General features: G+C 38.0%; 1 protein-coding gene and 2 pseudogenes across 3 annotated transcripts; 2 read left to right on the top strand and 1 right to left on the bottom strand.

Moving 5' to 3' along the window:
• The first annotated feature begins 1,530 nt into the window (after positions 1-1,530).
• CPE (carboxypeptidase E) lies at positions 1,531-110,529 on the top strand. Its single transcript, XM_082463649.1, has 9 exons — positions 1,531-2,036; positions 82,671-82,867; positions 84,540-84,707; positions 93,285-93,406; positions 94,610-94,788; positions 100,808-100,947; positions 105,346-105,445; positions 108,022-108,140; positions 109,741-110,529. The coding sequence occupies exons 1-9, from the start codon at positions 1,733-1,735 to the stop codon at positions 109,837-109,839; spliced, it is 1,428 nt and encodes a 475-aa protein (XP_082319775.1). The 5' UTR covers positions 1,531-1,732; the 3' UTR covers positions 109,840-110,529.
• Positions 80,701-82,664, top strand: LOC309661716 (ubiquitin-conjugating enzyme E2 K pseudogene; annotated as a pseudogene). The gene has a single exon. The product of its transcript is annotated as a ubiquitin-conjugating enzyme E2 K pseudogene (transcript).
• Positions 110,392-136,896, bottom strand: LOC309661707 (tetratricopeptide repeat protein 19, mitochondrial pseudogene; annotated as a pseudogene). The gene has a single exon. The product of its transcript is annotated as a tetratricopeptide repeat protein 19, mitochondrial pseudogene (transcript).
• Positions 136,897-243,793: the final 106,897 nt, after the last annotated feature.

The raw sequence follows: 243,793 nt of genomic DNA, 5'->3' as shown, positions 1-243,793 counted from the left end.
AGTTATTGGTTTTGGCTATGCTGTTTTCTTTTTCTAGGTTTCCAAGGTTGCTCTTTTGGGCATGATTTTAGAAATCTAAGTATAACTCTGGTTTCAAACTTCTGGACCATGTAATCAAACTCAGACTGGTCATAGAGAAAAATATATGGTTCTTAGCTCTGCCTACATTGACAAGGATCATGGTGGGGTCCAAATTCAACTGAGTGGCATGTCTTTATAGTGGCAGCTTTTCCCAAAAAAATCCAAAAAAGAAGATCCATGCTGCTGTGGGAAATGTAGACAGTCAGAGGGTTTTGAAACCAACCTCTCCAGCAGCATTTTTTTTTGATCCAATAAAATCATTTAAATATCTGGATTCTTTTCCAGGAGAAAGTTTTTATTCAGTGCACTGCACTGTTAGACAGGTGGAGAAAGAGTAAGTTAAGAAAAAAAATGTCTAACATAAAAAATCACCCACTTGATGTCCAGTTTTACTGTTTGCTTGAAATACCCAATGGATTATTTATTTATTTAGATTTGTGCTATTTTTTAATCCAAATGGCAACCTCTTCAGAATAACATTTGCTCCAGAGTTGTTCCAGGACTACAAATCCTGTGTAAAGGCTGGGTATTTAAAGCTGTAAATGATTTTGTATTTTTGCAATAATTATGGGAGGGGAATGGAGATCTTATCTTTCACCATCAGAGTTTTCTTTCTATAACAGGATTTGATCTTTTATTTTTTTCTTGGATGAAGACTCTCCAGCCCCAATCAAGCCTTTAGATGACTGCACTCCTGGCCAACATCTTAGTTTCAACCAGGTAGGAGACCCTGAGCCTGAACCACCCAGATAAGCTGTTCTGGAAAGATTTAACCTTAATATCAAACTAAATCCCTTGTCCGGCGCTCCCCAGCTGCACTCTGTTTTCCCCACAGGAGTTAGAGAAGGGGGTTGGCATAGGCACTGGCAGATAACATTATCTCACTTGTGCGCCCCCACCCCAAGAATCCAGGAATGTGCATAAATACAATTAAAGACAGTATCTGCAAATTGATAGAATGCATTTTTAGTCTCTTAAACCTCTGAATCACAGTGCATTGTGTTCTGTTTTCCAGCCAGACCTTGCAATCAACGAACATCCAACCCGTGGGTTTGTGTTTGGACTATCAATACAGTTATTAAAGACACATCACGGGGAGAAGGCAAGCGGCTGCCAATACTTCTTTTGTATTTCTTTTTTTCTGCAATATTCTCTAGTTTTTGGAGCATCAAGATGGAAACCTGGTCGGCTTGCAATTGATGGCACATTAAAAGGCTGCACTAACAATCCCAGAGTGTTTTTTCCACAGGCAGTGTCACGGGTCTCTCAATGACAGCAACATATCCACACCCAACCTTAGCTGTCATCCCACCTGGGTCGTTCCGGCGCCATTTGGCTGTGACGTAGCTCCGAGCCCGCAAATCGCGGAGCTGCCCCCGATTATCCGCAAATCCGGCCCGCGGCGCCGCCCCGCCCCGCCCCGCCCGCGCGCCCGCGCGCCCGCGGGCCCCGCCCGGCTCCGCGCCGCCTCCCCTGCGTCCCGCGCTTGGCGGCGGTGCATCCTGCGCTCCGCTCGGGCTCTACGCTTGCTGCTCGCGTCTTCCCTCCGCTGCCGGCTCCAGGCCGCCGGGAGGCGAGGCAAGGGGACCCGCGGGCTGTGCGCCCCGAGGCGCCGGGCACACAGGAGGCCGCACGGGAGACGCGTGGCGCGATGGCCAGGCGAGGGGGCCGCGCGCTGCTGGCGCTGTGCGGGGCGCTGGCGGTCTGTGCGTGGCTGCTGGGCGCCGAGGCCCGGGGGTCCGGAGGGCCCCCGGCGGGCGCGAGGCGGCGCCGGCGGCCTCAGGAGGACGGCATCCCTTTCGAGTACCACCGCTACCCCGAGCTGCGCGAGGCGCTGGTGTCCGTGTGGCTGCAGTGCGCCGCGGTCAGCAGGATCTACACGGTGGGGCGCAGCTTCGAGGGCCGCGAGCTGCTGGTGCTCGAGCTGTCCGACAGCCCCGGCGTCCACGAGCCGGGTAAGGGCGCCGCGCGGGGTGGGCTGGCGGTGGGGGATGAGGGAGAGGGGCGCCCGGGGTGGAAGATGGGACGTGGAGGGAGGGATGGCGATGGGGATTGCCGTCTCCTAGTCTCGGCCGGCCGCCCTCCCTAGCCTCGAGGTCCCCCCTTGCGTGAGCACAGGCCCGAGGGGCTGCGGCGGATGGAGGTAGCGCAGCGAGCAAATCTGCGCGCCTGCAAACCCGCTGTCACCCCCACTTCGCTGTACCGAAGACCGCAGGGAATAACTTCGAGGCCTCTGCAAGGAGGTCGCCCTTCCTTGCAAACAGGAGTAGAACGATAAGGTGCAGAAGGCAGGAACTTGGAGGAAATGAGGAAAAGTCAATTATCATTTGTTTCCTAATTTCCAGTTTATTGGTCCTGATGGCTCTACGTACCCACCTCTACCTGTATGTGCGCATTAGGTACATGCGCTGCTGGGATGCTCAGGGAATGTTAAGGATCTTGGCAACATTGGGTGGTAGAGGGTGAGAAAGTGTTCTCTGGCAGGCATTCCGATCTTGAAACTGCACACAGTTTTTCTAAGGAAAAAGGAGTATTCCATTTTCTCTGCTCTAGCCCTTGGAGATGAGTAGTTTGTGACCAGGATTTTATTCCAACAGATGTGTTTCCATATGGCCATCTTATGCATCTTCCTCCTGAGTGTGTTAGGGCACGTTTTAACTTATGTTAAATGTTATGCATTTGGTATTAATAAAGAGGTATTTTAAAAAATGTTCTTGGTGCTTCTTTTTCATTGCTTTTTGGAAATGATATAACTCTTAAGGCCTGGTCTTATGTCTTATGATCGTAAAGGTACTGTTGAAGTTATCTGGGCTAATGACATTAGCATGGGATGCTTGTTTTTTTTTTTTAATGACAAAGAAAGCAAGAAAACAGGTAAAAATTCTCAATGTAGGGCCAAGATAGTTTTATAATGATATTTAAGAACCATACTGAGAAGGGATGAAAATAGGTGATCCATGGAGACACTTTGATCTTCAAATGGAAAGAGTATGGGTTGATAAATAATAAATCTTCAAATGGAAAATATCTCTTATCTTCAAATAATGTAAACAAAAAAGTTTGTATAATTTTTCAGTCAAAACCCTAAAATCAGATCCTAGAAAACATTTTCGGTAATGTTCTCTAGCAGGATTCATCATGTAGAATTGGAAATTTGGAAAATTATTTTCGTGTTTATATCTAAAGATAAAGAAAAATTTTAAATGTGACAACTCATTTTCAGTTATTTCAGATAATCAAAGCCAAGACATCCTAGGCTTAGATGAAGAGAATCTAAATATTTGTGATTCTCCTGCCTACTTAATTAGAACCTTTGTTTATTCTGTTGTAGATTGTTCCTCACATTTTGTTAATTGTTTCTTCAGAGAGATTATATGAAAGCTAATGTTAACTTTTTGTTGTCTTCAAGTTTAGAAACAAAATTGTTAAGCAATATTACTGTTAGAATGCGATATGCTTTTGAAAATGAAAACCATAATTTTTTTGCTTAAATATCTGGAATGTGTAGTCTGTCAAGATCTGCAGATCCCTCTCAGACTGCAGGCTCCATGAGGTAGGGCTGTGTCTCCGGCACCCAGGCCGGGTCTGGCACATAGTGGACACTCAGGTCACATTAGGGAAAAAATGAATCAGTCATTTGCTGAATAACACAATGCCTTCAATGTTTTCTTCCTTTTAAACACAGAATACACCAATTAAATTCATTTTAAGAAGGTGGACAAAGAAACGTTTACATTACATGCTTTATAAGTCCTTGTTAAATGAGGGAAACTAAGTTCATGGTATTACTTAAGAAATAGAATACAAAATGTCTACGCATTGTATTTTTAAAGGTTGAAGTAAACTATTATGAGCAAACACTAAAAAACCACAGGGTGATTTCCCCCTCCACCACCTTTTTAGAGGAGATGGGCAGGTTGGAAATCTTAAGGGAACTAGTGTTAAAAAAAATTCAACTGGGTAAATATTAAAGATCTTATTGACTTTATTCAGTGATTCATGAATTAAACATCAGTCAGTCTAGCAGATAGAAAGGTGTTCTAAGATCTGTACAAAATGAAAGACTTTTATAGGCAGAAGGGAGCAGGAACAAGGAGGTTAACACTAGGCAAAAAATGGGTTGGTTATCACAAGGTTACTTTCTTTTAGGGGATGGTAGGGGTCCTTGATTACCTCACTTGTGCTGATCACAGGGTTCCTGATTGACTGGTTTAAGATTCCATTTCTGGGAGAGCCAAAACTGTAATTAAGTTTGGTGATGTGGGACTTAGCATAAGTGACTCCATTTGGGGCCTATTGTCTTGTTTTTAACACTAGTGAATGCAGAGATCTGGTCAGTATATGAGTTTGATAGCACTTGTGGGAATTTTTAGGAAGTTTTGAATGAAGGAAAGTATTCACCATTCTTAAATGGCCTTCATATTCATTTTTAGATTAAAATACTTTAAGAAATGAGAAGGGAATTTCCATACTTATTTTGCGATAGAAATGGATGCAATCAGTGTGTTTTGAACCACCCACACACTCTAGATGAGGCAAGTCGTATGGGCTGTACAGTGGTACACAGGATGGTCCTTGCCCTGTGGGGGATTGAGAATTGGGAGGTTGGAGGACAGTGTAAAGGTGGTCAGTGCTGCAAGAAGGGCGTGGGAGGCCCAGAGAAAGGAGACTGCGAACGTTAGGTCAGGGCATTTGGTTATTGAAGAATAGATGACAAGAAGGCAGGAATGTACAGATTAGTGAAATTTACCAATTCCAGTGGCTCATATAGATGTATGTTTTAGCAGAGCCCCTGCTTTTGAAAGAGGGCAACTGTCTTCGCTGTTTTCACATTATAAGTGTTTTGGGGAAGGTTAAAATAATGTTTCTGATGAAGCTATTCAGAAATAATATTTAGCTTAACAAATTCATTTACTTGACTAAAACTTTGATCAAGTTGCCCATATTCATTTTATCTTCCAACAAGAGAGAGGTGTCAGGTTTGTTAGTCCTCTTAGTCTAAATACTTTTTCTGAACTTTAAAAAAATATAGCTAACGTCTAAGTATTTATCATAATAGAAAAACTCTCCCAAAACAAAACAACATATATACATCAAGTCTTTCCCTGTGGTAGAAGTTGATGTGGTTAGATTTGCAGATTATGGACAGAGGGTGTTCCTGGATCCCACCAGCTCCCTTCCTGAGCAGAAAAAAGTGATCATTGGACTTGTTTGGTACCAGGCCATGGGCTGAATTTGAACTGATCTCCTGAAAGTGATCAGTTCTCTCCGATATTCCACATTTGAATTCATCAAAAGGGAAAGAAAATTCTATTTGGAATTGGTCAGGGAGGAATATCCACACCTATTCTGTCCGCTTGATTCCTGACCAGCTGGACGTTGGGTCTCAGTTTTCATTTTGATCACTTTGGAGGCCTGCACAAATCTGCTGGAGGAGGGTGGTGGGTCTCAGCCATTCTCAGAAGAACTGTGCGTGGTCTTGGCCCCAGTCTCATCTCCTCACACATTATGAATCTGGACGCCAGACATGGGGCTGGGATGGAGCCTTGGCTAAGATTGAGTCTCTGCTCTTGGGTATGTTGCCATGAGGTATGATACCTGCCAAGCCTGATCATGTTTCCCATTTTTCTTTCTGTTTGCTTATATTTTATACATTTAAAATGTTTCTACACATAGGGACTCATGTTCTCAAACCCAAATATATGCTCTCCTAGGTATGCATAGCAATTATTGCAGTACTCATAAAAGAAGCCTTTCTTAATTTATGTCTAAGCAATGGAATCTGTATTCCCAGACCACTCCTCCTAGGGTTAAACATGAGTTAAGATTAGTTTGTTTAAAACACTAATTCTTTCACGTGTAGTTTAAGATTGCTCTTGGGGAGAAAATCTGATTTATAGCTAAAATGTTATCTTAGAAACATTCTTTAGGGCATAGATTTTCCTCTCTCAAAGGCTGGAATGATTATTTTGGACTTGTTCCTCCCCAAATATGTTCACATTTAAAGTGTATGAATGCCAATGTGCATTTGCCAAATATCGTGATGCAACATTAACTGCTGGCAAAATTTCTATACAACTCAAAAAAAAAAAACCCAAAACAGTGGGGTTTTGGTTATTTCGTATGGCCTCTTTTAATACCAGATTAGTGTGAATTAGTGGGCAATGATTACAGCTGAGTAGCACCTTACAACTGGTGAATATTGACATTAGAGTGTGGAGAAGGATCTAGATATACCACATGTGGTCAAGAGTTATTTTTAGACCCAAGTGAGTCAATGTAGCTCTTTCCAGAAATAATGTGCTTGATTGACTTGTGATTGGCTAAAGGAAGAGAGGAAATTGAGCTGGCCCCTAACATTATATCCTGTACTCAGACAAAATAAGTGTCTTTCTATGGAAACTGATTTGAGGGGCGGCAAAGGAATCATCTGCCAGCATCTCCCTCATTGTGCAGCACAGAGGATATTCCAATACCCACCTTTACCGTTCTTTGGGAAAGATATTTTTGACAGATACAAAAACAGCTCCAGTAAGAAGCGGGGATACATAAGCCAGCTTTTCCCGAAGTGTATTCAATGGAACATTAGTTCAGCTTGGTTTGAGAAGGATTAGGTAAACAAAGATAAACAGGTTTATATATTGCAAGACTTATCAGCGCCTTTAATGTGCTAATATATGTTTCAAACCTCCAACTAAGATGTTTGTTGTACAGTATTTTCCAATCTTTCTCACCATGGAACTCCCTTTTATCCCCCAAGGAGCTTATCTTGTACCTGGCATTGCACTAGTTAGAGAAGCACAGCACTAGCTCATTATTATTCATTATCATACTTTGAAGGATTGATTTGGTAATTCTCTAGCAGAGACACTCAAATAGGGAGTTCCTTAGGGGTGGGGAGCATATGTTTTCCATTTTTTTGCCCATAAACAGCTGACTTAGTGATTTATGTAGAGTAAGCTCTTAGGTTCTGCTTATTGAATTGAGAACATGATTTTGAGGCAACGAGGCATAGGACAGATACTTTCGATTGGAAAGATTCAAGTGACAAATGCATTACCATTCTTTTATTGTTACATAGCTTCATGCTTTTAACTTCTGTGTACCTCCTTTTATTGTCTATAAAATAGGGATACTTTAAAAACTCAAACCTCACAGGGCTGCTGTGAGGCCAAAGTAGTATAGAAAAGAATTCAATGAAGTTGCTTTCATCTAGTTATTAAGAACATGGGGTAATTTGTTAAAATGTTTCTTCACAACTGGAAGTTGGTCTGGAGTGTACTCCATTGGGTTTCCTCATTGGGAGGGGGCCTCCTTGGTGTGTCGTCACAGCAGACCTTGGATGCTTACCTGTTCCAGTGGAAGCCCATCTGCACAAGCCCAGCAGGTGGCCCTGATGGACTTCTACCCTCTCATCATCAGTGTTTCCTTGTTCACAAACGTTTGTCTTCTATCGATTTTTAAAATGTAGGACATTCCTGCTTTGCTTCAGCTTGACATCTTATTTTGCTTCATTCAATAGAAACAGTGTAAGTGTTCATCGTTATTTGAGGATGTCTTTATGACTATATCTTCAGGTAGCTAAACAAATCTAGGGCAATTCCAGCATTTACTTAGGCAAACTAACTTATTTTTCTGAAGAATTTATAATAAAACTGCTCAGGTCCTGACTACTTTATTCTTCTACTGACTCAGTGTAAGTGAAAGATCTTCGAAATCTCCTTTCTCACCCCTCCCTAATTTTCTTACCCCCACTGGGGTCTTTTCTTTGTGTTTCCACAGTTCTTTGAAGAGAGGTAGCATCAAGGTTTACAGTATATGCTTCAATGTCAGGAGACCTGAGTTTAGATCATGGCTTCCTATTTTAAACTAAATGTTCTTCGGCAAGTCACTTAACTTCTCTCAAAGCCCCAGATTCGTCACCTACAAAATGACAATAATGTGATGACTAAATGAAGTAGTAAATGTAAAGCTCTTAATTAAGTCTGTCAACAATTATTATTATCTCTTTTATGGCACTTTCTGTTGTTGGTATACGTGTTCCCCCAGTGAGCTGTGAGATCCTTGTGGTCAGGAGTTGTATTTTGCACATTTCTTTATTCCAAATGTCTAGTTCTATGCTTAGGACATAGCAGCCACTCAGTGAATGTTTCTGGAATAAATGAAATTTCTCAAACAGGCAAGAATGGGCATCACAAAACAAAGCTGTGTTGAAGTTCAGTGTTGAGTTAATACATGTTAGCATGCCAGAAGCATGATATCAAGAAAGGATAGAAATGGTATTTTCCTTATGTGAACACTTATATTTTGTTGTGATGCATCCGGTTTTGCATAATGGAGAAATCCATCTACTGCATGTCTTTTCGAGTGTGTTTATTGTAAGTGAAGTAGTATGAGGCTCGTTTCCTCTTGGCCTCTTTCCTCTTGAGACATTTTATTGATAGAAAGTTAAGGTGCTTTTTAAGTGTTAAATAAAAGTTCTAAAGATAATTAGTAAAAATTCACTTAGTAAAATTTTTGGCTTTTAAAACATCTATTCTGAGCCCTTAGTATGGCTGTTTTACACGTAGAAGCCATACATCTCCAGGTTTTAACTTTCCTTCCCTCATGAAAATGGCATTCAAATCATGCACTTGAAAATGCTGAAGAGGAGGAGATGTATCTGAAAGTGAGCTGATGGGTCTAATGAGCTCAGATTTGAGACATGTTTAAATTTGCTCTTTCCTTCCCATCTCGTTAATTACAGGAATCGCTGCCAGTCCATTGCTCTGCAAATGTTTCTCTTTCTTTTGAAATTCAGGATGTGGTGTTTTGTAGGCCTTCCAGCAGCCAGCTCTTTCTAATACAATGTGGCCTCAGAGAAGAGACTGTGTTGCCAGTACCTCTTATTAATGTTCCAGATCTTTACCTACAACTTTAACTGTCCCTAGGTAGTAACTTTTAAGGTGGCTCATGTAGAGAATTACAAAGTTGATTCTTAAACAAAAATAAATAAGTTAATTATGATAATAAACCCTGAAACAACTTTCTACTACCGGTAAATATTTTGTTTTTTTAATAGAAATCTGTTTACTATGAAATCACTCTGAGCATCATAGTTCAATAATAATAATGCCATTCATTTTAAAGATGTTTGATTTCAAACAGAAGCTGTTTATTTAAAAGGTGGATACAGATTACTTATTTTTTAAATGGGACCTTTAACTTAAATCCAGGTTCTAAAAAAATCCCTTGCTGTGGTGATTCATGTCAAGGTAATTGGGAAAAGCAACAATTATCTCATGTATTTGCACATGCAGGCAGCTACTCAGATGTTCAGATCCCAAAGTGATGCCACCAGAATGGACCTACACAATTTCCCTTCCTGCATAGCCTAAAGTATTCAAAACCAGAAAATCTTCCTTCACTGCCATTCTGTAATTTTTCCCCCAAGAAATATCTTGTTTCTAGAGCTCATTTCAGCAACTTGTACAAATCATAAGCTTTGACCATGAGTTCAGGGTAGGAAAACTTGAATATACAGGTTGGACCATCATATTCTTGACCAATGTCCTGAATACTCTTATTTTTCTTTTCCTAGCCAAGGGGTAATTTTTAAAACAACCTTTTCTCATAACCTTTACAAAAATTGCTGTGTATCATTCTAAGCTAAAATTGACTTTCCAAGAGGAAAAGAAGCTGTAGGCTTTTGTCAATATAGCTAGTACTGTCAATTTAATTTAGGGAATAGTTAACGAATGCCCACTATGTATATGCTATTTTACTCTATCTGCCGGTCACCCTTTTAAGCAGTTCCTTTGCGTATTGAAATGTGTATTTGGGTACTGGTCTTGGACTCACTCTTTCGCATGTTGAGCTTAACTGACGTGTTTTATAACCAGTGGACATATTCCTTGATTCTACAAAATATTTGCTGCATATAGATGCCAGGGTCAAATAGTTCCCTATACTATTCTTGATGTAGCGGATATAAATACAGTATCTGCAGGTGAAACTACTGGGAATGTTAGACATTTGCAAAATAAAATGTTTTTTGCCCTTTTTGTGTTTTAGGTGTGGTGTCGGACATCTGATTTTAAAGTACAACAGATCTATTGAAATAGTTCCATTTGTCTCAAGTCGTGACATCGTTCAGCACAATTTTTAAAAATTTTATTGGAGAAAACCAGTGTTATTCATTGTGGGAACCCAGTAAATGTTAGGCCAGTTTCTGCACATAATCAGCATCATGGGAATTAAGTTAATGTACTTTTGGAAACAGCACTAACTCTACGAAATCAGCGGAACCTATATAGCAAAATATATAGAGAGAAATCTGCTTGTTAAATGTATTTTCTCGAGTCAAATTCAGTTTTTGGAAGATGTTAAAGCAATATAAAATATAGGTAGATATTTCTCATGTGAATATTTTATAGATGTATAGTGACTAATGCTATATTGACACATGGACTGAAATCCTGTATAGACATGTAGGTTTTGTCTAAGTCTTGATGACAGCAGGATAATCATGAGTGGAGCCGCCACTTTACAGTATTTTAAATTTCACTTACATCTATAAAATACCCTTCAATTTAATTGTTTTTACTTCTTTCTATAGCTTTTATCAGGAACTGAAGAATTTTCTCTTTTATCTAAGTGGCTTATATGGAAAAAATCATTTCTCAAAAGTTTTTTTCTTTCAGAAAGTTTTCTTGGGCTCTTGTTGCCCTCTTTAAGTATGGTCAGATATTCCACCAGGATTTTAAATATTTGGCCAAATTTGCCTTTACTTTCATGAGGATTCTGACTGGGTACCCACTGAGGCGGGCTTGGAGACCCTAACAGATGGATGTGGCCCTGTGTGTTCTTCTCCCTGTACCCCTCTGCTTCCCCCTCTTCTGTGGGTATTAGAATAAGAAAGGGTCGTTGTCTGGGTATCAGCTGGGAGGCTTTCATCTGATAAATGTGGGTCATGAACCCACTGGGATATGTGTTGGCTCATTTGTCAGCCATTTACTCCATGGTTCCCCATAAACAACCTCGTTTAGTCCTAAATGAACAGCTTTTTCATACCTATCACAGGTGAGGAATTAGATAATACTTATCTTTATGGGGACTTAAAGATGCAGGAAGAGTCTGCCTATTGTTGAAAAGTATTTAAAATAAAAATTAGAATTGTGGATTTTCTTGTTTTTTAAAGATCTTGTCACAATGATCTCAATTCCCTATGAAAAGGTACATAAATTGCTGATATTTATGGTGTTATTATGCTGTTATTTATGTTTTGGAGAATCTTGTGAGCCTGAAAATATGCACATTTTGGTTAAGTCTGTGTAGTCATCCCTCAGTATCTACAGGAGATTGGTTCATATGTGTGAGTTATACACAATCTTACTGTATCTCTCAAACCCACGTTAGTGCCTAACTTGCTCTTCACTGGTACCTGTGGACTGGCCTGGAGAAGCTTCGTTGACAGAGTATATTAATTTCACTTCAGTGTCTACATGGGGGACTGTATGTTGAGGACAATGCTAGGCCTTGCACGAGTGGTAAAAGCCATGAACTATGTGATAAGTGTTTTTAATATTTTTGAGACCTCTTTTCCATTATTTCTAGATTTTTTTGGTGTGCTTTTCATAGTTGATTCAAATTGCTGGATAGATGGGAGTTGGGAGCACCTGGTATTGTTCTAATAAACCATTTCCCCTTCTCTTTGGACTCTACTTCAGTTTGCACAAACTGTATTTTAAAAAATGACATGTAAGTTTTAGGAACATCAAGCATTTTTCCTGAATAGTTTTAAAACTTGTATTGTTGCTGTTGTTATTTTAACATTGAAGCTGAATCGCTGGCAGCGGTAATTCTATGACCTGTGTGCACAGGGAGAGGGAATGAATGAGAATGTGTTTCTGAAATGAATGTACAGAGGGTGAGACTGGCTGGTATTTTCCCCAAACTTATAGAATAAAGGTAAAGTGTTTATAGCCTCTGTAAAGACAGTAGCATAAGCAAAACATTCATACCCCTACCAGCATTTCCAAGAGGCCAAGAAGGGGCTCTCCTTTATAGCCCATACCACATTTTCCATGATGTCCTCAGTTCCCAGACCAAGGTAGTAACACTTTGTTAGTTTTAGACCCTACTAACAACTTGCAGGTCTAAATCACCCTAATTGGACAAATTACCAAGAAAACTAAAGGCATTCATTCACTAGACATTTGGAAATACCAGATAGAAATGCTTTTAAATCAGTTCACGTTTAGAAATCCAACTCTTTTGAGTACTGCAGGTCAGAACGAAGTACATCTTTCATTACTGTGTGTGTTATTATATTTGTAGTTCGAATGTACTTCACAAGAGTTGCCAAGTGCCTGCTATATTAGTGACATTCTGCAAATTGAAGAGATACTTACAAAAGGAGCAACAAACAACAGTATTTTACAAAGTACTTAATATGAAGATATTAATTCAATTTCCACAGGAAGTTGAGAGAGATTATCAAAGGAGGGCTTTCAGAAGGAGGCTGGGACTTGAGCAGGTCTTAAAGGATGAACCACATCTGGAAAGTAGAAGAGAGGACTTCATTCTATGCCAGTGTAAGATCATTCACGCTTCTTGTGTCTTTTTCTCCACTATCCCCCATAGCGGTGACGTACCAATATTCAGTAAGTCTTGTGACAGATAATTACATTCCATTAAGATGTGAAATTTCCACCTTGTTAGAATATAGTTTTTAGGGTGCTGTCCTTTAGGGTTGATTTCCCTCATCATGAGGGTAAAACTATTCGGGATGGAGATTATGATATATATATATATATAAAATGATATATATTATGATATATATAATGATATGGCTATATGTATCATATAAATATAATGATATTAAGCATATAATGTATATTATATTGTAATAGGCAATAATTGATTACAATTCCTTTTCCCCTCTAGGTAGCTGTTATTGAACACTCTTGAAGGCATGGAGTAAAAAGATGTCAAGTAATTTTGATTTTATTAGGCCAATTTCCAGCAGTTATATACTGCTGAATTCGTGTTCTGTTTTGATTCTGCATTTCAAAAACTGTATTTAACAAAAATAAGAACCACAACAAGAAAGTGCTATAGTCTGAGTTATTGAAGGAGGATGCAGCCCATAGCTGCATCCATGCCCTGCAGCCACTCCAGAGCATTCATCTAGCTGCTCTTGTCTAACACTTATATATGACCATGTAGTTTGTTGGATGCTTTTGGGAGAAAAATTCACTATGCAGAAATATTTATTACTTAAAATTTCCAACTATACGTTTTTGATTAGGGTAAATTTATTTTGAATCACTCCTTGTGTTAAGCCCAGTCTTCATTAGTGTTACATAGAACTGTGAAACATTGAATTATAGTTTTTTTTTCCTAGCTGGAAGGAACACTCTTATAGATGAATAAATTGAGTTTCAGAGAGATTTTAAACAACCTGCTCGAGCTTGTGTAGCCTTGGAGGAGGCTAGAACCCATTTCCTGATACAGGAAGTTGGGCATTCGTTTGAGAATATTCCTCACAGCAATGTATACAGATGGGGGATAAACATAACTTCTGTGGCCATTGAGGGTCATGAATTATTTACGTGGACTGAAGTCTGTGAGGGAGTGTACAGGAATGTAACTTATCAGTGTGTTTTCAATTTCTTAGAGCAGTTTCCTGACCTATGTGCTGTAATGGGTATGGGTGTTTCCAGGTGGAGGGACCGGGCCTGGGTGGCGGGAGAGTATGTTGAGTGGCAAAAAAATCCAGAAAGGATTGAAGTAAATCACTTTAGTATACTGTAAGTATATACAGAAAGTATTATTTTTCTTGGCAGTAGAATCCTCTCTCAAGAAAGAAACAAGCTTTTGTTGAAAGGCTGTTCTGATGAACTCTTTTGAGGTCTGGGCCTTCAGGGCTCAGGAATGGGCTAAACTTATTCAGTTTAAATAAATAAAAATATTGAATAAAAAGAAGCATATTTTCAGAGGCTGGGTGGAGAGTCAGAGAGGGAGAGAAAGACTTAATGGCTGGTGGCTTACGAGAACTTTGGGGATAACAGACATGTTGAATGGCGACGTCACAGAATCTTCTATGCTCTGTGAAGCTTTGTGTAGTAGATTGCTTTGGGAGATGGGATGAAGTATTTAATCTTGCTTCAAGATTGGCAAAACCAGAGGTTGTCCAAGGAAGGACAGTTACACAAGTTACAAAACAAGAACTTATTAACCTTATTAATAAAGATCAGACATACACTATACCACAGTGCTTCCTAGAAGACATAAAGGCAATTTTTTTGGAATGTCAGCCAGACATCCCCATCTCACTGACCATTTACAGTGAAATCCCAGATTCCTGAGTTGTGTATTCCAAATTGGAATCCTGATCCCAGGAGAATGTAAACACTGGGAGAGAGCCTTTAGTAACGTTATGGTTTGTAAGCCAATTCGAGGTTCGTGTGCGCCAAGCAGAATGAATTATATGTTGGAGATTAGGGGCATGGAGTATAAATAACTTAAATTGGGTGAGGTTTCCTTTCAGGAAAATAGTGCTCATGTTGACCTGTTCATGTGTCTGCATTAAATTTTAATGTGAAAGAAGTTATTTGTGCTAAAGAGGATTACGTATTTGTTCAGAATTTTTCCAAACCAACAATCAGCATACAGTTTCTTAAAGAACTTTATTTCCATATTTATTAATCTTTTATAAAACATTACTATGGTATAAGAATTATTGATATATTGCATATCTAAGAAATAGCTTATATTAAAACAATAAATATGTATAGGAACTATACCTGGAATAAAGTGCCTCCTTAAATTATTGTTCAGAAAATAGTGGAATTATTGCAAGAATTTAAGAATATACATAAAATATGGGTGAAATTTTTTGTTTTGGTTTTTGCCATTTGAGAAACTCTACCAAAATGATTAGATGATAAGTTCTGTTGGTAATTTATAGTCAGGATATGGGCAAGCAAAAATATGCCCAGATCTTCAGGTTGATGTTTGTGATCTCATGAACAGGAAGTGGGCTAATAACACAGTGAAGTGACAAGGTAGCTTTAGTTAATTCAGGGTAGATAACTTGCCTTTTGATGACTATGTTATTTCAGATGAAGGTGTTTGGTCTGAATGATTCAGATAATTACTTTAATTCCCCATTTGGTCTGTGCAGAGTCATAACCATTGGGCATTAGGAGAGTAGGAGCCCAGAGCCTAATCAGGTGCAAGGTCAGGAAGAAGGGCTGAGGGGCGAGAGTTCTGAGTGCAGCAGGGGTCAGTGAGTAATACTGTGATCATTTGATTGGGCAGTTTTATTAGCAGTCATTTCTTTGCCAGACTATTAAAAAGTGACTTTTTAGCATCATTTTCCAAGTTCTTTTATATAAATGGATTAGAATGAAAAGAAAAGAGTGTGAATCCAGATTTCATCTGTTTCTTGCTTTCTGTTAAGTATATATTCAGCTTAGAAGCTAAACAGACAGTTGAGGATAAAACTTGAAATCATAAATGCTGTGCATTCTGTGTAGTTCAAAGCTATTGGCTGTTTTTTCCTATGTAGAGAATTGTGCAGGACCCTCAGGAAACGTTAATCCTAGAGAGTGCTAACCCGGTAGGTGCAAGGCCCATGGGTGCCCAGAGTACTTCAGAAGTAGGATATGACAACCCAGCCTCGCGTGCATGGGCCAGAGGACCTGGCTAACCCTGAGATGGAGAAGATCCCCCCTTCTCTTAAGTAAATAAAAAACTAGATTGACTTTTATCCAGTCAGTTATTCTAAGACCATTGCAACTTTTTTCTCCCCACAAAAAGGAGGCACCCCAAAGCTGTTCCATTTACTTTGTCTTCTCTTTTCTGCTCTCTTCAAAGGAAAAGTAAGTGTGTGTGTGTGCGCGCGCACGTGTGTGCACACATGCGCTTATGCTAAAATTTCAAATATAACAACGTTTTTCATGAGAAAACCTTTTCAGATCATCAGCTATGTTTTTTGCACAGGGAGGTTTTTGGTTCCTGGGATGAGTTCCTTAAGTCATCTTTAACTGGGCTGAGGTGACCCAGGTGATGTAGGAGCTGCTGATGTCAGACTCACCACGGTTTGTGGCCTGGGGTCTGTTGTAACTCCTACAACCCAGCTTTGAGGGAGCTGTGGGGAAGTGAGCCATCAAATATAGGAAATCTCAGGTAAGAAGTTAAGATAATAAAAGATGGTTAAAAAGAGTGAAACATAGCATTTAAAATAAAAGAAGGAAGTGAGCACACTTGAAAACAAAAAGCATTAAGAAACAGTATAAGTAAGGTGGAAAATAAAGTTTAACGATGAAATAGAAAGGCTAAACAAGCGTATTTAAATGTTGTGAAAATAAAATGAGTATACTTTATCTCCCTCATACTTAAATAATGCTTAGTATATGTCAAGTACTGTTTAAAGGTTTAACTCATCTAATCCTCAACCCCTGTGGAGTTGATACTATTATTAACCCCATTCTATAAATTAGGAAGCTGAAGCACAGAGAGATAAGTGATTTGTTCCCTTACCTGAGAGATCATGGGCTTGTAAGTGGCAAAACCAAGATATGAAAAATATATTTATATATAGCTACATTGTTAAATAAATACAAAAAATCAGTGCATTAGATACCATTTGCTTCATCCCCTTTCCTTCTTCTGAATTGTCTCCTTTCTTCTTGCCTTTCTCCCTTTCCTTTTTGGAGAATTCTTCTTACCATGTGATTTGAGTGGGAGCTGCTGCCATGTTCTAAGATACCCTGTCTCCTTGCTTCCAAAGTAAGCCTCCTTTCCACCCCACCATCATATCTTGATTCTACAATATATTTCCAAACATTATTTCAGATACCCTGCATTTTCATGAGGTAAAACAAGATCATCTCCCTCGGGGAAAATTATCATTTCAACTTAAAAATGAAGCTGTATTAAAAGTAAGATTTAATTGTTACTTTGAACATTCATGTTAGGTATCTTAGATAACAATACGAATATCATTCTGGTCTTTCCACATTATTTATTTTTTTGATTCTCTTGAATCAGATATAATAACAGACTGATAAGAGTATGTACCAGTGAAAAATTTCTAAGACAGTAACATTTGTCATTATATTTAGAACTGTTAGCCTGCAAGTATATGCACATACACACACCCCTTTAAATGGGGTGTATTTATCTAGGAAGTCAATAAAGTTAGAAACTGAATGTACATAAATATTTTTAAATGGAAGGGCAAATGGCTTTTCATAGGTAGACCTGATTGGAGATGAGTGAGATCTAGGCAGTTCTTTTAGCTGAAGTATCTGATCATAAGCTTGGAGGATACTGGAGTTTTAAGACGGGTGGCCCATTTATCTTGAAAATCCAATATTTTTTCTGAACTAGGTGTTGCCATGGTGACAGAAAGGCTTAGCAACTGAAGACTAATTTCATTGGTTGAGTGTCTGCAGATTTGCTTGTTGAGTAGCATTAATATGTTGCCTCCTGCTGTTTTGTTATTGAGACCATCTGGCATTAGCCGTATTTAAAGGTACAGTTCTGTTGGACAAAGAATACCGGGTGACACACACTGAGGTGTTAAAAATAGGCTTTGCTGGGCTTCCCTGGTGGCGCAGTGGTTGAGAGTCTGCCTGCAGATGCAGGGGACACGGGTTCGAGCCCTGGTCTGGGAAGATCCCGCATGCCGCGGAGCAACTGGGCCCGTGAGTCACAATTAGTGAGCCTGCGCGTCTGGAGCCTGTGCTCCGCAACAAGAGAGGCCGCGATAGTGAGAGGCCCGCGCACCGCGATGAAGAGTGGCCCCCGCTTGCCACAACTAGAGAAAGCCCTCGCACAGAAACGAAGACCCAACACAGCCATAAATAAATAAATAAATAAATAAATAAATAAATAAATAAATAAATAAATAAATAAATAAATAAATAAAATCAAGGCACAGTTATAAAAAAAAACAGGCAAAATAATCTTTTAAAAACAAAAGGCTTTGCTGGCGTTCATTGTTTTAACTAATCAGTGACTAAGAAGTTCTGCTTCAAATCACTGCCTATTATAGCCAATTAGTAATTCATAATTCTAGGCTATGACACTAGGAATTAAAGGGCTTTACTTTTGAGCTTGCTTGTGTTATACAAATTTAATTGCTTAAATATACACCTTTACGTGGTCACATTATTTTTTATGTACCTAAAAATGGACCCGTTCAATAAAATGTTCTCTCACATTGCGTGCCCATAAACTATATAGTTAGAGATATATTTTTTAAAATAATGATTACTGAGGATGCTTAATATGTCAGCATGAATAGTCAGTTTTTCTTTTGTATTTGAGAGTGATCAACATAATGGATTTTCAAGTCAGGAATGAAAAGATGTCAAGCGCATCTATTACACAAATGACAACTATCCATTCTAAATAATAAATAGCTGTTGTGTATCTATTAAGAGACATACCCTAATTTTAAGGAGCTTCCAATATAGTAGGGAGGATAATGCACAAGTTATCTACATGTTATGATAATCGAGACAGAATATGTCTTAAGGACTTGCAGTGCCGTAGAAATACAAGGTTGAGTTTGAGATTAAAGAATGGCGTGGGACATTTCAGTAAGGATACCAAGAAGTCCCTGTGGAAGAAGTGGGGCCCGATTGGCCAGAATCTTAGCCAGTGTAAGATGAAGAGAGAATTCTAGAAGAAGCAGTAGCATTCATTAAAGTTATAACCCCCACCTCTCTAAGAGTGGGTTCCCACATAATGTGCAGTGAATGCTGACAGAACACTTTCTGTCTAGAGCTTACTGCATGTGTAGTAGAAGCAAAACCTTAACAGGTAGGCTCTAACCATACCTTGACTACCAGGCTGAGGGTTTAGATGTCATCTGTGTGGCAATTTGTAGAAAAGAAAACGTACAGATCGCTGGTTTACAAAGAAGGTAATGTGTATTTTTGACAGATTTGGTGACCTGGTGCTGTGGACCAACCACTGGAGAGAGATGTATGGTCCTTCATTTGAAATGAGGATCTTCATTTTAGGAGAAAGTTTTGAGGACACAGGAAAAGATTTCAGACTCATTTGCGTGACTGGTGAAGGTGAAAGTGGTGATAGTGGATGAGACCACGAGGGAGAGAGAATAAACAAAAGAGAGAAGTTGTCTCAGGGCAGAAACTTGGGATATATTGATGATTTTATGGTTAGGAGAGGTAGATGAGAGCAGAGAGTAGTCAGAGAAATAGGGACAACTGATAAAAATTCAGTGCCTCAAAATCACGGCAAGAGAGAGTTTCAAGGGCTAGCGGCATCGGACAATGCAGATGGTGTGGAAGTGGGTGAAGCAGAGGACGCTTATTCTCTGCCTGAGCTGGTTGGAGATCACTGGTGCCATTTGGGGAAGCAGTTTCAGTAGAGTTGAGAGGAAGGAGCCAGACAAAGGAAGAAGGAGGAAGTGGGGGGTGGATTCCCCTCCAACACTAACTAACCTTTTTGTTACCCATCAATCAAACCAAAGTTCTTGAAAGACTAGTCTCTCTCTCTACCTCTTCATCGCACATTCATTCTGAACGCACAGCAGTGTGGCTTGCGCTGCGTCTCTCTATTGAAACTGTTTGTATGAAGGGCACTGGTGACCTCTTTACAGGGTGTCCATGTGTCCTGGTTTGTATGGGACAATATTCCATGGTCCTGGGGTATTTGCTAATACAGCCCTCTTTCACTCTGAAAACTGTTCAGGTTTGGATGATAAGTTCTGAGTCACCCTAACTCTTAACCAACAATTCCAGTGAGCGGTTTTCAATCTTTACCTCACTTGACCTTACTTAGTTTTTTTTGCTTTGTGAGTTGATCATGCTCTTTACTGTGACTTGAAATTCCTTTTCTCTGACTTGTGCTGGGTAACTTTCCTGATTCTCCTCATATCTTCTCAGTATTTTCTGAGCTCCCCTTTTGCTCAGAATTCTGTTCCTGTTTTTTTCTCTTTTTATTGTACTCCCTCCCTCTCTGTGGACAAGCTCATTCTTAGAGATAGGTACAGCTAACCATAAGACAGTAACTGCAAAATATCACCCTAGTTTCTCTTCTTGAACTTCAGATTTGCATATTCATCTGCCTAGTGGACAGTTTCACTGTAAGTGAAATTCAACATGTGGGCAAGAATTTGAGTGTTGGAATAAGACAGACATAGGTTGCCAGCTGTGCCATTTAGTTGCTTAGAAACCTTGAAGAAGATATTTAATCTCTATGTGGCTCAGTGTTCATTCTGTAAAATCAGAAAACCTCTCACACACACATTTATGTAGGGAGAGAATGAGATAGCACACGTAATGTGCTTTACGTCGTTCATGGCACATGATAATCTTTAGTAAGTAACGGGGACTGTTATTATTCCCCAAACCTTATTCTCCTACCATATATCCCATGTTGATGAAATGTAGAACACCTACCTATCTGAGTGGAGGAGGGTCCATGTTTGCAGGAACACAAAATATTTTTGAAAAGACAGGGTGGTACCACAATATATGAGACCCTGAAAACTAGACAGAGAAGCTTAGAGACGATGGTGGATAACAGGGGCATCTGTAAGCTTTTAAGTATAGGGGTGACTCTATGAAAAGTGGTGTTTTAGTAAACTTAGTTATTTTATTATCAAGCCAGATGTATTAAAATTTGGGACAGGGAAGAGGGCCAGGAGGCTGTTTAAATAATAGTGGCATAATTTGATGAGGACTTAGAAGAGGGTGGTGACAGTGGGATAAAGAGGAAAAGATAGGTAGGGGAAGGTGATAAATCTGTAGATTACTTTTTTTTCATATCAGTTTTTTAGAAGACTATAACTTCCTTGATAAGATATATTTATTAAAGATTTAGTAAAACTGCCTTATAGATCAAGATATCATGATTTTTTGGAGCCACTCTATGTGTGTGAGAGAAGAATGTGTAATAATGATGGAAAACGTCTTCAGCCTGATTCACCTACTGTTTACTTAGGTGTTAATTTGCCTCTTCATATCTTGCATGACTTTTGTAATGACTGTTTCCAGTTGTGATGTCTTTATTATTCTTACAGTTACAGAGACTTCTCCTGATACATAATTCACTTTTGGAGGATATTTGTACCTCAAGTGATTCTGACCTGTTACATGATACCATGTGAGTTAAGATATAGACTTTCAAATATATCACAGAAAGATTTATCCCTACTGAAGAGGAACGATTCGATATGGAAATCTAATAAATTTGGCAAGTTGAAAAATGGAAAGGAGAAAACTACCTGTCTTTAAAGTACTTGTAAAATTTTTTCTTTTTCTTTGGAATAATTATTGCTTTGAAATCTGGAATGTAAATTGCCAGACTTCCTCCTCTTTTCAAGATTTGAAACAAATACTGGGAGATGGTCTTGAACTGAAGTGTAGACACACCAAATTTGAGCTCAGATTTAAGAAGTCCAGCACTGGGAAAGAACTAAAAATGAATGGTATTATGAAGAGTTTTTAGATTGCTACTTGATTCTTTTGTAGTTCTGTATAACTATCTAGACAAGATATTAAAAGGAAAAAGCTGAAGGGTGAATGGTTATGATGTGTATATATCACAAAGAAAACCATCACCACCTACCAAAACAACAAAGGTTCAAATGAGCAAAGCTTGAAAAGAAGACAGTGTGAGAAAATTAAGATAAAAATAAATCTGCATACTTGAGGCCATGAAGCACATGTTCCAGAAGACAACTTATTAGAATTGCATTAAGTAAAAACTAATGTTTGCATACTAGAGGGGAAGCAGTATGGAATGGTATGAAAAATGGTAGAGAAGTTTATTTTTGTAAAAACTGGGAGTTGAAATAGACAATCACTAGGGCTCCAGCTCCAAAATCTTGCCATTACTATTAATGTGACAATGATTTAATTTTTGAACAAGATTTAAATTACAATATATGCCATGGGAGATGTATTTTCTGGTTTGCTAATGACATAAAAAGATGAAGTCACTAGCCCCTTGTAATTCACATTTTTAATCTCATTTTCATCTTTTTAAAAAGTTTCCTTTGACACACTGTAATCAAGAAGAATATAATTGAACTGACGTCACAGGTTTTTTCCCTGAGATTTCAGTCATACTGTTCTCAAGCTGTATCCTAAAACCTGCTTCTTTTATTTTAATGGCCGAAAAGCCTTGCTGTTATTATTATTTTATGACAGTATATTTATTACAATAAATTTTGTTTATTGAGATAGATATCACACACCAAACAATTCACACATTAAAGGATAAAATTCATTGGTTTCACTGTATTCACAGTGCTGTGCAGCCATCACCACAGTCAATTTTAGAGCCTTTTCATCTCCCTAACGAGGAACCCTGTACCCATTAGCAATCATTCTCCATTTCCCCATTTCTTCCAGCCCTTGGCAATCACTAATCTACTTTTTGTCTCTATAGATTTGCCTGTTCTAGGTATTTCATATACATGGAATCATACAATATGAGGTCTTTTGTTAACTGGCTTCTTTAATTTAGCATAATGTTTTCAAGATTCATCCATGTTGTAGCATGTATCAGTACTTAATTCATTTTTATTGCCAAATAATATTTCTTTATATGAATAGTCCACAGTTTATTTATCCGTTCACCTTGATAGACATTTGGATTGTTTTCCACTTCTTGATGATTATGAACAATGCCGCTATGAACATTCATGTACAAGTTTTTGTGTGGACATATGTTTTCATTTCTTTTAGGTATATTCCTAGCAGTGAAATTGCTAGGTCATATTGTAACATTTAGTTTAACATGTTTAGGAAATGCCTGACTGTTTTCCAAAGTGGCTGCACCATTTTACATTCTTACCATCAGTATATGAGGGTTCCAATTTTTCCACATCCTATTGACCTTGTTATTTTCTGTCATTTTGATATGGCCATTCTACTAGGTGTGAAGTGGTATCTCATTGTTATTTGATTTGCATTTCTGTAATGGCTAATGATGTTGAGCATCTTTTCACGTACTTATAGGCCATAGGTATATCTTCTTTGGAGAAATGCCTTTTCAAATCTTTCGCCCGTTTTTGATTAGGCTATTTGTCTTTTTAGTGTTAAGTAGTAAGAGTTCTTTATATATTTTGGAATCAAGTCTGTTCTCAGACATATGATTTGGAAACTTTTACTCCTGTTCTGTGGATTCTCTTTTCACTTTCTTGATGGTATTTGAAGCACAAATGTTTTGAATTTTGATGTAGTCCAATTTATCTGTTTTATCTTTTGTTCCTTGTATTCTTGGTGTTATATCTAAGAAACCGTTGCCTAATCCAAGGTCACAAAGATTGACTTCTATGTTTTCTTCTAAGAATTTTATAGTTTTCACTCTTTTACTTAGGTCTTTGATTCATTTTGAGGTAACTTATGTATGGTGTAGGATAGGGGTCCAGCTTCCTTCTTTTGCATGTGGGTATCCAGTTATCTCAGCACCAGTTACTGAAAATTATTCTCTTAAAATAACCTTCCCCCACAGTATTTTCAGCTGTCATGAATGGGTTTATTGGTTTCCCCAGATATCAGGGATAATTCTGTGAGGTCAAACTTTTCTAAATCCCAGACTACAATATGGGAAGAAAGTTCGCTATTTCCAACTGAAAGGAGTTATTTAGCAAATAACTGCTATAGTATAAAGTTTATGTGGGTACCATAACTTATTCCCAGTGAGTATTGTAGAATTTGGGAGATTGATGGGATATTTATCTCTAACAGAGAATGGAATTCTTATTGTGGCAAAGATATGGCAGGAATTTGAGATTACAGGAGGGTCACTTTGAGACAAAGCAGTCAAGATTACTGACCTGGCATATTACCTCATTGGTGTTTTATGTGACTTTCCTACTTATCCATTACTTGTATCTTTCAGTGGTGTTGCTTGCAGGTTCATTACTATTTGGTTCCCAGGGGTTGTGTCTATTCTTCTCATTCCATTCAGTTCATTTCATTCAATTAAGTAAATAAGTATGGAGGGCAAAGTATTTTCACAGTGTTGACTAGACACCAGTTTTGAAGATACAAAATATAAAGGCAGTAGTATTTACTGAGGTCTTATTAAATGTCAGGCATTGTTTAATATTCTCTCCATTTAACAGATGAGGAGAGGCAACTCAGAGATGTCAAATGACTTGCTTAATGTCATCAGTGGTACAGTAGGAATTAGATTGTCTGCTTCCAAAACCCAGACTTGTTCAAATATACCAGAGGTTCTCAAACTTGACCCTGCATCAGAAGCACTTAGAGAACTTGTTGAAACATAGGTTGCCTGGCCCTACCTCTAGAGTTTCTGATTCAATAGGTCTGATTTGGGACATGACATTTTGCATTTGTAACTTGTAACCAGTATCCAGGGATGCTGATGCTGCTGGTCCAGGGACCACACTTTGAGAGCCATTGTAAGACACTGTCATGATTCCCCTATGTAGGATTCCTGATACTCAAAGAACTTTCAGTTGGGATGGAAGGAGACTTGAGAGAAAATAATATAAAGTCAATGATAGTTACAAGGGGCTTAGCAGGCACAGAGGAGGGAAACATTAATTCTGGTTAGACAGTTGGAAAAAGTTTCTGTAGGAGACATTATGGGAATGGATTCATTATGGTCGGCTTGATTGGTTTCTCTGCTCTGAGTTTTTACAAAGTCCATACCAAGGTGTTAGCCTTCTGGGCTCTTACCAAGGAAAGATAAGAAAGATAAGAAGATCTGGAATGGATCTTCTAAGTTCATTCTGGTTGGCAGAATCCAGTTTTTCACGGTTATAAGACTGAAGTCCCATTACTTTGCTGTCTGTCACGCTTTGTTCCTATATACTGCCCGCATTCCTTTTCATGTTTTCCATATCACCCCCTTCAGCAATGGAGGGTTCAGCTCCTCTCAAGATGTGAATCTCTCTGACTTCCCCTTCTGTCGACTTAAAAAAATATTCACAACCTAAAAGTTGAGAGTTGTTTTTTTTTTTTTTTGATTTTTAGAAATTTCATGTAATGTCTGAAACATTTATATTAACATATTTCCATACAAATAACCCAATGAAAGTTTAGTATTAGTTGTTTTGTTTGTTTGTTTATACTGCAGGTTCTTATTAGTCATCAATTTTATACACATCAGTGTATACATGTCAATCCCAATCGCCCAATTCAGCACACCACCATCCCCACCCCACCGCAGTTTTCCCCCCTTGGTGTCCATATGTCTGTTCTCTACATCTGTGTCTCAACTTCTGCCCTGCAAACTGGCTCATCTGTACCATTTTTCTAGGTTCCACATACATGTGTTAATATACGATATTTGTTTTTCTCTTTCTGACTTACTTCACTCTGTATGACAGTCTCTAGATCAATCCACGTCTCAACAAATGACTCAATTTCGTTCCTTTTTATGGCTGAGTAATATTCCATTGTATATATGTACCACAACTTCTTTATCCATTCGTCTGTTGATGGGCATTTAGGTTGCTTCCATGACCTGGCTATTGTAAATAGTGCTGCAATGAACATTCGGGTGCATGTGTCTTTTTGAATTACAGTTTTCTCTGGGTATATGCCCAGTAGTGGGATTGCTGGGTCATATGGTAATTCTATTTTTAGTTTTTGAAGGAACCTCCATATTGTTCTCCATAGTGGCTGTATCAATGTATATTCCCACCAACAGTGCAAGAGGGTTCCCTTTTCTCCACACCCTCTCCAGCATTTGTTGTTTGTACATTTTCTGATGATGCCCATTCTAACTGGTGTGAGGTGATACCTCATTGTAGTTTTGATTTGCATTTCTCTAATAATTAGTGATGTTGAGCATCTTTTCATGTGCTTCGTGGCCGTCTGTATGTCTTCTTTGGAGAAATGTCTATTTAGGTCTTCTGCCCATTTTTGGATTGGGGTGTTTGTTTCTTTAATATTCAGCTGAATGAGCTGTTTATATATTTTGGAGATTAATCCTTTGTCCGTTGATTCGTTTGCAAATATTTTCTCCCATTCTGAGGGTTGTCTTTTCGTCTTGTTTATAGTTTCCTTTGCTGTGCAAAAGCTTTGAAGTTTCATTAGGTCCTATTTGTTTATTTTTGTTTTTATTTCCATTACTCTAGGAGGTGGATCAAAAAAGATCTTGTTGTGATTTATGTCAAAGAGTGTTCTTCCTATGTTTTCCTCTAAGAGTTTTATAGTGTCCAGTCTTACATTTAGGTCTCGAATCCATTTTGAGTTTATTTTTGTGTATGGTGTTAGGGAGTATTCTAATTTCATTCTTTTACATGTAGCTGTCCAGTTTTCCCAGCACCACTTATTGAAGAGACTGTCTTTTCTCCATTGTATATCTTTGTCTCCTTTGTCATAGATGAGTTGACCATAGGTGCGTGGGTTTATCTCTGGGCTTTCTATCTTGTTCCATTGATCTATGTTTCTGTTTTTGTGCCAGTACCATATTGTCTTGATTACTGTAGCTTTGTAGTATAGTCTGAAGTCAGGGAGTCTGATTCCTCCAGCTCCGTTTTTTTCCCTCAAGACTGCTTTGGCTATTCGGGGTCTTCTGTGTCTCCATACAAATTTTAAGATGATTTGTTCTAGCTCCATAAAAAATGCCATTGGTAATTTGATAGGGATTGCATTGAATCTGTAGATTGCTTTGTGTAGTATAGTCATTTTCACAATGTTGATTCTTCCAATCCAAGAACATGGTGTATCTCTCCATCTGTTTATATCATCTTTAATTCCTTTCATCAGTGTCTTATAGTTTTCTGCATACAGGTCTTTTGTCTCCCTAGGTAGGTTTATTCCTAGGTATTTTATTCTTTTTGTTGCAGTGGTAAATGGGAGTGTTTCCTTAACTTCTCTTTCAGATTTTTCATCATTAGTGTATAGGAATACAAGAGATTTCTGTGCATTAATTTTGTATCCTGCAACTTTACCATATTCATTAATTAGCTCTAGCAGTTTTCTGGTGGCAGTTTTAGGATTCTCTATGTATAGTATCATGTCATCCGCAAACAGTGACAGTTTTACTTCTTCTTTTCTAATTTGTATTCCTTTTATTTCTTTTTCTTCTCTGATTGCCGTGGCTAGGACTTCCAGAACTATGTTGAATAATAGTGGTGAGAGTGGACATCCTTGTCTCATTCCTGATCTTAGAGGAAATGCTTTCAGTTTTTCACCATTGAGAATGATGTTTGCTGTGGGTTTGTCATATATGGCCTTTATTATGTTGAGGTAGGTTCCTTCTATGCCCACTTTCTGGAGAGTTTTTATCATAAATGGGTGTTGACTTTTGTCAAAAGCTTTTTCTGCATCTATTGAGATGATCATATGGTTTTTATTCTTCAGTTTGTTAATATGGTGTATCACATTGATTGATTTGCATATATTGAAGAATCCTTGCATCCCTGGGAGAAATCCCACTTGATCGTGGTGTATGATCCTTTTAATGCGTTGTTGGATTCTGTTTGCTAGTATTTTGTTGAGGATTTTTGCATCTATATTCATCAGTGATATTGATCTGTAATTTTCTTTTTTTGTAGTGTCTTTGTCTGGTTTTGGTATCAGGGTGATGGTGGCCTCATAGAATGAGTTTGGGAGTGTTCCTTCCTCTGCAATTTTTTGGAAGAGTTTGAGAAGGATAGGTGTTAGCTCTCCTCTAAATGTTTGATAGAATTCACCTGTGAAGCCATCTGGTCCTGGACTTTTGTTTGTTGGAAGATTTTTAATCACAGTTTCAATTTCATTACTTGTGATTGGTCTGTTCATATTTTCTGATTCTTCCTGGTTCAGTCTTGGAAGGTTATACCTTTATAAGAATTTGTCCATTTCTTGCAGGTTGTCCATTTTATTGGCATAAAGTTGCTTGTAGTAGTCTCTTAGGATGCTTTGTATTTCTGCGGTGTCTGTTGTAACTTCTCCTTTTTCATTCCTGATTTTATTGATTTGAGTCCTCTCCCTCTTTTTCTTGATGAGTCTGGCTAATGGCTTATCAATTTTGTTTATCTTCTCAAAGAACCAGCTTTTAGTTTTATTGATCTTTGCTATTGTTTTCTTTGTTTCTATTTCATTTATTTCCACTCTGATCTTTATGATTTCTTTCCTTCTACTAACTTTGGGTTTTGTTTGTTCTTCTTTCTCTAGTTTCTTTAGGTGTAAGGTTAGATTGTTTACTTGAGATTTTTCTTGTTTCTTTAGGTAGGCTTGTATTGCTATAAACTTCCCTCTTAGAACTGCTTTTGCTGCATCCCATAGATTTTGGGTCGTCGTGTTTTCATTGTCATTTGTCTCTAGGTATTTTTTGATTTCCTCTTTGATTTCTTCAGTGATCTCTTGGTTATTTAGTAACATATTGTTTAGCCTCCATGTGTTTGTGTTTTTTACGTTTTTTTCCCTGTAATTCATTTCTAATCTCATAGCGTTGTGGTCAGAAAAGATGCTTGATATGATTTCAGTTTTCTTAAATTTACTGAGGCTTGATTTGTGACCCAAGATGTGATCTATCCTGGAGAATGTTCCATGCGCACTTGAGAAGAACGTGTAATCTGCTGTTTTTGGATGGAATGTCCTATAAATATCAGTTAAATCTGTCTGGTCTATTGTGTCATTTAAAGCTTCTGTTTCCTTATTTATTTTCATTTTGGATGATCTGTCCATTGGTGTAAGTGAGGTGTTAAAGTCCCCCACTATTATTGTGTTACTGTCGATTTCCTCTTTTATAGCTGTTAGCAGTTGCCTTATGTATTGAGGTGCTCCTATGTTGGGTGCATATATATTTATAACTGTTATATCTTCTTCTTGGATTGATCCCTTGATCATTATGTAGTGTCCTTCCTTGTCTCTTGTAACATTCTTTATTTTAAAGTCTATTTTATCTGATATGAGTATAGCTACTCCAGCTTTCTTTTGATTTCCATTTGCATGGAATATCTTTTTCCATCCCCTCACTTTCAGTCTGTATGTGTCCCTAGGTCTAAAGTGGGTCTCTTGTAGACAGCATATATATGGGTCTTGTTTTTGTATCCATTCAGCAAGCCTGTGTCTTTTGGCTGGAGCATTTAATCCATTCACGTTTAAGGTAATTATCGATATGTATGTTCCTATGACCATTTTCTTAATTGTTTTGGGTTTGTTTTTGTAGGTCCTTTTCTTCTCTTGTGTTTCCCACTTAGAGAAGTTCCTTTAGCATTTGTTGTAGAGCTGGTTTGGTGGTGCTGAATTCTCTTAGCTTTTGCTTGTCTGTAAAGCTTTTGATTTCTCCATCAAATCTAAATGAGATCCTTGCCGGGTAGAGTAATCTTGGTTGTAGGTTCTTCCCTTTCATCACTTTAAGTATATCATGCCACTCCCTTCTGGCTTGTAGAGTTTTTGCTGAGCAATCAGCTGTTAACCTTATGGGAGTTCCCTTGTATGTTATTTGTCATTTTTCCCTTGCTGCTTTCAATAATTTTTCTTTGTCTTTAATTTTTGCCAGTTTGATTACTGTGTGTCTCGGCGTGCTTCTCCTTGGGTTTATCCTGTATGGGACTCTCTGCGCTTCCTGGACTTGGGTGGCTATTTCCTTTCCCATGTTAGGGAAGTTTTTGACTATAATCTCTTCAAATATTTTCTCTGGTCCTTTCTCTCTCTCTTCTCCTTCTGGGACCCCTATAATGCGAATGTTGTTGCGTTTAATGTTGTCCCAGAGGTCTCTTAGGCTGTCTTCATTTCTTTTCATTCTTTTTTCTTTAGTCTGTTCCGCAGCAGTGAATTCCACCATTCTGTCTTCCAGGTCACTTATCCGTTCTTCTGCCTCAATTATTCTACTCTTGATTCCTTCTAGTGTAGTTTTCATTTCAATTATTGTATTGGTCATCTCTGTTTGTTTGTTTTTTAATTCTTCTAGGTCTTTGTTAATCATTTCCTGCATCCTCTCAATCTTTGCCTCCATTCTTATTCCGAGGTCCTGGATCAGCTTCACTATCGTTATTCTGAATTCTTTTTCTGGAAGGTTGCCTATCTCCACTTCATTTAGTTGTTTTTCTGGGGTTTTTTCTTGTTCCTTCATCTGGTATATAGCCCTCTGCCTTTTCATCTTGTCTATCTTTCTGTAAATGTGGTTTCTGTTCCACAGGCTGCAGGACTGTAGTTTTTCTTGCTTCTGCTGTCTGCCCTCTGGTGGTTGAGGCTATCTAAGAAGCTTGATGGGAGGCTCTGGAGGTGGGTAGAGCTGACTGTTGCTGTGGTGGTCAGAGCTCCGTAAAACTTTAATCCACTTGACTGTTGATGGGTGGGGCTGGGTTCCCTCCCTGTTGGTTGTTTTGCCTGAGGCAACCCAACACTGGAGCCTACCCGGGCTGTTTGGTGGGGCTAATGGCTGACTCTGGGAGGGCTCACGCCAAGGAGTACTTCCCAGAACTTCCGCTGCCAGTGTCCTTGTCCCCACGGTGAAACAGAGCCAGCCCCCGCCTTTGCAGGAGACCCCCCAACACCAGGAGGTATGTCTGGTTCAGTCTCCCCCAGGGTCACTGCTCCTTCCCCTGGGTCCCGATGCACACACTATTTTGTGTGCGCCCTCCAAGAGTGGGGTCTCTGTTTCCCCCAGTCCTGTTGAAGTCCTGCAATCAATTCCCACTAGACTTTAAAGTCTGATTCTCTATGAACTCCTCCCGTTGCCGGACCCCCAGGTTGGGAAGCCTGACGTGGGGCTCAGAACCTTCACTCCAGTGGGTGGACTTCTGTGGTATAAGTGCTCGCCAGTCTGTGAGTCACCCACCCAGCAGTTATGGGATTTGAGTTTACTCTGATTGCGCCCCTCCTACCGTCTCACTGTGGCTTCTCCTCTGTCCTTGGACGTGGGGTATCCTCCTTGGTGAAGTCCAGTGTCTTCCTGTCGATGATTGTCCAGCAGCCAGTTGTGATTCTGGTGCTCTCGCAAGAGGGAGTGAGAGCACGTCCTTCTACTCCGCCATCTTGGTTAATCCTCAACCGAGAGTTCTAGGTTAAATTATTAATATCACTTGGACACTACTGTTTTTAATATGGAGAAGAAGAATGTTCAGTTTGAAACATTTTCTGAGCTTGCTTATAGCTTCCTGGGAAAAAAGGAGTCTTAGCTTCATTACTTTCTCAAAGGATTTGTTTATTTTTCCTGGAATAGAATAGCAAAATAAAATCCATGAAGGATTTAGAATTTTTAAAGCTATGTAATTCACATTTTAAGCTTTTACTCTTTCATCAGTTTTCCTAAAATAACTTGAGGAATTACTCCTTGAAGAGTCTTTATGTATCAAATTGGTCAGATGAACATATTTTCAGAATAGTTCTGCCTCTTTGGATAAAATTTATGTTATTCCAAAGGAAGCTTTTTTATGACAAATGAAAGCAAAGCTATAAATTTTAAAGAATCTGTAGTGACTAGGATGACCTGCTTTAAAGAAGGGTGAATTTAAATAATGAGTGTATTTGTATACAACTTAAAGCCAGATGTGCTTATTGAAAAACAAAATTTGTTATGCTTCTAAGAATAGTTTTTATGTAAGAAAAATAAAAAGAGTGATGCAGTCAGGAAGCTAAGAATATTTTTCTTGCATAAATTGTGTGTGTGTATTAATAGGCTGAACAGTGTTCCCTTGAAGGCTGCCTGGCTTCATCGTTATAGTAGTTTGATAAAAATGAACTGGTTTATACTATTTGTCCAAAGAAATGTTTGACAAAAATAACCTGGATGACATATATGTATATATACATATATATATATATGTGTGTGTGTGTGTATATATATATATATATATTTATATATAAATATATATATGGAGTAAAGTAATTCAGAAAAATGCATCCAGAAATAAAATTGAGCTTCAAAAGTACCACCTCACATGACTGCAGTGACAGCTGATCATTTGCTTAGAATAATATTTGCATTTTGAAGTGAATTTTAGTGACTTTACAAAGTGCCAGATTGGGAGGGCAGGAAGCCAAATTTTTGTTTGTAGCAAAATTAACACTAAGAATGAGTTTTCCAGTAATTGCCTCATTATTATAAATTAATTCCAAATTAATATGTTTGAAAGAGACATTGGTCTAGAATCTTTATTTCATCCTTAGCCTTGCTGATCACAAATCTTAAACAGGTAAAATTCGTGAAAATGTTAATAATGCCAAATCTGAAAGTTTCTCTGCATCACTGACCTTGTGGTTGGGGAAACCTTCACAGAAAGGTTTTTCCAGGTTTCTGTGGCAGTGAGCTAATCTGCTTCTCCCAATATGGGGGCAAGAGACAGGAGTGTGTTTCTTCCCATGTCACTTGTAGAATCAGTTGTTCTCTAGGGAGCGATTGTGTAAGAACTGACTTGGATTTCCTTTTAAAGCTACTACTACCTGGAGGATAATTTTAATAAATTATTTTACCATTTGGATTAAATACAGCAAAATGAAAGCGTCATTATTTAGGGTAGCTGTCACCACAGTCTTTAATACTTTCTCAGTATTATTTTCCCTGAAGGTATGTTTTGGGATAATTAACAATGACTAATACTTAAATTTTCACCACAAGTACAAGCTTTTTGGTGAACATTTATATTCTGTGTCTGTCTCTGTTTCCCTAGCATCACCTAATTATTTCATAACTTGAAAGTACATAATCTTGATTAGAAATGTATAGATCAAAATTAATTCAAGTATATCTTTGTCACGCATAAGTCCTTTGTCTGCTTTGTAAGTAATATGGGAGAACTGAACTAAACTTCATTATCCTATTATATATAGCTCTGAAATGGAGACAGCCTTTTTGGTTGTTTAGTTTTTTTGGTTTTTTTTAGGATCTATATCCACTAGATTTAAACAGTAAATGTAAAATATAGAATTCGAACTTGGCTTGGGTTCTCCAGTTCTAGGCATGGCACTTATGCTTTTTTGGAGACTTAGGTGCTGGTCCAGGTGAGGCACGTTCCCATCTGTACTCCCTGCCAGCTGAGTCACCATCCACACTCCTGTGCCAACTCAACCATAACTTTAACTGAGACCAAATCAGTGCCTTCGGGTTCAGTGGCAGGAGACTCTGGCCTCTTTAGTCAGCCTGATCTTCCATGCTGGGTGATGGAGGGAGAAGATGTATCCACGGAGGGTGTAACCAAGCGTGGCCCTGACTCTGCCCACTCTCCTCCACTCACCTGCCCCTCTGTGCTCTCAGCAGTTACGCTGTCACCACTGGGCTGGTTCCGAGGGGCTGCTCTCCTAATGCTCCCCCACGTGGGGACACAAAACACTGTTTCAAATTTCCAGTAGCACAGCTCATAGCCGGGTGAAGCACTTACACAAGGGGGAGGTAGGGTTAACAGATTGGAAACCAGAAAGGGGAGAAAATGCAATAGACGATTTGAGCCCTTGCATGTAACTTGCTTCATCTCCACAGCTCCAAAGCACTGTTCCATTCCAGGCTCTGCACGTGCTGTTTCTTTTGCCTAGACTACTCTTCCCACCATTGTCTGACTAGCTTCTTCTCACTCGTTAGATTTCAGAGTAAGTAAGATGCCCCCAATTCCCAAGGCCTGGCTTGGATTGACCCCATAAGCTCTAATAAACCCACAGCTGCCTGCTTATCACTCTGTTTTGCAGTCACACATCCCATTAGGCCTTCCATTTGGAGAGGTGGGCACTTCGTCTGTCTTTTCCAGCACTGTATCCTCAGCACCCAGAACAGTGCCTGATGCACAGTGGGCACTTAATAAATAATCTATGGTGGACGAGAAAAGTCAGAATCATAAATCATTTTCTGTTCAGTATTAGCAAAGTCTGACTTTCCCCCCCGCCGTGATTCTGTGTAAGGGGCATTTCACTGAATGTAAATTATGAAGGACTTCAAGGATCAAATTTAAGTGCTACTGCTACACTCACTGTTGGAATGAAATTCTGAGGAGAACTGAGTTTCTTGTCCTCTACACCTTTACTCTAAGACAGAAGATACCAGGACTTCACTGGTGGTCCAGTGGCTAAGACTCCATGCTCCCAATGCAGGGGACCCGGGTTCAGTCCCTGGTCAGGGAAGTGGATCCCACATGCCGCAACTAAGGGTTCACATGCTGCAACTAAAAATCCTGCATACCACAACTAAGCGTCTGAATGCTGCAACTAAAAGACCCTGCATGGATCAACTAAAGATCCCACATGCCGCAATGAAGATTTTGCACATGACAACGAACATCCCGCATGCCTCAACTAAGACCCAACTCAGCCAAATAAATAAATAAATATAAAAAAGATAATAAGACAGAACATACCAATGCAGCAGTTGTTTAGAATAATAGATACAGGAATTTAATAAATGTGTTGGCTTAAAACGCAAGTATCATCAGCTGACAGCAAGGCAAACACATTTTGTGTGAATGAGAACTTAGCCCATTGATTGACATTCAACACCCACTGGAAAAACCAGGAACACATGAGTATGAAGAGCTGAGACTTGATCAGACTGCAGCAGCTCTCCAAAAATACAGAAGGCCAGGAGGTGGTGAGAAAAATGCCGGACAACAGACTGTGCAGAAAAGGAAGCAAGCCAAGAAGTGTTCTATTTGGCATTAAAAGAGGCAGAGGGTGACAGGAAGTATTCAGTGAGCAGTGATTGTGCTAAAAATCACAGACTATAAAATTATCCATCAGTATTTTGAAGTTTTGAGGAAAAGTTAAAACTCTTGGCTAGTATTTATTACAAGAAAGGGCGATAGTACAGAAACAGAATATTAAGTAAATGTGTATTTGTGTCAGGATGCATTATTCCATTAGAAGTTTTGTTTACTTAGAGATTGTGACGAAAATTATTTTAAAAGTTTTGTTTTTCATAAAAGGAAGGACCTGATTAGTATTAAATCTGTCCCTTTCACAATTTTGATGTAAGAAAAAATTCTCTTAAGAATGGTAATAAGTTACTAGGATGGCAATAATAATTTTCCAACTGAAAGGGTATACAAAACAGTTTTTGATTTTTTTTCCCTTAGAAAGGTCTTTGGTGTGAGATATAGAAAAGGAGAAATAAATATGTTGAGACTTAAGGTACAGAATTTTAATTAGAAAGTTGAGGAAAAAATATAACAGCGAGAACCGATCATTTCACATTATTGGGAGAATTTGAAAAAAATTCATTGTCAATATTTTAAGGCAGATGCAGTCAAAAACATTTAGAATTGGGATTTGTTTTTAAGTAAAGGACATAATTGTCTATGCTCAAATTTTTAATTTTGATATATTTATTTATTTTTATTTATATTGCTTTACTGTCTTATTTTTAATTTTCCTGTAGACTTTCCCCCTCTTTTCTTGACTTCTTTTTTTTTTAAATTTTAGTTATTTATTTATTTTATACAGCAGGTTCTTATTACTTATCTGTTTTCTACATATTAGTGTATACACGTCAATCCCAATCTCCCAATTCGTCCCCCCCCACCCCACTTTCCCCCCTTAGTGTCCATACGTTTGTTCTCTACATCTGTGTCTCTATTTCTGCCTTGCAAACCGGTTCATCTGTGCCTTTTCCTAGATTCCAGATATATGCGTTAATATACGATGTTTGTTTTTCTCTTTCTGACTTACTTCACTCTGTATGACAGTCTCTAAGTCCATCCACGTCTCTGCAAAGGACCCAATTGCATTCCTTTTTATGGCTGAGTAATATTCCATTGTATATATGTGCCACATCTTCTTCATCAATTCGTCTGTCAGTGGGCATTTAGGTTGTTTCCATGACCTGGCTATTGTAAATAGTGCTGCAGTGAACATTGGGGTGCATGTGACTTTTTGAATTATGGTTTTCTCAGGGTAATGCCCAGTAGTGGGATTACTGGGTCATATGGTAATTCTATTTTTAGTTTTTTAAGGAACCTCCGTACGGTTCTCCATAGTGGCTGTATCAATTTACATTCCCACCAACAGTGCAAGAGGGTTCCCTTTTCTCCACACCCTCTCCAGCATTTGTTGTTTGTAGATTTTCTGATAATGCCCATTCTAACTGGTGTGAGGTGATACCTCACTGTAGTTTTGATTTGCATTTCTCTGATGATTAGCAGTGTAGAGTGTCTTTTCATGTGCCTGTTGGCCATCTGTATGTCTTCTGTGGAGAAATGTCTATTTAGGTCTTCTACCCATTTTTTAATTGGGTTGTTTGTTTTTTTAATATTGAGCTGCATGAGCTGTTTATATATTTTGGAGACTAGTCCTTTGTCCATTGATTTGTTTGCAAATATTTTCTCCCATTCTGAGGGTTGTTTTTTCAGCTTGTTTATAGATTCCTTTGTTGTACAAAAGCTTTTAAGTTTCATTTGGTCCCATTTGTTTATTTTTGTTTTTATTTCCATTACTCTAGGAGGTGGGTCAAAAAGATCTTGCTGTGATTTATGCCAAACAGTGTTCTGCGTATGTTTTCCTTTAAGAGTTTTATAGTGTCCGGTCTTACATTTAGGTCTTTAATCCATGTTGAGTTTATTTTTGTGTATGGTGTTAGGGAGTGTTTTAATTTCATTCTCTTACATGTAGCTGCCCAGTTTTCCCAGCACCACTTATTGAAGAGGCTGTCTTTTCTCCATTGTATATTCTTTCCTCCTTTGTCATAGATTATTTGACCATAGGTACGTGGGTTTATCTCTGGCCTTTCTATCCTGTTCCATTGATCTATATTTCTGTTTTTGTGCCAGTACCATATTGTCTTGATTACTGTAGCTTTGTAGTATAGTCTGAAGTCAGGGAGTCTGATTCCTCCAGCTCTGTTGTTTTCCCTCAAGGTTGCTTTGGCTATTCGGGGTCTTTTGTGTTTCCATACAAATTGTAAGATTTTTTGTTTTAGTTCTATAAAAAATGCCATTGATAATTTGATAGAGATTGCATTGAATCTGTAGATTGCTTTGGGTAGTATAGTCATTTTCACAATATTGATTCTTCCAATCCAAGAACATGGTATATCTCTCCATCTGTTTGTGTCATCTTTGATTTTTTTCATCAGTATCTTATAGTTTTCTGAGTACAGGTCTTTTACCTCCTTAGGTAGGTTTATTCCTAGGTATTTTATTCTTTTGGTTGCAATGGTGAATGGGATTGTTTCCTTAATTTCTCTTTCTGATCTTTCGTTGTTAGTGTATAGGAATGCAAGAGATTTCTGGGTATTAATTTTGTATTCTGCAACTTTACCAAATTCACTAATAGGCTCTAGTAGTTTTCTGGTGTCATCTTTAGGATTCTCTGTGTATAGTATCATGTCATCTGCAAACAGTGACAGTTTTACTTTTTCTTTTCCAATTTGGATTCCCTTTATTTCTTCTTTGATTGCCGTGGCTAGGACTTCCAAAACTATGTTGAATTATAGTGGTGAGAGTGGACATCCTTGTCTTGTTCTTGATCTTAGAGGAAATGCTTTCAGTTTTTCACCATTGAGAATGACGTTTGCTGTGAGTTTTCCGTATATGGCCTTTATTATGTTGATGTAGGTTCCCTCTGTGCCCACTTTCTGGAGAGTTTTTATCATAAATGGATGTTGAATTTTGTCAAAAGCTTTTTCTGCATCTATTGAGATGATCATATGGTTTTTATCCTTCAATTTGTTAATATGGTATATCACATTGATTGATTTGCATATATTGAAGAATCCTTGCATCCCTGGGATAAATCCCACTTGATCATGGTGTATGATCCTTTTAATGTGTTGTTGGGTTCTGTTTGCTAGTATTTTGTTGAGGATTTTTGCATCTATATTCATCAGTGATATTGGTCTGTAATTTTATTTTCTTGTAGTATCTTTGTCTGGTTTTGGTATCAGGGTGATGGTGGCCTCAGAGAATGAGTTTGGGAGTGTTCCTTCCTCTGCAACTTTTTGGAAGAGTTTGAGAAGGATGGGTGTTAGCTCTTCTCTAAATGTTTGATAGAATTCACCTGTGAAGTCATCTGGCCCTGGACTTTTGTTTGTTGGAAGATTTTTAATCACAGTTTCAATTTCATTACTTATGATTGGCCTGTTCATATTTTCTGTTTCTTCCTGGTTCAGTCTTAGAAGATTATACCTTTCTAAGAATTTGTCCATTTCTTGCAGGTTGTCCATTTTATTGGCATAGAGTTGCTTGTAGTAGTCTCTTAGGATGCTTTGTATTTCTGTGGTGTCTGTTGTAACTTCTCCTTTTTCATTTCTGATTTTATTGATTTGAGTCCTCTCTCTCTTTTTCTTGATGAGTCTGGCTAAAGGTTTATCAGTTTTGTTTATGTTCTCAAAGAACCAGCTTTTAGTTTTATTGATCTTTGCTGTTGTTTTCTTTGTTCCTATTTCATTTATTTCTGCTCTGATCTTTATGATTTCTTTCCTTCTACTAACTTTGGGTTTTGTTTGTTCTTCTTCCTCTAGTTCCTTGAGGTGTAAGGTTAGATTCTTTATCTGAGTTTTTTCTTTTTTCTTGAGTTAGGCTTGTATTGCTATAAACTTCCCTCTTAGAACTGCGTTTGCTGCATCCCCTAGGTTTTGGGTCATTGTGTTTTCATTATAAATTGTCTCTAGGTATTTTTTTATTTCCTCTTCGATTTCTTCAGTGTTCTCTTGGTTATTTAGTAACATATTGTTTAGCCTCCATGTGTCTGTGTTTTTTTCATTTTATTCCCTGTAATTGATTTCTAATCTCATAACGTTGTGGTCGGAAAACATGTTTGATATGATTTCAATTTTCTTAAATTTACTAAGGTTTGATTTGTGAACCAAGATGTGATCTATCCTGGAGAATGTTCATGTGCACTTGAGAAGAAAGTGTAATCTGCTGTTTTCAGATGGAATGTCTTATGAATATCAATTAAATCTATCTGATCTGGTCTGTTGTATCATTTAAATCTTTTGTTTCCTTATTAATTTTCTGTCTGGATGATCTGTCCATTGGTGTAAGTGAGGTATTAAAGTCCCCCACTATTATTGTGTTAACTGTTGATTTCCTCTTTTATAGCTGTTAGCATTTGCCGTATGTATTGAGGTGCTCCTATGTTGGGTGCATATGTATTTATAATTGTTATATCTTCTTCTTGGATAGATCCCTTGATCATTATGTAGTATCCTTCCTTGCCTCTCGTAACATTATTTTAAAGTCTACTTTATCTGATATGAGTATTGCTACTCCAGCTTTCTTTTGATTTCCATTTGCATGGAATATCTTTTTCCATCCCCTCACTTTCAGTCTGTATGTGTCCCTAGGTTTGAAGTGGGTCTCTTGTGGACAGCATATATATGGGTCTTGTTTTTGTATCCATTCGGCAAGCTTGTGTCTTTTGGTTGGAGCATTTAATCCATTCATGTTTAAGGTAATTATCGATACGTATGTTCCTATGACCATTTTCTTAATTGTTTTGGGTTTGTTTTTGTACGTCCTTTTCTTCCCTTATGTTTCCCACCTAGAGAAGTTCCTTTAGTGTTTGCTGTAGAGCTGGTTTGGTGGTGCTGAACTCTCTTAGCTTTTGCTTGTCTGTAAAGCTTTTGATTTCTCTGTCAACTCTGAATGAGATCCTTGCCGGGTTGAGTAATCTTGGATGTAGTTTCTTCCCCTTCATCTAATTAACTATATCGTGCCACTCCCTTTTGGCTTGTAGAGTTTCTGCTGAGAAATCAGCTGTTAATCTTATGGGAGTTTCCTTGTATGTTATTTGTCATTTTTACCTTGTTACTTTGAATAATTTTTCTTTGTCTTTAATTTTTGTCAGTTAGATTACTGTGTGTCTCGGCATGTTTCTCCTTGGGTTTATCCTGCTTGGGACTCTCTCTGCTTCCTGGAGTTGGGTGACTATTTTTTTGCCAAGTTAGGGAAGTTTTCAACTATCATCTCTTCAAATGTTTTCTTGGGCCCTTTCTCTCTCTCTTCTTCTGGGACCCCTCTAATGTGAATGTTGATGCGTTTAATGTAGTCCCAGAGGTCTCTTAGGCTGTCTTCTTTTCTTTTCATTCTTTTTCTTTATTCTGTTCCGTGGCAGTGAATTCCACCATTCTGTCTTCCAGGTCACTTATCCGTTCTTCTGCCTCAGTTATTCTACTATTGATTCCTTCTAGTGTAGTTTTCATTTCAGTTATTGTATTGTTCATCTCTATTTGTTTGTTCTTTAATTCTTTTAGGTGTTTGTTCTTTAATTCTTCTCTATGTTTGTTAAACATTTCTTGCCTCTTCTCGATCTTTGCTTCCATTCTTTTTCCGAGTCCTGGATCATCTTCACTCTTGTTATTCTGAATTCTTTTTCTGGAAGGTTGCGTATCTGTACTTCATTTAGTTGTTTTTCTGTGGTTTTATCTTGTTCCTTTATCTGTTACATAGTCCTCTGCCTTTTCATTTTGTCTATCTTTCTGTGAAGGTGGTTTTCATTCCACAGGCTGCAGGATAGTAGTTCTTCTTGCTTCTGCTGTCTGCCGTCTGGTGCCTAAGAGGCTTGTGCACGCTTCCTGATGGGAGGGACTGGCAGTGGGTAGAGCCAGGTGTTGCTCTGGTGGGCAGAGCTCAGTAAAACTTTAATTCACTTGTCTGCTGTTGGGTGGGGCTGAGTTCCCTCCCTGTTGGTTGTTTGGCCTGAGGCGACCCAGCACTGGAGCCTAGAGGCTCTTTGGTGGGGCTAATGGCGGACTCTGGGAGTGCTCACACCAAGGAGTACTTCACAGAACTTCTGCTGACAGTGTCCTTGTCCCAGCGGTGAGCCACAGCTGCCCCCCACCTCTGCAGGAGACCCTCCAACACTAGCAGGTAGGTCTGGTTCAGTCTCTTACGGGGTCACTGCTCCTTCCCCTGGGGTCCTCATGATGAGCACACTACTTTGTGTGTGCCCTCCAAGAGTGGAGTCTCTGTTTTTCCCAGTCCTGTTGGAAGTCCTGCAGTCAAATCCCGCTAGTCTTCGAAGTCTGATTCTCTGAGAATTCCTCCTCCCGTTGCCAGACCCCCACATTGGGAAGCCTGACGTGGGTCTCAGAACCTTCATTCCGGTGGATGGACTTCTGTGGTATAATTTTTCTCCAGTTTGTGAGTCACCCACCCAGTGGTTATGGGATTTGATTTTATTGTGATTCTGCCCCTCCTACTGTCTCACTGTGGCTTCTCCTTTGTCTTTGGATGTGGGGTATCATTTTTGGTGAGTTCCAGTGTCTTCCTGTCGATGATTGTTTGGCAGTTAGTTGTGATTCCAGTGCTCTCACCAGAGGGAGTGAGTGCACGTCCTTCTACTCCACCCTATGCTTAAATTTTTTAAATTGAAATATTGTTGACATACAATATTATGTTAGTTTCAGGTATACTACATAATGATTTGACATCTCAGTACCTTATGAAATGATCACCATGATAAATCTATTTACCATCTGTCCCCATATAACATTATTACAATATTATTGACTCTATTCATTATACTGTATGTTACATCTTAGGATTTATTTATTATATAACTGGAGGTTTATACTCTTAATCCCCTTCACCAGTTTCCTCCACCCACTCCCACTGCCGTCACTTTTGGCAACCACATTTGTTCTCTGGATCTATGAGCCTGTTTTCATATTGGTTTTTTTTGTTTGTTTGTTTTGCTTTTTAGATTTCACATATAAGTGAGATCATGCAGTATTTGTCTTTCTCTGTCTGACTCATTTCCCTTAGCATAATACTCTCTAGATCCATCCATGTTGTTACAAATGGCAAGATTTCATTTTTTATAACTGATTAATATTCCATTGTATATATACACCATATTTTCTTTATCTATTTATCAATTTATGGACACTTAGGTTGCTTGCATATCTTGGCCAATGTAAGTAATACTGCAGTGTACATAGGGGTGCATATATCTTTTTGGGTTAATGTTTTTGTTTTCTTTATATAAATACCTAGAAGTGCAACTGCTGGATTGTGTGGTAGTTTTATTTTTAATTTTTTGAGGAACCTCAATACTGTTTTCCATAGTGGCTGCACCAGTTTACATTCCCACGAAGAGTGTATCAGGGTTCCCTTTTCTCCACGTCTTCACTAGCACTTGTTATTTGTTTTCTTTGTTGATAGGTGTCAGGTGACATCCTGATAGGTGTGAGGTGGTATTCTGTGGTTTTGATTTGCATTTCCTTTTTGGTTAGTGATGTTGAGCATCTTTTCATGTGCCTGTTGGCCATCTGTATGTCTTTCTTTGAAAAAATGTCTATTCAGATCCTCTGCCCATTTTAAAATCGGGTTGGTTGTCTTTTTGATGTTGAGTTGTGAGTTCTTTGTGTATTTTGTATATTAACCCTTTATCAGGTATATAGTTTGCAAGTATCTTCTTCCATACACTAGGCTGACTTTTCATTTTGTGGTAGTTTCCTTTGCTGTGCAGAAGCTTTTTAGTTTGTTGTAGTCCCATTTGTTTATTTTTGCTTTTGTTTCCCTTGCCTGAGGAGAAAGATCCAAAAAAAGATTGGTAAGACTGACGTCAAAGGGTGTACTATCTATGTTTTCTTCTAGGATATTTATGGTTTCAGGTCTTACATTTAAGTCTTTAATCTATATTGAGTTTAATTTTGTATATGGTGTGAGGAAGTAGTCCAGTTTGATTCTTTTACACTTAGCTGTCCAGTTTTCCCAATGCAGTTTATTGAAGAAGGTTTCTTTTCCGCATTGTACATTCTTGCTTGCTTTGTTGTAGATTAATTGACCATATACATATGGGTTTATTTCTGGGTTCTCTATTCTGTTCCATTGATCTATGTGTCTGTTTTTGTGCCAGTACCATACTGGCTTGATTAAAGTAGCATTGTAGTAGAGTTTGAAATCAGAAGTTTGATACCTTCAGCGTATTTTTATTTCTCAAGTTTGCTTTGGCTATTCGGGGTCTTTTGTATTTCCATATAAATTTTAGAATTATTTGTTCTAGTTCTGTGAAAAATGACTTTGGTATTTAGATAGGGATTGCACTGAATCTGTAGATTGTATTGGTTAGTATGGTCATTTTAATAGTATTAATTCTTCTAATCCACAAGCACAGTATATCTTTCAATTTGTTTGTGTTGTCTTCAGTTTCTTTCATCAACGTCTTATAGTTTTCTGAGCACAAGTCTTTTACCTCCTTGGTTAGATTTATTCCTAGGTATTTTATTCTTTTTGATGTAATTGTAAATGAAATTGTTCTCTTGATTTCTCTTTATGATAGTTCATTGTTAGTGTGTAAAAATTGAACAGACTTCTGTATACTAATTTTGTATCCTGCAACTTTACTGAACTTATTGATGAGTTCTAAGTTTTTTGATGATGTCTTTAGAAGTTCCTGTATATAGTATCAGTTGTGTGCAAACAGTGACAGTTTTACTTCTTTCCAATTTGGATTGCTTTTATTCCTTTTTCTTGTCTGATTGCTGTGGCTAGGACTTCCAATAATATACTAAATAGAAATGGCAAGAGTGGGCATCCATATCTTGTTTGTGATCTTAGAGGAGATGCTTTCAGCTTTTTTCCATTGACTATGATATAGCCTTTATTATATTGAAGTATGTTCCGACTGTACCCACTCTGTCAAGAGTTTTTATCATAAATGAATATTGAATTCTGTCAAAAACTTTTTTCACATCTATTGAGATTATCATGATGTTCATTCTTCAGTTTGTTAATGTAGTGTATCACATTGATTGAATTATGGATATTGAGCCATCCTTGCATCCCTGGGATAATCCCACTTGATCATGGTGTATGATCCTTTTAATGTCTGTGTTGAATTAAGTTTGCTAATTTTGGAATAGTTCGAGAAGGATAGTTGTTAACTCTTCTTTAAATGTTTGGTAGAATTTACTTGTGAAGGCTTCTCATCCTGGACTTTCGTTTGTTGGGAGTTTTTAAAATATTTCATCTGGATTCAGCCTTGGGAGATTGTACATTTCTAGGAAATTATCCATTTCTTCTAGGTTGTCAATTTTATATCTCCTAGTAATCTCTTATTATCCTTTGTATTTCTGTGGTGTCTATTGTAACTTCTCCTCTTTTATTTCTGACTTTATTTATTTGGGCCCTCTTTTTTCCTTGATGAGTCTGGCTGAAGGTTTATCAATTTGTGTATCTTTTCAAAGAATCAGCTCTTAGTTTCATTGATCTTTTCTGTTTTTTTAGGCTCTGTTTCATTTATTTCTGCTCTGATATTTATGATTTCTTTCCTTCTAGTAACATTGGGTTTCCTTTGTTCTTCTTTTTCTGGTTCCTTTAGGTGTAAGCTTAGAATGTTTATTTGAGGTTTTTATTGTTTCCTGAGGTAAGCTTGTATTGCTATAAATTTCCTCTTAGAACTGCTTTTGCTGCGTTCCATAGATTTTGTATCATTATGCTTTCATTTTCCTTTGTCTCCAGGTATTTTTTGAGTTCCTCTTTGATTTCTTCAGTGACCCATTGGTTGTTTAGTAACATATTATTTAGCATCCACATGTTCGTGTTTTTAGAATTTTTTTTTTGTAGTTAATTTCTATTCTCATTCTGTTTTGGTAAGAAAATATGATTGATATGATGTCAGTTGTCTTAAATTTGTTGAGCCTTGTTTTGTGGCCTCGCATGTGATCTATCCTGGAGAATGTTTCATGAAAACTTGAGAAGGATGTGTATTCTGCTGCTTTTGGATGGCATGTTATATATATACTTATTAAGTTTATCTGGTCTAATGTGTCATTTAAAGCCAGTGTTTCCTTACTGATTTTCTGTCTGAAGTATCTGCCTATTGATGTAAGTGGGGTGTTAAAGTCTCCTAGTGTTCTGGTACTACTATCAATGTATCCCTTTATGTTTGTTAATATTTGCCTTATGTATTTAGGTGCTCCTATATTAGGTGCATATAGTTTACAATTTTATATCTTCTTGTTGGATAGATCCCTTTATCATTATATAATGTCCTTCTTTGTCTTGTTACCGTCTTGTTTTAAAGTCTGACATTAAGTATTGCTTCCCCAGCTTTCTTTTCATTTCCAAGTGCATGGAATACCTTCTTCCATCCTCTTACTCAGTCTGTGCTTGTCTTTAGATATGAAGTGTGTCTCTTGTAGGAAGTATAAAAATGGGTCTTGTTTTTTTAATCCATTTACCCACTCTGTCTTTTATTGGAGTCCTGTTACATTTAAAGTAATTATTGATAGGTAGGTACTTATTGCCATTTTGTTAATTGTTTTCTGGTTGTTGTTGTAGTAGTAGTTTTTTATTCCTTTTTCTTCTTTTGTTCCCTTCCCATGTGATTTGATGAGTATCTTTAGTGTTATGTTTGGTTTCCTTTCTCTTTTGTGTGTGTGTGTGTCTATTATAGGTTTTTGTTTTGTGATTACCATGAAGTTCATATATATACATATATGAGATTATTTTAAATTGATCTTATCTTAAGTTTGAACACATTTTAACAACCCTGCATTTTTACTCCCCCATTTTCATTTAATATTTTTGATGTTATATTTTACATCTTTGTGTTTTTTGTATTCTTTAACTACTTATGTGGATATAGATGATTTTACTCCTTTTGTCTTTTTAACCTTCCTACTAGCTTTACATGTGGTTGATTTACTACCTTTATGTATATTTGCCTTTACCAATGAGATTTTTCATTTTGTAATTTTCATGTATCTAGTTATGGTCTTAGAGAAGTCCCTTGAACATTTCTTATAAAGCTGGTTTGGTGGTGCTGCACACTTTTAGCTTTTGCTTGTCTGTAAAACTGTTGATCTGTCCATCAAATCTGAATGAAATCTAAATGAAAGCTTTGCCAGGTAGAGTATTCTTGGTTGTAGGTTTTGTCCTTTCATCATTTGGAATATATAAAGCCATTCCTTCTGGCCCACAAAATTTCTGCTGAAAGGTCATCTGAAAGCCTTATGGCAGTTCATAAGGTTTTCTCTTGCTACTTTTAAGATTCTCTCTTTATCTTTAATTTTTGCTGTTTTAATTATAATGTGTCTTGGGGTGGACTTCTTTCAGGTCCTCTCATTTGGGACTCTGTGCTTCCTGGACCTGGAGGTCTGTTTCTTTTCCGAGGTTGGGGAAGTTTTCTGCTATTATTCTTCAGACAAATTCTCTGCCCCTTTCTCTCTCTCTCTTCTCCTTTGGTACCCCTGTCATGCAAATGTTAGTACACTGATAGTGTCCTAGAGGTCTCTTAAACTATCCTCATTTTTTAAAATTCTCTTTTCTTTTTTATTTTCAGCTTGGGTGATTTCCACTACTTTATCTTCAAGTTCACTGATCCATTCCTATGTATCATCTAATCTACTCTTGATTCCTTCTAGTTTATTTTTTATTTCAGTTATTATATTCTTCAGCTGTTTGGTTATCCTTTACATTTTCTAACTCATTTTAAAATTCTCACTTCCTTTCTTCTCCTGAGTTTATTGAGCATCTTTATGATCATTACTTTGAAATCTTTATTGGGTAGATTGCTTACCTCCACTTGATTTGGTTCTTTTTCTGAGGTTTTGTCTTGTTCCTTCATTTGAAACATATTCCTCTGTCTCCTCATTTTAATTCTCTGTGTTTATTTTTATGTGTTAGGTAGGTTGGTTATGTTTCCTGATTCTTGGAGATGTGGCCTTCTATAGGAGCCATCCTTTGGAGCCCAGCATCACTCTCCCCTCTGGTCACCAGAGCTGTATGATCTAGGCATCCTCCCTATGTGTGCTGAGTGGACCCTTGTGTTGTGGCAGGGTTAACTACTATGGGCATGCTAGTAAGCAGGGCTGGCCACTAGCCTACTTAGCTGCCAGGATCTGGTTCATGCAGTGGCTGCTGGCCCACTGGTGGATGCTGCTGGGTCCAGGGGCAGCTGGCTGTGGGGGCTGGGTGCCCAGTGGTGGGCAGAGCCAGGTCCTGGGGTGGCTGCCTGCCAGTGCTGGGGGTCCCATGCTGGTTTTGGCTCACTGGTGGGTGGGTCCCAGTCTTGGAGTGATTGGATGCATGGGCTTGGGGGTCCATCCTTGCCTCCTGGTGGGTAGGTAAGCCTCCAGTGCTGATAGGCTAGAGGGATGATTCTGAAAGGGTATTTGCCAGTGCCGTTGTCCTCATGGTAGAATGAGATCCTTAAAATGGCTGCTGCCAGCATCTATATCCCCAGGGGGAGTCCCAGTTGCCTCCCACTTCTCTGAGAGGTTCTCCAAGATCAGCAAGTGGGTCTGACCCTGGCTCCTTTCAAAATGGTACTTCTGCCCTGAGTCTCAGCACATGTGAGATTGTGCACACGCACTTGAAAAGCTGAGTCTCTGTTTCCTACAGCCCTCTGGCTCTCCTGTATGGAAGCCCTGCTGCCCTTCAAAGCCAGACATTCTGGTGTCTCATCTTCCTGGTGCAGGACCTCTGGGATGGGGAGCCTTATGTGGGGCTCAGATGCCTCACTTCTTGGGGAGAAACTCTGCAGTTGTGATTATCCTCCTGTCTGTGGGTCACCTACCCAAGGGTTAGGTCTTGAGTATACCATGTCTCTGCCCCTCTTTTCCTTCTTGTTGAGGTTCCTTCTTTATGTCTCTAGTTGTGGAAAATCTTTTTTGCTAGTCTTCAGGTCATTTCATAGATAGTTGCTCTGTAAATAGTTGTAATTTTGGTGTGTCCACGGGAGGAAGTGAGACCAGGTCTTCCTACTCTGCCATCTTGGCCATGCCTCCTTCTATGCTTAAATTTTAATTCGATCTACTTATTTCATTTTTTTAGGGCAGTATCCAATTTAAGGAATCAAAGAAGTTTGAGTTTTTATAGCCTTCTTCTAGACCACCTAAGCATTTCTGCTGTGTGCTTGAACATGCCTTTGATTTCATGTGTAAGAAATATTAGATGCTTCACTCTCCATCTTTAGAAGAAATTATTAATAATTTAATATATTGGATTCTTATCTATTTTTGTTGATTTGCTCTTGGATTTTTAACCATACTGACAAGTAAGTTTTGTGTTTTAAGTTTAAATGGCTACAGTGAAAGGCTGGGGGGTGGATTGTATAGTGATGCTTCTGCCTTTTACCTTGAAAACTGAAGGCAAAAAAACAGATATAAAGTTGACCCTTGAACAACATGGATTTGGACTGTGTGGCTTCACTGATAGGCATTTTTTTTTCAGCAGTAAGTACTACAATACCTCTTGGTCCTCAGTTGTTTGAATCTGCAGATATAGAACTGCAAACAAGAGGAACTGTGAATATGGAGGAACTTTGCATATGGAGGGCCGACTATAAGTTGTACATGTATTTTCGACTGTGTGGAGGGTTAGTGCCCCTAACCCCTGCATGGTGAAAGGGTCAACTGTATCATGAAAATTTATTTTACTTTTTAAAAACACGGTTTTCCAGACAGAGAAACAAGCTTGTGTATTGGTATATTTTTAAATGAACCAGAATCATGATATCTTGACACTTTACATAAGTAATTTAATCCTCAAAATAGCATTTTAACAGTTATTATCTTCCTTACTTTATAATTGGGGAAACAAAGGATCATAAAAACTAAGTCAATGTCTTCACCTAATAAGTGACGGAGTCAGGAATTAAATTCAGTTTTGTTTGTCTCCCAGCTCTTTCCATTGCTAGTGCATCTTAATAGGGGGAGGGGTTTTGCAAATAAATCCCATTGTCCCCTAGACTACTTGTCCTTTACACTTGTCCAGGGTAGAGCCTAAGCATACATATATGGAAAAAGTTTCAGGGGAGCTTCTGATTCCAACCTTCAGTTGGGAACTGCTAAAGTTCAAGGTTACCAAACCAACCAACCGACCAACCCACCCATCCACTCACTCAGTCTTTATTGTATGGTGGTAGGTGAAGACCTAAACATTATTTTCTACAAGTTGCTAGCCAATTGATCCAACCTCCTTTATTGAATACTGTCTTTAAACCACAGATTTAGAATGTCTTTTTGTCAGGTATTAAGAAATATAATAGGTTATTTCTGAGAGATACATGTACATATACACATAATTATTTCTCTCTTCTTGTGCTCATATTTTTTTCACTTTTATGGCTTATATGTATGGGTATCTCATAATATCTTTCAGGATTAGTGCTTTCCTCACCCTCATTCTCAGATCTCATCTCATTAATTTTTTTCTTTGTTTTGTTATTCTCACCATTTCTGTTCTATAAGAGGACTTCAGAATCATTTTATCATGTAACAAAAATATCCTCTTTTGTACTGACTGAAAATGCATCAAAGAATGAATCTGGAAAAAATGAAAATATTTTACACCTTTTGTTTCTCAGAAAATTCTAGCAGTTTATTAATATTGGTAATATACTTTTCATTATAGTCATTCCTATATAAACAATATTTTTATTACTACTGTGGGTGAATAGTCTTTCAATTGTATTTTAAAGTTATTGCTGGAGTATAAGAATTATTGATTTTTTGTATATGTATCTTATTTTGGGCCATTTTGCCGAACTCTCAAGTCTAATAGTAGTCCAGTTGATTCCTTTCAGTTTTCCTGAATATATGATATAATTTGTATACAATGTTTGCATTTTATTTGTCAAAGTTTATATATCTTAATTTCTTCACATGTGTATATTGAAAGTTAAGAATTTCTAATGCATTGTTACATAATAATACCATTAGGTATCTCTTTCCTCTGACTTTTGAAAGAATGGCTCTTCTGTGTCACGGCATGATGGTCCACATGCCTACACTTCTGTACTTGCAGATTCAATATGTTAAGCCTTTACAATAATTAATTAGTTGTATCAAATGTTGTTTTGACTTGAAATGAATTTTTATTTAAAAGATATTAAAAACTCTGATTGGGGCAGATTGTTCTTCTAATATATTCTGTTTTCTGACATTTCATTTAGATTTTTATGTCTATTTTCATAAAGGAGATTGGCCTTGTCAATGAAAAAATGTTGCCTGCCATATCAGTAAACAAAGGGTGTTGCAGCCTTCAAGCCATCACATAACAGCCACCCTGACAGTGCACCCTGAGGGGACTCAGGATAGAAACAGGGTGCCCTGCCATCTGGCAGTCAGACACTGCAGCCACCCCCCACCTGTGCACCTGAGGGGATTCAGGATGGAGAAAAGCAGGATATGTCCCTAGATAGCTAACATGTGTGTCAAAGGAATGATTTCAATGAGCCCAGACTCTTGAATCTTCCCATACAGAGAAAAGTGCTAAACTCATTAACTTGAGATGTCTGGTTGTCTTTAATTAACAGTAATCTTTTGATGTTCCGACTGCCTGGTCTTTGCTGCAAAACCTCCTGTGTAACCTGGCTCCTCCCTGACCTCTTCAGACCCATCCCTCAGAGCTGCTGAGACCTGTTTCACCAGCTTAAGTCCTCAGTTTTGTACGCCAAATAAAACGTAATTCTCAACTTTTAGGTTGTGCTTTTTTTTTTTTTCAGTTGACAGCCTATACTTTTCTATTTTATATAGTTTTTGTCAGATTTGGAATTAGAGTTGTAATTTATTTTCAGCAAATTATTTAATGGAGATCTACATATGTATTAATGTAATGGGAAATGTACTTAGCTCTGCATCATACAGGAAAATTACATAAGTATTACAGTTCTTAATACTCTGCCTTAATTGCCTAAGACTGGTCAAATTAAGCATGATCTTAAGGCAGACACTTAAGCGCAGTAGTAAAGTAAAAAATATTTTATCATCTAAATCTGTTTTTTTCTACTCTCCCTGTAGTAGGATTTGGAGACTTTTCATTGCTGTGCTCTGTAGGCTGATGGTTTCTTCAGGGCAGAAAAGAACAGGTATATTGAAAGGTTTACTTTCAGGACGTGCATGTCTGGCTCCTTTTCCTCCAGTGGGCAGAGAAGGGACTGAATCTTAATTTTTATGTCCCTTGTGTGGCTGGTCAGCAAATAACCTCTGCCCCTATTCCATTCCCTGAACTTGGCAGTTTACAGCTCCCGTCCCTTTGTCTCACTGTCTGAGGTAGGGCTCATTCCCAATGGGCAAATTCCCTTTTCTTCTCCAAGTTTGGCCAAAGTACCCCTAACATTTGCCTAACAAATCCCCTATCCTTCTTGCTTTTAAAAGAGGAACACTTGAAGCTTCTTTGTCTCCCTTCAAATAGCCTATCTTTTCACCTGGAAAAGGACAATTTGAACTGCAGTTATAGAATGCTCACTTAAAATTGGATTTAGGCTAAATATTTTGTGCTCACATTTTCTTCCATCTTATAATCCTAATTAATATCATGTCCTGATTTAAAACAAAAGTTAAAATGAGAAGGCAGTGCTTTCTTAGTGTGTTCTCCCATTTTAATTAATGTGTGTGCATAGCACCCCATTTTAACACATTTTTCTCTACATATTATTTCCATTTTATTGTTTCTAATCTAATCATTTCTGCTTTTTTCATTAATAGTTTTGCTAGGGGTTTGTCTAGTTCAGCATTTTGCAGTCTATTCTCAGAATACTAAAAAAGAGGGCAAATAAGCTTGGGAAATTGTAGTAAATACCCTTCTTAAGGATTCAAAGTACATATTAACATAAGAAAAGATCTGAGAAGTTTCAAAGTAAAAGGGAAAACTTGTGAAATCTATTTAATGTTTTAAAGAACTTAAAAATAAAGAACTTATTTGTGTAGAGGAAGACTTTTTCTTGGCACAGTTATTGACTTTTTCCTTAGCACCAATTTGGCAAGTGTTAGTCTATTTCATCAACATCATTATTTCTTCAAGTAAGGAGTTTTGGAATTTGTTTATTCAAGTCATAGTTTTTCTAATTTTTTTTACTTTTAATTATTTTTAAAGGAATTTTTCTATCTTTATAATTTAAAAATAGTTTTGTCCATTTATTTTAATATTTAAATATGAAAAAAATAATGGCAGTGTCTCTGAGTACATATACTTTTGACCAATCCTAAAGGTTTTGATAAAACAAACTCATTATTGCTATTTGATTTTAATTTTTTCTTTAATCTCATTTTTTAGGAAAACGTTTTAAAATTTCTAATTATATGCCTCTTTTCAAACTTTTATTAATTTCCAGTTTTGTTGTATTGTTATTAGAGACTGTGATCTATAGTCTTATTTATACAATTTTGCCTCTTGAAATTTCTCAAAAATTTCTTTATGACCAATTATGTAATTAGTCATTATGTTTCATTTGTAAGTTAGAAGGTGAATTTCCCATTTCTAGATTATCAAGTTGGATATGTTTTGATTAATTTTCATCTTTCTTTTTAAAATCTCCCCATCCTTCTTTTTGTCTGCTTGACCTACTGAAAACCGGTGGAGGACGATTGGTCTCTTATGTAAGTGTACTTTGACCATTTTCTACTTATATCTCCAAAGGTTTTTGTGTATATACTTTTCTTGATGCCTTATTCAGGGTTATATGTACTCAGTAGGTATTGTAACTTCAAAATATTACTTACTTCTTAGAAAAAGATAAAGTCAACTTTGCATAATTAGTTCACTTTTTTATTTTTGGGTTTGCTTTATACATGCTTTATGCATTATACATATTCTTTTTTAAAAAAATATTTCCATGTAATTTTATTTTAGGTATATTTATCAGAAGTTGTAGAATTAGGCTTAGGCCTTTATCATTTTGATAGTAAAATATAAAAGATTTATAAAAGTAAAATATAAAAGATTTATATTTATTGCCAGAATTATTATGTTTGATTTTATCATTCTTATGGTTTTATTTTTCATTACTATTTACTTTCTATTTTGCATTTTACAACAAAGGCCATCATCATTATTTTTAGCTTCTATAATGATTTAAAAAGTAGAAAGCTCTTTTTAATTTCACTGTTGCTTACCATAAAGATAATATAGATTTATAATCTTTTTATTATTATAAAAATATAAATCTTTCAACAGTTGTTGGTTCTGTGTATTTAAGTTAGGAGTTTTTCCTCTGATTTTTTAGCTTCTATACTTTTATCTTGTTAAAAAACTGCTACAGGTCCTTTTTTACTGCATCTTCTGGTTCTTGAATTAATCTCCTGAGTATAAGGAATTTGTAGAAGTCTGCTCAAGAAATATTTTGGATTAATATCCCCTTTATGTGCCTACAGATAGAAGATAGGGTGAAAGCTTTGCCTGATTCTTGCTTAGGAAAATAGAAACTTCAACCTGCCTGTGTCTTAGTTGGATAAAGATGAGCCAGAAATGAAAGATAATCTGTCAGAGTTGCCAAGATATTGATAATGCACTCAAAATCATACAAAGATTGCTCAAAGTCAGATATGTTTACAAGCAAAATATTCCTCTAAAAACTACTTAATACCAGTAAGTTCAAGTAGATGTTTTAGATTAGTGGTTTTCAAGGGGAGATTTTGCTCCCCAGGGGACATTTAGCAATGTCTGGAGACATTTTTCATTGTTACAGCTCATGGAGAGGTGTTACTGGCATTTATTGGGTCGAGGCCTAGGTGCTGCTAAACATCCTACAGTGCGTAGGACAGCCCCACAATGAATAATCTGACCCCAAAGGGCAGTAGTGCCGCAGTTATACCTCCTTTAGCTTAGGTGATACCTTAGATTAAGTGGTTATGTACAGTAGTAAATGTTGTTTTTTTTATAATGTTGATGTGCATTGTATAACTTTTCTAAGACAGAAGCAAAAATCCAAATACCTATTCATGCCTGAATGAATTGCTTGAAGATGTCAGCAATAAACTTTTCTGTATTCTCTGTATTTTGGATTTCAGGACTCTTACTAGCTATGATCTAGAGTTTTCAGCCAAGTCAAAATAACTGGTAATTTTACCACAATGAAAAAAATTCTCTTGGGGAATGCCTTTCAAGAGTAGAAATTTAAGGCTCTATTTTAGTGGCTCAACAAAAGCCTATGTAAATCTGTAAATACTGTTTCTTCAAGAAGGATGTGAAGCAAACTTGTGTATTTTTAAAAAGTAAAATTGAAGGCTAGGTTATTGGAAAAACTCTTTTTACTGAGTTACAGTTTCCAAGGTTAGCCTTTGTTACGTATGGTGATTCATTCTGTTTAAACAGGTAGGAAAAGTGCTAAATCCCGCATCCAGTTACAGTGAGTAAGTCATCTCAGGTGCTCCACGCCACCTGCTCCCTGTTTCTTTCCTTGCTGCCTAAAGTGTGGTGCCCACTCCGCCCCCTCTACCAGCAGCACTGGCAACACCTGCCTTAGAAGTGCAGGCTCTCAGGCCCTAGACAGACTCACTGGATCAAAGTCTCCGTGTAAACAAGGTCCCAGGTGATTTCTATGCACAGTAAAGTTTGAGACACCTTTTGTTGGTCTTGGTTTTACTTTTCAATTTCAGTGTCTAGTTTATGTAATGTTAAATTATGTAAGCTGCCTCAAATTCTTTTAGAAGTAGCAAGAAGTAAAAATCTCCTGTGTCTATCTGAGGTGGACCATTTCTGGTTTATAAAAGAAAGACGTGCACACACATTTGGGAAAATTAAAAATATAAATAACCACAGTAGTGCTTTGGCATTACTCCTTCTTTTGTCCTCTTTCCATGCATATGTGTATGTAGATATTCTAGTTTTGTGTATGTAGATGTTATACTTTTGTCTTGCCTTTTTAAAGCATTTTATCAGAAACATCTCCTCAACCATTTCCTACAGGGATTTGGAAGACATATTAATGGTTGCATCATACTCCATTTTATGGATGTAGCATAGTTTACTTGTTTTGTGGAGAATACTTTCTGAATTAAAAAGAAAAAATTATATGGACATTGGGTAAGAACCTACAAACTTTTTTGATTCTTTCTTTCTGAATATTAGATCCTCTAAAGGAGACCCTGTCTTCTACAGAATGGACAGAACTCCCTGCTGATGATGCTTTACATCTCTAAGGCTCTGTCAGAAGTATCCATTATCCTTGTCACATGAATACAAGTGGATATAAGTCATCTCAGTAGTTTTCATCGAATTTCCTCTAGCAATAGGGGATAGTGATTTAGAATCTCCAACAGTCTCAGAGTGTATTCCTAAGCACCCATACCTTGTACATTTGATATTTATTTTAGGTGTAATTTTCTTCTTGAAAAAAATCATATGAATTTGTATTGCATTCTATAACATAAAAATAATGTGTTTTTAAATATTTGTTTATTTTATTTATTTTTATTTTTGGCAGTGTTGGGTCTTCGTTGCTGTGCATGGGCTTTCTCTAGTTGCAGCAAGCGAGGGCTACTCTTCTTTGTGGTGCGCGGGCTTCTCATTGAGGTGGCTTCTCTTGTTGCGGAGCACGGGCTCTAGGCGCGCAGGCTTCAATAGTTGTGGCACGCGGGCTCAGTAGTTGTGGCGCACAGGCTTAGTTGCTCCGTGGCCTGTGGGATCTTCCCAGACCAGGGGTCGAACCCATGTCCCCTGCATTGGCAGGCGGATTCTTAACTGCTGCACCACCAGGGAAGGCCCCAAAATAATGTTTTTATTACTTATTAGTGAAATGGACTCTTTCCTTAAGATTATGTACTTTATGCTGTATTTTCTTACGCCTTGGCAAGTTTTAAGTATTCCAGAGTGAAAACACTCAAAGAATGACCTGCTGCTCAAAGAAAAAAGATTTATCTGTAATGGGAGATAAGTTTTCCTTTGACGTCATACATAAAGACAGCCTGTCTCTCATATACATGCATTACCCATTGTATTAGTTTCCTGTGGGTTCTGTAACAAATTACTTGGTGGTTTAAAACAACAGAAATTTATTCTCTACAGTTTTGGAGTCCAGAATTTCAAAATTAGCATCACTGGGCTGAAGTAAAGGTGTTGGCAGGGCCATTGCTCCCTCCAGAGGCTCTAGGGGAGAGCCCCTTCCTTTCCTGTTCCAGGTTGTGGTTGCTGCCAGCATTCCTTGGCTTGTGGCCATCTCACTCCAGTCTCTGCCTTTGTAGTCACACTGCTTTCTCCTCTTCTGTATGTGAAATCTCCTCATAGCATATGGAGTCAATTTTGCTGAGCCCCACATCACCAAACCAAGACTTAATGACAGTTTCAGCTCTCCCAGAAGTGGAAACTTAACCCAGTCGATTAGGAATCACCTGATCAGCACCAGTAGCACTAGTAACCTGCCTGATAGACCCCTGCCATCCACTGAAGGAAAGGAACCTTGCAATAAGCAACCTGCTTTTTTTGCCTATTATAACTTCCTCGTTTGTGCTCCCTTCTGCCTGTAAAAATTTTCCATTTTGTACAGCTTCTTGGAGCTCCTTTCTGTCTGCTAGATTGGATGCTGCCTGATTTGAATCGATTTTTGCTCAAATAAACTCCAAAACATTTTAATATGCTTCAGTTTATCTTTTAACAACATCAGTCTTTACTGTTTCTCTGAACCAGTGCTGTCACTGTTCTCTCCTGTATTAGTTTGTTATCTATTGCTACATAACAAACCACCCTCAAAACTCAGTGACTTAAAAACAATCATTTGATTTTTTTCATCAATCTGTAGGTCAGCAGTTTGGGCTGGGCTCAGCTGGGCAGTTCTTCTGGGTTTGCCTGAGTTCACATAGAAGCTGGTGGGTTCATGGCTGCACTTGTATCTGCCTGCGCAGGCTGTGGGTTACCAACAGGCCAGAGGGGATGGCACAGGATGTGGACTCAGGGAGTTGTGATTCTTTGAGAGCCATTAATTTAACAGTTTCTAACAATTCCCTGCATCTCCCATATTTAATACTTTTGGAAATCCAAGTTTGTACAAAAGCATTACCAGAGTAAGTATATTCGGAAGATTCTTTGTTCTTTTACACACACTTTAAAAATTATTAAGCTTCTGTCATGTTACCAACACTTTAAATTTATAAGAAAGATTAAATATACGTACATAAAATGCAAAAACAATAAATCACCAAGACAAACCATAAGGGATTATAAATTCTTGTTTATGCTGTGCTTGTGTTTTTGGATTATTCATCATGCTGTATATATGACTAATGGTTAGGTAAAAAAGGTTTTATGCTTAACTTCTAATTCCTGGGGAAGTCATAACCTCAACTGGCATGAGTCCAGCCAGGATGGTGTTGGGACTCATTATTCTGTTTGAAAGCTGAGTGTAAATATCAAAGAAAAATAGAAATAATGTTATTATTGCTACCATGCTCTTTACAATGGATTGATTTTAGTCTTTTTATCTTTGTATCAGTTTTTAATAGATATAGAAATCACATAGCCTAGAGGTAGTTTTCATTTAAAAATTTTAACTTATTTAATATAAGTAACCATATGTGGCCAAATTGATTGCATGTGCTGGCTCAACTTTGGAAAGAAGTAATCTTAGTCATACTTGATACAAGACTTCTTGTTCCTGAAGAAAATGTCACTTTGGGAAGTTTGCACAAATTTTTTTTAAAGCAGTGCAAAACAACATGTGACAAATTAACAAAAATATTTTTAGGGGGCCTGATTCCAAACCTAAGCACTTGTGTGGGATTTCAGAATGATGTTTATAGATATATTCTGCAAGATCCCATTTCAGTGACATTTTGAATGATGTTTATAGATATATTCTGCAAGATCCCATTTCAGTGACATTTTGAACAGACTAGAACTGTTGTCAATTAATATTAAGCTTCATCATTTCTGGCACAAATCCCAAAAGGAAGATGATAAGAGCTCTCTGAAATACACAATATGATTGATGGTTGAAACTGTGTGCTGGTAAAATATATAGTTTTCATTCCATGTTGGAGTTTGAAAAAAATATAGATCTGTATGAAAGTGATTTTTACTTATATCTACTATATGCCTTACAAAAGAAATGTAAACAAAGTTATTTAAGGATATATACTTTTCAGGCTTACTAAGGGAGAATGAAATTTAGGGTGAGGAAGTTGTATTTCAGAAAAAGCAAAAAGAACAATCAGAAAATGATTTCAGTTAAATATTTGGATTTAGGTTGAAGGATGCTGACACAGTCCAGAGGAAACTAAGGACTGAATGGGACTCTGGGCAAGTCCAATGCAGCACCTGCATCCTGTTACTGATGCAGCACCTTCCCTACTAGAGGAAACTCTGTCTTTGGTGGTTGCTCGTGACCAGCCCTGGGCTCTGGCCTTTTCCAGTAAACTTGCCTCCAAAGATAGCCCTTCAGCACCTGGCCTCAGCCCCCTGCTGCACCTGCTCACTCTGGAAAGATGGAGCCCCAGCCCCATTTCCTAGTGAGTTTCCCACATGTCCCCTGCCTTTTCCCAGCCTCCTGGCTTTTTTCCCTTAGATCTCCTTATATTGATCTGCGAGCCATATTTCCTCTGAGCTCCGGAGCTGTAGTGTTGAGTGACATCCATACCTGTCAGATCCTGCTCTGGTACGACTCCCTCGTCCTGAGGGGACACCTCTGTTGCCCACTGTCCATGCCTACATTACGCCACCCAGGTTAGCGTCAGCGTTTGTTTTTGCATCTGCTCCATACCTGTCTGACTGTGCTTTAATGCGTGTTAATGCTACAAAATCACCCTTACACAAAGGGTAAAGGGCTAGCAGAACTGATTGTCTTTCTGTATAAGAGAGAGGAGGGGAAGGGAAGAAGGGGAAGAAGGTAACTTGGGGGCACTTTCCATATGTAATCTCTGTATTTAATTCCCTCAGCTCTCTATGAAGCAGGTGTTCATAGCCCCATTACGTCAGGACACACAGTTAATAGGAGGAATTTTTCTGACAAAAATCATTCTTTTTCCACCATAACATGCTGCTGCCTTACAAGTTTGAAACATTTGAAATGGAAAGCTTCAGCTTTTTCTGTATAACATACAATGGTGATAACTGAAATTAAGTACTTGAAGAACTTGGAATTTGGGGTAGAGACTTGTGAAAGCTGATTAGGTTTCTGTTTGAACATGAAGGCATTAAAATATGGTAAAGGATGATAAAGATCCCAGAGAGTCATAAGAACGGTTAAATATATGAGAAAAGATCTGAAGGGAAGGGCATATATTTAGGGCTTCACAGAATAAAGTAGATATTACCATCCATGGCAGAGGCTAATAGAGAACATAGGTAACAAAGGCAAGAGAGAAGAATGTGGTAGATAGAAAAACAGAACAAAACACATCCGCAGGGTTTGGTGTCCTAGCCATGGTTTGCTGAGAATCCTGCTTTACACTGTGGCTAGTGATGCTTCTTAAATGCAGAGTGAATGGTGTCAGGCCCCTGCTTAACGCTGTTTAATTGCTTCTCGCAGCTCACGGGAGTAAATTGGAAATGCCCGCGTCTTTGTTCTCCTTATGACCCCCTTCCTTCTTGATCATTTTGAGCCAGTCCTTTTGGCCTTATTTCACTGAGGTCCTTGAAAGCTCCAAGTTCCTTCCTGTCTTGGGGTCTTTATACAAGTTGTTTTCCTTTCCCTGGAAACCTTCGCTTTCCTAACTCTCACTCAACTCTCAGCTTACATGTCACTTTCCTAGGGAAATCATCCCTACACCCTTGCAGACTAATTTAGTTTCTTTCTGCTATATCCGTACTTTTTTTTCATAGTTTTAAACTCAATTTAATTAAATAAATACTTGTGTCATTGTTTTTTGTTTGTTTTTTGTTTTTATTTTTTGGTTGCACTGTGTGGCATGTGGGATCTTAGTTCCCTGACCAGGGATCGAAGCAGCACCCCCTGCGTTGGAAGAGCAGAGTCTTAACCACCGGACTGCAGGGAAGTCCCAACTGTGTCATTGTTTGTCTAACATTTAGCCCCTTACTAGACAGTAAAGCCTGAGGGTCAGGAAACATGTCTGGAGTTTCTCCTATGAATTCTCAACATCAAATACTGTGCCTTTATAGTAGGCACTTAGCAAATATTTGCTAAGTAAATAAATCTATAATTGCTATCTGTAATGTGAAAATTGATATTAGAGAAACTGTTTCTAGTTTCTAGTATCAAGGTGAAATGGAGATGTTGTAGTGTTTGGCTAGCAGCTATGGAGGACCTACAGATTTTGCAAGAAAAACTTTTTCTGCAGAGGCTGAACCATATGAAACTGCTTACATTTGACTATCCTTGACCTACAAAAAAGGCAATTTCATGTGCCTCAACCTAATACTAAATATTGTGTACCCTCTTTCTTATAGCTTCTTACTTCCAACACCTAAAGGACTCATTGGAACCAACAAACACCAACATAGGGATCACAGTGCCCACCTGGACCGTGTTGCCTTGAACACTGGGTTTAATGAGCTCTTGATGGAGATGAAATCCTGGAAGTAAGAGTGAGGGAAACTGCCTGTGAGCAGGTACAAGAGCTGTAGCAACACCTGGTGATTGATGTGTGATAACAAAAGATCCTTGGAGCTAGTTGGTCAAAACTATAGGAAAAAAGATGGAAAAGTTATAGCCTCAAATACTGTATACAGCCTCCATGAAATGAAAAGGGACCATGATTTTGCACATCATGACTTTCTGGGAGAATTGAAATGCTAATGCTTTTTGGGCTATAGGAGAAAACATACCTTGAAAAATAATTCAGAGATGCAAAGGAAGAAAGGATGAAAGCTTGAGTTTGTGTTTTTATAAAGAGTAGATATATAATTAACTCATTAGTGGAATATGTTATGGGTTGTTTAATTATAGGAAGTAATTATAACTATGATGTGAAATATTAACAATTCCTGAAAGTTTTGGAAATATGAGGCCTGTGACCTCTTGTGTGCCCTCTTAGCTTTATGATTCATAAAAGGTATAGAAAGGGAGCAAAAAATAATATGACACATACATTTGAACATATTTTATATACCATGATTGATACCATATGTAGTTAGACTTTATGCTCACCTAGTAACCTTGATATTGCTGAGTTCTGTAAATTCATTGCAGAAGCAGTATTAATGGGATTTACAGAATCTCAGGATTGTGTACTGGTTGCCCCTCTTTCTATCAACCATACAAGGCTTTTAAGTTAATAAATTTAAAAAAAAATCCAAAAAAAAATCAGAGATCTTAATGAATCAGTCTTGAACTGTATGAGCAATCCATTCAGAAGAACAATTAAATTTATAAGGATCAAAAAATAATCACTGAAGCCCAGAGCTATGAACTGATCCCTTTTTGATGCAGCCTGACTATTAATGGTCCTATTCACAGTTGTGCCCAAAGTAGAACTCACACCCTCTTTGGGTGAGTAAACAAAAGAGACCAGTAACTCTGTCAGCTGCTGAAGACCCAGCTATTAATGGAGATTTATTTTTATTATACATTTGGATGGATTCTTGTCATCCCAGAAGGTGCTGAAATAGAATCTCAGTACTACTTGAGTTGAGACAGAGGTTTTATAAGTTTGCAGCTGTTAAAAAAAAAAGAAAAGATAACTAAGGGGAGTGGACCAAATTTGTCTTCACTTTTTTTGTTCCTTTCCCAAAATGGAAGGTGGAATAATTTACTAACAGATATTTTAAAGGCTTAACTGAAAGCCTGGGATTAGTTTAGAGAATGAAAAAATCTTGCTCTAAATTTCTTTTCTTTTCGCTTATGGTGCTACCTTGCCCCTTAGGTACATGGGGTCTGTGTGTGTGTTGGGGTTCCCTTTCTGTGGATGCTACAGGATTGAGACTAAAGGACAACAGTTCAGCAGGAAGCCTGGTTTGGGGGATGTCAAAGGTGATTTCTAGACTACATGAGGAGATGAATCCAGGACCAGAGAGAGTATGAATGGAGGACATTACAGTCTTTCAGACCTGAAGGAAATAGGGAAGTGATTATTTCAGCATTACCTTAGGGGATCTTTTATTTTTTTAATTTTTTTTTTATTTCATAACATTAATATTTATTGCTTTATATGAATACTGTATTGAAAGCCCAAGCATTCAGTTTACACACAGAAATTATACAATTATATACTGCTTCACAAAGGCAGTGAACACATTACATTCTACAAAATCTACTTTACAGAAATTTAAAAATTCTAAATATTAAAAGCTACAGCTGAAGAAACAGGTATAAATTTGGCAGCCAGTAATTTAGACAGGGAAATTGCAGCTTGCATGACTTTAAATTATGTGAATTTGAAAATATTGAGTTTAGAGTAACCATTGTACTTTGTGTTGATCTGAAAAAATATAACACTGGCTGTCGAAGAAGCATGTTCAAAAATATTTAATTCACTTCAAAATGTCATACAAATTACGGTGGTTTTTATGTACCCCTAAAGCTTCAGTCATTTAGCTCCGGTACATTACTAAAGTAATATATTAATTCTTCCAGTACAGTGGTGTTTCATACCATTGACATCTGTATACTCTAGAGTTTAGAAAGAAATGTGTAGTATTCACACTGTTCAGAAAAGCAAGCAAGAGGTAAAGGAACCTGCCTGGTTCTTCTGAGATGGTCTCGTGTCAGCTTTATAAGCATTCATTCTACAAAATAGTAAGCTAATGTTTGAACACAATTTCCAAGATAAAGCACATTTTCTCATAAATAATGAAGTCTTTTTCTCAGGCACCTCAGAAGTATACAAAAGAATTTTAGTTTGAACAGATCTCTTGGAATGTGTTTAACCTGGTATTTCAACAGACTTTTAAGATTTCCAGGGTTTCACAAGGGCCAGATTTTATTTGAATTACTCAGAAGAGAAAGAAACTGTCTTCTGAAAGAGGTGAACTCAATCATTACCAATAGAAAAGGTATCCACTGTATTCATCTCTTATAGAAAAAGAAAAATATAACACTTCCCCCCTTAGAATAATATATATATATGTATATATGACTTAAAGTTCCATAGTACATAGTCAAACAATAAAATCTGGAAACCAACATGGAACCCTATAATTCACATGTTAAAATGTTGAAACTATGACCAAAATATGAAAACTGCTAGAGCTGTCAGAAAGAGACAAGACAAAAAGCTTGTATCTTCTTGCCTCCTTTGTCATAGATTAGGTGACCATAGGTGCGTGGGTTTATCTCTGGGGCTTTCTATCCTGACCCACCTCCTAGAGCAATGAAAATAAAAACAAAAGTAAGTGAATGGGACCTAATTAAACTTAAAAGCTTTTGCACAGCAAAGGAAACCATAAACAAGATGAAAAGAGAACCCACAGAATGGGAGAAAATATTTGCAAATGAAGCAATGGACAAAGGATTAATCTCCAAAATATACAAACAGCTCATGCAGCTCAATATCAGAAAAACAAACAACCCAATCAAAAAATGGGTGGAAGACCTAATAGACATTTCTCCAAAGAAGACATACAGATGGCCAAGAGGCACGTGAAAAGATGCTCAACAGCACTAATTATTGGAGAAACGCAAATCAAAACTACAATGAGGCATCACCTCACACTGGTCAGAATGGCCATTATCAAAAAATCTACAAACAATAAATGCTGGAGAGGGTGCAGAGAAAAGGGAACCCTGTTGCACTGTTGGTGGGAATGTAAATTGATACAGCCACTGCGGAGAATAGTATGGTGGTTCCTTAAAAAACTAAAAATAGAACTACCATATGACCCAGCAGTTCCACTACTGCATATACCCTGAGAAAACCATAATTCAAAAAGACACATGTACCCCAGTATTTATTGCAGCACTACATGGAAACAACCTAAATGTCCATTGACAGACGAATGGATAAAGAAGATGTGGTACATATATATAATGGAATATTACTCAGCCATAAAAAGAAATGAAATTGGGTCATTTGTAGAGATGTGGATGGACCTAGAGTCTGTCATAGAGAGTGAAGTAAGCCATAAAGAAAAAAACAAATATTGTATATTAACGCATATATGTGGAATCTAGAAAAATGGTACACATGAACCTATTTGCAGGGCAGGAATAGAAAGGCAGATGTAGAGAACGGATGTGTGGACACAGGGAGAAGGGGAGGGTGGGATGAATTGGGAGATTAGGTTTGACATAAATACACTACCGTGTGTAAAATAGATAGTTAGTGGGAGCCTGCTGTTTAGCACAGGGAGTTCAGCTCAGTGCTCTGTGATGACCTAGATGGATGGGATGGGGTGGGGGAAGTCCAAGAGGGAGGGGATATTTGTATACATATGGCTGATTTGCTTCACTGTACAGCAGAAAGTAACAGCATTGTAAAGCAATTATACTTCAATTTAAAAAAAAAAAAAAAAAAAGCCTGTGCTGGAAACCCTCACTCCAGAGGAGTGGTTAAGAGCAGAGTTTGGAGCCAGATTGCTTAGGTTTGAACATTGGTGCAGCTCTGACTAGCTGTGTTTCCTTGAGCAAGTCACTTAACCTCTCTCTGTCTACTTCAAAGGGTTGTTATGGGATTAAATAAAGCATATATGTGAAGCATTCAGAGAAAAAATAAGGCAAGAGGAATTCATTTCCTAGTTAAATTGTTAGAAGTAAATTATTCATCTGTGTTCTCTATTGCTAATTTATCCGCATAGGAAAAACAAAGTATTGTGGCAGAAGTCTGCTGAAGCAATTTTTTATGTCACTTTGAAGATTTACTTCAGTTTTAAACTTATTTCTCATGTGACAGAAAATTCATGCTGCATTTCCTACTCATAAAAAATTTAGAGAGACTAACAATAAAAGGATACTGTTACTAATAAGGAGAATGTAAATCTGCAGTTGCTAGAACTTTCCAGAAGATTGGGGCAGCCATCTGGTTAGAAAAGGGGAGCAGATTTCTTAAATTGAGAGAATGTCAGTGTTCTAGATAAAAGAATGTTGAGGTGATGGGGAATTGATGGAGTTATGAGTGAGCTAAACCATTCCCAAGATCAGCTCATTAACCCGATGAACGAACAGAATGCAATCTGATTGTTTGAAGATTTACTTCTCTGCTTTCTAGAAATTTTTAGATTTGAATACCTTAGCTCAAAGACTATCATTTGCATAATATAATTATGCTGTTATGTAGCTTCACATAGGACTTCCACATCAGCCTTTCTTGCTTTGTTTAGTTTTTCCTACTAAAAACACTGTGTGTATATGTGTGTTTTCTGTTTTTATTTTCTGTGTATCCTCTCCAAGTTTTCAACATGCTTCTCATGCTGTGATGTCTTTAACCAGAAAGGCTCCTAGTGTTTTTGTCAGTGCTGAATCACTGGGCAGCAGGAAGATTGGTGGTTTTAGAGTTAATCTTCACCATCACAGAAAAGAACTTTGTCTCTTTACTTATTCAGAAGTCAGATCAGCTAAGCCCTTCTTATAACATACATGTTGGCAAATGGAAGTATTACCAAGGTATTCATTTGCAGCAGAAACGAACAAAGCATAAGTTTCAGAATTCCCCCAGCTACTGCCATACCCCTTCCCAAGCTGTGGCTTCTGGAGCAGTGGTATGACTTTCAGGGTTTTGGGAAATGTCACTGATTTTATGATTCATGTAAATACCATGGGAATGAACAAGAGTAAATTTTTATAATAATTTATATACTTTAAGCCTTATCCACTTTACAGGATATCCTCTTCATACCCTCCCGTTTGAGCTCCTTTATAGTGTCACTATGACCTATAGTCCTTAGTAAATATAAGCATCAGTGCTGGGGGAATTCCAAGGAGTGTGCAAGAAAGTACGGCCACCTCTGTCTCTGTATCTCCAATGGGGAAATGCTTGCCTTGAGGGGCTTTCCTCAGGGACCTGTGAATTCTTGATAAGCACTGGCTACTGAGTGTCTGACAGCCCTCTCTGAGGTAGGGGCTTCTTGGTTCCCAGTGAGGCTCCCGTGCTCCTTATCACGTGGACAACATTAGCAAACGTCAGTATGAGGTAAATCTTAAAAGTCCAGCCCCTACAATCTAATCTCATCAGTAAAAGAAGAATGTAAAATGCTGTTACCTTAAAGGAACTGCAGCATGTCACTGGATGGAAAATTTCATCAGTACAAAGGAGACAAAGTGAGGGAGATACAGGTGCTGAAACATCTCCTGACTGCAAACTGGGGCCTTTGCACCAGATGCCCAGCATTGCTAGCGTAACCGCCTATCCTGGTTTGCTCAGGATGGACTGGTTTATGACTGTTTCCCTGGAGTAATTAATCATTGAGAACCCTTGTACTCTCAGGAGTCCCAATTTGGTTGGTTATCTGCTGAATGTTGAAGTGTTTTTAATGGCTCAAATGCGTAAGTATTGTTTATCCAGAGAAGTGAAGCAACTTGGAGAAGAGGTGGCTCGTGTATATCCTGAACTCATAGAGAAGGCTGATCAGCAGCACTTGGTGGATCTCAGCTTTCCTGTGACAGAGGACATCACAGTGACTCAGCTCCATTTTGCTAAAAAACGATGCCATCATTTGAATGTCCTGTCAAGGCCTGCCTCTGGAGTAGGCCACTCAGCATACAGGGAGGGCACTCACTCGCAAGCCAGCTCCACACACTAACTAACTCTGTTTTCCAAGTAGCAGTCTAGAACCAATAAAAGTAACTTTCAGGGTGGGCATTTTCCATAAGGTCCTGGTTTCAGTTACTCTCAATTATTTAACACATCATATTTGGGCTTTCTTTACAGATCCTTTTTATTTTCCTTTGGCTCCACTCAGAGTCTTGGGTTTGACTTTCATCACTAGCTGGAGGGTGTGGGTTATGGTTGAGGACCTATGGATATTTTGACCACACCAAAATGACCTCTGTTGCTTCCATTCTCTTGCTGCTGCCTTAGTAGGTTGTGGATGCAGATATGTTCAAGGTGACTTTTGTAAATTGTTCTAATCATTGGTCATCTCTGCTGCTAAAAAAAGGGAGTAAATTATTATTCAAATAGAATTTCTGGTTTGGCAGAACCTTTTAAAATTTCCCCACTAAGGACAGTTTCTTTCTACAGCAAAACAATGAGTTTTTTATTCCAAAATGTAACTGCAGCTTTTGCTTGTTTGTCCACAGTAGTGCTTCTGAGTTTCCTTCCAAAACTCCTCAAACCTTTCTTTTTGTAATGTAAATAAACTCAGCATACAGGGAATTCATACAAAAGTGCCAAATTTGGTTTCCAGATTTTAACAAACAAACAAAAAAGCTGTAAGGAGTTTAGTCCTGTGTTCTTCAATATGGTAGCCACATACAGCTATTTAAATTAAAATTAAGTATAATTAAAAATCCAGTTCTCAGTTGCACTAGCCACATTTTGGGTGCCCTCGTGTTACTATACTGGACAACACAGATGTAGAAGATTGCCACCAGTACAGAAAGTTCTACTGGATGGCGATGTCAAAGAGGAATAGGCAGAGCTTGTATAAACAGTCCTTTTATTCTCTGGTGAAAATATAGTTGATCAACCTGAAGTGTGTCTTCAGTTCTGAGTCTGTGCCAGTGAGTCAGAGCTCTAGGAGACGCCCTTGTGTTAGTTTGAGGAAGAGCAATGAAACCTAAAAGTGGTCCCAGAACTCAGAACCCAAGGTCTAGGAGACTTGAAATTTCATGAACGTTAGGTCTACGTCTGCTTTGTTTTCCATTGTAATTCCAGGGCCTGGCTCATAGCAGATACTCAATAAACACTTCTGTGAGTGAATAAATGAAAGAACTCAGCAAAGACCAATTAAAGGGTCCTTAAGTACAAAGATGTGAGCATCTCTTGGGGTTTGGATCATTTTGAAGGTTCTCTAGGAATTATGAGAAGGAGCAGGTAAGAGTCATTGGAAGTGTCTTCCATGTAGAAGTCAGAAAAAAGAATTTAGCAAACAGTTTTCTGAGTGCTTCCTCCTTTTTCCTCTCTTCCTTCTTCTCCCGTCTCTCCTCCCTCCTCTTCGTCATCATCATCATTATCAAATAGTTAACCTTTCGGGGCATTTATTACATACAAGCCATTATGCTAAGTGCTTTTAATAGATTTTCTAATTTAATCCTCCCAGTAACCCTATGAAGTAGTATTCTTTTTATTCCTGCATCCAAGTTGAGGAAACTGAGGTACAGAGGATAAATACCTTGCTCAAAGTCTCCCAGCTGGTAAATGATGGAATACAGATAGAAATCTAGCCTGTCTGCCTCCAGAGCTTGCATTTTTAACCACTTGGAGAGGTACTGCATCTTCTTAAGCTGGCAACCCATTTGGATTTGAAATGTATTAGAAAAAGAAATAACTGTTGATTGAGGTGGAGCTTTGGGGATGATGATGACCAAGTGGGGAAAACAGGTCACAGGTTAGATGTAGTCCCACTTGTTTATTTATCTTTCGTTGCTTTGGTTTTTTACTAATAATAAAAGTTATTTTAACTTTGTCTACATTTATGGTTCTTTATCCTTTTTTCTAATAGTATATAAATTTCTTTTATCTTTTTTTCTTTTCAGACTCAACAGAATTTATATTTTATTAATATTTCCTGTCTTAGTGGTTAATTTTTGCTTGTAGCTTTGAAAATTCCCTACCTTCTTTTGTTGATTTTGATATTTTCTTTGCATTTGAAAAAATAAAAGAAACAACAAAAAAGTTAACAGTTTTTAAAAAATAGTAGCAATAATAAGTTACATATCGTATTGGAAAAATATTCCTTTCACAGTTATATATCCATGAATAGATTTAACAAGAAAGGTGCAGCTTCTCTGTGAAGAAGGATGTACAGTTTTATTGAGAGGAGTTGAATAAATGGAAACTGAATTCACAGAAAAACTTAAAATCATGAAAATAGTAATTCTTCCAAAATGAATGTGCATTTTTAATGAAATTCCAGCCAGAGTCTTATGTTTTTAAAATGAAGGAAATTATTTCCACTTTTACGTGAAAGAATGAATGTATCATAATTCTAGAGAAAATCTTGGAAAAGGAAAATTATATTGTCTTACCAGCTGTTAAAATATACTTTTAAGATTATCTAATCAAAACAGCATGGTGTAAAGTCCAGAAAGAAATAACTAGTAGTATAGAAAAACATCCAGAAATAGACTAAAGTATATATGGAAATCTAATTTGTGATAAATGTATAATTTAAATTCAGGGGGAAAATGATGTTGGTGTAATTGGCCTCCATCTGGAATAAGATAAAGTTAAACACTACCTCACATCATATACATATATGGAAGTGGAATAAAGATCTAAATGCAAAAATTAAAATGATACAGTAATAGAAGAAAATTTAGGATTACATTTGTTTAATTTTTCTTAGAAGAAAAGTCTAGATGCCATTTAAAAAAAGAGTTGGATAGTTTTTGACTAGCAAAATTAGGAATTTTTATGTGGGAAAATATGTGACAAAAAGTAAAAAAATAAAATTCTAGACTGAGAAAATATTTGCAAGACTGCATGATAAAGTAGAAACTTGTACTTAATGTACTATGAGCTTCTATAAAAAATAAGAGAAACAGAAACGTGATAGAAAATAGGCAAAGCTTGCAATTAAGCAAGATACATATGATGGAATGCAGGTGGCCAGTACAAATGAATGAAATATAGGAAAAAGGTTCAACTTCTTTAATAAAAGAAATACAAGTTAAAATTAAATTGAAATTATTTTTAAAATTAAAAACAGAAAATAAGCTCCATTGCTGGCCATGGTCTGGGTAAACAGATACTGTCTTACATTGCTTATGGGCGTGTGAATTGCTATAACCTTTTTGGAAGAAGCTATTGAAATATACATATCTATCTGTGTAGATAGAACTGTATAAGTTTTTGTTTGTTTTGATTTCATGCAATTTCATGTGCAATTTTTCTGGGTTTTTTTTTGTTGTTGTTATTTAATTATGTTCCCAGAAAAGAAATTCTTTCTCTTGTTGGGCTTGGGATACAGTTATTTTTCTTTTTCTGAGCTGTTAAGCAATTAGAAAGTCTTTTTAAATGGAAAATTTTGATACACATGATGATTTGTGTTATTAAACTTGAAAACAGACAACTTTATTTTGTTCACCAAGAAATGTTTCAGTAAGACTGTTTTTGACAAGATATCTCAAACCATCCAAATACAAAATCTTAAGTAGCTTTAAAAGAATTGTGAATAAAAACAATGATAGCAAAAACAATAATAAGGTTCAATATAAAACTTTTTGTTGACATTTTGGGATTCTAGATATGGTTTATTTGTGATCACATAAAATTAAAGATGATTAGTTAATATTTAGGACATTATTTCTTCATTGTCTTTATTTCTTCATTGAAGCCAGGTGGCTTATATTTTATTTAGCAGAACATTTCAATATTATTTTTACTTTTGAATGCTTGTAGAACATTTATTTAAATTAACATTAAAGAATTCCTAAGGGAAGGAAAAATTAAAATACTAATATCGATACAAACTAATATAAAATATTATAAGATCAGAAATCTCTAGTCTTTTGGGGGCCATGTGTATCTGTTTAGTTGTCTACTTGACCTCGTATGAGATTTTGTCCCTTATTTTACTAACCTCTTCTCTTCATTGCAAAAAACCCCCCACAAATTCTCTATAGGTTTTATCTTAGTCTCCGAAGAAATAAAAAGGGTAGCAGAAAATGGGTGAGATGAAGTGGGAGGTAAAATCAGAATAGTTTCAATCAGTGAAAATCTTGAAAGTACTTTAGTGAGAGAACTATAAACAAAATAGAAATATGATAGTACATAATCCTATACAACTCTGATTACTCAATTTATTCATAACTATAATAAAAATGTAACCCTGTGTATAATTATTTAATGTATATTTAAAGTGTAAACATTGATATTAAAATTGAGAAAAGCAGTGTACTTTCCTATGATCTGAATAGTTCCGCAGCATTATAGGGTTATTTCAGTAAGCCCTGTAATAGTCTACCATCTTCCCGCATCTAACATTGGGTTCAGTGTACACCAGCAGATACTTTTTTGGTCATGCAGTTTAGCATTTATTGTGAATCTTGGACCTAAGGCCATGTCATGGCCTCCAGAATTAAGCTGTGTCCCTTTGGGGAGGTAGGCACTCAGGTTGGTTGGAGTAACCCAACAATAAGAAGAAGCACTCAAGTTTCTAAAGGGTTTTTTTGTTATTTAAAAGTCAGTCTCCCTTGCTCTTTCGCTCCCCTCCTCTTGATTTTAGAGGTTTCAAATAGTCTTTCTACACTGAAAGAGTGGTCCATAGACCAGCAGCAGTATCCCTGAGGAGATTATTAGAGCTTCAGGCTCTCAGGCCCCACTGCAGACCTACTGAATCAGAATCTGCATTTTAACAGGATCTCCAGGTGATTCACATGCACATCCAAGCTCGAGGAGCCTGCCATATGGGATAGGTTGACACTAGGCTGAAATTATTATCTACACTCCTGGAAGGACTGGTTAGTTTTCCAAACCCACTTACATTCCATAGCTCTTTGAAAGATCCCAACGCACCTCATATTCCTGTTGGAAGCTTCTAGCTTCTATATGCCTTGAGTAGAGAAGATTGTTCATATTATCATAACAGCGTGGGTCATGGGCAATATTATTTCCATTTATTGGTTACCTACTATTTGTTGGGCATGGTGCAGAATGTCTTGTCTATATTTTCTCATTTAATCCTCAACAACTCGACAAAAGAGGTTTTAGTAAGCCAATTTATAGAAAAGAATACTCGGGTTCAGGGAAGGGGTTGCTTGCAGAAGTTTAGATATGTTAGAGCTGAAATTCAAACCCAAGTTTGTCTCATCAAAGTCCATGCTCCGCACCTCCCCAACTTTTTAAAACAGTGCCAAGTTGCTGCTGTGCTGCTGTGTTCCATTTGCAGGAAGGAAGTGCATGCAATAGTCTCCTATTTGTCTGGAACAGAAAAGAAGCCTGTGTAAGAGATTGATATTTATGGTGGCTATGATTTCCCCTCTTTCTTGACACGTAAATGTTTAGTATAATATTCCTTAAGTTTGTAAGATCTTTGCATAATTTTGTGGATTTTTTTTCCTTGCAAATGTGAGGGAAGATAATTCATAGTTTTGTTTAAATCAAATTCTCAAAAAAAGTCCACGACCCTCAAATTGTTAAGAACGATCACCCTACTCAGGCTGTATCCTGATGGAATTGGCTGTTGGAATTCCCACCTGTCTGCTGGCATTATCGACCTCCTCTCTACCTTTAGACTTTCCCTGCACCTGCCTCCTTAACCACTCCTTCTCAATCCTGGAAGGGCATCAGAATCACCTCTAGATCCTTTAAAAAATACATGTGTTCAGGCCCCTTCTCAGACTTTTTGAAGTATGATCTTTGGTAACGGAGCTCAGAAATCTGTATGTATAGGAGGTCCACAAATGATTCTGACCTACAGAGCTGTTAAGTCAGCACACTTTTCTTTAAAATCTTTGAAAAAAGAGGATACTTCATGCATGCCCTGGTATGGAGTAATCTCCTGGAGGGAGACCTGGGGTAGACTCAGCCCTCCCACAGGTGAGTCATCACCAGCTAGGTACTGAGGCAGCACAGAGACCAGACTCCATTTGGCCCTTTATTCATCTTTGAAGATTCTACTGTGTTGCCCACTGCTGCTGAGACTGGTATATGTTTAGCACTGCAAGTCTTTAGTTATGATATTGCAAAAAATAACATCTTGAAGATGTTTTGACAAATAAATTTGACTTTTGAGTTATTCCTGAGAGAGTTAAAAAGAAAGTTCCAAGGAGTTTCTGGGGAGAGATTGTTCAACTAAGCTTTTACATTGCTGATTTTGCTTTAGGTAGTTACTTGTGCTACTACTTTATCTGCTTATTAGCAAATTGAAGTTTTTCTTCTTCATTCATCCTTGTCTGCTAGAAATGCTTGTCATTTTCCACCCGTACAGGTTCTGATGACTTCACTTTACTCATCCTCTCAAATATTCATCTTTGAACTAAGATGAGCTCTTTATTCATGGGCATAAAGAGAGATGATTGGTAGAAATGGACTCGTGTTTTTCCATTACATTTCGTAATCATGTCTTAGTTCACTATGATGATCCACCATTTTCTCTGTTTCAGAGAACTATCAAAATTGTCAACTATCATGTATTGAGGGCTATGATTTGTATAGGACAAGTTTAGAAGCTTAAATACCAATAGTTTGTCAAAGGTCCTGTTTCAGTGGAATCATAGGATGTTTTAAGAGACCATCCAGTCCAACCTCTATACCGTATCTCTGAGATAGCTTTGTGCCTTCCAGGGGAATTAATGACTTCATTGCAGCCATTCTGTCTTCCAAGAGCTCTAGCTGAAAGAAGGTTTGTTCTTCAGCTGTATTAAATGCTCTCTCTCTCTGAACTTTCTAGTTTCAATTCTAGTTTTGTCCTTGGACTTTTGCAGAATCAATCAAATCCTTCCCCACATAACAACCTTAGGAAACTTCAACTTCAACCTTCAGAAACTTGACGCTGCTCCTAAATTTCTCTTCTCAAGCTACAAAATGAGTTCCTCATAAGCATTGTTTTCCAGAATAAACATACCAGTCACAACCAAATACGTTAGTGAGAGAGTTGGCAAAGACCTGAATCATAATCACTTGTCTGAAACTGGGTCCTTTCCTGTTTCCTTTCCTCTCTTCTAGTGCCAGTTCATTTAATTCTGTTCTGTTCCTGGCCTCTTAGATAAATTTAACTTTACATTTTATTTTATTTGATAAGAATACTGGTGAAAGCAGACTCTTCTAAGAGAGTTATCTAAAATAACTAGAAATTAATATTTCTGAAGGATGCTTTAAAGTCCAAAAGCCACCTTTGGTAAATGAGTACACAAAGGCATCCTGCCAAGCATTTGGGGAGATCCATAACTGTTGCAGTGCTTTAAAGCAATTCTGTGATTAGTATTACAGAAAGATAATCTATCATGAAACTACATCATTAAAATAATCTCTGCCTTATCTCATTTCTGTATTAAAAGTTCTCTGTGTTCACTTCAAGATGCTCTTAAATCAAAGATTTTTCTGAATCTAAAGGCTTTTGTAGGCAGTCTTTCCTCAGTAATTATAAAGTGTTTCATGTTACTAATTTTAATTTTAAAAACTTTTTAAAATTTATTTTATTTATTATTTTTGGCTGCATTGGGTCTTCGTTGCTGCGCGCGGGCCTTCTCTAGTTGCGGCGAGCGGGGGCTACTCTTTGTTGTGGTGCGCGGGCTTCTCATTGCAGTGGCTTGTCTTGTTGCGGAGCACAGGCTCTAGGTGCGTGGGCTGCAGTAGTTGTGGCACATAGGCTCAGCAGTTGTGGTTTGCGGGCTCAGTAGTTGTGGCTCAGGGGCTCTAGAGCGCAGGCTCAGTAGTTGTGGCGCACGGGCTTAGTTGCTCCGCGGCATGTGGGATCTTCCCGGACCAGGGCTCAAACCCGTGTCCCCTGAATTTAACACAACTGTGCCACGAGGGAAGCCCCATGTTACTAATTTTAAATAACTGATTTCTGTGAGTGGGCACAGAAATTATATTGCCTTTTCCACTGTAAAGATAGCCTCATAGGTCAAGACTGTAGGAAGAACAGAGGAACTTTGAAAATGTGAAACTGCTGATAAATATTTTAGAAAAACTATTGACTAGGTTAAATTTTTTTCATTGATTTATTATGGGCAGATTTAGAGCAAAGGGTGATATAATCCAGTGCATTAGTCCCTTCTGGGATAATTAACTCAACCAAAAAAATTTCCCACTTCTCTCTGTCTTTCCTTCCTCCTAGAATGAATGGATGATGGTGCAGTGCTTTGGAAAACAGCTCTATCTCAATATAAGAAAAAACCCAAACAAACCTCTTTTAATTCTTCCTGTATAAAATTAAACATAAAGAAAGACAGAGTAGAAGCTAATCTGATTATATTTCTTATCATGTGTTTGAAAAGTCTTCAAATTTCCTAGACCTCAGATTCCCCTTCTGGAGAACTTATGAGGAAACTGGGAGCCATACATCCCAAATAACTGTTGTCCAGTGGTGTGCTGGAGTAGGCTTGTACTGGCTTAGGAGACCTATTATTACTATTCAGTAAATTTGTGAGCTAATTGACCTCACATAGATAGCTTCAAATTGGCCATGGTGGGAGTATTTACACCATGGAAATTGGCATATGCTACAGATCAGAGCTGGTTGTTAAACATTTACCAGCTTCTCATTGTATCTGGCATACTCATGTGAAAACAAACATTTTAATTAAAAAAAATTGAACGTATTCATTAATATTAGAACTCTTACATTGTTTTAAGGACTTGTATGGCTAGAAATATCTTCTGGTCTTTTGTTTACCCTCTTTCTTCAAGTAGAATATTACTAGAAACATTCTGGATGTCATATGTAAGAAAACTTTAAAATTATGTGTAATGGCTAATACTTCATATTTTCAAAAACAATTCTGTAATGCATCTCTACAGAATAATTCTGTAATGTATTCTATTTTGACTGCCCATTAAAAATCAGGTTTCCCTTTCAAGATGTCATTTAATTTAATTATTTAAAAATATTACTCTGAAGGAGGGAGTGAGGGGAGATAATATAATCTTCTAATTCTGTAATTTCTTCTGCAGCTGTTTTTTATACTTTTGCCTTTCCTTGGTTTCTCTTTCTCCCTTCCTTCTTTATTTGCTCCTCATCTCTTTTGTGGAAGAGGAATCATTTTTTATAAGCATACCCATCCTCTTCCATTGTTTCTTTGGACCCTGAAGATTTGCATTTTTTTGAGGAACTTGCTTAGCATTTTAGGTTGCTAAGATGTGCTAAAACAGGAGCCAATTTATGACATATTTGTCCACGAGTCCTAGGAAACTTGCAGGGTTCATTCTGCAAGAATGATTTACAGGCTATAATATGTTAGAATGTCAAACAAGTGGAAACCATTACCAGCACTAATGTCTTAATCCCAGTTTCACAACTGAGGGAGGAAGGTCATCGATTAAAAGGTCCATCTGTTCCAAAGGTGTGTCTGACTTGCTTGCCCAGTGTTTTGTGAATCAAGTCAGTTCAGTGATTGTGCTGCATGTGTAACTGCTTATCAGTTTCTCAAAATCATTGGTTATGAGTGCATTTTACCATGATATCTTTGAGAAATGGGGTTTTGTTTTTGGATGCTATAGTTGTTCAGCAATGTGTTTAGTATATTACTTGTGCCTCGAACATATATTTTGAAATTGTCCCTAGCTCTAAGAATTATGTAATCAGTGAGTTAAGTATATACACTTCGAATGAGTTAGTGAACTTATATTTTGGCAATAATTTGATGTTGGAGGATTCATCTCAGCGTGAGTTTCATCTCTATTTACAGGATGAAAGAAGAAGCGTTCTGTTACTATGATCAAGTTCTTTCTTAAAATACCCTTAATCTATTTATATTTTCTAAATAATGACGCTACACGTCTTAGATAGAACTTCACAATTTACCACCCACTTTCACATTTATCTCATTTTCCATTAGATATTTTCCCTCTGCAGTTTTCTTCCCATATAAGGTCATTGAATAATTGACTCTGAGATTTGAAAGGGACCTTAAATTTATCTGATCAATTACTCTACCCAATAGTCAGCCTGTCTGTTAGCTATTTCAAGGAGGAGAAAATATTAGAGAGACTAATTGGGTCAAATAAGGAGGTGAAAGTAAATTTTGCTTTTTGTGGGAAAGGCAGACAGTATTTTTTTACTTTTGCCCCTTTATTTGATCATTTTTTTCAGGATCAGCCTATTGAGTATGGATTCTGCTTCAGAGTCTCTCTGGTCACCTTGAGACCATTAATTCTCCCATTTGGGGTCTTTGCCAGTCTGCTGTCAGCTGCAGACTTGCCTCAAATGCTGAGCCTAAGGGTGTGGGGTTCTGGGGTGTAAAATACTTATGTTTTATTTTTAAAGCAATAGAAATTCCTTTCCTTCCTTCCTCCCTCCCTCCCTCCCTCCCTCCCTTCCTTCCTTCCTTCCTTCCTCCCTCCCTTCTTCCCCCTCCCCATCTCCCTCCTTACTGATTTAATTATTTCAAATCACATCAATATACAACTGGGGCAAATTAAGAGTTACAACAAGTATGGAATTTAAAATTATTTGCTTGCTCCAGGTGGGGATTTATTATTTCTGACTTCAATAAAAGTTTGGATCTTATGTTAAAAAAATCTTATAAATTATCCTTATCTTGTTCTGATGAAAATACAGATCCACTCAGGTACATTAATTGTTCTACGACACAGATGAGAAAGATAGAAACGCAGCCCAGCCAGGCTGAATGTGGTTTGTGAGTTGATTGTCTTTTAATGCTAGCTTGATTGATGACTATGTGCCATGTGAAGTGACTGGAAAACTGATAGTTACACAAAACTGGAAAAATTGGTGCAACAGGGAAACTGTACTTCCTGAGCCAATGTGATGCAGGCTGTGCAAGTGTGATTCCTCAGGAACAGGGTAACTACTTCATAAAAAGATAGTGAGGAAAGTAAGATGAAGGTAAAAACAACTGTCCCCCAGTGTACTGGGAAGAGTGCCTGCTGCCTTTTCCTCCCGTTGCCAGGAGAGAGATGAGCCAGTGCCAGGGTACACATGTGTCACCAGTTATAAACACAAGGAATGACGTCTCGGTTAAACCTGGCATCTGGTCCACACAGACACTATAAACAGGAATGCATATGTCATCCTGTTGTAAACTCTATCTTTATAGCCACAGAAAAGAAAACTAAGTGCTCAGGAAAAGCTGTCACCCCTTTGTTAAACAAATTGAAAGTAAATTGACACCGAGAGGCTTATTCCAAAATCTTCCATTTTATCTCTATTTCTGGATTAAAGATTATGAAGGCAAAGTCTTTTCAGAACCCTTTGTTTAGACCTTACAACAAAAACAGCCTTAGAGAACTGCTTGCCTGGAGAGCTTTATGGTTCTCTGTGACCATGGAGATTAATCTTTTTGGGAAATCAGCTATCCACAGCACTGCTGCCTTCCTCCCCGAAGAAGAATTTCCATTCCTGTCTGAGAATGCGGGATGGGGCAACAAGCATTGAGGACTCGGGGCGCAGCCTCCCTGACACTGCCTCAGGCCCCCTTCAGTTATTCAGTTATTCCCTTCACTGTTCCAGAAAGGAACATCTCAAGGGTAAGCTCTACTCTCAGCCATGCTGCTGGGGGCATGGGATTTAGAAAAAGACCATTCCTCTATTCATTTAGTCATGAATTTATTTAACTGATATATCTGTGCTCTCACTGTGTCTCAGACTCTATGCCAGGCACGGGTGATGCACGCGTGAGCTGACATAGACACCATCCCACTACGTACAGTGTGGGATGGGGATTAAACACATAATCACACTGACTAATGTACATTTTCCAACTGAGGTATTAAAAATAACAAAGGAACTGAACTTGGATGAAAGATACTCTAAGGAAACCAGAGTTATCCATGATCAGAGGGATGAGAGGGCAAAATGTATGTGAGGAGCAGACAGCATCACAGAAGAGCCCTGTGGTGAAGGAGGTGTGGCTGGAAGACGGGAGAGGAGATGGTGCCTCAGGAGATGAGAGGTCCTCAGGCCAGGCCCCTTGGGGGTTAGAGATCCTACTGTTCTTGTGAAAGTAAGGTTCTTGTCTCCTCGCAGAAAGAATTCAGAAAGGAGACAGGGAGGTTAAGAAAGTAAAGTGAGAATTTATTTAAGCAAGAATACGCTCTCAGAGGGAGAGTGGGCAGACAGGTGAGGAGCAGCCCTGGGTTTCTTTGGCAAGCCGGTTATGAGGGCCATCCAAATGAAGGGGTGAGATTTCACTGGGGAAGGAGAGGTTTGGGGGTCGTATTTCCTGATTTTCATCCCAGCTCCACCTTCCCGAGGGGAGGAGGGATTTCTGTCCTTATTTAGCTTTGATTGAAAGTGTCTTAGCTTTGGTGCATGATGGGAATTTCTTATCTGCAAGGCTAATTTTATTGTAAGGAGAGCATAATGAGCAACAGGTTACATGCAGACACTGGAGATTCCTGCCTTTTCCCACCTTTCTTTGTCTGTCTCCAGGACACTTATCACCCCAAAATGTGTGGTTTCCTTTCAGTCTGGAAATTCCTGCTTTTCTTTATCTGCCCGTGAACCCCCACTGTTTACAAGAGGCGTGGTTTCCTGCCACCTGGCTCCTGCCCCCCTTTCTCTGCTCACACCTAGCTACCTGCCTGCTCTAACACTATGGAGAACTTTGGTGTTTATGGTGAAGGCCAGTGGGAAGTTAGCTGATGGATTTTCAGGTAGAGGGAACTGGATGAGGACTGTATTTTGAAAAGATAGCTCTGGCTTTGGGAGGAAAAAGGGCCAGAGAGAGGCCAGAGAGGTGGTGGTAACATTTCATTTTGGAGCCTTGAAGCTGGTTGGTTTTGGATCCAAAATTCCTGCATGGTTGCCTCCCTCCTAAACACTGTTTGCATGTCAGTGCCCTCCTCCAGACCCTGCGTTCCTTGAGTTCAGGAATGCTGCCTTACTTGCTTTGGGGATCCCTGTAGTGTCTGACACTGGGCTTTGCATACATTCAGCAAAGGCGGTATTTAAACTGTGCCTCTTCCCCAACTCACAAGACATGTCAGTCGCCTTAAAAGATCACAGGCCTTCTGTATTCTGGTGACAGTTTTATCTAGCGATCTAATTTATTCCTGAAGACAGAGGAAGTGTATAAAAATATACTTTCCTTTTCTTTTGCTAACTCATGTATGCCTTGCACTTTATTTCCATACGTTAATATCTTCTATGAAATGACCTTTAGAGTCTATCTTTATGTCAACCTAAAGCATTGCTAGTGTCATTACTACCTCCTTACAAATATAATAGACATATTGGGGAGATTGGTTCCTGAGACTTCCTACAGAGCAGGAAGCAAAACCACATTGGAAATTTTCTGACTCTGGAAACATAAATAAATAAAGCAGTGATATGGAGTGGTGCGGCCTGTGGCAGACTGGAAAAAGCACGCTCTATCCCAAGCATTCAAATTCAAACACAAGATAGGCTCTGATAGCCAAACAAAACCCTGGGATGCTAAGTTTAGCTAAGTGACTATGAGTTTGCCATTTCTCCTTCAAGTGATTAAAGAATTTTAGTTTTTTAATCCAGAGGAATAATAGAAAATTTCAATGTGCTCACGTACTCATTATGAGTTGTGGGCCAAGCTCTTTTGAGTGGCCAAAGCTCCAAAGTTGTGCTGGGGTAAAGCGGCAGGACCAGAAAGCCTCCAACACTGCAATCTTCTCTAATAACTTTGGGAGGCAGGCTTCTGAGAACCCCCTGGCTTCCTGGTCTCTTGTTTTCTTCCGTAGTGGACTGGTGCAGTTTCCCCTGTGCCTCAATCCCACTAACACACACACTGAGGGGGTGAGTTTGACAGAAAGGAGGAAGATTATTATGACTTGAAATCAGAAGCAAAGAAAACATCTCTTCCCACATGCATACCTTCGGCGCGTGTCCCTGGAGGTGGTTTAAGTGAGGCTTTCTTTCCCTCCAAGTGAAAAATGAGGGACATATAAATACAGCCCTGACCCTGCTCCCACCTGATCCTTAGATTAAGATTAGCTTCAGCTCAGGCCGAGAGGTCACACAGGACATGGTTTCTGCAGCTGGCGGTCACTCAAATCACACACCCAGGAATCTCATGCAAAGAATATTTAGATAACATATTTCTAAGAGAAGGATCGTTCCAACTTCTTTTTTTTAACCAGGGGTGAGCAGTCCTAGTGATTTTGTAAATGGGAGGATCTTGTTCACTGCAGAAATTGGGCCTGTTGGATGGATGAAGCAGAAAGGAGCAGAACAATAGGATTAATTAAGATTATTTTGGATTTTGGTGGCCGGGCGCGGAGGTGATTCCACACTCAGGAGAGCGCGGCGGCAGGGGTGGTATTGGCAGCGTTCGTGTGCTCGGGTGTGAATCGCCGAGGGAGGAGGCGGTGGAGGAAGAGGTGGCGGGGGTCGTAGCGGTGGCGGAGGAGGCGGGTACGAATCAGCTGCGGGCGGAGACATGGCCAACATCGCGGTGCAAAAATCAAATTAAAGTAGATCTTGTAGATGAGAATTTTACAGAATTAAGAGGAGAAGTAGGACCTCCAGACACACCATATGAAGGAGGAAGATATCAACTAGAGATTAAAATACCAGCAACATATGCATTTAATCCCCCTAAAGTCCGGTTTATCACTAAAATATGGCATCCCAATATTAGTTCCGTCACAGGGGCTATTTGTTTGGATATCCTGAAAGATCAATGGGCAGCAGCAATGACTCTCCGCACGGTATTATTGTCATTGCAAGCACTACTGGCAGCTGCAGAGCCAGTTGATCCACAAGATGCAGTAGTAGCAAATCAGTACAAACAAAATCCCGAAATGTTCAAACAGACAGCTCGACTTCGGGCACACGTGTATGCTGGAGCACCAGTTTCTAGTCCAGAATACACCAAAAAAATAGAAAACCTATGTGCTATGGGCTTTGATAGGAATGCAGTAATAGTGGCCTTGTCTTCAAAATCTTGGGATGTAGAGACTGCAACAGAATTGCTTCTGAGCAATTCTCAGAATTGCTTCTGAGACATAGAGCTGCTGATATAGTCAAGCTTGCCCCTGCTTGAGGAGCATCAACATCTGCTATTTTTAGGATTCTGCGTAGATTTCTTCTAATCTGGCATTCTTGCCTAATGATGTTATCTAGGCACCATTGGAGACTGAAAAAAATCTCTGCTCTGTAAATAAAGCTAACTAAATGTCTCTGTAAATTAAAAAAAAAAAGATTATTTTGCTGCCATACTCTGCAATTTTATTACTCCTCCTAAAATGTAATGGAATAGGCAGCATGATTTATGTTTGAATTCTGGGGCCTTGAGCAAAATTTATCCTCTTTGGCTGCATTTCTACAATAATGATAATAAAACTATCTGTCTTCTGTATTTTAGTGGGCTGTTATAAAGAGAAAACTAGATTATGTATGGTAAAGCACCTTACAATGACAAGACAATGTGATGTAATAATATTAAAAAAATAATAGCAAACACATAGCACTTGTTTTTTTTCCAGGCACTGTTCTAAGCACTGACACTCATTATTTAACTTTGTAATAACCTTATGAGGTAGAATCTAGGATCTCATTTATAAATGGGGAAACAGAGCCGCAGAGAGCTGAAGTAACTTCTTGAGGCCAGCCAGTAAGAATTGGTGCCAGGATTTGAAACCACCCAGTCTGGCTCTAGAAGTTAATGCTTTTTAGTCACTATGGTTTAAAAAAGAATTTTTAAAAAAGTAGATTTTTAACTAAATCAGAAGACCAGCATTTGAATCCCGGGTTCATTGGCTGTGTAACTGAAGTCAGGCCTCTCAAGCAGTCAGAACTTTAGTTTGCTCACCTTAAAATAGAGATGGGTAATAATACCTATTTTTAGCTGTTTGGTGGGGACTAAATAAGAAAACATGAAAGTTCACTGTTTAATGGTAGGACGCACAAGATGTACCATTATTAGTTATTGGGGGTGTGTGTGTATATTTGTCTGCTCGGGCTGCCATAACAAAATACCACAACAGACACTAATTTTCTCACAGTTCTGGAAGCTGGAAGTCCAAGGTCAAGGCACCTGCAGTGTTGGTTTCTGATGAGGCCTCTTCCTGACTTGCAGGCGGCTGCCTGCCTGAGGAGTCCTCACGTGGCCTTTTATTAATGCATGTGGAGAGAGAATCTTTGGTGTCTCTTCCTCTTCTTATAAGGACAACAATCCTTCTGGATTATGACCTCATTTAACCTTAATAACCTCCTTAAAGGTCTTATCTCCAAATACAGTCACATTGGAACTTAGGGCTTCAACCTATGATTTTGGGGGGCACAATTCACTGCATAACAAGTGGGAAGCTGGGGAGAGAGAACTAGAAGGACAGAAGGGGCATTTGGAGTATTTTATTTTTAGGGCAGATTTCTTAGGAGTCAACTGTGGAGGGCAAAGAAGTTATCAGCTGTGTGTAATAAATTAGTAACTATACAATATTTTTTACACTGTATGTCATTTGCCTTCTCTTTGGTGCGATAGGAAAAGTCTCCATACTATCTATTTTTGTGCTTTTAGGTGAGCCTGAATTTAAATACATTGGGAATATGCATGGCAATGAGGCTGTTGGACGGGAACTGCTGGTTTTCCTGGCCCAGCACCTGTGCAACGAATACCAAAAGGGGAATGAGACAATCGTCCAGCTGATCCACAACACCCGGATCCACATCATGCCCTCCCTCAACCCTGATGGCTTTGAGAAGGCAGCATCTCAGGTGGGTGTGGGCCAGCTCACAACAGGGCATGCTTGCTTTTTTTTTTATGGTTTGTACATATATGCTCATATATAAGGAATATACGCTCACATGAAGCTTACAGATAGTGCAGGGGTGGGTATAAGTGATATGGTGTTTAATTTGCTGGTAAGGAAAAAGTGCAGAAGGTAAGGGATGGTGGACGAGGGTTTCTTTAGCAGAGATTGAGAATGAGAAATTTTGTTAGTATTAAATTAATGTTTTGTTTTCGTTGTTAAATGAATCATATTTATTCATTCATGTGTGTGACTAGGTAAATTTCTTCCTAAAAATCTAGAAGTTTGAAAACTACTGCCATGTATTGAAGAGTGAGGCCATTGCTGTCTCTGAACGAGGCGATATCATAGCGCCCTCTACTGAAATCAAGGAATGAGGATTTTTGGCCAATGTTTCACTGATGTTTAATCCTTATCTATATGTGATGTGTAAAGTAAAAAACAAACAAACAAACAAAAACAAAACCCTCCTACCTATAAATCAAAATTAATTTAATACATTTTAACTGTTAGAGAAGCTGGGAAGTAATTATGTTTTCACAGTTAAGTGTGCTCCCTGTTTTGTTTAGACAGGGGTGGAGGACATTTTATTTTCTACAGTTTGAAATAATTTTCTTATTTTACGGGAACATATTAAAGCATATATTTAGTATGTTAATCTATAGTTAAGAAGTTGTTTTGTACCTTAAAAATAAAAGATCAAGTGACCTGATTGACCTTGTAAGAAACCCAGACAGTGAATTTCTATAAGTATAATATTGATATAATTTCTAAAGTTATGAGAGAAAAATTCTAGTAACAGAGAATTAAATTATTGACTATTTTAAGGTGATATTCAGAACTGTAAAACAGGATAGACAAAAAACTGTCATTGCTATTTTCTGTCTTACAGGTTTTGATGCCTCACAGTCTAAGGTATCTGAGTTTACATGACTTTAAGAATACGGGCATTATCTCTATATTAGCGATCTAGTATAATTTAATAGTAAAACAAGAAAATCTACATTATGGAATATAACTGAATATTCTGGAAATTTATTAAATTTCCAGATTATATCATTAGTGAAATGAAAGGTTTAAAATTGAACAGAAATTTTTCAGCTTACAAAGTTGAAGCAAAAGTTCTAGAGCTCACATTTTTTCATGAAGACTGTAAGAGAGAGGTATATTATTAATATGTAAACAATTCATGTTAAACTCATTTTAAGCATCTAACCTTCTTTAGTAATTTATTCTTTTGAATATTTAAAAGTAGTTGCTGTGGTTTTCAGAGGCAGTGAGTATTTTACTTAAACCAAGTACAGAGTGGCATGCTGTGAGACATGCCATCTACTACTAGCTAACACACATGGACTTTTTTTTGCAGTTTGATGTTGAATATCTTTTAAATATAATTATTATTGACATTTAAAATATTGTTCGTTGAGAATATTTTCAAAATATCCATAATATATACTTTAAACCTGATACTTTCATGTGTATATCAGTAAGATAGTGAAAATGCCATTGTAGGAGGATATTGTTGAAATGAATAATCTTAATAAATTATTTTAAAAACCATTAATGAAGACCTTAAATAGATGGTAACAATAATAATAAGTAACGGATGATTTTCCTCTGATTTTTTTTTTTTTCAGCCTGGTGAGCTGAAGGACTGGTTCGTGGGTCGAAGCAATGCCCAGGGAATAGATCTGAACCGGAACTTTCCTGACCTGGACAGAATAGTTTATGTTAATGAGAAAGAAGGTGGTCCAAATAATCATCTGTTGAAAAATCTGAAGAAAATTGTGGATCAAAACACAAAGGTAGAGAACATGTATGGTTTTCCTGGGTTCTGTCCTCCAGCCTAAGGAAAGATGTCTATTATCTTCATCACAATGAAGGACGCAGGAGTGTTGTGAAAGCTTGTATGGGATAGTTCACTACGGATGTGAAAGTCAAGGCTGGGATGCCTGGGGCCTGGAAACTAGTCCTGCCCCTAGAATTGGTCAGGGGTTTAGGGAGTGGGAGGTAGGGACAGGGGCAGGAGGGAGAACCCAGTTGTCTAGAAAGTCTTTTTGGCCTCTTCAGAGGCCCTTTATCAGCACATCTGATTAGCAACTCCTACAGCATTCCACACTTGTTGACCTTTTTCTTATTTTCCAGAACTTTCTCCTCTTCTGCCTTGCACAACTGCACTTTCTCCTACCTCTTCTAGTGCCTTTCAAACCACTCCTCAGTTTCTTTCCCTGCTTCTTCTGCCTTGGCCTAAACGCTGGCCTTCAGGGTCCCATCTGCTACCCTCCTGTATCTCCTTGGGTTTCCATCCTCTCCTGGACCTTCAGTGTTATCCATTTTACAGATTCTCCCAGATCTCTTTTGCTTGCTCACTGAGTCCCTTTATCTGGTGACATCTGGGGCCTCAAGCTCAACATGACCAGAAATAAATCATTCCCTAAGAAAACACTATTCTCTCATTTACTTGATCATCACAGCCTTGATTTTTCCATCTCTGTCACCACTCACCACCCATGTAACCAGATCTTGGCGATCTGGCCTCCTGACACCCTTCAGCCTCTCCTTCCTCTGCCAACTCAGGCCCTGTGGGCTGCTCTGACGAGGAAGGGAGCCCCCATTCTTGTTTTGGGTTCAGCCTCTCCCAGCTCCATTCAGTCTTCTCAAATTCCTCCAGAGTGATCTTCATACACAAATTATTGCTCTATTGCTGAAAAACCCTAACCTTGCTGGGTCTCCACTGCCCAGAGGATAAAGGAAAAGACTCAAAATGTCAGAATAGTGTGATGGTTTAGTGTGGAGGCTCTGGAGGCAGCCACCTTGCTTCTAATTCTGGTTCCGTCCTTGCTGTGTGAGTTTTGCAAAGTTCTGTAACCACTGTGTGCTTCCTTCCCTTCATCCGAAGTGTGGACGTGACTATAGCATCCAGCCCATAGTGAGGTTATGAGGATTGGATGAGCCAGTACATGTGCAGTGCTGGAGGCCAGGACCTGGAATTGTTACTGCTGTGTCAGCATCATTGCTCAGTGCTCTGTTATGGACCACAAGGTCAGATGGACGCACACACCCACTAAACACTGGGTTTGAAGCTCATACCATTTGAACACCATTTTCAGTTCCACAGAGGGGAGGCGAGCCCGTCACGGAGGAACGGCAAGGACTGCTGGGGGCAGTCCCCACTGCGTCTTGTGTCTTTCCAGGCAGTTCAACTCTGGCTTATCAGCTTCTTCCAGTATCTATCCTAAGTGAGAGCTTGGAAAAGACGGTGTCTCCATTTTATTACAGCTCCAGGGCCATTCAAGTTTCCCTTGGCCCCTGGCAGCTGCCAGCTCAGCCACTCTTTAATCTGGCTTTGCCATGCCATGTATTCCCTAAGCATACTGTCTTCTACTAACTTTATGTTCACAGTGCTCTTCCCTCTCCTTCCATGTCACCTCCTCTGTGAAGCCTTCCTCTCCTCCTCCAGACAGATCCTGTTGAGCATGCCTTTATGTTCTTTATGTATATTTCCAGTCTGGTGCTTATAGTTACATAGAACTTTATAGATGTTATATTATTATTTGTTTACACAGCTGTTTTTCTTTTTGATTCTAGATTTCAGTCCCTTGATTACAGGAATTAGAATTCCTATTTGAGTCTGAATCATAGTAGGCTTGAAGCCTATTATGAATGAGTGCAATCCAGCCTGGCAAGCAGATCGCAACACCAGCTGCTGGAGTTCCAGACACGCACTCAGCACGTGGCTGGGACACTGGGTAGAGGGTCCAGGAGAGAGGGAATCTCAGCTTATTGGTCTAAAATTCTTCAAATTCTCCTGCCTATATTTAGAGTTCATCCCAGAAACCTGGGCTGAGCTTACAAGTGGGGACTGGTCTGTGAAAAGGGCTGCCAGGGGCTGAGGATTTTGGCAGAACTTGATAAGTGACTCACTTAAACACTCCTGTTTCTGAGTCACAGATTTGCAGTTTCTCACCCCCTAAACCATCTTTCCCTGGAGAAGGGAGAGCTGGAAAAGCAAAGGGCAGGGGTAATTAGAGGGGAAAAGAGGGTAGTCTTGTGTGATGACCTATGAGGCCTAAGACAGAAATGAAAAACTGTTCTGGAAGCCCAGTGTGGATATCAGCCCAAACTTTCCCCCTTGCCCGTGCTGTCTGTTAAAACTAAGAAATGAGAGAAAGAATTCCTGTCACCTATCATAGAAGAATTGTGAAATAAACTCATGTTGACAGAATATGAGATTAGCAGCCTTCATATAAGTGCCTTCATTTTCAGCCAGCACTGCCTTCCTCTTCCTCAATGGGACTTGTATAATGTTTATACTAGATGTTTTCATATATCTAGTTTAAGCAATACTTTTTAAAAAAGATGCTTGTTTAAGGCACTTTTAGAAAATTAGAGCTTTTATTTTAAAAAGTCTCAATGCCAATACTTTTTCTGGGTAAAGGTAAAATAAAGAAAAATACATAAAAATTAAATTTTAGTCTCCTTTCTGGAACAGAAGCAAGATTTGTTTACATTTTACTAAATCTTCAGTAAAGCTGCTTAAATCACGGGATGATATTGCCCATGTCTGGCTCATCTCCTTTTTCCATCTTTGTCAATTAGACAGAGACAGTGTTTGGACCCAGCCCAGTACAAGATACATAGTAGGCATTTCATTAATGTTATTACACATCACACCTTTCTCACTTCCCCTTCTTGGCCTTGTAGTGGTGTGTGTGTGTGTGTATGTATTTACTGAGATATAATTAATGTATAACATTATTTAATTTGAGGTGTACAACATAATGATTTGATATTTTGTATATTGTGAAATGATCACCATAATAAGTCTAGTTAACATCCATCACCATACACAGTTACACATTTTTTTTCTTGCAGGGAGAACTTTTAAGATCTTCTCTCTTAGCAACTTTCAAATATACAGTACGGTATTATTAACTATGGTCTCCATGCTGTACATGACATGCCTAGGACTTATTTATTGTTTAACTGGAAGTCTGTACTTTTGACTCCCTTCACCTATTTCATCCACCCCCAGCCTTCTGCCTCTGGCACCCACCAATCTGTTCCCTGTTTCCTTAGAGCGGTTTTAAAATCTCTATGGTTGTAGGAATCAGGGGTTAAATATACAGATTCCTTATTTACAACAGCCAAGATATGGAAGCAACCTAAGTGTCCATCAACAGAGGAATGGATAAAGAAGATGTGGTACATATATACAATGGAATATTACTCAGCCATAAAAGAATGAAATTTTGCCATTTGCAACAACATGGATAGACTTGGAGGGCATTAGGCTAAGTGAAATAAGTCAGACAAGAGAAAGATAAATACTGTATGATATCACTTATAGGTGAAATCTAAAAAAAGAACAGGCTAGTGAATATAACAAACAAGAAGCAGACTCACAGATATAGAGAACAAACTGGTGGTTACAGGGAAGGGGGAGGGGCAAGATAAGGGTCGTGGATTAAGAGGTACAAACTACTATGTATAAATAAGTAAACTACAAGGATATATTGTACAGCACAGGCAATATAGCCAATATTTTATAATAACTACAAATGGAGTATAACCTTTAAAAATTGTGAATCACTATGTTGTACACTGAAACTTATATAATATTGCACATCAACTATATGTCAATTTTAAAAACTGCAGATTCCTGTGATTGCTGAATCAAGAAGTCTGGGTGTATATGCTATGGGAATGAGTGATAGGAAGGAATTTGCATTTTTACCAAGTCCTCCAGAGGCTCTCCTTGCTCTTCCAAACCTCTCTGCATACAAGGTCTCTCCTGCTCCCCAGAGTTCTTCCTGCTAAGTCATTTCTCATCTGCTCTCCAGCTCTTCAGCCTGGTCACTTCCACCATTACCTGGGCTTGGTACATGAGCCTTGGCTTGGACTGCATGGAAACAGAGTGATTAAATCAAATAATTATATTAAATACTTGTCTTTAATGGCTAGAGTGGTGAAGAAAATGGAATAAATATAGCTTTGATATATTTTAAGAGCCAAAGCCATCTACTTATAGAGCATAACATTTGAACTATATTTACAGTCTTTAAATGGAAGTTTTAAAGATAGGTCATAATTGGCTCTGGATTCTGTTAAGGGCTCCATCTAAGAGGTGCTCCTAAGCCTTCTCTATGGATTAGTTAAATATGTGATTACAGTACCCAGGAGATTTCAGCATTTAGTCAGCCTAAAAGACTCTATTAATAGTCAAAGAGAAATGGAGTTCAACTTATCAAATCGTGGAGTTTGCTTTCTTGCTTTTGAACATCTAGTAACATGAATATTAGCAATAGTGTATGTATAGGAACTAACAATAGGCTAAACCTAATAGCCACATATGACTTTGTGTATTCAGGACTGTATCTTTTTTTTTCTTTTTCTCTTTTAAAAAAACAGCTTTGTTGAGATATGATTTATATACCATAGAACTCACCCATGTGAAGTGTACAATTCAGTGCTTTTTAGTACATTCACAGGTAATGAGCAACCAATACCACACAGTTTCGGAATATTTTTATCATCTCAGAAAGAAACCCCATACCGTTTAGCTATCACCCCCCTATCCCTCCACCCCGACTCCAGCCTTAAACCACTAATCTGCTTTCTGTTTCTATGGATTTCCTTGTTCTGGCCACTTCATATGAGTGGAATTGTATAATATGTGGTCTTTTGTGCCTGGCTTGTCTCACTGAGCATGTTTTCAAGGATCATTTATGTTGTAGCGTGTGTCAGTGTTTCATTTCAGGACTGTATCTTTAAATATGTTTCAAAAAACATTTTCTTTAAAACTTTTTTATTAAAAAATTAATATTTTATTATAAACAAAAAGATAAAGCAAATATAAATAAGCAGAAAAATAACCCATTACCCAACATTCTTAAATGACCACCATTCACATTTTGTTATGTGTCCTTCAAAATTATTTCTTACACATGAATCAACATATAAATATATGGAAACATGCCATTTTGAATCCTTTCAGGTGAATAATAAATACAAGAGTACAGTCCGCCACAGAATGGCGTTGCCTCCTGAGTTCACACTCAAACCTATCCTTCGCTACAGGGAGTATTTGCTTGCTTCCCTATCCAAATCTACCTTATTTTTCCCCCGAGACATTGTGAAGTTCCACCTCCTTCCTGAAATCCTCAGTGATTCTCCAAACCACAGAGATTTCTGTCTCGTCTGAACTCAGTGAAATATTTGTCAGAGCCAATCACTGGGTTTTGAATAAATAGGGAAAATGGGGCAGATGTACAAACAAGAGGACTGACAAGAAATTCAGCAGTAAAAGAAACACTTCTGAACAGAAGATTATAGAAGAATGTGTGATAAACCCATATCATATAGTATTAATGCCATTCTTGAGCAATCGAGCCTAATAAACCGTAAATTCATTGCAAAAAAGCATAAATGTTATAGATTTTTTGATTAAATTGTCCTATATTAGTTATTTTAAAGTTGATTTAAATTAAAATTTAAACTGGATTTGATTTAAATTAATTTAAACTTTAGAAACAAATTTAAGTGTGTATAAGAATTTAGTTTATGATAAGGGAGTGTTTCAGATTATTATGGAAAGAATAGATTATTCAATAAATGGAATTGAGACAACTCCATCTCACAAATATTAGCATAGATCAAAATAAAATCTAGATGTATTATGACTTAAATATAAAAAGTATGAACCTAGTAAAAGAAAACTTTGGTAAATTTGTCATTTTTGGAGTGGGATAGAACTTTCTAAATCCCAGTATAGAAAACTGGCATATGGTGGCCACTTAATAGTTATTGAATAAAGGAATGAAATATAAAAGCAAAGGACAAGACCATAAAAAAAGATCAGTAGATTTGACAACATAAATCTCTTAATGTTTTATATTTTAATTATTATTATTCTTAAATTTGAAAGGCAAGTAAGAAACTTAGAAAATATCTATAATATGTAGTAGATAGAGGGTTAATGCTTTTAATAAACTCTTGCAAATTAATAAGAAAATATACATTTCAATAGAAAAATCAGTTAAACCATGTATAAACATGTCACCAAAGAATAAACCTAAATGGTCACTAAACATATAAAAAACTGCTCTAGTTTTATTAATCAAAGAATGAAAATTTAAAAAATTCTATTTGTCATGTATCAAAGTGACAGACTTAAAAAACACATATCCCATGTTGGTAAGAGTAATTACAAATGACAGGTTTATTATACTGTTGCTGGGTATATTGTTGTATCTTTCAGGGGTGCAGTCTGGAATACATTTAAAAATTTTTTCTAAATGTGCTTAGCTTTTGGTCAATTCTTTCCATTTCTAGGGAAATTTCCCTTAAAAAAATATGGATCTGCACAAAGAGTGCAGCTACAAGTGTGTGTTCACAGCATTTTTTTTCATAGTAAACAAGTCAATACCCAGCAATTGGCGATCCACTCCCCCCAGCTTTATTGAAGTATAATTGACACATAAAAATTGTATAGATTTAAGATGTACAGTGTGATGATTTGATATACGTATATGCTGTGAAATGGTCACCACAATCAAGCTAATTAACACATCCATCACCTCACATAGTTATCTTTTTTTTTTTTTTTCTTTTGTGGTGAGAACGCTTGTGACGCTCTTAGCACATTTCAAGAACACAATACAGTATTATTAAGTCATCTGGGGATACATTAGATTCCCAGAGCTAATTCGTTCTGTAACTGAAAGTTTGTACCCTTTGACCAACATCTTCCTATTTCCTCCTCCTCTTCCACCAAATGGAGATCCCTAGTGCTCGTGTAGTAGCTCTGAGCCAGACTGCTGGGTTTGAGTCCAGTCCTACCACTCCCAACGAGGTGGCCTCATGCTATTCCCCGACTTCTCTGTGTCTTACTTTACGCATCAGTAAAATGGGGGTATGTGCAGTCCCTATCTCATAGGGTGGATGTGAAAATTCAGTGTGTCACACAGAAAGTGTTTAATAAGTATTAGCTGTTATTTGTTCCATGTTTAAGAATATGTCCATACATTGGCTACTACTCAGCCATTAAAATAATAATTCAGGATATTCAGTGACATGAAAAAGTGTTATCTGTTGAGCAAAATAGGTAGCATACAAAATGGTATATAAATGATATTAATTTCCTTTGTGTTTATCTCCTCTACATTTTTTACAGTGAACATATTTTTTATAGTGAGAATAAGATAAACCAAACAAATAATAAAGACAATGTCCTATTCTAAATCACACTTTTCCACAATTAGGAGTAGCCTACATGAAAAATAGGATAGTTTTGATACATTAAAGCTGACATACTGAAAATAATGTGGGATTTATAGTTTATATACTGGATTTGAATCTTAAATGTCTGAACTTGGACACGTCATTAACACTCCCAACTCTCAGATTCTCGCCTGTAAAATGGGGATGGATATCCCCTATCAAATGGGGGTGTTGTGAAGCTCAATACAATAGTGTATGTGAGAGCTATTCATAAACTGAACAGAGACATACAAATACAAGATCTAATTATAACCATCAAAACCTACTGATGCTTTTAGTTATTCTGTTCCAAAGAACAATATGAATCACATCTCCCGTAAAAAGCTTTTTTTTTTTTTTTAATCAGAGAGGTACTTGGTAGTTTGAGAGTCTTCCTAGTTGCTATTAAAAACTCATCACATAAAAGTATCAAGCTTTTGGCTCAGTTTAATTCTTTGGTATAAATTTCTTTCCTCCTTTGTTTTGCTTCCAAGGTGTGAGGGGCTGTGAATCATTCAAAAGACAACATGAATTCCTGAAACTTTTGCCTTTGTTTTAAAATTTAAGATGATCATCCCAAAGTAAACTATTTGATGGTGAAATCTGGAAGAGACCCAATTTAATTTTTCTCTTAGGAAAAATGTTTAAAGCAGTTGAAGAGAATTGGAAAAATAGTAAGCAAAAATTGGAAGGAAAATCTACCATATGTTTCTTCAGTTGCACCACCACAGAGAAAGAACCCTGTTCTGTGGCTCAGCTATTTTCTTTTCTCCTTGTCTTATCCTTAGTTATTATTAACAAAGATCAGATGGAGTTGTGCCCAAATTTGTAAGTGATTTGTATGCTATTTTTCAAGTTACAAAGAAAGAAAAGCTGGCAGCTTTTAAGTAGAACTTTCAAGGAAATGGAAATATTTTTTATAATTCTGAGAAAGATAGAGATGGGGAATGCTGCTTCTTTCTTTTTTTCTACGAAAACAATCACAGAGTGCTTGGAATATGACCAGCTTTCAGTTGTTGTTTTTTGTTGTTGTTTTTACCTTTTCTATGTCTTTTCTGTCAAGTGATCCCACCAATGACTGCCACATTTAGAATCCTTTTAATCTCTAATCTTTAATACAGCTTGCTCCTGAGACCAAGGCTGTCATTCATTGGATTATGGATATTCCTTTTGTGCTATCGGCCAATCTTCATGGAGGAGACCTTGTGGCTAATTACCCATATGATGAGACGCGGAGCGGTAGGTGTCCTTCCTGCTTCTCTAATTGGTTCAAGGTTTACAATTCGTTTACAAGAGTTTATTGGATGATTTCTGTAATCTTCTTTTAAGGGACTGGTCATTCACTGATTTTGCCTGTAGAAATACATCTACTGAACTGGAATATCCCCTATTTCATGTGGTATTGGCATATATATCTGGCAGAAAAAGACTATAAATTTAAAAAAAGTTTAGGTGAAGAGAAACATGATCCTGACTGAATACTTAGAGAAGAGAAAGGAAGAAAACAGAAGTCATGAACTTGGGTCACTCTTAGACTCTGGTAAAATGGAGGAATCATGGAATTTATGTAGGTTTATGTACAAGATAGCTTAAAGATGGAGGCAGCCTTTTGGCGCTCCATCAGGGCCCATATACATCTCTGCATGTGTCTTTTTGTGCGCTCACACTTCTGCATTTGGAACTGTTTCTTGGTGGTGTCAGGGAGGGGAAGTGATGCTTTGGTTTCCTTTAACTAGTTTTAGTTAAGCTTTAAGTAGTTTTAGTTAAGCACAGCAAACTTTAGCCACATAGATATTATCAGCCTAATTTTTGTTGTTCCAGGAAATTTCCTGCTTTGAATGGATTCTCAGGAGCCTTTGAAAAGATAGGTCTTTGTAAACACAGGATAACTGTAGGTATTGGAAACTGAATTTTGAAGAGTCTTTGGTAAAACATCCTTAAAATTTGGAGATTTTGTGGTTTGTCAATAGCTGGAAATTTAAAGGACTGGCATAGTTGATAATACAGAATAAGAATACTGTGTACTAAAATAGATATTATTTATTTCAGTAATACACATAGGAGATTTTTTAAAACTGTAAATTTAGATACTGAAAAATATGTGTGAGAGTTCATAGTGCCTGTGGAGTTAACAATGGAAATCTCCCTGCTGTCTTCCCAAGTCCAATTTACTATGAACTTGTCACCTTTTCTTGTGAAGCTTTCAATTCATAAGCAGAATGTACATTCTACCCAGTTTCTGCTTTGTAGTATTAGGAGTGGACGTTATACCACCTAAAAACTAAGGTGTAATTGTTGAGTACGTAAACCTTCACTCCTTTCCCATAGTGATGTAGCTAAAAAATACGTCAGCAAGAGATCAACACCAAATCACTCTTCAGAAAACACGAGGTGCTCCTCAGCCTGTGTCAGTTTCTTTAGTCTTGTGGGTTTATTTTCCAGGTAGCGCTCATGAATACAGCTCCTGCCCAGATGATGACATCTTCCAAAGCTTGGCGCGGGCGTACTCGTCCTTCAACCCCCCCATGTCGGACCCCGATCGGCCCCCGTGTCGCAAGAATGATGACGACAGCAGCTTCGTAGAAGGAACGACCAACGGCGCAGCGTGGTACAGCGTGCCTGGAGGCGAGTTTCCCTTTCGCTCTTTATGTGATTAGTGGCTTTTAAAAAATAATTACCGTTTACATTTAGGGAAACTTCAATCTTCAATCATTAAGAAATAGACTGAACCTATAGTTCATCCATTAAAATTAGTCCGCTTTCTGTATGAATGATTGCTATGTCTAGTTTTTTGTTGATTTTTAAGAATCAAGATGCTAATTGAAGAGCTGTAGTAAACGAACTGAAGACATCCGCTGGGAAAATATAGATTGAATATTGTTAATTACCCTACTTTTCAAATTCTGGCCTTAAGGAATAAGATACCATCCTGGTTATATGTTAGTCATGCTTCGATTGTAGGTAAATGTATATTTTAGAGGGCTGGCTTTGGCCTTTAGTGTATCTTGGTCCACATACCGTTTGTTTTTATTTAAAAAATTTCACTTCGTGTGGAATGTTTATTTTGTATTCACTGCTGCAGTAAACACTATTATTAGATCAGGAAGCACTTCACCTTTTATTGGGTCTGAAAAGGGAAAAGCCCACCTCAGCACAGCTGGAGGAAGCATCTCTAGACACCAAGGCAGCTCATGTGGCAATCTGTTCTAGTATGGACTTTGAAGAGCTCTCATTTTTCGGGCTACCTGGATCACTCATAGTTGTGTAATATTGCCTCTACCAAGGATGAAGAGTGAAACGTAAAGATACTGATTTTTTTTTCCTCTGCCTAAGAACAATTTTCTGTGGCCTACCTGGAAGTGAAAAGAGAATTTAGGACGGTAGCAGCAGTGGCTAATTATAGGATTTTGGTTTGTTTAATATGTTTTTTTTTTTTTTGGTTGAATTATGCCCTGAGAAAAATATTCTTCCAGATTTTTTCTTTCTGATATATGTTTATTCTGTTTTTTAAAAAAATTGAGGTATAGCTGATGTACAATAGTATATGTTACAGGTGTACAGCATAGTGATTCACAATTTTTAAAGGTGGTACTCTATTTATAGTTATTATAAAGTATTGGCTGTATTCCCTGTGCTATACAATATATCCTTGTAGCTTATTTTATAAATAGTAATTGTACCTCTTAATCACCTACCCCTATCTTGCCCCCCGCTTCCCTCTCCCCACTGGTAACCACTAGTTTGTTCTCTATATCTGTGAGTCTGTTTTGTTGTTGTTGTTGTTATATTCACAGCTTTACTTTTTAGATTCCACATATAAGTGATATCATACAGTATTTATCTTTCTCTGTCTGACTTATTTCACTGGGCATAATACCCTCCAACTCCATCCATGTTGCTGTAAATGGCAAAATTTCATTCTGTTTTATGGCTAAGTAGTATTCCATTGTGTAAATATACCACATCTTCATCCATTGATCTGTTGATGGACACTTAGGTTGCTTCCATATCTTGTCAATTGTAAATAATGCTGCTATGAACATTGGGGTGCATGTAACTTTTTGAATTAGTGTTGTTGTTTTTTTCGGATTTATACTCAGGAGTGGAATTGCTGGGCTATATGGTAGTTCTATTTTTAGTTTTTTTAGAAACCTTCAAAATGTTTTTCACAGTGGCTGCACCAATTTAAATTCCCAACAACAGTGTTGGAGGGTTCCTTTTTCTCTGCATCATTGTCAACATTTGTTATTTGTGTTATTTTTGATGATAGCCATTCTGACAGGTGTGGGGTGATATCTCAGTTTGGTTTTGATTTGCATTTCTCTGATGATTAATGATGTTGAGCGTCTTTTCATGTGCCTGTAGGCCACCTGTGTGTCTTCTTTGGAAAAATGTCTATTCAGGTCTTCTGCCCATTATTTAATCAGGTTGTTTGGTTTTTTTTGATGTTGAGTTGTATAAGTTCCTTATGTATTTTGGATATTAACTCCTTATGCAATATATGATTTACAAATACTTTCTCCCATTCCTTAAGTTGCCTTTTCATTTTGTTGACCGTATCCTTTGCTGTGCAGAAGCTTTCAGTTTGATGCAGTCCCACTTATTAATTTTTGCTTTTGTTGCTTGTGCTTTTGGTGTCATACCCAAAAAACTTTACTAAGACCAGTATTGGGAGCTTTTTCTCTGTTTTCTTCTAGGAGCTTTACAGTTCAGGTCTTGCATTTAAGCCTTTAATCCATTTTGAATTAATATTAGTGTATAGCGTAAGATAAAAGTCCAATTTCATTCTTTTGCACATGTGTATCCAGTTTTCCCAAAACTTTTTATTAAAGAGACTGTGTCTTATTCCCATTTAGTATTCTTGGCTCTATTGTCAAATATTAGTTGAGTGTATATATCAGGGTTTATTTCTGGGCTCTTGATTCTATTACAGTGGTCTGTGTGTCTGTTTTTATGCCAGTACCATTACTGTTTTCATTATTTTAGCCTTTGTAGTATAGTTTGAAATCAGGAAGTGTGATGCCTCCAGCTTTGTTCTTCTTTTTCAAGATTGCTTTGGCTAGTCATTGTCTTTTGTGGCTCTATATGAATCTTAGGATTTTTTTTTTCCCCCATCTCTGTGGAAAATTCCATTGGAATTTTGATAGGGATTGTACTGAATCTATAGATAGCTTTGAGTGGTATGGATGTTTTAACAATATTAAATTTATGAACATGGGATATCTTTCCATTATCTTTGTATCTTCTTCAATTTCTTTTATCAGTGTCTTATAGTTTTCAGTGTACAGCTCTTTCATGTCCTTGGTTAAATTTATTCCTAAGTATTTTATTGTTTTTGAGGCTATTGTAAATGAGATTGATTTCTTTATATTTTTTTGGATAGTTTGTTGTTAACATATAGAAATGCAACTTACCTTTGTATGGTGATTTGGTATCCTGCAACTTTTATGAATTATTTTATTAGTCCCAACTTTTTTTTTTTCTTTGTGTGTGTGTGTTTGTGGAGTCTCTAGGGTTTTCTAGACATAAGGTCATATCATTACAGACAGAGATAATTTTACTTCTTCCTTTCCAACTTGGATGTCTTTTATTTATTTTTCTTGCCTCATTTCTCTGGCTAGAACTTCTAGCACTAAGTTGAATAAGAATGGTGAGAGTAGGCACCCTTGTCTTGTTCTTGATCTTAGAGGAAAAGCTTTAAATCTTTCACCATTGAGTATGATGTTAGCTGTGGTGTTGTCATATATGGACTTTATTATGTTAAGATATGTTCCTTTTATACCCAATCTGTTGAGGGTTTTTATCATGAAAAAATGCTGAATGTTTTCAAATGCTTTTTCTGCGTATTTTGAGATGATGATATCATTTTTATCTTTCATTCTATTAATGCAGTATATTACATTTGTTGATTTGTGTATGTTGAACCATCCTTGCATCCTAGGGATAAATTTCATTTGATCATGGTGTATGACTTTTTTTTATGTACTGTTGAATTCAGTTTGCTAGTGTTTTGTTGAGAAATTTTGCATCTGTATTCATCATGATAATTAGCCTGTAATTTCTTTTCCTGTAGTGTCCTTATCTGGCTTTGGAATCAGCATAATGCTGGACTTGTAAAAAAGAATTTGGGAGTGTTCCCTCCTCTTCAGTTTTTTGGAGGAGTTTGATAAGGATTGGTGTTAATTCTTCTTTAAATGTTTGGTAGAATTCACCAGTGAAACCATCTGACCCTGGGCTTTTCTTTTTAGGAAGTTTTTGATTACTGATCCAATCTCCTTACCAGTAATTGGTCTGTTTTGATTTTCTATTTCTTCATGGTTCAGTCTGGGTAGGTTGTATGTTTCTATGAATTTATCCATTTCTTCTAGGTTATCCAGTTGTTGGCTTATAATTGTTCACAGTAGTCTTTTATGATCCTTTGTATTTGTATGGTATTAGTTGAAATGTCTCCTCTTTATTTTCTGATTTTTTTGAGTCCCCTCTCTTTTTTTTTCTTGTTACGTCTAACTAAAGGTTTGTCTATTTTGTTTATCTTTGCAAAAACCAGCCCTTAGATTTGTTTATCTTTTCTATTATTTTCCTGGCCTCTATTTCATTTATTTCTGCTTTGATCCTTATTATTTCCTTCCTTCTGCCAACTTTGCTCTTGGTTTGTTCATTTTCTAGTTGTTTGAAGTGTAGGAATAAATTGTTTATTTTACATATTTCTTTTTTCTTTTAAATGTAGGCATTTATCATAATAAACTTCTTTCTTACGACTGCTTTTGCTGCATCTTGTAAGTTTTGGCAGGTTGTGTTTCTGTTTTCATTTGTTCAAGATATTTTGGCTTCCCTTTGGCCCACTGGTTGTTCAAGAGTGTGTTGTTTACTTTTCTACATGTTTGTGAATTTTTCAGTTTTACTCTTGTTATGATTTCTAGTTTTGTATCACTGTGGTTGGAAAAGATACTTGGTATGATTTCAGTCTACTTAAGTCTGCTGAGATTTGTTTTGTGACCTATCATATGATCTACCCTGGAGAATGTTTCATGTATGCTTGAGAAGAATGTTTATTCTGCAGCTGTTGGATGGTATGTTCTGTATGTCTGTTAGGTTCATATGGTATAAACTATAGTTCAAGGCCAGTGTTTCCTTACTGATACTCTGTCTGGATGATCTATTTATCCATTATTGGAAGTGGGGTATTGAAGTCCCCTACTATTATTGTACTATTGTCATTTCTCCCTTCAGACCTGTTAGTATTTGCTTAATATATTTAGATGCTCCAATGTTGAGTGTTTATATATTTTTGATAGTTATATCCTTTGACGAATTGACCACTTTATCAAAATATAATGACCTTCTTTGTCTCTTGTTACAGTTTTTGGCTTAAACTGTATTTTGTCTGAGATAAGTATCACTACCTCTCCTCTCTTTTGGTTTCCATAAACATGGAATATTTTTTGTCATCCCTTCACTTTGAGCCTATGTGTGTTCTTAAAGCTGAAGTGAGTTTCTTGTAGGCGCCTTATAGTTGGGTCTTATTTTTTTAAGCTACTCTATGCCTTTTGATTGGAGAATTTAATCTATTTACATTTAAAATATTGATGAGGACTTCCCATTTTATTGTTTTCTGTTTTGCAGTTCCCTTGTTCCTTTCTTCCCCCCTTGCTCTCTTCCTTTGTGAACTGATGATTTTCTGCAATGGTATGCTTTGATTCCTTTCTCTTTAGCTTTTTTTGAATCTACCATAGGTTTTTGCTTTATGGTTACCATGAGGCTTACATAAAACATCTTATAGCATAACAGTCCATTTTAAGGTGTCAACAACCTAACTTTGATTGCAAACAAAAACTTTACCCTTTTACCTCCTTCCCCCCACATTTTATGTTTTGATGTCACAATTTACATCTTACCATTTTATGTATCTATGAACAAATTATTGTAGCTATTGTTATTTTTTAATATTTTTAAACCTTTATACTAGAGTTAAGTGATTAATACACTACCATATTAAAGTATTAGAATATTCTGAATCTGACTATATACTTACCTTTACCAGTGTGTTGTATATTTTTATATGTTTGAATATCACTAAATTAGGTCTCTTTGGCACTGAGCTGTGCCACCTTAGAGAAGGGGGTGATGCAGGTAAAGTGAAACTCTTCCTCTTATTCCCTTCAATGTGTCCAAGCTTGGAATTTTTTTTTTCTCCAATGATGTGCTTTAACTTTTCCATTAGATTCCTGAACTTCCACAAAGGCACTCTATTCATGCGTAATTGTCAAAATTGGTGTTCTTTGGGGAGGGAAGACAGTAGAAAACTCCTGTTTCACCATTTTGATGACATCACTCTCAGTCTTCAAAGCTGATTCCAGCATTGTGGAATGTGGCTGATACTTGCTTTAGCACTGTAAAACAGCAATGTGTTACACTAAATGACTGCTTAAAAGAACCTGAGAGAGTTTGTGCTTGTGAGGTGGTAACTATTTCCCAAGTATGTTGTTCCATCGCTTACGGTAGGTGATTTCACTTGCGATTTCCCACAGTCTCTCCAAGATGCACTGGTTGGTACATCTTTTACTTGGCCCTCAGCAGAGCAGTCTATGTAGAGTTCTAGTCACCACATGCATATTTTGACTTTCCATTTGTTTTTTTTTGGCAGGAATGCAAGATTTCAATTACCTCAGCAGCAACTGCTTTGAGATTACCGTGGAGCTTAGCTGTGAAAAGTTTCCACCTGAAGAGACTTTGAAGAGCTACTGGGAAGATAACAAAAACTCCCTCATTAGCTACATTCAGCAGGTAAACACAGTCTCTAGCATAAAATGGGAGATTTAAGAACATTTAAACCTGGAGTACAATAGTCTCCTAAGAGGATCCCAGCCTATGGGACTCCATCTGACCCAGAATGAGGATGCTGCATTTGGAAAATGTGTCAGTAGTGATTCAAATAGGCTTTCATTTGTCATAGGTTTTGTGGTTCATGAATATTCACTGAGAACTGATTAAACTGGAGAGTTGTGGAGAAGTGAGGTGACACCTTACTTTCTTTCATATTGCACTAAGCAAGGGCAATCCTAGGATCCTCCTCCACCCTTATCACCTTGGGTCTGTCAGGCATCTGAGGCAGGACCAGAGGTAGAATGAGGTAAGTGAGGCACCTGGGATGCAAATTTAAGGAGCCGTTCACTCTCAAGGTCATGCAGGTATAGGATCAGCACCGGGGTGTGAGTATCTCCTTAAATTCTGTGCCCGACATGCCTCACTTGTCTCACCCTAGACTCAGCTGGATCCATTATCATCTTCTACTCCCTCATCATCATCATCATCCCTGAATTAAAAATGAGGAATCAGAGGCACAGAGAAGTTAAACAGCCAGGATGTCTAGTTCCAGAATCACCATGCCATGTTGCCTCTCATGACATAAGCTTAGATCTTTACCAGAGAGTCACTGTACAGAATTTGGGGGAATCTCACAATGTGTCAGAATAAAATACCTACCTACTCAGACTTAACCCAGGTCAGTGCCCTGATAGCCCTAGCCCTCTGTACCAGGTAGACACTGGCACCAGGGGCAGTGTTAGTGGGAAAGACCTAAGGACTCTGTTCTTTGCCTGCAGTGCCTTGACAATTTCACATTCCATTCTGTATGCGGCCATTTACACCCAAAGTCAGGGAGAGTGATGTTAGTTTCATATGCTAGCAGGTAGTCGGGACTAATGTTTAAGCTAATTTGACATAAACAGATGCTGTTAAATAGACAGGTAGTTGTTTGCATATATAGGTACATATAAACATATACACATGAACCCAGTGCATTAAAAAATGTAAAATCAGCTTAAGAATTCTTTTACACATGTCAAGTATACATATAATACCTTACCAAAAGAGATTATCATGGAATAGATCCACTGATGACAGACAGTGATTAAAAAACACCCATTACACAGGATTTTTTTAATCAGTGGGATCCTGCTGCATGTTAACATAAAAAGGCATTTTTCAACAACAAAACTAAGGATAATTAGCCATGTTGACCCTGGAACAACCTTAGTGGGTACCCCTGTAGAATGTCCTTTGAGGAGAGCTATATTTGGATGGACCTTTTAAGAGCAAAATTTAAACATATAGTTTTAGGCAGAGGAAGTAAGATGGGCCGATTTGGTGTGTTCTTTGCCTAGGTATCAAAGAGTGCCTCCTTAATACAATGCTTTTCATTTTATGTACGTATTTTTTCAACAAAAATTAAGCTATTTTCATGTCCTAGGTACCCTGTGAGGTACTGGGGAGAGTGACTGCCCTCAAGAAGGCTTTGTATCAGTGAGGTTCAGATGTCAGTACCTAATTACAAGAAAGGATGATAAATGCTAAAATAAAGAGCAATGGCAGTACACAGAAGGGTCCCTAACCCAGTCCTGCCAGTTCAGAAAAGGCTTCTTGGAGCTATGCTATAGGATTCCCTGTAGTCCATGTCAATAAGATTATTACCCTGTCAACAATTAAAAAAACTAGTTCAGCTGCTACTTAAGTTCTCTCTTAGTTCTTGAGAAAAAAATGCAATATAAAACAAAACCCAAATGTGTGCCATTGGAAAGAGGAGAATGCTTGTCATATTTATGGTGGCAGGTGCATTAATTCATCTAATAGCTGTTACAATTTATATAAGAATAAGCTGAAAAGAAGAGGGGCCAGGTCATACAGTCCTGTTTTATGCCATTTGGAATGAGAATTTGATCTGTCCACAGATACCTGTGACCCACCCTGGCATGACATCAGTGTTATGGTGCAGACTATATAGAAGCAGTAAGAGTTGTATTTGCAGTGAGCTCACACAGTTTGCCTCGGAGGACACTCTAGTTTAGGGAATCAAAGGCTGGCGGAAGATCAGTGAAGACTGCCAGACGTTCTGTGTTGAAATTTTCTTGACAATGGAACAATATGGTGGTGATTAATGATTGAACACCTGGGCCTAAAATCTAAGTGTGGACTAATTTTACAACTCATGGAAAGTAGGTGATTAGGAGATCCAATTCAGTAATTGGTTGAGAGGAAATCTCTTGCAGAGTTTTAAAGGAATGTTTGCAGGAACTGGAACTGTAAAGTTAATTAGGGTAAATAGTTTGCTAAGAAGAGCTCCCACACAATAGCTTTGGAACCATCTAGTTCTCAAAATTTCCAAAGAATTTTTCAAGAATGATTCATGAGCACCTGCGTCAGAATCATCTAGATTCTTGTTAAAAACGAGTTTCCTGTCCCAACACTGAATCACACTCCTAGCAGGGCAGGACCCCGGAGTCTCCATTTCAGCAAGCTCTCTGGGGGGCATTTAAGTATTTGAGGATTTAAGGGCTATTGACATAAACAATTCTAGTAACAATGAAGAATATTCTGGATTTTTTTTTTAAAGCCTTGGTTGATTGAAATGTCCTGGAATCTGGGGAGAGAGAATTATAGGAAGGACAAGTGTAGTAAAATAGCTTCCCCAGGTATGAGTGAAATTTGAACTTCTGGGATTTCTTTTGCAAAAGTCATAAAGTGACAGTATTTTCCAGTCTGCATTCCTGTGGAGTCGTGACAGCCTATAACACTTCAGTTGAGATTTATTCCTACAGTGGAAAATTTCAAACAGAAATATTGTGCTCCACAATTGGCATATCAGAGATAGACATTTACTTATTTAACTATTTGTTAATCACATACTGTAATCTAAGTCTTGGGTTGCAGAGGCAGAAAAAAGTAAAGTTATGAATATTAACTGGGTATATTTGTGCCTAATGTAGGTGCATTATATGTTTTTGAAATGATTGATTTATTTTCCAAAGATGAGGAAGTTTCAAACTTTCATTTCTTTAAGGTTTATAATATATCAGGATTATAGTGCCTCAAGATGAATAAATTCATCTCCACAATTTTTCTGATCCCAGTGACGTTTACCATGTGAATTTCATTCAGAAAGCTAACTCTTCTTGTTTCCAGTGGCTAAATTTCAGTCTCTTACAATTTTGGTTAGCTAATCCATAGGTAAGTCTTGGGGAAAAGTCTAAGAATGTCTTTTTGTTTTAAAAAAGTGTTTACTCTCTTCTCACTATACTGGTTGCCATTAAAATATTATTTATTATTACTGACAACATGTATAGCTTTTTAACATTGGTAAATTGCCTTTAGAGAAAAGAATTGTGTGTTACTTTTATAGGGTTTCAGAGGTTTTGCTTTTTAAAAAAATAGCAAATGAAAAAAAAATTTGCTGATATCCAGGGCTATCTCTTTGATAAAACATTGTACCACTGCCAAATTTATTCTCCAGTGACAAAGGGACACATGAGACTTATTCTGCTTTCTGTAGGGAAATATTCAAATATCATCAGTAGCAAAAGAAAATTCATTTTCTGGGGCCAGATGAGTGAGGAGCAACTGGAGCATTGGGGAGGGGGACGTTTTGTTAGGTAATCAAGCTTAATAGATTATCATTTGATATTTCAGAAGCAGTACCTTCTCAGAGACCTTAAGTGACTCTCCGTCACTTCAAATACATATTGACTTAGTTGAATTATCATTTAAAAATAAAGCTGTTTCTGTAGTTTGCATTGCAGTAGTTAGTTGATGACAGCAACTTAATTCAGGGGCTTGTCTCAATAAAAACTCTTCCATTTTACTTCTAAACCCAGTTTTCAGTTAGTAAGTTCACTGACCTTTCATGCATGCACTGATTATCAACCAAAATGATATTATTAATGGGTTTAATGCAAAAGTATTCACAGTGTATATATCCTTTTATCTAGAAGTAAAAAGTATTGAAGGGCTGTAATGTGGTTATCTTTTTAACTGACAGCTGCCATATGAAGTATACGCAAGTGACCAAATTTAAAATAGAAAGCAATGAAATGTGCTAAGACCAGAACTGTTTTACACATTGACAGACCTTTTTGTTTTGTTTTTGTTTTGGTGGTTTGGAAGGTACTTCAAAGTCTTCTTTGACTCAGAACAAGATGTCAGTTTTCAGGGGGTTACTTCTCATTTGTCTACTTGCGGAAAAGCAGAGTAAAGAGTACACAGAAAATTCAGCGGCTTTTTTTAGCTTGTTTTGATTCTTAAACAGTGGGGATCTGCAGTATTTTGCTAAAAAATAAGGAGATGTTTGATTGAAGCATGTTTTTAGGTCGTTTCTAATACAGATTTTTTGGTTGTTCTTGACCATCACAGATACACCGAGGAGTTAAAGGATTTGTCCGAGACCTTCAGGGTAACCCAATTGCCAATGCAACCATCTCCGTGGAAGGAATAGACCATGATGTCACATCTGGTGGGTGTTCTCTGCTGTGATCGGAGGCCTTAGTATTGCACACGAGAGCGTGGTTACTTCTTAGCATAGTTATACTTCTTACACTGTTCTAAGCACAGCAATTAAATGCCTCATGTCTCTTTACCCCATCCCTCCCCCCAGCTTTGATCTAGTTAAATTTTTTCTGGGGAGCAGGTCAGGCAGTTACTCAGGATGGCTGCTGCACTTAGAAATTGGGGTACAGCAGGTGGCGCCCTTTCCTCAGCTATCTCACCCCAGAGCTGCGAGGCAGGGCCATCTGCGGGAGTCTTTGCAGTTGTTGAGGCAAAGGAAGATGAACCAGCTGGAATTAAAATACTGATCTCTCCTAAGAAGTACTAATGAGCTGTTAACTGGTGAACCTCAGGAGGAAGCAGAGGAGTAGGAAGGACGGTAACTGCTGGTGTATTGTGTGTCTAGGATTTCCCATCCATTTCTTCATTTAATCTGTATCATAAATCCAGATGTATTCAAGGCTGAACAGGATGTTACAGGATTGAGGTTGATGTTAGTTATTTCTAAGTTTAAAGCCCCATTTCCATTTTCCTACTTTGGGGAAAATGATGTGTTTTCCTGGCAAACCTACCTACTCCTGTTAATAAATATCTATCCAGCTCATTTTAGTGTAACTCTCATCTGTTGGGATCTTTTCAACAACAGTAATATCTTTTTAGCTATAAACTCTACATGTTTGTAGACCTTAGCATTAATTAACCTTTAGTGCCCAAACATCCTATACCATTACCTGTTTCTTAACCTCCACATTTATAATTTGTATTTTTTTAATCCTGAATATTTGTTCTCTAAAACTCCATTTATTTATTTATTTATTAAACAATACTTATCAACACCCCATGAAGTGCCAGCCCAGCTTCCAGACCAATAGGCCAGAACCTGTGCCAAATTATTGCTCCCTTTGCCCCCAGGGAGGGGCTCCTGAAGGACCCAGGCCATGTCCTCTGTGGCCACAAGTAACTGCTTCTGTTAACTCTGGCATAACATACAAACATTATTTTCTCTGCATTCCAGATGTGAAAAATTTAGAAAAATCTGGACGTTGGGAATAATTATAGGTAGAAAGGAATGAAATCTGAGGAATGGGCTCTGGGACACTGCAACTTTTCTAGGGCAGGGTGAGGTAGTAGGGAGGGATGAACAACGGGGTCTAAGGTGGAGAGAAAACCCACTGCCTTGTTCGGGAAGGCTGGAATGTTTCAGGAGGGAGAGAGTGTGAAAAGTGTCAGGAATGAGGCAGCGTGGAGAATCTTGTGGATAAGGCAGAGTGGAGAGTCTTGATGAGTCTATTTCAGTGGACCAGCGGAGCCCGATTGGGGAGGGTCTAAGGAGAGAGGAGGAGACACATTTGAAATGAAGAGTATTGACAAGTCTTTCCAGAGATTTTGCTGTAAAGCAAAGAAGATAAATGAGGCACTAGCTGAAAGGAGATGTAGAGTCCAGAGGTAGAATGGAAGAGATGGTGATGGGGGTTTATTTTTTTCTGATGGTTTCCATATTCACAATGAAATACAATGTGAAGCATCAACAGAGAGTGAGGATGAAGAGGATGCTTTACAGGTGTTAGGAAAAGGGAGACTGTCCACTAGGTCCTTGGTATTCAGAGTATGACCCCTACCAGCAGCTGAATTCAGCATCACTTGGAGCTGGTGAGAAATGCAGAAGCTCAGGCCTCATCCCAGAGCCAGTGAATTAGAATTTGTACTTTACTGTTTCCCAGGTGATTGATGCGCACTAACCTAGGAAATGGGAGAGTGAAAGGGCTCGGGAGGAAGACAGGGCAGGACGAGGGCCTGTGGAAGGCTGGTGTTTGTGGACAGGAGACAGCTCAGCATGGGTGTGTGTTTTCCCCAGCCCCTCGCAGCCAAAGGGGCAGGCAGAGAGTAGAGGGGGTGGGTGTTACCCAGCGCTGGTGGTTTGCCAGGCCTATAAGCAGGTGCAGAACAGCACATAGGTTGAAGGATATGTGTGTCATTGACTGGGGTGCCCAGGAACCCAAGCTGCTCAAGGAGAGGACGGGGTTGTGAGGGGAGGAATGGGAACAGAAATCCTCTGGAGGGCTGATTGAAAATGCAGTTCCTAGAAGGCAGCCAGACCAACCATTCTGAGTCTTCAGAAATTGAAATTTCTAACAAGTCCCTGAGGGTTTCTGACGAGGTGCCTTCAGCCACACTTTCTGAGACACTGACCTAGACTCAGACCGCCGGGTCTTCACAGCCAGATGCTCAGCAAGAATCAAAACACGGTGCCAGATGGTGGGATCCCACTGCTTGGGGACTTGATATATCCGTTAACCTGTGTTACTCCTGACATGATTATGATGATTCATCATATTAGAAGATTTATTAGACAGTTTAACATTAATGTCTGTAAAATTGCTGTAAGTAACGATGCCCTCTAAAGAGTGTCATGATCTTTTCAATGGAATTTCATTAAATTCAATAAACATCTACTTTAAAAACAGGGAATCAAAATTGAACTTAGATGGCATAACTATGCATTTCATATATGTGCCTGTGACTTGAAATTTTGTTGCCCTGCAGCAAAGGATGGTGATTACTGGAGATTGCTTGTACCTGGAAACTATAAAGTTACAGCCTCAGCACCAGGCTATCTGGCGATAACAAAGAAAGTGGCAGTTCCTTATAGCCCCGCTGTCAGGGTAAGTGATCGTGATAATAGCTAAAATTTATTAAGCACTTACCATGGGTCAGGCATGTTTAAGTGCTTATATTTAGCTTTCATAATAATTCTGTGAGATAGAAGCCATTATTATCCTGTTATCCATCTGTTAAAAGATGAGAAAACTGAGGCCTAGCAAAGTTAAGTGACTTGCCCAAGGGCTCAGTGATTGATTTAATACCACTCAATGTGAAGCTCTATTACCATTTCTCAGTTTTTGAAGAGATCCACCAGAAAATCAAATAAAACCTTAAAAAAATGAAACTTTTATTTGCTGACCTTGATTTCAATCTCAATAATATTCTGTTCAATTTATCTTTTTATCCCTAGCACCTAGTATAATACCTTACTCAATAAGTATTTGGAAAAATAAATTAGGCCTGCAAGGTAACTTAGGCATTAACTAAACATTTATTAAGCACACACTATGAGCAAGGCCCTCTATGCTAAGAACTATCAAGAATGATACCTATTTAAGTAAATACCATTTATTTTACTAGGAAGGTGATGGTGATAAGACCAAAACTCTTTTAGAGAAGGATTTTACTATTGTCCTTGTATTACATTACTATGGAATGGCCTACAGAGTTTCCAATTAAAAAGCTTGAAAAGAATTTATTGTGTTTTTGTTTATGTCCCCAAAGTTTGGAGTTTAAATGCTTGGTTTTGCAAACTAAATATCCTGAGTTTTTAACTGTTGCTTTGGTTTCGATTGTGTGTATGTATATATTAGGCTGGATATGTATTAAAATCAGGAGATAAATTTGGGCAAATAAAACCTGGAAAAAAGTAGCTCCAGAGCCAGGTTGTAAAAGGTTCAACTATTTTGACCCTTAGCCTTTCTAGCCCGTGTGAGTTCAAGGAGGTATTGAGTAGTCACTTTCTTAAATAACCACAGGCTCGAGTGGCCAGATCAAAGAACTCTTAGATCCACATGGAATGGGGCATGGCTGTCTCCTGGGCCCGGGGAGGACTGGGGTTTGGAGCTGCATATTTTGAATAGTCCTTTGTGCAGGAGTGTATGAATTCTCCATAGACCTGATGAGGATGCCCAGTTCATAGGAGAGTTGAGTTCCTGGACTACTGGCCTTTGTGGTGGTTTGGAGATGTGTGTATTTCCATCCGTTTCTTTAGCACATTCAAGGTTCTAGAAAGGAGAACCCTGTGGTTTGGAACACCAGGACACCGAACTGCATTCTTCCATATTCCCCCAGCTTTTAGGAGAAAATTCAAGGTTGGCAGGAGAAGCTCACTGAATAGTCAAAGGCAGAAAACTAATTATAAGTTACATCTTTTTATGGGGGAAAAACTGCCTTTAAACAATCTGCCTCTAAATAATCTGCTTTCCAATAATTCTAGAAAGCTATTAGATCAAAGCACATTTGAAACATAATGGCTTTTGATATTCTCTTTCCCTAAAAGTATCTTGTTGCTTATCATGAGAGTTTTTTTAGGATATACTTTAATTCAGGTGGCTGGATTGAGCTTATTTTAATAAACTCTAAACCTGTTGTTCTTTTCTCAGTTTTAAAAAGTACGTAATCAGTTTGATAACAGTATATCCTTATTTTCTCCTTTAGGTTGATTTTGAACTGGAGTCATTTTCTGAAAGGAAAGAAGAAGAGAAGGAAGAATTAATGGAATGGTGGAAGATGATGTCAGAAACTTTAAATTTTTAAAAAGCCTTCTAATTAACTGCTTTTAATCTATCTATATAATGTAGTATGATGTAATATGGCCATTTTCTTTTAGATTTTGTGCAGTTAATATTTAACATTGATTTATTTTTTAATCATTTAAATATTAATAGGCATTACTTAAAATAGACTCAAGTAAAAATATAAGAACTTGGTCTATAATGTTCATTTTCCTACATATAAGACACGGAGGACCATAGAAGAGATTTAAGTGATTTTGCCATTTTAGGTGTAGATGCAATAGTCCATGTGTTATTTGCGATACAGAACTTTTTGAGTAATTCTACCTTTAAAAGTTAGTGAGTCCTTTTAATGTAATTGGTGACAATGTCACATAATGAATGCCATCGGAAAGGTCAACAGCTGTAGCTTGAGTTGTGGGCACTCTACTGCAAGACTTAAACAGACCTGTGTAAATTGTCGTTTGTCTCTTGTGCTGACTAGCTATATAAGCATGATCTTGTTAATGCATTCTTGATGGGAAGAAAATGTAAACGTTTAGCAAGAGGTTTTTTGAAAGGAATGGAAATTGACTTCTTGCTTGTACATATCGGGGCAATACTGTTATATTATTCAGCTGGCTAACACTACTTCACAGTGTAGGGTTTCTCTTGGTTGTCGATTGTCCCAGAATTGCGTTCTGAATGAATAAAGATTAAAAAATCCCTATGATCTATATTTTAATTCTCTATGATTTTTGGTCTAGAGTTGTGGTCTTGTGATAAAAAACATATGTATTCCCTTAAGAGTGGCCTCTCATTGGTTCATCCTGGATATTTTTAAATTTATTAAGTGACTGTTGTATGCCAAGCACAGTGCAAGCTCTGTGTATATTATTTTGATGGACAAAAGGTTCTGATTCCACGGATCTTATGGACCAGTTGTGGACATAGACTTTAAATAAATATACACACAAATGAATATGTAATTAAGCATTGTGATGAGTAAAGTGACAGGAAGGACTAGTGTGTGGAGAAAGAGAATGTCAGCACAACTTAATTTAGAGTGGATGAGGGGATTCAGGCATGGCCTCTCAATGCATGTAAGCCCAGACCTAGGCTATGAGTAGGTGTGAGCAATGCAGAGTTACTGAGTGTAGGGGTGCATGTGTGTGTGCATGGTGGTGGTGGTATGGTTGAGCAATGCTCCAGGTACAGGTTTTTGATTAAATAGTGCTAACCATTGTAATAATAGACCCCCAAATATATACTGTCTTAAACACAATAGAAGTGTATTTCTTACTCAGGTACCTGTACTGGGCGGAAGACAGAAAGATGAGATAGCTTTTCTCCACCCAGTCATTCTGGGTCTCATTCTGACAGATGATCTTCCATCTTTCTACATGTGGCTGCCAGAGTTGCCTGGTGGTCATCTCCATTGCAGCCAATGGGAAAGGGGAAAGAGCACGGAGGAGCATGTGGGGAATGTCTGTATGGGCCAGGCCTGGAAGAGGTATATGTGACTTATGATCACATCATATTGTCTAGAATTGTATCCTCTGGCTATAATGACTGCAAGGGAGTCTGGGAAATGTAGTCTAGCAGCACACCTATGTAAGTGAAGAGAATATGATCTTTGGTGAGCATCTAACAGCCTCTGCCAGATAGAAGGAAGAGTAGGTGAAGATGCATTAGGGTAGGAAAGAACATGGCTTGCTGGAGGACTAGAGAAAGGACAGAATGACTGGAGCAGAGATGTGGGAGGTGGGAAGTAAAGGCCAGGAAAGTTGACAGGTACAAAATCATGCAGGACCTTATGGACCAGAATTGAGGTTATGGGATTCTGTTTTTAGAATCACTGAATGGTCTTAAGCTAGGAAAGGACATGATCTAATTTAAGTTTTAAAGGTCATTCTTGCCACTGTGTCCAGAGTAGAAGCAAGAGTAGAGACTAGTCAGGAAGCTATTGCAGGGCCCAGAATAGTGGTGACTTGGATCAGGTTGTGGCAGTAGAGATGAGAAGATGTGCGTGGTTTGTGATGTATTTCAGAGGTGGAATTGACAGGCCTTGGTGAGACACTGGATGTGGGTGATGAGGAGGCAGGTGTCACAGATGACATCATGTTTCTAACTTGACCAAATGGGTACATGGCATGTGGCATATTGGAGAAGCAGCAGATTGCAAAGGTGAGAAGAAAAAATTTCAGTATAGGAAATGTTAAGCCTGAGATGCCTATGCTTGTGATATATACAAATGGAGGTGTTGCGTGTATGGCTGCACAGTCTATGTGTGAAGCTCTAAAAGAGGCCTGGGATTGGAAATAGAGATTTGACAGTAGTTGACATATAAATAAGGTGCTATATTATTTAATTATCCAAACCAGGGCAGTTTTGAGAATGAAAGGGGCACAACTAATTTTGCCAGGATGGCAAGTACAATTCAGAACTGCCAGGGGCAACTTGGGAGTAGGCTTACCTACCTATAGATGGTATTTAAAGTCGTGAGAATGTATAAGATCCTCTAGGAAGAGCCCATAGAGTTAGAAGGAAAATAGGATCCGGACTGATCTCTGAGGAACTTCAGAATTCTGCTCCCTGTGGTTCATATCAGACAGGATAAGCTAGGCTATGCTGCAGTAAGAAGCAAAACCCTAAATCTTAGTGGTTTAATTTAGTAATTTCATGAAATGCCTATAGGTCCCTGTAACTCTCCAGGAAAGTTGTCCTGCAGTGTGTAGTGATGCACCAGGAATGTTTCAGGCTCTGCTGTGGCTCTGCTGTCTCAACATAAAGTTTCCTTAGTCTCTTGTCTTGGACGCAGGGACAGATACCTGGAGTCACTTCCGTCCACAGCTTATTGACAAGACCTCGGCGCTTAGACTCGTTGAACCAGAGCATTTGGTGAGCAACACTGTCACCACCTTAGTCTTTCCTTCTGGCCACCAACATACCTTTGCTCTTCTTTTTCCAAATATAGATTTCACCTAGCTCCTCCACAGGGGAGGCAGCTTAAAGTCACAGCAAATCAAGGCTTTGAGCTTCAGGTTTGGGATTTTTGAGGAGTCCCATGATAGCCTCTGTATGAGGTCTGCATATGGTCACTCTTGCTCCAGAAACTTGTGAACTAAAAAGAGAGGTTCTATACATCCCTCACACCCAACATACAGTGACAGAACAGAGTCAACACTCCATTCAGAATGATAAGGACTAAGAGGTGCCCAGCAATCACTGATCTGCAGCAATTCTGAAATCTTGCTGAACGGATATTTTATAGGCCTCCTCTTCAGGGGATGAAGAACGTTCCTGGATTCAGAACTGATTCTACACTCTGGGAAGCACTTCCTTCCTCATAGTTCCCCGTGGCCATGGCCTTGCCTTCTTGAACGTCTCTCTCATTCACTCAAGACCTAGGTTGACAGAGGCCCCACCTAGCATAGCTCACCATCTGGAACATGAGACCTCCCAGGTCACTGTAGCAGAGGGTAAGAGAGACCCAAGAACCAAGAACAGACTTGCCTTAGGCTGCAGGTGACACGTCAACCCTGCTCACAATTCACTGGGCAGGACTAGTCACATGGCCTTGCCTAACTGAACAGGATGCAGGAAATACTGTGGGGCAAGTAGAATGTTGGCCTCTGCCACAGGGCCATGCAGACAAATCCACCACTCATTTAACAGTTGGAAGGAAGGTGTTAATTTCACATAGTCCTACCCTTACAGCAATTTGTGATTATGATACAGGGTTTCAAAGGTCCGAACTATCCTGGTCATGGTCTCAACGTGCTCAGATTTTATCTGATGAGGAGTCTAGAATTGAGTGTTGTTGAGAAGGACTCTCCTTTCATTTGGTTAACGTTTCTATGTTGAAGGACCCCTACTGGAATGAGACTCTTGGCCTCTAAGCCATCCCTCACTCACTCTTTCCTACAGAGAAGCCAGCCACTCACTTGTTAGGTGATGACTGGTGAGCTAATTGGGTGGAACAAATCTATTAATATAAAAGGACAATAATCTTCTCTTACCCTCCCTTCCCCAGGCAGAGGCAGCTCCAGACTCTCCCCTGGGCACTGAGGGAGGCTTTGTGTGTGTGCGCTGGGATGCAGAAAGGGCTTGTAGGAGTACAGTATTAATAGGCTCTTTTGTCCACAGATCTAAGATCACTTTCTCCAATCAGTTTATCAGTAATAAAGCTGATAGTTTAACCTGTTGGTCTCCCGTGTCTTATTTTTTGGCTGGTTCTGAACTCAGGAATGGATGAATCCCTAAAACCTTTAAGAGATATAAATAATATGTTAGGTGTAGTGCTTTTGTTTTTTTTTTTCAAAAGTGAAATGGGACCAGCACCTCTTGCATTCTGAATACTGTACTTCTCTTATCTCTAGGATGATACTTACCTTTTTTGGAGGTTATGTTGCATTGTTGCCTCACATAAACTTAGCATAAATGTAAACTCTGAACTAACGTTTTTGATTTGGTTTGAAACTACAGGTTAGAGCAGACAAGAACATGGGGGATGTGAGAGCTGAGCGTTAAGCAGATCGGACTGTGAACAACAAGACCAAATTTTTTTAGGTAACGAAAATCAGAAAGGGAGAGGACTGGGCAGTTGATTTTAATGAAATAATGAACATATTTGAACTTTTTTTTCCCTCATTGACAAAATCAGACATTACTATGGGAGGAATAGCTAATCTCAACTCACATTTTGATTTTCAATTCTTCACATAAACAAAGATAAACTTGTGGAAGGGGAACTATGAACTTCGATATTCATATTTTATTTATACAACCTCTGAAATCTTTCAACAATTTGGTGTTGTGGGAGAGTAAAAACCCATCATTTTTTCCAACATATGACTCAACTTGTCTTTTCAAAATTCTCACGAGGATTGTCTTCTGTGGTTGGGATTGGATGGCATTTGGGGTGTCTGCCTCAGGAAAGTCCGACAGAATAATGTTGACTTTCAGGTCTCACTTTATGTCTGCACAACTTCCTGCTTTTGCTGTTCTTAGGTAAATATCATTCTAGGTACTTATGATGTTCTGATTCTTTATTCTTTATTTCTACTAGACAGCCAACTCAGTTATAACTTGAGTTTGTAGCGTAGTGTAGTACATGCCTTTAGTTTCATATGATTAATTTAAATCATTGCAAATTCCCTGAGAATCAGTGTTTTTAAAAACAGAGCAAAACTTAGTTGGGTTAAGGGTCCTCAGTGCAACCCAGGCAGATATTGAAATAGTCTGCAATGGCTGAGAAAAGAAAAATCAGCTTGATGAAGCTTCTAGGAAATGTTTATGATGCCAAGGGCCACAAGGCTGGTTTTATATTGCTTTACTTTTTTCTGCCTCTTCTGGTTTTTAAACTATCTTAGCTCTTTTCCCCCTTTCCCTTCCTTTTCCTTTCTCCATTCTTCTGTTTTGATGTTTCACTCATCAGTTACCAAATGCTCATCCTGTGGTCTCTCCCGGAGAGCCAAATAGCACATCTCCATGGTCCATGGCCATGGCCACTGGTCATCGTAGTCATCATCATTGCATCACTAGTGTCCTCACCACTACTGAGCATGTATTTGTGCCACACTCTGTGCCAGGCACTTTGAAATGCCATATTTTGAAACCCCACTGCAGCACTGTAAGATAGAAGTGTCGCAGCATTTTTATTTAACAGATGAAGAAACAGATGCAGAACTTAAATTCCTCACCTCGCGCAGCTGGTAAATGACAGACCAACATTAAAACTCCTAATTGCTTGACCCTGAGCCTGTCCTGTTTCCTCATTTCTCTAGCATGACCCAGAAAGAGCTGTATTCTTCTTGATTAAACATTGTTTTATTCTTTTGATTACTTCACATATGCTGATTGCTATGCTTAGGGTTTCTGGGGAGTATTTATTACCTACTCTGAAAGAAACCCTTTAAAGATAATTTTAAAACATTTTGCAAATAAATACAATAAGCTCCTGTTTTATAGTTTCTTGCTACATGGAATTAGTGTGAATCAGTTTGTTCCATCAAGTTCCCTGTGGACATGGTGATGTTTGGCCCTGACATGAATGCCATAGAGAGATGCGTTTCAGGATTTACCAGGACATGTCAGTAACTGACAGCAAAGCAGGGCCGGTGAGGAAAGGAGAGCTTGGCACCAGTACTGCCCCCTATTGCCCCCTCCCTCCGAGGAGGCAGGGATTCCTGGGCAGCTGACCAACTGCAGGCTCTGGTTGCAGAAGTTGTCTGGAGGTTGTAGTCAGGGCAAGCTACAGCAGGAGTGGATGGGAGGGTGTAAAATGAAATGCTAAGGGCCCTAAAATCCAGTAAAAATTGATGTAGACAACACTTCAATGATGGGATGAAGGGATCAAGACCCTTAGTGTTAAGGCAGCTCTCCACGCAGAGGGAGGCTTCTGCTCGTGGACAAAGTTCCCAGTCGGTTTACAATCCTAGGAGGAAGGCTGGCAAGGGGGCACCTCCGATGCACATATTAAATGAATTAATGTGTGTAATGCATTTTGAAAACAGCCTGGCATGTAGCAAGTGCTCAAGAATGTAATTATTGCTATTATTATTCAACAATGTGTTATTATTACTCGAAGATGTGTTATTATTTTTATTACTACTGCTGTTATTGCAAGGTAGGTTATGAGATTTGGTACTGAAATCTGGGACCATGGAAGAAACCTGGGTAAAAGACCCAGAGGTGGGACCAGTGCTTGGAAATGAGGTGAAAACCTAGTTATCAGAACTGCAATGGTGTAATATCGAGATGGAGATAAGACCCTTGGAACTGCTTAAATATCCCTCTGTTAGATCAGGATCAGTCCAGGCAGCTGAAGTTGACTTGAGTCTGACGGTGGTACCAGTGGGCAGCAAAGGGAAAAAGGTGTGGGCCTCATACAAAAGGGTCTTCTTCCTTTTTTTAAATTTTATTGTAGAGTGTCTAGTTTATTATGAAAGGGTTCTCCCAGTATGTACACAGGAACCCAACTATCAGTTTATATTGCCCACCCCACCCCCACCGACATGCCAGCAACAGCAGGGTTCCTTCGTGGTACCTAGAAGAACCGCAGAACTGCTGGGGTGAAAACATCATCGATGTTTTAAAGTACCTGTGAAACAGATGCAATGTTTAAAGTGTTTTTAAAGTACCCTGTGTTGTGTACTTTGCACACTCTGAGGCAGTGTGATAAGGCTCTCAACACAGCGGCCTATCCAGGGAAGGTCATCCACCAAATGCATTCTTCCAGAGCTAAGAGAGACTCTCACTACACATGAGGATACTGAGACCCAAACCCCAAAAGCCAGAGCTAGGGTCCAGGGCACTGGTTCTTCTACAGCACCAGCGGGACACATCAGAATGACTGGGAAGCTTTCAACACTACACCTACAGGGCCCCACTCGGAGTCAGAGGGTTTGGAGACACTGTGACCAGGTGCAGAGGAGTGAATGCTCAGAGAGCAGGGACGCAGGTGGTCGTCATTCCTTGCCCTCCTTTTTTCACAGTTGTGTATAACCAGATACATATAAAAACATACAGTTCACTTTTATTTATAATCAAATGGGCGCTATGCTTTCAAGTGCCTAATTCCCACTTTAAAACTTCATGCTGGATGCTGGTGGCAAGCCAAGATACTACATTTTTATGCATTAAATCCCACACTGGGCTTCAGGAGACAGACTATAAGAGAAAATAACTCACCATCATCCCCCTTTGCCATGAGACCGGTAGCTCTGGTCTGCCAGGTATTGATAAGAGAAGGCAGCAAATCGGTGGACAAAACTCTTGTGGGAGAGACGCCTGGCTGAAATGCCAGACCCCACCCCAGAGGGAAACTGGCCTCTCTTAATCTAGAGTTATTCTCGGACCAGCATGGACAGCACCTAACCAACCATCTGCTACAATGGAAAGCATCAACTGACACCCGTCCTTAGAAGCAAAATCAGGTGAGGGTGAAAGTTTTCTTTGCAAAACAAACATGGCAGTGTATACAGTGTATACAGCTTATCCTCCAGCAAGGCTAAGTTGAGGGGACTTGAGTATCAAGGACAAAGAATTTAAGCCATTGATCAGGGTGCCACTGGGACTAGAATAAGAGGTGTCACTATAAATTCCCTACAACAAAAAGGGGTCTAGAGCTTGATAAGGTTACGACAAAGGTCTACTTTTTCGTGACAGCTCAGCCAGCTTTTCCCTGATGTGCTGCAGAGAAACCTCATCTCTTTTCAGCTTTGCTCGCTTTAGCGCTTCCTGGTAGATCTCTTCTGCTTGTGCATATTGTTCTCTGTGCGTCAGGGCCGCAGCCAGATTACTGAGCAGCACGTGGAGCTCAGGGTGCTCCACCTGTCTCGCCAGGTCTGACGCCCTCTGCGCGCGAACACGAGCCTCGTCAGAGCGGCCCTGCGCATCCAGGGTGGTGGCCAGGTCACTCAGCAGCACCATGGTCTGTGGGTGTCTTTCTCGTAGTATTTCTTCAGAAATCTGCAAAGCTTTTTCATTCATCCTTTGAGCCTGTGATGGCTGCTTGGAGAACAGAAGGTAGCGGGCATAGGTGTCTAGGCACATGCCCAAGAGGAGGTGGGTGTTGGCTTTCTCTTCCACTGACAAAGTGTCTTCCGATAATTCCTTTTCTCTTTCAATTTTTTCCTCTAGAGTTGAAATGCAGAATTCATAACCAGCAAGAGTCAACTCCTATCTATTCTGAGCAGCATAAATAGTGGCCGGCTTTAGAGAGATTTCTATTATTGCATTGTCTTCCTGTTCCATGGCCCTTCTAAGCAGGTAACTCATTGTTGGTTTAAAAAGTTTTTCCGCCCAATCGTAAGTGTAAGTGATGGCCTTCTTGTTATCACTCTTATAGGCAAGAAGAAGAGCATCACGCCAAATTAGCTCTGCCTCTGCTGGCTCACCTTTCATGATGTGCAACTGCCAGCAGCGGCAGCAGGCCCGGGCCCCTCGGCTCGGCGGCTCGTACACCGCGGGAGCCGGGCCTCCTGCCGGCCCCAGCCCCGGCCCCGCCGCCCCGTCGCAACTGGTACCAAAAGGGTCTTCTTTAGTAATATTTTTAGTGTCAACTATAGCAGTATTTGAATAACTTAAAATGATCTAAAATAATTATTCGTATTTTTTCTACTCATTTCTGTGTTTAATCAGCAACCATTTAATATTAAGGCCAGAATGATACAATGAAAAAGAGCAATAAAACCATAATGAATTTATACTTCAAGATTTGTGAGGTTAGTGTCCAACCTCCGCTGTGAAAACTTGGTGTTTCTGAAATGTCATCAGCTAAACATCCATGTGGCGAGTACAGTGGTGGAAGATGGTAGGACACGGGGTTACTGGGCATGGGTGTCTATACTGAGGTATCTGGTATCTGTTGGAAAGATGGTGATGTGAGAGAGGAAGGTGCATGACGTCAGGTGAGCAGCCTCCCCTTGAACAAAGGTGTCCCAACATCGACCCACAAATACAATCAGAGCCTGATCAACAGCAAGCAATCCATCTGACACATTTAGAAAACCTACGGGGAAGAAAACACTGATGAAATAATAGACACAAATAAACCTGCCCATTTTACTATATAAACACTTAAAATGTACCTACTGCAATTGCTGTAGAAGTGGAAGAAATACAGTCTTTTTCTCATATGTCTTTCCTATATGATTTTTCAGAATTAAACTGTAACTGGCTCTGTGTCTTAAAATTGATCTGGCCGAAAACCTATTCATGGACTTAAAAAAACTGACTAGTGAATATTTAATGAATTTCTAAGAAATCACTAATTGATTACAATAAAACAAAGCATAACACATGTACAAAATATGTGAACAATGATACAATGACTTTTTGAATAGCTTAATCAGTGGATGAGTTAGTCAAATTTCATGAGTTTGAATATCATAATAATGCATTCTCGTTGTCTTGATTAGATGACTTAACGATTTTCCAATGAACATTCTGGCTAAAACTGCTGTTTCTTCTCACATTTTACACTAATATTTATTCTAGAAATTCCTGAAAAATCAGCCCTGACACCACCAGGCCCACTTCCATCCCTGCCCTTGCAATGAAACAGTCTACAAGCAGCTGGCCACAGTCATTTGCCCACAGCTACCCTCCAGAAACTTCCCTGCAGATTTTCCTTTGTGTTTATTTTAAACCTTAAATTTGAAGAGCAAGATGGTGAGGAAAACATATTGAGCCTGACCAGGGCTCCGTGCAGTTGTTGGAGTCCTGGCTCATCTGGTCACGCGAAATACGGCTGTGGGATTTGGAGTCTGGTCAGGGAAGATTAAAGCTGCGGTGGTGCAGCATTCTTCACTTTAAACCTAAATATACTTCCCTGTGCACTAAATACACAGAGGTATTTCAAAGCCAAGTGTGTGTGTAATTAAAGTAAGAAAGCACCAGCTGTGTGTGTCCACCTCAAGGTCCGGCCACATGTGCTCTTTCAGTCTGCAGGAGGCACCGACAGACAGGCAGAGCTGACAGGCAGATGTGGAAAAGGGATTAGGTGCTGGAGTTTTGGCTGAGTCCTTTGCCAAGTGAATGGTCCTGCAGGCTCCTGCCCGCACAAACCTGGTCATGGTATCTCTTCTTCCTTTGATTCACCCACACAGAAATGAGAATGCGGCCCCCCCCGGCAACCAGAGCACGAGATAACATAAACTCCAGCTTCGTATCTGGGGCAGCTGTGAGCCTCCATAAATTGTATGTGGCCTACATGGACAGATTCTTTGGGATTATACCTAAACAAAGAAATGGAAAAGCAGAAAGTTATTTTTTCCCCACTTAGGAGTCATTTTGAAACCTGGTATCATTATTTTTGAGTTTTTGCAACATAAAACATGCACCCATTTCTTTCGCATTTCTACTTATCTGTTTTCCTGATCACGTCTGTCTCAGGCACATTTTATCTGTCATGAGTCTCCATAACGTCCCTTCGCCCTTGTCTTTCTGTCTCTTCTGCCGCCTCTATCCTTACCCCCCGGCACTCTCCCCCTCTGCCCCTCTGGACCTCTCTGGGTCACGACTGCATTTAGCCAAGAAAGGGCTGAGGTCAAGCAGCCTAGGTGTCTCCTTCCTCCTCCTTCCCACAGGCCCTCCCTCTGGGAGGGGCCATCCTCAGTCTCAGCCTTTTTCTGGCAGCTTGCCCTCTAGAGGACCCCATGGATCTTCTCACAACCTCTAACTCCAGCCCTGACCCTGGGAGCCCAGATCCTAATTCTGGAATGTGCCTGGCTTATCTGCAATCAGATCCCTGAGTGAAACAGAAATTTAGTAGAGAATTAAGTTGCTTCCTTCGCTATTGACAATGTGAGAGACTGCAACCTGACTAACTTAACACTGGGAAAAATGAGCTCGAAAGATGAGGCATCATGGTGGGGAGAGAGAGCCCTGGGCTCTGCTCAGGAGACCTCACTGAATGATAGGTGGGGGGGGGGGGGGGGGGGCTTGGCACCTTCCGGAAGCTCAGTCTCCTCATATTAACTAGAAGACAGTATAGTTGTTATTAAGATATTTATTGAAGTTCTTTTCCTGATAATCCCATAAGCCTACAAATAGGAAATTCTCTATAGAATGTAAGGGTAGGTAAACATGGAAGACACACTAAAATCTTTAGGTTGTGGTATTATGTTTTGGTTAAAATGTACCACGGCTCAGACATAGCTTTGTAAGGGCCAATAAAATCTGGCCATAAAAAAGTTATGGCTCCTAAGTGTCGGTAACATTGACTTCCTGAGCAAGACAAGCAGTCAGGTCCTTAGACACATTCCCTCCACCACACACCCCTCACAGAGGGGATCTCAGGAATGTAAAGAAGCCCAGAGTCCGGTGTAGCAGCTTTAGGGGGAGAGGAATCGGTGAAAACTGGTGCTATAATGAAGGGAAAGGGCAAGGCAGGGAGGTGACAGACTCCGTGCTGCAGCTGGTGTCAAACTGGGAGATGGTGCTCTGGGTCCAGCTCCGTGCTCCTGACACAGGAAGTATCTCTCTCTCCATCTCCATCTCCATCACTGTGTCAGCTATGCCCAGGAGCTGTTAGCACAGAGCCCTGAGAGGATCCTGTCCTGGAACCAGAGATGTGAGAGAAGAGGACAGGTAGGCAGATGGTGCCACTTCTATCTTTGTCTACTCTCTATTATTAAATAGACCTGTTTCTTTTTCATTTTTTAGAATCTTGCGTTAAGAATGCCCAATTCTTAGAGAGAGCTGAAATGAGCTGTCTTTAAACTTCTCACCATAGCTTAGAGGGCATTTAAAAATAGTTTTCCTGTTACTTGTCAGAATAGTGTTGAAGAACAAATGAGATTATGAGATTAATGAGATTATAGCTACTGTGCTATTATATTGATACATGTGAGATCCTGATGACGTATATTTCCATATACGCATGTGTGCCAAGTAAGAGCTAAACAGTTAAGATGCTGTGGGTGGAAATTGTGCATAACTGTTCGGGAAAAAAGTATTTCTGAATTTTAAAAGGGATATTATTAATTTTTTCTTGCAGTAGGTTGTTTTGCTAAAAGACAAAAGCAAGTATGTAACAGCAGCCAAGTGATAAAAAAGACACTCTGGCTCCAGCTGCTTTTGGTAATCTGCAGCCACAAATATTCTTCATGGTATAATGCTCTTAGTAGAGTTCAGACAGATCATGCAAATTTTTAGTTTTAAAATATTGCCATTTATGTGAACTTGTGATGTTTTTTGAATGTCAGACTTTGTCATGGTCTTGCAACTCTTTTTTTCCCTTTCCTTTAAAGACCATCATTTTGGAGACAAGAAGGGGGCTAGAGGATGAGGGTCAGCCAGTGACTAATCTCGCAGGATGCGACATAACCCTAAACAACAGCAGCCCCCACTGCTATTCTGCAGCATTCGGTGCCTCGTGTTTGCTGGAAGTCAAACGTCAGAGGAGGTTCCTCACACTCATTCTTTTCATTTTCCTCAATACACTTCCATACTGCTGACGGTCGGTGAAAAGTTCTTGGCACAGGGCTTGGGTAAGTGCTCAACAAATGCTACGTGTTAAGTCTGCTTCTGGTTTATTCTGCACCCTTTGAACGGTGAATTACTGGATGTGAGAGAGAGAGCATCACAGTCTGTCAGGAAAACAAGCCCCGCTGGGTGCCCAAGGTCTAGAATAAATTAAGATGGGAGAGAACGAACTCAGGTTGTATGAGAGAATGAGGGCAAAGGACAAACATCCCTGTCCTCTTGCCCCAATAAATGTTGGGTTTCTTTGGAATCCCCTTTGAGATAACCCCAGGCATTCCTGCCCTCTGAGCTCAAAGACCATCAGGGCCTGGATGGCAGGGTGGGTGGATGATGCAAATCACATGTGAAATAAGGGGCAACAGAGTGGTGGACTTGGTGCCAGGATGAGACCTGGGATGTTTCACAGGTGTTTTTAAAGCTGTTGGAGAGAGACTTTGGTAAGAGAAGTGACTGCTCTTCATCAGGTTTTTGTTGCAGATGAATTAGGTAGAACCTCCCGCAGGGCCTCTGCAGCCCAGTGGGGACACTAACTGCAGTCACCTCCTCAGGTGTCCACCCCTGCGAAGGCCCAAAGCACGGGGAGTCCGGGCAAGGGCACTGGCTCTGGGGAAGGACAGCTCTGGGTTCCAGTCCAGGCTCAGCCACTTAGAAACTGTGTGATGTTTGGTAAGTTATTTAATCTCTCAGGGACTTAGTTTCATAATCCAAAACCAAATAAGAATACCTCCTTTGCCTGGTTTTTATGAGGATTACTTGAGATAAAGTATACAAAACCTCTGCTTATAGAGAATGAGCCACATCTTTTTCCTGGACAAGTTCATGATTTAGGGAAAGTAGCCTTCCACCTTTTTAAAAGACCTATGATAAGTTAAAACAAACTTAAATAAGGTTACCAAACCATGTAACCAGCTTAATTTGCATAAAAACAATAGAAATGTTTCTTAGACACATTACTGAGCAGTGAAAAATCCAAGATTGTTCTGGCCAAATTAAGGAAAAAACAGAGTCTGGGGATGTTTTTCATTTTAGGTATGAAATAAGGAAATGGCAAAGGAAGCCTGAGGCTGTCTTAGCGACGATCGTTCAAGGAAAGCAAGACTTCCATTAGCATTTAGCTGCAGGTTAATATGTTTTGGTGAGAGAGGATTTTGGGTTAGTTTTAGAATTTTTGTCTAAGATCAGCAATTCATTTTTCCAGAGATCGCATGGAGTCAGGTAATGTCAAAACAGAGAAAACACAGAAGTGAGATGAGAGGGTTATTCTGGACCAAAATATTGGTGGGGTGCATGGTCCCCAAGACTCAGGTAGTAGCAGTTGTAATAATACTCATGTTGATAATAATGATGATGATAATAATAGTTGTAGTTGGCATTATCGGGGAAGTTACCGTGCAACAGGGAACAGGTCAAACACATTTCCTGCCTTTGCTCCTTTACTCTCCCTAACAACACTCGGTACTATTTTTGATCCCTATTTCACAGATGGGGAAACCAAAGCACGGTTAGAAACGCTGTCAGTGAACAAGTGAGAGGGGGACTGGGGAGCCTGCATTTGTAGCTCCTGGTGAGAAGCGTCGTCTGGCATCTCTGAGATTATGGCTTCTGATAAACTTCATAGGGTTAAAACGGATTTGTTCACTGTTAATGCACTGACAAATTATTTTCCCACCTCACATTCCTGCAATATTCCTGTGGCTCAGGGCTTCTCAACCTCAACACTGTTGACGTTTTGCAACAGATAGTTCTCTGTGATGGGGGCTGACCTGGCAGCTGTGGGGTGCTTAACCGCCTCTGTGCACTAGATATGAGCAACGCCTCTAATTGTGACCACCAAAAATGTCCCCAGACATTGCTAAATGGCTCAAGGTGTGTGTGTGTGTGTGTGTGTGTGTGTGTGTGTGTGTGGTTGGGAGGGGGGTGATAATAGCCCTTGGCTGAGGACCACTGCTTTAGAGTATTTAGAAACGCTTCTAGCATAATCCCACAAATGTCATATATAGGTTAGTTATAGGAAAATTTGCATTGCCCAGGAACTGGTCATCTAGAATGGTCAGCACTACAGAATTCATGAACACTAGTGAGCCCACTGCCCTTTTCTTTTAAAACCACAACTCGTCTTCCTTTGCAGGAGCATTGCTGCTGGAATATTCTTTCATGTGTCATATTTTGTCTGAAACACAGGAACATTTGATGCTAATACAGGATCTATATATCATCTATTGTATACGAGGTCTATTAGTTTTCTGTGGCTGCTGTGATAAATTACCTCAAATTTGGGTGGCTTAAATAAATTTATTGTTTCACAGTTCTGGGGACTGGAAGTCCAAAATCAAGGGAGAAGCAGGGCCTTGGTCTCTTCAAAGCCTCTAGGGGAGGACCTTGTCTTGCCTCTTCCACCTTCTGTTGGTGGCTGGCCGTCCTTGGCACGTTTTGGTTTGTAGGTGCATCTCTCCAGTCTGCTCTGTAGCTGCATAGCATAATCCCCGGTCTGGTTCCAATTTTTCCTTCTAAGAACACCAGTCATTGGATTAGGGCCACCCTATCCAGTATGACCTCAATCTGCAAAGACCCTATTTCCAAATAAGGTCACATTTATGGGTATCAGGAATTAGAACTTGAATGGATCTTTTCTGGGGACAAAATTCCACCCACAGCACATGGTGTATTCCCACATAGTATAGAATGCGTATTGACTAGTTTTGTTTCTCCTTCCAGACCCACTTGCAATTTTTCATGCTCTGTTCTGGGCTGCATCCACCAGCTCCTTGGTCTTCAGACTTGTGACTGAGTGACGCCAGGGGAAGGCCTCAGCAAAAGATGGGTGGTCAGGAGGAATGCGTTAATTCCCTGGGCTACCTCCCTGCCCTGACGCTGTGGGCTGGCTGAGCTGCTCTGTCAAAGCCCACAGCTCCTGTCAGATGGCCCTCTTGGTATATCTGCTGTCTCCAGTGCCTCTCGCCTCGCCCTGGTCCCAGCATGGTAGAGAGTCGCTCAGCTGTTGGCCCTAGTGAGGCACCGTCCCTGTTTGTTTCCCTCAAGCCTATCTCCCTGGGCCAGCAAGAGTGTGCCCTCCGAGCTCTGCCAGACCCTGACATTGCAACACTGAACACAGCAATAGTTTGTCTAGAAATGATGGCCGTGCCTGCCTCTTTAAATTACAGCCCCAAACCGCATTTGAAATTCCTATTTCTTCTACCTCTTACATGAGCAGACAAAGTTTCTGACAGGTTGGCTCTGCGCCACGTCAGATGAAGACACACAGTCTTCTTCTGTTTGGTCTTTGGGGCGGATTGTGGTAAAGTCGCACTGGCCTTCGCAGGAAACAGGAACAATTGTTCCTTTCAGGAACAATGCATGTTGCTTTTTGGCTTCTGAAATCTCATCTGCCCTCAGCAGCAGCAGAGCACAGGTGAGGAAAATTCAGTGCTCTTCAGCACCGAACCATTCAGAGCTTATCAATCATTCATCAAAATGGGAAGAAATTGCATTTCTGGGCTGGCCTACAGCGTCTAGAGCCGAGTTAGGTGCCATTAAGCAGCTCTCCTTGGGGGGTAATGAGTGTCAAGGCTGGAGCGCTGTGGCTCCCTCCTTCCTTCCCACCTCTCTCCCTCCTCCCTCTGTGAATGGACAGACCTCCCAGGTACCAGGTCTGGGCTACATCTGACCCCACTCACTGAGCTTTGCAAGAGAAGTACTAGTAGTGATCATGAAAGGACGCCAATCCTGCTGATGGAAAAGGCAGTGCATGATAACTAGTCACCTTCTTTCTTCCTTCTCTCTTCATTCTCCCTAAGTTCAAAGGAAGTGGGGAGGGGGTCTGGGGCAGGAATGGGGGAGGGGAACTTTGGAAGGAAGAGAGAAGACATTATAGGTCTTGGAGAACAGAAGGTAGAGTGACGGGGTTGTGGAGATTTTGCAGCTCTGGTGGCTTACGGAGTGTTTGGTTTGAGTGCACCCTCCCTGTCCTCTTATGTCTACTTGGCTCTGTGGAGGTATGAGGTGCTGAACTGGGCCTGGTGGAAAAGAAGCAGGAACTGCCTTTTAAGACTTAAGGGAAATCCTTCCTTCCTAGTTATCCAGCCAGCTCACTGGGACAGGAAAAGAAGAGGGCTTAGGGCTCTGCCCGCTGGCTGGAGCAGGGCGTTTCTCCCAGAACTCCAAGGAGTGAGGAAGGGTGACCCAGCCCAGCATCAGGTTTCATAAACAAAAAGGTCTCAGAGTTTCTGAAAGGACAAAAACTTACATGGGACAGTATATCACCCTTATCTGTCAAAGTCCTGTATATTCTAAAAAAATTTTTGAAGCTCTTATCTTCCAATTAAGTATTTATGATTGAATAAGTGCTAAGGAGAGAGAGTATAGGAGTAAAATATCCCAAAGGCTACTTAATCAAGAAATGGAGAACACATAAAAGTACTGAGGGGAGTTGGAGGAGGAAATTCAGTGATCCGCGTACAAACTGTTCCGTTGATTTGGATGTGACCTAAAGGACACTTCCTGTGGCACATCGTTCACTTTCTTCAGCACTTTCCAGGGCTCCAGTCTCCTGGGGATAGAAGTTCCAACACCTGAGGGCTTGACTTCACCATTACCTTTGATAAACTTTGCTTAACAAGCATTTTCACATATATATGAAATCCATTTTATTTTACAACCCTGTGAGGTAGACCTGGCAGGTGTGATATCTCCATGTTTAGTTGAGAAACTTGAGGCTTAGAGAAGTTAAATGGCTTGCCCTAGATCAGAGAGCTGATGAGGGCTGGAACCAGCTCTTCTACCAGGGCTTGACCCAGTGGACTCTCCACTGTGGTGGGCTAGTTCTCCTGACAATAGAGAGTGTCTGCTCTTGAGGATATTGTGCAATGAGAATTATCAAAGAACTCTTTGGAATGTGGGGTTTGGAGGCAGGAGCTATTTACAATATTTGAGCCAGACACAGAAACTACTCTAGTTTAGCAGAAATCTCAAAGGATTCTCTAAAGTGGGATTTTTTAAATCTAGAAAATTGTTTCACCTTTTATGAATTAAGGCCTAAAAATCATAAGGTTGACATGATTATTCTCATTTTATAGATGAGAAAACTGAGTCTCAGAGATGTTAAGTAATGTGTAGTAAAGATTTTAGACTTGCGCAAAGAGAGTGCTGACCTTTGCCCTTGACTTCTGGGAGGTAATCTATATCACACCTGGTGGAATGCGTTCATTTATGGTGGGGGCTGAACACACCTGACAGTCTTAAGGTGGGAGCTGGCCATACCAAAGAGACCAACCATGTGATTTAGGGTGGGGGCAAAGTATTATTTGACCTGGATGCTGAGTTCAACCATGAGGGTAATCAATCAATCCTGTCTAAGTAATGGAGCCTCAATAAAAACTCTTAAACTGGAGACTTGCAGGAGCCTCCTGATTGGCAATACTCCGTGTACATGATCACACATGGATGCTGAGAGGGTAGCAATGTCCTGAGGACAATAGAAACTTCACATTTGGAATCCTTCCAGACTCTGCCCTTTGCATCAGTTCACTTTCTGATTTCAATATGCACCCTTGCCTTTTAATAAACCATAACCATGAATATAACAGCTTTCGATTCCGTGAGTCCTTCTCATGACTGTCATACTCGAGGCTGGTTTTGGGAATCCCCCAAACTTGCAGTTGGTGTCAAAAGTAAGGGTGGTCTTATGTGGACTTTCCCCTCTAACTTTGCAGATGGTGTCAGAGGTTTTGAGCAGACTTCGCAGCCTGCAGCACTATGCCCTTGAACTTTGCAGTTTGACTAACTCCAGGTAAGTGACCTATCCAGAGTCACCAGAGCCAGAAATGAATCTCACATACTTATAACACAAATACATAAAGCTACATATGTAATCCAAAATGCTGCTAATCATTTACTACAGTGTACCCTACCAGGAATATCCCAAATAGTGCAGAAATTGCAAAAGCATCTTGCAGTAAAAACAGTGGCAATCAGAGCATCTAGAATGTGGGAGGAATATGGAGAAGTCAGTCCACCAGGGCATGAAGCAGAGGCACTGAAAGGGAGTAGTTGGGAGATCTTGGAATTGGATCAGTTGGCATGTGGCAGCAGGTACAGTGATGACTCACATGTCCTATGCTTCGTAGATCTTCAGGCAAACTCTTAGCTGCACTTAGCCATGCTTCCATCCATCAAAAGCAGAGGTGGCTAAGCCTCTCTAGCATTTCATCCAAGAGCTGATGGGCCAAGGTACGGTCATCAGAGACTCCAGCTTTCCAAGTCCCATTTCTATAGGCTTCTGGGCTACACTAAGCCAGTGGAATGACTTATGACTTGAAAGCATCACACATAATGTTATACCGATGGTTCATCCCAGGGGACTAAGTAAGAAATTCTGAGGTATGAACTAAACTTTCTTTCTGATTCATAGGATATGTGTGTGTGTGTGTGTGTGTGTGTGTGTGTGTGTGTGTGTGTGTGTTTGCCTGTGTATCCCTCTGCCCCCTCAAGTCAAATAGGCATTGTCCAAATGTGTAGAATTCAAATAAGTTCAACACATACTCAATAAATATTAATTTGTCCAACCACTTTTTCTCCTTTTCAAAGGAAAGATTGGTTTCAATTTATGAACAGCAATGAAAGGTTAGTTCACTTATGTTGTCTTTGTTATATAGTTTATACCCAGAATTGTGTTGACACTATCTCTTGAATATATACATATTATAATATGCTCAGTGTTTCACTTTGAAATGATTTCTGCCTTATGATGTCTGTGTTATGTATTAATAATAGGCAACCTGGGGAGGCATGATAGATTTGGCACTGAGTAATTCTACCAACTAGACCTTACATAGAGTGCCCCCTTCAGGCTCCATTTTTGAACCTTTTCATTCACCAAATAATTACTTAATGTACCTCATTCAATCCTTTGACTATAAAAGAATGTCCTTACCTTTAGTGATTGAGGCTTCAGTCACACAAATATTTATTGTATGTCCCAGGAACTGAGCCAGGCATTGAGGATAAAAACACTGAACCTAACAGACCTGAATCCTGTCCTTGGGGAGCTTCTGTTCTCATGGGACACCTCCACCAAAACTCCTGTTGTTGAGTGTCTAAGCTGGCTGTGTGGCAATTTGATTAGCAGATTATAGTGTGCCAAAGTAGGATGTGAGGGACTTACAGGGAGTCTTTGCTTAAAAAAACAAGTATTAATTTAAATATCCTTCTGATTGATGGAAGACAGGTAAGAGATATATAGCCACTCTTTCCTCCTTTCCCCTCCTGTGAGATGGATTTTTTAACTCATAAATAATGAATTACAGAAAAAAATGTTTTACAGGGATATTTAAAATTAAACTATCACATTGCAAACTCTAAAATTAAAGGCTATTCTCAAGAATTTAAAAAATTTTCCCTTTGTATATGTCCATTATATGTTTCATGTGGATACCACTGGGATAAAGATACTTGCTCAAGTTCACACAGCCAGCAAGTGAGAGAGTAAAACCTCAAACCCAAACTAATTTCATTCTAAGACCAGTGTTCAATTCTCTAAACTCTGGCTGCCTTTCTACATTGCTACGCATAGTTTTAACACAGTGATTGCTATTGATATAAAACCCTGAAACTTAGTGCTATCTTGTTTTGAAACTTGCAGTGGCAAACAAGGAAAATACAAAAGATAGATTTCACTGTAAGTCTAAAATGGAGACAACCTGTTGGGGGTATAAAATATATCTCTTGTGGGTCACATTGAGACCCTTTCTACTTGTTAGCTATATATCAGCTGTTCTCAAGTCAAAGAGCAGTTCAGATAGGCCTGACACTGCTGCTTAGAATAGGAGTTTGCTTTGGAGACAACTCTTTTCTTGTTATGATAGCATTTGGCATGAAAACAATTTCTGCTGCTTTAACTTTTTACTGAATTATGTATCCAGAGGTAGTTTGACATGCAGATCCTATGAGGCCAAATACAAATCTTTGCATAGCTGTAAGATTTCAAAGAAAGCAAGCTAAAACTTTTGGAACAATTTAAGAAATTACTATAAATTTGTTTTTTATGTATCTGCTCTCTTATAATCTTATGAAGAAATAAAACAATCTCTTTAAAACTGCTTTTGGAAATTTAAAAGTTATCAAAAGAGCAGATCTGAGAATAGAGAATAGGTATCTGCTATTGAAATGGTATTAGAACATCTCATTATCCTTTTATTGAGTTTGGATTTTGTTAGCAGATTGTTACCAACTTTATCATAAAATCTATTTCTAAATGTTTTAATTGAAGAAAAACTCTGTCTTGACTTGCCAAAAAAATTACAAATTGGAAAAGAAATTGAGCAACAGATCCCACTTTTCTCAGGTGGGAATTACCCACACAGGTGTTCAGAAAAGGGGAATTTGGCATGACTATCAAATGGCCATGGGTGAAACAAACTAGAATTTCAAGTGTAGCCTGGAATTTGTAACCTACATTACTGTTGACAACATGCTTCTCTGCTCTTTGCTAGCATTATAAGAGAATAGTTTTATTGGATAAACCCAGACTATGAGGTGTGAACATACTTGTTCGGTTTTATATTCTAGTCAAATACAACTCGTAACAAAAATATGTTTATGATATATTATAACTAAGCTGTGTAATAATTAAGCACAACTAGTAAACAGTTTCCATAAATGATATAATGTGTGTTCATTTACTGAGACAAATTCCATTTCTACTTTTTCTACTCATTTTTTTTTTGATTTACTGTACTAATAATTAGTGTCATATTTCCTATTTGGTCTAATATATGTAGGTTTTAGCATCATTATGTTCATCATAATGTTCATCATCATCAAAAAAAAAAAAAGAACACAAAAAGAGAGATATTCTGGATTTCACCTGGAAAGGCAGGGGAAATTGGTTGATGTTACACAACATGGACAGTGAGGATGCTCTTTGGAACTCAGGATCCTCTGGGGAGCCTCTTAGCATTTCCATATCCATTCGTAAAAGTTTGTGGAAAATGACAGCAACAAAAGCCAGAGACTGAGGATTCAGACTCTTCTGGCATGAAGATTTGGTCATCCCATTGGTTAAGAACCTGACCAACTGAGGTCCTAGTTGAGGGTGTTAAATCTTGGAATTAGAAATGGAAGAAGGAAATTGTAAACATCAACTACAGGGCTCCCAAACCTCCCAGGTTTCTAAGTTTTAACAATTTCAACCTATTCCTTTTATTCCCTGAGTTCTGCTTCCTGCAGTGACTACACCTATGATGCTTCTTTTTATCTTTTAAAAAAAATTTTTTTTACTGGAGTATAGTTGCTACAATGTTGTGTTAGTTTCTACTGTACAGCAAAGTGAATCAGCTGTACCTGTACATATGTCCCTTCTTTTTGGATTTCCTTCCCATTTAGGTCACCACAGAGCACTGAGTAGAGTTCCCTGTGCTATACAGTAGGTTCTTATTAGTTACCTATTTTATACATAGTATCAATAGTATATATATGTCAATCCTAATCTCCCAATTCATCCCATCCCCCCCTTTCCCCCTTGGTATTCATACATTTGTCCTCCACGTCTGTGTCTCTATTTCTCCTTTGCAAGTAAGATCATCTATATGGGGATATATGTATGCATATGGGTGATTCACTTTGTTGTACAACAGAAACTAACACAGCATTGTGAAGCAATTATACCCCAATAAAGATGTGTAAAAAAATATCATGTATACAGTTTTTCTAGATTCCGCATACATGCATTAATATACGAATTTGATTTTCTCTTTCTCATTTACTTCACTCTGTATGACAGTCTCTAGGTCCAACCACATCTCTGCAAATGCCCCAATTTCACTTTTTTATGGCTGAGTAATATTCCATTATATATATAGGTACCACAACTTTTATCCATTCCTCTGCTGATGGACATTTAGGTTGCTTCCATGTCCTGGCTACTGTAAATAGTGCTGCAATGAACATTGTGGTACATGACTGGTTTTGAATTATGGTTTTCTCAGAGTATATGCCTAGCAGTGGGATTGTTGAGTCGTATGGTAGTTCTATTTTTAGTTTTTTAAGGAACCTCCATACTGTTCTCCATAGTGGTGGTATCAATTTACATTCCTACCAACAGTGCGAGAGGGTTCCCTTTTCTCCACACCCTCTCCAGCATTTATTGTTTGTAGATTTTTCGATGATGGCCATTCTGACTGGCGTGAGGTGATACCTCATTGTAGTTTTGATTTGCATTTCGCTAATAATTAGTGATGTTGAGAATCTTTTTATGTGTTTGTTGGCCATCTGTATGTGTTCTTTGGAGAAATATCTATTTAGGTCTTCCACCCATTTTTTGATTGGGTTTTTTGTTTTTTTGATACTGAGTTGCACAAGCTGTTTGTATATTTTGGAGATTAATCCTTTGTCAGTTTCTTCACTTGCAAATATTTTCTCCCATTCCGAGGGTTGACTTTTCATCTTGTTTATGGTTTCCTTTGTTGTGTAAAAGCTTTTAAGTTTCATTAGGTCCAATTTGTTTATTTTTGTTTTTATTTTCATGACTCTAGGAGGTGAGTCAAAAAAGATCTTGCTGTGATTTATGACAAAGAGTGTTCTGCCTATGTTTTCCTCTAAGAGTGTCTAACCTTACATTTAGGTCTTTAATCCATTTTGAATTTATTTTTGTGTATGGTGTTGGGGAGTGTTCTAATTTCATACTTTTACATGTAGCTGTCCAGTTTTCCCAGCACCACTTACTGAAGAGGCTGTCTTTTCTCCATTGCATATTTTTGCCTTCTTTGTTGTAGATTAATTGACCATAGGTATGTGGGTTTATCTCTGGGACTTCTATCCTGTTCCATTGATCTATATTTCTGTTTTTGTGCCAGTACCAAACTCTCTTGATTACTGTAGCTTTGTAGTATAGTCTGAAGTCAGGGAGCCTGATTCTTCCAGCTCCGTTTTTTTCTCAAGATTGCTTTGGCTATTCGGGATTTTTCTGTTTCCATACAAATTGGAAATTTTTTTGTTCTAGTTCTGTGAAAAATGCCATTGATAATTAATTGATATGAATTGCATTGAATCTGTAGATCACTTTGGGCACTATAGTCATTTTCACAATATTGATTCTTCCAATCCAAGAACATGGAATATCTCTCCACCTGTTCATGTTGTCTTTGATTTCTTTCATTAGTATCTTATAGTTTTCTGAGTATGGGTCTTTGCCTCCTTAGGTAGGTTTATTCCTAGGTATTTTATGCTTTTTGTTGCAGTGGTAAATGAGATTTTTTCCTTATTTCTCTTTCTGATCTTTCGTTGTTAGTGTATAGGAGTGCGAGAGGTTTTGGTGTATTAATTTTGCATCCCGTGACTTTACTAAGTTCACTGATTAGCTCTAGTAGTTTTCTGGCAACATCTTTAGGATTTTTTATGTGTAATATCATGTCATCTCCAAACAGTGACAGTTTTACTTCTTTTCCAATTTGGATTCCTTTTATTTCTTTTCCTTCTCTGATTGTTGTGGCTAAAACTTCCAAAATTATGTTGAATAATAGTGGTGAGAGTGGACATCCTTGTGTTGTTCCTGATCTTAGAGGGAATGCTTTCAGCTTTTCACCGTTGAGTATGATGTTAGCTGTGGGTTTGTCATACTTGGCCTTTATTATGTTGAGGTATGTTCATTCACTCTATGTCCACTTTCTGGAGAGTTTTTACCATAAATGGGTACTGAACTTTATCAAAACCTTTTCTTTTGGTATCTATTGAGATGATCATATGGTTTTTATTATTCCATTTGTTAATCTGGTGTATCACACTGACTCATTTGTGGATACTGAAAATTCCTTGCATCCCTGAGACAAATCCCATTTGATCATGGTGTATGATCCTTTAGTGTATTGTTGGATTCGGTTGGCTAGTATTTTGTTGAGGATTTTTGCATCTGTGTTCAACAGTGATATTGGTCTGTAATTTTCTTTTTTGTGTAATATCTTTGTCTGGTTTTGATATCAGGCTGATGGTGGCCTTGTAGAATGAGTTTGGGAGTGGTCCTCCCTCTGTAATTTTTTGGAAGAGTTTGAGAAGGATACGTGTTAGCTCTTCTCTAAATGTTTGATAGAATTCACCTGTGAAGCCATCTGGTCCTGGACTTTTTTTTGTTGGAAGATTTTTAATCAGTTTCAATTTAATTACTTGTGATTGGTCTGTTCATATTTTCTATTTCTTCCTGGTTCAGTCTTGGAAGGTTATACTTTTCTAAGAATTTGTTCATTTCTTGCAGGTTGTCCATTTTATTGGCATGTAGTTGCTTGTAGTAGTCTTTTATGATCCTTTGTATTTCTGCAGTGTCAGTTGTAACTTCTCCTTTTCATTTCTAATTTTATTGAGTTGAGTCCTCTCACTTTTTTTCTTGATGAGTCTGGCTAGTGGTTTATCAATTTTGTTTATCTTCTTAAAGAACCACCTTTTAGTTTTATTGATCTTTGCTGTTGTTTTCTTTGTTTCTATTTCATTTATTTCTGCTCTGATCTTTATGATTTCTTTCCTTCTACTAACTTTGGTGTTTTTTTTTTTCTTTTGCTCTTCTTTCTCTAGTTGCTTTAGGTTTAAGGTTAGGTTGTTTATTTGAGATTTTTCTTGTTTCTTGAGGTAGGATTTTATTGCTATAAACTTCCCTCTTAGAATGGCTTTTGCTGCATTCCATAGGTTTTGGGTCATCATGTTTTCATTGTCATTTGTTTCTAGGTATTTTTTGATTTCTTCAGTGATATCTTGGTTATTTAGTAGCATACTGTTTAGCCTCCATGTGTTTGTTTTTTTACAGTTTTTTTTCCTGTAATTGATTTCTAATCTCATAGCATTGTGTTCAGAAAAGAAGCTTGATAAAATTTCAATTTTCTTAAATTTTCTGAGGCTTGATTTGTGACCCAAGATGTGATCTATCCTGGAGAATGTTCTGTGTGCACTTGAGAAGAAAGTGTATCCTGCTGCTTTCGGATGGAATGTCCTATAAGTATCAATTAATTCTATCTGATCTAATGTGTCATTTAAGGCTTGTGTTTCCTTGTTGATTTTCTCTTTGGATGATCTATCCATTGGTGTAAGTGGAGTGTTGAAGTCCCCCACTATATTGTGTTACTGTCGATTTCACTTTTTATAGGTGTTAGCATTTGCCTTGTGTACTGAGTTGCTCCTATGTTGGGTGCATAGATATTTACAATTGTTATATCTTCTTCTTGGATTGATCCCTTGATCATTATGTAGTGTCTTTCCTTGTCTCTTATAACAGTATTTATTTTAAAGTCTATTTTCTCTGATATGGGTAATGCTACTCCAGCTTTCTTTTGATTTTAATTTGCATGGAGTATTTTTTCCATCCCCTCACTTTCAGTCTGTATGTGTCCCTAGGTCTGAAGTGGGTCTCCTGTAGACAGCATATATATGGGTCTTGTTTTTGTATCCATTCAACCAGTCTATGTCTTTTGGTTGGAGCATTTAATCCATTTACATTTAAGGTAATTATCAATATGTATGTTCCTATTACCATTTTCTTAATTGTTTTGGGTTTGTTTTTGTAGGTCTTTTTCTCCTCTTGTGTTTCCCACCTAGAGAAGTTCTTTTAGCATTTGTTGTAAAGCTGGTTTGGTGGTGCTTAACTCTCTTAGTTTTTGGTTGTCTGTAAAGCTGTTGATTTCTTCATCCTTGCTGGGTAGAGTAATCTTGGTTGTAGGTTTTTCCCTTTCATCACTTTAAATATGTCCTATTACTCCCTTCTGGCCTGCAGGTTTTCTGCTGAAAAATCAGCTGATAACCTTATGGGGATTTCCTTGTATGTTATTTGTTGATTTTCCTTTGCAGCTTTTAATATTTTTCCTTTGTATTTAATTTCTGTTAGTTTGATTAATATGTGTCTTGGCATGTTTTTCCTTGGATTTATCCCGTATGGGACTCTCTGCACTTCCTGGACTTGAATGACTATTTCCTTTCCCATGTTAGGGACGTTTTCGACTATAATTTGTTCAAATGTTTTCTCAGGCCCTTTCCCCTTCTCTTCTTCCTCTGGAACCCCTATAATTTGAATGTTGGTGCATTTAATGTTGTCCTATAGGTTTCTGAGGCTGTCCTCATCATTTCTTTTCATTCTGTTTTCTTTTTTTTTTTTTAAGAGTTTTTTTTTAAAGAAATTCACGTTCTTTTATTTATTTATTTATTTATTTATGACTGTGTTGAGTCTTCGTTTCTGTGCGAGGGCTTTCTCTAGTTGCGGCAAGTGGGGACCACTCTTCATCACGGTGCGCGGGCCTCTCACCATCGCGGCCTCTCTTGTTGCGGAGCACAGGCTCCAGACGTGCAGGCTCAGTAATTGTGGCTCACAGGCCCAGTTGCTCCGTGGCATGTGGGATCTTCCCAGACCAGGGCTCGAACCTGTGTCCCCTGCATTGGCAGGCAGATTCTCAACCACTGTGCCACCAGGGAAGCCCTCTGTTTTCTTTATTCTGCTCCACAGCAGTCATTTCCACCATTCTATTTTCCAGCTCACTTATCCTTTGCCTCAGTTATTCTGCTATTGATTCCTTCTAGTGTATTTTTATTTCAGTTTTGTGTTGATCATCACTGATTGTTTGTTCTTTAGTTCTTCTAGGTCCTTGTTAAACATTTCTTGTATCTTCTTGATCTGTGCCTCCACTCTGTTTCTAAGATCTTGGATCATCTTTACTATCATTACTCTGAACTCTTTTTCAGGTAGGTTGTCTATTTCTTCTTTATTTTGTCTTGTGGGTTTTTACCTTGCTCCTTCATCTGCAGCATATTTCTCTGTTGCCTCATTTTGTCTAACTTACTGTGTTTATGGTCTCTTTTCCACAGGCTGCAGGGTCATAGTTGCTCTTGCTTCTGTTGTCTGCCCCCTGGTGGCTGAGGTTGGTCCAGGGGCTTGTGTAGGCTTCCTGGTGGGAGGGACTGGTGCCTACACTCTGGTGGATAGAGCTGAGTCTTTGCCTCCGATTGGTAGGGCCTCATCAGGTGGTGTGTTTTGGGGTGTCTGTGATCTTAGTACGACTTTAGGCAGCCTGTCTGCTCATGGGTGGGGCTGTGTTCCGGTCTTGCTGCTTTTTGGGCATGAGGTGTCTAGCACTGGAGCCTGCAGTCAGTTCAGTGGAGCTGGGTTTGGTGTTGAGATGGATAACTCTGGGAAAGCTCATGCTGATTAATATTCCCTGGGCCTGGGAATTTTCTGGTGGTCCAGCATACTGGATTCAGCACTTCCACCCTGGAGGCCCAGGCCCAAACCCTTGCTGGGAAACTAAGAGCCTGCATGCCACACTGCCACAGAAAAAAGAAAGAAAAGAAAAAAAAAAAGAAAAGAAAACAAACAAAACCCAAGACAAATAGCAAAAACTAAAACAAACAAGCAGTAACAACAACACAACACATGCACACAAACAGAAACACCAAATCCAAGACCAAATCCCAATGATAACAACAAAACCAAACTAACAGAAAAAAAGAGGCAGACAGAAAAGAAAAAGAAAAAAACAAAAAACAAAATAGTAAGAGAATAAACAAACAAACAAAAGAATTTTAAAAATGAGAACAATCAATAAGGAGTAAAGTAATAAAAACAAAAAATGAAAAATAAAATAAAAACAGAAAGCAAACAAAAAAAAGCAAAGAGAACATAAAATAAACATATAGAAACAATCAAAAAAATAGAAAATAAAATATAGTTAAAAACAAAGAACAAAAATTAAAAAGCACAAAAAGACAAAAAAGTAAATATAGAAAAATCAAAAATATATTTAAAAAAAATAAAAAATAAAAATAAAGGATAAGAAATAATAAAAACAACACCACCATCAACTGAGCAAAATGAAACAAAGAAAAAAAAGAATAATAGTAATAAGTATATTTTCCTGGGGCCTCCCCTGTCAGTGTCCTTGCTCCCTCAATGAGCCAGAGCCAATCCCTACCTCCCCTGGAGGCCCTCCAATACCTCTAGATCGGTCTCTGGACCTGCTGTGGGCACTGTGGGGTCAGCTCAGACTCTGACCTGGCCCACTTCCTGTGTATACTTGCCCTGAGAGTCCACTGCTGCTAAGGCTAGACCCGTCTCAGTTGTGGGAACACTCATTGTCTATTCAGATATTCCACAGACACAGGATTTACCAAGCCAATCATGGGGATTTAATCTGCAGCTTATGCAGGTGCACAAAAGATTTCCCCTTCCTTAGTCACACTGCCCCATGGACTCAGTTTTGGTTTTGGCCCCACCTCTGCATGTGTGCCACCCTCAGACATCTGTTCCCTGCCCAGGTGAGAGGGAGTGAAAGCAGCAGCTGATTGGGGCACACTTACTCCCTCAGGCCAGGGAGGGGTACAGCAGCCACAATTGGGATGTGCATAAATTGCCATGGCGACGGGTACCGGCAGGCAATTGCAACAGACTGGGGTGCGCTCGCTCTGGTGGGAGTCCCTCCCAGTGTCCGCAGAGGCAGAGGTTGGCATGTGGGGGTGGTGGCGGCCCCACCCCTTGCACACCACTCAACAATGGTGCCTCATTTCCTAGGCAGACCACACTTCCTCTAGGGGCGTTCCTGGCCACAGAGCCTCTTACTCCCGTCCCCTTTGTTGTATCTGGGCAGCCAACAGTGGTTCTATCCCCCAATGCACTCTTTTAACCCCACACTTTAGCACTCAGTCCCCACCAGCATTGCTGGATTCCTATCTCAGGCTGGGGTGCCCAGGGCTGATTCCTGAGGGGACTTTGGGATGGGCAGCACTCAGGACCCCCAGGGCCTATGCAGGTGGAGACCTTGGCTTGAGGAGTGGGCAAGCCTGCTCAGATGGTTGCCTCTCGCAGTGCCTGCAGAGGCCGAAGGAGCCGGTGTGTGGGGAAAGGGGTTGTAATGGCAGCCCTGCCCCTCACACACTACTCAGCAATGATGCCTTGCTTCTATGGTGGAGCACCTTACTCCTGTCCCTTCAGGTTGTCTTTTCACAGCCAACAGCTGTCTCCTGCCTGGGTCCATGCTCCAAACCCCACTTTCCAGCAGCAAGCCCCCCTCTCCACAACAGGAGACTCATGCCTCAGGCTGGGGTGCACAGAGCTGTGGTGCAGACCATGCATGCAGTTTTACTTTGTCCTGCCTTCCACAGACCATCTGCTGCATTCACCTTTGATCTCCCGAAGGTCCCTTTCTGTCCCAGCTGATTTCCCCACCATGAGGGGGTTTTTCTGAGTGCGGGGACCTCCCCTCACCTTCAGCTTCCCGCCAAACTTGCTGGTCTCTGTTTTGATTCCTCCTTTCTTTTTTTCTTTCTTTTATCCTACGTGGTTGTGAGGGGATTTTTCTTGTCCTTTTAGGAGTCTGAATTCTTCCGCTAACGTTCAGCAGGTGCTCTGAGAGAACTGTTCCATTTGTAGATGATTCTTGATGTACTTATGAGGAGTGATGAATTCCTTGTCCTCCTATTCTGCCACCTTCACTCCTCCTCCTCAGAGCAGGACTTTGAACCCAGGTTTAAAGGATTCTAGCACCAGTACTCTTCACCCATTTCACCCTGGGCCCTCATTTCCACTAAGGATCAGAAAGTTTAAATAAAGACCAGTTTTCCTCTCCTTAGTCCATGAAGTTCTTCCAGATCATTGTGAGCGGGACACAGCAGGTACAGTTGGCAACCCTGAGACATGAGTGGAGGAAGCTTCTCGGCACCTCTCCCCAATGTGACCCAAAGACGCGAAAGTCCCAGTCTGCCCCTCTTGCAGGAGAGAGAGACGCCTGCCTGCCAGGCTGAACTAAAGCCTGTCCACAGTTGACTAGGTCTTTCCTGCACCCAGAGGCCCCTAAGGCTTAGGTCCACTCCCAGTCTGGGTCCCCTGGACCCGTGTTCTAGGAAGCTGCAGACTGGGGTCGACTGCACGGAGGTCGTGGATGGGAAGCTGCGGGCAGGGGAAGAGGCCTGTCCCCAAAGTCACTTTCGGGCCTCTCGTGGAATCCTGGAGGTTTCCACAGGTCGTGGTTGGTCAACTTTTCAAGAATGCCCCTGCTTCTGTAGCTGTGTCTGAAACGGCTGCAGGACAGTGCATTCTCGGGTTCCCCCAAATGAGTCTCCTCTTCCTCCTCCTGGGGACCCTGTGCTTCTTTCCAGGCAGGAACCTCAGTGTTTCTGCTCTTTTTATCCTTTTAGTTACCTATTTAACAGCTTTATATCTAATTAACTATTATTTATATTAAATTATCTCTATTCAAACATCCAGTGTAGTTTCTGCCTTCTGACTGGACCTTAATGTATATACTTCTCTTATTCAATACTTCAATTTTATAATCCCTTCCTGTTTCTTAAAACTCTAGAGACCTTGAGCATGACTTCCCATCTTCCTAGTTGTCTTACTAGGCCTACAGCACTGTTCATAGATCAGCCTGTCTTCAGTTGTGCTGTGAATATTAGAATGTAGGACTCGGGGAGCTATTGAGGATTCTTGCACAGAGGGTGGTGTGAGAGAAGCTGAGAAAGGGGAGCAGGAGGGGAGATTCCACAACAGGCAGACTTGCTGGCAGTCTGTTGGAAGTTCTGTGCACTGTGATGACCATTTGTTTTGGGGCTGTAGCAGTGGGAATCACACTGCAGATCCCGAATGCAGAGTGAAGGAAGTGCTGTGACAGAGGGCTTTAGGAAAAAATGTTTTATGCCTTTTCTCCTAGAAAGCCATTAGCTTGGATGTAGGGGGAAGAAGGCAAGTCAGTCTAGAGTGTAGTGGAGCTGGGTGTGGGCTTTATTGGTGCTTTAGTGAATCAGTCAAAGTCTTTACATTCCTTAGTGGGTTACTGCCCTGTGCTTAGGATGAGACCTGGAGCATGAGCCTTTCTCTCAACATCTTTGTTCCACTCTCAGATTTCAGCTGCTTTTGCATGACTGTGCCATGGAGGGGTGTATCTCCATGCCGTCTACTGATGGTAGATGACTGTTCTTTGGTATTTACTGTAAGTCTTGTCACGGGGAGAAAATGTTTCTTAGTTTTCCTGCTCCAGCCTCAGTCTTAGGGAGGCCTATGTGCTTGAATCTCAGGGATAGGATTTTTTAGAAATTCCTGATCCTCCCCAATAGGAAATGCCCTCTGCCTCTGACTTGGTACAGAGTCTGGAGTACAGGCAAGTTTCCTGTGTCTCCACAGAGGCAGGGGAGCACTGCCTTATGCCAGTGGAGTGTCTTGGATGGTGGATTTCTTACCTATATTCCTTCCTGAACAGCAGAAAATGACAGTGAAGGATCTGGGAACAGAAGGTAGGTTCCTGCTCTTCCTTCATTGGCTGACAGCTTTTGCTGGTGATATTAAGGGTACTTTGTAGTTTCAAATTGTTCCTTTTTCCAGAAATTTGTGTGGACTACCTCAAGAGTTCCCCAAAGTAAATACCAAGATTTGGGGGCTGACTTTGAACTTTTGGAAAAGCAAATTCTTCTAAATCATCCCCATCGTTCTTCTTGACCACTAGATTCTCCTTGTAGATTACTTATAGTTTATTTGTCTTTAGTTCTCACAGTTCAGGTAGTTCCTCATTTCACCCCCTGCTGCCTTGTAGATGAGAAAAGGAATCTTAAGCAACTTTTCAATTTAAAAGGGTGAAAATTACTCAAGGTTAAAAGAGTTAACTGCATTATTCTTCATTGTAGATATCTGAAAGTTATATATTGTGAACATTCAGGTTACTTTAAAATAAAAAAAATAATTGATTTAATGTTTTTCTGTTTTTAAGTTAGCTAGGATGAAATTGGGAAGAAAGGAGTTTTTCTAAGTACAGTGCTCAGTTATTCTGAGGAAGTAAGGTGCATGAGGATAAAAAATTCTTCTGTGCATCTTAGAAGGGCAATGGCAGTTCTTCATGACTGGGCTGACATATGGAAACTGCTTTTACCATATGATCAACTGCATTTGATGCAGACAAATTCACACCTGCATATTTCTGGGGCATCCAAGGTTAAGATTTTAAAATCACTTAAGATTTTTGAACTGATCTCTTAGAAGATTGACTTCTGGTCTGCCCTTTTTCTCCTGTGGGATATATGTATATATATATATATATATATATATATATATATATATATATATATATATATATATATATATATATATATATATTTTGCATTAATGATGTTCAGGTATGTGCTCTGTCTTTCCTTTTACGTACTGTTTCTACAACTTGGATCACACTCTTAGGTCATAGACTTCTGAAATAATTAAATAACTTTGTGTATCTTTTCAAGTACATCTCATTATGTATAAATTTTGTAATAAGAACAATAACACTATTTTTTCTGTGAGAAATAAGGATATATCAGTCTGAAGAAATAATAGTGAGTCCCTTGCACCTGTTTATAAAGTGGAGATATCTTCATAATTCATCATCCTGGCTTCTGTAAGTGTCATGCCTACTTTGTTTAAGGGAGTCCCTCGTCCTGCACATGGTGTAAGTTCATAGGCAAAATTTTCAAAGTAATTATCTTCACCATATTTTACACTGTATTTACCTTTTTCTTATTTCACTTAACAGAATGTCCTATAAATGATAAAGAAAAGAGAGAGCATGCTTTTTAAAAGTAAAATGAATGTGTTCTAAGAACTTTCGAGGTTCACTTTCAATGCAGTTATGGTTACTTGATTCTTACTGCCTTGGGCTTTGCTCTGGTGCCCCCTTGGCTTCTAAAAGAATTGCAGTCCAAACTGGCCTTGTAAGTTGGTACCAAGAGGTCTCTGAAAGGCAGACAGCACACTTGCGTTTAGCTGTTCTTTCTCTCTCTTAAACACTTGTGTTTCTGAGGACATGTGTTCCCCATGTGTGCTAACATGTGTTAGTGTCCACAGCCATGCCATTCTGTGATGCCAGCCAGCCCTACTCTCCACCTTTTTCCTGAATTACTCAACATTTTTGTGCTCTCAGAACCTTGTAACTCTCTCATTGAATGTATCACACATCATTAAATTTTTGTTTATATTCTTATTCCCAGTGTAAGCTTGATGGCAGAGACCATGCCCTATTTTTTTTATTGACAAAATCTAGCATAATATTTTCTCAAGAAATATTTGATTAATTGAGGTGCATGGAGTGTATTATTTATTGGAGGCAGTAGTGCAGTAGTTAGAAATCACAGGTCTTGGGGACTCCAGTATCAGTTCTGGATCTTTATTCACTAGCTGCTCTTACTTTTCTAAACCTGATATATAAAATACAAATTTGTTATCTGCTGAGACAGAGTTAGAGCAACTGGCATATGATCCATTTCTACTCCTGATACTCCTGATTAATACCCAGGGGAAACAAGAGAAGGCAGGCCACGAGTCCAGTCTCTTTATAAACAAAGCATCTAGACCTCCAGGCCAACAGATTAGTGATGCTCACTAAAAGGAAGAATCCTTATCTCTGGTATGTTTTCAGCAGGATGTCTCTGGTTTAAGACTGCTTGTAAGACCTACAATCTATGTATTTATGAGGCATGGCTCCCTGAAGAATGTCATACAAGCTGCACAAAACTCCGGATTAAAATGCACGTTTCATAGCTTAACTGCTCCTTGCTGTGTGTGAGGTAAACTACAAACCTCCTTAGAGAGCTCACCCATTACTCTGGGCCACAGAGTGTGTGCCACTATGAAAAGGAAAGACCTGGACATTGGGACATCCAGATTGCTCCCTGCTTTGCTTGTGCCCCTTGATTGCTTGTATCTTTGAAATTATTAGTAAAGCTTGACCTTGGGTAAGTTCTGTGAGGCTGCAAAACTGATTCAATAATACCAACTTAGCTTAGCTCACTACCTCATGGAGTTCTTGTGAGGATTAAATGATTTAACACTTGTCAAGTACCTAGCATAATACCTGGCATATATTAAGTACTTAAGAGTTTCACTATTGTTATTATTGGTAATAATTAGTAATAGTAGTAGTATAGTACAGGTAGTAGAAGGAGCAGCAGTAGTTTGGTGGTACCAGGTGTGGGCTGAAATGACCAGTGGTTCTTTACACTGTCTGCACTTATAAGTCTGTTCTATTATATACAATAGCTGCTGGTTGTAACTTTGTTTCCAACAGCTCAAGTGTATAATTCAACTTCGATTAGTGAGTCAACTATTATTTATTAAATGCTAATGGTATATCAGACACTTTTCTAAGCTTTATTTAAAATTTTTGCTATCAAGACAAGGCAAAATAAAATAAGTTAATTATTTATTATTTACAAATGAGCTATTTCTTCAAGTAGAGGAGACTCAGTCTCTGCTTTTGGAGTTTCTATGAACACCTTACCTTACTCATTGCCCTGTCTTATAAAAATATATTGGTCACATGAGCTATAGACTGAATGTTTGTGTCCCCCTCCAAATTCATATGTTAAATCCTAATGCCTAATGTAGTGGTATTTGGAGGTAGGGCCTTTGGGAAGTGATGAGGTTGTGAGGATGGAGCCCTCATGAATGGATTGGTGCCCTTATGAAAGAGACCACAGAGAGCTCCCTTGTCCCTTCTGCCATGTGAGGACATAGTAAGAAAATAGCCATCTATGAACCAGAAAGTGGGCGAGGGTCCAGACACTGAACCTGCTGGTGTCTTGATCTTTGACTTCCAGCCTCCAGAACTGTAAGAAATAAATATCTGTTGTTTATATAGCACCCAGTTTATGGTATTTTGTTATAGCAGCCTGAGTGGGCTGAGACAGCATGCAGTATCCATAACTGTAATGATCTTTCCCATGAGGAACATTTAATTCCCTTGAATAAAAATACGGGATGTCGTTGCTTTTCCAGTGGCAATGGATTGCTAGATTACAAGGCCTGTACCACCATCTCTGCTTCATTTTGTAAATATGCTTCCATCCCTCTGGAGAGGTTCCCTGGAGACCTCCTTATTCTCTAGATATATCCACGCCAGATGTTAACCAGACAAGATGAACTTACAAGTGTACACCAGTCCCTTTTTGTTCATATGGAAGCAAATAAGTGAATGTATTCTAATTTGTGCATCACATTTTTTCTTTATATGTTATCTTTAGAAATGTGGAAGTTATTGAGAAAGAGATAGAGCCAATTAAAGTATTTATTATAAAAATTATTATTGCTCATATTTATTATATAAAGTAAGTGTGGTGAGAGATGAAAGGCAAATAAACTAGCAGCTTGGGCTTATTAGGCAGAAAAATAGCTCTCTATAAATTTTATGGTCTTGTGGGATATGCTACAGTATACTGTAATCGTGAAGACTTTTTTATATTATTATTCACAAAAGCTAGTAATTTCCAGGGACTTAAGTGTCAGTTGAGTGCAATAGTATAAATTTATTAGAAAATAAATAAATTTATATAACATGAGTATTTTGTGATTATAGCTGATGTCAAAAAATATGCAGAAATGTTTGTGTTCACATACATCTAAATGGAAAAAGGCTTCCATTTGCCTGTCTTTTACTACACTGGTCTCAACAGTTTCTCTGTTTTGAAGTGGATGGAAAAGTGTTTCAAGTCCCTGACTGAAGCATCCCCTGATTGCCATGAAGCCATAAGAGACATTAATGAATTTCATCCTCCAAATAGGGTGTTTCCTTCATGAGTTCAATTGAAGTGATTTATAAAACATGTAAAAGTTACCTATTTGGTACAGGGAAGGTATAAAATATAAAAATCATTTTTCATGCTGGGATATGTCAGGGGCAACTATTAGTCAGGAGGGGGCTCTAACACAGCAGATTGTCTGGAAGGGATGTCCAAGGCAAAGCCTGACAAGCTGGATCAGCTATATGGAGTTTTTAAAAATTAATTTTTATTGGAGTATAGTTGATTTACAATGTTGTATTAGTTTCTTCTGTACAGCAAAATGAATCAGTTATACATATACATATATCCACTCTTTTTTAGGTTCCTTTCCCATATAGGTCAGTACAGAGTATTGAGTAGAGTTCCCTGTGCCACACAGTAGGTTCTTATTAGTTATCTATCTTATATAGAGTAGTATGTATATGTCTACCCCAGTGTCCCAATTTACCCCCTCCATTCCCCCTTGGTAACCATAGGTTTGTTTTCTACATCTGTGACTCTATTTCTGTTTTGTAAATAAGTTCGTTTGTACCATTTTTTCAGATTCCACATCATGTAAGTGATGTCATATATTTGTCTTTCTCTGACTTCTTTCACTCAGTATGACAATCTCTAGGTCCATCCATGTCACTGCAAATGGCATTATTTTGTACTTTTTTATGGCTGAGTAATATTCCATTGTATATACGTACCACATCTTCTTTATCCATTCCTCTGTTGATGGACAGAGGTTTAGGTTGCTTTTATGTCCTGGCTATTGTAAATAGTGCTGCAATGAACACTGGGGTGCATGTATCTTTTTGAATTATGTTTTTCTCCAGATATATGCCCAGGAGTGGGATTGCTGGATCACATGGTAGCTCTAAAACAAAAATAAACAAATGGGACCTAATTAAACTTAAAAGCTTTTGCACAACAAAGGAAACTGTAAACAAAATGAAAAGAGAACCCACAGAACAGGAGAAAATATTTTCAAATGAAGCGACTGACAAGGGATTAATTGCCAAAATATACAAACAGCTCATGCAGCTCAATATCAAAAAAACATACAACCCAATTAAAAAATGGGTGGAATATCCAAATGGCTATTTCTCCAAAGAAGACATACTGATGGCCAAAAAGCACATGAAAAGATGCTCAACATCACTAATTATTAGAGAGATGCAAGTCAAAACTACAATGGGGTATTACCTCACACTGGTCAGAATGACCATCATCAAAAAGTCTACAAACAATAAATGCTGGAGAGAGTGTGAAGAAAAGGGAACTCTCCTACAGTGTTAGTGGGAATGTAAATTGGTATAGCCACTATGGAGAACAGTGTGGAGGTTCCTTAAAAAGCTATGTGGAATCTAAAAAAAAAGGGTACAAATGAACTTAGAAGTAGAGTCACAGATGTAGAAAACAAACGTATGGTTACCAGGGGATAAGGTGGGGGAGGGATAAATTGGGAGATTGGGATTGACATATACACACTACTATATATAAAATAGATAACTAATAGATAACTAAGAACCTACTGTATAGCACAGGGAACTTTACTCTCTGTAATGGCCTATATGGGAATAGAATCTAAAAAAAGAGTGGATATATGTATATGTATAACTGATTCATTTTGCTGTACACGTGCAACTAACACAACATTGTAAATTAACTATACTTCAATAAAATTTTTTTAAAAAAGCTATGTGGAGATTTTGCCTCTGGCTGCTGTTACTCACCTTTTAGTTGTGCATGAGTCATTTTTGTGGTCACTAGATGGCAATATAACACCAACGAAAAAGCTAGGAGCATCCATTTTCCCAACTCCAAAGCAAGTATAATGTATGCTATGACAGTTTAAAGAAAACTGTCTTGAGAGGGGTAATTGTTTACTAGAAGTAAAAAAACAAAAAACAAAAAACAAAAGTACACCTAATTTTTAAAAAATAAAAGTGCAAACCCAGCTTACTCTCAAGAGTGAAAAATTGTCTAACCTCTCTTCTTTCAGCCTTCGGACAATTCAGGCTTGTAACTTGGTTTTTCTGTTTGGAATACACTGAATTAATCCTGTAACATTCTTCTTTCTTATTCTCTGAAGAATTTTTGATACCTCCCAGATGCAAGCAAAGCCTTTGAAGAAGCATGTTCATATGGAATTCTTTTAGTGTGTTTGTTTAGGGACAGACAAACAAAATAAGCTAATCTGGTAGTATATTGGAAGGTAAATGTGATGGAGAAATATAAAGTCGTGAAGGGAGAGAAGCAGCACTGAGGAGGAATTTGCGATTTTTAATGGTGCAGCACAGAGGACCTTATTGAGAGGGCAACATATGCCTGAAAACTTGAAAGAAATGAGGGAAAGAGCTGTGGGCAGAGAGGAGTAAGTACAAAGCCCTGGAGCAGGAACACGTGTGGTGAGTTCCAGGAGTTGCATGGAGGCCAGCGTGGCTGGAGGGAATAGAGAAATTCAGGAGACTCGTCACAGAGGTAGTGAGTGTCAGACCATGTAGGGCCTTGTAGGCCCTTGAAACGTCAACTTGGTCTGAGCCAGGAAGCCATGAGCGTTCTGAGTAGACACATCACTCTGGCTGTTGTGATAAAAGTTTTAGAGGATCAGAGATAGAAGCTAGGAGACCAAAAATTCAGGGGAATATTGTGGACTTGGTGGTATTGAGAAGTAAAATTCAGGCTGGATTTTGAAGGTAGAGCCAACAGAATTTCCTGATGGATTGGATGGGACTTTTTTAAAGAGAAGCGGAGGTAAAGAGAGGAGGCGAATGACTGACAGACATTTGGTCTTACCAGCCGCAGGGCAGAGGAGCCACTAATTGAGATGAGCAAGACTGAGGGTGGAGTAGGTTTTTGGGGCAAGGACCAGGAGTTCAGTTTAGGACACGTCAAGATTGAAGTGTCTGTTGGTCATCCAGAGGTCAATACCTTGTTTTACTTGGTCTGTGTTGGAGGTATAAATTTAGGAACTGACATCATTACCATTTCATGGTATCAAAAGTGGCAAGCTGGATGAATGAGTGGCTTAAGGGTCTGTGAGGGGGAATGGAAGTCTTCTCTGAAAAAGTGACGTTCCAGGAGGGATCTGAAGGATGAAGAAGTTAGCTGGGTGGAGAATGGTAGGAAGAACTCTCTCCCCTCAATTGCATCACTAATCTACTTATCCACTGACACAATGAAAAATGGAGGAACAGCCTAATGATAGACATTCTTTATTAGATACCAGACAAGATTCTTGGAGTGAGAAGGCAGTTTTCCTTTAATAGATTTATGTACTTTCAATGCAATATTAAAGTAGGTGGAATCCTAGAACATTTCCTGATAGTTCCTAAAGAATCTCATATAAAAATGAGGTGTGATCTTTATCGCTGAAAATGACTTTGTACATGTACATGTGGTAGCAGTAGAGGTCTGAAGGCAGTTGTTACCAAGTGGTGGAAGCATACATTGTCTCTCTCACTGGGAACAAAAGCATTCTGGGAACTTCGTGTGTGCTCATCATCGTAGGTAATCAGGGAAGCAATAGTTTCTGAGAGCATAGGCCCTTAAGTCATACTGCGTGGGGCTGAGTTCCAGGGCTGCCACTTATAAGTTGTGTAACTTTAAGCATGTTGTTTAAGCTTTTTGTGCTTTAGTGTCTGCCTCAGCAAAATAGACCTAAAGCTGGTTTTGCCATGAGGATCAGATAAAAATCTGATAAATTATGCAAAGTGCTTGGATGATAGTAAGGATTCAGTAGTAGTAAGTAATTACATTTTTTATTGCTGTGAATCACCGTGGAATTCATTTTTAAGATGAAGAATACAGAAGCAGTCAGACATATTTCTGGTTGAGAGAAATAGACTATATTGGATAATAAAATACCTATTTACCATCTATCATGGGGTCTTAGACTCAAATAGCAAGACTGAAAAATAATGGCAGACAGTTGTTAAGCACTTACTACAAGTCAAGTACTATACATGCATTATCTTATCTTTACAATCCTGTATGGTAGGTAGAATTTATCCTATTTTATAGATCAGGAAACTGAGACTTGGAGTCTTAGCTAAAAATACTGTACAAACCTAGTGAGTGGCAGATCCATGAGTTGAAAGAAGTTGTCATCTTTCAAGTTCTTCAAACCACTATTCCAGCTTTCTCCTTCTACAGAAACTATTTGTTTCATCAGATCACGTTTGAAGTATACTGCTCACAATTGAAGGCTTTAGCATAGCAATTCACCTTTGAGGACTAGGAAGCAGAAAACCCCATGAGAACATACCCGTTATTTCAAAAGATAATATAGACAAATCCACTTTCCCCCCTTTTTTTTGCAGGAAGCAAGGTAATTATGTTTTTAAATTTGCTTCTGTGAAGATTTTGAAACCTGGGCAATTCTTTCATATCCACCTAATATTTCTAAACACAGCCAAACCTCTAAGACGTGGTTAGCCCAACGATGTCTGGAAGAGCTGAAGAGCCAGATTCTGCCTTCTCTTCTTCACTTACAGTCAGTCCAGTTGTTTGAATACCATAATAGCATTGAACAACAGCAATATGACCCCCTTCACTGTCTTTATGTTTCCAGATATATTGGCTTGTAATCCAGTCTATATAGGTCCATTGAACTTGTATGTTATTATTTTCTACAGATGCCTTTAGCTCCCTTCTGAAACTAGCCAAAATCCACATCTCTAAGCCCTCCTAGGCCTGGTTTAAAGTAGGCTCTGCTGATATCACTACTGCATGGGAGTGAAATGTTGTCTGTATACTATTTAGCTGTTTTCCTTTGTTTCAGAAGCACTCCCAGTGCTTAAAGCTTACAGAACTTACAGCACTAATCTCATTTTTAATGTAAAGGTTCTAATGTAAAATATCAAATTGCTTATTGCCTGTGAGATTAGAAATTCTAGGTAGATACTTATTGGTTAACTCTATGAATTATCCAGACAGGTTTCCAAGAAACAGCTCTAGGGCAAAGGGGAACATTGCTCACATTTTTCTCCTAGAATTACATGATTTGGGGTCCAAAAAGGCCACATTTTGGACTATATCCAAATCGTCATGCACATGTTCCTTTTTTGACCAAAATTGCTCCAACACAAATCAAACTTAGAAGCTTCCTATAGTTCGAGATGATCAGAATCTGAACATATCAAATTACCACTTCCCACTGGAATTCATGCCAACTAGGGCCTGAACTTCTGCCCAAATAATATTTACTTTCTCCTAGTAAGTTCTGATTTCTGCACCTTGCCTATTGCCATTACTAAAGTGAAATAGAAGTGTTCAGTTTATTTACAGAGTTCCTGTCTTCATTTATTTTGTAGCATTCAAAGGGAGAAACAGAAAATGTTCTTTTTTTAAAAAAAATTGAAGTACAGTTAATTTACAATATTGTGTTAGTTTCAGGTGTACAGCAAAGTGATTTATATATATATATATATATATATACACACACATATATATATTTCAGATTATTTTCCATTGTAGGTTATTATGAGATATTGAATATAGTTCCTTGTGTTATACAGTTAATCCTTGTTGCTTATTATTTTGTGTATAGTAGTTTGTATCTGTTTATCCCATACTCCTAATTTATTTCTCCCCCCACTCCCTTTCCTCGCTGGTAACCATAAGTTTCTCTATGTCTGTGAGTCTGTTTCTGTTTTGTATATAGATTCTTTTGTATTATTTTTTAGATTCCACATATAAGTGATAACGTATAATGTTTGTCTTTCCCTGTCTGACTTACTTCACTTATTCTCTAGGTCCATCCATGTTGCTGCAAATGGCAATATTTCATTCTTTTTTTATGGTTGAGTAATATTCCATTTTATATATATGTGTGTGTGTGTGTGTGTATATGTATATATGTGTATATATATACACACACATATAAATATATATATCATGTCTTCTTAAATCAATTGTCTGTCGATGGGCACTTAGGTTGTTTCCATGTCTTGGCTATTGTAAATAGTGATGCTATGAACACTGGGGTGCATGTATCTTTTCAAATTAGAGTTTCATCTTTTCTGGATATGTGCCCAGAAGTGGAATTGCTGGACCATATGGTAGCTCTACTTTTAGTTTTTTAAGGAACCTCCATATTGTTTTCCATAGTGGCTGCACAAATTTACATGCCCACCAACAGTATCAGAGGGTTCCTTTTTCTCCACACCCTCTCCAGAATTTATTATTCATAGACTTTTTGATGATAGCCATTCTGACTGGTGTGAGGTGATACCTCATTGTGGTTTTGATTTGCATTTCTCTAATAATTAGCAATGTTGAGCATTTTTTTTTTCCATGTGCCTGTTGGTCATCTGTATGTTTTCTTTGAAGAAATGTCTATTTAGGTCTTCTGCTCATATTTTGATTGGGTTGTTTGTTTTTTTGATATTGAGTTGTATGAGATGTTTGCATATTTGCAAATATTTTCTCCCATTCCACAAATCGTCATTTCATTTTGTTGATGGTTTCTTTTGCTGTGCAAAAGCTTTTAAGTTTGATTTGGTCCCATTTGTTTATTTTCACTTTTATTTCAATCGCCTTGGGAGACTGATCTAAGAAAATATTGTTATGATTTATGTCTGAGAATGTTTTGCCTATGCCTTCTTCTAGGAATTTTAAGGTGTCATGTCTTATATTTAGGTCTTTAAAAAATTTTGAATTTGTTTTTGTATAAGGTGTGAGAGAGTGTTCTATTTTCATTGAATTACATGTAGCTGTTCAGTTTTCCCAGTGCAACTTACTGAAGAAACTGTTTTTTCCCCATTGTGTATTCTTGCCTCCTTTGTTATAAAGATGGTTCAACACATGCAAATCAATCAGTGTGATAGACCACATTAACAAAAGAAAAGACAAAACTATATGATCGTCTTGATAGATACAGAAAAAGCATTTGATAAAAATCAACATCTTTTCATGATAAAAGCTCTCACCAAAGTGGGTATAGAGGGAACATATTTCAACATAATAAAAGCTATTTATGACAAACCCACAGCCAACATAATACTCAACAGTGAAAAGCTGAAAACGTTTTGGCTAAATTCAGGAAGAAGACAAAGATGCCCACTCTCACCACTTCTATTCAACATAGTATTGGAAGTCCTAGCCACAGCAATTAGACAAGGAAAAGAAATAAAAAGTAAACAGATTGGAAGGGAATAGGTAAAATTGTCATTATTTGAAGATGACTTGATATTCTATATAGAGAACCCTAAAGACTCCACATAAAAACTATTAGAACTAATAAATAAATTCAGCAAGGTATCACGATACAAGATTAACATACAGAAATCTGTTGCATTTCTTTACACTAACAATGAAATATCAGAAAGAGAAAGTAAAAAACAAAAAATCCCATTTAAAATCACATCAAATAATACCTAGGAATAAACTTAACCATGGAGGTGAAAGACCTATATGCTGAAAACTATAAAACATTGATAAAGGAAACTGAAGATGATTCAAAGAAATGGAAAGATATCCCATGCTCTTGGGTTAGGAAGAACTAATATTGTTAAAATGGCCATACTACCCAAAGCAATCTACATATTTAATGCAATATCTATCAAAATACCCATGACATTTTTCATAGAACTAGAACAAATAATTCTAAAATTTATACAGATCCACAAGATATTCAGAATTGCCAAGACAATCCTGAGGAAAGTTTGTAGTCTGATGTAGTCCCATTTGTTTATTTTTGCTTTTGTTGCACTTGCATGAGGAGACAGTTTGAAAAAAACATTGCTAAGACAGATGTCAAAAGTGTACTACCTATGTTTCCATTTAGGAGTTTTATGGTTTTAAGATCTGACATTTAAGTCTTTAATCAATTTTGAGTTTTTTTTTTTTGTATGGTGTGAGAAAGTAGTGCAATTGGATTCTACTGCACATAGCTGTCCAGTTTTCCCAACAGCATTTATTGAAGAAGCTGTCTTTTCCCCATTGTATATTCTTGCCTCCACTGCTGTAGATTAATTGACCATATGTGTTTCTTTCTGGGCTGTCTATTCTGTTCTATTGATCTATATACCTGTATTTGTTCTAGTACCATTCTGTTTTGATTACTGTAGATTTGCACATTTCAAACTGTAGTTTGAAATCAGAGAACATGATACTGCTACCTTTGTTCTTCTTTCTCAATATTATTTTAGTTATTCAGGGCCTTTGTGTTTCCATACAAATTTTAGCATTATTTGTCCTAGCTCTGTGATAAATGCCTTTGGAATTTTGATAGGGATTTCATTGAATATATGGATTATCTTATCATCTAATCTAATTTTGATTCTTCCCAGTGTATTTTTTTATAGATCTTTATTGGAGTATAATTGCTGCACAATACTGTGTTAGTTTCTGTTGTACAACAAAGTGAATCAGTTATATGCATACATATATCGCCATATCCCCTCCCTCTTGAGCCTCCCTCCCACCCTCCCTATCCCACCCCTCAAGCTATCGCAAAGCACTGAGCTGATCTCTCTGTGTTATGCTGCTGTTTCCCACTAGCTAACTATCTTACATTTGGTAGTGTATATATGTCGCTACTACTTTCACTTTGCCCCAGCTTCCTCCTCCCCCTCCCGTGTGCTAAAGTCCACTCTCTATGTCTATATCTTTATTCCTGCCCTGCCACACTGCACACAGGTCAGAATGGCCATTATCAAAAAATCTAGAAGCAATAAATGCTGGAAAGGGTGTGGTGAAAAGGGAACCCTCCTGCACTGTTGGCAGGAATGTAAATTGATACAACCACTAGGGAGAACAGTATGGAGGTTCCTTAAAAAACTAAAAATAGAACTACCATATGACCCAGCAATCCCACTACTGGGCGTATATGCTGAGAAAACCATAATTCAAAAAGAGACATGTACCACCATGTTTATTGCAGCACTATTTACAATAGCCAGGACATGGAAGCAACCTAAATGTCCATTGACAGATGAATGGATAAAGAAGATGTGGTACATATATACAATGGAATATTACTCAGCCATAAAAAGAAATGAAATTGAGTTATTTGTAGTGAGGTGGATGGACCTAGAGTCTGTCATACAGAGTGAAGTAAGTCAGAAAGAGAAAAACAAATACCGTACGCTAATGCACATATATAGAATCTAAAAAAAAAAATCGTACTGATGAACCTAGTGGCAGGGCAGGAATAAAGACGTAGACATTACTTTTCAGTTATTGTATTCTTCAACTCTGTTTGGTTCTTCTTTGTCTTTTCTAATACTTTGTTCTCTCTGTGTTCATCCACTTTTCTCCTGAGTTCATTGAGTGTCTTTATGATCATTACCTTGAACTCTTTATTGGGTAGATTGCTTATCTCCACTTTGTTTAATTCTTCCTGTAAGGTTTTGTTTTGTTCCTTCATTTAGAGCATATTTCTTTGTCTCCCCGTTTTGCCTAATCCTCTGTGTTTATTTCTATGTGTTAGGTAGGGCAGGTAAATTTTCTTATCTTGGAGAAGTGGTCTTATGTAGAAGATGTCTTATGGGGCTCAGCAGCACCCTCTCCTCTTGTCACCAGAACTATATTCTCAAGGTGCATCCATGTGAGCTGCACGGACCCTTCTGTTGTGGTGGGGCTACTATGAGAGTGCTGGTGGAGGGGCTGACCTTTGGCCTGGTTGGCCTGGTTGGCTGCTGGCCCACTGGTGGTGGGGCTGGGGCTTGGGGCAGCTGGCTTTGCGGACAGGGAACCTGGGGCTGGTGCCAGCCCACTGGTGTGTGGGACTGGGTCCCTGCGTGGCTGGCAGCTTGGCCCAGGGTGTCCCAGTACTGATGTCGACTTGCCTGTGTATGAGTAAGCCCCTGGTGCTAATACATTAGAAGAAGGACACCAAAATGGTGCTTGCCATCACTAGTGAATTTATGGTAGAGTGAGCTCCCCAAATGGCTGCTACCAGTGTCTCTGTCACCAGCAGGAGTCTCAGTTGTCTCTCCGGGAAGCTCTTGAAGATCAGCAAGTGGGTCTGACACAGGCTCCTTTCTAATTACTGCCTCTGCACTGGAACTTGGAGTGTGTGAGATTTTGAGTGTGCCCTTTAAGAGCAGAGTCTCTGCTTACTATAGTCCTCCACCTCTCCCTCATGCAAGCCCCACTGGCCTTCAAACCAGATGTTCTGGGGGCTTGTCTTTCTGGTGCACAATCCTGGGGCTGTGGTACTGATGTGGGTCTTGGATCCATCACTCCTTGGTGAGAACCTCTTCAATTATCTTATCACAAAGAGGATTATCTTCCTTTTTGTGAGTCGTGGACCAGGGATATGGGTCTTGACTAGACTGGGTCTCTGCCCCTCCTACCCATCTCATTGTGGGTCCTTCTTCATATCTTTTGTTGTGGAAAATCTTTTCTGCTAGTCTTCAGGCCATTCTTATTGATAGCTGCTCTGTAAATAGTTGCATTTCTGGTATGGCAGTGGGAAGATGTGAGGTCAGGGTCGTCCTACCCTTCCATTTTTGCCTCCTCTCCAACATAGCTATTACTTTTGAAGTTACTATTTCTCTTCTTTTTTCTGTTCTGAATCAAAGGTGTGTGAGCACAGATTTTGTATAGTTAAAAGCATCTCACATATTTATGTAGCATATACTATGTTTATTGAACTCTGTTAGCTATTATGAGAGATGTAAAAATTGACAAGATTCAGTTCTACCCTCTAGGAATATATAGTTTTGTATGGAAGCAGACATGTTCAATTCAGAATATAATACTACCAGTGTGTGTCACAAGGAATTAAGAAATTCTTTGAGGGAAGAGATTAAGATCAGTGGTGGACAAAGGTTTTCCTTTCTATCTTGAATGTGCTTTCCTTCTTACATAGTTACAAATAATTCCAATACATTATTTCAGAAAAATAAAAGTAAAAACCCATAACGTATGACAAAATGTCATTTATTTTCATAGAATTTTATAGTATTTTAAACAAAATATTCAACAGGAGTAAGGATAGAAAATTAATTTTACCTGGGAGCTTCTGGGTAGTCTTTGTAAAGGCAGTACCACCTGAGCTGGTTTTGATGGGTGGAGATGGGAAGGAAATTTCTGTAGGCAGAGAGCAAAGCACTCGTGGGGAAACTAAGGGCATACTGGGGTGTAGCAGGGATTGAGGTTTGGCTAAAGAGCAGGGTAAGTGAAAGCAGGAGACTGAGAGGCTGACCGGTGGGTAGAGCTTTGTCCTGGAAGCCCTTCAAAATCAAGGGAAGGAACTGAAATTTTATTTTCTACTTCAGCAGTTCCCTAAGTCACATCTGCAATGCACTGGTCCCAGGAGACACACTGAGTGTGAGATTTACATATTTGAAGATTCATTATCGACATTAGAATATTTAATATTGTAATGAGAATTCATACAGTGAAGATTCTTGCTTTACTTAATTTAACCTGGTATTTTCTAAAGGCTTTTGACCACAGAATCCTTTAAAAAATAATAATATGAAAGGAAGTCCTTAAACCTACACGGAGCTACCACTGATACAACATAAATATGTGCTAGGCACAGTTTTATGTGTGTTACATGTTTTTGCCCATTTAATCCTTATGGCACTTTGTGAGGTAGGTACTGTTATTATTATCGTCATTTCACATATGTGGAAGTTGAGGCACAGGGAGGTTAAGAAACGTGTCCAGGTTCGCAACTAACTGGTTCGTAACTCTGGGACTTGAGCCCAAGTGGTCTGACTGCAGGGTTCACGTTTTTCATCAGTGTTATTAATACACAGTGTCTCCAATGCTGTGAGGTGATTTGGGGAGCCCTTGAAGGTTTTTGAGCAGGAGAGTGACATGATTATCATTAAGTTTAAGGAAGACAGTGATGGTTGCTTTGCAAAGACTTAGGGGAAGAATAGTTAAATCCATTAGGGAGTTATTTTTCCTTATTTTACTGTAAAAATTTTCAAACACACAGAAAAGTTGAAAGAATTGTACAATGAAAACCTGTATACCTAGCCCCTAGATTCAATTGTTAACATTTTGCCATATTTGCTTTATGCATTTTTTCCCTCCTGAACCATTTGAGGGTATGTTTCATGCCTCCTCACTGCCAAATAATTCAACATGTGAATTCTAAAAATAAGGACTTCCTAGGAGGTTATGTTAAAGTCTAAGTGAGAGGTACTGAGCACCTAAGCTAGGGCAGTGACAAGACAAAGAAGGGCTGAAGTAAGAGAAGTGTGAATTACTCATTTGAAAATTACCTTCAGAAGATAGTTCACTTAAGGTGGTTTTCCTTATATCTTCATAAGGTTCTGGTACACTTTGCCTCATGTTTGTCAGTGTAAACTCCAAGAAGGCAAGTTAATTTCTTAATGAGCTTAAGCAAAATATAACTTGGACAATAAAGTTATTGTCAAAATATAATCCACATAATCTGTGTCAATATCTGATAAAACTTCACTGATTCATGTTATTATTTTTATTAAGGCATAATTGACTTATAACATTATATTAGCTTTGAGTCGATAACACAATGATTCAACTCTTGTATACACTGTGAAATGATCACCACAGTAAGTCCAGTCAACATCTGCCACCACACAGTCAAAAAATTTTTTTCTTGTGATGAGAACTTTTAAGCTCTCTCTCAGCTGATTCATATTATTGATATCTTTTTATTAACAATAATAAGGTATAGTTTTCAAATTTTGGGCACATACAGTGTCCTGAGCATTTTTGTGGACATTTATACATGTTAAGTGTGAAAATAAAGGGAATTCATTGTTAATTTTATTTCTTTAGAAATTTGGGCCAGAATCATCACTTTACTTTGAATTTTGGCATTGTTTGATATCCTTGTGAGGTTCTATCTTTTGTACTTTCAGTTCAAGCTAGACACCTCTTCGCTGTGAGCACATATAGTGCCTGTCACCCCTGAAATGAATTAAGGTTCCTTGAAGAAATGGATGATTCCAGACCTGAGGCAGGAAAAGTCCAGTTTAACCTGGAATATTTTATTGCCCAGAAAACAAGAAAATGCTCAAAGAATGATGTAAACATGTCAGAAAACTCAAGAGCTGACTGGAAAGAGATCCTATTAACCAAATTTGGTACAATTTGAGTTTCAAAAACAAAAATAATGATAACGAAACATAACAAATATAAATATTCCTTGATCCCATAATGATATTGGAAAGAAAGAGAGAGAAACAGCAAGAAAGAGAGAATGAAAATAAAAACCGTTCTTTAAAGCAATATGCCAGCTAATGAATGCAGAATGAATGACAGAATTAGAAATTTTCTATGTTGTAAACTTCCCAGTGTAATAATTAATTTAAGCGAGGTACATCTCTAAATGCCAAAACTATTGAATGCCAGGTTATTGAGGGACAGAGTATTGACATGGTTTCAAAGTATCACACCACATATTACTTGTTAATTCCAATGGGACAAAATATGCCTTTACAGTGGAAAGACCTGGCAACGACCACTGTACAAAATGGTGGAGCTCGGCCCTGCAACAATGGCCCAGCCTGACATTAGGTGCCTTCAGGTGTGATGCAGCAGGGGGTTACTCAGCATCACCTAAGTGGGGTTCTTGACAGAAATGTTTTATCCAAATCTACTGAAGAAACCATCAAACAAATTCAGAAGCTGGAACATTTTGTAGAACAATTGGCCTGGATTCATCGAAAGAATCAGTGTTATAAAGATCAGAGGGAGATGATGGAAGACGAAAGAGATATGGCATCCAAATGTAATGTGGGTGTAGCAAGATCCTGAATTTTTTTAAAAAGCTACGATGAATGTGTTAGGGACAAGTGGGGCCATTTGAGTATGGCTTAAATGTTGAATGCTGTTATTAAATTCAGGTAATGCTGTAATAGTGTTGGGTTGAGTGGGAGAATGTCCTTGTTTGTGGGAGATATGCACTAAAGTATTTAGAGGTGAGGTGTCTTATTCACAACCTACTTTTTGATGGGTCGGCAGAAGGTAGTATCTATAGGTCCTTACATAGAGAGATGAAGCAGGTGCAACAAGCTTATTAAGAGTTGGCGTATATAGGTAAGGGATGTACCAATGTTCATTGTACTCTTCTTTCATTTTTGTGTGGACTTGAACTTTTTCAAAATAAAAAAGATGCTACCTATGGGAATCATTGGGGGAAAATTTTTTTTCCGTCCACTTTTCATGCCTCTTGTCTTCCTACACTTGGTCATCATTCCAGGAAGTGAAAGTTCTGCTTTGACTTGTTAGCTTTGTCCCTTTTGTGGAGTTTAGCTCTAAGGACTCCAACTCTCTCTATTTCCCAGCAGTGATAAGGATGTTGCAGAAACAGCAAGTTTGGACTTCTAGAATACACCTTCTTTTGGGACTCTTCTTTGATTGATGTGTGAAGTGGTAGCAATGGACTTTGAGAAGATCTTGACTCTTGTTATTCTCGGCAGCTGCAAGAGTGGGTTCCAGAAGGCTAGTGAAGAAATGTGATAAAATACACAGCACATTCCTTATGGCTCAGGGGAAGACTGGAAAGATCCCTAGAATGGGTAGGAGGGAAACACCCTGTGACTTTTTACATGCACGTCTGTTAGTGTCATCATGTCAGTGCATTTTATAGCATTTTGCCTGCTTCCTTTTGTTGACAGATTTTGGCAACCCTGACAAGGTAGTCATGCGTTATGAACTACAACTTGCAAGGGAAGTTCTTGGGTGCCTCTGCACAAGAAAAGATGGTAGAGAGGAAAGAAAGCGGGATTTATTTTCTCCCAAATTTTATTCTCCAAAGATAAGATAGAACTCAAGCCAGAACTCTGTAGTTGTCATAGATCTTTTGAAAAAGTAACTGGTTGGTAAGTAACAAAATTTCATTAAATAATTGTTGGATGAAGGAGATGAAGGAGGAGAAGATGTGGCATGATGAGATTCTTTGCTAAGCAGTGTTTTTGTACTAAAATGACAGATACAAATAATGGGTGACCTTAACTGAATACCTTCTATATGCTTCCTTTTAATACAATAATTTGGCATTACTTTACTACTTTTTCTTCAGAAACTCAAGAATACTTTAAAGACTCTACCTTAACCTTCTTAATGTTTATATAAATGGAGAATGTCTGACTTTTATGTTTTTACTGAGTTTAAGAAGTATTTGCGGGATTGAAATTCTGGTAAGTTGTTGGCTTTTGGTTTTCCTTCTCCCTAAGAGCAATGACATAGCAGATTGAAGATAAATGATGGTTTGGAGGGTGCTGGGATATACAGATTTTATTTGATGTCATTGAACGAATATACATTGGGTACCCACTATATACCAGGCAGCGTGCCAGTGCAGGTAAAAATGCAATAAATGACATTGCACAGAGTCTATTTGGTGACTGTCAGTGACACAAGAACACATGTTTGGAGGAGCTTGGCTGTTTCCTGCTCTGATGGTCCTCATGGACTGACATTACTACCCTCTTTTTATAATATATTAGATCCATAAACAAAAGAGCTCTAATCAATCCCTTCTTGGATTATTCCAGTTTTTTCTCACACAATTTATTGGGGGAAATGAGTTCCATATGTTTAGTAAAGTTGTTCCAGAACCACCTCCTTTCTGGCTCATTTTTAGTATTTTGGGGTTTGGTGGTTGGTGTTTATGGTCAACAAATGCATGCTCTTTGTGACTCTATCATTTTCTTTAATACATATACTTTTTCAACCACTTTGTCTTACAGAGGTGAAAATTTTTGCCTTCTTAGTCCATAATAATTTTTTCTTATACATGTGTGAGATGGGTTGACAATCCTGAATACCATTAGCTTACCATTCCAACCCTGTTTTCTAGGGAAAAGAATGTGTAAATTTCCTTTAGGAAGTAGGTGAGAGAAAGTTTTCTTTCCCTTAAATAAAAATACATAAATAATTAGAATTACCCTTGAAAAGTTCTAGATCAATCACCCAGGACTATTACATCACTTATGGAGATAAGTTAGTGGTGTTCTCATGAATAATCATCTGTGATTACAGAGCTGTGGCCATCCCAACATTTTGTTCTCCCTGTGAGATTCAACATCATTGATCATTTTAGTTTCTTTACATCAGCTATGATCAGAAAGTCTTGATGGGAGAGTATGCAAACTGCATAATCATTAAAATTTTCTCTTTCCCTTAACAATAAGCCAAGGTTATTTAAATATCCTTAATCATTTCTTTTTCAATAGTATGTACTTTATAGGAACATGGCTTATCATTTTATTTATTTATTTTTTTAACATCTTTATTGGAGTATAATTGCTTTACATTGTTGTGTTAGTTACTGCTGTATAACAAAGTGAATCAGGTATAGGTATACATATATCCCCATATCCCTCCCTCTTGCATCTCCCTGCCACCCTCCCTATCTCACCCCTCTAGGTTGTCACAAAGCACTGAGCTGATCTCCCTGTGCTATGTGGCTGCTTCCCACTAGCTATCTATTTTACATTTGGTAGTGTATATATGTCAATCCCTCACTTTGTCCCAGCTTACCCTTCCCCCTCTCCATGTCATCAAGTCCATTCTCTACATCTGTGTCTTTATTTCTGCCCTGCCCCTAGGTTCTTCAGAACCTTTTTTGTTTTTAGATTTCACATATATGTGTTAGCATACGGTATTTGTTTTCCTCTTTCTGGCTTACTTCATTCTGTATGACAGACTTTAGATCCACCCAACTCACAACAAATAATTCAATTTCATTTCCTTTTATGGCTGAGTAATATTCCATTGTATATATGTGCCACATCTTCTTTATCCATTCATCTGTCGATGGGCACGTAGGTTGCTTCCATGTCCTGGCTATTGTAAATAGTGCTACAGTGAACATTGTGATATATGACTCTTTTTGAATTATGGTTTTCTCAGGGTATAAGTCCAGGAGTGGGATTGCTGGGTCATATGGTAGTTCTAGTTTTAGTTTTTTAAGGAACCTCCATACTGTTCTCCATAGTGGCTGTATCAACTTACATTCCCACCAACAGTGCAAGAGGGTTCCCTTTTCTCCACACCCTCTCCAGCATTTACTGTTTGTAGATTTTTGATGATGACCATTCTGACTGGTGTGAGGTGATACCTCACTGTAGTTTTGATTTGCATTTCTCTAATGATTAGTGATGTTGAGCATCCTTTCATGTGTTTGTTGGCAATCTGTATATCTTCTTTGGAGAAATGTCTATTTAGGTCTTGTGCCCATTTTTGGATTGAGTTGTTTGGTTTTTTTGATATTGAGCTGCACGAGCTGTTTGTATATTTTGGAGATTAATCCTTTGTCAGTTGCTTCATTGGCAAATATTTCCTCCCATTCTGAGGGTTGTTTTTCGTCTTGCTTATGGTTTCCTTTGCCGTGCAAAAGCTTTTAAGTTTCATTAGGTCCCATTTGTTTATTTTTGTTTTTATTTCCATTGCTCTAGGAGGTGGGTTAAAAAGGATCTTGCTGTAATTTATGTCATAGAGTGTTCTGCCTATGTTTTCCACTAAGAGTCTTCAATTGTCTGGCCTTACATTTAGGTCTTTAATCCATTTTGAGTTTATTTTTGTGTATGTTGTTAGGGAGTGTTCTAATTTCATTTTTTTACATGTAGCTGTCCAGTTTTCCCAGCACCACTTACTGAAGAGGCTGTCTTTTCTCTATTTTATATTCTTTCCTCCTTTATCAAAGATAAGGTGACCATATGTACGTGGGTTTATCTCTGGGCTTTCTATCCTGTTCCATTGATCTATATTTCTGTTTTTGTGCCAGTACCATATTGTCTTGATTACTGTAGCTTTGTTGTATAGTCTGAAGTCCAGGAACCTGATTCCTCCAGCTCCGTTTTTCTTTCTCAAAGTTGCTTTGGCTATTCAGGGTCTTTTGTGTTTCCATAGAAACTGTGAAATTTTTTGTTCTAGTTCTGTGAAAAATGCCTGTGGTAGTTTGATAGGGATTGCATTGAATCGGTAGATTGCTTTGGGAAGTATAGTCATTTTCACAATGTTGATTCTTCCAATCCAAGAACATGGTATATCTCTCCATCTGTTTGTATCATCTTTAATTTCTTTCATCAGTGTCTTATAATTTTCTGCATACAGGTCTTTTGTCTCCTTAGGTAGGTTTATTCCTAGATATTTTATTCTTTTTGTTGCAATGGTAAATGTGAGTGTTTTCTTAATTTCACTTTCAGATTTTTCATCATTAGTGTATAGGAATGCAAGAGATTTCTGCACATTAATTTTGTATCCTGTTACTTTGCCAAATTCATTGATTAGCTCTAGTAGGTTTTGTAGAGTCTTTAGGATTCTCTATGTATAGTATCATGACATCTGCAAACAGTGACACTTTTACTTTTTCTTTTCCAATTTGAATTCCTTTTATTTATTTTTCGTCTCTGATTGCTGTGGCTAAAACTTCCAAAATTATGTTGAAAAATAGTGGTGAGAGTGGGCAACCTTGTCTTGTTCCTGATGTTAGAGGAAAATGGTTTCAGTTTTTCACAATTGAGAATGATGTTGGTTGTGTGTTTTTCATATATGGCCTTTATTACATTGAGGTAAGTTCCCTCTATGCCTACTTTCTGGAGAGTTTTTATCATAAATTGGTGTTGAATTTTGTTGAAAGCTTTCTCTGCATTGACTGAGATGATCATATGGTTTTTCTCCTTCAATTTGTTAATATGGTATATCACACTGATTGATTTGAGTATACTGAAGAATCCTTGCATTCCTGGGATAAACCCCAGTTTATCATGGTGTATGATCCTTTTAATGTGCTGCTGGATTCTGTTTGATAGTATTTTGTTGAAGATTTTTGCACTGTGACATCTTTGGTTTTGGCATCAGGGTGATGGTGGCCTCGTAGAATGGGGTTGGAAGTGTTCCTCTCTCTGCTATATTTTGGAAGAGTTTGAGAAGGATAGGTGTTATCTCTTCTCTAAATGTTTGATAGAATTCGCCTGTGAAGCTGTCTGGTCCTGTGCTTTTGTTTGTTGGAAGATTTTTAATCACCATTTCAATTTCAGTGCTTGTGATTGGTCTGTTTATATTCTCTATTTCTTCTTCATTCAGTCTCAGAAGGTTGTGCTTTTCTAATAATTTGTCCATTTCTTGCAGGTTGTCCATTTTATTGGCATATAGTTGCTTGTAGTAATCTCTCATGATCCTTTATATTTCTGCCGTGTCAGTTGTTACTTCTCCTTTTTCATTTCTAATTCTATTGATTTGAGTCTTCTCCCTTTTTTTCTTGATGAGTCTGGCAATTTTGTTTATCTTCTCAAAGAACCAGCTTTAAGTTTATTGATCTTTGCTATCATTTCCTTCATTTCTTTTTCATTTATTTCTGATCTGATTTATGATATCTTTCCTTCTGCTAACTTTCAGGTTTTTTTGTTCTTCTTTCTCTAATTGCTTTAGGTGTAAGGCAGGTTGTTTATTTGAGATTTTTCTTGTTTCTTGAGGTAGGATTGTATTGCTATATACTTCCCTCTTAGAAGTGCTTTTGCTGCATCCCATAGGCTTTGGGTTGTTGTGTTTTCATTGTCATTTGTTTCTAAGTACTTTTTAATTTCCCCTTGGATTTCTTCAGTGATCTCTTGGTTATTTAGTAGTGTATTGTTTAGCCTCCATGTGTTTAGTTTTTTTTAGTTTTTTTCCTGTAATTGATATGTAGTCTCATAGCGTTGTGGTCGGAAAGGATACTTGATATGATTTCAATTTTCTTAACTTTACCAAGGCTTGATTTGTGACCTAAGATATGATCTATCCTGGAGAATGTTCCATGAGCATTTGAGAAGAAATTGCATTGCATTGTTTTTGGATAGAATGTCCTATAAATATCAATTAAGTCCATCTTGTTTAATGTATCATTTAAAGCTTGTGTTTCCTTATTTATTTTCCGTTTGGATGATCTGTCCATTGGTGAAGTGGGGTTTTAAAGTCCCCTACTATGATTGTGTTACTGTCGATTTCCCCTTTTATGGCTGTTAGCATTTGCCTTATGTGTTGACGTGCTCCTATGTTGGGTGCATAAATAATTACAATTGTTATATCTTCTTCTTGGATTCATCCCTTGATCATTATGTAGTGTCCTTCTTTGTCTCTTGTAACAGTGTTTATTTTAAAATCTATTTTGTCTGATATGAGAATTGCTACTCCAGCTTTCTTTTGATTTCCATTTGCATGGAATATCTTTTTCCATCACCTCACTTTCAGTCTGTATGTGTTCCTAGGTCTGAAGTGGGTCTCTCGTAGACAGCATAAATATGGGTCTTGTTTTGTAATCATTCAGCCAGTCTATGTCTTTTGGTTGGAGCATTTAATCCATTTACATTTAAGGTAGTTATCGATATGTATGTTCCTATTACCATTTTCTTAATTGTTTTGGCTTTGTTATTGTAGGTCTTTTCCTTCTCTTGTGTTTCCTGCCTAGAAAAGTTCCTTTAGCATTTGTTGTAATGCTGGTTTGTTGGTGCTGAATTCTCTTAGCTTTTGCTTGTCTGTAAATGTTTTGATTTCTTCATTGAATCTGAATGAGATCCTTGCTGGGTAGAGTAATCTTTGTTGTAGGTTTTACCCTTTCATCACTTTAAATATGTCCTGAAACTCCCTTCTGGCTTGCAGAGTTTCTGCTGAAAGATGAGCTCTTAACCTTATGGGGATTCCCTTGTATGTTATTTGTTGCTTTTCCCTTGCTGCTTTTAATGTTTTTTCTTTGTATTTAATTTTTGATAGTTTGATTAATATGTGTCTTGGCGTGTTTCTCCTTGGATTTATCCTGTTTGGGACTCTATGCGCTTCCTGGACTTGATTGACTATTTCCTTTCCCATATTATGGACGTTTTCAACTACAATCTCTTCAAATATTTTCTCAGTCCCCCCCTTTTTTTTTCTCTTCTTCTTCTGGGACCCCTATAATTCAAATGTTGGTGCGTTTAATGTTGTCCCAGAGGTCTCTGAGACTGTCCTCAATTATTCTCATTCTTTTTTCTTTATTCTGCTCTGCGGTAATTATTTCCACTATTTTATCTTCCAGGTCACTTATCCGTTCTTCTGCCTCAGTTATTCTGTTATTGATTCCTTCTAGAGAATTTTTAATTTCATTTATTGTGTTGTTCATCATTGTTTGTTTGCTCTTTAGGTCTTCTAGGTCCTTGTTAAAAGTTTCATGTATTTTCTCCATTCTATTTCCAAGATTCTGGATCATCTTTACTGTCATTATCCTGAATTCTTTTTCAGATAGACTGCCTATTTCCTCTTTATTTGTTTGGTCTGGTGTGTTTTTACCTTGCTCCTTCATCTGCTGTGTATTTCTCTGTCTTCCTATTTTGCTTAACTTACAGCATTTGGGGTCTCCTTTTTGCAGGCTGCAGGTTCGTATTTCCTGTTGATTTTGGTGTCTGCCCCCAGTGACAAAGGTTGGTTCAGTGTGTTGTGTAGGCTTCCTGGTGGAGTGGACTGGTTCCTGTGTTCTGGTTTATGAAGCTGGATCTTGTCTTTCTGGTGGGCAGGACTGCATCTGGTGATGTGTTTTGGGATGTCTGTGAACTTATTATGATTTTAGGCAACCTCTCTGCAGATGGGTGGGGTTGTGTTCCTGTCTTGCTAGTTGTTTGGCATGGGGTGTCCAGCACTGGAGCTTTCTGGTCGTTGAGTTGAGCTGGGTCTTAGTGTTGACATGGAGATCTCTGGGAGAGCTCTCGCCAGTTGATATTAGGTGGGACCTGGAGGCCTCTGGTGGTCCAATGTCCTGAATTTGGCTCTCCCACCTCAGAGGCTTAGGCCTGCCACCTGGCTGGAGCACCAAGACCCTGTCAGCCGAGCAGCTTTTGGGAAGTCTCAGGTCTTCTGCCAGCATTCAGTAGGTGTTTTGAAGGAGTTGTTCAACATGTTGATGTATTTTTAATGTATTTGTTGGGAGGAAGGTGATTTCCACGTCTTACTCCTTCACCATCTTGAAGGTCTGCCCTATCATTTATTTTACAAAAAGAAGTGAGGCTTTATTTTGAGCCATTCAACCAATATTGGACTTAGGCAACTGGTGAGACTTTCACTCTTCTTTGCCAGCCATGTTTCATGTCTGCATTCCTTCTCACTTCCTTCCTTCAAATATTTAATTTAAACCAACCACCTGACATAAGAGTTGTATGTATGGATTTTAAAAAGAAGTTTTCCACTTAACGTATTTTAATTTTTGACATTGTTTTCCATTCTCCAATATACTTTAAAATAGTATTAGTCCATTCAATAAATATGCCACTATTTAATCTTAAGTAATTGGACATTTCCCCCATTGTTCACTGCTATAATAGCATTGAAATAGATATTCCTGTAGCTAAAACTTTGAACATATTCATGATAATTTCCTTAGGTGAAATTCTTGGATATGGAATTATCATATCAAAAGTCGGTACATCTTAAGTCTACTTATACATGTTGCCAAACATTATTATGTGAGGATGCACATTTCCCCTTACCCCCTACAAAACTGGGTGTTATAAAAATTCTCTGCTTTAATAAGATTTATGAAAATGAAATCTCATAGGTGTTTATATTTTTTTATTATTAGAAGTTTGGAAATTTTCATAAATTTTGTTTCCTACTGTGTTATCTTGGTAAAACACCCAATGCAGTGATAAATCAGAGCCTAAAATTTCATAATTTATGAGCTTTGCTGTTGGTGTCCAAGGAATATCTCTTCTTAGTGCATAGAGTTTTAAGGAAATAAAGTGTTCAAACACATGCTTTCTAGGAGCACACTAATTTCTGTCTCCCTCCCTGAGTGATATTGATTGATTTGCTGAAGTTGATATCAATGTAAACATCTATTTAAACCATTCTTTAATTTCTTTGAATTTTCTTTTTACATTTGATGTCAAATAAATATATTCTTTAAGTATCAAGGAATGGTGACTATGATAGCTAATGAAAGTTAAGGTAGACATTGATCATTCGGTGTTAGATCTCTGGATCACTGGATGTACATGAGACCACTCCTGGCAGGCAATGACAGCTGGCCTTTTACAAGGGTCTAGTGCCACAGGTTCCTTTCAGAATCTCACAGGTTAGCCATGTGATCCACTCAGAGGAACACTGGCTGATCTTCATTTTCTCCTTCTTCTTTTCATTTTCTTGTCTTCTATATCACTTTATCTTCACCTCTTTCACTTCTACTTTCCCCCTCCTACCTTATCTATTATTTCCTCTTCTCTCACATTTCCTTCTTCTGCAATGGTATAATGTTTTTTGAAATACTAACTAATTTTTCCTCCATATTCTTTTCTCCTTTTGTTTTTCTCTATCCCCATTTATGGACAAGGTCGTTTAGACTTACTTCAGTAGGGAAGGGCTGTGATAAGATAGGGATCTCCTCCTTGATTTGAGTTTCAAAAAGAGGTGCCAAGGAGAAATCTTGCTTAAATCTGAGATCAAAGTAAATGAGTGAGAGGAAAACGTACCCAACCACAGCATGGAGTTTGCACACATGTGCACAAACACACAAACACATACCACATATATATAAGTATATATACATGTATATGTACTTACATGTATAAGTATATATTTGTAAGTATTTACACACTATATATATATGTATAGATTAAAGACTCATAATAGAGGGAACAACCATATACATATCACTCACTTTAGAAATAAAAGAATTGTAGTAATATTGAAATGATCAAAATGCTTCTCTTTTAATTGTACCCAGAGGAAAAACATTATGTGAATCATCCCACATATTTTCTCATAACCTAATAAGCATGTATATGTGTATTCTAAAATGCAGTGCATAGTTATGCCAATTTTTTAACATACCTAACTTTACACAGTACACTGCCCTCATATTCTCAGGGCTTGAAATTCTGCTTCAGAGCCTCTTCACTAGGTAGCTGGGTCAATTAGGACAAGTTATTTCATCCCTCTTATTGCAATTTCCTCATCTATAAAATGAGAACAATGATTGTACATATTATTACTATTGTTATTATATTCTTCAGTGACTCAGTGCCCCATATAATGTTAGTGCATGTAGCTATAGTTTATTTATTGTCACTGCCATATAGTGTTCCATTATACATACATGATTGATGTCTCAGTTTTTTAAAAAAAATTTATTTTATATTGAAGTCTCAATTTTAATGCTGATGGACATTTGGGCTGTTTCCAGATTTTGGTTGTTATGAATATTACTGGTAAGAATAGTTCTGTACAGGGCTTGTTGCACAAGGGCAAGAGTTGCTCTGTGATTTTAGGATATATTCCTAAGAGAATTGCTGGGTCATAGGATTTGTGCACATTGAATTTTATTAGGTAATGTAAAATAATTTTCTAAAATGATTATTATGATCATTTACCCTCCCAATAGAGTGTATAGGACTTGCTTCAGAGCCTTACCAATAGTTGATATTGTTTTACCAATCCTGTGTGTATAAAATGCTGCCTCTTTTTGGTTTTCATTTTATTTATTTGATTATAAGTGAGATTGATTCATAGGAGTTGTTTAAATAGTCTAGATATTAATTTTTATGTGGTCACTTATGTTGCAGTTGTCCTTTCCAAATTTGTGGCTTGTTTTGCAAATTGTTTGTGGTATATTTTGATGAACAGAAGTTCTTAAATTTAATGTGGTTACATTTATCAGACTTTTCCTTTATGATTAGTGTGATGGTTAATTTGATGTCAACTTGACTGGGCCAATGGTTACCTTGACTGATACAGATTTTGGTACCAATAGTGGTTTTAGAGGAACAAAACTTTAAGGATGAGTTTTTTGAATTGGTTCTGGTAAAAATTCAAATTTTCTTGAATTAGTTTTTGGAATTGGCTCTCTAATCTGATTACATTTAAAGATGCTAATGACTCTATTTCTAGAAGTAAAGAGAACACTGATAATCCATGACATAATCTGGCAGTGGAGATACCACCATTGGACACTCTGAATCCAACAAAAATTAAGGAGATAGGTGGCTGTGCATATAATGCTTTCAAACATTTATGTCAAACCAATGAACATAACGAGTAGGCTGGTTGTTCCTAATGTCACTGGACAAAGTGGTGAAAGAAAAGGATGAGCTTAGAAGTTTGAATTAGCATGCCCTGAAGGAGATTTTTATTTCCTGTAGCGACGGGGCTGAGACTGCTGAAAATCAAACCAAGAATCTCATCCTGCAACTGGCTGCATTACGATGGAAGATGAAATCCCAGCTTCATGGGATGTTTACTACTAAAGTGGGGTTCTCCCAAAGGCTGTATATGCTCTGAATCAGCATGCAATTTATGGCGCTGTTTCTCTCATAACCAGGATTCACAAGTCTAGGAATAATGAAAATGAGAATGACACCTCTCATAATTACCTCTATTGACCCAATAACGAAATCGTTGCTTCCTGTTCCCACTGTGTTATGCTCTGCTGACCTAGAGGAAGAGTATGTCTGGAATACAAGAGATTACTTAGGGCATCTCGTAGTGTTACCTTGCCATGTGATTAAGGTCAATGGAAAGCTACAAACAACCCAATCCAGGAAGGACTGCTAACCGAATGAAGGTTTGAGTCATCTGACCAGATAAAGAACAATAACCAGCTGAGATGCTTGCTGAGGGTGAAGGGACTATGGGATAGATAGTGGAAAAAGTGGTTATAAATACCAGCTATGACTGCGTTTCCAGTTACTGAAACAAGACCTATAATTGTCATGAGTATTTCTTCCTTATTTTCTTATCAAAGTGTGTATGTAAGTATATAATATTATATATATATATGACTATATATATAGTCTTTTTTTTCCTTCTCTCTCTTATTCCCTTATAATGTAACATAAGGTGTATGGACTCTATATCATAGTATTTAAGCATTGTTAATTTTAGATCATAGTGTTTAGGTTATAGGACATCAAGGAGAAGAGTAAACATAATTCAAGGACTTTACCTCTTCTTCTGGGGAAGGGGTTAGTGCATTTTTAGTTGTAGGTAGGAAGTTATATTGTGTTAGAGTGAATTATGACCTTGTTATTGTCTTTCTTTGGAGATTAAGTATGGTTTAAGGAGATGTGTATGGGTACCAAGTTGACAAGGGGTGAACCTGTAATGATTAAGTTTATGTATCAACTTGACTGGCAACAGGGTGCCCAGACATTTGGTCAAGAATTATTCTGGGTGTGTCTGTGGGATGTTCCTGAATGAGATGAATAGTTGAATCAGTAGACTGAGTAAAGTGGATTGCCCTCCTTAATGTGAGTGGGTCTCATCCAATTAGTTGAAGCCCTGAATAGAACAATAATGATGACTCTCCTGCAAGTAAGAGGGAACTCCTTCCTGATTGCCTTGACCTGGCACATCTATTCTTTTTTGCCTACAAACATGAACTGAAACATTGCCTTTTTCTGGGTCTTGTATTTTTCTTGTCTTTTCCTGCTGACATTCAAACTAAAACTACAGTGTCAGCTCTCCTGGTTCTCAGGCCTTCAGACACAGACTGAAACTTATAATCAGCTCTCCTAGGTCTCCAGGTTGCTGACTTCAGATCTTGGGACTTGTTGGCTCCTTAATTGAGTGAGCCTATTCCTTATAATAAATCTATTTCTCTCTATCTCTATATTTATACCTATATATCTGTATTTATATCTCCTATTGGTTCTGTTTCTCTGGAGAGAAACTAACACAGCTAGCTTTTGTTTTGTCTTAAGAAATTGTTTGTTCTCGCAAGGTCCTATAGAAAGTTTCCTATACTGCCTTCTAAAAGTTTTATAGTTTTCCTTTCTAAACAAAAGATTTTAATGTACCTTGAAAAAATTAAATTCACTTCTATTTTTGGAACTGTTTCTGCATTCTGTAATCCTTCAATTTGGTCAGTCTGCTTATCTTTGTACTATCTCAGTTATTACAGTTTTACAGTAGAACTGGGTAAGTCACTTTTGACAGAATATCTACATATATTATTTGTATAGACAGTATATTGTTGAGTCTTGCTTTTTAAAATCTAATGTGAAAATCTCTGTCTTTTTTTTAAAACATCTTTATTGGAGTATAATTGCTTTACAATGGTGTGTTAGTTTCTGCTTTATAACAAAGTGAATCAGTTATACATATACATATGTTCCCATATCTCTTCCCTCTTGCATCTCCTTCCCTCCCACCCTCCCTATCCCACCCCTCTAGGTGGTCACAAAGCACAGAGCTGATCTCCCTGTGCTATGCGGCTGCTTCCCACTAGCTATCTATTTTACATTTGCTGGTGTATATATGTCCATGACACTCTCTCACCTTGTCACTTCTCACCCCTCCCCCTCCCTATATCCTCAAGTCCATTATCTAGTAGGTCTGTGTCTTTATTCCCGTCTTGCCACTAGGTTCTTCATGACCTTTTTTTTTTCTTCCTTAGATTCCATATATATGTATTAGCATACTGTATTTGTTTTTCTCTTTCTGACTTACTTCACTCTGTATGACAGACTCTAACTCAATCCACTTCATTACAAATACCTTCATTTCATTTCTTTTTATGGCTGAGTAATATTCCATTGTATATATGTGCCACATCTTTATCCTTTCATCCGATGATGGACACTTTGGTTGCTTCCATGTCCTGGCTATTGTAAATAGAGCTGCAATGAACATTTTGGTACATGACTCTTTTTGAATTATGGTTTTCTCAGGGTATATGCCCAGTAGTGGGATTGCTGGGTCGTATGGTAGTTCTATTTTTAGTTTTTTAAGGAAACTTCATACTGTTCTCCATAGTGGCTGTATCAATTTACATTCCCACCAACAGTGCAAGAGGGTTCCCTTTTCTCCACACCCTCTCCAGCATTTATTGTTTCTAGATTTTCTGATGATGGCCATTCTGACCGGTGTGAGATGATACCTCATTGTAGTTTTGATTTGCATTTCTCTAATGATTAAGGATGTTGAGCATTCTTTCATGTGTCTGTTGGCAATCTGTATATCTTCTTTGGAGAAATGTCTATTTAGTTCTTCTGCCCATTTTTGGATTGGGTTTTTTGTTATTGAGCTGCATGAGCTGCTTGTAAATCTTGGAGATTAATCCTTTGTCAGTTGCTTCATTTGCAAATATTTTCTTCCATTCTGAGGGTTGTCTTTTGGTCTTGTTTATGGTTTCCTTTGCTGTGCAAAAGATGTTAAGTTTCATTAGGTCCCATTTGTTTATTTGTGTTTTTATTTCCATTTCTCTAGGAGCTGGGTCAAAAAGGATCTTGCTGTGATTTATGTCATAGAGTGTCTACCTATGCTTTCCTCTAAGAGTTTGATAGTGTCTGGCCTTACACTTAGGTCTTTAATCCAGTTTGAGTTTATTTTTGTGTATGGTGTCAGGGAGTGTTCTAATTTCATACTTTTACATGTACCTCTCCAATTTTCCCAGCACCACTTACTGAAGAGGCTGTCTTTTCTCCACTGTATATGTTAGCCTCCTTTATCAAAGATAAGGTGACCATATGTGCGTGGGTTTATCTCTGGGCTTTCTATCCTGTTCCATTGATCTATATTTCTGTTTTTGTGCCAGTACCATACTTTCTTGATTACTGTAGCTTTGTAATATAGTCTGAAGTCAGGGATCCTGATTCCTACAGCACCATTTTTCGTTCTCAAGATTGTTTTGGCTCTTCGGGGTCTTTTGTGTTTCCATACAAATTGTGAAATTTTTTGTTCTTGTTCTGTGAAAAATGCCAGTGGTAGTTTGATAGGGATTGCATTGAATCTGTAGATTGCTTTGGGTAGTAGAGTCATTTTCACAATGTTGATTCTTCCAATCCAAGAACATGGTATATCTCTCCATCTCTTTGTATCATCTTTAATTTCTTTCATCAGTGTCATATAATTTTCTGCATACAGGTCTTTTGTCTCCTTAGGTAGGTTTATTCCTAGATATTTTATTCTTTTTGTTGCAATGGTAAACGGGAGTGTTTTCTTAAATTCACTTTCAGATTTTTCATCATTAGTGTATAGGAATGCAAGAGATTTCTGTGCATTAATTTTGTATCCTGCTACTTTACCAAATTCATTGATTAACTCTAGGAGTTTTCTGGTAGCATCTTTAGGATTCTCTATGTATAGTGTCATGTCATCTGCAAACAGTGACAGCTTTACTTCTTCTTTTCTGATTTGGATTCCTTTTATTTCTTTTTCTTCTCTGATTGCTGTGGCTAACACTTCCAAAACTATGTTGAATAATAGTGGTGAGAGTGGGCAACCTTGTCTTGTTCCTGATCTTAGTGGAAATGGTTTCAGTTTTTCACCATTGAGGACAATGTTGGCTGTGGGTTTGTCATATATGGCCTTTATTATGTTGAGGAAAGTTCCTTCTATGCCTATTTTCTGCAGGGCTTTTATCATAAATGGGTGTTGAATTTTGTCGAAAGCTTTCTCTGCATCTATTGAGATGATCATATGGTTTTTCTCCTTCAGTTTGTTAATATGATGTATCACGTTGATTGATTTGCGTATATTGAAGAATCCTTGCATTCCTGGGATAAACCCCACTTGATCATGGTGTATGATCCTTTTAATGTGCTGTTGGATTCTGTTTGCTAGTATTTTGTTGAGGATTTTTGCATCTTTGTTCATCAGTGATATTGGCCTGTAGTTTTCTTTCTTTGTGACATCTTTGTCTGGTTTTGGTGTCAGGGTGATGGTGGCCTCGTAGAATGAGTTGGGGAGTGTTCCTCCCTCTGCAATATTTTGGAAGAGTTTGAGAAGCATAGGTGTTAGCTCTTCTCTAAATGTTTGACAGAATTCGCCTGTGAAGCCATCTGGTCCTGGGCTTTTGTTTGTTGGAAGATTTTAAATCACAGTTTCAATTTCAGTGCTTGTGATTGGACTGTTCATACTTTCTATTTCTTCCTGGTTCAGTCTTGGCAGGTTGTGCATTTCTAAGAATCTGTCCATTTTTTCCAGGTTGTCCATTTTATTGGCATAGAGTTGCTTGTAGTAATCTCTCATGATCGTTTGTATTTCTGCAGTGTCGGTGGTTACTTCTCCTTTTTCATTTCTAAATCTATTATTTTGAGTCTTCTCCCTTTTTCTATTGATGAGTCTGGCTAATGGTTTATCAATTTTGTTTATCTTCTCAAAGAACCAGCTTTTAGTTTCATTGATCTTTGCTATTGTTTCCTTCATTTCTTTTTCATTTATTTCTGATCTGATCTTTATGATTTCTTTCCTTCTGCTAGCTTTGGGGTTTTTTTGTTCTTCTTTCTCTAATTGCTTTAGGTGCAAGGTTAGGGTGTTTATTCGAGATGTTTCCTGTTTCTTGAGGTAGGCTTGTATTGCTATAAACTTCCCTCTTAGCACTGCTTTCGCTGCATCCCATAGGTTTTGGGTCGTCGTATCTCCATTGTCATTTGTTTCTAGGTATTTTTTGATTTCCCCTTTGATTTCTTCAGTGATCACTTCGTTATTAAGTAGTGTATTGTGTAGCCTCCATGTGTTTGTGTTACAGATCTTTTCCTGTAATTGATATCTAGTCTCATAGCGTTGTGGTCGGAAAAGATACTTGATACGATTTCAATTTTCTTAAATTTACCAAGGCTTGATTTGTGACCGAAGATATGATCTATCCTGGAGAATGTTCCATGAGCACTTGAGAAAAATGTGTATTCTGTTGTTTTGGGGTGGAATGTCCTATAAATAACGATTAAGTCCGTCTTGTTTAATGTCTCATTTAAAGCTTGTGTTTCCTTATTTATTTTCATTTTGGATGATCTGTCCATTGGTGAAAGTGGGGTGTTAAAGTCCCCTACTATGATTGTGTTGCTGTCGATTTCCCCTTTTATGGCTGTTAGTATTTGCCTTATGTATTGAGGTGCTCCTACGTTGGGTGCATAAATATTTACAATTTTTATACCCTCCTCTTGGATCGATCCCTTGATCATTATATAGTGTCTTTCTTTGTCTCTTGTAATAGTCTTTATTTTAAAGTCTATTTTGTCTGATATAAGAATTGCTACTCCAGCTTTCTTTTGATTTCCATTTGCATGGAATATCTTTTTCCATCCCCTCACTTTCAGTCTGTATATGTCTCTAGGTCTGAAGTGGGTCTCTTGTAGACAGCATATATATGGGTCTTGTTTTTGTATCCATTCAGCCAGTCTGTGTTTTTTGGTGGGAGCATTTAATCCATTTACATTTAAGGTAATTATTGATATGTATGTTCCTATTCCCATTTTCTTAAATGTTTTGGGTTTGTTATTGTAGGTGTTTTCCTTCTCTTGTGTTTCTTGCCTAGAGAAGTTCCTTTAGCATTTGTTGTAATGCTGGTTTGGTGGTGCTGAACTCTCTCAACTTTTGCTTATCTGTAAAGGTTTTAATTTCTCCATCAAATCTGAATGAGATCCTTGCTGGGTAGAGTAATCTTGGTTGTAGTTTTTTCTCCTTCATCACTTTAAGTATATCCTGCCATTCCCTTCTGGCTTGCAGAGTTTCTGCTGAAAGATCAGCTGTTAACCTTATGGGGATTCCCTTGTGTGTTAGTTGTTGTATTTCCTTTGCTGCTTTTAATATGTTTTCTTTATATTTAATTTTTGATAGTTTGATTAATATGTGTCTTGGCGTGTTTCTCCTTGGATTTATCCTGTATGGGACTCTCTGTGCTTCCAGGACTTGATTAACTATTTCCTTTCCCATATTAGGGGAGTTTTCAACTATAATCTCTTCAAATATTTTCTCAGTCCCTTTCTTTTTCTCTTCTTCTTCTGGGACCCCTATAATTCGAATGTTGGTGCATTTAATGTTGTCCCAGAGGTCTCTGACACTGTCCTCAGTTTTTTCATTCTTTACTCTTTATTCTTCTCTGCAGTAGTTATTTCCACCATTTTATCTTCCAGGTCACTTATCCGTTCTTCTGCCTCAGTTATTCTGCTATTGATCCCATCTAGAGTATTTTAAATTTCATTTATTGTGTTTTTCATCATTGCTTGGTTCCTCTTTAGTTCTTCTACGTCCTTGTTAAATGTTTCTTGCATTTTGTCTATTCTATTTCCAAGATTTTGGATCATCCTTACTATCATTATTCTGAATTCTTTTTCAGTTAGACTACCTATTTCCTCTTCATTTGTTAGCTCTGGTGTGTTTTGACCCTGCTCCTTCATCTGCTGTGTGTTTTTCTGTCTTCTCATTTTGCTTATCTTACTGTGTTTGGGGTCTCCTTTTCACAGGCTGCAGGTTCGTAGTTCCCATTGTTTTTGGTATCTGTCCCCAGTGGCTAAGGTTGGTTCAGTGGGTTGTGTAGGCTTCCTGGTGGAGGGAACTAGTGCCTGTGTTCTGGTGGATGAGGCTGGATCTTGTCTTTCTGGTGGGCACGTCCACGTCTGGTGGTGTGTTTTGGGGTGTCTGTGGCCTTATTATGATTTTAGGCAGCCTCTCTGTTAATGGATGGGGTTGTGTTCCTGTCTTGTTAGTTGTTTGGCATAGGGTGTCCAGCACTGTAGCTTGCTGGTCGTTGAGTGAAGCTGGGTCTTGATGTTGAGATGGAGATCTCTGAAAGATTTTCGCCGTTTGGTATTACATGGAGCTAGGAGGTCTCTTGTGGACCAGTGTCCTGAAGTTGGCTCTCCCACCTCAGAGGCACAGCCCTGATGCCTGGCTGGAGCACCAAGAGCCTTTCATCCACACAGCCAAGTACGTGGGGAGTTTCTTGCCTTTTGGGAGGTCTGACATCTTCTGCCAGCGTTCAGTGGGTGTTCTGTAGGAGCAGTTCCACGTGTAGATGTATTTCTAATGTATCTGTTGGAAGGAAGGTGATCTCCGCATCTTACTCTTCTGCCATCTTGCCCTATCCAGCGTCTTGCCCTATCCAGCCTCTGCCTTTTTATTGCATTGTTAAATACTATTAACATTTCATGTAGTTATTATTTTTTCTATTTTATTACTTATTATCTTTATATTATTATTATTTTCCATTTGTGTCCTCTGTTTTCTATTTCTACTTCTTTTTGTCTTTTTAGGTATATGCTTTTTTATTTAAAAGTCATTGTTCTAGGAATAAAAATATACATCTTTAACTTTTCACATTCTACTTAGAGTTAACATTAGTATATCACTTCATGTAAAATGTAGAAAATTTCCAACCATATAGGTCCATTGACCAGCCCTCTGTTTTTATGCTGTAGTTGTCATATGTATTACACTTATGTACATTATAAACTACACAAGGTACTATAGTTTCCACATTAAGCAGTCATGTTTTTTAAAGAAATTAAGAGCAAAAGATGTTATTACTCATATATTTACTAATTTCTCAGATACTATTTTACTAATTGACTTGGCTATTTCTAATGTTCTTCATTTCTTTGTGAAGGTTTTTTCTCTCTAATATTAGTTTCTTCCAGTCTGAAGAACACTGCTTAGCATTTCTTGTTATGTCTGGTGGCAATGGATTCTCTTTAGTTCAATATCACCTGAAAATTAATTTTTTCATTTATTTTTGAAGAATATTTTTACTGGGCATAGAATTCTTGGTTGATGGATATATTTTCCTACTTTAAAAATGTAGTTCCACTGTCTTCTGACCCCTGTAATTTTTGATGATAAGTCATTCGTCATTGAAACTATTAATCCCCTGTATTTCCCATGTTGTTTCTCTCTACATATGTTTGAGATTTACTCTTGTTTTTTGGTTTTCAGAAGTTTAACTATTATATACATAGTGTGTTAGTCTTCACAATTACTCTGACTGGAGGTTTCTGATCTTCTTGGTTCTATAAATTTATGTCTTTCACCAAATTGGGAAAAATTTCAACCATTTTTTTCTTCAAATATTTTTTTTTTCTGTTCCTTTTTTTCCTCTTGTCTCCTTTTGGGACTCCAATTACATGTATGCTAGATTTTGAATAATCTCCCATAGGTCCGTGTAGCACTATTTTTATATATAAAATCTTCCTTTATTTCTATTTATCAGAGTAGATATATTTTATTGACTTATCACTGACTCTATTTCCATCCTCTTCATTTTTCAGTTCAGACTATCCTGTGAATAATTTAATCTAGATGTTTTAATTTACTTCTATAACTTTCATTTCTCCTTACTTATATTTTTAATTTTTCTGCTGAGATTTCTATATTTTCTCTCATTGTGAGTACATTCTCCTTTATCTCATTGAGCATAGTTGCAGGAGTTCCTATAAAGCTCTTGTTTACAAATTACTATATTTGGATCTTATGTCTTGTGATTGGTCTACATTTATTGTGTTTTCCCTTGATAATGTGTCACATTTTTCCGGTTTTTCATACTTTGAGTAATTTTGGATTATATTCTAGAAATTGTGTATGTTAATGATATGGAGATTGTAGATTTTGTTATATTCCATTGAAGAGTGCTGATATTTTGCTTTCAGTAGGCCATTAATTCTGTCAGACTAAAATTGCATACTGTGCCTTTTAATAGTCATTGAAATATCATTTCAGTTTTTTCCTCCTTAGCTGGAATGTTCAGTCTACCCAGAAAATGCATGGTTCATGGGATAGCCAGATACTTGGAAAGAGTTTATGTGCAGAATTGGGGCCTCCTCTTCTCTGGCTTTCTTAATCTCTGCCTTTCTGCCTCATTTTCCAGTGGCTCTTTTTGTTCATAACTCTTTCTTCTGGTTCTTCATATTGAATATTATGTAGGTTTTCATAGTTGTAGCTGCCCTATGACTTCAGCCTATCCTCAGGAAAAAAGCAGAAAAAAAAAAGTTTGCTATGTTCACTTCATTCTGGTTCCTTCTTCTAAGTTTCAATGCTCCTTCTGAATGTTTTTGCTTCTGTTTACTCTCCAGATTATTCATATCATAGTTTTTAAAATTTTGTATAGACTATATAGGTATCATATGCAAGAGGATCCATTGATTAACAGCATTTTCTCTTATACTCAAATCAGAAATTCCTAGCATATATATGTATTTAGCTGTGGCTATTATGCTGGTTAATTGATGTAGCTGTCAATTTTAATTTCAATTACTTTTTATTACAAGAAATTCTATTTGTTTCATCTATTTAAACTGAAATATAGTTGATTTGCATTATATTAATTTCAAGTATACAGCATAGTGATTCAGTATTTTTACAGATTATATTCCATTAAAAACTATTACAGAAAAACCACATTCACAGAAAGATAGACAAGATGAAAAGGCAGAGGGCTATGTACCAGATGAAGGAACAAGATAAAACCCCAGAAAAACAACTAAATGAAGTGCAGATAGGCAACCTTCCAGAAAAAGAATTCAGAATAATGATAGTGAAGATGATCCAGGACCTTGGAAAAACAATGGAGGCAAAGATTGAGAAGATGCAAGAAATGTTTAACAAAGGCCTAGTAGAATTAAAGAACAAACAAACAGAGATGAACAATACAATAACTGAAATGAAAACTACACTAGAAGGAATCAATAGCAGAATAACTGAGGCAGAAGAACGGATAAGTGACCTGGAAGACAGAATGGTGGGATTCACTGCTGTGGAACAGAATAAAGAAAAAAGAATGAAAAGAAATGGAGACAGCCTAAGAGACCTCTTGGACAACATTAAACACAACAACACTTGCATTATAGGGGTCCCAGAAGGAGAAGAGAGAGAGAAAGGACCCAAGAAAATATTTGAAGAGATTATAGTCAAAAACTTCCCTAACATGGGAAAGGAAATAGCCACCCAAGTCCAGGAAGCGCAGTGAGTCCCATACAGGATAAACCCAAGGAGAAACACGTCAAGACACATAGTAATCAAATTGGCAAAAAATAAAGACAAAGAAAAATTATTGAATGCAGTAAGGGAAAAATGAAAAATAATATACAAGGGAACTCCCATAAGGTTAACAGCTGATTTCTCAGCAGAAACTATACAGGCCAGAAAGGGGTGGCATGATAAACTTAAAGTGATGAAAGGGAAGAACCTACAACCAAGATTACATTACCCAGCAAAGATCTCATTCAGATTTGATGGAGAAATCAAAAGCTTTACAGACAAGCAAAAACTAAGAGAATTCAGCACCACCAAACCAGCATTACAACAAATGCTAAAGGAACTTCTCTAAGTGGGAAACACAAGAGAAGAAAAAGACCTACAAAAACAAGCCCAAAACAATTAAGAAAATGGTCATAGGAACATACATATCGATAATTACCTTAAACGTGAATGGATTAAATGCTCCAACCAAAAGACACAAGCTCGCTGAATGGATACAAAAACAAGACCCATATATATGCTGTCTACAAGAGACCCTCTTCAGACTTAGGGTCACATGCAGACTGAAAGTGAGGGGATAGAAAAAGATACTCCATGCAAATGGAAATCAAAAGAAAGCTGGAGTAGCTATACTCATATCAGATAAAATAGACTTTAAAATAAAGAATGCTACAAGAGACAAGGAAGGACACTACATAATGATCAAGGGATCAATCCAAAAAGATGATATAACAATTATAAATATATATGCACCCAACATAGGAGCACCTCAATACATAAGGCAACTGCTAACAGCTATAAAAGAGGAAATTGGCAGTAACTCAATAATAGTGGGGATCTTAAACATCTCACTTGCACCAAAGGACAGATCATCCAAAAGGAAAATAAATAAGGAAACAGAAGCTTTAAATGACACAATAGACCAGATAGATTTAATTGATATTATAGGACATTGTATCCAAAAACAGCAGATTACACTTTCTTCTCAAGTGCGCATGGAACATTCTCCAGGATAGATCACATCTTGGGTCACAAATCAAGCCTCAGTAAATTTAAGAAAATTGAAATCATATAAAGCATCTTTTCTGACCACAACACTATGAGATTAGAAATGAATTACGGGGAAAAAAACGTAAAAAACACAAACACATGGAAGCTAAACAATACGTTACTAAATAACCAAGAGATCATTGAAGAAATCAAAGAGGAAATCAAAAAATACCTAGAGACAAATGACAATGAAAACACGACGATCCAAAACCTATCGGATGCAGCAAAAGCAGTTCTAAGTGGGAAGTTTATAGCTATACAAGCCTACCTCAAGAAACAAGAAAAACTCAAGTAAACAATCTAAACTTACACCTAAAGGAACTAGAGAAAGAAGAACAAACAAAACCCAAAGTTAGCAGAAGGAAAGAAATCATAAAGATCAGAGCAGAAATAAATGAAATATAAACAAAGAAAACAATAGCAAAGATCAATAAAATTAAAAGCTGGTTCTTTGAGAAGATAAACAAAATTGATAAACCTTTAGCCAGACTCATCAAGAAAAAGAGGGAGAGGACTCAAATCAATAAAATCAGAAATGAAAAAGGAGAAGTTACAACAGACACCACAGAAATACAAAGCATCCTAAGAGACTACTACACGCAACTCTATGCCAACAAAATGGACAACCTGGAAAAAATGGACAAATTCATAGAAAGGTATAACCTTCCAAGACTGAACCAGGTAGAAACAGAAAATATGAACAGACCAATCACAAGTAATGAAATTGAAACTGTGATTAAAAATCTTCCAACAAACAAAAGTCCAGGATCAGATGGCTTCACAGGTGAATTCTATCAAACATTTAGAGAAGAGCTAACACCCATCCTTCTCAAACTCTTCCAAAAATATTGCAGAGGAAGGAACACACCCAAACTCATTCTATGAGGCCACCATCACCCTGATACCAAAACCAGACAAAGATACTACAAAACAAGAAAATTAAAGACCAATATCATGATGAACATAGATGCAAAAATCCTCAACAAAATACTAGCAAACAGAATCCAACAACACATTAAAAGGATCATACACCATGATCAAGTGGATTTATCCCAGGGATGGAAGGATTCTTCAATATCCGCAAATCAATCAATGTGATACACCATATTAACAAATTGAAGGAGAAAAACCATATGATCATCTCAATAGATGCAGAGAAAGCTTTTGACAAAATTCAACACCTATTTATGATAAAAACTCTCCAGAAAGTGGGCATAGAGGGAACCTACTTCAACATAATAAAGGCCATATATGACAAACCCACAGCAAACATCACTCTCAATGGTGAAAAACTGAAACCATTTCCTCTAAGATCAGGAATGAGACAAGGATGTCCACTCTCACCACTATTATTCAACATAGCTTTGGAAGTCCTAGCCATGCCAATCAGAGAAGAAAAAGAAATAAAAGGAATACAAATTGGAAAAGAAGAAGTAAAACTGTCACTATTTGCAGATGACATGATACTATACATAGAGAATCCTAAAAATGCCACCAGAAAACTACTAGAGCTAATCAATGAATTTGGTAAAGTTGCAGGATACAAAATTAATGCACAGAAATCTCTTGCATTCCTATACACTAATGATGAAAAATCTGAAAGAGAAATAATGGAAACACTCCCATTTACCATTGCAGCAAAAAGAATAAAATACCTAGGAATAAACCTACCTAGGGAAACAAAAGACCTGTATGCAAAAACTCTAAGACAGTGATGAAAGAAATTAAAAATGATACCAACAGGTGGAGAGATATACCATGTTCTTGGATTGGAAGAATCAATATTGTGAAAATGACTATACTACCCAAAGCAATCTACTGATTCAATGCAATCCCTTTCAAATTACCAATGGCATTTTTTAAGGAACTAGAACAAATCATCTTAAAATTTGTATGGAGACCCAAAAGACCCTGAATAGCCAAAGCAGTCTTGAGGGAAAAAAACGGAGCTGGAGGAATCAGACTCCCTGACTTCAGACTATACTACAAAGCTACAGTAATCAAGACAATATGGTACTGGGAGAAAGACAGAAACATAGATCAATGGAACAAGATAGATAGCCCAGAGATAAACCCACGCACCTATGGTCAACTAATGTATGACAATGGAGGCAAAGATATACAATGGAGAAATGACAGTCTCTTCAATAAGTGGTGTTGGGAAAACTGGACAGCTACACGTAAAAGAATGAAATTAGAACACTCCCTAACACCATACACAAAAATAAACTCAAAATGGATTTGAGACCTAAATATAAGACCGGACACTATAAAACTCTTAGAGGAAAACATAGGAAGAACGCTTTTTGACATAAATCACAAGATCTTTTTTGATCCACCTCCTCAAGTAATGGAAGTAAAAACAAAAATAAACAAATGGGACCTAATGAAACTTCAAAGTTTTTTCACAGCAAAAGAAACCGTAAAGAAGACGAAAAGACAACCCTCAGAATGGGAGAAAACATTCGCAAACAAATCAATGGACAAAGGATTAATCTCCAAAATATATAAACAGGTCATGCAGCTCTATATTAAAGAAACAAACAACCCAATCCAAAAATGAGCAGAAGACCTAAATAGACATTTCTCCGAAGAAGACATACAGATGGCCAAGAAGCACATGAAACGCTGCTCAACATCACTAATTATTAGAGAAATGCAAATAAAAACTACAATGAGGTATCACCTCACACCAGTTAGAATGGCCATCATCAGAAAATCTACAAACAACAGATGCTGGAGAGAGTGTGGAGAAAAGGGAACCCTCTTGCACTGTTGGTGGGAATGTAAATTGATACAGCCATTATGGAGAACAGTATGGAGGTTCCTTAAAATTTAAAAATAGAATTACCATATGATCCAGCAATCCCACTACTGGGCATACACCCAGAGAAAACCATAATTCAAAAAGACACGTGCACCTCAATGTTCATTGCAGCACTATTTACAATAGCCAGGTCATGGAAGCAACCTAAATGCCCATCGAGAGACGAATGGATAAAGAAGTTGTGGTACATATATACAATGGAATATTGCTCAGCCATAAAAAGGAATGAAATTGAATTATTTGTTGAGAGATGGATGGATCTAGAGACTGTCATACAGAGTGAAGTAAGTCAGAAAGAGAAAAACAAATATCATATATTAATGCATGTATGTGGAACCTAGAAAAATGGTACAGATGAACCGGTTTGCAGGGCAGAAGTTGAGTCACAGATGTAGAGAATAAACGTGTGGATGCCAAGGGGGGAAAACCGCAGTGGGGTGGGGATGGTGGTGTGTTGAATTGGGCGATTGGGATTGACATGTATACACTGATGTGTATAAAATTGATGACTAATAAGAACCTGCAGTATAAACAAACAAACAAACAAACAAAAAACCAACTAATACTAAACTTTCTTTGGGTTATTTGTATGGAAATATGTTAATATAAATGTTTCAGTCATTACATGAAATTTCTAAAGATCTTATATGTTCTGGTATAATGTTATAAGTCATAATTCTAGTTATTACTTTAAAATGTATATCTCGGAAGTAACTAAATTTCCTTGTCAATTGCATTATTATGAACTTTCATCAAATCTTTAACTGTGGTCACTTTTAATTCTTTTGTCATTTACAGACAGTTCTGGGTGTACTCTGATGCTTTCACAAAAATGTTCCTATAAAAGGGTTTCATCTTCAAGGAATTCATGGAAAAGATGCTGACAAGTACAGGTTTCTGGTAACTGACTATACTGCTGAACAGAATGAATAAGCATTTTCAGAACTCTAATGAAAAACTGATGAATTCATAAAAGTGCTGATAAAAGATCAAGATAAAAAAATTAATTACATGGGACTGAGTGAAATGATGAGAATGATTATAATTTTTGTGACTTTCTGTTTGAATAAAAAAAAAAATCCCACAAGGACTCAAAGGGAAAAAATATACAAATCAATTTTTAAAAAAATTATTATTTATCTATTTGGCTGTGTTGGGTCTTCGTTTCTGTGCGAGGGCTTCCTCTAGCTGCAGCAAGCAGGGGCCACTCTTCATCACAGTGTGCGCACCTCTCACTATCGTGGCCTCTCTTGTTACGGAGCACAGGTTCCAGATGCGCAGGCTCAGTAGTTGTGGCTCACGGGCCTAGTTGCTCCGCGGCATGTGGGATCTTCCTAGACCAGGGCTCGAACCCATGTCCCCTGCATTAGCAGGCAGATTCTCAACCCCTGCGCCAGCAGGGAAGCCCTACAAATCAATTTTCACTGCAAAGTAAAGGAGTTGTTACAGTGGAGGATTACTGGACTGAATGTCAATATTATGACATAGTATGAGTGTGTTTCGTGTTTGGTAATTGCAGTCATTGTTGCTTTTGTTGTGGTCATCCATTTACAATGCTTGGTGTCAGTTTATTTATCTCTTGTAAAAATAAAATACAGTGTGTGTGAAAAAAAAATAATGCAACCCATTGAATGTAGAAGCAGATATGAAAATTCAACTATCATTTATAAAGCCAGACACTTTTAAAAAATGCAAAAATACAAAACAACACTACTCTTCACAGATTTTTGTTATTGTTGTTTTGGAAAATATAATTATTTTTCCAAAAAATATTGTTTATGCTAACATGTTATGGATTTATGATGTTATTTTTATTATGTTATTCTTAAATAAATTAAAATACTATAAAAAAAAGATGTGGTATATAATATATACAATGGACTATTACTCAGCCATAAAAAATGAAATCTTGCCATTTGTGGCAACATGGATGGACCTACAGGGTATTATGCTAAGTGAAGTAGTTCAGACTGGGAAAGACAAATATCATATGTTTTCATTTATGTATGGAATCTAAAAAACAAAACAAATAAACAAATAGAAAAGAAATAGAGACACAGATACAGAGAACAAACAGGTAGTTGCAAGAAAGGGGGATGAGTGAAATAGATGAGAGGATTAAGAGGTATAAACTTCCAGTTACAAAATAAATGAGTCAGGGGATGAAAGGTACAGCATGGAAAATACAGTCAATAGTATTGTATAAAAATTGTATTGTAGCTTGTAAAGGATCCCCCGAGGATAAGGGGGAATATTATTTGGAAGTGCTTACTTTGGATCTTATCAAATACCTGTTCTGAATTGTTATTTGGCAGTTGAATCTCTCCCCTAAGTGACATTGGGTGCTACAATGACTGAATATCAGTTTTTAAAAAATCTTTGGGGGTATAAAACCTTTGTTCATTCTTCTGAAAGTGACCATTCATTTATTCTGCAGTATTGAAATAACTCTGTGTTGTAACACACGATAACTGGACTTATTGTGGTGATCATTTTGTAATGCATTGAAATATCAAATCACTATGTTGTGTACCTGGAACTTAAAAAAAAAGTTATTACAAAATAATGGCCATAATTCCTTGTGCTATACAATATGTCATTGTTGCGTATCTATTTTATACATAGTATTTTGTGTCTCTTAATCCCATACCCCTCATTTGCCCCTCCCTCCCTCCTTCTCATTGATAACCACTAGTTTGTTTTCTATATCTGTGAACCTGTTTCTGTTTTGCATATACATTCATTTGTGTCATTTTTTAAGATTCAACATGTAAGTGATATCATCGAGTACCTGTCTTTTTCTGTCTGACTTATTTCACTGAGCATAATATTCTCTAGGTCCATTCATGTTGCTGCAAGCAATAGAGTTTCATTCTTTTTTATGGTTGAATAATATTCCATTGTATATGTGTATCATATCTTCTTTATCCATTCATCTGTTGATGGGCATTTGGGTTACATCCATATCTTGGCTGTTGTAAATAGTGCTGCTGTGAATGTTGGGGGTGCATATATCTTTTTTGTTTTTTTTAAAAAAATGTTTTTAAATTGAAGTATAGTTGATTTACAATGTTGTACCAATCTCTGCTCATATCTTTTTGAATTAGTGTTTTCTTTTTTCAGATATATACCCAGGTGTGGAATTGCTGAATCATATGGTAGTTCTAATTTTATTTTTTTGAGAAATGTCATATTGTTTTCCATATTGGCTGTACCAATTTATGTTCCCACCAACAGTGTACAAGGTTTCCCTTTTCTCCACATCCTCGTGGTTATTTGTGGTCTTTTTGATGATAGGCATTCTGGCGACCATTCTGATAGCCATTCTGTGTGAGGTGATATTTCATTGTTGTTTTGATTTACTTTTCTCTAATAATTAGTGACATTAAGCATCTTTTCATGTGCCTATTGGTCATCTGTATGTCTTCTTTGGAAAAATGTCTCTTCAGGTCTTCTGCCCATTTTTTAATCAGGTTTTTTTGGTTGATGTTGAGTTGTATGAGCTGTTTATATACGTTGAATATTAACCCCTTGTTAGTCATAGCATTCACAAGTATTTTCTCTTCTTAAGCAGATTGTCTTTTTGTTTTCTCAATGGTTTCCTTTGCTGTACAAAAGCTTTTAAGTTTAGTTAGCTCCCATTGGTCTATTTTTGTTTTCATTTCCTTTGCTTGAGGAGACAGATCCAAAAAAATATGTCAAAGAGTGTTCTGCCTATGCTTTTTTCTAGAAGTTTTATGGTTTCCTGTATTACATTTAGGTCTTTAACCCATTTTGAGTTGATTTTTTATATGGTATTAGAGAGTATTCTAATTTCATTCTTTTACATGTAACTGTCCAGTTTTCCCAGAATCACTTATTGAAGAGACTGTCTTTTCCCCATTGTATATTTTTACCTCCTTTGTCATGGATTAATTGACAATACGTGCATGGGTTTATTTCTGGGCTCTCTATTCTGTTCCATCGATCAATGTGTCTGTTTTTGTGCCAGTACCATACTGTTTTGATTACTGTGGTTTCATAGTAAAATCTGAAGTCAGGGAGCATGATACCTCCAGCTATGTTAATTTTCTCAAGATTGCTTTGGCAATTTGGGGTCTTTCGTGTTTCCATATAAATATTAGGATTATTTGTTCCAGTTCTGTGAAAAGTTTCATGTGTGTTTTGATAAGGATTGCATTAAATCAGTAGATTTCTTTGGGTAGTATGGCCATTTACCAATATAAATTCTTCCAATCTAAGAAGATAGGATATATTTCCATTTTTTGGTATCATCTTTAATTTCCTTCATCAATGTTTTATAGATTTTAGAGTGTATGTCTTTCACCTCCTTGGTTAAGTTTATTCCTAGGTATTTTATTCTTTTGATTTGATTTTAAATAGGATTTTTTCTTACTTTCTCTTTCTGATAGTTCATTATTAGTGCACAGAAAACCAATAGATTTCTGTATATTAATCTTGTATCCTACAACTTTGCTGAATACATTTATTAACTCTAATAGTTTTTGGGTGGAGACTTTAGGGTTTTCTATGTATAATATCATGTCATCTGCAAATAGTGACAGTGACTTCTTCCTTTCCAATTTAGATATGTTTTATTTCTTTTCTATTCTTATTGCTGTGGCTAGGACTTCCAATACTATGTTAAATAGAAGTTGTGAGAGTAGACATCCTTGTCTTGTTCTTGATTTTAGAGGGAAAGCTTTCAGCTTTTCACCATTGAGTATGATGCTGGCCATGGGTTTGTCATAAATGGGCTTTATTGTGTTGAGATATATTTCCTCTATGCCAACTTTGATGAGAGTGTTTTTTTTTTATCATGAATGGATGTTATATTTTGTCAAATGCTTTTTCTGTGTCTATTGAGATAACCATGTGATTTTTATCCTTCATTTTGTTAATGTGGTGTATCACATTGATTTGTGGATATTGAACCATTATGCATCCCTTGAATAAATCTCACTTGATCATGGTATATGACCTTTTAAATGTATTGTTGAATTCAGTTTGCTAATATTGTGTTAGGATTTTTGCATCTATATTCATCAGAGATATTGGCCTGTAATTTTCTCATTTTGTAGTGTCTTTGTCTGGTTTTGGCATCAGGGTAATGGTGGCCTCATAGAGTGAATTTGGGAGTGTTTCCTGTTCTTCAGATTTATGGAATAGCTTGAGAAGTAATAGGTATTAGTTCTTCTTTCCATGTTTGGTAGAATTTCCCTGTGAAACCATCTAGTCCTAGACTTTTGTTTGCTAGGAGTTTCTTGATTACCAATTCAATTTCACTACTAGTAATTAGTCTGCTCAAATTATCTATTTCTTCCTGATTTAGTTATGGAAGAGTATATGCTTCTAGGAATTTATCCATTTCTTCTAGGTTGTCCAATTTGTTGTCATATAACTGTTTGTAGTATTCTCTTATTTTTTTTATATCTCTGTGATATTGATTGTGACTTCTCTTTCATTTCTTATTTTGTTTGTGTCCTCTATCTTTTTTTAAATTAGCCTTGCAAAAGACTTATCAATTTTGTTTATCTTTTCAAAAAAACCCAGCTCTTATTATTGATCTTTTCTATTTTTGTCTCTATTTTATCTGTTTCCTCTCTAATTTTTATTAGTTCCTTCCTTTTGCTGACTGTGAGCTGTGTTTGTTCTTTTTCGAATTCCTTTAGATGGTAGACTATGTTGTATATTTGAGATTTTTCTTGTTTCTTAAGGTAGGCCTATATCATTATAAACTTTCCTGCCTTTGCTGTGTCCCATAGATTTGGAAAGTTGTGTTTTTATTTTCAGTTTTCTTGAGGTTTCTTCGGATTTCCTCTTTGATGTCTTCATTGATCCATTGGTTTTTAGTAGCATGTTGTTTAGTCTCCATGTGTTTCTCATTTTTTCTTCCTGTAATTGATTTCTATGTTTGTACTCTTGTGGTTGGAAAAGATGCTTGTATGTTTTCTATCCTCTTAAATTTGTTGAGACTTGTTTTATGACCTAGCATGAGATCTATCCTGGAGAATGTTCCATGTGAACTTGAAAAGAATATGTATTCTGCTGTTTTGGGAAGTAGTGTTCTGTAAATATCTATTAAGTTCAACTGATCTAATGTGTCCTTTAAGGCCACTGTTTGCTTATTGATTTTCTATCTGGATGATCTGTCCATTGATATAAGTAGGGTGTTAAAGTCCCCTACTATTATTGTATTATTGTCAATTTCTTCCTTTAATATTTGCTTTATATATTTAGGTGCTCCTACATTAGATGCTGACAAATGTTACAACCTCTTTTTGTATGATCTTTTTATCATTATATAATGGCCTTCTCTGTCTTTTTTTATAGATTTTATTTTAAATTCTTCTTTGTCTGACATGAATATAGTTACCCAACTTCCTGTTCATTTCCATTTGCATAAAACATCTTTTTCCATCTCCTCACTTTTAGTTCATGTGTGTCTTTGGCTCTGAAGGAAGTCTCTTTATTTAAAATTTTTATTTTTTATTGAAATATAGTTGAGTTACAATGTTGTGTTAGTTTCAGGTTATACAACAAATATTCAGTCATATATATATATATATATATATATATATATATAATCTTTCAGATTCTTTTCCATTATAGGTTACCACAAAAATGTGCCTTGTTTTCTAGCCAATCAGCCAACCTATGTCTTTTGATTAGAGCCTTTAGTCTGTTGTCATTTAAAGTGATTATTGATAAGTGTGTACTTATTGCCATTTTGTTCCTTGTTTTCTGATTGTTTTTGTATTTCTTCTCTGTTCTTTTCTTCTTATTTTAGTCTCTTTCTTTGTGGTTTGATGATTTTCTTTAGTGGTATGCTTTGTTTCTTTCTCTCTAGTTTTCGTGTATCTATTGTATGTTTTTGATTTGTGGTTACCATGGGGTTCATATATGTTGACCTATAACTATATCTACTTGTTTTAAACTTACAGTCATTTAAGTTCAAACACATACTAAAACACTTACATTCCCCTCACTCACGTTTTTTGTTTTTGATGTCATATTTTACATCTTCATGTCTATCCCTTAACTGTTTATTGTAGTTATAGTTGATTTTACAATTTTTGTCTTCTGGGGTTTTTTCTTTCCTTGTAAACTTTTACTTCTCATTGTAGCCTTTTCTTTTCCACTTAAAGAAAACCCTTTATCATTTCTTGCAAGGTCAGTTTAGAATTGACAAACTCTTTCAGCTTTTGTTTGTTTGAGAAGTTCTTTATGCAAGTTGGAGTGTGCGTTGGGATGATTCTGGCAAGCCAGTCAAAGCCTCAGGTAGTTTTCAATCTGTTTCCTCTGCACAGTTCCTGGATGTAAGCAAGCATGTGTGTGCACTTTTCATGAGTGGAGTCTTGGTTTCTTACAGCCCTCAGTTAAATCCCACTGGTTTTCAAACCAGCTAAGGGGACTGATCTTCCTGGTGTCAGACCCAAGAGCTGGGATGTCCAATATGTGGCTCAAACTCCTCACTCCCCAGGAAGGATCTGTGCCCATGTAATCCATCTTCTGAGTCCCCTCCCAGGAGCACAGGTCTTGACCTGATTGTCTCTCCTCCTTTCTTACCCAATTCTGTGTGTATCTTTCTTTACAGCCTTGGTTGTAGAAGAGCCTTTCTACCAGTCTCCAGGTTGTTTTCAGTAAGACTTCCTCCACATGTAGGTGTATTTTTAGTGTGTTCATGGTGGGAGGTGAGCTCAGTGTCCTCCTCAGCCATCCCAATTTCCCTCCTGATCATGTCTTTTTTTTTTAGAATATTATAATGTACTGGTTAAGTGGGAACCTGGAGTCAGACTGGTGAGGTTAGCTTCTTACTCTGCCACATATTAGCTGTTCAACTTGGACAAGATACCCATCTCCTATACTTCTGATTCTTCATCTTATAGAGTGAAGATTTGAATGGTACCTAATTTATAAAGTTGTTGTATATGGAGTTTATATATGTAAAGGTTTAAAGTAGTACCCAGAGTGTGGTGCCCTCTCTATAAATACTAATTTTGATTACTACCAGGCTACTTTTAAATTTAAGCTTAATAGCAATTTCAGTGTCCTTATGAAAATAGGCATACATTTAAAGCAGGAAGAGTAATCACCCACCCACCCACCCACACCCACACACACACACACACACACACACACACACACTGTCCTGTGTGTATTAGGAACATAATGTAGTTTTCTGGGCATAAACAAATCTCTGCTTGGGTAATATGGATGTCCAAACTTTTCACTTTCATGATCTGATTTAATAGTGTTTGTAACACAGACAAGAGTCTTTATGCTCCATTTCAAATCCTCTTAGTTTTGCTTTGAGATCTAACGTTAAAATATATGAAGTAGTTCCAGTTATCAGTTTGTTTTAAAAACTACTTTATTTTTCCCCTGAGATACAAAATGAAGGTGTAAAGATATTTGTTATTCTCAAAGCTTTCCTGTTCTTTCTGGTTGGAAAGCTTATTTCCAACTCTGGGCTCTGAATAAAGCCCATTATAGTTATAATACATGTCTTTCCAATCAACAACATTCGTTTGTTTCTTGTCATTTTAAAGAAATTTTATTGTGCAAATGAGGAATACAAAAAAGTTTAAGAAAAGTTCTTAACCCTTACTGAGTTGATGGTCAAAGAGAAGAAAGAGAAATATATCAAATTATAAGCAATTTAAAATATGCCACTAGAAAGAATATGCTTAATTTCTAGTTGTGAAGTAAACAGTAATAAGATAGTCATTTCATTTTGTAATGCCAATTTATGCCAAAGAAAAAAGTTCTCAGTGTAAAAGTTCATATCTTAAAATAGAGGATTTAAAAAATTTTTTGGTATTTTGCTTAACTGTAGAATGGCTGGATTTCGGTTCTAGGTTAACAATTTTCTAAAAATCTGGAAATCCTATGTGTGTGAGTGGGAGTGGGGGGGGGGGTTGGACAAAGGAGAGAATATAATGAAGCTTGCTGCTAATGCATTTCTTTAGAGATTGGATTTCAATTTAACCAAGGTCTCCTTCTTTGCTCTTCAATGGATATAAAAAAATAAAAGAATCAAAAAGATACATTTCTCTAACAGAATCCCAGTATGTGGGCATCAGGATATTGCCCAAACGAGGCTCTAGTGAGTGTGTGTAATGGCTGTTGATTTTGGCAATGAGTATTCGATCTACATGCAAATTATAACAATTATACATTCTACCTGTCCCTCCCCTCCATATGTTTGGTCAGTATAGCTTGGGGACTTTTTCAGACCCTGTTTGAGAAACTTAGAGCTCAGCAGGCTCAAAACACATTCTTTCAGGCCTCTATGCATTGCATGGACTGTCTCCTTTTCTTGAAATTTTCACCTCAGTCCTCTTAACCTTCTGGTCTCCAGTTAGATACCACTTCCTTTAAAGAGCCTTTACTAACCTTTTCCATCTCCAATCATAGTTCTCATAGCAACTGTTACTTGGCTCTATTAGGACATGTAATCAGTCTCTTTTAATTTCCTCTTTACCTAGCCTGTATGTTGCCTCCAGACTCATCTAATCAGGTTCCATGTCCGGTTGAGATATTTTGATACATTTGAGAAACATTGTTATATAAATAACAATGGAATGTCTTTCATACAATGGTTCATAATAGGCTCTATAATAATTTCCTCAAATTATTATCATTAGCTTTATATATGCATTTAAAATATGTAGATTGTTTTAGTGTGACAAATATTCAGAATCTTCCCATTTTCTTCTTTCTTTACTATATCTTTATGCATAGCACAGAGGAGATTTTGAATTTGTGGCCCATTAGTCATGTCTGTAAAAAAGATATATTGATTTGACTCAAACCTTTGAGAAGATAAAAAATCAACTGGTAATCTCACAGATTGGATACATGATTAGTAAGAAAAAAATTATTTGTCAGCAACATTTAGATGTTGTTAAGACTTTTATTCTCTGAGTTGGTTATGTTTAGTACTCTTAAAACCTAAACACTTATGTTGAACAAGCTGCATTAACTTAATGAGCTGGATGTGAATGCAGGCACAAACCTCAAGGGGCCACATGTATGGTAGGGCATGGAGGGTCTCCTCTCACAACCAGCACAATGCAATCATGCTGTTATCAGGTGAACCGGCCTTACATCTGGTTTCCCCTAATTCATACAGCTTATTTAGAGATATAGGTATAAAAAAAAGTGTCCGTGGTCTTTGGTACATTGTCTATGATGTGCCTGCAGGACGTCATGTCTAAGGACCCAGAAACGTCTGACTTTAGTGTTCATGCAGCAAGAAGCAAACTCAGCGATTTACCAGGGAGCTTTATTAGTTGGCTGACTACTATTTTTCCTAGAACAGTCTGGCATGAATGTTGTAACAAGGCCCTGATTAAAAACATGATTAATTTAGTTTTGGTGGAAAATACTCACGATGTTCTGTTTAAAAAGTGAAATGACTCAAAGCTGACTTTTTAGTGTGGATAAAATCAGTGACATTGACCCAGTAGTACATACTAAACCAATGGTGGACTTACAGCCACAGCTTTATCAAGCTGTTAAGAATTAAAGCCTGGAATCAGTGACAGCAGCATGATCTATGATTAGCTTCACGATGACATGTTTCACAGGTCCATGTGCCAAGACAGAGTGACATTATTTATGGGTATTTGTAGTAGTGAGATTTTAAGAGCACAGGAAAAATTATCAACTGTTATTGTCCAAGTTCATGAAATGTAAACCCAATTCATGTAAAACTAGCATTGACAAGCATGTACTGCTCACAGGTAATAAAGGCAATGACAGCTATGGGTGCTGAGGAGGAAAACTCCTTTTTTCCTGATTAGGAGTACTAAAGGCAATAAATGATCCTAATTACACAGTCAAATGCAATTACTGACTTGACTTTGCATTCTGTTATCTACTAATGTAATTCTTCAGAATACTTTTGCTGCATCAAAATGCATTTGAAAAACTATTATTGATATTTATTATTTGAAGAATAAGGGGAAAAAGCATTGAAAGAGCTGGTCTGTATCACATAATTTGGTTCTCCAAAGTATATTTAAGTTTTTAAAGTCAATACGGTACCCTTTACTATTTTTGGTGCCCCTCTACTCTACTTCACTCTTCTGTCATTTGTATTTACCATAATGTGTGTTATGTTACTTTATACTTGCATTTTATCTGTTAATTTATTTAACAAGCAATCATTGAACACCTACTGTGTGCAAACATGATGATATGTACTGGAGATTCACTAGTCAACACACAGGGTGCCTGACTTAAATGAGCGTGATGGGCATGAGGGCAAAATAAAGAGGCAACCACAAATGGTGTTCACTGAGGGTTCAGGAGTGGGCACTGTGAGAATTAGGGTGGGAATGCAAGAGGTTAGGAAAGACTATTTGAAGCAAATGATATCCAACTTGAGGTCATAGGGTTATGAGGACAACAAAAGTGAAGAAAATTTAGGGGAAAGGGTGCATAGGGGAAAGGGTGCAGCATGAATGCCTAAAGGCCTGAGAGACTGTCTTTTGAGCCCAATGAGCTCTGTGTTGAGGACAGTGTGACATGAGACTCGAGAGGTTATTTGTTGGATTTTTTTCATGAACAACAGAGAAGTTAACATTGATGTGACATAAAGGAAAGCATCATTCAACATGCTCATTTGATTTGACCATTGTCATCTTTAAAATACCATAGTTTGAATGCATATTTGAAGGACTCAAATATCTTTATTCATATTTGGTAAGATGGAATTTTTGGTGATGGTAAAATTAAATTTTATCTTGATTACACACTTTATTTTTCTGCTTAAACTTACAAATAAGTCATGTGAATAAATCTCAGTATTCTCAAAAGGGTACAATATGTCCAAGGTATAGGGCATATCAATAGAAGAGATTAATCATGAGGAATCAGGCTGGGGAGTTAGACAGGGGCCAAATAATGGAAGCCTTTACCCTGCGGGGGTCCAGACTTTATTCAGGAAGATTGTTACGTTGGTTTTTTTTGTTGCTGTTTTAGAAAGGTCACCCTAGTAGCAGTTGGAAAATGGAGAGGAGGGGGAAGGTGGGTGGTGGGCAAAGTGTAGGATATTGTTATGTATGAGACATGAGGAAAGTCCAAACCAAGGACATGCAGGGGTGGTAAATGAGGAGGAGAGGAAGAACATGAGATCTGTAAGGGAGATAGACTTGAACATGGGAGGTGAGCAAAAAGAGGGGTCAGTGAAAACTCTTGGGATTTTGACTTGGGAGACAAGGTGAATAACAAAGACATTAAAGTTGGGATAAGAAGGATCATGGCCAGGGCACACATATGAACTCCATTTTGGACAGTGCTAGAGCAGAATTATCCCAGAAGTGGATCTGCATTTGTGTAATTAGAAGAGAGACGGAATTAGAAGGAGTGGATTGAGAACGCAGGAGAAAGCCTAGAATTTGGGTGTAGGCTAATGCAGGGACCTTAGCAGATCAATTGGTTACATTCTTCTTCCCCTGCAGTTTGAAACAAATGCAGAGCTAGACACAGGAGTCAGGCAGTTAACGATGGAAACATTACCTCGATTACTGCTAAAGTTGATTAAAGAATATTTCTGAGGTCAAAAGCATTGCTAGGATTTCATTTAGTAGTCAGACATCTTTACTTGCCCCTGGCGTTGGAGAGGAGAGCTAATCAGAACACAGGTGCCTGCATGCAGCAGACTAGAAAAAATGAGCGTCCCTCTCTGAAGCTCAGAAATCAGAGAAGCCACTCTTTCTTTGTTGAAGAGGACAGGAAAGAAAATGGAAGTGTTGTTACAGGTGAAGTTCCTTCACATGACTTGAGGTCAGAATAAATGGTCTCCCAGTAACCTTCATTTGAGAGGAGGGCAGAGGAACAGAATATAAAAGAGTAATATGATGATGATGATGATGACTAAAATGGCTAACATATATTACATATTTACTGTGTGCCTGGTACCCTTCTAAGTTCTTTATAATCATTAACCTCTTTTTTTTAAATAGATTTTTCTCACTTTATTGAATATTTCAAGTGGTTTTTAATTCAATGGGGGTAATTTAAAACTTCTTCCAGTTTTATTGGGATATAACTGATGTACAGCACTGTAATAAGTTTAAGGTGTGTACTAGAATGGTTTGACTTACATACATCATGAAATAATTACCACAATAAGTTTAGTGAACATTCATCATCTCATGTAGACACAAAACTATAAACAGGAAAATATATTTAAAATTTCTCCCTTGTGATGAGAACCCTTAGGATTTGCTCTCTTAACTTTCATATATAACACACAGCCATGTTCATTATACTAAGCATGTTGTACATCACATCCCTAGTACTTGTTTATCTTATAATTAGAAATTTGTACTTTTGACCACCTTCATCCAATTCACCTTCCCCCCACCCCCACCTCTGGTAACCACAAATCTGATCTCTTTTGCTATGAGATTTTTTGTTTGTTTTTTGAAGTATAATTCTCCTACAACATCATGTCAGTTCCTGGTGTATAACATGATGATTTGGTATTTCTATACATTACAAAATTATCACCACTATAAGTCTGTTACCATCTGTTATCATACAAAGATATTACATTATTTTTGACTATATTCCCCACATTGTACATTTCATACCCATGACTTATTTGTTGTGTTTGTACCTCACCTATTTCACTCACCCCCTATCTGTTCTCTTCTGGAAACCACCTGTTTGTTCTCTGTACTGTGACTCTGTTTCTGTTTTTTATGTTTGTTCACTTGTTTTATTTTAAAATTTCCACATAAAAGTCAAATCATATAGTATTCATCTTTCTCTGTCTGACTTATTTCACTTAGCATAATACCCTCTATGCCCGTCTATATTGTCAAAAATGCCAAGATTTCATTCTTTTTTGTGGTGGAGTAATATCCCATTATATATATATATATATACACACACACACATATATGTATATATATATATATATATATACACATACATATATATATGTATGTATATATATGTATATATATATATACATACATATATATATATATATATATATGTCACATCTTCTTTAGCCATTTATTTATCAATGGGCACTTAGGTTGCTTCCATATCTTGGCTATCATGGATTATGTAAAAATAAACATAAGGTGCAATATCTTTTCAAATTAGTGTTTTTGTTTTCTTTGGAAAAATACCCAGAAGTTGAATTGCTGGATCATATGATAGTTCTAATTATAATTTTTTGAGGAACCTCCATACTGTTCTACATAGTGACTGCACCAGTCCACATTCCCACCAACATTGACCAAAGGGTCTCTTTTCTCCACATCCTAGCCAAAACTTGTTATTTGTTCTCTTTTTGATAATAGTCATTCTGACAGGTGTAAGGTGATATCTCATTGCAATTATAAATGGGATTGTTTTCTTAATTTCTCATTCTGATAGTTCATTGTTAGTGTAGAGAAACACAACAGATTTGTGTATATTAATTTTGTATCCTGCAACTTTACTGAATTCATTTATTAGATCTAATAGTTTTTGGTGGTATCTTTAGGATTTCATATATATAGTATCATATCATCTGCAAACAGTGACAGTTTTACTTCATTCCAATTTGGATTCCTTTTATTTCTTCTTCTTTTCTGATTACTGTGGCAAGGACTTCTAATACCATGTTGAATAAAAATCATGAGAGTGGGCATCCTTGTCTTATTCATGATCGTTAAGGTTAGAGTTAGGGTTAGCTTTTCACCACTGAGTATGATGTTGACTGTGGGTTTGTCATATGTGGCCTTTATTATGTTGAAGATGTTTCCTCTATACCTACTTTGAGAATTTTTATCATAAACAGATACAGAATTTTGTCAAAAGCTTTTTCTGCATCTATTGTGATGATTGTGTGATTTTTATTCTTTAACATGTTAATGTGGTATATCATATTGATTAACTTGCTGATATTGAACCATCCTTGTATCCCTGGGGTAAATTTCATTGATCATGGTATATGATCCTTTAAATGTATTGTTGAATTTGGCTTGCTATATTTTGTTGAAGATTTTTACACTTATGTTCATCAGTAATACTGGCCTGTAATTTTATCTATTTTGTGGTGTCTTTGTCTGGCTTTGGTATCAGAGTGATGCTAGCCCCATAGAATGAGTTTGGAAATGTTCATTCCTCTTTAATTTTTTTTCAGTATTTTAAGAAGGATGTCTGTTAACTCTTCTTTAAATGTTTAGAAGAATTCACCTGTGAAACTCTCTGGTCCTGGACTTTTGTTTCTGGGAAGTTTTTTTTATAAATTACGGATTCATTTTTATTACTGGTAATTCGTCTGTTTTTATTTTGTACTTCTTTCTGATTCAACTTTAGGAAATTGTATACTTTTAGGATTTATCCCCTTCTTGTAAGTTGTCCATTTTATTGGCATATAGTTGTCCATAGTAATCTTTTATGATCCTTTGTATTTCTGTGTTGTTGGTTGTAACTTCTCCTCTTTCATTTCTGATTTTATTTATTTGTGCCCTTTCTCTTTTTTCATGATGAATCTGGATGAAGGTTTAACACTTTTGATTATCTTTTCAAAGAACAAATTTTAGTTTCATTGATCTTTTCTATTGTCTCTATTTCATTAATTTCTGCTTTGATCTTTATTATTTCATTCCTTCTACTAACTTTGGATTTTATTTTTTCTTCTTTTTCTAGTGTTTTTCAGGTGTAAGATTAGAGTGTTTATTTGGGATTTTCTTTGTTTCCTGAGGTAGCCTTATATAGCTATGAACTTCCCTCTTAGAACTGCTTTTGCTGTGTTCCACAGATTTTGATTCATTGTGTTTTCATTTTCATATGTCTCTAGGTATTTAAAAATTTCCTCCTTGATTTTTTCAGTGACTCATTGGTTGTTTAGTAGGATATTGTTTAGTCTTCACTTGTTTATGTTTTTTTTTTTTTGCATTTTTCTTGTAGTTGATTTCTAGTCTCACACCATGTGGTCAAAAAAGATGCTTGATATAATTTCAATCTTCTTAAATTTATTGAGACTTATTTTTTGGCCTACATATTATCTATCCTGGAGAAATTTCCATGTGCACTTGAAAAGAATGTGTATTCTGCTGCTTTTCAACAGATGTTGTATATATATCTATTAAGTCAATCTGTTCCAATGTATCATTTAAAGCCATTGTTTCCTTACTGGTTTTCTGTTTGAATGATCTTTCCATTGATGTAAAAATCCCCTATTATTATTATGTCACTGTCAATTTCTCCATTTATATTTGTTAATATTTGCTTTATGCATTTAGGTGATCCTATGTTGGGTGCATATACATTTACAATTTTTATACTTCTTGTTGGATTGATTCCTTTTTCATTATGTAATGTTCTTCTTTGTCTGTACTTGTGGTTTAAGTCAACTTTGTCTCATATAGGTATTGTTACTCCAGCTTTCTTTTCATTTCCATTTGAATGGAATACATTTTACACTCCTTCACTCTCAGTCTATGTGTATCTTTACAAGTGAAGTGAGTCTCTTGTAGGTAGTGTGTAGGTGTATATATATATGTATATACATATATATATACACACACACACACACACACACACACACACACATCTCGTTTTTAAAACATTCATTAGAGGGGGCAATTAGGAAACACATGTACACAGAGAAAAGACCATGTGAGGACGTAGCAGAAGGTAGCCATTTGCAAGCCAAGGAGAGGCCAAACATGCAACTACCTGAATTTTGGACTTGCTGCTTGGGAGGTTCCCACATGAATTAGCCCTCCAAGACAGTCTGTGGGACTGTCTTCAAGCAGAAGGACCCCCAGAGCATTTAGCCTTGAAGGTCAGCAGGGCTTGAGTGCAAGAGCTCCACAGGGCTGGGGGAATCAGAGATGCCACTCTTGGAGGATGTACACAAGGTCTCACATGCACTGGGACTAGGCACAAAGCAGTACCTCCATAGGAACCTGGACTACACCTACCTAGGGGTCTTAGAGGGTCTCCAGGAGAAGCAAAAGTTGACTGTCGCTCACTGTGAGGTCAAGGACACTGGTGGCAGAAGTCCCAGGGAATATTGATCAGAGTGAGATCTCCCAGATGACCACATTTCAGCACCAAACCTGGCCCCGCTCAACAACCTCCTGGCTCCAGAGCTGGAAAGCCTCAGGCCAAACAACCAGCAAGATAGAACAGGTTGCTTAAAGTCATACTGAGGTCACGGACACCTCAAAACACACCCCTTGACATGGTCCTGCCCATCAGAGGGACAATACCCAGGTCAATCCAGGAGAGGACAGGCACCAGTTCATCCCACCAGGAAGACTACACAAGCCCCTGGACTAACCTCACTTATCAGGGGGCAGACACCAGAAGAAGGAAGAACTACAATCCTGCAGCCTGTGGGAAGGAGACCACAAACACAGAAAGTTAGACAAAATGAGAAGACAGAGAAATATGTTGCAAATGAAGGAACAAGATAAAACCCACAAGACCTACTAAATGAAGAGGAGATAGGCAGTCAACCTGAAAAAGAAATGAGTAAAGATAGTAAAGGAGATCCAAGATCTCAGAAAAGAGTGGAGGCACAGATCAAGAAGATACAAGAGATGTTTAACAAAGAGGTAGAAGATTTAAAGAATAAACAAACGGATGAACAATGTAAAAACTGACATGAAAAATACAGTAGAAGAAATCAATAGCAGAATAACTGAGGCAGAAGAACAAATAGGTGAGCTAGAAGACAGAGTGGTAGAACTCACTGCCATAGAACAGAATAATGAAAAAATAATGAAACAAATTGAGGACAATCTCAGAGACCTCTGGGACAATATTAAACACACAAATATTTGTATTATAAGGGTCTCAGAAGGAGCAGAGAAAGAGAAAGGGCCCAAGAAAATATTTGAAGATATTATAGCTGAAAAATTCCCGAACATGAGAAAAGAAACACTTACTCAAGTCCAGGAAGTGTAGAGATTCCAATACAGGATGAACCCAAAGAAGAACATGCAGAGACACATATTAATCAAACTGACAAACATTAAAGACACTGAAAAAATATTGAAAGCAACAAGGGAAAAACAACAAGTAACATACAAGAGCAACCCCATAAGATTATCAGCTCGTTTTTCAGCAGAAATTCTGCAGGCCAGAAGAGGGTGGCATGATATATTTAAAGTGATGAAAGGGGAAAACCTACAACCAAGAATACTCTACCCAGCAAGGTTCCCATTCAGATTCAACAGAGAAATCAAAGCTTTACAGACAAGCAAAAGCTTGTCAGCACCAGCAAACCACCACCACCAAACCAACTATACACCAAATGCTAAAGGAACTTTAGCTGGGAAAGAGACCAGCAACTTAATACTGTGCATATATAGACTGCTAAATCAAGACTCATGGGAATAGCAAACCCCCAAACTACAATAGATACACACACAAAAAAGAAAAAGCAACTCGAACACAACATGAAAGACAGTCACCAAACCACAAGATCAGAGAACAAAAGAGAAAGGGAAGAAAAAAGACCTACAAAAACAACTCAAAACAATTAAGAAAAAGGCAATAGGAACATACATATTGATAATTACCCTAAATGTAAATGGATTAAATGCTCCAACCAAAAGACATAGACTGGCTGAATGGATACAAAAAGAAGACCTGTATGTATGCTGCCTACAAGAGACCCACTTCAGACCTAGGGATACATACAGACTTAAAGTGAGGGGATGGAAAAACATATTCCATGCAAATGGAAATCAAAAGAAAGCTGGAGTAGCAATACTCATATCAGGCAAAATAGACTTTAAATAAAGACAGTTACAAGAGACAAAGAAGGACACTACATAATGATCAAGGGATCAATCCAAGAAGAAGATATAACAATTGTAAATATCTATGCACCCAACATAGGAGCACCTCAATACATAGGTAATGTTAACAGCCATAAAAGGGAAAATCAACAGTAACACAATAATAGTGGGGGATTTTAACAACCCACTTACACCAAAAGGACAGATCATCCAGACAGGAAATCAAAAAGGAAACACACACCTTAAATGACACATTAGAACAGATAGAATTAATTGATACTTACAGGATATTCCATCCAAAAGCATCAGAATACACTTTCTTCTCAAGTGCACATGGAACATTATCCAGAATAGATCACATCTTGGGTCACAAGTCAAGCCTCGGTAAATTTAAGAAAATTGAAATCTTATCAAGCATCTTTTCTGACCACAATGCTATGAGATTAGAAACCAATTACAGGAAAAAAATGTAAAACAACTCAAACACATGGAGGCTAAAGAATATCCTGGTAAATAACCAACAGATCACAGAAGAAATCAAAGAGGAAATTAAAAAAAACCTCAAAACAAATGAAAATGAAAACACAACAACCCAAAACCTATGGGATGCCACAAAAGCAGTTCTAAGAGGGAAGTTTTAGCTATACAACCTTACCTAAAGAAATAAGAAAAATCTCAAATAAACCACCTAACTTTACACCTAAAGCAACTAGAGAAAGAAGAACAAACAAAACCCAAAGTTAGTAGAAGGAAAAAAATCATAAAGATCAGAGCAGAAATAAATGAAATAGAAACAAAGAGAAAGATAACAAAGATCAATGAAACTAAAAGCTGGTTCTTTGAGAAAATAAACAAAATTGATAGCCTTTAGCCAGACTCACTAAGAAAAAGAGGGAGAGGACTCAAAGCAGTAAAATTAGAAATGAAAAAGGAGAAGTTATAACTGATACTGCAGAAATACAAAGGATTATATGAGACTACTACAAGCAGCTATATGCCAATAAAATGGACAACCTGGAAGAAATGGACAAATTCTTAGAAAGGTACAACCTTCCAAGAATGAACCAGGAAGAAATAGAAATTATGAATACACCAATCACAAGTACTGAAATAGAAACTGTGATTTAAAAACTTCCAACAAACAAAAGTCCAGGAACAGATGGCTTCACAGGCAAATTCTATCAAACATTTAGAGAAAAGTTAACATCTATACTTCTGAAACTATTCCAAAAAAATCTCAGAGAAAGAAACACTCCCAAACTCATTCTATGAGGCCACCATCACCCTGATACCAAAAGCAGACAAAGATATCACAAAAAAAGAAAATCACAGACCAATATCACTGATGAACATAGACGCAAAAATCCTCAACAAAATACTAGCAAACAGAATCCAACAACACATTAAAAGGATCATACACTATGACCAAGTGAAATTTATCCCAGGAATTCAAGGATTCTTCCACATATGGAAATCAATCAATGTGATACACCACATTAACAAACTGAAGAATAAAAACCATATGATCATCTCAGTAGATGCATGGAAAACTTTTGACAAAATTCAACACCTATTTATGATAAAAACTCTCAGAAAGTGGGCATAGAGGGAACATACCTAAACATAATAAAGGCCATATATGCTAAACCCACAGCAAACATCATTCTCAATGGTAAAAAACTGGAAGCATTTTCTCTAAGATCAGGAACAAGACAAGAATGTCCATTCTCGTCACTGTTATTCAACATAGTTTTGGAAGTCGTAGCCATGTCAATCAGAGAAGAAATAGAAATAAAAGGAATCCAAATTGGAAAAGTAGAAGTAAAACCATCACTGTTTGCAGATGACATGATACTATACATAGAAAATCCTAAATGTTACTAGAAACTACTAGAGTTAATCAATGAATTTGGTAAAGTTGCAGGATACAAAATTAATACACAGAAATTTCTTGCATTCCTATACACTAACAATGAAAGGTCAGAAAGAGAAATTAAAGAAATAACCCCATTTACCATCACAACAAAAAGAATAAAATATCTGGGAATAAACCTCCCTAAGGAAGCAAAAGACATGTATGCAGAAAACTATGATACTGATGAAAGAATTTGAAGATGACAAAAACAGATGGAGTGACATACCATGTTCTTGGATTGGAAGAATCAATATTGTGAAAATGACTATACTACCCAAAGCAATATACAGATTCAATGCAATTCGTATCAAATTACCAATGACATTTTTCACAGAACTAGAACAAGAAATTTTAACAATTTGTATGAAAACACAAAAGACCCTGAATATCCAAGGCAATCTTGAGAAAGAAAAATGGAGCTGGAGGAATCAGTCTCCTTGACTTCAGAAGACTATACTTTAAAGCTACAGTAACCAAGACAGTATGGTACTGGCACAAAAACAGAAATATAGATCATGGAATAGGATAGAAAGTCCAGAGATATACCCATGCACCTTTGGTCACCTAATTTATGACAAAGGAGGCAAGAATACACAATGGAGAAAAGACAATCTTTTCCATAAATGGTGCTGGGAAAACTGGACAGCTACATATAAAAGAATGAAATTAGAACATTCCCTAACACCATACACAAAAATAAACTGATAAGTGGATTAAAGACCTAAATGTAATGCTGGACACTATAAAACTCTTAGAGGAAAACATAGGCCGAACACTCTTTGACATACATTGCAGTAAGATCTTTTTTGACCCAACTCCTAGAGAAATGGAAATTAAAACAAAAATAAACAAATGGGACTTAATGAAACTTAAAAGCTTTTGCAGAGCAAAGGAAACCATAAACAAGATGAAAAGACAACCCTCAGAATGGGAGAAAATATTTGCAAATGAAGCAACTGACAAGGGATTAATCTCCAAAATATACAAACAGCTCATGCAGCTCAATATCCAAAAAACAAACAACCCAATCAAAAAATGGGTGGAAGACCTAAATAGACATTTCTCCAAAGAAGACATACAGATGGTCAACAAACACATGAAAAGATGCTCAACATCACTAATTATTAGAGAAATGCAAATCAAAACTACAATGAGGTATCACCTCACACCAGTCAGAATGGCCATCATCAAAAAAATCTACAAACAATAAATGCTGGAGAGGGTGTGGAGAAAAGAGAGCACTCCTACCCTTTTGGTGGGAATGTAAATTGGTACAGTCACTATGGAGAGCAGTATGGAGTATCCTTAGAAACCTAAAAATAGAACTACCGTTTAACCCAGCAATATCCTTCCTGGGCGTACATCTGGAGAAAACCATAATTCAGAAAGATACACTCCAGTATTCATTGCAACACTATTTACAATAGCCAAGACATGGAAGCAACATAAATGTCCATCAACAGGTGAATGGATAAAGAAGATATGGCACACGTATACAATGGAATAGTACTCAGCAGTAAAAATAAATAAATAAATAATGCATTTATAGTGACAAGGATGGACCTAGAGATTTTCATACCAAGAAAAGTAAAAATCAGAGAAAGACAAATATTATATGACATAGCTTATATGTGGAATTTTCAAAAATGGTACAAATGGACCTATTTACAAAATAGAAACAGAGTCACAGATGTGGAAAACAAACTTATGGTTACCAAAGGGGAAAAGGCTGGGGAGGGATAAATTGGGTGATTGGGAGTGACACATACACATTACTATATATCAGATAGATAATTAATAGTAACCTACTGTACCACATGGGAAACGCTATTCAATACTCTGAAATCCCTATATGGGAATAGAATCTAAAAAAGAGTGGAGTTTTATATATATATATATATGTGTGTGTGTGTGTGTGTGTGTGTGTGTGTGTGTGTGTGTGTGTGTATAACTGACTGACTTTGCTGTATAGCAGATACTAACACAATATTGTAAAACAACTCTACTGCCATAAAAAAGAAATAAATTAAAAAAATAAAAATAAATAAAAATTAAGGCACTCTGTCTTTTGATTGGAGGTTTTTAGTCTATTTACATTTAATGTAATTATTTAGAGGTGTGTACTTATTACCATTTTGATGACTGTTTTCTGATTGTTTTGTAGTTCTATTCTACAAAATAGTACTACAAAATAGTTTTGTAGTTCTATTCGTTCTTCCTCTTTCTTCTCTTCCCTTATGATTTGATACTATCTTTAGTGTTATGTTTGGATTCCTTTCTCTTTTTTGTATGTGTATCTATTATGGATTTCCCCCCCACTTCTTGGGGAGAACCTCTGCAACTTTGATTATCCACTCATTTGTGGGTGCCTACCTGGGGTGTGGATGTTGTCTATACCGTGTTTCTGCCCCTTTTTCCTTTCTTGTTGAGGTTCCTTTTTTATATCTTCAGCAGTGGAAAATCTTTTCTGCTAGTCTTCAGGTCATTCTCATTGATAGCTGTTCTAAAAATAGTCATAATTTAGGTGTGCCTGTGGGAGGAAGTGAGTTCAGGGTCTTCCCACTCTGTTATCTTGGCCTCTATGGGCTATAGCCATTGACTTCTTTAATCCTTACAACAAGCATGAGGTGCGGGTAAGGAAATGGAGACACATGTAAGTTTCAGGTCCAGGATTTGAATCCAGGCAGTGTGGTTCAGAAATCTCTTGAGGAATAATATTCAGAGATAGTACATGAGGAGAATAAAAAATAGAAGAGTATGGTGGCATGAGGTGCAGACAGGAGGGGGTTCATGGTTAGCATAAAGTGCAGCAAGGATCTAACTACAGATCTTCAGCTCCATGCTGTGATTTGTATATTGCTGACACTATGAGCTTTAAAGTATAAAGAAAAAAACAAAATCAAACAAAGCTGCTGTTCATCCCAAGATTTCAACATGAAGAACAAGTTAACTGGAGCATTAAGGTAAACACCATAAGATCTTGAATCAATCAATTTCTTATATTTTAAGTTGTTTTCATTATTAAAGTCTAAGTACAGTGGGTTCTTCTCTGCAGACATAACCTTTAACGCTCAATTTGCCCTGGATGGTATTAAATAGATGTTTAAGTAAACAAATCTAATATGGTTGCCCACAAAGATCAAATTAATTGTATAACCCTGAAATTTCCATTGCACTTTGTACAATCAATGTGAGAATATGAGTTGAGACTTAGATTTCAAAAGATTGGGCTCTGTGTGCTGCCTTTGCCTTAAAGAATTAAATAACATTCCAAACCCTAGTTCTTCTATAATGGGGCAAATAATATATACTTTTCACATGATGCCTGCAGTGATATGAGAAGGATGCTGTGAATCATGAACTTTGAACCACATTTGGAAGATCTCTGAATCTCATCTTTACTGTCATTGTCAGCTAGGGATGCTAGTAAAAACACCATCTTGTGAACTAGATTTCTTGGATCCTTCTACTGTCAAAAATTGGGAAATCAATCGGATGTCCTATTCCTTATGTGAAATATCTGTTTTGAAGAACCTTACTTCTTAAATTACAGGTTTCAGTGCAAGATCCAGATATCTTCACATTGAACTGTGTGCCAGGGCAAACATGTTGAAATCTTTTGACTTATTGAAAACACAGCTCCAAATTATACTCAGTAGGGTAATGATTCCCTTTATAGAGATGCAGTGTGTGCTGCTCTTTAGGGTGCTGTACCTGGCCCAACTGTCTGCAGTATCTTTTGCTAGTCTCACTTAGAAGTTTCAAGATGGTATGTATCGCGCCTTCATTTTTTATTGACAGGCAAGTTAAGAATATCATAGTAAGCTCTGGTCTCCCAGAATAATCAAAAATTCTTGCAGGCATCTGCAATTTACAGCATCCTGTGTCTCTGAAGATCTTTGACACAAATATCTGTAAATTTTGAAATTTCTGTAATTTCTCTTGCCTGCCAGATTTTAATCCACAGACAGTAGATGCTTCTGACTGTATAGAAAACTAGCAGCAGTATACAACCTAGGTTTTTAAGATAATGCTAGAAAAAGTGCTGATGGCTGTGGTAAGAAAATCAGAGTGAAAAATTGCTTACTCACTTATTTTATGTGGTCTCTGCCACTCTGTGCTCCCAAGTAAGCGCAACAGAGCACTCAGCTTCTATTTTATACCATTTGCTTTGTCATTAAACATATAGTGTCATTAAGCATTTATTCATTAGTCAATAAAATCCAAATGCAACAGTTCTCATGCACAAGCAATAGTGCTCAACCACATGTATGTTTACAAAAACAGGTTGTTTCTGAATATGAAGACTCCTTAAGAAAGAACAATGTCAAGTTTTAAATGACCCAATGTAAGAAAAATCATCGTGATATCATTGTGCTAATGATGGGCCTACTTGCGGCTCCCAAGTCCAGGAGGATATTTATATGTACATATAGATCCCTCACCTCCTGTCCCACACAGCTGTCTAAGTTGGCACAGAGGCAGACTCTCTGGATAGAAAGGCAAGAGGTCACAGAGCTTTTTTGTCCCTCTCCCAAGCTGAGCAATAAAATAAGTCGTGCTTCCTGCTGTGGGGAGGAGTGGCAGAGGCTGGAGAGAAATTGGAAGTGTTGCTCTCAGTGAAGCTGCCTCACATGGAAACAAGTGTCCCACACAACAACCAACACTTAAGAACAGGGAGGAGGAGGCACAGGCAGAACAATGATATGATGACCATGTACTCTGTAGGTAGCTTGTTAAAACTGAGGAACAGCCAAGGTTTTTTCCTAGTTTCTCCATTCTCTCCTCTCCGAGCCTACCCTCTGCTTGGTGGAGTTGGCTGGCATCAGAATCACAAACATATCTTATTGTCTCCATCATCTTTTGGAAACTTCAATCCCAAGTTGGAGGAAGGGAGCATACCCTGTACTATTGTCTCAACCCTTTCTAGCTCCTCTCCAGCATCTTTCCCTGATCCAAGAAGGGTTTCTTCTCCTCCTGGGGTGTGGTAAAATGTGATTTTATACTACCCAGCATCCTTCTGTGTGCTCTGGTTAACTTTTATATATGTTCCGGTCCTTTACCTTGGCTCCTTGGGTTACACAAATTCTTTCTTTTTGGAACAAAGCTTAGCTCTCCCAAGTGAACCTCTGTCTCCAAATTGGGCTTTTAGAACTTGTTTTGTAAGTGTAAAGATGAACATTTCTCCTTTGGTTCTGGGCTCTGTTTTTCTCAGATGACGGACACCACTGTCCTACTGAGGGGAGGGCTGTCTATTAGCAAGAATTGCCACATATGAAATCATCAGATGCTCTTTCACAGTGTATGCCTGAAGAACTATGTGGAAAACAACATTCTCTCCCTCCCGCTCCTTATATAGGAAACATTAGCTCTCTTACTTCCTAGATCACATCTCTGCATCGTTACTTCCTCCCAGCTCTAACTACCATTCTAGTCCCAACCAAGCAGTACTTGCTGATATGATAGATACCTATCTCAGAACTAAGCAGTCCCAGGGAGAAAAGAGGTCCTTGTCCTACACACTAAACTAAAGGAAGCTCAGGAGCTTCATGCCCTGTGGTAATTTCTGTTCTGGATCCTCTGTCTCAACCATGTCATGTATCTAAGGCTCTTGACACATCTTCAGAAAAATAAAGGAACATTTTTCATTATTTAGGCCCATCTTCTCCAGTGCCTATAGAATAGGCCCAAGACCAGGCCGCTTAGCAAAACCCAAATGCTTACTTGTGAAATTATTGAAGATGAAACTCTCCAATTCAGGGAGGGCTTTAGAGAATGTCTGATTTTCAGAAGTTTCTGAGAGCACATCCTGGCTATGTGACCAGCACTTACAAGTATAATTAATTCTTCTGGCAAAGAGTTAGCGGAAATGTTGATTTTACAGCCGAAATCTGCCTCAGGGAAAGAGTTTTAGGAGTGAAACACATAAAATGTCACGCAGGACAGGCTTTTCTTTTGCCCTTCTGGACACACACCTGTCAGCTGTAAGCCTGGGCTCTGTGCCAGTTTAAAATGCTGGGCCACAGATCTGCTGGGTCCAGACAGGGATGTTCCAAACCCAAAGGCCACTCTCCCTTCTTCTGTTCAGTCTTCTCTGAGGAGCTGGGGAGGCAAAAGTTATTATTGTTTCATTGTGGGCAAAGCTTTGATCTTTATACACTGCATTTCTATTCCTAATGTACCTATTTGTCTTTGGTCTACCCATTCCCTTATAATTGCCCCCCAGAGCTCCAGAATGGGTGCCCTAGCTGTATACTCTCATATCATCATGTGTGTGTCTTCATAGCTTTTAGTTGTTTATAAGTGCTTGCCTTGTGCTTGTCCTCTCCCTTAGCTCATGAACTCTCGGGGGGAGTAGCCTTAACATCTCCAGTCCTTAGCCCAGTGCCTGGCACCATGTGCATTTGTGGCTGAGAAGATAATGGGCTTTTCCTCCACTTAACACTCTTGGAAATGGCCCCTTATCACAATTCACTGGAATTGGATATTAAACTTTCATCTCTATCCAGCTAGATATGACCTTGGGTTGTCATTTAGCTTTGGTTTCTTAACCCATAAGAACATTTAAGATACTTTCTGGTTTTAAATGCCTAACAGTCTAAACATCTAACATGTCCTTCCACATATTCCAATATTAGCCATTGGAACTTATACCACAGTGAATTTAATAGGATAAAACACATTTATCTTTATAGTTCTTTAGGAGGAAATAAATGAACATTCTCTGTAGTATTATGCCCTTAGGAAACAAAAGAAGTGACAATTTTGCTCCATGGGCTCAGGAGTTTATAATTATCAATAATGTTAATGACTACAGCTAGGACACAAAAGTTCTTTAGTAAAGGATTTTCTTCTAGAATTCTCTCAATTGGCATCTCAAGAGAATTATCCATTCAATCCTAGAGCGTGGATCTCATTTTTCTGAATCTTTTCCTGGATAGTTATTATCTCTTCTTGCCTTCGTCTTCACCTCCTTCTCCTTTCCCTTCACTTTCTCTTTTTCCTTCTCCTTCTTATTTCCCATATTCATTAAGTCTGAAGGCCCTTTTCTCTTTCACTCTTGCAAAGTCACACTTTAGTTACTTTTTGGCACACCTGTGACAACACTCTGGGCTGCTCGCAGCCTTGCTAATGTTTCTGTCTTTTCATTTGTAAGCATATTATCCCTTGTCCTTCACAGAGGGCTTCATTGCCTGCAGAAACCTCGTCTCCATAATTCTAGGAGTCTTTTACTTCCCTGGGTATTTCTGACCTGAATTTTAGCCAATTGTGTCTTACAAAGTCAGCAGGTTTCCTCCAAATATTATCGTTAAGTGTTTCCTGTGTGAAATCCTGTCCTTTCCAGTGTACTTGGAAGAAGGAAATAGAAAAAAACAACGTGGGTATTTATATAGGATCTTTTCTCCTTACAGCCAACTGCTTGCGAATCCTTAGATAATTTCAGTGAGAGTAAAGTAAACTGCTGATCGGGGCTGGGCAAATAGAGGTTAAGGTGGTTGAAGTCTTTTTTAATGTTCCGTAGGGAGTAATCAAGCTTGTTTAATTCCCTTGATGTCAGGGAATCCGAATACTTTTCTAGAATTCAAAGCATTGCTGTGCCCTTTGCAGAGTGGAGAAGTACAAAGCGTGCAGACTAACCCTAAATCTTTAGGCAAGGATCTGATAAGTTCTGTAGAGTAGCTTAGTCCTGGGAAGAATAGAAACTGACAGCTGATACCTACTTTTTCAGGTCCTAGATATCTGAAATGGGAGGGTGGGGTAGTTCTGGAGACTGGGCAATAATTTTTAAGTTAGCATAATTAGTAAGGAAATGGTGAGAAAAATTTTGAATAGAAACTTTGGATTCAAGTTATTATTAGAGAAAAGAAATGTTGAATGTGGGATATAAAAGTAATGTTGAGTCTTGTTGAAACTTAACTCTTAGAAGACTTAAGAAAAAATATCTTTGGGTTCATTGTATTTCCATGAAAATATTACATAATTTTCTTTTGTTCCCTAAAACTTTTATATTAGTCAAGAAGATATGAGAGACAAGAGACAAAGAGCACTACCAAAGGGTCTATTAAAATTATTAGTCTGGACTAAGTTTATTGGATCTCCCTGTCTTCCTTCCTTCTCTCCCTCCCTCCCTCCTTTCCTTCTTTCCTTCCTTCCTTCCTTCCCTCTTTCCTCCAATCAACCACTGGTGGGGTCTTTGGAGAAGGGCCAGATTTATGTTTTGCATTCCTGATTTCCCTTTTGTGGGCCAGCATTTCCAATTTTTTTCCAGTCATAAACCTAATGCTCCCTCTATGCCTTCTGTTCTATGAAAACGTCTGATAAACTAGTCAGCAGTAAAGTGATACTAACAATATTTTACTTCTTTCAGAAATATTTACATTTAAAATAATTCCAGGAAAGGTCCAATGCTAAAATCAAAGAAAGAAAGGCACTAGAAAACTTTCAGGCTTCTTGAGTTGATTGAGCGAAGAATTTATGCATTGATTTTTTTTCTCTCAAAGCTCAACATATATGAATTTACTGAGATGGGCAATGAAGTATCTACAAAATGACTGTTATCTATTCCAGGCCACAGGAATCCCCATTGTTTCAAAAGTTTTCTTTTCCATAAAATGAAAGGTATTTGGCCAATTGTACTCAAGAGTAGTTCAGTGTTAGCCAGCTGTCCAGGAACAGGTGCCGAATGTGTAGCAGGGAAGGAAAAGATTTACTCAGAAGACAGAACTGGCTCTGGTCTTCACCACAGGGGTCTGCAGTGCATCTCCCAGGAGGTGTCGCAAGACTGTCTATTGCTGCTGCAGAAATCAATGTCATCAATCCAGGAGTGAGTGAAGGGAGGTGAATGAGTTGGAATATTTTGGGGACATATCTTTAGATATCTTTAGCTATTTCCCAAATAAAGCCTGGAGAAATTTATGATGGTGTGAATCACATTTCATTTTCACAAAGTGCAAGTCTACCTCTGTTGTTTGGCCTTGGATGACTGTGAAATATGAATCTCAGCCTCAATTATGGCAATTATGAAGGTAATGAGCATAATAGAAAGAGTAAAACAGGTTGATAAAGTAAATAAATGTTTGTGGTACTGAAGGTGTAAGCAGGTGTTCTGTCTAGAATGAATGGAATTTCCGGGTTATAATTACAAAGAATTAAATATTATGGAAAAGGGCCAAAAAGGTCATAGCATGTATTACAACATTCATAGGCAAAATAACTATTAAGCAACTAGTATATTGCAAAAGAAAGTATCATTTTCATGGAAGTTATATATTACATAATTAACACAGCTTTAGGACAGTGTGGCCTAGAAAAATGATTTTGTGTGTGAACTTTGGGGTCAGAAAGTCCTGAGTTTATATTCTGGCTCTTACTGGCTGAGTGATCTTAGGCAGTCACTTAAAGTCTCTGTGAGACATTGTCATCTGCAAAAATAGGGGTAACAATGATTATTATAAAGTATTGCTTAGATTCAGATCTTAATTTATGCCATTGACTGGGGAATCATGAGAGACCCAGAAGAAAATCTTTCACTTTCTTTTGTTTGCATTCAGATTAGAGGATTGGGTCCAGTACGGTCTGTTCCCTTCTCTCTCTCTCTCTCTCTCACACACACACACCCACACCCACACCAACACACACTGCATGGGTTAAAGGAGTTGAAGAAATTCCACAGAAGTGAATTCAGAAATGAATAATGTTGATAAGTGGTACAGAGAAAAATAGTACAGTAAAGAGGAGTAGGAATTATTGTGGGAGAAGAGAGGTTATCATTTTAAATAGTGTCATTTAAAAAATTCCCAAAGGAGTTAAAGGAGATGAGCCATGTTAATCATTGGGGAAGAGGAATTGCAAGTACAAGGGTCCTGCCTGGCTTGTACCAGGAACAATGAGGAGACCTGTGTGTTGGAATGAAGTGAACAACATAGACTGAGGACATAGGAAGATATGATATCAGAGTGGTAGGAAGGGCCACATCATTAAGGCCCTGTAGGCTGTTCTAAGGATTGTGGTTTTTCCCTGTCACTGAAATGGGATGATATTAGAGGGTTTTGATGGGATCATTTGTTTTAACAGGGTCACTTTGGCTGCTGCATTGAGAAAAGCCTGTAAAGAGGCAAAGATAAGGACAAGGAGACCTGTTATGAGGCTATTGCAATAATCTACACAAGAGATGATAGTAATCTATAGAGAAACAGGAAGCCTAGTAGTTTGTACTCAGGTGGTACCAGCACGGTATGCTAACAGATGGGACGTGTGGTATAAGAGAAAGGAAGATTTCAGCCTAGACTCCTGGAAGGATGGAGTTGATAGGTAGTAAAATGGAGAAGACTTTAGGAGCCGAAGGTTTGAGAGGGAAGATCAAGAGCTCAGATTTGGACATGTTAAGTTTTAAATGGCTCTTGGACAGCTAAGTGAAGTTATTGAGTAGGTGCTTGGGTTTGCGAATCTGGAGTTCAGGGGACATGTCTTGCCTAGGGTTATAAATTAGGGAATGATTAGCATATACGTGATATATAAAGCCATAAAGCTGGATGAGATCTTCAAAGGAGCGAGTGTAGAAAGAGAAGAGAAATGGTCTGAGGACTCTACCTCAGAGTATATTGATACTAATAGTTTGGGGAGAAGAGGAGGAACCAGCAATGGAGACTGAGAAAGAATGTGAGATAGGAGGCAAAGCAGGTGAGTATGGGTTGCCAGACATTTAATGAATGAAATGTTAAAAGGAGGTGGAGTAAAGAGCTGACTCAAATATTGCTGCAAGTCACGTAAAAAACAACTTCAAAAAATAGAGCATTGTGTTTAAATAACTTGGAGGTGAACTAGGTAAGAGCAGTTTTGTGGGAGTGGTAGTTGCAAAAGTTCTGTAATTTCCTGAGTGATAAGAGCACTAAGAGCATCCTTTGTTCTAATACTTGGTCTTTGATTCTTGTTCCTGACACAGAGCCCCCAAATCCCTTGGAATTCCCTGGGTGTTAAGAGTGAGTTTTGTTCTCATGAGGTGACTTTGGGTGGGCTCCTTGAAAATTTCTGGATGGGGCCTGCTACCTGAAAGACCAAGCCATGATGAGAAGCTTGGAACTTTCAGCAATGCCACTGCCTTCCTCCTCTAGAAAGGGGAGAGGAGCTAGAAGTGGAGTTAATCATGCCTATGTGATGAAGCCTCTATAAAAATCCTAAAAGTACAGGGTTCAGAGAGCTTCTGGGTTGGTGAAAACATCTAAATGCTGAGAAGGTGGTGCACTCCAACTCCATGGGGACAGAAGCTTCTGCACTTGGGATCCTTCTAGATCTCCCCCTATGTTTCTTTTTATCTGACTGTTCATCTGTATCTTTATCATATCCTTTAATAAACTGGTAAACATAAGTCGGTGTTTCCTTGAGTTCTGCGAGCTCTTCTAGAAAATGATCAAATCCGGGGGTCGGGGGGGTGCTATGGAAAAGCTGATTAATAGCTGGTTGGCAGAATTACAAGTGACAACCGACTGCCATCTGAAATGGGGGAGTACTCTTGTGAGACTGAGCCCTGTGGGATCTGAAGCCATCTCCAGGTAGATAGTATCAGAAGTGAGTTAAATTGTGGGACACCCAGCTGGTATGAGAGTACTGCTTGGTTGGGGAAAATGCCCACACATCCTGTGTCAGAAGTGTTGTGAATGTGGTACTAGTGTGAGAGTAAAGGGGACACCCAGGAGGAGTGTGTTTTTCCAACTTAGTAGTCAAAAAGGATGATTACAGTGGGCTCAAAGAAAGAAAGGAGGAATGTTGAAGACATTTTGAGGTCTCTTATTGCAAAAGGCAGGAAAGAAATAAAGCAGCAGTTAGAGGAGCATGTGAAATAAAGCAAAATTTTTGTTTAAGATGGGAGAAATAATAATGTTTACATACTTTTGGAAAAGATTCTGTGCAGAAGGAAAAATTGATGGTACTGGAAAGAAGTGGGAGAGTGATGAAGCAACGTGTTCAAGTAGATGAGAGGAAACCGGATTTTATGCATAAATGGAGTGCTTGGGCTTTGCTAGGATAACAAGCACTTACATGCCAAAAACTGTTTATAATCATTGATCATAGATTTCCAACTCTCCAAAGAAGTAGATGACGAGATGATGGAGGTGAAGAACTGTGAAAGATGGTAGGATCTTTGGATTGTAGACCATGGTGGGTCAAAAATTTGCAGAGCTGGGAACTAGGAGGCATTAGCAGGAATTAGAGAGTGACAATGACTTAACTGCTTGTTACGGAGTTCAAGATAAGGATTTTGGATTTTGTTATTAATTAGAAAGAAGAGGGATGGCAAGATCTGATTCCTTCTCCTCATCTTCCTCCCCCTCCTGTCCCTCCTCCTCCTCCTGCTAAATCACTCTAGCTGCTCTGTGGAGAATGGGTATGTTATAGTTGGGGCTGGGGGATATGAGCAATAGTAGGAGGTGATGAGAGCTGGAGACACTTGGAATGTATTTTAGAATGAAGCTAACAGAACTTGCTAATGAATTGAGTGTGGGCACCAGCCAAAAGAGAGAATCAAATATTATTCCTAAACTTTTTAGATGAGCCACTGGGTGACAACTAGTGCTGTTGACACTGAGGTTGAAAAGGAACTTGTCCTCTAGGAGGGAAGCAAGATCACTTTTTTGAAGATACTCTGTTTGAGATACTTATTAGATACCAAAGAAGAAATATCAAATAGTGTATAGTAAATTCTAAAGCTCAAGAGAGAGGTCAGGGCTGCAGTCTGAGAGTGAGCAAGAGGATGGTGTTTAAATTGGTGGGTCTGTGTGAGCTCACTCAGAGACTGAGAGTAGGAAGAGAAAATATACTGTGTGTTCATCGGTGAGCACAGGGACAAACATAAAGAAGAAGACTGAATATCTTCAAACAAATAAAAATCAAGGTTAATAAGCAATGAATTTGTTTTTCAAGGAAGACATATGTTGTCTTCTTTTTTATTTTTTCTAACATCTTTATTGGAGTATAATTGCTTTACAATGGTGTGTTAATTTCTACTTTATAACAAAGGGAATCAGCTATACGTATACATATATCCCCATGTCTCCTCCCTCTTGGGTCTCCCTCCCACCCTCCCTATCCCACCCCTCTAGATGGTCACAAAGCACTGAGCTGATCTCCCTGTGCTATGCAGCTGCTTCCCACTAGCTATCTATTTTACATTTGGTAGTGTATATATGTCCATGCCACTCTCTCACTTCGTCCCAGCTTACCCTTCCCCCTCCCCATGTCCTCAAGTCCATTCTCTACATCTGCATCTTTATTCCTGTCCTGCTTTAATTCCCCCAGGAAGAGAAAAGAAAACCATTTTCCAGGATGTTGGGCAGCTGGAAAAAACTACCTTTTTTCCTCCACAGCCTCCTCCAAGCCTCTATGCAACACCTGCTTTAACCAGGTTAGACCATCACCAGAATAACTAAGGAATCTATTTTCCCTCCATAGTTTTGGTAATAAAACAGTCAATGGATGCTCCCAACATATTCTAATATTTGATGAGTCAACTGACACTTCTTTTCATATTGGCGTGTTTAGTATTCAGGGCAACCTTGTAGGATTGTGAAGACAAAGGTCAGTCTTAGATCTTCAAAATAATAATTTATAAATAGTGATGTTAGGATAGTAAGGCAATTTTGAATTTTTATTTATGATTGAAGAACATCTTCATGAATGAACACTATTTCACATGGAAACTGAGGAACCCTTAGCTTGTCTAGAATTATTTACTAACTGAGAAGTTTTTCATATAAGTGTATTGCTTCTTTCCACATGGCAAATTCACAGCTTCAAATTTTTTGAATGTTCCTTTGGTAATAGCCTACAAGTACACCAATCAAATGTTCTTTTTTTCGGTTAGATAATAATTTCACCCTAAGGATCTCTAACTATTTTAGGAATATCAGCACCTGATTCCCTATTTGGTGCAAGACAAAAATAGGGGTACTAAGAGAGAAAATGGATTTTGTAATGTTTCAAAATGAATTAAAGGCCAAATCTAGAAAAAGTCTTGGAATCTAAGGAGCATGGTTAAAAACAGTGAAAAATGTGTATTTGTTTTGAGAGATCATTTTCCCTTCCCTTCCTGTCTTCCCCTTCCCCCCCATCCCCATACCCTCCTCTTCCCTCCTTTAATTTTCCCCATCCTTTCCTTTCCTTTTATTTTTGCCTGAACTTTTCCTAATCAGAAACATCTACACATGGAATCAGTAATGGTCATTTCTTTTGTTCTTTTAAGAGAGGCTCCCTTTTGTTTCATGGTTTTAGTTACACAATGAATTCAACCCAACAAGTATCCGCTGTGCACTTAGTATTATGTATTGTGCATGTACTGTTATGGAGGAAAACATGTAACCTTTTTAGTATGGTAAGTTCTTTAACAGAAGAATAAAAGAGTTATAGCATAAAGGTTAACGGTGTGAAATTTGCAGCCAGATTGCATGGTTCTAGTGTATGATGTTGGACAAATTGCTTAACCTCTGTGTGCTTTAGTTTCCTAGTTAATAAAACAGGAATATTAATAGTACTTATGTGATAGATATATATTTGACCAGTACCTGGCATATAGTAAGCGTTATATAAGTGTAACTTTTATTTATAATTATATATGTATGAAAATTTACAAAATTATAATTAGAGTGTTTCATAGGTTGTGTCCTGTTCCCCTCCTATTATCAACATATTGGAAATAGCAAGTCATGAAAATTCCTCCTTCCCTAGTTTCCCAGTCTTTCTTCTTTTGTCCTCTGCTTGTCTGTCCCTTTTCATTGTTCTATGACTCCGCATGTGCTCGGTTTCTAATTGTTGATGTACTCTTCTGTCCTCATTTTTTCTTACTCTACATATTCTTCCTGAGCAATCTTACCACTCTCAGGGCTTGTATAATCAGCCATACACAACTGATCCTAACTTGATATCTAATGTCTAGACCTATGTTCTGAGCACTAACCTCCATCTCTAACCATCCACTGGACTAAGGAAAATATTGGGTGGACTATGGCACTCTCACCTTATCACCTTTCACCTACCATCCAAACAGCTCCCTGCCTTGGATTTCCATTCTAATTAATGGTACCACCATTACCCAGTAACCCAAGTTGGAAGCCTGGAGTGACTCCAGCTCTGTCAGTTATATCTCTCAAGGAAACCTTCCCTACTGTCGTAGAATTCAGGTTCTCTCCTCAGTCATTCGATCCACTATAAGGTTCTCATATCTGGTCCTTCTGCCTCCAGGGTCACACTCCCTCCCTTCAGGTCAACATTCACACTGTCACTAGATACCTTCCACAATGAAAATCAGCTCATATTACTTTCCTGCAGAGTTTCTGAAGTAATGCCCAATTCCTTTATTTAAATCACCTAGGATTTTTTTTAGAAGTGAAAATTTCCTGACCCTGATTAGAAAACTAGAGCCTGAGCACAAGTTTAGGAATTTATAGTTTTTAAAGCTCTTCAGTTGATTTTCCCCAAATTAAAGTTAGAGAATCATTGTCCTACAGCATAAATTATAGACACTTAAGCCATTCCTGATTCTGTTTCACCCTTCTTTGTGCTTTACTTTAAACCTACAGAATTATTAGATTTTCCAGACACAAAACAGTATTTCTTACCTAGGTAGTATTTCTTACCTTCCAAATTTTTCCTACTCCAAATTTTCATGAGTGCCCTTTTCCTCCTCTCCATAACTAACATAACTGGTCACAAAGGACATCCTTTTTCTTAACTCCTGAAGATTTACCACAAAAAAATCACTAAATCACTGAAGGAGTGTAAGTTCACCTTCTCCTTGATCCTTTGTACTCCTTATTTCACTATCATTCTTCAATAAAATTCAAAATAAAGGGCTTCCCTGGTGGCGCAGTGGTTGAGAATCTGCCTGCCAATGCAGGGGACATGGGTTCGAGCCCTGGTCTGGGAGGATCCCATATGCCACGGAGCAACTGGGCCCGTGAGCCACAATTACTGAGCCTGCGCGTCTGGAGCCTGTGCTCCGCAACAAGAGAGGCCGCGATGGTGAGAGGCCCGTGCACCGTGATGAAGAGTGGTCCCCACTTGCCACAACTAGAGAAAGCCCTCGCACAGAAACGAAGATCCAACACAGTCATAAATGAATAAATAAATAAATAAAAGAACGTGAATTTCTTTAAAAAAAAAAAACATTTGTTATTTATTAAACCATTTAATCAAAAGTGACTCCATCAGCTACTGTAAACCTCCTCATTTAAAAAAAAAAAAAATTCAAAATAAAGACTAAGGTCCCAGACATGGCTGAGGGTTTGCATGAGCTGCCTCTTGCTCCTGCTGCACCTCCTCTTATTTCTAGTCTCCCCTCCCTTTGGTGCTTCATGTTTGACCTTCTTTCAGTTCTCACATGTACCACTTTCCTTGCTAACTGAAGGCTTTCACTCATGCTGTTATCTCTGCCTAGAATTCCATCTCTACTCTGTCTCCCTCAGTAAATTAGTATAAATTCTTCAGATGTCAGTTTAAGGGATCTTTCACTGATCCTAAAGATGAGGTTAGGCTTTCTCAACAGTGACACTAGGACTTTGTGGAAAAGATAACTTTTTGGGGGGAGAGCTGCCCTATGCATTGTAGGATGTTAAGCAGCATCTTCTGGTAGTACTCCTAAATTACGACAATAAAACATGTCTTCAGACATTGTCTCATGTCCCTTGGGAGGCAAAATTGCTTCCAGTTGAGAACTGTTGCACTAGATTAAGTGCCCTCATTCTACGCTGTCATACTTTTTATTCTCCAAGTTGTGCCTGTTATTAAATCATCATGTTTAATTGCTATTTTGCCTACTAAAATGGAAGTGCTATGAGAAAAGGGACCATTCTTTTTTTTTTCTTTAACATCTTTATTGGAGTATGATTGCTTTACAATGGTGTGTTAGTTTCTGCTTTATAACAAAGTGAATCAGCTATATATATACATATATCCCCATGTCTCCTCCCTCTTGTGTCTCCCTCTCACCCTCCCTATCCCACCCCTCTAGATGGTCACAAAGCACCGAGCTGATCTCCCTGTGCTATGCAGCTGCTTCCCACTAGCTATTTATTTTACATTTGGTAGTGTATATATGTCCATGCCACTCTCTCACTTCGTCCCATCTTACCCTTCCCCCTCCCCGTGTCCTCAAGTCCATTCTCTACGTCTGCGTCTTTATTCCTGTCCTGCCCCTAGGTTCTTCAGAACAATTTTTTTTTTAGATTCCATATATATGTGTTAGCATACAGTATTTGTTTTTCTCTTTCTGACTTACTTCACTCTGTATGACAGATTCTAGGTCCATCCACCTCACTACAAAAAACTCAATTTCATTTCTTTTTATGGCTGAGTAATATTCCATTGTATATATGTGCCACATCTTCTTTATCCATTCATCTGTTGATGGACACTTAGGTTGCTTCCATGTCCTGGCTACTGTAAATAGAGCTGCAATGAACATTGCAGTACATGACTGTTTGTGAATTATGCTTTTCTCAGGGTATATGCCCAGAGTGGGATTGCTGGGTTGTATGGTAGTTCTATTTTTAGTTATTTAAGGACCCTCCATACTGCTCTCCATAGTGGCTGTATCAATTTACATTCCCACCAACAGTGCAAGAGGGTTCCCGTTTCTCCACACCCTCTCCAGCATTTATTGTTTGTAGACTTTTTGATGATGGTCATTCTGACCGGTGTGAGATGATACCTCATTGTAGCTTTGATTTGCATTTCTCTTATGATTAGTGATGTTGAGCATCTTTTCATATGTTCATTGGCAATCTGTATATCTTTACAGAAATGTCTATTTAGGTCTTCTGCCCGTTTTTGAATTGGGTTGTTTGTTTTTCTGATATTGAGCTGCATGGGCTGCTTGTAAATTTTGGAGATTAATCCTTTGTCAGTTGCTTCATTTGCAAATATTTTCTCCCATTCTGAGGGCGGTATTTTCCTCTTGTTTATGTTTTCCTTTGCTGTGCAAAAGCTTTTAAGTTCCATTAGGTCCTATTTGTTTATCTTTGTTTTCATTTCCATTGCCCTAGGAGGTGGGTTAAAAAGGATCTTGCTGTAATTTATGTCATAGAGTGTTCTGCCTATGTTTTCCTCTAAGAGTTTTATACTGTCTGGCCTTATATTTAGGGCTTTAATCCATTTTGAGTTTATTTTTGTGTATGTTGTTAGGGAGTGTTCTAATTTCATTCTTTTACATGTAGCTGTCCAGTTTTATCAGCACCACTTATTGAAGAGGTTGTCTTTTCTCTATTGTATACTCTTGCCTCCTTTATCAAAGATAAGGTGACCATATGTGTGTGGGTTTATCTCTGGGCTTTCTATCCTGTTCCATTGATCTATATTTCTGTTTTTGTGCCAGTACCATACTTTCTTGATTACTGTAGCTTTGTAGTATAGTCTGAAGTCAGGGAGCCTGATTCCTCCAGCTCCGTTTTTCTTTCTCAGGATTGCTTTGGCTATTCGGGGTCTTCTGTGTTTCCATACAAATTGTGAATTTTTTTTTGTTGTAATTCAGTGAAAAATACCAGTGGTAGTTTGATAGGGATTGCATTGAATCTGCAGATTCCTTTGGGTAGTATATTCATTTTCGCAATGTTGATTCTTCCAATCCAAGAATATGGTATATCTCTCCTTCTGTTTGTGTCATCTTTAATTTCTTTCATCAGTGTAATAGTTTTCTACATAGAGGTCTTTGGCTCCTTAGGTAGGTTTATTCCTAGATATTTTATTCTTTTTGTTGCAATGGTAAATGGGAGCGTTTCCCTAATTTCTCTTGCAGATTTTTCATCATTAGTGTATAGGAATGCAAGAGATTTGTGTGCATTAATTTTGTATCCTGCTACTTTACCAAATTCATTGATTAGCTCTAGTAGTGTTCTGGTAGCATCTTTAGGATTCTCTATGTATAGTATCATGTCATCTGCAAACAGTGACAGCTTTACTTCTTTCCCGATTTGGATTCCTTTTATTTCTTTTTCTTCTCTGACTGCTGTGGCTCCAAAACTATGTTGAATAATAGTGGTGAGAGTGGGCAACCTTCTCTTGTTCCTGATCTTAGTGGAAATAGTTTCAGTTTTTGACCATTGAGAACGATGTTGGCTGTGAGTTTGTCATATATGGCCTTTATTATGTTGAGGTAAGTTCCCTCTATGCCTACTTTCTGGAGAGTTTTTGTCATAAATGGGTGTTGAATTTTGTCAAAGGTTTTTCTGCATGTATTGAGATGATCATATGGTTTTTATCCTTCAATGTGTGAAGATGGTTTATCACATGGATTGATTTGCAGATATTGAAGAATCCTTGCATTCGTGGGATAAACCCCACCTGATCATGGTGTATGATCCTTTTAATGTGCTGTTGGATTCTGTTTGCTAGTATTTTGTTGAGGATATTTGCGTCTATGTTCATCAGTGATATTGGCCTGTAGTTTTCTTTCTTTGTGACATCTTTGTCTGGTTTTGGTATCAGGGTGATGGTGACCTTGTAGAATGAGTTTGGGAGTGTTCCTCCCTCTGCTGTATATTGGAAGAGTTTGAGAAGGATAGGTGTTAGCTCTTCTCTAAATGTTTGACAGAATTTGTCTGTGAAGCCATCTGGTCCTGGGCTTTTGTTTGTTGGAAGATTTTTAATCACAATTTCAATTTCTGTGCTTGTGATTGGTCTGTTTATATTTTCTATTTCTTTGTCGTTCAGTCTTGGAAGGTTGTGCTTTTCTAATAATTTGTCCATTTCTTACAGGTTGTCCATTTTATTGGCATATAATTTCTTGTAGTAATCCTTTGTATTTATGCAGTGTCACTTGATACTTCTCCTTTTTCACTTCTAATTCTATTTATTTGAATTTTCTCCCTTTTTTTCTTGATGAGTCTGGCTAATGGTTAATCAATTTTTTTATCTTCTCAAAGAGCCAGCTTTTAGTTTTATTGATCTTTTCTATTGTTTCCTTCATTTCTTTTTCCTGTATTTGTGATCTGATCTATATGATTTCTTTCCTTTGGGTAACTTTGGGTTTTTTTTTTTTTGTTCTTCTTTCTCTAAATGCTTTAGGTGTAAGGATAGGTTTTTTATTTGAGATGTTTCTTGTTTCTTGAGGTAGGATTGTATTGCCATAAACTTCCCTCTTAAAACTGCTTTGGCTGCATCCCATAGGTTTTGGGTTGTCGTGTTTTCTTTGTCATTTGTTTCTAAGTATTTTTTGATTTCCTCTTTGATTTCTTCAGTGATCTCTTGGTTATATAGTAGCATATTGTTTAGCTTACGTGTGTTTGTAGTTTTTACAGATTTTTTCCAGTAACTGATATCTAGTCTCATAGTGTTGTGGTCAGAAAAGATACTTGATACGATTTCAATTTTCTTAAATTTACCAAGGCTTTATTTGTCACCCAAGATATGATCTATCCTGGAGAATGTTCTATGAGCACTTGACAAGAAAGTGTAATCTGTGTTTTTGGATGGAATGTCCTATAAATATCAATTAAGTCCATCTTGTTTAATGTGTCATTTAAAGTTTGGGTTTCCTTATTTATTTCCATTTTGGATGATCTGTCCATTGGTGATAGTGGGGTTTTAAAGTCCCCTACTATGATTGTGTTGCTCTCGATTTTCCCTTTTATGGTTGTCAGCATTTGCCTATGTATTGCGGTGTTCCTATGTTGGGTGCATAAATATTTATAAGTCTGTTATTTCTCATATGAGAATTGCTACTCCAGATTTCTTTTGATTTCCATTTGCATGGAATATCTTTCTCCATCCCCTCACTTTCAGTCTGCATGTGTCCCTGGGTCTGAAGTGGGTCTCTTGTAGACAGTATATATACGGGTCTTGTTTTTGTATCCATTCAACTAGTCTATGTCTTTTGGTTGGAGCATTCAATCCATTTACATTTAAGGTAGTTATCGATATGTATGTTACTCTTACCATTTTCTTAATTGTTTGGGGTTGTTATTGTAGGTCTTTTCTTTCTCTTGTGTTTCCTGCGTAGAGAAGTTCCTTTAGCATTTGTTGTAAAGCTGGTTTGGTGGTGATGAATTCTCTTAACTTTTGCTTGTCTGTAAAGGTTTTAAATTCTCCATCGAATCTTAATGAGATCCTTGCTGGGTAGAGTAATCTTGGTTGTAGGTTTTCCCCTTTCATCACTTTAAATATGTCCTGCCACTCCTTTCTGGCTTGCAGAGTTTCTGCTGAAAGATCAGCTGTTAACCTTAAGGGGATTCCCTTGTATGTTATTTGTTGTTTTTCCCTTACTGCTTTTAATATTTTTTCCTTGTATTTAATTTTTGATAGTTTGATTAATATGTGTCTTGGCATGTTTCTCCTTGGATTTATCCTGTATGGGACTCTCTGTGCTTCCTGGAGTAGATTAACTGTTTCCTTTCCCATATTAGGGAAGTTTTCAACTATAATCTCTTCAAATATGTTCTCAGTCACTTTCTTTTTCTCTTCTTCTTCTGGAACCCCTATAATTTGAATGTTGGTTTGTTTAATGTTGTCCCTGAGGTCTCTGAGGCTGTCCTCAATTCTTTTATTCTCTTTTCTTTATTCTCCTCTGTGGTAGTTATTTCCTCTATTTTATCTTCCAGGTCACTTATCCGTTTTTCTGCCTCAGTTATTCTGTTTTTAGTTTTTTCTAGATAATTTTAAATTTCATTTATTGTGTTGTTCATCATTTTTTGTTTGCTCTTTAGTTCTTCTAGGTCCTTGTTAAACGTTTCTTGTATTTTCTCCATTCTATTTCCAAGATTTTGGATCATCTTGACTATCATTAGTCGGAATTCTTTTTCAAGTAGACTGCCTATTTCCTCTTCCTTTTTTTGGTTTGGTGGGTTTTTACCTTGCTTCTTCATCTGCTGTGTGTTTCTCTGTCTTCTCATTTTGCTTAACTCACTGTGTTTGGGGTCCCTTTTTCACAGTCTGCAGGTTCGTAGTTCCCATTGATTTTTGTGTCTGCCCTCAGTGGCTAAGGTTGGTTCAGTGGGTTGTGTAGGCTTCCTGGTGGAGGAGACTGGTGCCTGTGTTCTGGTGAATGAGGCTGGATCCTGTCTTTCTTGTTGGCAGGACCACGTCCAGTGGTGTGTTTTGGGGTGTCTGTGATCTTATTGTGATTTTAGGCAGCCTCTCTGCTGATTCTTGGGGTTGTGTTCCTGTCTTGCCAGTTGTTTGGCATAGAGTGTCCAGTACTGTAACTTGCTGGTAGTTGCATGGAGCCAGGTCTTAGTGTTGAGATGGTGATCTCTGGGAGAGCTTTCACCATTTGATATTTCGTCAAAGCAGTGGGTCTCTGGTGGACCAATGTCCTCAACTCGGCTCTCCCACCTCAGAGGCACAGCCCTGACACAGAGCCAGTACCCCAAGACCCTGTCAGCCACATGGCTCAGAAGAAAAGGGATAAAAAAAGAAAGAAAGAAAGAAAAATAAAGTAAAATAAAAGAAATGTTAGTAAAATAAAAAATAGTGAAAATAATATTTAAAAAGTAATTTAAAAAAAGAAAGAAAGAAAGAAGAGAGCAATCAAACCAAAAAACCAATCCACCAATGATAACAAGTGCTAAAAACTATACTAAAAAAAAAAAAAACGGACAGACAGAACTCTAGGACAAATGGTAAAAGCAAAGCTATACAGACAAAATCACACAAAGAAGCATGTGCATACACACTCACAGAAAGAGAAAAAGAAAAAGAATATATATATATATATATATATATATATATATATGGAAGAGAGCAACAGATCTACCAATGATAATAAACTGTAAATACTAAGATAAACATAATACCAGAAACAAATTAGATGCAAAAAGCAAACCCCAAGTCTACATTTGCTCCCAAAGTCCACTGCTTCAATTTTTGGATGATTCGTTGTGTATTCATGTATTCCAGAGATGCAGGGTACATCAAGTTGATTGTGGAGATTTAACCCATTGCTCCTGAGGCTGCTGGGAGAAATTTCCCTTTCTCTTCTTTGTTCACACATCGCCTGGGGTTCAGCTTTGGATTTGGCCCCGCCTCTGTGTGTAGGTCGCCTGAGGGCGCTGTTCTTTGCTCAGACAGGATGGGGTTAAATTTGCAGCTGATTGGGAGCTCTGGCTCACTCAGGCTTGGGGGAGGGAGGGCTATGGAATGCGGGGCGAGCCAGCAGTGGCTGAGGCCAGCGTGATGTTGCAATAGCCTGAGGTGTACCGTGTGTTCTCCCGGGGAAGTTGTCCCTGGATCACGGGACCCTGGCAGTGGCTGGCTGCACAGCCTCCTCAGAGGGGAGGTGTGGATAGTGACCTGTGCTTGCACACAGGATTCTTGGTGGATGAAACAGCAGCCTTAGTGTTTCATGCCCATCTCTGGTGTCTGCGCTGATAGCCGTGGCTCGTGCCCATCTCTGGAGCTCGTTTAGGCGGTTCTGTGAATCCCCCCTCTTTGCACACCCTGAAACAATGGTCTCTTGCCTCTTAGGCAGGTCCAGACTTTTTCCCGGATTCCCTCCCGGCTAACTGTGGTGCACTAGCCCCCTTCAGGCTGTGTTCACTCAACCAACCCCAGTCCTCTCCCTGGGATCTGAACTCCAAAGCCAGAGCCTCAGCTCCCAGCCCCCAGCCCCCACCTGCCCCAGCGGGTGAATAGACAAGCCTCTCAGGCTGGTGAGTGCTGGTTGGCACCAGTCCTCAGTGTGGGAATCTTTCCGCTTTGCCCTCTGCACCCCTATTGCTGCGCTCTTCTCTGTGGCTCTGAAGCTTTTCCCCTGCCACCTCCAGTCTCTGCCAGTGAAGGGGCTTCCTAGTGTGTGGAAACTTTTCCTCCTTCACAGCTCCCTCCCAGAGGGGCAGGTCTCATCTCTATTCTTTTGTCTCTGTTTTTTCTTTTTTCTTTTGCCTTACCCAGGTACGTGGGGAGTTTCTTGCGTTTTGGGAAGTCTGAGGTCTTCCAGCATTCAGTAGGTGTTCTGTATGAGTTGTTCCACATGTAGATGTATTTCTGATGTATTTGTGGGGAGGAAGGTGGTCTCCATGTCTTACTCCTCTGCCATCTTGAAGGTTTCTGGGACAATTCTTATTTAAACTTCCGTCCCCAGTGCTTAGCACAGTGCCAATTACTGAGTATTATGGGCTAAATTGTGTCCCCTGAGGATGTATATATGAAATCCTAACCCCAGTATCTCAGAATGTGACTGTATTTGGAAATGGGGCCTTTAACGAGGCAAATAAGGTAAAATGTCATCAAAAGGGTGGGTTCTAATCCAATATGACTGATGTCCTGATAAAAAGAGGAAACTTGGGCACAGACATGTGTGCACACAGAGGGAAGACCATGTGGACACACTGGAAGAAGATGACATCTCCAAGCCAAGGAGAGAGGCTTCAAAAGAAAGCAGCCCTGCCAACATCTTACTCTTGGACTTCTAGTCTCCAGAACTGTGAGAAAATAAATTTCTATTATTAAACCACCCAGTATGTGGTATTTTGTTATGGTAGCCTGTGATGGGACTCTTTTTCATGTCGCACTTTTAAATATACTATGCAGTTAGTATCCTGTGTAAATTAATTAAGCTGTATTTAGCTGCAAATCAAAAGACAAACAAACTCAATAACCAAATGTTGGGAGGTAGGTGTTTCCGGTTTTTGTTAATTCACTGGTTCAACATGTCATCAAGCATCCACTTTTTTTTTTCTGGTTTTACCTTGTGCCATCCCCCAGTTAGTTGGGTCTTAGGCTACCCCATCTCAAGGTCTTAAGATATCCTATAGGCAATACATCCTGATGAAACAAGGTTGAACAGAAGAAGAGGTAATGTTACTTTCTTGTCTTTTAATTGAAAAGTAAAAAATATCTCCTCTCGAGATTCCTTTTATGTCTGTCTCATTATCCCAAACTGGTTTACATACCTACCCCTAGGCCTGCCATTGGCAAGATAATGGGATAACTACAGTTGGTTTGGACCAACCAGGATTTACCTGTGCTTTGGGGGTAAGAATACATTTCCTGGGGGGGTGGAAATCTGAATAAAATTGCTGTTCTGTTTGAAAGGAAGGAGGGGAGGACAGGTGTTGAGTGGGCAATCAAAATATCTGCTGTACCATGGAATAGACATGAGTAAACTCATGTAGAAGATTCAGTTATCAGTTTCCAGCTTCTGAATTCCCACTTGTCTTCAGTTCCCTCTCAATGATGAAAAATGTCTTGGATATAAGTCCATTTTGTGTATACAGTCTATTTCTGTTTTAGAGGAAAATGTGGCTCTCTTAATTCCTACTGTTAAATCCTCTACCCCACCCTTAACTATAACAGCTTTTACCTGTTGTTCAGTTTGGATATTTCATCCTCTCACTTCTTGTCTCTATTTCAAATTCAAGCCTCTCTAGGTAACAGTCCTTCCTGTAATCAAATTCAAATATTGCTGTGCAATTCTTCCCCTAAATATGTCTTTCTACTGATATTCTTCCACCAAACCCTTTCCTTTGTGTCCATTGGAATCCATGCTCCTTGACACATCAGTGCTTTGCATAACACTCTGTGTAGGTTCTTAAGTGGTGCTTACCTTTGATTTCCCCAAGAAGTCTTCTTGATAGAGCATTCTCCTGTCCCTATTTCCAATGTATCATGAATCAGGAAGTGGGAGGGGCCATTTTCTTCGTTGCCTAGTGCTGTTTCTAAGACATTACACTTGACTCTTGTTCTAAATTACACCTTTGTAGGACTTGAGTATTCCAACTAGGTAAACTTCTACTTTCCCTTCTAATAAATGGGACAATGAAATATTTACCAAGAACATTAAGCATCCATATCATATTCTTCCTTTCCATTCCTTATTCTTACCATAAATGATTGTTCTGGTCTCACAGTTTCTTTCTTTCATCCTCTCTCCCTCACATCTATCTCTCTTTCCCTCCCTCTCCCTCATTTTCCCCTTCCTTCTCCCTTTTCCTTCCTCTTCCCATCCTTCTTTTCTTTATCTTTTTTCTTTCTTTTCAGCTTTATTAAGGCTTAATTAATGGGCATTAAACAGCACATATGTTTAAAAGGTACAATCTGATAAGTGTATGAGTTATCTATTACTTCATGACAAATTACCCCAAAACGTAGTGGCTTAAAACAACACACACTCCTTATCTCACCTTTTTTTTATGGATCAGGAATCTGGCAATGGCTGAGCTGAGTACTCTGGCTGATATCAAAGTGTTGGCCAGAGTTACAGTCATCTGAATGTGCACCAGAAGGTGGATCTGCTTTGAAACTCATTCCCATGACTGTTGGTAGGTTTCAGAGATCCACTTCCAAGTTCATTCATGCAGGTTGTTGCCTGGAGATGTCAGTCCCTTGCCATGTGAACGTCTCCAGGGCAGCTTGCTCTCCTCAGAGCAAGGTTTGAGAGAGAGAGAGAGATGTCTCAGGCTGAAGCCATTGTTGTTTTTTGTAACCTAATCTTGGAGTGACAACCTATCACTTCTACCACATCTTATTCACTAAAAGTGAGTCACTATACCCCTGAAACTAATATATGTCAACTATGCCTAGATTACAAAAAAAAAGTGAGTTACTAAATGCAGCTCACACTTAAGCAAAGGGGATTCCACAAGGGCATGAATCCCAGGAAGTGGGGATTGTTGGAGCCATCTTAGGGACTGTCTACCACAATGAACTATGACATGTATACAGCATGAAACCATTGCTACAACTAAGATAATGCCATTTCCATCACCCTTCGCCCCACAAATTTTTCTCATCTCCCTTTGTAATTCATTCCTCCTTCTACCTCCTTTCCCTGGCAAGTACACCTCTATTTTTTCTGTCACTATAGATTAGTTAGAATTTTCTGGAATATTGTTAAATGAAATCATACAGTGTGTATTCTTTTTTCGTTTGGCTTTTCATTAAGCATAATGATTTTGAGAGTCATTCATGTTGCTTGCATCAATAGTTTGTCCTTATTATTAGGGAGCACTATTTCATTGAACAGATATACCATTATTTGTCTATCTTTTTACCTGCTGATTGACATTTTGAGTTGCTTCCAGTTTGGAACTGTTATGAATAAAGCTGATATGAACGTTTGTGTACAAGTCTTTGTGTAGAGGTGATGGTTAATTTTATGTGTGCCCTCAGCTAGGCTATGGTGCCCAGTTGTTTGGTCAAACACCAGTTTAGAAGTTGCTGTGAAAGTATTTTTTAGATGTGATTAATATTTAAATCCACCTTTAAGTAAAGCAGATTACATTCCCCAATGTGATAGGCCTCATCCATTCAGTTGAAGGCCTCAGGAGCAAGACTGAGGTCTCTAGAAGAAGGAATTCTCCTCAAGATTGCAACATAGAAACCCTGCCTGATTTTATAGCCCTTTGTTCTATGGAATTCAGACCCAGGACTGCAACATCAACTCTTGCCTGAATTTCTAACCTGACATTCTGCCATACAGATCTCCAACTTGCTAGTTCCTACAACTGTATATGACAATTCCTTAAAATCTTTCTTTCTCTTTCTCTCTCTGTCTCTCGATACTGAGAGTGGTTCTAGAGACGTAGAATCTTAAGGATGAGTGGTTTGGATTTGTTCTCAGACTTCTGGAATTGGTTCTATAATCTTATTAGATGTAAAGGCACCAATGACTGTATTTCTAGTAGTAAAGAGAGCACTGATAATCTATGTCATGATCTAGCAATAGGGATACACAAAAATCACCATTAGATACTGCTAATCAAATAATTATAATACATAAGGTTCTGGGTGACCATGTATTTGATACTTATCTTAATCAGCTAGGGTTGCTATAACAAAATACAATAGACTGGGTGGTTTAAAGAACAGGAATTTATTTCTCACAGTTCTGAAGATTGGAAATCCAAGTTCAAACTGCCAGCAGGGTTGGTGTCTGGTGAGAGCTCTTTCCTTGGGTTGCAGATGGTTGCCTTCCTGCTGTGTCCTCACACGACCTTTCCTCAGTGAGTGTAGGTGTAGAGAAAGAGAAAGAACACACTCTCTGGTGTTTTTTTCATAAGAACACTAATCCCATCAGACCAGGGCCCTCCCTCGTGACCTCACCTAACCCTAATTATTTCCCAAAGTCCCCATCTCCAAACACAATTACATTGGGGTTAGGGCTTCAACACAAACATTGGGAGGGACACAAACATTCAGTCTGTAACAATACATTAGAACACTTTTGTCAAACCAATGAGTATAATGAGATTGGATGGTTACTCCTAATTATGTTGGACAAAGTCTTAAAGTCTTAAAAATGTATTAGAAATCTTTCCTTTTTTATTATCTTTCTTTCCCCTTTGTGGCATCTTTATTCCTCTTGGTTGACTTCATTATCTGGACGGCTCTTCTCTTGTGCTGCAGAGAGAACTCCTATAGCCAAGGCTTGCTTGGTTTTGACATGTGGCATTCAAAAAGAGAAAGTGGCTCTGTCTTGATACTTAATGGTTAAATAATATTCTGTGGAGGATTTTGATTGGCTTAGACTGGTTCACATGCCCATCCCCAAATTAGTCACTGAAGGATGTGTTATTCTGATTGGCTGGCCCAGGGTTGTATTCTTATCCTGCAGCTGGAGATCTTGGTCAGTCTTCTCAAACCATGTGGACTTGGTGGACTGAGATGATTCTACAAAAGCATTATAAGAGTTCATTTAATGGAAAAAAAGAGAAAATGGATGCACAGCACCTTCTATAACTCCCAGACACTCTTTGCTTCCCCCTCTGTTCTTGCTACAATTGGTTCATGCCTTAAAGTCATTATTGCATCATAATTTTCTGTTAGTCCTATCTGATTCTCCCTGTGATTATAAATTCTGTGGGGGCAGAAACTGTATATTTTCATCTTCATATCTCCATTGCTTAGCATAGTTTTCAGTTCATAATAGTACTTAACAAATATTCATTACTGGATTTTATCTATTTAATTTTATCCAGTTAATTGCTCTCTTGCTGGAGGTTTCATGGTCCCTGAACACTAGGTTTTGTCTCCTCAAGTAAATCCTTCTCAGGTGCCTGTTTGAAAGACAGAGTCCTTTAAAAATTCATTATTCACCTCTTACCAAAGAGTCTCTAGTTTTAAGTTTCCCTTTCAAATTTCTTGAAATAGGAGTTAAGACTCTCTGCCTTTTGTTTTCTGCCACCCACTGATTAAACCGTTATTTTTCTCTTCATTGTCACCAGTTACCCTGTTGTAAAATCCATCAGTCATTTGCCAGTCTTAGTCTTTCTTAACCATGCCATAGCACCTGGCATTGATTTTCCTTTGGTTTTCATTGTTCTGTGTATATTCCTGATTTACCTCCCAAATCTTTGCTTATTAGCAAAACATTTTTTGTCTTTATACAGTATAATGTGCTACGTACCATGGCTATAAAGAGTAATGATCTTGCCATCAGCAGCTTTTAAACTAGTTGTTCACTTTTCATTTCCAATATAATTTATATCTAGATGGTTGGAATATTCTATCTGAATTTTGTATCTGTAGGTGTCCTTGCCAGTCAATTCAAAACGCTGTTGAAAACTTATCATACTAAATTTGCTTCTTTGCTCAGGAGCCTTTCCTGGCTCTTCCTTGCCTTCTATTAACGATTCAGCTCCCTTGGAGAAGGCATGGCCTCTTTGTGAGGCCCCACCCACTTTGACAGCGTAATCTCTTCTGCTTTCCTCACAGTATCCAGATTTCTAGGCAACCTTGAATGGCTCATACTTATACACTTGCTTTCTAAACCTTGCATTTATGATTTTTACATTCATTCTACATGTAATATGCAGGAATTAGTTTCCTTCACATCTCTGCCTTTTGAGGCACTTCCAACCAATTTCAACTTGGTTCTTCCATGATGCCTTCCTGGACTTCCCATTTAGAAGTGATTACTCCTACCTCTAAGTGTCAGTAGGATTTAGGTTATGCTAATCTTTAGTTTTTGGAACTTAGAGGAGCTGCATTTAGAATTTAACCCAGATCCCAGGTGGGTAGGGAAAATTGCTCAGTATCCACCAGATCATAGGTTTTAACTCAATAAATTTGAGATGAGTGAATGAATAAATAGCTGCTGTAAAACCAGCCCTGCAGGAATATAAAGTATTTGCTCAAGAATGCTTCCACTGGCTACATAGAACCCAGGATGGAACTTTTCCAAAGGGTTCTGAGCGTCATACCAGAAATAATACACAGTTTGTCAGCTACCCCTGAGCAATTTGTGACTGTCTCAGACAGACTAGATGAGGGAGATCTGGGGCAGAGTAAAATAGGAACAAGCAGATCAACTCTACCTTTCTGAGTGCTTGAGAATTCATTACCTTCCACAGAAGGGAGGCTATCAGGTGAAAAAAAATACTGCCAGGCAAGCATCTATTCTGGGGTGCTTGTTATGTCACCATCTGTCCTTTTATCTCTAATAATTAGGAAAGGGTGTAAACAGAATTAATTGAAGTAGCATGGTTACCTGCTGGCATCATTTTCATCAACAGAGTCCACTTAAGGACTTCTACTTCAGATGCTACATTGATTAGAAATTTTATATGATACTTTAATTAAAAGTGATAATTTGACAACAGTCAAATTGACTAAGAATTTTATATAAATATAATAATAAATTAGAGGCAGATTATAGAAGTGTCAGTTTAGTTTTAAATCATGGATCCCTTCTCATCAGGGAACTTATAGTAGGTCTCTAACCTCCTATTATTAGTGTAATAAACCCCATGTCTGTGCCAATATTTCAAAGTTGCTTTTGTGACCTGTGCATCTTTATCTATTTTTGCTTCTGTGTCAAAGCGTGCTTTCAGACTCCTTTTGAGGTTCATTCAATTTCTATTCAACATCAGTTCCTTTAACAAGACTTCACTGTCTTTGCTCTGACTCCTCATACATTCATGACCCCTTTGTCCTGTACTCTTTATTTATGGTTGACGTTTTTTCTTTAGAACTCTCCCTTCTATTACAGTCATGCTCTGTGTCTTGCACTACAATAAAATCTCTGCACATTTCCTTTCCCCACAGACTCCCTTCTCTAAGCTTTGCACTGCACACTGTTGTCTTTTTATTTTCTCATCCACTTCTCAGTTCTAAGCCTGCAAATAACTCTTTCTGGTGCTACTGTTATTTCTCTATTACTAACTACACTTAATTTATGCTGACAACATTCATATTGAAGCTCGCATTCCACATAGCTCCATTATCCTTCAGTTTATTCCTGACTCTGCTGGTGAAAGGATTTACTTCTTTTCCCTAAGGAAACCCTGTTTTTTGGAAGCAAGACTGGTATTTGACAGAAGACCCAAGTATCTCGTGCTCCCGGGAGACAAGTAAAGAAGTAAATAAGCAACAAGCACATACAAACTTTTTTTCTAGGTGGTGTTTTAAGTTTCTTCTTTTCCTTTATTTACAGCACTCCAAGCTTTCAGCAAAACCATTATCAGCATATACAGCAAAAAGTTGTGGACCTCCTGCCTCTGGGGGTTGTTTGCAAGCTTCCTTTTAAGCTCTTCTCTTTAAGCTACATTTAAGGCTTATAATAACATTCTTCAAATAGCATAATATTCAAGTAAAAATGTGACATAAGGTTGTAAGATCTTAAGTTTACACTCAGTTTTGTTGTGTACAATAAAGGTAATGCTTGTTCCGTGATTATGTTTTTAAATGCACACAACTTCTTTTGTCTTTACAAACCATTCATCTGCGTAGTTTTATATTTAAACCTATCAATTTAGAGTTATTGTGAATCAGGTAATGGCTTTAAACATTTATGTAGAAAAAAATGGTCCCCTTTTATCAGGAAGGTGAAATATTCAGACAGATTCCTCCTGCTCAAACACCATATGAAACTGTTCTCTGGTATAGTGAATAAATGAATAAATGAGTAAATGCTAATATGCATGGAGTGTAGCTGCCAATACATTTCATTCTGATCTTTGGGGTAATTTAGAACCTGCTATTTTTTTTCTTTTAAGAAAAACTCTCCATCAAGTTCAAATATACAATGGTTAATGTGGATAAAAGACCATCAGGCATTTATACAAAACTACAAGACGTCTTTTCACTAGCTATCTCAATTTGAGATTTGAATTCAAACTCATCAAAGGAAAAAAATCTATTAAATCTATTAACACATTCTCTAAAGAAAAAAATCAGTATTTTACTTTTTCGACAGTTGAATAAAAGGATTTAGACATATATCAAATGGGAAAAAGGGTTCTAATCCCTCTGTGGAATAGGAAGAGAGACATACTATACTGGAAAGACTGCACAGACCATCAGGAGAGAAACCAGAGAATACGTGGCCTCAGTCCCATCATTTCAGAATACAGTAGCAGCTTGTCTGTTAATTTCTTTCCTCTCAGCCTGGGTGACCTCTCACAAGCTTAACAGTAATAGGGAGTCTCAAACTGCTTCTTAGCAGGTGCTTTCTGCAGACAGGTGCTATTTATCAGAGAAGATTTAGACAGGATAACATTGAGGAGTGATGTGTTACTTTAACCAGATTGCAAAACTGAAAAAGAATAAGGAACCTCACATTAGTTAAATAAACAAAGCAACAGTAAGTGCAGTAAGCAGACAGGCATGATGCTTACAGAAGAGTCACCTCTTTTTGTGTACAGTGTGCCACATTGCACTTGCTGTTCAAATATATGTTTTAATAAATGTCCTTTTATGTGTACATGAAATAGAGTAAGCATTCAACTATTTGCTGAATGACAATAACAATATATTATGTATAAAGAAAAATCTGATCTCATATCATCAGAAACAGATTTTGTCAACCACTACTTTTGACCTTTTGGACCAGATAGATCTTATTGTGAAGGGCTATCCTGTGTACTGTAGGGTGTTTAGCAGCATCCTTGGCCTCCAGACCTACCAGATGCCAGCAGCTACTCTCCCTGTTGTGACAATCAAAAATGTTTCCAGATGTCAACAAATGTCCCCTGGATGTCATATCTCCTCTGATTGAGAACTACTGATGAGAAAGGAAGTTACAATTAGCACGATTCAATTTTACCTATATAGCTTTCTATTCTTTCTATTTTCAAGGCTAGTTTGTGATTGAGTAGGAAGGATAGGTTTACTTTCCCTTTAAATGTTAGTAAATTAACATATATATTAGTTTAGTAGAACTGCTGTAAAAAGGTACCACAAATTGAGTAGCTTAAACAGCAGAAATGTATTGTCTCACAGTCCTGGAAGCTAGCTAGAAGACTGAAATCAAGGTGTCGGCAGAGTTGGCTCCTCCTGAGGGTTGTGGGGGAAAATCTGCTCCAGGCCTCTCCCCCAGCTTCTGGTGGCCTCAGGCATCCCTTGGCTTGAAGATGGCACTCTCCCGGTGTCTTCAGATGGTCTTCTCTGTGTCCATCTCAGTCAAATCAGTGTCCATATTTCCCCTTTTTATAAGGATGCAAGTCATATGGGATTAAGGCCCACACTAATGACCTTGTTTTAAATTGATTACTCTGTAAAGACCCTATCTCCAAATAAGGGCACATTCTGAGGTACTGAGAGTTAGAATGCCAACATATATTTTTTGAGAGGGGACACAACTGGACTCATAACAGTATGATTCCGACTATTGTGTATTTAGTGCCAGAAATGAGGCTCTGGCATTTAACCATTAACTGCTTTAACTTCTACTCTTTGGTTCACATCTCTGCTTCCTGGGGGACAAAAATGGTGTGATGTATTTTGTAAGAATGTTTATAGCACTCAGAAGCATGCTTGGCTAGGTTTTATTTGAATGAAGAAGAAATGCTCCTTTCTGTAGAAGGGGAGGTGGCTTGTCACTTTGTTTCTAATTGACATAGAATCACATCAAGAAACTTATTTATTCTCCTCGTAAATCAAATCAACACAGGGCTCCTTTTGAGTATTCATTATTTTTTAGGCTCATTTTAATTTTTAATTGAAAGAATTAAATGTGCAAATATTTTTATTTTTATTTTACTTTATTCATTATTTTTTTTAAAAATTGAACATTGCCAGAGCTGTAGTTGTCTGTGCTTTTTTTTTTTGAATTTTATTAAAAATTTTTTTTATACAGCAGGTTATCCATCTTATACAAATTAGTGTATATATGTCAATTCCAATCTCCCAATTCAAGACACCATGCCCCCCGCCACTTTCCTGCCTTGGTGTCCATACGTTTGTTCTCTACATCTGTGTCTCTATTTCTGCCCTGCAAACCAGTTCACCTGTACCATTTTTCTAGGTTCCACATATATGCATTAATATACGATATTTATTTTTCTTTTTCTGACTTACTTCACTCTGTATGACAGTCCCTAGGTCTTTCCATGTCTCTGCAAAGGACCCAATTTCGTTCCTTTTTATGGCTAAGTAATATTCCATTGTATATATGTATCACATCTTCTTTAGCCATTCACCTATCGATGGGCATTTAGGTTGTTTCCATGACCTGGGTATTGTAAATAGTGCTGCAATGAACATTGGGGTGCATGTGTCTTTTTGAATTATGGTTTTCTCTGGGTATATGCCCAGTAGTGGGATTGCTGGGTCATATGGTAATTCTAATTTTAGTTTTTTAAGGAACCTCTATAGTGGCTGTGTCAATTTACATTCCCACCAACAGTGCAAGAGGGTTCCCTTTTCTCCACACTCTCTCCAGCTTTTGTTGTTTGTAGATTTTCTGATGGTGCCCATTCTAACTGGTGTGAGGTGATACCTCATTTTAGTTTTGATTTGCATTTCTCTAACAATTAGTGATGTTGAGCAGCTTTTCATGTGCTTCTTGGCCATCTGTATGTCTTCTTTGGAGAAGTGTCTCTTTAGGTCTTCTGCCCATTTATTGATTGGGTTGTTTTTTTTTTAATATTGAGCTGCATGAGCTGTTTATATATTTTGGAGATTAATCCTTTGTCCGTTGCTTCATTTGCAAATATTTTCTCCAATTCTGAGGGTTGTCTTTTCATCTTGTTTGTAGTTTCCTTTGCTTTGCAAAAGCTTTGAAGTTTCATTAGGTCCCATTTGTTTATTTTTGTTTTTATTTCCATTACTCTCGGAGGTGGATCAAAAAAGATCTTGCTGTGATTTATGTCAGAGAGTGTTCTTCCTATGTTTTCCTCTAAGAGTTTTATAGTGTCCAGTCTTACATTTAGGTAAAAAAATCCATTTGAGTCTATTTTTGTGTATGGTGTTAGGGAGTGTTTTAATTTCATTCTTTTACATGTAGCTGTCCAGTTTTCCCAGCACCACTTTTTGAAGAGGCTGTCTTTTCTCCATTGTATATCCATGCCTGCTTTGTCATAGATTAGCTGACCATAGGTGCATGGGTTTATCTCTGGGCTTTCTATCCTGTTCCATTGATCTATATTTCTGTTTTTGTGCCAGTACTATACTGTCTTGATTACTGTAGCTTTGTAGTATAGTCTGAAGTCAGGGAGTCTGATTCCTCCAGCTCCGTTTTTTTCCCTCAAGACTGCTTTGGCTATTTGGGGTCTTTTATGTCTCCATACAAATTTTAAGATTTTTTTGTTCTAGTTCTGTAAAAAATGCCACTGGTAATTTGAAAGGGATTGCATTGAATCTGTAGATTGCTTTGTGTAGTATGGTCATTTTCACAATATTGATTCTTCCAATCCAAGAACATGGTATATCTCTCCATCTGTTGGTATCATCTTTAATTTCCTTCATCAGTGTCTTATAGTTTTCTGCATACAGGTCTTTTGTCTCCCTAGGTAGGTTTATTCCTAGGTATTTTATTCTTTTTGTTGCAATGGTAAATGGGAGTGTTTCCTTAATTTCTCTTTCAGATTTTTCATCATTAGTGTATAGGAATGCAAGAGATTTCTGTGCATTAATTTTGTATCCTGCAACCTTACCAAATTCACTGATTGGCTGTAGTAGTTTTCTGGTAGCATCTTTAGGATTCTCTATGTATAGTACCATGTCATCTGCAAACAGTGACAGTTTTACTTCTTTTCTAATTTGTATTCCTTTTATTTCTTTTTCTTCTCCGATTGTTGTGGCTAGGACTTCCAAAACTATGTTGAATAATAGTAGTGAGAGAGGACATCTTTGTCTTTTTCCTGATCTTAGAGGAAATGCTTTCAGTTTTTCACCATTGAGAATGATGTTGGTTGTGGGTTTGTCATATATGGCCTTTATTATGTTGAGGTAGGCTCCCTCTATGCCCACTTTCTGGAGAGTTTTTACCATACATCGGTGTTGAATTTTGTCAAAAGCTTTTTCTTCATCTATTGAGATGATCATATGGTTTTTATTCTTCAATTTGTTAATATGGTGTATCACATTGATTGATTTGCGGATACTGAAGAATCCTTGCATTCCTGGGATAAATCCACTTGATTATGGTGTATGATCCTTTTAATGTGTTGTTGGATTCTGTTTGCTAGTATTTTGTTGAGGATTTTTGCATCTATATTCATCAGTGATATTGGTCTGTAATTTTCTTTTTTTGTAGTATGTTTGTCTGGTTTTGGTATCGGGGTGATGGTGGCCTCAGAATGAGTTTCAGAGTGTTCCTTCTTCTGCACGTTTTTGGAAGAGTTTGAGAAGGATGGGTGTTAGCTCTTTTCTAAATGTTTGATAGAATTCACCTGTGAAGCCATCTGGTCCTGGACTTTTGTTTGTTGGAAGATTTTTAATCACTGTTTCAATTTCATTAGTTGTGATTGGTCTGTTCATATTTTCTATTTCTTCCATGTTCAGTCTTGGAAGGTTATACCTTTCTAAGAATTTGTCCATTTCTTCCAGGTTGTCCATTTTATTGGCATAGAGTTGCTTGTAGTAGTCTCTTAGGATGCTTTGTGTTTCTGCAGTGTCTGTTGTAACTTCTCTGTTTCATTTCTAATTTTATTGATTTAAGTCCTCTCCCTCTTTTTCTTGATGAGTCTGGCTAATGGTTTATCAATTTTGTTTATCTTCTCAAGGAACCAGGTGTTGGTTTTATTGATCTTTGCTATTGTTTTCTTTGTTTCTATTTCATTTATTTCTGCTCTGATCTTTATGATTTGTTTCCTTCTACTAACTTTGGGTTTTGTTTGTTCTTCTTTCTCTAGTTCCTTTAGGTGTAAGGTTAGATTGTTTATTTGAGATTTTTCGTGTTTCTTGTGATAGGCTTGTATTGCTATAAACTTCCCTCTTAGAACTGCTTTTGCTGTGTCTCATAGATTTTGGATGGTCGTGTTTTCATTGTAATTTGTCTCTAGGTATTTTTTGACTTCCTCTTTGATTTCCTCAGTGATCTCTTGGTTATTTAGTAACGTATTGTTTAGCCTCCATGTGTTTGTGTTTTTTACGTTATTTTCCCGGTAATTGATTTCTAATCTCATAGCATTGAAGTCAGAAAAGATGCTTGATATGTTTTCAATTTTCTCAAATTTAC

The sequence above is a fragment of the Balaenoptera physalus genome (genome assembly GCF_965194825.1).
Source record: "Balaenoptera physalus genome assembly, chromosome: 5".
NCBI lineage: Eukaryota > Metazoa > Chordata > Mammalia > Artiodactyla > Balaenopteridae > Balaenoptera > Balaenoptera physalus.
This window is presented reverse-complemented; position numbering and strand designations above follow the sequence as displayed.

Excerpts from the sequence above, each read along its gene's own strand:
- CPE (XM_082463649.1), top strand. The coding sequence starts at position 1,733 with ATGGCCAGGCGAGGGGGCCGCGCGCTGCTGGCGCTGTGCGGGGCGCTG. Across the intron at positions 100,948-105,345 it reads TCATTAGCTACATTCAGCAG|ATACACCGAGGAGTTAAAGG; the intron begins GTAAACACAGTC and ends TGACCATCACAG. Across the intron at positions 105,446-108,021 it reads AGACCATGATGTCACATCTG|CAAAGGATGGTGATTACTGG; the intron begins GTGGGTGTTCTC and ends GTTGCCCTGCAG.